At 43.3% G+C, this 285,867-nt stretch overlaps 17 protein-coding genes, 1 long non-coding RNA gene and 1 other non-coding gene across 32 annotated transcripts; 11 read left to right on the top strand and 8 right to left on the bottom strand.

Moving 5' to 3' along the window:
* Nucleotides 1–8,023: 8,023 nt before the first annotated feature.
* On the top strand, nt 8,024–31,962 carry LOC135520065 (sodium/potassium-transporting ATPase subunit alpha-3-like). Of its 3 annotated transcripts, none has more exons than XM_064945388.1 (22): nt 8,024–8,275; nt 8,411–8,504; nt 20,833–20,913; nt 21,522–21,581; nt 22,077–22,280; nt 22,634–22,747; nt 22,898–23,032; nt 23,138–23,255; nt 23,644–23,912; nt 24,400–24,598; nt 25,319–25,563; nt 25,725–25,917; nt 26,442–26,754; nt 26,944–27,094; nt 27,428–27,596; nt 27,958–28,112; nt 28,323–28,446; nt 28,778–28,923; nt 29,178–29,308; nt 29,586–29,687; nt 30,299–30,390; nt 30,520–31,962. In XM_064945388.1, the coding sequence occupies exons 2-22, from the start codon at nt 8,499–8,501 to the stop codon at nt 30,546–30,548; spliced, it is 3,036 nt and encodes a 1,011-aa protein (XP_064801460.1). In that variant the 5' UTR covers nt 8,024–8,275; nt 8,411–8,498; the 3' UTR covers nt 30,549–31,962. The 3 variants fall into 3 exon arrangements, with proteins under 3 accessions (XP_064801460.1, XP_064801459.1, XP_064801461.1); XM_064945387.1 differs by having other exon boundaries at nt 20,794–20,913; XM_064945389.1 differs by lacking the exons at nt 8,024–8,275; nt 8,411–8,504; nt 20,833–20,913; ... (7 more) ...; nt 25,319–25,563; nt 25,725–25,917 and adding an exon at nt 26,085–26,102.
* Nucleotides 31,963–33,624: 1,662 nt separating this feature from the next.
* On the bottom strand, nt 33,625–41,873 carry LOC135520064 (prenylated Rab acceptor protein 1-like). 5 transcript variants are annotated; one of them, XM_064945383.1, is made up of 7 exons: nt 41,767–41,873; nt 41,130–41,269; nt 40,690–40,713; nt 40,323–40,535; nt 39,995–40,092; nt 36,228–36,329; nt 33,625–34,791 (listed from the first exon to the last, which is right to left on the bottom strand). In XM_064945383.1, the coding sequence occupies exons 2-7, from the start codon at nt 41,243–41,245 to the stop codon at nt 34,700–34,702; spliced, it is 645 nt and encodes a 214-aa protein (XP_064801455.1). In that variant the 5' UTR covers nt 41,246–41,269; nt 41,767–41,873; the 3' UTR covers nt 33,625–34,699. The 5 variants fall into 5 exon arrangements, with proteins under 5 accessions (XP_064801455.1, XP_064801454.1, XP_064801456.1 ...); XM_064945382.1 differs by lacking the exon at nt 40,690–40,713 and having other exon boundaries at nt 40,323–40,568; XM_064945384.1 differs by lacking the exon at nt 40,690–40,713.
* A 105-nt stretch (nt 41,874–41,978) lies between these two features.
* LOC135520063 (zinc finger and SCAN domain-containing protein 2-like) lies at nt 41,979–45,491 on the bottom strand. 2 transcript variants are annotated; one of them, XM_064945380.1, is made up of 2 exons: nt 45,179–45,491; nt 41,979–44,789 (listed from the first exon to the last, which is right to left on the bottom strand). In XM_064945380.1, exons 1-2 carry the CDS (start codon nt 45,369–45,371, stop codon nt 43,615–43,617), a joined length of 1,368 nt encoding a protein of 455 aa, XP_064801452.1. In that variant the 5' UTR covers nt 45,372–45,491; the 3' UTR covers nt 41,979–43,614. The 2 variants fall into 2 exon arrangements, with proteins under 2 accessions (XP_064801452.1, XP_064801453.1); XM_064945381.1 differs by having other exon boundaries at nt 41,979–44,774.
* Nucleotides 45,492–47,783: 2,292 nt separating this feature from the next.
* Nucleotides 47,784–49,703, bottom strand: LOC135521230 (uncharacterized). Its single transcript, XR_010452512.1, has 2 exons — nt 49,478–49,703; nt 47,784–49,023 (listed from the first exon to the last, which is right to left on the bottom strand). It is a non-coding gene; the product is annotated as an uncharacterized LOC135521230 (long non-coding RNA).
* An 11,941-nt stretch (nt 49,704–61,644) lies between these two features.
* LOC135520061 (triosephosphate isomerase B-like) lies at nt 61,645–66,322 on the bottom strand. The gene is made up of 7 exons (XM_064945379.1): nt 66,137–66,322; nt 64,148–64,271; nt 63,896–63,980; nt 63,475–63,607; nt 62,819–62,904; nt 62,524–62,611; nt 61,645–62,316 (listed from the first exon to the last, which is right to left on the bottom strand). Exons 1-7 carry the CDS (start codon nt 66,243–66,245, stop codon nt 62,198–62,200), a joined length of 744 nt encoding a protein of 247 aa, XP_064801451.1. The 5' UTR covers nt 66,246–66,322; the 3' UTR covers nt 61,645–62,197.
* A 641-nt stretch (nt 66,323–66,963) lies between these two features.
* Nucleotides 66,964–67,019, top strand: LOC135521429 (U7 small nuclear RNA). The gene has a single exon (XR_010452565.1). It is a non-coding gene; the product is annotated as a U7 small nuclear RNA (small nuclear RNA).
* A 2,089-nt stretch (nt 67,020–69,108) lies between these two features.
* LOC135520060 (lysophospholipid acyltransferase 5-like) lies at nt 69,109–80,960 on the top strand. The gene is made up of 13 exons (XM_064945378.1): nt 69,109–69,259; nt 71,868–71,975; nt 73,427–73,533; nt 73,909–74,002; nt 74,339–74,376; nt 75,162–75,340; nt 75,446–75,554; nt 75,689–75,775; nt 76,053–76,219; nt 76,525–76,672; nt 77,331–77,486; nt 77,736–77,867; nt 79,159–80,960. The coding sequence occupies exons 1-12, from the start codon at nt 69,175–69,177 to the stop codon at nt 77,853–77,855; spliced, it is 1,398 nt and encodes a 465-aa protein (XP_064801450.1). The 5' UTR covers nt 69,109–69,174; the 3' UTR covers nt 77,856–77,867; nt 79,159–80,960.
* A 791-nt stretch (nt 80,961–81,751) lies between these two features.
* On the top strand, nt 81,752–122,440 carry LOC135520058 (calsyntenin-3-like). 2 transcript variants are annotated; one of them, XM_064945374.1, is made up of 19 exons: nt 81,752–82,008; nt 83,095–83,161; nt 87,441–87,563; nt 89,949–90,159; nt 90,416–90,624; nt 91,970–92,119; nt 95,716–95,901; nt 96,368–96,655; nt 103,978–104,090; nt 105,009–105,168; nt 110,557–110,616; nt 110,730–110,878; nt 111,276–111,424; nt 116,678–116,904; nt 118,512–118,673; nt 119,291–119,436; nt 119,685–119,820; nt 120,137–120,321; nt 120,456–122,440. In XM_064945374.1, the coding sequence occupies exons 2-19, from the start codon at nt 83,095–83,097 to the stop codon at nt 120,603–120,605; spliced, it is 2,871 nt and encodes a 956-aa protein (XP_064801446.1). In that variant the 5' UTR covers nt 81,752–82,008; the 3' UTR covers nt 120,606–122,440. The 2 variants fall into 2 exon arrangements, with proteins under 2 accessions (XP_064801446.1, XP_064801445.1); XM_064945373.1 differs by having other exon boundaries at nt 96,368–96,667.
* A 450-nt stretch (nt 122,441–122,890) lies between these two features.
* Nucleotides 122,891–138,175, top strand: LOC135520059 (peroxisomal targeting signal 1 receptor-like). Of its 3 annotated transcripts, XM_064945377.1 has the most exons (17): nt 122,891–123,128; nt 125,350–125,506; nt 126,278–126,316; nt 126,485–126,605; nt 126,872–127,024; nt 127,174–127,258; nt 127,805–127,895; nt 128,296–128,418; nt 129,155–129,268; nt 129,753–129,836; nt 130,884–131,003; nt 131,421–131,564; nt 131,744–131,814; nt 134,472–134,684; nt 134,932–135,097; nt 135,988–136,145; nt 136,434–138,175. In XM_064945377.1, the coding sequence occupies exons 2-17, from the start codon at nt 125,393–125,395 to the stop codon at nt 136,672–136,674; spliced, it is 2,037 nt and encodes a 678-aa protein (XP_064801449.1). In that variant the 5' UTR covers nt 122,891–123,128; nt 125,350–125,392; the 3' UTR covers nt 136,675–138,175. The 3 variants fall into 3 exon arrangements, with proteins under 3 accessions (XP_064801449.1, XP_064801447.1, XP_064801448.1); XM_064945375.1 differs by lacking the exon at nt 129,155–129,268 and having other exon boundaries at nt 122,892–123,128; XM_064945376.1 differs by lacking the exons at nt 128,296–128,418; nt 129,155–129,268 and having other exon boundaries at nt 122,893–123,128.
* A 2,639-nt stretch (nt 138,176–140,814) lies between these two features.
* Nucleotides 140,815–151,302, top strand: LOC135520056 (cell division cycle-associated protein 3-like). Of its 2 annotated transcripts, none has more exons than XM_064945372.1 (6): nt 140,815–140,899; nt 141,290–141,444; nt 148,154–148,274; nt 149,123–150,043; nt 150,134–150,213; nt 150,926–151,302. In XM_064945372.1, exons 2-6 carry the CDS (start codon nt 141,307–141,309, stop codon nt 151,016–151,018), a joined length of 1,353 nt encoding a protein of 450 aa, XP_064801444.1. In that variant the 5' UTR covers nt 140,815–140,899; nt 141,290–141,306; the 3' UTR covers nt 151,019–151,302. The 2 variants fall into 2 exon arrangements, with proteins under 2 accessions (XP_064801444.1, XP_064801443.1); XM_064945371.1 differs by having other exon boundaries at nt 150,923–151,302.
* Nucleotides 151,303–151,803: 501 nt separating this feature from the next.
* On the bottom strand, nt 151,804–161,423 carry LOC135521229 (guanine nucleotide-binding protein G(I)/G(S)/G(T) subunit beta-3-like). The gene is made up of 9 exons (XM_064947156.1): nt 161,355–161,423; nt 160,265–160,387; nt 159,121–159,262; nt 156,002–156,084; nt 153,982–154,144; nt 153,725–153,791; nt 153,247–153,448; nt 152,733–152,949; nt 151,804–152,497 (listed from the first exon to the last, which is right to left on the bottom strand). The coding sequence occupies exons 2-9, from the start codon at nt 160,319–160,321 to the stop codon at nt 152,391–152,393; spliced, it is 1,038 nt and encodes a 345-aa protein (XP_064803228.1). The 5' UTR covers nt 160,322–160,387; nt 161,355–161,423; the 3' UTR covers nt 151,804–152,390.
* A 7,869-nt stretch (nt 161,424–169,292) lies between these two features.
* Nucleotides 169,293–184,587, bottom strand: p3h3 (prolyl 3-hydroxylase 3). The gene is made up of 16 exons (XM_064945370.1): nt 184,203–184,587; nt 183,713–183,897; nt 183,108–183,266; nt 182,384–182,576; nt 181,729–181,860; nt 181,352–181,494; nt 178,956–179,045; nt 178,771–178,823; nt 178,578–178,657; nt 178,249–178,376; nt 176,066–176,161; nt 175,806–175,956; nt 175,224–175,341; nt 171,175–171,250; nt 170,713–170,853; nt 169,293–169,917 (listed from the first exon to the last, which is right to left on the bottom strand). Exons 1-16 carry the CDS (start codon nt 184,513–184,515, stop codon nt 169,738–169,740), a joined length of 2,238 nt encoding a protein of 745 aa, XP_064801442.1. The 5' UTR covers nt 184,516–184,587; the 3' UTR covers nt 169,293–169,737.
* Nucleotides 184,588–185,423: 836 nt separating this feature from the next.
* LOC135520053 (ubiquitin carboxyl-terminal hydrolase 5-like) lies at nt 185,424–197,082 on the top strand. The gene is given in 21 exon segments (XM_064945368.1): nt 185,424–185,702; nt 186,348–186,476; nt 186,838–186,904; nt 187,238–187,365; nt 187,849–187,994; nt 188,326–188,510; nt 188,757–188,851; nt 189,191–189,384; nt 189,572–189,643; nt 190,242–190,332; nt 190,491–190,616; nt 190,704–190,857; nt 191,027–191,201; nt 191,521–191,609; nt 191,889–191,953; nt 191,955–192,075; nt 192,447–192,590; nt 195,033–195,175; nt 195,480–195,630; nt 195,972–196,056; nt 196,279–197,082. Coding segments are annotated over 21 exon segments (2,562 nt in total). The 5' UTR covers nt 185,424–185,594; the 3' UTR covers nt 196,373–197,082.
* A 608-nt stretch (nt 197,083–197,690) lies between these two features.
* LOC135520054 (uncharacterized) lies at nt 197,691–206,409 on the top strand. The gene is made up of 9 exons (XM_064945369.1): nt 197,691–197,933; nt 200,183–200,231; nt 200,938–201,117; nt 201,454–201,591; nt 202,117–202,368; nt 202,447–202,533; nt 204,923–205,071; nt 205,452–205,519; nt 205,811–206,409. The coding sequence occupies exons 2-9, from the start codon at nt 200,204–200,206 to the stop codon at nt 205,878–205,880; spliced, it is 972 nt and encodes a 323-aa protein (XP_064801441.1). The 5' UTR covers nt 197,691–197,933; nt 200,183–200,203; the 3' UTR covers nt 205,881–206,409.
* A 1,701-nt stretch (nt 206,410–208,110) lies between these two features.
* Nucleotides 208,111–232,194, top strand: LOC135520052 (uncharacterized). Of its 2 annotated transcripts, XM_064945366.1 has the most exons (11): nt 208,111–208,184; nt 217,025–217,143; nt 226,533–226,603; nt 227,182–227,340; nt 227,723–227,875; nt 228,200–228,460; nt 228,631–229,029; nt 230,213–230,470; nt 230,853–230,959; nt 231,086–231,135; nt 231,471–232,194. In XM_064945366.1, the coding sequence occupies exons 3-11, from the start codon at nt 226,546–226,548 to the stop codon at nt 231,499–231,501; spliced, it is 1,476 nt and encodes a 491-aa protein (XP_064801438.1). In that variant the 5' UTR covers nt 208,111–208,184; nt 217,025–217,143; nt 226,533–226,545; the 3' UTR covers nt 231,502–232,194. The 2 variants fall into 2 exon arrangements, with proteins under 2 accessions (XP_064801438.1, XP_064801439.1); XM_064945367.1 differs by lacking the exons at nt 208,111–208,184; nt 217,025–217,143 and adding an exon at nt 226,081–226,370.
* Nucleotides 232,195–232,402: 208 nt separating this feature from the next.
* On the bottom strand, nt 232,403–236,088 carry LOC135519652 (CD209 antigen-like protein E). Its single transcript, XM_064944892.1, has 4 exons — nt 236,072–236,088; nt 234,164–234,414; nt 233,397–233,602; nt 232,403–233,189 (listed from the first exon to the last, which is right to left on the bottom strand). Exons 1-4 carry the CDS (start codon nt 236,086–236,088, stop codon nt 233,010–233,012), a joined length of 654 nt encoding a protein of 217 aa, XP_064800964.1. The 3' UTR covers nt 232,403–233,009.
* A 177-nt stretch (nt 236,089–236,265) lies between these two features.
* On the top strand, nt 236,266–240,274 carry LOC135520051 (C-type lectin domain family 4 member E-like). Its single transcript, XM_064945365.1, has 6 exons — nt 236,266–236,570; nt 237,312–237,422; nt 237,861–237,992; nt 238,617–238,768; nt 238,857–238,978; nt 239,437–240,274. The coding sequence occupies exons 1-6, from the start codon at nt 236,483–236,485 to the stop codon at nt 239,597–239,599; spliced, it is 768 nt and encodes a 255-aa protein (XP_064801437.1). The 5' UTR covers nt 236,266–236,482; the 3' UTR covers nt 239,600–240,274.
* A 3,445-nt stretch (nt 240,275–243,719) lies between these two features.
* On the top strand, nt 243,720–254,814 carry LOC135520049 (COP9 signalosome complex subunit 7a-like). Of its 2 annotated transcripts, none has more exons than XM_064945363.1 (8): nt 243,720–243,826; nt 245,050–245,236; nt 245,410–245,485; nt 246,500–246,588; nt 248,590–248,792; nt 249,121–249,226; nt 250,000–250,169; nt 254,243–254,814. In XM_064945363.1, exons 2-8 carry the CDS (start codon nt 245,114–245,116, stop codon nt 254,280–254,282), a joined length of 807 nt encoding a protein of 268 aa, XP_064801435.1. In that variant the 5' UTR covers nt 243,720–243,826; nt 245,050–245,113; the 3' UTR covers nt 254,283–254,814. The 2 variants fall into 2 exon arrangements, with proteins under 2 accessions (XP_064801435.1, XP_064801436.1); XM_064945364.1 differs by having other exon boundaries at nt 243,725–243,826; nt 245,114–245,236.
* A 4,254-nt stretch (nt 254,815–259,068) lies between these two features.
* Nucleotides 259,069–263,048, bottom strand: LOC135521228 (PILR alpha-associated neural protein-like). Its single transcript, XM_064947155.1, has 4 exons — nt 262,989–263,048; nt 262,242–262,657; nt 261,566–261,644; nt 259,069–259,216 (listed from the first exon to the last, which is right to left on the bottom strand). The coding sequence occupies exons 1-4, from the start codon at nt 262,997–262,999 to the stop codon at nt 259,069–259,071; spliced, it is 654 nt and encodes a 217-aa protein (XP_064803227.1). The 5' UTR covers nt 263,000–263,048.
* Between the last annotated feature and the right edge of the window lie 22,819 nt (nt 263,049–285,867).

Raw genomic sequence — 285,867 nt, 5'->3', positions numbered from 1 at the left:
CTCTCCCTGTGCCACACTCTCCCTGTGCCCCCCCCAAGAAATTTTTGGGGCTGCCTCTCGGGCTTCCAGCCGCTCTGCCGTGCTAGCTCCTCATGCTGCTGCTTTTGCTGCTGCTGCTGTTGCTCCTGCTGCACCTGTAGCTTCTCCTGCTGCTGCTGTTGCTGCTGCCTCTGTTTACCACGCCGCTTGGTCCTTGGTTGGTGGGTGATTCTGTAATGGTTTTCTTGTGGGGAAAGAGAGGCGGACCAAAATGCAGCGTGGTTAGTTTTGTGCATCTTTAATAAAGATGAAAGTACTACAATCTACAAAACAAGAAACGTGCAAAAACCAAAACAGTCCTATCTGGTGCCACAAACACAAAGACAGGAACAATCACCCACAAAACCCAACACAAAACAGGCTACCTAAATATGGTTCCCAATCAGAGACAATGACTAACACCTGCTTCTGATTGAGAACCATATCAGGCCTAACATAGAAATGGACAAACCAGACACACAACATAGAATGCCCACCCAGCTCACGTCCTGACCAACACTAAAACAAGGAAAACACACACGAACGATGGTCAGAACGTGACACTAGGAGACAGACCTCGTCTCCATCCTGAGAGGTATGACAGCTGTGTGGTCCCATGGTGTTTATACTTGCATACTATTGTTGGTACAGATGAACGTGGTACCTTCAGGCGTTTGGAAATTGCTCCCAAGGATGAACCAGACTAAGCTGTTTAAAGGCACAGTCATTAGTGTATGTAAACTTCTGACCCACTGGAATTGTGATATAGTCAATATCGTCTGTCTGTAAACAATTGTTGGAAAAATTACTTGTGCCGTGCACAAAGTAGATGTCCTAACCGACTTGCCAAAACTATAGTGTGTTAACAATAAATTTGTGGAGTGGTTAAAAACGAGTTTTAATGACTCCAACCTAAGTGTATGTATACTTCCGACTTCAACTGTATTAATATAAGTTTATGGTATGTAACATGTAAGACTTTTTTATATGACATACTGACAATGCAGTAGAAGTATACTTTTTTAATATAAAGAGACACTATAGAATCTTCAAAAAACATTCAAATTGATGAATTGTATGAAATTGATGAATTTGTCTTCAGTATCTCAGTAGTGTCTCGAAGCTCATGTTTGAAACACGAATGACACTGCACCAAAAGCAAACTAACATTATTAAACATTGTTTAACAGTGATGATACTGTACAGTGAAATGAGAAAATATTCAAACCCCTTCCCTTTTTCCACATTTTGTTACTTTAGTCTTATTCTAAAATAGATTTTTAATCAAAATGTATCCTCATCAATCTACACACAATACCCCATAATGACAAAGTGAAAACACATTTTTCCAAATATCTACATAACTTATTTACATAAGTATTCAGACCCTTTGCTATAAGACTCGAAATTGAGCTCAGGTGCATCCTGTTTCCATTGATCATCCTTGAGATGTTTCTACAACTTGTTTGGAGTCCACCTGTGGTAAATTCAATTGATTGGACATGATTTGGAAAGGCACACACCTGTCTATATAAGGTCCCTGTCACGATCGTTGGAAGCACACTCGGACCAACGTGCAGCGTGATCTGGGTTCCACATCATTTTTATTTAAAGTAAGTGAACCACACAACAAGACAATAAAGAAGAAACGAAACGTGACGACAATGGAGTGCTAACATGCAACTACACATAAACAATATCCCACAAACACAGGTGGGAAAAATGCTACTTAAATATGATCCCCAATTAGAGACAACGATTACCAGATGCCTCAAATAGGGAATCATACAAATCACCAACATAGAAATACTAAACTAGAACCCCACATAGAAAATATTAACTAGAATACCCCCCAGTCCCTGACCTACTATACCATAGAGAAACAAAGGCTCTCTATGGTCAGGGCATAACAGTCCCACAATTAACAGTGTGTCAGAGCAAAAACCAAGCCATGAGGTGGAAGGAATTGTCCATAGAGCTCTGAGACAGGATTGTGTCGGGGCACAGATCTGGGGAAGCGTGCCAAAAACTTTCTGAAGCAATGAAGGTCCCCAAGAACACAGTGGCCTTCATCGTTATTAAATGGAAGAAGTTTGGAACCACCAAGTCTCTTCCTAGAGCTGAGCAATCGGGGGAGAAGGGCCTTGGTCAGGGAGGTGACCAAGAACCTGATGATCACTCTGACAGAGCTCCAGAGTTCCTCGGTGGAGAAGGGAGAACCTTGCAGAAGGACAACCATCCCTGCAGCACCCCACCAATCAGGCCTTTATGATAGAGTGGCCAGACGGAAGCCACTCTTCAGTAAAAGGCACATTACAGCCCGCTTGGAGTTTGCCAAAATGCACCTAAAGGACTCTTAGACCATGAGAAACAAGATTCTCTGGTCTGATGAAACCAAGATTGAACTATTTAGCCTGAATGCCAAGCTTTACTGGAAGAAACCTGGCACCATCCCTAAGGTGAAGCATGGTGGTGGCAGCATCAGCAGGGGTAGCCTAGTGGTTAGAGCGTTGGACTAGTAACCGGAAGGTTGCAAGTTCAAACCCCCGAGCTGACAAGGTACAAATATGTCGTTCTGCCCCTGAACAGGCAGTTAACCCACTGTTCCTAGGCTGTCATTGAAAGTAAGAATTTGTTCTTAACTGACTTGCCTAGTTAGTTTTCAGTGGCAGGGACTGGGAGACTATTCAGGATCAAGGGAAAGATGAACGGAGCAAAGTACAGAGAGATCCTTGATGAAAACCTGCTCTAGAGCGCTCAGGACCTCAGACTGGGTCGAAGGTTCACCTTCCAACAGGACAATGAAACTAAGCACACAGCCAAGACAACGCAGGATTGGCTTCGGGACAAGTCTCTGAATGTCCTTGAGCGGCTCAGCCAGAGCACGGACTTGAACCCGACTGACATCTCTGGAGAGACCTGAAAATAGCTGCGCAGTGACACCCCCCCCCCTTTAATGTGATATTTCAGGTTAGTATTTTTTATATATATTTTCTAAATAAATAAAACAGTTTTGGTTTGTCATTATGGGGTATTGTGTGTAGCTTGATGAGGGGAAATAACAATTTAATCCATTTTAGAATAAGGCTGTAACATAACAAAATGTGGGAAAAGTCAAGGGGTCTGAATACTTTCCAAATGCACTGTGCTAGTCGAGTCACACTAAAGTCAGTTAAGTGTAAGAATTGCAGAGATTGGAGTAGAGAGGAGGCAGGGATTGGAGGCTAGACAGGATGAGAGAGTACAGCTGAGTTGTGCTCCTTTTGCTGCAGTGGTGGTTCTGAAAGGACAGCTACAGGAGAGAGGAGGAGGGAGAGAGGGAGGGGATGAGACGGGAGAGAAGAGAGAGAGGTGGGGAAAATGTCTGGGACCAGATGTAGAGTTTAGCAGCAGGGGGGAGAGGGGGGGGGTTAATATTTGGAGCTGAATTTGTCTAAATCTGTCTTCTGAAGACTTCAGCTAGTAGGCTACTGTTGCATGTGTTTGGCGCCATGCTCTCCCTGTGAGTCTTTTAGCTCATTATTAATCCGATCGACACTTTAGATCTCTACCCTAAACTCCTCCTCCTCCTCCTTTTCCCACACACGTTCGACACTCATCCTCCGCCACTCCTCCTCTTTCCTCGTTCCCTTTTTTTGGTGCCTTTGCCCTCTCTTGTGATACTTTCGTTCCACGGCAACATTAGCCCTAATTCAACTGTCCCATGTCACACTTTTCCGTGAAGACTTCATCCCGTGTATGATTCTTTGTGGGGTCTTTTGTGCTCCTCCTCTCCATCTCTTAATACTAATAATAAAAATGGTTAAAGGTATATGTACATCATTTCCTATAAACAGTTCATACAAGCTCTTTACATCCTAAAAAGAAAAGCAGAAGAACATTTATTCTATTGGCCCACCCCTTTTTCTCTGTCATCCCCTTCTCTCATTCATTTCATCATTTGACACAGTCCTTTGTACCCCATGATCTCACTCCCTCTTTTTGTCCATCTCTCTCTGTCTCTCTCTTCCTCTGTTCCTCCCCTCCCCCTGTTCTGGACGCTGTGAGTGGAACATAGATTATGTCAGACATTTATAAAACCGGATTAACAAGGATCACCTTCACACACAGAGACAAACACACACACACACACACTCTCTCTCTTTCTCTCATCCTCACACTCTACCTCCCACATGCTCCATGACACTCACACATCCTCCTTGCCGCCTTCACACATAGAACATAAACATACACCATGTCCCTGACCCTCACACACACTCCAAATCCTATACTGACCCTCACACACATGCTCCATGACACTCACAAATGCTCCATGACAGCATCTGCATCACACATTTCCACCCATCCTGACTGTCGCATACCGACACTCTCTCTCTACCTCCCTCGCTCTCTCTCTTTCTCTCAAGAAGCCTGACTTAAACCATTGAACAAATGAACACATTTCTATAACCATTCTTTAAAACCTACGATTCATGCATATATTCCCACACACACTTCAGCCTCTCTCACACATGCAATCACACAGCTACTACATTAAGCAATGCAAGACTAACATTAGGGGGTATGTAGAGATACAGTAGGATGACATTTGCATAACCTTTCCTTAAGACACAAACACATGCACATCACGACCACACATCACAACCACTCCTAAGACTAAGCTACTTTTAGTAACAGTTTAACAATCAGACACTGACATTCAGGGCCGGCTCTAGCCTTTTGGGGGCCCTAAGTGGGATTTGGTTGTGGAGCCCTCCCCCGCCAAGTGGGGAAGATAAAGAATTATGGCCCCCGTCTTGCCAGCGGAGAAAAATGTATGTTTTAACGTTCATTTTCGTGCAATTCTATACATTTTGTCATGGGGCAGAGAAAAACTGGCAATTTTATAACAGATTCCATACAATTCTACATATTTTGCCATGGAGCAGGGAGGCATTTTAGCAGTTTTAAGTCTAATTTCTATTTATTTTGCCATGGGTTGGAGTGACATTTTTTGTGGTTTTAAATTTTGTCATGGGGCAATTTCCCATACAATTCTACATATTTTGCCATGGAGCAGGGAGGCATTTTAGCAGTTTTAAGTCTAATTTCTATTTATTTTGCCATGGGTTGGAGTGACATTTTTTGTGGTTTTAAAGCTAATTTCCTGCAATTATACACATTTTGCCATGACTTATGCCATGTTTATGATATATGTGTGAGAGTGACTAACAAAATCAATCACACATGGAGGTCAGGGGCCCTGGGCACGTGCCCTGCCAGCCCAGTTGGTATTCGGACATGATTACTATAAGTTTAGATAACTGCTAAACCAATGTACGAATCTAAAAATTGTGAGCTAACATGATTAATTCAGTGACAGTCAGTGACTGAGAAAACAAGAAAAAATTGCTGATGCAGAAACAAATGTCTAATTTACACCTTGTGTATTCTACCAGTTTAACTCTTAACAGTAAGTTGAGATCCTGACTGAGTTCCTAAAAATAAAAGAGGGGACAAATCTGCTTATGTCACTTATGCCTGACATAAGAGTAGAGGAGAAATAGGATGACACGACATTATTTACACATCAAAGGTTTGCACATTATCCAGCATCAGTGAATGAAATGATGGTGGGTTCCATTTAATCTCTCTCTCTCTCTCTCTCTCTCTCTCTCTGTCTCGCTATATTCTGTTCTCCATCTTGTTCAATCCTTCAATTTCTCTGACTCAGCAGTATGATTCGGAGACAAGGTCACCTGACTACTGTTGCTATGGAGACTGAGAATTTGGGGATTTTCCCCCTCCTCCTTCTCCCTCTACTGCAGGGCAGCGAGAGAGGGAGGGGGAGGGAGGGAGTGGTGGGGAATGAGAGACACGGAAGCAGGATGGCAGAGGTTAAAGAAGGATACTGCTGTCAGCCATTTTGTTTGAAAGGAGCTTGAATAACTTTATTAGTAGCCATACATGCGATTACACAGTGCTATATTGCTGTATGGAATTGTAATGCACTGTACATCTCTTACCATCACTACATTACACTGCCTGGGGAGCAAAAGTGCTTTCATAGAGAAAGATATACCATTACTTTGATAATAATAATAATAATGTATTTATTTTAATAATTTGAAACAGAGACAGTAACAGAGGTAATAGGGTAATAATAACCAACGTGAGACTACATTGCTCTACACTGATATAAGACCAATTTCATGTCATCTATGTGTACCACCACTCCCCCTGATTCAGAGGGCTTGGGTTAAAACCGGGAAGACACATTTTGGATGAACGCATTCAGTTGTGCAACTGACTAGGTATCCCCTTTCCCTCCCTCGTTTCAGCCTGATCTGTGGAAATCACGGGGATATTTTTATTGCCTCAATAGCAGAGTTAGTCAATAAGACACTGAAGGCAGTATCACCACAAGGACATACAGTACATCGCATTCTGAAATGGCATAGCTACAAAGGTTATTCCACCTGGTAGTTCATCTGACACTGGGCCTGTGTCATGTCAAGTGCGTCCCTCATCTAAAGATCAGTGGGAATGAATTGGGACCCCACCTTGTTAATAGGACATATAACCTTCATTTAACCCTTGTCAAAGCTTTATTTCTGGTGGTTATTTTTCCCTCTGGTCATCCTTTCAGACATCTCGTGAGGGGCAGTGGAGAAAGCAGTGCTATGCATCTCAGTCGGAAGGTGAACCGTGACTGTGTGCTTTCCTTTGCAAATCAGCCACGAGGCTGCATGCAGCCTGTGTACTGCAGCATTCAATCTCCACTTACTATAATACATATAGGGGTAAAACAACACACGGAAAATCCGTGACCCTGCAATGGCAACTCACTCACTTCTACACGTAGGCCAGCTGTCTCTTTCTCTCTGTCAGTTCCACTCTGTCTCTCTCTCCACTTCTAGCAACTTCATACTGCGTACTTCATGGTGCCACACCTCTGTCTATTTGTCTCACTCTTTCTCTGAGAGAGAGAGAGAGAGAGAGAGAGAGAGAGAGAGAGAGAGAGTGCTTTTTTACTTCAACAAGAAGACGTAGATGCATGGGTGTAGTCTGCCTGATAAGCAGACATACAACATCTGTAACAGACATGCAGATAGTGGTTTGCTTAACCCAGTTGCAGTTGGACACCACTGATAATCTCTCACTCTAATTTTGACGTTTGTTAGTCTAGTTGTTTGTTTTGAACTCTTCTCGTCCACATCTGTCGTCTCACACACACACACCATACAGTAAATAGGCATAGACTATCATATGGAGAGAATCTGCTTGTCTGAGCGATGGGTGTGAAACCAGTCACAGCCTATCCATACTTACTGTCTGATATCGGAAATATTATTCTGAAATCTATTCGATTCTATACTACCCGGCACAGCCAGAAGAGGACTGGCCTGGTTCCTCTCTAGGTTTCTTCCTAGGCTCCTGCCTTTCTCTGGAGTTTTTTCTAGCCACTGTGCATCTACATTGGCATCGCTTGCTCTTTGGGGTTTTAGGCTTGATTTCTGTATAAGCCCTTTGTGACTTCTTAATTATAGGACCTAGGTCTATTATCTTCTATCAGTGTAGCCTATTCTCTCCATCGTCTGCTATGTAATTGCAGGCCGAGGGGAGGCATTGAAGTGCAGTGACCTACACGACCAGAAAGACAGCGGTGATTATCACATGCAATACAGCACACAATGCCATCAGTGTATAAAACACAGATAAGCTACATGAATACAAGACAAGCACGACAATAGTATCTAACCTTGTATGTCCATTTACACAACATTTCGGCCTAGGGGCTCAGGATGCTGATGGCCAACGGCCTTGGAATTCTGCAGTAAAGAAGGAGGGGCAGATTAGGCCTTCTGTTGGCCAGTGTTACATACTTGTGACGATTGGCTAGATTGCCTGTCATCAGATAGTTGCTCAGAATTCCTATTGGCCAATTCAGTGGTCATTGGGCGGGTTTACGAGGTCCATGGTTTATCAGCTTTGCTAGAATAGGGCGCTGCGATCACTCACACCCACCGGCGCTTCTTCATAGGCGGAGTGGTAGTGTGTAGAGAAGGAAGTACTGCGGCAGCCAACAGAGCCGCGGAGGGAGATCAAATCCTAAAAAACCAGAGCAGTGCGGCTTCTTAGTTTCACCGGTCTTTTACTGCAACTATCAGAGCGCAAGAGAAGGACCTGCATCCTCGCGTGATGCTCTGCTTGAGACCGCAACATTTCATTTGAAAGACGTTTAGGTGGAGGGGAAAAATACTGTAACCTTTTGGAGGTTAGAGACACAATCTGTTTATTTAATCAATTAACCCATTTATTTTATAGAAATTTGCTTGACTGACGTCTTTGTCGCTTTCTTTCGTTTTTTACCTGAATAACTGAATACAAATCTTTCTTACGTTTTTAAAAGGCAATACCATTTTGATACAATTCCACCTGAGGGGCTGACACCTCTCAAGCTTTGCATCACCTGAGGAGAGAAGCCTGACTGCGCCAACATGGGGGTAAGCCCGGCGTCTACCAACTTTACAACTGCCTTATGATGCATGAAAGTTATCAAATGCTTTGAAAACTGTTTAAAACCCCAGATGCTGACGGGGAAGGGCACCATACTGCAGTGTCATGTTTTTTCTCCTCTGGAAATATTTGAGTGACATTGACTCCAATGCGGATTTTTTTTTTAGGCTATATAGTCTACGGTCTCATAGACTGCGACAAATTGATGTGACAAGTAGGCTAGAGCAGGCACAAAACAGCTCTCTGTAATGTCTACTGCAGTTGTAAGGTTTCAACTTGACAATGAATTGGTCAGAATCTACTGATGGAATAATTGAATGTCATTTACTGTAATTTGCTGCTGTTTCCTTTGTTTCTCATACACTATGGAAGGAACAAGTTAGTGATAAAAAAACATGATTGAATGGTCTCATTCAGGGGTTTGCCATATGCATTAATATAGGCGATGGGCTATATTAGGCATATCGTGACACTTTGTCTATAACCTTGCCATGGTAATCGGTTTATTCTGACAGCCGGCTCTCGTGAGAGAGAGGGAGAGAGAGAGCGAGAGAAAGAGAGAGAGAGAGAGAGAGAGAGAGAGAGAGAGAGAGAGAGAGAGAGAGAGAGAGAGAGAGCGAGAGAGAGAGAGAGCGAGAGAGAGAGAGAGAGAGACCACTGCGTATAGGCTTCACTTGGCATGTCACTGAGGGATTTCAATTAGACACAATGTTCTGTTATTCACCTGCCGTTATTATTAGCCTGTATTTGATGATTTTAGAATGTGTGGCTGTGTATTCGAATGGGCGCATGATTACAGTATCCCCTCCCCCCATTGCCCATGTAAATTATCCTCGCATCATCGCGACCCAATTGTCTACTTCTTTAAATCTGCGATAGTGCAGGTAACTACTTTTACGCAACATTTGACGATAGACAGCTAGTGTAACATAGGAAACCCTATCCTAGTCTACCCGGCTACTGAGGACATTGCGTATGTCGGTACGGTATGCGACGCCTGAGCGCACTGAAGCCTCGGTGGCCCATGCGTCATAATGCGGTTACCGGGAATAAGCGCTTCACCAACTTTTTTCCCCTTTAATTTGTGACAACAGGGACGCGATAATCGTTGACAGTGAAAACACACGATATATTAAAAAGATGCCCTGTGAATGCTGGGTGATGATACATTTGGGACTGGATTTGTAAGTGAATAGAATGCACACGAAGTTCTGACTCCCTCACTGCGTCAAATGGGGGATGCGGCCCGGCGCTGGGTGATATTTTGGAAAATATCACGTCTCAATAAAATTATCGATTGAAATAACACCATAATAACACCAATATTTTCACTGTTTTGTAAAGCCAATAATAATTTGACTATGAATAGTTCTGTAGGAACATTTCGAGGTGATGCTGCGACTGTCGTTGTGGACTGTTGCGCAATTTCTGTCTCATCATTTATCTTGCGTATATGAGAGTTTAATGTTTAATCCCCGACTCGGTTCTGGGTGTTGACTTAATTTGATGACATGATGCCACAACATCCCAGTGGCTGATGAAGCTGGATCGCTCACGGTTACCGAACATGATTGAAGAGACACCGACAGAGCAGGCACGGAATGATATCATCTATCTCCATCTATGACCTGGGTGGGCCTTGGAAGCATTTCTCCCGGTCGAAGTCTGCTGTGGAGCGGCGAGAAATGAAGCAGTCGTTGGTGATAGGCTATTCATGAGGATGCGAGAATCATCCGTAGCAACAGGCAATGCGTCAAATGGGATGGAGTGCAAAAAGTGCTTACGCACGAATCACTTCCGTGGTAAAGTTCGATCAGCCCGTGTAGCCTATGTGTAAATGAGACAGGGGGTGGGGGTCCTCATCCGGCGAGCAAATAAAACATGTGTGTGACCTCTGATAATAATTGGAAGGCATATGTTCTTTACCTTAATCCATCGCACCCCTATGATTATTTGACAACATACATTCTGCGAAGTCGATCTGGCGCTTGACGCGCTGTGCGGTGGCACTGCCAACTGCCTGCCCCCAAGGCCGCAGGCTGCCGCGTCAAAATGGGGGCGGTGCCTTTTGAGTGGAAATTCCCTTTAAAAAGCTGTGATTGGCGGACTCGGGGAGTCACGCAGAAAGGGATGTTTTAGCAAGGGATGTAACGGAAGCAAGCAAACACTGAGGCGAAGTGTTAGCGGTACTGAAGACAGGCAGACAGACAGACAGCCTTTTTCATTTGTCACACCAATTGTGAGCAATTGAGGTTGCTGATGTGGCCAATGTGTTGCTCCGGTACAGTCAGTGATGGGGTAACATAATGATGCTGAGAGAGAGAGAGAGAGAGAGAGAGAGAGAGGGGGGGGGGGGAGGGAGAGAGAGTGAGTGAGTGAGAAAGAGAAATGGGAGAGGAGAGCAAGTGAAGATGGCTGCACACATTTCACCTTCAGACACATGAGCCATAGCAAAAAGGAGGGGAAGGACAGATGGAGGGTGGGTGCAGGGCGAAGGAGGGAGGGGGATGAGATGAGTTGTGACTGATCTGCAAGTGTAGAGAGAGAGAGGGAGGGCTGTATCCTGTTGTGGGATAATGACCTGAGCTCACATTGCCATGGCTCCTGTTTCCCCTGCTTGCCTCTGCTCTTGGGGATTGGTTACCACAGAGACAGGAGGCAGATGAGATGACAGGACAGGGGGGAGGTATAGGTATTCATCCCTATGGGATACAGAGAGGTGGTGGGGGATATCAGGGAGAGCTCACTGGACAGGGACTGAGGAGCATGAGGGAGCACTACTTGATATCCCCCATCATCTCTCTCATTGAAGGGGAGAAAGGGAAGTGATATACAGTATAAAGGAAGGGCATATTGGTGTAGGTGGTGTGGAGATAAATCATTGCAGTGGCAGAGAGCGATCTCCTTACCTGGCCAAGTGTACAGGACGGGTATAGGAAAGGGTAAGGGTGTAGGTATTTAGGTAAGACTTGCTTGGTCATGATGGGACAAGGTACACTCTTAGACAAACTGGTCCCAATAGGGTTATTCGACTGTCCCCATAGGAGAACCCTTTTTGTTTCCAAATAGAACCATTTTTGGTTTCAGGTAGAACTGTTTTGAGTTCCATGTTGAACCCTTTGTGGAAAGGGTACTACATGGAACCCAAAACGATTCTACCTGGAATCAAAAGGGTTCTTCAAAGGATTCTCCTATGGGGACAGCCAATGAACCTCTTTAGTTTCTAGATTGCACCTTTTTTTCTAAGAGTGTAGATGTAGCTGTGGCCCAACCCAGTGTTTGGTGCAGAGTAGCTAGCTCACTCCCCTCCTCACTGCATCTGCAGTCATTCGTGTCCTGCTGCTGAGTCTGGAGGGTTTGCGCAGTGCACTGTATGTCAACCGAGCCGTCCTGGGCATCCTACTAATAGTCAATGATCAATATACTAGTGGGATATTCATGATGGTTCTGTTCTTAAAGAGTCACTTGGAAGGACATGGTTTGAATGTTAGTCTTCTAGCATAGCTAGAAGGACCTACTTTAAGGGTAGGGTAATACGGTAGGGTAATAGGGTATTGTGTAAGTATTTGGGGACTTTTGGGGAAATTTGGCATTATGGTTTATTTGAGTTTTGATGAGTCCCTTACCCTACCCTTCAAAGCAGACTGAGTTCCTTACTCAGGTCATGAGTTAATCAAATAACATAAACATTTGATTGATTGTAATGCAAGATAGGGCAGCCTGATTAGTTAGCGTTGCTGCAATGTTCGGGAAATGTTAAGTGGGGGTTTGCAGAGTGAGAGACAGAGGAGAGTTGGGTTCCCTGCCAACACAGTCATTACTAATTCAGTGTCCTCCCAAGCTTGTTTGTGTGTGTGTTTGTGTGTGTGTGTGTGTGTGTGTGTGTGTGTGTGTGTGTGTGTGTGTGTGTGTGTGTGTGTGTGTGTGTGTGTGTGTGTGTGTGTGTGTGTGTGTGTGTGTGTGTGTGTGTGTGTGTGTGTGTGTGTGTGTGTGAGTGTGTGTGTGCGTGTGTGTGTATGTTTTCTTCCCCCTTTCATTATCAACTACGTCAATTGAATTTGTCTCATTTGAAAATATACAGAAATGCTTAAATGTATTTATTTATCTCAATTCTGCCCAAATGACATTTCCTTTCACAGACCGTGTCACAGGCAACACAGTACTTCAGAGGCCAGAAGACAAGACAGTACACAGAGCAGGAGTTGCTATGTGTTCTCTGTCACCTAAATCATCTGCATTAAACACAGAATCTCCTCAGGAAACTCCTCATAGGAGAAAGAGAGAATCTACAGTTGTCCCTACAAGGGCCACTAAACACTCAAGATTTACGATACCAATCTAGACAATGCTATTCTCACTGAGGAGCACACACACACACACACACACACACACACACACACACACACACACACACACACACACACACACACACACACACACACACACACACACACACACACACATGCACACACACACACACACACTCACACTCACATCCACGCACATGTACACCAGGGTTTCCGTTGGCCGATAATGCTTTTTAGTCTTTTCATCGATGGAAATACCAGTCGATGTAAATGCATTTGACCAGTCATGCTTACTGGTCTACAGGTTCATTTGCATAATTTCATGGAATTAAATTGCCGCACGTATTTTCGTTAGTCGTTTATCTCAAGAGCACAACACACAGATACAGAGCCTATGAGCGAAAACATCTGTCCGACAGTGCGAGAGCTGCTGTTACAGATTCTCAAACAGCTCATTTGTTGTTTCTGGAGTGAAACGTGTGCTTTTATAACAATTCTAAATGCAATTGCATGTTAAAAACAGTTTTGATGGCCACGATTAAGAATAACTACTATTTTTATTTCTCAACTGGTCATTGAATCGCGCTTCCCATACGCCATTCAAGTGCGCCACTTTTTCCTAAAGAAAACTCTGACAATGCACTCACAATGGGTGAATGGTATACACACTGAGAGACAAGGACACATGCAGACTCTAAACTGGAGCACAGCTGCCTGCCAGGATGAACAGATCAGGGGATGGACAGATGGGGGAAGGATGAAGGGATGAGGGTAGGGGAGGACAGGTGGGGTAATGCCATAAGATGGGATTTTGTTTTGGTTTTGCTGGGTTTTTTTAGAAGGGAACACAAATTATTTGTCAGTGAGAGCTAAATTAGGATACAGGACATTTGGCGTGTGTGTGTGTGTGTGTTCACATGCACATAGATACTCACTGTATAATTTCTGTCATAAGCAGAGGTCATGACCTCAGGGTCTGGCTGGAATTCCATACCTCTGAACATCAAAACAATTTAATTGAATTTAATATAACTTTATTTATATACAGTGGTGTAAAGTACAAATGTGTGAAACCAAAATACTTTGAAGTTCTACTTAAGTTGTTTTTTGAGGTATCTGTACTTTACTCTACTGAACAAAAATATAAACGTAACATGCAATAATTTCAACAATTTTACTGAGTTACAGTTCATATAAGGAAATCAGTCAAGTGAAATAAATAATTTAGGCCATAATCTATGGATTTCACATGACTGGCAGAGCGCAGCCATGGGTGTGACTAGGAGGGTATACGCCCACCCACTTGGGAGCCAGCCCTCCCCCTAGTGAGCCAGGCCCAGCCAATCAGAATACGTTTTTCCTTACAAAAGGGCTTTTGTATAGACAGATACACTTCAGTATCATCAGCTGTCCGGCTGGTCTGGTCTCGGACGATCCCGCAGGTGAAGAAGCCTGATGTGGAGGTCCTGGGCTGGCGGGGTTACACATTGTCTGCGGTTGTGAAGCCGGTTGGAGGTAATGCCACATTTTTAATGCCAGATTTTCTAAAATGACGTTGGTAGAGAAATAAACATACATTCTCTGGCAACAGCTCTGGTGGACATTCCTGCAGTCAGCATGCCAATTGCACGCTCCCTCAAAACTTGAGACATCTGTGGCATTGTGTTTTGTGGCAAAACTGCACATTTTAGAGTGGTCACAAGGTGCACCTGTGTAATGATCATGCCGTTTAATCAGCTTTTTGAAATGCCACTGCTGTCAGGGGAAGGGATCTTGGCAAATGAGAAATGCTCACTAACAGGGATGTAAACAAATTTGTGCACAACATTTTTGAGAAATACTTTTTTTTGTGCGTATGGAACATTTCTGGGATCTTTCATTTCACCTCATGAAACATGGGACCAACACTTTACATGTTGCGTTTATATTTTTGACAACTTTTGCTTTTACTTCACTAGATTCCAACTGGGTACATTTTCCACCACTGTTTATATATTTATTCAATTAAGAAAATCACCATTTGAGAAGAAGTTGGGCATCCAGAAATTAAATTAACTGTCATTGTGACAAAATGCAACACCAAATATTTTACAACCAAGATGTGTCTTGATATGAAACCATTTTTAGATATGCACCTTAGAGGCTGCTGCCCTATATACATAGACTTGGAATCACTGGCCACTAATAACGGAACATTAGACACTTTAAAAATGTTGAAATAATGTTCACATACTGCTTTACTCATCTCATATGTATATACTGTATTGTATTCTACTGTATTCTAGTCAATGCCACTCCGACATTGCTCAATCGAATTCCATTCTTTTACTTTTAGATTTGTGTATTGTTGTGTATTGTTAGATACTACTGCACTGTCGGAGCTTGGAACGCAAGCAATTCGCTACACCCGCAATAACATCTGCTAAATATGTGCATGTGACCAATAACATTTGATTTGATTTTCCTATAGTTCTTAATGCACAGATTTCCCCCGTTTCATTATCACTCTTTAATATGGAGAAGAACGTCTTCACTGGAAGTTAGCTAGGGAGAGTTGGTGTACAATACAGTAGGCTAATCAAGACAAGAGCAATCAGTCTAGCTAATCCTACAAGCATGAGCCTCCAGGCCCAACCACCGACCCAGCCCAGCCCTCCTACCCCTAGGCCATGCCCCCTGTGGCTACCTAGCCCTATACTCCAGGGCTGTTGGAACCAGATGTCCCTCTCAAATCAAATTGTATTTGTCACATGCACCGAATACAACAGATGTAGACCTTACAGTGAAATGCTTACTTTACAAGCCCTTAACCAACAATGCAGTTTATCCCCAACAATGTTGTACACACTCCCATATAGTATATAGTTCACATAAAGGCATAAAGCAGTGTTATTCCAGCTTTTTCAGCGGGGGGGATCACATTTTTTCCCACCAGAATTTCTGGGGATGCCATTTTCTTCTCCCCAAGAATTTGTTGTGACCTCATCCCATCCCAACTCTAATAACACAACCTGTACGTGCAGATTTTTACATCAACAAATCACATTTAATTCATTGCATTTTCATCTCCTATCAAAATGAAAAGAAACCAAGAAATACATTTACTCAGTTTATTCACAGCAGGACTGAATGGACATATAACTGTCACCATCATTACCCTCCGCCCCCACACCTTCCCCATTGGCTAGGATCCCTTCACATCAGCCTATCAACTAGTAGTGTCATGCGGGTCATGGCTGGCCTGATAGGCTTACAAGAGATAATCAAACTATATTGGGAGAAGGATGTTGCACAGCCATGATACAGCCAGATACTGTCACTTATAAAGTGTTGTTATTCACCACAGTTCGTGAGGAATTGTCTCCAATGGCACCTTATTCCATACATTAGTGCACAATCAAAAGTAGTGCACTACATTAGGAAAAGTATGGGTCTAAAGTATTGCAATACATAGGGAATAGGGTGTCATTTGGCAACACCTGAAGGTAATGAGGTTTATATAACTTCTTTCAGGAAGTGTGTAGTGTGGAGAAATCTATCTACCGTCTTAGTCAATTCAAGCTTCACACACAATCAAACTGTTTTCCTGCAATAGTTACTATTTCCCCTTTTGTAGGTTCCCTAAAACTGAAACCCAAACAATGCAGCTTCTTCCCGCCTCTTGTGAAACCCCTCACCTCTCATGCATACCAGGAGAGGCTGGGATGCCACGCCTCATGCCCAAGCAGGTCCATCACCGTTAGGGGGCATGCCCAAGCCTGTGTGCCCTAGACAGACAGACTGACAGACTGGCATGCTCCTGATGGAGGGCATTGGCTACTGTGGTTCACTGCAGTGTGGAAGTGTTCAACATATGAAACATGCCCCGTGTTCACTTCACTTCAGAACGAATGAGTCTGATTAATAACTGAGAAAACATATAGGACATTGTCTGTTTTAATATCTCCTCCTAGTCTCCTATTTTTCCCTTCTCTGTTCCTATTACTATCTGCCCCCCCCTCGCTCTCTCTGTCTGCCGCAGTGCGTGTTCTCGCTGCGCAGACAGACTGTAGCCACCTCGACAATGACTCACCTCTGCCTAGCTGTTGGCAGGCTTATAGCTTGCGCATATAAGAAGGTATCACGTTCTTTTTTATAAAGATACACACACACACACACACACACACACACACACACACACACACACACACACACACACACACACACACACACACACACACACACACACACACACACACACACACACACACACACACACACAGACGTGTTGGCTGTCTCCCCGAATGTCCAGTTACCGAGGCATCAATTATAACTGAGCGATCAGATCAGGGGGATCCTACAGTATTAGGCCACCGCCCACCACTAAGCCTCGGTCACCATGCCAACCTCCATGGTAATGTGACCTCCTAACCAGGCGCTTAGCTCCGGGAAAAACGGGACAAAACCAGAACAGAACATTAGAACCAGACAAACCACAGCGATAGAATGTGACGAACTCTTGCTCGTTTCTTTTCAAACATAGTGTACACACACCCAATGATGTTTTACTATCCTCTGGTAGATTAGCACGCTAGTAGCTTTAGTAATCTGCTCCAAAGTGAATGTGCCTGTCTTCCTTGTTCCGGGCAGTCTGTCTTCTACTTGAAAAGATTAGAATGTGTGGAGGAGATGCAGGTAATATATACTGTAGCATCTGTCTGGTTGTAAGTCACCGACACCAGTTCCTCCAGTCTGTGTCTGTCAGTAGGTCCGTCTGTCTTTCTCTGTCCGTCTGTGTGAGAGCTAGTGGTTGTAATTTCAGCCTGCAGTCTCTGTTTCTTCTCTGAAACAACATCATTGAATTACATTTCGCCCAACAACAAATGGTAGAAACAGACCGGCAGACAGACCTACAGATAGACAGATAGATGACATGTTGTATTGAACAATAAGGAACAAAACGACGCTCTCTAAATGTTTTTGCTTGTAACCTAGGCGACAGTCGTGACCTCGTAACCACAATGAAGAAATCTTGCCACACAGCTTGAGGGTTGTGGGTGAAAGGAGAAGCTTGGGTTGTTCCTTGCGTGTCATGAAAGATTGAGTGGCATTAGCCCACACACACATGCCTGCACGCATGTTAACACCCCCACCACACACACGGTAAAGGGCCAACATCCACTTTCTGGGTCGCAGGTTGTAAGGTCGCGACCCTGCAGGTGGGGTTGTTTGTTTTACAGTGTTATAGAACAATCTGTTAGAGTGGGATCCCAGTCACGCTGTCACTCACTGATATACACAGCCTGAGTCAACAGACAAAGAATAGTGGTCAATATCTAATTAGTGGTGTGAGAGAGAAGAGCTCTTCTCTCCCTCTCTCTCACCTCCCACTGCTGTCTCTCTTTCCATCTGCCCCATCACTGTCTTTCTCTTTTTTTCATTCATCTCTCTCTGTCCATCCCTCTCTTGTAATGCCTGTTTCACCTGTCTCCGCTCTTCCAGTGTTTGTATTAGCATTAAATTGTGTGTGTGTGTGTGTGTGTGTGTGTGTGCGTGTGTGTGTGTGTGCGCGCGTGTGTGCGTGATGAACAGGTGTGCTGTCAGACCTAACAATGTACTCTAAGTGCATTTCAATGGCCCACTCAGTGTTAGCCATTGAAAAACTTGCCTAGCGAGAAACTCCACACCTTGTGTGCCTAACCCAGACCTGTTAGCTTATCTATAATACCTACCCTACACTGTTTGGCTAAAGATGCTTATCTCGAAGCCAACAAGAGTATTTAATGTGCATGTTATATTGAAGTACACACACACACACGCACACACACACACACACACACACACACACACACACACACACACACACACACACACACACACACACACACACACACACACACACACACACACACACACACACACACACACACACACACACACACACACACACACACACACACACACACACACACAGAGGCAGGCCAATCTCAAAGGGCATGAGTAGCAGTAGTCTTCTATCAGTCTCTCCTTTGTTCTGCATTCGGCTCTCTATGCCTGTCTGGTCTTGTTGCAGCGAGAGCTCACTCACATTCTCGGTTGACGACATCCACGTGCGTGTGTGTGTGTGTGTGTGTGTGTGTGGGAAGGTTGATTTTGTGCACTTTGTGGTCAACTTGTGTGTTGTTTGTGGGGAGTTGTGTTCGGGTCGACTGTTTGAACCAATCTCTTCAGGGTTAGTTTGTGTTCAAGGGAGACTCACTCTAGTGTGTTCCAGTATTACTACTGTAAATCAGGGACAGAGTGGAGACCTGCAGTGTTCACTATAAATCCTCCTTAAACCTTTCTGACCACAATGAACCACTAAGACTGGTCTCTTTTACACGTGGAAGATTCTAGGCATCTGAAATTTCTCAACTGAACTCGCGTTAAGCACTGGGACTTTCAGTGGCAGGTTTACTCACCCATTCATGGCATTGTACTTCGTCAGTCAAGTGTGTTTATCAGGGCGTGGGAGATTAGGTCATGTGTGTTTAGCTCGGTATAGGCTATTTATTTGGTTTGCGATGGACTAAGGCAAAAATAAAAACTTGACTTGAATGTGTATTTGCCCTTTATTATTCAGAATAAATTAACATGTAGGTGTCAACCATACCCAAAGAAGGCCAGTGTAGGTGCAGGCTTTTGTTCCAACCAAGCAGTAACAGTTGAAACCCAGTCAAACCTAGGCAGTAGGCCAAGCTTGTTAGAGCATGTCATCTTGACAATAGCCACCAGGGGGCTCCCCTGTGTTTCTTTGAACGCGACACCGTACAGTCACTTGATGATGATGCTAGAACAAATAAAAGTGACCATATAGTCAGAATGGATGAGAAAGATTGAGCTACATGTTCTTAATTAAGGGTGATGGGTGTGGTAAGAGACAGACAGATTGCCTTTTGGATGTATTTTGGACTCTGTGGTCCTTTAACACTTCTGGTCCTTCATTACATCACTGATTGTATTGATCCTGCAGCAAGGTCAGTTTCCTTGATGAGTTGTCTGTGTCAATGAGCGGCTTTTCCACTAGAACCCTCCTGGGAGCCATTTTGTCTCTCTCTCTCATTCTGTCAACTGAGGGACTCTGGTCAGGGGCTTCTGTATTGATTTGAGCATCCGTTAGTGTAAATCGGAACTTGAGCTAATGCAACACTTTGTGCTCCCTAGAAGAGAGACATCTGTCTGTGCGTGTGTGTGTGTACGTGCGTGTGTGTGTGTCTGCCAAACGGTTTCATATTCAACACATCACAGTCACATTGATGTATCCAATCTAATTGAATAGATATTCATCTAATCTAGGGGTTCCCGAGTGGCGCATCGGTCTAAGGCACCGCATCTCAGTGCTAGAGGCGTCACTCGATTCCAGACTGTATCACAACCGGCCGTGATTGGGAGTCCCGTAGGGCGGCTCACAATTGACCCAGCGTCGTCCCGGATTTGGCCGGTGTAGGCCGTCATTGTAAATAAGAATTTGTTCTTAACTGACTTGCCTAGTTAAATAAAGGTTCAATTAAAAAAAAAAATATCTAATCATTAGAGAGGTTTTGAAGACTGAGAGAATGCACTGTATCTGCACTGTGTTTCTCTTTCAGGGCTTCTGTGCCCCACCACCAGCTAGTGTGTGTGTGTGTGTGTGTGTGTGCGTGTGCGTTTGCGGAGAACATACAATAGTCGCTGTTGACATAAATGACAAATGAAGCAGGTGGCCAGTGGATACAAACTGTGATAGCGGGTCCCGAGATGAGACAGACACTGCAGTAAAGCCAGACGGTCGTTTGATCCTTCTGTCTGTGATCTCTGTGAAGATCAAATGGGTATCAGAGAAAATAATGAAGTCCCTCTCCCCATCTGTTGTGTCTGGTACTTTAACCATGTTTCTATTGAAATAATAGTGAAAGTATTCCCCCCCCCCTAATCCCTTCCCCCCTCTCTTACTGTCCCCCCCACCGCCCAGTATGGGCGGTCGGACAGTTACCGCGTTGCTACCTCACAGGATAAAGATGGCAAATCTTCTCCCAGCAAGAAGAACAAGAAGGGGAAGGACATGGATGAACTCAAGAAAGAAGTACCGATTGTAAGTGACTGGCACACAGTGGCACACACACCCACTGCCCTGCTCAAGGGGCACGCTGGGCACCCCCATAACTATTATTGAAATACTAACATATGCCTCTCCGTAAGTTAGAGTATGAATATTGATTGAATACTTTCAGGGATATCCCCCAAGAGTCAATGTGTAACTGGAACACACACTCTCTAAATAGTTTGGAGAAAGACCTTAAAGTGAATGATCGTAATTAAGTCAAAATCCTCCTAGTTTGTTTTAAATTCATTGTTATGATATTTATGGCATATTCTCAATGTTTCTCTGTTTCTCTCTCCCACACAAATACACATACATACATACTCTCTCTATCTCTCTCTCTCTTCCTCCTCTCTCTATCTGTCTCTCTCTCTCCCTCTCTATCTATCTGTCTCTCTCTCCTTCTCTTCTCTCTCTCTCTCTTCCTTCTCTCTATCTCTCTCTCTCTGTCTCTGTCTCTGTCTCTGTCTCTGTCTCTCCCTCTCTATCTGTCTCTGTCTCTCTCTCTCTTTCCCTCCCTCTCTATCTGTCTCTGTCTCTCTCTCTCCCTCCCTATATGTCTCTGTCTCTCTCTCTTTCCCTCCCTCCCTCCCTTTCAGACGGAACACAAGATGTCCATAGAGGAGTGCTGCAGGAAGTTCAACACCGACATTGTCCAGGTGACTCCTCCTACTGTACTGTCCCATAGAGGTCTGTCTATGTTGTACCATGGAGATACGAGATGTCCTGCCGAGTCCTGCTGTGTCACCGACAGAGCCGCTACTAGGCCACTAGGTGGTGGTGTTTTACTATTTTACATTCACTCATGCCACACGGTCGGTGTGTTTGAGGGGATCAGTTTGAGCAACGTTTTAATGCCTTCTAAGACTTCGCAAGACCTCTTATAAAGTCTCAATTATAATGTTTGAATTATCCTTACTACGTTACAGCCTTTTTGAGTCGGTTGAAAATGTTCTACATAAAGACAACACATTTTATGCCTCATTATAATATTGTAAAGACTCATATATGCATATAAGTAGTCATAAAGCATTATACCTGCAGGCTTAAAGTTTTACCCATATAATTAGATTTAATAGGATTTTTATGGTGCTACCCCTAATTTCAACACACTCGGTTCTAGGTTTAACCCACCCCACTCTCTCCCCACCCAGGGTCTGACCAACGCCAAGGCGGCTGAGTTTCTGATCAGGGACGGTCCCAATTGCCTCACCCCTCCCCCGACCACCCCCGAGTGGATCAAGTTCTGTCGCCAGCTATTCGGTGGCTTCTCCATCCTACTGTGGACCGGCGCCATCCTTTGTTTCCTGGCCTACGCCATCCAGGCCGCCACGGAGGACGAGCCGGCAGGAGACAACGTGAGTCACCCACAAGCACACCCTCACGCACACACATGCACCCAAACACTAAATGTTAACACATCCACAGAATAAGGGACCGTTAGAGCCACACACATATGTTTACCAAACCTCACACACACTGCCAGCAGCGCCAGTCCCTAACCTTAATTCTAACATACACCCACATGGCTAATGAACTTGGTCATTGACACCTTTTTTCTGTTTTTGCATGATCATCTAGTCTAGTGACTATTACTGTGGTGGTCTGTGTTCAGTTTGAAGCTAAATACTCCTGCTATGCATTGACCTGCAATGTACACAGTGTAACAGTGGGATTTCCTGTCTCTCTCTCTCTCTCTCTCTCTCCTCAGTTGTACCTCGGTATCGTGCTCTCTGTAGTCGTCGTGGTCACCGGTTGTTTCTCCTACTTCCAGGAGGCCAAGAGCTCCAAAATCATGGAGTCCTTCAAGAACATGGTGCCCCAGGTAAACACGTATGTGTATGTGTGTGTGTGTGTGTGTGTGTGTGTGTGTGTGTGTGTGTGTGTGTGTGTGTGTGTGTGTGTGTGTGTGTGTGTGTGTGTGTGTGTGTGTGTGTATGGGCTATCTAACCCTCCCTCTGTTTTCTCCCTGTAGCAAGCCTTGGTGATCCGTGAAGGCGAGAAGATGACGATCAACGCTGAGGAGGTGGTGGCAGGAGACCTGGTGGAGGTGAAGGGAGGAGACAGGATCCCCGCCGACCTCAGAGTCGTCTCTGCTCATGGCTGCAAGGTACCAATCACACACACACACACAGTTCAGATAACACACACTCACACAGCTACACATTTTTACTTAACATTTTTTGTCCTTCTGGGTTGTGTCCTTCTCCTATAGGTGGATAACTCCTCCCTGACTGGCGAATCAGAACCCCAGAGCAGGTCACCTGACTGTACCCATGACAACCCCCTGGAGACCCGCAATGTCGCTTTCTTCTCTACCAACTGCGTTGAAGGTAACCATAGAAACTGCTAACTCACAGACAAGCAGACAGACACATCAGCTGTTCTGTCCCTGACAATTCTCCTATCCTCTTTTCTCTATTCCTGCGTGTCAGACTCGACCTACCAAATTCAGTCAGCAGGGTCCTACTGCAGTATTGGATGCTGCACCCCAGCAGCACTAAGGCTTGCTAGGCTTTTGACTGGTTCAACTAAGCTGATTCAAACGTAATATTATACCATAGAGCTGCTGTTGACGCAGAAGTTACCCACATAAGCATACAAGAGTTCCCACTTTTACTTCTCTTCTCTCATTTCAACCGCTCTTTTTTTCCTGAATGAATATATGCCCTCTATTTCCCCCTCTCCCTCTCTCTCTCTCTCTCTCTCTCTCCCTCTCAGGTACGGCGCGTGGCATCGTGGTGTGTACCGGCGACCGTACCGTTATGGGGCGTATCGCCACTCTCACCTCCGGTCTGGAGTCGGGCAAGACCCCCATCGCCAAGGAGATCGAGCACTTCATCCACCTGATCACAGGCGTGGCCGTGTTCCTGGGCATCACCTTCTTCATCCTGGCCGTCTGCCTGGGCTACACCTGGCTGGAGGCCGTCATCTTCCTCATCGGCATCATTGTGGCCAATGTCCCCGAGGGCTTGCTGGCTACTGTCACTGTGAGTGGCCCTGGCCGTTTCTCCGTGAATCCTATCTCTATTGAACCTCATACCTGTGGGTTCAATTCCCGGGACCACCCATACATACAATCTATGCACTCATGGCTGTGAGTCATCTGCTAAATATCATGTATTATATCAGTGCATTCGGAAAGTATTCAGACCCCTGGACTTTTTCCACATTTTGTTACATTACAGCCTTATTCTAAAATGGATGAAATGTTTTTTTCCCCCTCATCAATCTACACACACAAAGCAAAAACTGTTTTTTAGAATTTTTAGAAATGTCACAATTTGCATACTGTAAATGAGATTCATTCTAGATCAACTAGACTGTAGATATAGACCAACTAGACCAACTAGACAGCTGAAGCAAGCACACACATTTTCTCCAGAATAGGTAACCTTTCTAGTTTGTTGGTACTAGTACCCTCCTTTGTTCTGGCTCCTGGATAACCCCCGTCTTTCCCATGTCTCTGTGCTGTAGGTGTGTCTGACTCTGACTGCCAAGCGTATGGCGAAGAAGAACTGCCTGGTCAAGAATCTGGAAGCTGTGGAGACCCTAGGCTCCACCTCCACCATCTGCTCCGACAAGACAGGCACCCTGACCCAGAACAGGATGACCGTGGCCCACATGTGGTTCGACAACCAGATCCACGAGGCTGACACCACAGAGGACCAGTCTGGTAAGAGGAGATCAGGAGGGTTAGGGTTGAAGTTGATGTTAGATATAATGGTAGAGTTTGGGCTCAGACACACCAATAGCGTTTTCTGGCCGAGAGCACTTCTGGCCGAGAGCACAAATTACACCTCTGAATGTAATTTGCGAACCAAGTGCCCAGCGATTTTACATGTAGAACTGCATGACAAAATGTTGGCGCACTGAAATATTGGCTGGCGAATGCTAGATCCACATTCAGTGTGATGTGCGCTAGCCTTTAGAGTTTGGGTTGGAGTTAATGTAAGAGTTAGTGTTAGTGTTAGAGTTAGTGTTAATTTTAGAGTTAATGTTAGAGTTTGTGTTAGAGTTAATGTTAGAGTTAGTGTTAGAGTTAGAGTTGGAGTTAGAGTTAGAGTTAGTGTTGGAGTTAGAGTTAATGTTAGAGTCAGTGTTAAGAGTTAGTGTTAGAGTTAATGTTAGAGTTAATGTTAGAGTTAATGTTAGAGTTAGTGTTAGAGTTAGTGTTACAGTTAGTGTTACAGTTAGTGTTAGAGCTGGAGTTTGGGTTGGATGTTGGTGTTAGAGTTCAAGTTTGGGTACAGTCACGTTTAGAGACAGGTTTAAGTTTAGGAATCCCTCTTGAGTTTAAGTAGTTCTATAACCTACAGACAAGTACAGTTTAATTACAGGTTAGGAATAGATATTGTTTTATCATCTCTCATCGGCCACCTCTCTCTCTCTCTAGGTGCCTCCTTTGACAAGACCTCAGCCTCATGGGCTGCCCTGGCTCGCGTCGCAGCTCTCTGCAACCGTGCCGTGTTCAAAGCCGGCCAGGACCAACTGCCCATCCTGAAGAGGGACACCGCTGGCGATGCATCCGAGTCTGCCCTGCTCAAGTGTATCGAGCTGTCCTGTGGCTCTGTCAAACAAATAAGAGAGAAGAACAAGAAGGTGGCCGAGATTCCGTTCAACTCCACCAACAAGTACCAGGTACGTAACACACATATGTGTACATACACACACACACGCACAAACACAACACTCAAATGGATTGGTTTCTAACACTGTGACCATGTCCGATCTCACTTCTCCCCTTTCTTCCCCCCCTATTTCTCTCGCTCTTTCCCGTCCATCCTCATCCAACCCCACAGCTGTCAGTTCACGAGACAGAGGATCCCAATGACAACCGCTACCTGCTAGTGATGAAGGGAGCCCCAGAGAGGATCCTGGACCGCTGCACCACCATCATCATCCAGGGCAAGGAGCAGCCCATGGACGAGGAGATGAAGGAATCCTTCCAGAACGCCTACATGGAGCTGGGAGGACTGGGAGAGAGAGTACTCGGTGAGAGAGAGGGTGGGAGAGAGAGTACTCGTGAGAGAGAGGGTGGGAGAGAGAGTACTCGGTGAGAGAGAGGGTGGGAGAGAGAGTACTCGGTGAGAGAGAGGGTGGGAGAGAGAGTACTCGGTGAGAGAGAGGGTGGGAGAGAGAGTACTCGGTGAGAGAGAGGGTGGGAGAGAGAGTACTCGGTGAGAGAGAGGGTGGGAGAGAGAGTACTCTGTGAGACAGGGAGAGTGAAAGGAGGGGGGGGTGAGAGAGAAATGTGGAGGGAAGGTTGAGAAGAAGGAAGAGAGAGAAATGGACCTTGCAGGACGCATAAGAGGAGTGGGGCGGGTTGTTAGAGGGAGGGGAGGGGGGCAGAGAGAAAGAGTCTGGAGGGGATGGAAGGTCAGGATGTTGGTTCTAGGAGAATGGGTCAAATGTACCTTATTCAATAGTGAATAAAAATGAGAGCTGAAGGATTGACTGATTTAGTAGAGGATGAGTAGAACAAGTAAGTCAAGCTAACCCCTCCTGTTACTCCCCAGGTTTCTGCCACCTGCTAATGCCAGAGGACCAGTACCCCAAGGGCTTTGCCTTCGACTGTGATGACGTTAATTTCACCACAGAGAGCCTGTGCTTCGTGGGCCTCATGTCCATGATTGACCCTCCCCGTGCCGCTGTGCCCGACGCTGTGGGCAAATGTCGTTCAGCTGGCATCAAAGTCATCATGGTGACAGGTGATCATCCAATCACTGCCAAGGCCATTGCTAAGGGCGTGGGCATCATCTCCGAGGGCAACGAGACAGTGGAGGACATCGCCTCTCGCCTCAATATCCCCGTCAGCCAGGTCAACCCAAGGTGAGAAGCATAAGACACACACACACACACACACACCAGCACAATACATAATTTCACAATGACAGTGAGACCACACGGGATCCCGTTCTGCTAATTCATTGTGCTCATTAATGTTCCCTCTCTTGTCACTTTCGCCCTGTCTCCGTGGATCCAAGCTAACTATTCTGATGTGTGTGTGTGTGTCTCCAGGGATGCCAAGGCTTGTGTGATCCATGGTACAGACCTGAAGGAATTGTCTCAGGATCAAATGGATGACATCCTCAGAAACCACACTGAGATTGTCTTTGCCAGGACCTCCCCACAGCAGAAACTCATCATCGTAGAGGGCTGCCAGCGACTGGTGAGACACACACACACACACAGAAAGACACACCACCTGAATACATCAACCGATCAACGAAAGTGAACTTGCTTTCCACGACTACACTAATATAAGTCTGGGAACAAGGTTGGGGTTCATTCTGTTTATCAGTTCGGGGAGATTGTTGAGATTTTATTCATGCATTTGAAAATGAATTGATTGAATTGAACAGGGAATTGACCCCATCACTTCCTCCTAGTTTTGGTACAATAGTGACTTTCTATAGGCCATGCTCAAAAGCACTACTAAAGTGCGCTATGAAGGGAATAGGGTGCCATTTAGAACACAGGCTAACTCTTCTGTCCCTCTCAGGGTGCCATCGTGGCTGTGACAGGTGACGGTGTGAACGACTCTCCTGCCCTGAAGAAGGCTGACATTGGCGTTGCCATGGGAATCTCCGGCTCTGACGTATCCAAGCAGGCCGCTGACATGATCCTGCTGGACGACAACTTTGCCTCCATCGTCACCGGAGTAGAAGAGGGTGAGAAATAGGGAGAGAGAGGAGAATAGATGGAAAGAGTAGAAGGGCATGTGAGAGGGAGAAGTGGAAGAAAGGTGAAAGAGGGCAGAAAAGGAGAAGATGGGAGGGACTGGTAATATGAGCCTGTATGTTTTAAGCATCGCAGAGTAGGTGCTGATCTCCAATCAGTTTGGACTTTTTAGTGAATAAGTTCACATGGACAAGAGGGGCCTGATCCAAGATCAGCCCTCCTACTCTGAGACACTTTATGAATAAGGGCAGACCCTGATCCAACCTTGAGTGACCTTTGCTCAATTCTACAGATGTTAGAGGTCAGAGTTCAGTGTGTGACCTCTGTGTGTGTCCTCCTGTCTCCCTGCAGGTCGTCTGATCTTTGATAACCTGAAGAAGTCCATTGCATATACCCTGACCAGTAACATCCCTGAGATCACACCCTTCCTCCTCTTCATCATCGTCAACATCCCCCTACCCCTGGGGACCATCACCATCCTCTGTATCGACCTGGGAACTGACATGGTAAGGCACACACACACACACATAACACACACACGCGGGACAAACACACACACACACACAAAATACGAAATTGTGCATTGTTGAAAATGTCACATTTAAATTCGATATGCCCTATCTCACAATGGAGCAATCAATCAAATATACATCAATGTGAAATATTTGTTTCTCATACAAACTCACATCTGTGACCTGTGACCCCCCCCCCCCCAGGTGCCCGCCATCTCCCTGGCCTATGAGGCAGCCGAGAGTGACATCATGAAGCGTCAGCCCAGGAACCCCACCAGGGACAAGCTGGTGAACGAGAGGCTCATCAGCATCGCCTACGGACAAATCGGTGGGTCCCCATTAGCTCCTCTACCTGCTTGGGGCCATAAAGACAGTGCATATGTAACTGGACATGTAATCATAGCCCACAGCCAGATCAATGATCAATACTTCCCCATGAAGTCCTTGAGCATTAGTCGTGAGATTAGTCTTCTATCACCCTGTTGTAGAATCTGACAGACTGATGAGTGCATCGATGCTTATAGATCATACATCTATTGCTAGTGGATTATAGTTCACAAGTCTGTATGACAAGTCAATGGCTTCTCCTGTGGGATCCGGTAACATCATTTCCAGAGTGATCATGTGTTAACGCTTTGTGTCTATGTCTGTGTGTGAAGGTATGATCCAGGCTCTGGGAGGCTTCTTCTCCTACTTTGTGATCTTGGCTGAGAATGGATTCCTACCCTCAATTCTTGTGGGTATCAGGCTCAACTGGGACGACCGCGCTTGCAACGACCTGGAAGACAGCTATGGCCAGCAATGGGTAGGTACACGCTACAATTCCCAGCCAAAATAAGTATTCAAAATATAGCCATACAGTATATTACAAGTGCATATGCAAATTCATTGTTTACACTATTTCACCATAGTTGATCAGATTCTATGGATAAATATTCCCTGACCAAGATTGCTGTCCTTTTAGTCACATCGCCGGGATGCCAATGTCCATTCTATTGTTCTATTTCATTCTATGATTCAAATACGGTCTCACTCCCTTTCTCCTCACTCTGTGTGTAGACATATGAACAGAGGAAGATCGTGGAGTTCACGTGTCACACAGCCTTCTTCGTCAGTATCGTGGTGGTACAGTGGGCTGATGTCATTGTCTGCAAGACCAGGCGGAACTCTGTCTTCCAGCAGGGCATGAAGTGAGTCTGTCTGCCTGTATGTTTCTGTCTCTCTTTTCCTGTCTGTCTCTGTCTGTCTGTCTGTCTGCCTGTCTGTTTCTGTATCTGTTTGCCTGTCAGCCTGTCTTGTTTCTGTGTCTCTTTTCCTGTCTGTCTGTCTGTCTGTCTGTCTGTCTGTCTGTCTGTCTCTACATTTGTTAATATACAGTACACTTGGTCTCTATGTATATTAGTCTCTCTCACCCTCTTATATTTATTCTCATTCTCATGTCTCTCCTCTGCACTACTCTCCTCTTAGGAACAAGATCCTGATCTTTGGCCTGTTTGAGGAGACAGCTCTGGCTGCCTTCCTATCCTACACCCCAGGCATGGACGTGGCACTCAGGATGTTCCCCCTAAAGTGAGTGGCGTAAACCCAGAAATACACCTACACAAGCAGATAGACATAGACATACATCTACACAAACAGGCATAGACATACATCTACACAAACAGACATAGACATACATCTACACAAACAGACATAGACATACATCTACACAAACAGACATACATACATCTACATAAACAGATAGACATAGACATACATCTACACAAACAGACATAGACATACATCTACACAAACAGACATACATACATCTACACAAACAGATAGACAGACATACATACACCTACACAAACAGATAGACATAGACATACACCTACACAAACAGACATACACCGACATACATCTACACAAACAGACATACACCTACACAAACAGACATACACCGACATACATCTACACAAACAGACATACACCTACACAAACAGATAGACATAGACATACATCTACACAAACAGACATACATACATCTACACAAACAGATATACATAGACATACACCTACACAAACCAAACAGATAGACATAGACATACAAACATACTGTACATACACCTACACTGACAACTATTGACCTATCTGCCATGCTGTGTGTTTATTAACCTCTGCCCCCCCCCTCTCTCTCTAAGGCCCAGCTGGTGGTTCTGTGCGGTCCCCTACAGTGTCCTCATCTTTGTGTATGATGAGATCCGAAAACTGCTCATCCGTAGGAACCCAGGAGGTAAATGGCTGTCTCTTTCTCTATGTATGACATTTAGGCCCAACTTCACACACAAATCTTTAATTGACACTAAAACAAGAAAACTCTCTAACGCCTCTCTTTTCTCTTCCCCTACCCTCTCCCCTACAGGTTGGGTGGAAAGGGAGACATACTATTGAGTGATGGATACCGTCTTTACTCATACCCCTACATTTTCCATTTGTTTCTCCCCCTTTCATTCCATCCCTGGCAAAACACGTCTTCAGATGCCCCACCCTGTAAAAGACAACAACCGCTTCGAAGCAATTTTCATCACAACTGCCCCAAATATTAAAAACAGCAAAGCACCTTTACAACTTCCTACATCAACCCCCCCCCCCCCCATCTCCATCTCCTATGATACTCTTTGCATGTGTTCTCTCACTGCTGTGTACATAAACCAATATATCTACCAAACGGCAGCTGCATATTGTGTATGTAGATTTGAACGAGCTATGACCTAAAGGGAGTTTCTTCGCTCGGCAAAAAAAAGGGCCATACCACTCCTTCCTCCCTTCTTTCCCCCATCCATCTCTACACCTCTGTTCCTCCCTCTCTTCCTTCTCCTGCGACCCTTTGCTCGTCCTCCGGTCACACACAGATCTACGGATCACAAGCGAGATCCCACAGCTGACACCAATCGAGCCGTCCCCTCTCGCCCTCTCCTGTCTGCAGGAGGAAGAGCGGATGTCTTTCTCACTCCGACCGTTTCCTTTTTCTTCAACAGTGTTGTTGTTTTTTTTTATAATATGGGGTGGGGGTTCATTGGTTTTACTTGTTTTTTTATTTATATAATGGGAGGGGGGGTGTGTGAGAGCTGCTTTCCCTCATTTAGGCATAACAAAGCACACTCCGCCATGGCATCCCCAGTCCCCCTTCCCCTTCTGTCTCTCACACCCTCCTCTCCCCTCTACTCCCTGTTTGTCTGTATGTGTGCACTGTGTGAACCATTGTCCTTGTTAAATACTACAGTACACCCCCAGTTGGAAAATACAACTCAATCTTTCTGTGTGTTCTAGGAAAACTATATAATTCTATACCGATTTAAAGAAATAAAAATATGTTGAAAATAAAACATCTCAAGATACACATTCAGTGAAAAAGAACATCGGCGGCATTGTTGAGCGTGCTATGGAGAAAGAGGAAAGATCACTCTGTTTCCTTTTTTTTGTATGGTTTCCAATCTTTTTTTCGCCAGGTTTTCAGAAAGCCGATGCAAAAATGTAACAACAAAAAAAAAAAGCGACAAGGTTGTGTTTTATTATTAAAACATGTGAGACAGAAACTATGGCGTCCATATTCCTACTACCACTTCCATGTTCCTGGAATCCGGTCCAATCTAGGAGACCCAGTCCAGGTATTAAGTTCTGTGTGAATGTCTGTATTGGAGACCCACAGAGGAACAACCATTTCAGGCTGGGTCTTACTCAGAGGGCTGTAGGGGGTTGAGACTACAGAAGACAAAAAAAAAAAAAAAAAACAGTCGTAGAACATGTGTGTGAAAGAAAATGAAACCAACACCAATAAAACATCTAGACCATTTAATACAACCTAGCAATGTCTGTGTGTCTTTATCTCTCCCTGCCTTCGACTCGCTACACTGACTTTCAGCTTTCTTTCCCCCTCTTCTCTCATGTCAGTCTGATACAAGGCTTAAATGCTAAATGTAGGCTTGAATTTATGAAATCTTGTAGGACTGATCAGTAATTCATCTTTTTGTCTTCACCTGGACAACATTTGGGTTTGTATATATGCAATGAAATATCTGTAAGAGAATAAGAGATTTTACAAGTGATTCTTAATTTTAAGACCGGCGAGATATACTGTATCTACTATTTTACTGTGTTCATTGTTGTATCTATAATGTTGAGGGACATATTTGCAGAGCGCTAGGACGCCATCTAATGATGAGAATCATATCAGGCTACACTGCAAAAATGTACAATTGATAGAAGACTGTGAGTTGGCAGAAGCCCAGGGTAATGTACCAAACGGCCAAATCAAGTAAACATTTTGGCTTTGATGTTGACACGTCAACAAAAGCACATGTGAAACCTACAAGCAGCTGCAAACAGAAGGAATGCAGGATACCTGTCCACATGTGAAGCAGAACAACAAAACAACAATTCTACAAAGGTCCCTGATCATATGGTTCCCGAGACAACTGATATTCTGCATTAATAAAACAAATGTATAAAATGTTCTGCGAGCAAAGAATATCATGTCATCAGCATTTTACATTTCTGAAGCTTTGTTAGTCTTGCCTTGTGTTCTGTACCTACTGGTAACAAGAGTACAGATACAGTACGGGCCAGTTTCCCAGACTGAGATGAAGCCTAATCCTGTACTAAAAAACAACACTTTCACTCTCCCCAAAACATAGTTCTCAATCCTGGAGTACGATTAATCTGGGCTAAATAGCTGTGTTCAGTGGCTAAAATCTGCTATAGATATTACTGTAGGTAAAACAAACAAAAAAACTGTCATGGGGGTATGACAGAGCCTGTGCCTGTACCTACAGTTTTAAACACACCACCTTATCCCCTCACACATTTAGGGTTTGTCCGTAATGGCACCCTATTCCCTATATAGTGCACTACAGGGAATACAGCAGATGCCATTTATGATGCAGCTTTTTTGAATAAACGCTTAGCATTGATCGAGATGACGAGGTAAACATAATGGGTACTCTACATCACTGACACTCGTTCTCTCTCACACACACACACACACCCCCTCCCCTTAAATTCCCACATGTCCATGCAGCGAGCTCTTACAGACTCCTCTCTCCCCCCCTCCGCATAATAGAATATCGATCGCCCGGCTTTGCCGCAGTGTGCAGCATGCCAGTGAGTGAAGTGTGTGTGGATGGATGGGTGAACCTCCAAGGTCATCTCCATAGCAACCTGTGCATGGGGTTGTCTTGATGAGCAGTGTACAGGGGTCATGTATAAAGGGGGGGGGGTTAGCACTGAAGTGTCAGAGAGGGAGGGAAGGACAGGAAGGAGGACACGGAGAGAAAGAGAAAAGTAGGGGGAAACTACATCCTCTTGGGGGGGGGGGGGGGTACATCCAAGGACACAAAAGGGCCTACAAAGTATTGCAATTTTGGCACATATAATGTAATGTTTTAAATCACCACAAATAAATATTACGTGCAAAAGGGACGCAAACATTTCAGAATTCATGCATGGACTTCCTCACACACTCACAATATCTTAGGTAGGATAGTTTATTGCACTTCCCAATTGTCATTAAAAATACAAAAAATAGCAAAAAGATAGCATGACAAGTATGAAATCTATATGTAAAAAAAATATTGATCTTTAAATGTCAAAGCCATAAAGTAGAGCTAATAAATTATGAAAAGTTACCCATCAACACTGCACCACATGCCTGCACACGACTAAAAGTAGATGCAGTAGGTACAATACAAAATATGATTTAAACATAATGCTTGATCACCATTAGGTATCTGGAATATCCACTAAGCATTGCTTTAAAGAAAATGCAATTTGTCTCAAAGAACCATTCCTTCTAGTTGGATTAATACATTGTAGAGCTGCAAATGGCACTTCTTCCATAGTCAGAGAAGCATTGGCGATTTGATGTTACTTCCCTCATTCAGTTTAATGGTGCTCACTGAGGACTTACTCAACATCAGCTATATAAGATGTTTAAAAACAAATCTGAATTATTACTGTGGCGATGTTAAAGCTCTTTGTAACATGTCAGGTCTTGAGTTGACGGAGGGACATTTTGTATTATTAGATATCCACAAGGGAACATTAAAACAGAAGGTAGAGGCAATAAACAAAAGGCAGACTGATATTAAACACAAAATGAGAGGTATCAGCCACATTTGGAAAAGACAGTATGAAGTAGGCATACAGTATGAAATGTGCTGAGGTACACGAACCACGTCTCAGTCACTCTTCGTGCGTACGACAGTCAATCAACATATTCTTCTAAATTGAGTACTATTAGGGTCTTTACAGAGTTGTAGAGGGTCAGTAACAGCAAATCACTTCAGAGGCATGACAAGGTGCATTCTGTGTTGTATTAAAAAAAAGGTCAAAGGTGAGTGTTGAGGGTTCACACAGAGAAAGATAAGAGGCCTCTAGTGGCGAAAAGGCTGTTTTAGCATGGGCAGCACCATTGAGGGCTTCCGCCATTTTAAAGTAGTCACCCGCGTGGGGATTCTTATGGGTTGTAGCCTCAATGGCGCTGCCAATGCTGTCACAGACGCTATAAATGGCACAGATATACAGATTCTTCTATCACTTTGCCTTCACACAGGCTCCATAAAGAGCTCCTCCATTTCCGAACCTCCCTCCAGCTCTCGGAAGGCAGCGTGAGAGCCAATCACAAACATCGTCGCGCCTGAGTGAGAAGTGAGAGAGTCAATCAAATGAAAGGGATAGAAGGGGCTGAGAAAAAGGAGAGTAGAAGCCTAGGTTACATTTAGGGCTCCATTTTGAGAAATCAAACAATGGTTCATTTTAGCACTACAAAATTTACAATTTTCATGCCGGGAATTAATGGACTCAAATCCCAGCGGTGTCGTAAAAAGTAATATCTATGTCTCAATGGTCTCAAGGCTTAAAAATCCTTATTTATTAACATATCTACACTAATTGAAGTGGATTTAACAAATGACATCAATAAGGTATCATAGCTTTCACCTGGATTCCCCTGGTCAGTCTGTGTCATGGAAAGAGCAGGTGTTCTTAATGTTTTGTATACTCAGTGTATATACACACACAACTCTGGATATCAGCAGTTCCCCCCCCATCTCAAAATCGAATGGTTTTGACCATTTGGAAGTTATTAAGTTAGCTTCTATTCTCCTCCAGCAGTGTGCCTCGCAAAAGTGATTCCTCGTTATCAACTTTACCCTATGTATGTACAAATGACCATGTACACTGATTGCTTAAAGCAAAACTACCAAAAATATTGCTGATGGTGAACATGAACAATCAAAATAAAATCTATTGTAAGCTCCGTTCAGCAGGTATAGGCAGATGAGAGTTGTCTCCCCGGTAGCTTACCTTTATTCTGGTAAAACACCATTTTCAACAGCGCAAAGATAACAATCTAGCAAATTACAGAGGTTGTAACTCAACTAATATAAAGCCTAATATCTCGCAAGCCATTTTAGCATTTGAATACAGAAGATGACCACAGATGTGCAAGATCAGAAACAGGCCGCCTACCTCACGTTGGTCGGCAAACAAAGATGGGCCCAGTGCATAGTTTGACTAGGCTACTGATAATCCTTGATGACATGCAAAATTGCTCGTAGATCAATGACTATCAACCACAGGAGGCAAGTGGCACCATCATTGGGGAGGACGGGTTCATGGTAACGGCTGGAGCGGAATGGGATCAAATACACCAAACGCATGGTTTCCATGCGTGCGATGCCATTCCATTTGCGCCCTTCCAGTCATTATTATGAGCCGTCCTCCCCTCAGCAGCCTCCACTGCTGTCAACACAGTTACATGCTTAGTTCGACAATGAAGGAGAGGATGCATCATTTGTCACAAAATATGGAGGTACCTTCAGCAGGTCGAAAGTATGTCATGTGAGCAAAACATGTCAGTGACTCTGCAATTCGTAAAGTGAATTGATGTTTTGACTGATGTAAGCTACACTTGGATCGGTTTGGGCTCCCATGCAAATCGGGGAATGTTACATCCATAATCATTTGTCTCCTTCAAAGAGAAATACATTCCATAATGCATATCTAGGCTAGTCGACAGTTATCCCAGGTCTGATGTGTACAGTAAAGAGTGAGATGGGGGTTGTAACTTACCCAGGACCCAAAACACTGCAGCTCCTGCACCAGCCAACCAGAACACAGGGAAAGAGACCGCCCCAGCCAGACCCAATTGGTGAGGTCCTGTCACCTCTTTTCCTGTGGGCAAAATAAAAAAATAACTCAGATTTCAAACACTAGTCTCTCTACACCCAAATTATGGATTGATTTCAGTGCCAACAGAAATTATATTTAAAATTCCATGGTCGTCATGGATATTGTTTCAAAGACTTGACAAAACAAAAATGGACAGGTTTTCTAAAGTGATGATTTCATCCAGAACATCCATATGCATAGGCTTATGAGACCAAACCCTTGAAAAAAAATCGGAATTAAAATGATGATTACCTACGGCATATTACACATGGCAGAAAAACATCAAACGAAACTGATTTAGATGTATTTAGATGCTTTTGAGTGTGGACTGTAATTGTTATGCATACTGTATGGACTGGTTTCCTTATGCTAAGCTCCAAAATGTATCCATGAGTCTGGTAGAGAACGTAAAGCCCTAAGCTGTGCTGTTGGTTCGTTGAATGTGCAGGGCAGCATACAGATGGACCGCGAGTATAGTGAATTTGCATTGGATTTTGAATAGCCTAGTAATAGGGATTTATTTTAGATTTTCATAATTCATTGGGTCGCACATTACCTTTATAGCTACAAAATCTCACCACCATACGTTTCCGTCTCCTCCCTCCTTTTGTCCCTTTCTCGAGCGTGCAAAGGGGCTGTCAGCAGTTTAGTGAAATATATGTTTCGTTGCGAAAACATGTTATTATCGCTGTTCCCAAACAGATCCCACTTGGCTTCCCAAATGATGCACTGGGTAGCTGCAGTAACACGGTTGGAGAGCCCATGGGGAGAACATCATCTGTCGCGCTACGAGAGCATACTCCTCAAATGCGTAAAAAAAAGTGTTCTTATATTTATTTCTCAGCTGTTCATATTAAGCACATGCTCCGCTATAAAACCGAAGTGGTCTACCAGTAGTCATCATTGAAAAGCGCAGCCTCCATTCGCTATTCGAGTGCATACAGGTGACATGCTCCCCCCCCGCCCCTGTTCCAGCCCAACGAGAGGCTGCCTGGATCTTTAACTTAAAGACCCTTGCTCCCTTTGGTCTCAACGTAGACTTTGATCTGAAGCCATTCTTGTGATTATTGTGACTTTGCCATTTGTAATTGTTTGTAAGCTTGTGTAGCCTAAAATGAATCTATGATTGTATGCTCTCCATTTGTTGTTTGCATACTGTTCTTTGTATGCCATTTTAATATTTGAGAATTAACCAATGATATTAGGCCACTCTTGGCCATGATTAGACACCTGTGTGTCTTTTGACACTATATAAACGAGTCATCCCATAGTGTTTGTGATTATACCCTGATGAAGACAGCTTGGCTGTCGAAAAGTTGGATATTACATTTTTTGCATCTGAGCTCCTAGAATGTGCGGCTCTCCTTTATTTTCCAGACCATTTGATAACGGGACATTCTAAACGCTACATATTAGTAAAGACCAGATTAAATTGAGAGTAGTCTGATGGGTGAAATAGGATCACTTGATGAGAGAACAGCTGTGTAGCCTGAGGCAAAGAACAGAGTGTAAGCTTTTTAGCGACTTTCTCAAAACATCAATAGCCTGTAGTCACATCATGCAGCCATTTATGTTTTGATTTCTAAGACATTCTAAAGTTGCCAAATAACTAAATCTAGCATATAGGACCTCACTTTTACACTCAACATAGCCACTTCCTACGTGCACTCACTCCGGAATGGGACAAATACCCTTTCTATTTTATTCAGCCAAGTTAAATTATATTCTTAATAATAAAAAGTAATTTACTGTAAAATAATGGCATGGGACTTATAAGGATATCTTGTCAGCTAAATTAACAAGCCTACAACCGTTGGCATGGAGAATAGCCAGATGACATACAATAGGTCAACTCATATAATGTTTCTTAAGACCTGACTAAAAAAATAATGGATTTATTGTGATGGTGTATACTCAATTGATTTATTAGACTTAAAAAATATATATGTTCCTCAATCTACACACAATACCCCATAATGACAAAGCAAAACCAGTTTTTCATAAATGTTTGCACATTTATAAAAAATGAAAAATGAACAAATAATTGTTCAGACCCTTTTCTCAGTACTTTGTTTAAGCACCTTTGGCAGCAATTAGTCTTGAGTCTTCTTGCTACAAGCTTGGAGTTTCTCCCATTCTTCTCTGCAGATCCATTCTCTCCAGAGATGTTTGATTGGGTTCAAGTCCGGGCTATGGCTGGGTCACTCAAGGACATTCAGAGACCTGTCACGAAGCCATTCCTGCGTTGTCTTGGCTGTGTGCTTAGGGTCATTGTCCCGTTGGAAGGTGAACCTTCACCCTAGTCTGAGGCCCTGAAGCAGGTTTTCAACAAAGATCTCTCTGTACTTTGCTCCCCTCATCTTTACCTTGATCTTGACGAGTGTCCCAGTCCCTGCCACTGAAAAACATCCCCCACAGCATGATGCTGCCACCACCATACTTCACAGTAGGGATGGTGCAAGGTTTCCTCCAGAAGTGACACTTGGCATTCAGGCTAAAGAGTTCAATCTTGGTTTCATCAGACCAGAGAATCTTGTTTCCCATGGTCTGAGTCATTTAGGTGCTTTTTGGCAAACTCCAAGAGGACTGTCATGTACCTTCATTATGGGGTATTGTGTGTAGATTGAGGGGGAAAAAATATTTAAACCATTTTAGTACAAGTCTGTAACGTAACAAAATGTGGAAAAAGTCAAGGGGTCTGAATACTTTCCAAATGCACTGTATATTGGTGCTATGATCTCTCAGTATGAGGTCAAAGTGGGGTTAAATGTAACCAAGGTGCTTTGATGAACCACGCTCTTTTGATGAGTAACCTTGCTGGAGACTTGAAGACATGATAGCTTCCTAAACTCACCCCTATGGGCTTTAGCTAAGCGGGCTAACAGTCTTGTTACATGCAGGAGGCCTGGTTCGAACTCAGTCAGTCACAAGAGCAAGATTAAATAGGGAGTGGAAAGACTATCCTTGGAAGGGCTTTAACCGGGCTATTCAACTATATTCTTATGGGGGGGCCAAACGTTTGTGACACTCCCTTCTAACGTGTCCTGCACGGCTTCACAGAGGGGAACAGAAGGCACGTCCGTGTTTCAGAGAGTCTAACCTTCCAGGAATGGGGTCATAATAGCTTATTGCTAAAACGGTTCAGATGCTAGAGCCAAATTCATAGGAAGAAAATCAATTCTACATGCCACATTGGCTTCAGAAACTGCCAGAAGCTTCCGTTTACCACAGAGAATGTTTGATTCTTTCCTCTACCTTTCCAGGCTGGCAAAGTACCAGGATGTTGTCTCTGGTTTTGAATCTGAATTTAGAGAACTGAATCTGAATGCATCTGAGAAGTTGAATATATGAAACTTTGATCAACTTGATAGTTTGTAAACTAGATACATAGACAATGAATGCAATATCTACCTTATTGAAACTGAATATATAAAATATTGAATTTGAATGTTCGATTAAATAAAGCAATGCTATATTCATTCAATTCAGTGTCAAATCATGAAATACAATAATTAAATTACTACATTTGTGCATTAAATATTCAAAAATATTACATTCAAATTCAATATCCTATTACAAAATTCAAAATGATGGAATTCAAATACAATCTGTTGGCACTGAAATGGCTCCATATAAATAATCTCACAGAACCTGACTGCTTTACTCACCAAAGACGACCAGTTTAGACTCCAGGGACTTGAGGTGGATGATGTAGAAGGCACCAACAAACACTGCCAAAGCAATCAGCAGCATGGGAGAGCTGATACTGAGGAAAAGAGGGGGATATTGGAAGAGGGAAAGAGTGATCCTTTGATAATCACAGATTCTAAATGAATTCAATCCAGCATAGCTCTAGGCCTATTCAAACTGAGATTTGGAATTTGAAAATAAAACAGGCTGCCGGCAGCAGTCTGTCTATATGCAATATGTAATTACTGTTTTTATATATTCACTGAATACCACAGTGTCTTTAAACTCCTGTCCCACAGCTCTTACATGCAGTAGAGGATGAGGCCGAGGAAGATGAAGGTGTAGTTGCTGTTGTAGGTGTCAAAGTTGCGCACCACCCTCTGGCACAGTTCACCAAAGTTGCGGGGCTTGGTGAACTTCCTGTGATCCACGAAGCCAGCCCAGGGACGGATGGACGCACGGCGACGATCAAACCACTCCTTGGCCACACTGGGCGAGAGGCCTTTGGGCAGCCACAGCCTGTGAGGCAAGGCAGAAAGCCAGGGTGGTAAACTAAACAAGAGGTATGAGGAGATGGAATAATTGTATAGCATTAAACCAAGAGACTGATCGTGGACAGAATGAACAACAATACATCATAGCCAGGTATAATACAAGGAAAGGACAAACTGACCCATCTAGTTCCTTTAGTGGTAGGCTAGATTAAGAAGAATATGAGACAAATTCAGATCACAGCTTTCCTACAGACACAATAATAGCCACAGAAGAATGACTACACATGAGGACTGTATATAAAATGTATCTGGACCAGAACCCGTCACCAACCATGATCCAAGAGAGATACATGGTGCTACAATGCATCAAGTTGATTCAGGTGTGTTAGTGCTGGGCTGGAACAAAAGCCTGCACAACCTGTAGCTCTCCAGAACCAGGTTTACAGACTGCTGGCACTAGAACAGGGCTCTCCAAACCTGTTCAGGTTAGTTACAACTGGGGTTGGAGCAAAAAACATGCAGGAGGGGGTAGCTCTCCAGGAACAGGATTGGCGAGCCATGTACTAGATAGATGAACTAACACAGATAGAGACAGAGCTAGAAAAACAACAGCACACACCTTCCCATGACACCTCCGGATCCAGCAGCGTCGGCTGGCTCAGCGCTGAAGAGATCCCCTGCCTTGGAGTCCATGTCTACAAGGCAGTTCTCACCCTTTGGGACACCAGATTTCATTAGAGTAACGGGTGCCGATGTAGGCTAAAATACAACACGGCAGTGATTAAAAAGGTCAATGGCACTGTTTCACAAGCAATAACAAATCCTCTCACACAATGCAAAACTAGGCTTTCTATTGTTGTAACAAATTAATCATGCACAGTGAAAAACCTAGAGACCGCAGGGAGAGTCTGGGGTTATGGAATGGAACATTGTTGTCATCATTGATGGGCTTGCCCACAGACAGTTCGATTGCAACATCGTTAAGTTAGGTAGTTAGAATAGAAATAACTGCTGAATCACAGAAACTAGCTAACACACAAGTTGTTCACTGTCATTACTCAAAACCTTGAATATCTCCCTTTTTTAACATTTTTTTTTACACTAAATAACGATTCCGGTCGAAGACGCCACATCACCATTCCTTCATGTCAATTATTGCTACGCTTAGCCAATATTCTATCACTGCATATGAAAACGAATAGCTTTTGCTACATACAAAATAGTTACATAAATCCTATTTTTGAAGGCATACTCACAGTTGTTGAAGGTGTTTACTGCACTGCTGTGCTCAGAAATACAAAAACACAAAAATTGACTTTTGCTGTGCTGTTGCTCAGCGGATGTGATGTGGTACGAAACTGAACGCTGGGTCTAACTTCCGGTATCATTTATTTTATGAATTTCAAATTAAAAGTCAAAAATATGATCCATTTTATTGGAGCAGAAAATTAGAGAAATAACTGATAGCTATTTATGACTTATGAGTTATCAATTAACATTATGTAACAGGAATGTCCAGGTGAACAAAAAGGAGTGCAGTTTTTGATGAAGTCAAATCTAAATCAATCCGGTTTAATACAACAATTCAGGGAAACACCTACAGAAGAGAAGCATAGAAAATGTCTAACGGTCCTTATATATTAATCACAAAGCACCGAATGTTCTGTAAACATCAGCCAGAGGCTTGAAGGAAGTTACATCAACTGCTACAGAATCACAGTGGCACAGATACATTATCAATGTGTCCTTAAATCCAGTCTTGGGTCAAACTTTAACCATAACATTAAACACCTGCAGACATTTCATACTGGCAGTTAAACAGGTCAAAAATAATATCATAAATAGTTAGTTACAATAGATAATTTTATACTAACAGGCACAAAGCGACTTAAACATAGATAGATACGTTACCCAAGGGAATGCATCTGTCTGTGTCTTCCCACACAATTATGTTTATTACATATCAACAGTAAATCAAATACAGGGAAAGAAATAGCCAAATAATTTCCCATTACAGCATATCTGTTATTTATTCTGGATGTCTGGAAAATGTATGATCTAAAAATGATCATACATTTTCATATTTTATCATATTTAAGTTTCTGGTTGAAATAAGAAGCACACATTTCAGATGGTAGCCCATGCACATTTAATAGTTCATCTGGAACATAGCATACTAATTATTTATACCTGTCAATACATATACAATGAAATAGACAAGTATTTATTTTCTTTGCAGGCAAATTGACATCAAACTCAGAGGTATGACTATAGTTTTGGTATGAAAGCCATGAAGTAACAAACACTTTGAAAAGTAAGACAACAACATCACAACAGTGTTAAAAACAGATATGATGTATTACTGGAGAAGGCATTTTACTTTCAAGACAAAAAATGCAAAGTTTTGTTTTCAAGACACAGGACAGCAGCACAAACGTGTGTCCTGTGTAATACTAATAAGCAGGGACTCCTGCTGCTCAGCAATCTGTTGCGCAATGTTCATGTGGACTTCTAGCAATGTTCTGTAAGTTCAAGCTAGTACAGTCATATCTTGTTGATCCAAGAGCTGGGTTCTTATGGGATCTAGTACATACCCACCTCTTCTTACTGGTGGAAGTGAGAATATGCTTCTCAATCCTCTGTCTGATGCCATTTCCCTGAAGGCCCTGCCATGTTTTCTCCCTGTTGTGAATGTGCCTTCCTAGTGAGTCCATTTGAAGAACTTGAAGCAGGGATTGCATGTAGGCCTACAATTTTTCCTAAACTAGGCTCCTTTGACGCCTAGTTAATACACTTGTGATAAAGCATTTTCTATAGGACACTTGTATAGTCTCTCACCACTGTGTGAAACCTCAATCACTGTCAGATGAGCCAGATCACAGTTCTCTCCAGTGTTATCAAACTGTTGAAATGTTGTTGTTCATGCTGAGTTCTGACATGTTATACATTTTGTACATTCTCATTATGCCTTGCCAAATTTCCATTGTGCAAAGGCTTTGCCGCAGTCACGAAAGAGATGTATTTCTCTCTTGTGTGGATTATCAAGTTGGGTGGATATCAGTGCTGAGATATTTCTCACAAATACAGCAATTAGCCTATAAGATTTATTTCCTGTGTGTCTTCATGTGCATTTTAAGATTTCCATTCTGAGCAAATCCTTTGCCACAATAATCACAACAATATGGTTTCTCCCCTGTATGAATCCTCCTGTGCGCACTCAGATTAGCAGTATTGCTGAAACATTTGCTACAATCATGGCAGCTGTAAGGTTTCTCCCCTGTGTGAACTCTCATGTGTCCTGTATAATTTGATCTGGTGCTGAAACTTTTGCCACAAACAGAACAGAGATATGGCTTCTCCCCAGTATGTCTCCTCCTGTGCAAAACCAGATGTCCACTTTGAGTGAATCCTTGGCCACATTCCTGGCAGCAATATGGTTTCTCGCCGGTGTGAGTCCTTTTGTGTCCGATCAAATTGGCGGCATCACTGAAACACCTGCCACAATCATCGCAGCGATATGGTTTCTCTCCTGTGTGAACCCTCATGTGCTTTTTCAGCCTAAGCTTCGTGGTGAACGTTTTACCACAAACATGACAAAACTCAGGCTCAGCTACGATGTGAGTTTGGAGGTGATCTTTCATATTCTCTTTAGAATCTAGGTGCTTTCCACACACACCACAGACACGTTCTTTATCCTCTATATGTGCATGACTTTGCACATGATTAAAAAAGGGACGCTTGTACCGAAAAGACCTGCCACAAACCTTACAAGAACAGGGAGTACATTTCATGCCATTTGCACTGCTATAAGTTTGTTTTCTTTTTTGTTTTTTTGTGGTCTTTGGTTTGTGTGACTTCAAAAGAGACTGCGCTCCTTTGCTTTCCATTCCATTGACATGTTCACTATTTGTACTCCGAGCTGAAGAACAGGTTGGTTCTGATATTCTGTAGTCCTCTCCGTCAGGTTCTGTTTTGATCTGTCCAGTTACAACATTTGGTTGAGAATCTCTCTCCCTATTTTCCTCACTTTGGATTTGCAAGGACTGAGTTGGGTCCTGATCATAATCACTTACACAGAAAGGATCAAATATGAACTCTCTGGTGTCAGACTCCAGCCACTGAAGTTGCTTTTTGAGTTCCTCCTGCTCCTTTTTGATCCATATGGGCTCGCTGTCCTCCTGTCCAAGACTAGGGCTCCAATCCTGCACTAAGGGCTGCTGCTCAGGGTGAACCTCCTCTTCCAATACAGTGAGCTGCTGGAGGTCTGGGGGAGAGAAGTCTACAAACTTTACAATGTTACATTATTTATCAAAATTGATAAAAAAGGTCAAAAATACAGTTCTGGTAAATTTAACAGCTGCATAATGGAATAACATACTCAACGCTTTTGGATATACAAATCCATCAAATATTGACTGAATTATAGTGCATCAACAAAAAATCTAAAACGGGCCAAAAACAATTAGGCTACGTGGCAAGTGAATTTACACCCAACAATAACAGGGAAATAATGGCTGGAACGGGAGGAATCCTGGGGGCGAGCATGCGCGTTGAATCTTCAAGAATGTCTAGACATAACGTTACTTTTGTCGACACTGGCTCTCAAAATGAAATAACTAACATTATCAAGGTGTATGAAATGTAGGTTGAATAATAAATGTCACAAACCTGCTCTTTGTAACTTTATCTCAGGTTTAATAACGATGTCAAGAATATTCTGTAGACGGTCGTTCTCCTTTTTCGAACGGGAAACCTCTTCCTGGTACTCAGCTATCGTTTTTTCAACTGCCCCGAATATCTCATCAGCAGCCACAGTTAGCCGCTGGTTGAGAAACGCTCTCAACAACTGTATTTTAGACATGTTTACAGAATGCTAGTGCTAGCTAACTAGCAATCAGTGACAACGCTATTATTTGACAACAACTTCGTTCATCAATGATAGATGTTCATGGATCTGCTGTGCCAAAAAAAAGCATGCGTAGAGTGCGCACCACGGCTTAACGCATTCTGCAATGTCGCTACCTACAGGAGTGGAGTGGACATCGTCTGTTCGGATTTCTATGAACATTCTCCATTTCATAAACGATAAGGAATATTCATTGCGCTCCTTATCTGTACCACTCAGGGGTAGGACCAAGTCACTATTGTTCGAGTCACAAACAAGTCTGAAGTCACATGATCCGAATCTCAATATTTGTTAATACCACACAAACTACCGACATTACAGGCTAAGAATGGACAGAGAGATAGGCTCTTGTGTTCATTTTATCACATTTCTCCAATGCCAAATCAGTGTGTATTGTTTGCAACGAAACTGTCCCTATTTGAAAATAATTAAATATCGTTAGGAAACTGAGCGTGGTAAAAGTCAGGCCTCCCTTTCATTACATTACATTTACATTTAAGTCATTTAGCAGACGCTCTTATCCAGAGCGACTTACAAATTGGTGAATTCACCTTCTGACATCCAGTGGAACAGCCACTTTACAATAGTGCATCTAAATCATTTAAGGGGGGTGAGAAGGATTACTTTATCCTATCCTAGGTATTCCTTGAAGAGGTGGGGTTTCAGGTGTCTCCGGAAGGTGGTGATTGACTCCGCTGTCCTGGCGTCGTGAGGGAGTTTGTTCCACCATTGGGGGGCCAGAGCAGCGAACAGTTTTGACTGGGCTGAGCGGGAACTGTACTTCCTCAGTGGTAGGGAGGCGAGCAGGCCAGAGGTGGATGAACGCAGTGCCCATGTTTGGGTGTAGGGCCTGATCAGAGCCTGGAGGTACTGCGGTGCCGTTCCCCTCACAGCTCCGTAGGCAAGCACCATGGTCTTGTAGCGGATGCGAGCTTCAACTGGAAGCCAGTGGAGAGAGCGGAGGAGCGGGGTGACGTGAGAGAACTTGGGAAGGTTGAACACCAGACGGGCTGCGGCGTTCTGGATGAGTTGTAGGGGTTTAATGGCACAGGCAGGGAGCCCAGCCAACAGCGAGTTGCAGTAATCCAGACGGGAGATGACAAGTGCCTGGATTAGGACCTGCGCCGCTTCCTGTGTGAGGCAGGGTCGTACTTTGCGGATGTTGTAGAGCATGAACCTACAGGAACGGGCCACCGCCATGATGTTAGTTGAGAACGACAGGGTGTTGTCCAGGATCACGCCAAGGTTCTTAGCGCTCTGGGAGGAGGACACAATGGAGTTGTCAACCGTGATGGCGAGATCATGGAACGGGCAGACCTTCCCCGGGAGGAAGAGCACCCTTTCCACCCTTAGAACGAGCAGGCCAACCGACGCGGACAAATGTCAGCTTTAACTGCTGGCTCCTCTTCTTCCATGGCTTACCCAATGTTATATTATACAGAAAGTGAATAGCTTAATCAATTCATAGTGACAGAATTCGATTACTTCCTGATCAGTCTCCTAGGCTATAGAAAGTTTTATCTCAGCCTCAATGGCAAAGAAACGAAACAATGATATCGCATAAGCGTCGGAATCACGTCTTTCCAGAGTATTTTACAGCTAGTTTCTAGCGTCACATTAAATAATCGGATCTGTTTTATTTTCTTCAAAATCTTAAACTAACAATGCGCCCTGCGCGTTTTGGCATTTTCTAACAAATAAAATAAAAGTAGACCTATGGCATACCCTCTCATTACCCTCCAATTCGAGTCCTGGTTTTAATTTAACAGTCCGTCACTGACACGGAGGTAGGCTATTTAAAGGGTGCATGATGGAGGATTTGGCCTACAAAACTATGGATATAGCAGCCCAGTCCAATTTCTGTCAAACAGGTTGGCCTACCTCTTATTTCTTAAATGTGAAGAAATAGGTTTCAACACAAAGCCCTCTGGTTGTTAGTAAAGTCTAACTAAAATGAAGACGGTTGAAATTAATTACTGGAATGCGCCTCCTTTCAGCACCATGAGCTGTCCATTTTCGATTGATTGTGCCACGGCTGCTGATTCAAGCTTCAGCACCACAAAGGTTACTCGAATCTGGCTTATTGTGAAGTAACGGATAAATACATAATGGGGATGAAACATGTTGTTTTTATTCAAATCTATTATAGTATTGTAACTACCCTGGATTTATAAGCGCGGAAATCGACTCTGCCGCATGAGCATGCTTTTGCGGCACAGTCGATAGCGCGCCGGACCTCCGGCTAGAAGGTCGAGGGTTCGAGACCTGCTCCCTGCAGTTTCATTACATTGGTGTCAGAAGGGATCGGACCTCGCACGTAGAGTCGCAAGCTAGCGCGAGGAATAGGGATAAGACTATGGCAACAGATTTCGTGTGTTACATTTTTTTATTTTTTGCCTCCAATTGTGCACAGAAAGATCACTGAGGTAAAGAAAAAAAATGACAGTAATGTAGGCATATGGAAAATGTTTTGGCTCTTGTGATCACTGAAGGAAAAGGACAAAACACAAATCAAAACAGATGTGACATTACACCATATGAACAAGACAAAAACAATATTTATGCACAGATAGGTGTAAGATACACCTTATTTGATTTATTTGACAAAGATAATGCACATTGATCAAGACTTATGTATATTTCCATCTGTAGTCCCTGGGAAAGTGGTTACAAACATGTAAAAACACACACACATACACACACACACACACACACACAATAGCCATAGATATCATATAATTAACTATAACATAGTGTTCACTTTTGTTATAGTGTAATTATATGGCAATAGCATATGGCATATTATAATATTATATGGCAATAGTATATAAAAAGCATCCGGATGTAACTTTTTCAGAACAACTATTGCCCTTTCCCCACACCAGGAAATGTCATATATTCTCCCTCTCGTGGGTAATCCTTATGTGCCTTCCAAGGGAGTTCATCCATTTGAAGGATTTGCCGCAATAATTACACCTAAACGGCTTTCCATCAGTGTGAATTGTCTGATGTCTATTCAATGCGCTTGTTGTCATAAAGCATTTTCTACATATAGGACACTTATACGGTCTCTCCCCTGTGTGACTCCTCACATGCGCTTTCAGATGATGAATATTGTTGAAACATTTGTCACAAACACGGCATTGCCACGGTTTCTCTCGGTTTTCCTGACTTTGTATTTGGTAAAGATATGAGGACTGAGCTGCCGGGTTCTCTCCATCTTCCTCACTTTCTATTTGGTGAAGGTATAAGGACTGACTTGGGTTCTCACTGTTTGTCTCACTTTGTATTTGGTCAAGAGGTGATGAATGAGTTGGGTTCTCTCTGCTTTCTTCACTTTGTACTTGGTGAAGATGTGATGAATGAGTTGGGTTCTGAATCGGATCATAGTTACTTTTCAAACAGGCAGGACTGAATGTGAAGTCTTTGGTACCAGACTCTAGCCATTGAAGTTGCTCTTCCCTCCGACTGGTCCGGAGTTCCTCCTGCTCCTTTTTAATCTGTGTGGCCTCTGGACCATCTTGTTCCAGACTTGGGCTCCACTCCTGCTCACAGTGCTGCTGCTCAGGGGGAAGATCCTCGTCAGAGACAGTCAGCGGCTGGGAGTCTGAGGGAGAATGGATAAAAAAATATAGAAAAATATCAAATAACATGATGAAAGCAATAAATGTATGTAGTAATAAGTAGAAAACAAAGACACGCTGAATCTGGATTCAAACCACAGCCGGGATTCGAACACCTGCCACTCATAGCTTATGCTTCCTCCCACCCGATGCACAAGATTGTCTTTTGATTCTTACTTTGTAAAACCTACAGCATAGTGAGCAGGCCAGACAAACCTGCATCTTTTTGGGGTCTGACAAAACGTGTAGAATGCAGGTAGGTAGCTATAGAATTAGCTCTCGAGAATCCAAGGGGCTATGCTGGCAATGCAATTTGAGTCAGAAGGGCAAATATTGATGAGCTTCACATGAATCAGTACTGGCTAGATGCAGTAATATCAAAGCAGTAGAAGCTAGTTAGCTAGCTAGTGCCCATATGCGTTTTAAAATGTCCCAAACCTGTTTTTTGTAACCTTAGCATCCTCCGTAGACGGTTGTTCTCATCTTTCGTGCGGGACACTTCTTCCTGGTACTCTACAATCGTCTTTTCAATTGTCCCAAATATCTCATCAGCAGCAGCTGTCAATCGTTCGTTGAGAAACAATCTCAGCAACTCTATTTTTGACATTTTGAGGAATGCTCGTTGAGTAGGTACCCCCCAGTAACGTAAACAAAGCCGTGTGAGGTTCTTACATCCGGTCACGTGTTTTTCTCTCACGATTTTCTAAATAAAAGTCCAGTCGAGCGCTCTGAAATGGGATAAACTGAAATAAGATATGAAAATTGTATTATTAAATTGAAATTAGATTGAGTAATAATTTATGCATCCATAATAAAATGAGAATGCACTATTGTAAAGTGGCTGTTCCACTGATGTCAGAAGGTGAATTCACCAATTTGTAAGTCGCTCTGGATAAGAGCGTCTGCTAAATGACTTAAATGTAAATGTAAATGTGAGAAAGACAAAACTATTTAATAACTATAACTGTTTATAACTATATATGTTAAATATTTTTAGAAAACCTATAATCTATTGATAGATTGGCGCAATGATCTAATGGTCTGCATCTCAGTGCTAGAGGCGTCACGACAGATCCTGGTTGGGGTCCAGGCTGTATACCAACTGTCTGTGGTTGGGAGTCCCATAGGCAGCGCACAATTGACCCAGCATCGTCCGGGTTAGAGTTTGGCCGGGGTAGGCAGCTATTGTAAATAAGAATTTGTTCTTAACTGATTTGCCGAGTTAAATAAAGGTTACAAAAAAATATATGTAATAATACCCAACAGGAGAATAATATAAGAGTGTAGATTGGTTAAATTGCCAAATCAAACACACACCCGCTCTAAATCATTTGATACCTGCTTCCCAGTCACTACCACCAGGCTGGTCTGTGTCATAAGATTTCATTGTGTTTTCAGTTCAGTGTCTAGGTAAGTATAGCAAGCAAAGCCCCCTTCCAATGTGCGCTGCATTAATATCATGGGTTGCATGTTTCGTCAAAATACTGTTTTGGACCGATGCCCGACTGAGCATTCTACACAATGCAACGTCAATGAGCGTCGAAGATTTAATCAAAAGTGCATTACAGTGGCTTGGATATACAATGACATTCAATTAGTAGGAAAACCTTTTGTCATCGTTTTGATGTATCCAGATTGACTTTAGATGCAGTAAAACGTTTGCTAAAATTGAGGGGAGGCCACCGGATTTTAGCTAGCTAACGTTAGCATTGCTAGCTATTTTTTTTACTAAATATTTGACTACTCTAGCAATGTCATAGTATTTCCAGGCACCAAAGTGTAATTAGCCTCCGTCCAGAATGACTGGGTTTATCACCACTTTAGGGCATCACTATCGCGCCGCCGGTAGAGGGCGGCTTGAGAACGTTCATAACAATGGCATGATGCGACCGAGTGACCGAGGTGCAATCTATGAATAGACATTGTATTTTACCATGCAAATATACAGTGCATTATAAGGAATTATAAACTGGGTGGGTCGAGACCTGAATGCTGATTGGCTGACAGCCGTATATCAGACCGTATACCACGGGTATGACAAAACACTTATTTTACTGCTCTAATTACGTTGGTAACCAGTTTATAGTAGCAATAAGGCACCTCGGGGGTTTGTGATATATGGCCAATATACCACGGCTAAGGGCTGTGTCCAGGCACTCCGCGTTGCGTCGCCTACCAACATGCAGACATGCTCGCATTTTGCGTACCGACTACGCAATTATCTGTCCATGTACGCTTGTACGAGAACTGAGTTAAAACTACGCAGAAATGAATAGGGTCAGATTTTTTTGTTGCAAATTTTTATGAAAAATAAATCCACGGAGTAAATGTAACATCACAATTATCGAGCTACAACACACAGACATGTACGGAGTTTGTGTCAACGGACATGGAGATTAATACATCATTATTCCACGTAGCTACCCAGTTGTGATGCTGAGTTTGCCGACTGGAAAGGTAAACACTAATTGTTTCAAGCTAACGTTAGCGAACATAAGATTGTCATTTAGTGGTCTCTAAAATGCCAGCAGTTCACTCGCATTTGCTAGTGAAACAAATTAAATGCAAATACGAAAAATAGCTGGTCGCATTTGTGCGAGTGTGATATACATTTAATTCTGCGTGCCATTAGTTGTATTTTCCACGTAACATTACGAGGATCACGCAACCTGAAAAACTGTTAACTGTAATTATGATCCAGTAACAAAAAGTATAATCAAAAATAAATATAAACATATTGGCATTAAATGGAGTCTGGAGTTTAGAAGACTGCGCGATGAATAATGAATGAGTGTCCGGTATTAGCTATAGAGGCAATGCTTCTAAAATGCCTTTGTACTAGATTTGCGAGTTGAATCTCCAATTTGCCGCGCCCATCTGGTACTCTGAAAAATTGGACAGGATTGGCAGGTCTGCCTTGTGTATGAGAACAGCCCTTAGCCGTGGTATATTGGCCATATACTATATCTCCTCCTTGCATTATCTCGTAATTAAACAACGGGTGGGTCTAATCCTGAATGTTGATTGGTTAAAAGCTATTCCAGCCTGTGTCTATTCCACAAGTTACCACTGGGGCAATCTATGACGTTAAAATGCCTATTTACTCTGTTCCATCTGATTGAGCAATCCACTGTCTCATCAGCCCAGCCAGGCAATTTATAAACTTGATCTCCACAATAAAAAGCATCTAGCCATTATCTCTCTGTTAGTCTAACATTTAGTTTTCAACAGTGGAGATTTGTCTAAACCTTGCTGTCTGTCTCTCCAACATTTGCAACATTGTCTCAATGTTCAAATTCGATCTCCAGCTGTCCCATAGTATTGAACATGTCGTGAGTCGGGATGAGACAGACAGGCAGGAAACGAAGTGCAGCTAGTTTCCTCTAAGGAGACTGAAAAGATTTGGAATGGGTCCCCAGATTCTCAAAAAGTTCTACAGCTGCGCTATCCGAGAGCATCCTGAACAGTTGCATCACCGCCTGGTATGACAACTGCTCGGCATCCGACCATAAGGCGCTACAGTGGGTAGTGCGTACGGCCCAGTACATCACTGGGGCCAAGCTTCCTGCCATCCAGGACCTCTATACTAAGACAGTGTTAGAGGAAGGCCCAAAATATTGTCAAAGACTCCAGTCACCCAAGTGATATTTCTGCTACGGAAAGCAGTACCGGAGCGCCAAGTCTAGGTCCAAAAGGCTCATTAACAGCTTCTACCCCCAAGTCTTAAGACTGCTGTACATTTAATCAAATGGCCACACAAACTATTTTCATTGTCCCCCCAATGTACAAATTACCTTAATTACCTCAACTAACCGATACCCCCTGTATATAGCCCCATTATTGTTATTTTATTGTGTTACTTTTTTTAACTTTACTTTATTTAGTAAATATGTTCTTAACTCTATTTTCCCAAAACTGCATTGTTGGTTAAGGGCTTGTAAGTAAGCATTTCACAGCACCTGTTGTAAGTAAGTAAGTAAGTAATACACCTGTTGTATTCAGCTGTTGTATGTGACACATACAATTTTATTTGATTTAGTTTGCTGTCTTTCCAGATTCAGTTTGAAGTGATTGTGTGAGTTGTGTTGTTGGCTAGCTCCTCTGAACAACGGTGTTCTGAGTAGAGAACACATTTTCTATGCCAGGCGAGATCGTTATGGATGTACCCAAATAAATGTCACTAGAAAACAACTTAAACAAACACAAATGCAGCTACTATGCTGCTATGCTGGCTGCACTTTTTGATGTGACTGTACATTAGCCATAGTTGGCTGGCTAGCAAGCAAGGGATTTGAATGTTGCCAGCCAGTATGGCAATGGAACATTTAGAACGAACAACTGTATCAGGTATAAAGGTAAGACCCAGATGCAGACACGTCAAATTAACAATGGTTTAATGATCCAACGGGCAGGCAATGGACAGGTCAAGGAAGGCAGGGGACAGTAAACCAGAGGTTTGGCAATGGTACATGGACAGCAGGCAGGCTCAGGGTAGACAGAGGTCAATAATCTAGAGGAGGGGCAAAGGTACATGTCAGCAGGCTCAGGGGCAGGTAGGCAGGCTCAGAGTCAGGACAGGCAAGGGTCAAAACCAGAATGGTGAGAAAAAGAGCGACTGGGAAAGCAGAAGCTGAGAACAAAAACGCTGGTTGACAAACAAGACAAACTGGCAACAGACAAACAGAGAATACACATATAAATACACAGGGGATAATGGGGAAGATGGGCAACACCTGGAGGGGGGTGGAGACAATCACAGGTAAAACAGATCAGGGTGTGACAGACTGGGTCGCGTCCATAGATTCAGAAGAAAAAGACTGAACGACTGGGTCACGTCTCTGGCAACCAAACCGATAGAACGAACGACCAGCCGGTTTGGGTAGCAACCCTAGATTTGTGTCGGGACTATATCTTGTGGAAGGAGGAAATAGTATGAATAAATTGATTTAAAAAAATGAAAATATGTAAATCATTATTTGAATATGTTGGTAAGCCATTGTATAAAAGTGATAATGCTCTCGAAGCCGGTGTTTGGACTTCGTCTCATTACATTTACATTTAAGTCATTTAGCAGACGCTCTTATCCAGAGCGACTTACAAATCGGGCCTAACAACACCCGTGCCAACATATCCTCCAAACATGGGCTTTTTGGGTATTATCACTTAAATAATGCACACTCCAGAATGACCTTCAAGCCAATCAGAAACTATTGTCACACGGGACTAGGTGGGTGCAGGAATCAGACGCAGAGAGAGTTCCACTGAGGTTAAGTGCTTTACTCAGGCACAACAAAATAATAAGCCCAACAAATACAGGGCGCAGGACACACAACGAGACAACCCAAAAACCACAGGGTGCAAAGTTAAAGAAAAGAAAATCCACCACGACCTAAAATGCACACACGTAACATAAAGACAGAAAATAAACACCCACAAAACCCAGGTGGAAAAAGGCTACCAAAGTATGATTCTCAATCAAAGACAACTAACGACACCTGCCTCTGATTGAGAACCATACTAGGCCGAACACAAAAACCAACATAGAAAAACAAACACAGACTGCCCACCCCAACTCACGCCCTGATCATACTAAAACAAAGAATAAAATAACAGAACTATGGTCAGAACGTGACAATTATTCAACAATGCCATGGTTTAATTAACCAATAAGGTCTGACGGGATGTGGTATATGGCCGATAGTCCAGCACTGTGGACACATCATAATACCCATAAGACCTAGCAATTAATCCGGTAATGGTTATAATTGTTTTTTCACCAATCATTTTTGCATCTGGGACTTTAGCACTACTTCATATAAGGTCTGTGTTTCGTGTAGGCTTGTAATTCTCTCTCGGACAAGGTGAGTTTTATCAATATATTTGCCTCAATTTACAAAATATTGAAACGGTAATTAGCAATAGAGAAGACCTCAGCAAGACCACAAATTCCTGCTGGTAGCTCCTAAATATCATCTCTAGCTGACACTATCAGCTACCTTTCACCAGCGCGATCTGATCAGAGACCTTATGTTTCCAATCCATGAACTTCTTACGCCCCCTGTCTCTGTTTTATCTCGCCACTGACTACACTTTAGCTAGCTCGTTAGCAGAGCGGTAGATCCAAAAATAGCCTAGATTACTGTTTGTACAGTATGTCGACTTCAATGTCTATTTCAGACCTTGTGTTATTTTTCAAGGATGAGCGTGAGCATTCAAAGGGGAGAAGACTACTATAAGTCTGCCCATGTGGAGAAGTGCAGCTATATTGAGGGAAAACTTAGTACAAATAATACGATCCCATCAGTTTTCTATAGGCTAGGCTTACTATATTTATTCCTCAACTTTTCTAATATTAAGCACATTGCTTATCTTTACAACAGGATAATAGCCTACCTGGCATGGATGAAAATGAACCACGAGAAAAGCGTCCTACATTCGCTATTTAAGTGCATAGATGTATTTTTTTCGAGACAGGTGCATGATAATGGTTTATTCTGAATCAAAACAAATTTCACACATATATTATTTAGTATATGTAAAGACATGATTAAGTCTGATGGGTGACAATATTAGCCTATCATTTGTGAATGATGCCCAGCATAAGGCAATAAAATATGCTTTTCTTTGCGACTTTTTCTAATCATAGTCGCACACCTCATGTAGCCTAGCCCAAAGGCCTATATGTTTTAATAAGGTTAGTATCACACCTCATGTAGTCTAGCCCAAAGGCCTATATGTTTTAATAAGGTTAGTATCACACCTCATGTAGTCTAGCCCAAAGGCCTATATGTTTTAATAAGGTTAGTATCACACCTCATGTAGCCTAGCCCAAAGGCCTATATGTTTTAATAAGGTTAGTATCACACCTCATGTAGTCTAGCCCAAAGGCCTATATGTTCTAATAAGGTTAGTATCACACCTCATGTAGCCTAGCCCAAAGGCCTATATGTTTTAATAAGGTTAGTATCACACCTCATGTAGCCTAGCCCAAAGGCCTATATGTTTTAATAAGGTTAGTATCACACCTCATGTAGCCTAGCCCAAAGGCCTATATGTTTTAATAAGGTTAGTATCACACCTCATGTAGTCTAGCCCAAAGGCCTATATGTTTTAATAAGGTTAGTATCACACCTCATGTAGTCTAGCCCAAAGGCCTATATGTTTTAATAAGGTTAGTATCACACCTCATGTAGCCTAGCCCAAAGGCCTATATGTTTTAATAAAGTTTGTATCACAACTAAAGTGGCCAAATAACTTCTTAAAATGAAGCACATTAATCCGCTTTAAAGGGGTTTAGAGTCTAACTGGCATACATACACAACGTGTGAGTTTCAAGTTTGGGGAAGATCATTTTCACCATAAAAAAAATGCACCTTTTATAATAAAAGCATTACATGCATAATCGCATTTGTGGTCACTTTTGAAAATGGTGTTTTCCCGCTAATGGAACATTCGTGCTTATAGCCTACTGCCATGTGTGTATTGCTGCGTTGATAATGTGAAGAAATGGCCTAACGGGTTGACTACACCGCTCGCGTCTCGTGTGCGAGCATTACAAAATACATTTAGAAATCTATATTATTCAATTATTGCACCCACACTGCTCATGCGCACCAACGAACGTCTGCATTGCCAAGGGCTAAAATAGAAGTCAGTTCAATTTCTGACAGCAGATCGCGCTGCAAGTCCGACCTCTCTCATCTCCTCATTGGTTTATAGAAGCAGGTACCCACGTGCCATCTCCTCATTGGTTGTACCCACGTGGGTGACTGAAAGACGAAATAGGTCAGTGACTGTAATGCACGTAATTTATGAAAGTTGCCAATCGCAATATAAAGTCAAGAGAAGAAAAGGCCTGGGAGGAGGAGAGATGACTATAAACGATTCGGTTGACCGTTTTATGTGTGGATTAATTGGTGGAGTAGAGGACCTTGTGCATTTCAGGTAAAATAACAACTCAATGTTTATATTCCAGGACAAATTAGCTAGCAACTGCAAGCTAGCTAACTAAATTGCCTTAAATGTTTCATGCGTTTCGACCTGTCCCCATAATAATATAATTGTTTTTGATATTTTAGATATTTTAACCTGCGTGTCGTGATCGCGTTTGGTGTGGGGGGACAAAATACATTTATGCATGATGGCGCACGCGTGCAGCCGGTTTGGGTTCCGTGTAATAGTTTATCAACATTTAAAGTTAAACGTTTAAAAGTTTTTTTGATGCTAGCGTTTTTATTAATTTGGGATCTATCGCATCCCAGATTGTGTTTGGAATATTTATTTATTGCACAGAATAGAATAGGTCAACTTTTGTACTATGGTGGATAGTAGATTGACATAGGCTGGTGCTTCTACTCTTCGTTAGGCCTACTCATGTTGTTGGCTGACGAATATGTGTGAAATTTGTTTTGAGTTAGAATGGACCATTATCATGCACCTGTCTCGAAACAGGGTCAGCGGGAAAAAATACCTATCTATGCACTTAAATAGCCAATGGAGGACACTTTTCTCATGGTTAATTTCCATGCCAGCCAGGTAGGCTATATTCCTGTTGTAAAATAAGCAATGTTCTTAATATTAGGAAAGTTGAGAAATTAATATAGTAGGCCTAGCCTATATAACGCTGATTGTATCCTCCTCTTTTTAATAGAGGTCATCACTCTGTTTTCTCACACAATTGCATAGTCTACAGAAATGTTTCACAACATGAGCTCATGGGCTCTCATGAAGTGTTTACAGGGACAATAGAGTGCAGAGTACCAGGCAGTTAGCAAGTTTGGTAGGCTACTAATGACCATCAGCAATATCAGAGCTTGGAGAATCCTAATTACCATGACTAAACGGTCAATTGGAATTTGACTGCTTCGTGACTTATGACTGCCGGTGTGGCGGTAATATGGTCACCGCAATAGCCCTAGTCATGCAGCCTATTTTGGTGGTTCACAATATCGGGCGTACGGATGTGGAATGCGAGTTGAGGAAGCCAGCCGTGCCCAACCAGGTGCAGTCAGTGGAGGACCTGTACCCGGTTGTCCCGAGAGCCCACAGACGAGGATCTTCAGTGGCCAAGGAACCGTCTCCGGGGCAGTATCAGAGGGACGACATGTCTCCTTGAACCTGAGCCAGAACATCAGCTACCCTCCCTGTCACACTGTCTGAACGGGACTTCTTAAGGATCCACTTTTTTTTTTAAATTTTCGTCAAAAACGACATACCCAAATCTAACTGCCTGTAGTTCAGGCCATGAAGCAAGGATATACATATCCTTGGTACCATTTGAAAGGAAACACTTTTTCACAGTTTGTGGAAATGTGAAATGAATTTAGGAGAATATAACCTATTAGATTTGGTAAAAGATAATGCAATGAAAAAACAACCATTCTTTTTTTTTACCACCATCTTTGAAATGCAAGAGAAAGGCCACAATGTATTATTCCAGCCCAGCTGCAATTTAGATTTTAGCCACTAGGTGACAGCAGTGTATGTGCAAAGTTTTAGACTGATCCAATGAATCATTGCATTTCCGTTTAAAATGTTGTATCAAGACTGCCCAAATGTGCCTCATTTGTTTATTAATAACTTTTCATGTTCAAAATTGTGCACTCTCCTCAAACAATAGAATGGTATTCATTCACTGTAATGGCTACTCTAAATTGGACAGTGCAGTTATATTACCAAGAAATTAAGCTTTCTGCCAATATCAGATATGTCTATGTCCTGGGAAGTTTTCTTGTTAATGCTAATCGCATTAGCCTGCATCAGCTGGAAGTTTAAAAAATAAGCGCACCAGGGGCATGCAGAGAATGTAACAGGATTGGTTATGTTTCCACTTGAGATCGCGAACGTCAGGTCTTCCCAGTATGAAAATGTGATGCAAGGGGTAGGTCACGTTCTGAATACTGTTTTATATTTTACAATGTGTACAAGTTTGCTGTAGGTTACTGATTTTATACATGTGTGGGTATATGGTACCTGTTAGGGATTGAGGGGCTTTCTGGGATGTGCTTTGGCATATGATTGCTGTAAATACGTGTGTTAGCTAGCATACACCGACGTAATGGTCACATAAGCCCACTGCAAACACAGGTGTCTTCATGCTACAGATTTTGCCATCGACAGCCATCAATATTGTTAAGCCCTGCACAACTAACGTGCTGTTTCCCATTTAACAACAGCAACAGAAATAAATGATGCTCAACTGGGACCACTGGCTGATGTGATTTATTTGGACAAAACACAATGCAAGGAGAGTACGATTTAGATCTGTTACATATACGGCAGGCAACAGTTGGACAGTGCACCAACCCCAACTGGCACACCATAAGGAGAGGGAGGTTAACTGACAGAAATTATGGAGCAGTGGTTAGAGCCAAGCGCATTACTCTGTCGCTGCAAAAAAAAAAAAGGGTCCTCAGATCAGTCATTGGATGGGATGTTGTCTGTAAAGTGGGCTACAGATAACGAAGAGGAGGGCATCAAGGCATTCACATGGCTACAGGGATAGATATGCAGGAGTCCGGGTTTTAGATCACGGGGTCTGGGATCCTGGGTGCCTCACCGGAGGGTCTGGTGGGCACCACAGTAGTGGTGGAGGTCAAGTGTCCCTATGGTGCATGGGACCTTACAATTGAAGAGGGAGTGAGGGAGGGTCTTACTGGCACAAGGTCCAAGGTCAGCTCCACATCACTGGAAAGGACATCTGCTTCTTCATTGTGTGGACCATCAAAGCCTCCATAACAATCCCCATCTAGTGTGACAACCTCTGACAGACTCATATTGCTCCTCCTGTCAGTACCAGTTTTCTGTTGAATTTAAACGTTCACTGACAGGTGCACAACCATTTGCCATTATTTTCTCTTTCAGAAACTGACATTCCTTTGCCGGATACAACATTACTACAAACGATTAAACCATTCTCCCAACACAGTAAATAGACCTGTAGTTTATGTAAAATATTTGACCGTATGGGTAGGCTACAGTAGCCTATTACTGTGCGATATAGCAGGGGTTCACAAACTTTTTCACTCAGGTCACCCAGCATTGGGGAACATCAAACTGTTCACACCACTCTTGTTGGTGGAGAGAACATTTAGTAGGTTTAAAGCTTATTTCTTGCAATTCCATACATCACGCTGGTTCTTAAACCCCCCACCCCCACGGCTACCTCCACGACCCAGTGTTGTTGGCTATTCAGTCCCTCCTTTGCACCTTGGTGGCTCGTTATAAGAGGTGATCCATAGTGTCTACCTGCCTGAAGACCAAGATCAGCATCTTGATGTCCTCCCACGAGTGTGACTGGAGGGTCGTGGCTTGTGAAGATGTATCAGCCGTCTTTAAAACCTCTGTGCCCAGGCTACACTATATCTTTTCCATCGCAAAGTTTGTGCTAGCGTTTACAATTTACCACATTGTTTTTGTGCCATGTTTCCCCTCAGAAGAGAGCTTCATAATTACATCTCTTAGATTGGCGGCTGTGGTCATCCGCCATCCCACTGATTATAATCAGTAGCGATTCTAGCATGTAAATCTTGGTGGGGCAAACTCAAAAAATTGTTTCGATGCATTCCAGCCACTACACAACATTAATTGGATTATAACGGTGACAAACGGTGTCCACAAAGCTGTCCCAACACCTTCCACTGCAGAACAGTTCATTGAGTCTTATTTACTACCTTTTGAAAATAACATGTGGCTGACTTGCTTAAACAAATGTGGTTTGAGATGTAACTTTGGCATAAGGGGACGAGCAGATAAGAGGCAATCCGCAATTTAGATTAAGACATGAGCGAGCTAGGACTATATAGCTAGTCAATAGAACTATTTCAGCACTTTTGAAATGTACAGCGACAGAATTCTTAACATGGGCCTTTCTTACAGTATTGTCCCTGTACGCCAAGTCAAAACCATAGGATAAATAAAGGGGTCATTAAACAATGAAAGCTCTTACAATATTCAATGAGATTTCACTAAAACAAGCTATAAGCAAAAAATAATTGTAAGTATTCAGACCCTTTACACAGTACTTTATTGAAGCACCTTTGGAAGCGATTACAGCCACGAGTCTTCATGGCAGTGTCGATTTTAGCATGTAAGCTTGGTGGGGCAAACTCCCCCAAAATTGTTTAAAGGAAGGGGGCATTGAAAGTGCTTAGAATATTTATTGGCATTCTCCAAAACAAGCTGTAGGCTAATTGAGGGGGAAAGGGACCAAATTAGTCAGGTGAGGCACATGGGCTACTAACAGCTTACAACACTACATACATTACTTTGCGACAGATCTCCCTGGCATATTACATAATTTGACAGCTTCAGAGTTCAAGTTAAGGTGAGAAGAAGCCGCTAGAGAAAATAGGATAGTGTTTGACCTTTAAACAGCTCCACTTTAAGAATGCTGCTGAAGAGAAACACATTTAGTTGATGATATTGGTGTCACTTAGTGGACATGTGAATTGCACCATTATCTACATGAACGCTCAGGAGTTTGGCATCATGTTACCAAAGTACCACCAGATACTGTAGTCTGACAGGCTTTACACGTGAGTAGGAATGCAGCCTCATAGCAGTCAAGATCATGCAGTGTCCACAGACAAAATAAAAGACACAACTAGTCTTAAACATTTTATTACAACATTTCCTAGGCCCCCCCCCTCAGTCGGCCATGACCAAACATGGACATGTAAATAGACACCTCTCTCCTGACCGGAGGGGATCATGTGGTCTATGGGAAGGGACAAGCCATAGAACATAATTACAAAGACTCAGCTTTAGTACAAAGGCAAGTGAATCTGATTGACGTTGCTAGTTGACACTGTATACATAAAAGCTTGTAAACTTTCAAGTAAAAAGCATGGGTTGTTCCATCCAGAATGGTGTTGTCAAGCGCAGTCCCTTAACAGTGGTGGAGGCCAGTACAAAAAAAAAAAAATAAACACCATCTCAGTGGAACGAACACCTTTCGCTGTATAGTATGCTAGTCAATCTGTCCCTTTTCTTTGAGACATTCAACCAAAAACAGAAACAGGTAAAGACAGTCACAAATACTTGAATAAAAAAGGGTAAGGGAAGGGGGTTCTAAGTGCCGAGTTGAGGATGATGGTGCACGTTTCATCTGAATGGAGTTGGCCTCAAATATGGACATGGGTCTGACCATGTCAGAGTTTATTGCTTGGCGTTGATGATGTCAACGAACTCTGGCTTAAGTGCAGCGCCGCCAACCAGGAAACCGTCCACATCCTTCATGCCTCCCAGCTCCTTGCAGGTGCCACCTGTCACGGAACCTGAGAAGAGAGAGAACAGACAGATATGAGTGAGGAATGGATTTATGAGAGAGAGGGACAGAGTGGTGTGGAGAAAAGAGTCCACTGTACGCACCTACCACTGCATGTCCCAGCTATGCAATGATAAAACTTATTAATCCCCACTTTGGTGGTCGTGGCATTAACAGCTTAAGTGTGTTTAAACGTGAAGCAGATGAGCGGTCTTACCTCCATAGATAATCCTGACAGAGTTGGCTACTGCCTCAGACACATTAGCCTTTACCCACTGCCTCAGTTTGTCATGAACGTCCTGGGCCTGAGACAAAGAAAATAAATAAAAGATTCAAATAAAAACGTGAATATGGGTTCCAAAGTCCAGTATGTTCCGACGTCAGTCTTCAATCTAGTGATGAATCTCAAATGGACAACACATTCTGCTCTAGTCTAGACTGAATATATACACAGTGTAAAGAGATTCAGGCTTTTAGTCACGTCCCCATCGGTCCCAGGTTCTGAAACGTACCTGGGCGGGGGATGCGGTCTTGCCGGTGCCGATGGCCCACACGGGCTCATAGGCCAGAACAACCTTGGACCAGTCCTTAATGTTGTCTGCAAACAGAATTGACATGAACAGTACTGCATTCACATTTATAAAAAGGGAGAACTCAAAATGGATAAAGTGCCATCATGGACACACTAGATATAACCAAGTAACACACTGTACATACAGTAAATGCAAATTCATTGCTTGCTTTCCAGATACAAAAGGCCTATGCAGTTTATACGATTGTTATACATTACTGACATGGTTCTTGACATGTTTAAATGTAACAGTATAGACTTCACGTCCGTCCCCTGGCCCCGACCTGGGCGCGAACCAGGGACGCTCCTGCACACGTTAACAGTCACCCTCGAAGCATCGTTACCCATCGCTCCACAAAAGCCACGGCCCTTGCAGAGCAAGGGGAACCACTACTTCAAGGTCTCAGAGAAAGTGACGTCACCGATTGAAAAGCCACTAGCCAGCCGTTTCACAGCAGCTACATAAAGGTCAGGGGCCATTTTCAAAGATATAAAATGCAAACTGATCCTAGAACAGCACTGATAATGTGTACGCCTGAGCAGAATCTGTGGTCCTGTGTAACACTCATGATGAATCAGTGATTTCAGTAACGATACCTGCGAAGTGCTTGGTCTGTGCGTTGATGACCTTCTCTGTGATGCCAGCCTCCCTCTCGTCCAGCTTCTCACCAATGCAGGCAATGACACCCAGGCCATTCTCCAGGGCGTGGGCGCACTTCTGACCAATAAGCTGTCAGGACAGTTAACAATATTACAACAACCTGTCTGATTGGCTAACATTTCTTCTACTTGATCAACACCTTGAGTGTTGATCAAAAAATAAATAAAAAGGAGATTCAAATGATTTGTCACTGCTCCTCAAATTCTGTCATTTTAAAAAGGTGAATTCACTGTTGAAAGACACAATCCAATACTGTGTCATGGCCCTGTTCTTGTTATAGTCTTTGGAGGTGGCAGACGACTTCTCCCAAGACGACACATTCATAAACAAGAGCACTCCATCAAATAAGCCATTTACCGCATCTGTCTCTCCAAAGACCCAGCGCCTCTCAGAGTGGCCAAGGATCACCCAGTGCACGCCAACGTCCTTGATCATCGCAGGGCTGAGGAGAGAAAGAGAGGGGGCATAAAAGAAGAGCGAGAGAAGGGGAAAAGTAGTGTGTGAAAGGAGATTTACTTTGTTAAGTCGGTCAGCCTACAATGTTTGGTTCAGTAAAGCACGAGAGTCCTGAAGACACTGGCATGTGCAGTTACAGGTCATGTCCATTACCTGATCTCCCCGGTGAAGGCACCACCCTTGACCTTGTAGCAGTTCTGAGCGGCCACTCCGATCTTAGGGTCCAGCTTGGACCTGGCGAACTCAAGGTAGATTGATGGGGCGCCGCAGACCACCTCTGCAAGCACAGAGAGAGAACCAACACGGTCATGCACTGACCACTATTCTCAGGGTTTAAATAGCAGACAGACTTACACTTGACCAGTTTGTATTCTTAGAGGGGAATTCTAAATTCCACTTCAGTTAAAATTCTCACCTCAGTCGTCATGCATTGATGTCAACGTGTGAGACGAAGTGAAATGTCTAAGTGGAAGGATTTGCCCCTTGATGTTTACATGGATGCCCATGTTACAATAATCTTTTCAGAAAAACTTAAGTAGGATGGGTACACAGTGACTGGTGATATCGAGTGTCAGTGGTGACAACTCCATGTAGTGCCCCACACCTATTCACTTCAGTATATAAAGCAACAAGGCCTACCGATCAAAATTATTAGGCCTATTTGAGCCACAGTGTTGGGTTGGTTATACAGTCCAATATTTGAGTCTGCAGCAGTAGTACACACTGTACAACTGGGATATCCCTAGTGTTGTGGTGTACAGTAGGCATACACTGACATTAGCAACGTAACTGTATCTTGGGGTTAAGTGAGTCTATATTAAACCTCCACAGTCACTATTCCCTCTGCAAAGGTCATTTATCCCTGCAAACAGTCAGTCCCCCGCTGCAAAAAGGTCCTAGTTCAACTGCCAAAAGGTCACTAGAACTCAACTCACAAAAGTCACATTCTGCTGGGGTCGAACAGGACCTTATAAGTTCAAAGGTCAACCACAGGATAAAAAAATTAAAATACTCAGGTTCATAAAACGGCCCAGGGAAGTAGTGACTGAATATTGACTTTACATTTCTAGAAAGAGACACATGGGAAAAGCCTACGCGAGTTTGTCATCTGCTGGCACATGCAGCGTCCTGTTGCATGCGTCAGTCAGTGTACTGTGCAGACGAGTTGTAAGGGGTGGCCCTTTCTGTGGGGTGAAGTCCGTGGCTGTACGCTACTATACGGACATAATGTGTCCTTATATTTGATGCTCCAATAAACACCCATGTGCGTATCCTGCAAAAAAAGGACACAAAATGTGACTAGGTACCTTTAGCCTGTTCTTGAACCGGTGTTCAAATGCAAACAGGGCATATTGCATTTACGCGTCTGTGGCAATTTGAAAATCGACGATAGATGTTGCTTCCGCCATTCTCTTCATGGCGGAAAACTCAATCATTTTATTGGTTAATAAAACGAGTAGGTTGGGCATAAATTTAGTGTCTGACGGTAGGATGTATTTCTACATTAAGGTATCGTGATGGTGCAGTGAACCACAGTTGGTCCTCCTGGTAGTTATATGAACAGGGATCGCGATCGGATGGATCATTATAATACATCAAAGAACAGACATTTCGCCCCTCGCTTGCGCCAGACAGTAGTGGTTACGTGCTGTTCGGAACGTACGCCTACTGACAAAAACCCACTTCACAAGTCATGTTCTTCTATCCTAGTTCGATTTAAAATACTGGTTGAAATCCCCTGACAATGGCTTTCACTGGTTGAAAAGGAGTTTAGTGGGCTTCAGTACCAAAATAGGCATATGGATTCTGCATTGGTGATTTCTGTTCCACAAATTGTCGCTATCGCACCACAATTAGACCACAATTGGGGTCAGGGTATCCTATAATTTAAAACTCTTGTGAAAGTGGCAATAAAAAAGGGACCTACCGGAGTATAGCTGGGTTTGCCACCCATTGATTCGTGCACTGATAACAGAAAAATTACCTTCCTTATTCTTTGTTGTTTCACAATACAAGTGTGCCGTGCGATTGTCATCGCAACTGAATAGGCTACACCAGGCAACCCAATACGACAAGTTACACAATTTCAAAGATCAACTGTCTACTACACGAGTCAGACATTAAAGCACAGAAAGCACGCACCGGTGTTGGGGTCGAGCTTCGCAGAGTTCAGGGTTTTGATGAGTTCGCCCAGGCTTGCCTTGTCGCCATTCATCTTCCAGTTACCACCGACGAAGAATTTTCTGGACATATTTGCAGTTTGGGGTCGTTCCTCGGCCTTAAAACAGATGTATCTACTTCGGGGAGAAGCGCAACTACTCGTGAGCAACTCACTCTATTTATTATCACGAGCCACGTAACCCCACCTCTCAGTTCGTTCTATTGGTTTACAGAGACACGCCCAGAAAAGCGTTTCTTTATGTACAATGGTAACCTTTTATTTCAGTAGAATAAAGAGTCGAGGCTCCAATTTCACACAAAAAAATAATGTTCTACAAATTAGGCTATCTTTGTTTTAAGCGTGAAAATGATATTTATGTTTCAGTATATGGGGATGAAATACATTGAAAACATGTCGAACATCCTCACAGAGAATCTCACAGTTCTCACAGAGAACCTCAATCTCAAATAAATGGCCATTCCCACAAACGGCGAGCGGGGCCTGCTAAATCGAATGAACCCATTCTCACGCAGGAAAGCTGAGAGAATTCAGCGGGTTGATTGGCTAGCATTCAATCTTGTAATTTGCATACCCAGCATGCTTTTCGCATTTTCTTCGGCCATCTGTCTTTAAAATTGCTTTTTTTAACAACAAAACAAACCATCTTATGTAACATTACAACATGTTTGTCTTTTAATAATTTAATAATTATTAAAAATATTTTTTTGGACGCATGATTAGAGCTAACTCTGGCACAAACACTGACGGTTAAACCTACAAGAACGCTTGTGACCTTCAAATGGTTATGGAAAATTTGCTCTTTTAGTATTTGTCAAGTAGGCATCTTCAATTGAAGAAGCCCCCGATCTCTGTTGAAAATAGACGATACATTTGACCCTTCTGTTACAGATTGAAGGAGAGTGTATATTTACGCAGTAAGGCATAAGGGGGTGACCATGTACAACAAACCCCCGAAGTGCCTTATTGTTATTCGAAACGGGTTACCAGCGTAATTAGAGTAGTGCATATACATGTTTTGTCATACTCCTGGTATACGTCTGTCAGCCAATCAACATTCAGGGCTCGAACCACCAGGTTTATAATTGGGAATCACTCACTCACTGTATGTTTTAAAATCCTGAATGGTGCAGGGGTCTAAGGGACTGCATTGCAGTGCTCGAGGCGTCACTAAAGAACCGGTTTCGATCCCGGGCTGTATCACAACCGGCCGTGATCAGGAGTCCCATAGGGCAGCACAGAATTGGCCCTGCTACGGGAAGGGTTTGGCTGGGTAGGCCGTCAATTGAAATAATAATTTGTTCTTAACTGACTTGCTTAGTTCAATAAAGATTAAATAAATAAAACATTAAATCATGTGGTAGTAATCCTGATGTAGATTTGAACACTCAGTGATGTCAACCCAGCCCATGAGCTATTAGTTACCCAAAAGATCAGAACACCTTGAGGAGGTTTCTATTATTGTGTTAAGTTTGCCCTCTTTCTTCGGAGTTCGCATCCTTACGCTTTACTCTAGTAAATTCCTCACACCGGCACATTTGGGATGTGCTCTCGATGGCCACAACTGGAGGCCATCCCACTTCTGACACCACTGATTTGTAGTCCAGACTGGTGCTTGAACCAACTGTCAACCCAACACCTGCCCTCTTGATACAATAGGCCTATTTTCATTTTTGTACAAAAACTGGAACTGAAAACTGATGCTGACTAAACAAGTAGATCGTCTCTATCCTCCTCTTCATTTGTTTGTACATGTGAATAAATCCCACTGTAGGCAATATGCACCCCACCATGTTGCTTTCATCTGTCCTGTCATTTCAGATCATCAGTGCAGAAGAGTGCAGAAGATGAGCGGTGAAGTCAGGTAGAGAAGCCGATACAGGCTATTAAACTGTGTCACCTTGTACATGATCTGATCAATCTTGAACAGTTTACCTTCCCCAAATTCTAGGCCCATTTTGTGATATTTACAGCCATTTCTGATCCTTAAATTAATAATATTGTAGTGTTTCTAGGGGCAGAGCGAGATTTCGAGGCACAAACAGGTTTCCAAAGGCTCCGGTTTGGGGAGCGGTAATCGTTTTTTTAGAAAGGTCACGTTTGTTACCTACCTCAACTGAACAGGAAGCAAGTCCTTGTGCTTCGCCATCTTTCAGGGCCCAAGCACACCCGTCCGTGCTTTCGGCGGCCGTTACAGGTCATCCCTATCCCACTTCTGACACAACTGTGGTGTTAATCTATAATTATAATGCCCACAAATTCTTGAAGAATAGCACTTATAAATGCCTCACTGTAAAGCTTCAAAATCAGGTTAAAACTGTCATGTTGTTGACCTCATGTCATGTCATGTCATGCCATACCATACATTGCAACATCTATGAATTTAAGTGACCAGCCCCATCCTTCAGTTTAGGCCTATATAGAAAATCGAGTGGCTGAATAACGTTTTTGTTGTTTTTCGAATTAAAGAGTGGGCCTTTAACCATTGGGGGAACACGAAACTGGTGGTGCATGCACTTGCCTGGGCAAACATGTAATTCCTCACTCACGCCACACGAGGGGGATTTTACACCACTGTAGAGCAGCACTGACAACAGAATACAATATGATATTAGGCAGTGGATGGAGGCAAATATTGTCTACTGTATTGATGGTGTGTATATACAGCCTAATGTATTTTTGCCCACAAAAAAAGTTTGATGATTTTCTTAACAATTCAAGATCAAAATGCACTATATCACAACAGCAGTAGGCTGCATATTATTGTACTTGAGTGAGAGAGGTTGGAGTAGATTGAACAGATGTTGCGAAATTTGGGGGCAAAAGAGATTGAAGGTCGATGTGGTGACAAAGGGGAAGAATGAACATTAAAGAAAGAAAGAGGAGGGGAAAGGGGTGGGGGGGAGCGCTGAATCGACAAGGGCAGATAAAGGAGAGAGTGGAACGCTCACGAAGGTACACATCTACGGAATCACCAGAGCCACTTCCGCCCACACGAAAGATGGCGGCTCCCTTGATGGAGAAATTGTCGGAATCTTTAGGTTCCCCAGAACCTGCGGTTCGACTGATTCTGTCCGTTTTAGTCGGTGAGTTAAATTTCGTCATCTCTGACAGCTTTCAGTAGACGCTCTGACATAACCATGTGGTAATGTAATATTGAGTTACATCTTTAAAGCAGTGTAACTACACACACACTCCGCTAAACCTGGTAACGTTAATGATGTCTCTTGCTCAGCTGCAGTGACTAGCCAGTCTAACGTTGGGCTAGCTAGCGAGTAGACCCGCTGGCAAGCCGAAAGATTACAGTAGCCAAATGCACGTAGCTAGCCTTGTGTTTGACAAGCTGACATGACAGACGGGCTGCAAGGTTGAGCGGGCACAAGACTTCGCACAATGCATTCTTCTCTGCTTACTGTCAGAAAAAACATTATTTTAATGTTTTTAGCTAACGTTAGCTTGCTAGCGATTATAGCAGACGAGGTTACTACAAGCGGTTGTGGCATACAGTACGGACGGGTTTACTTTACAGTGGTTGGTTTATCCCAGGTAGCCGGGTGTCTTGTCATCTCTGAACTTTGCTCTGACACATGAGCATGTTTTTCTACTGAAGTCACATATGCGGGGATTGACTAACAAACAGTGCAGTATAACAGTTACGTTCATTGCCTTAATTCAATTGCAGTTGCTTTTCAGCTTCTGGGACCCTGATATGATTTATTCTTGCTGTAGCCTATAATTGTAGATATCTTACTATTGGCTCATATTGACAATCTTGTAAATGTTTAGAATTTATATGAACTACAATGCTGCCTTTACCAGTCATCATTATGATTGTGACACATTGACGGTATCATATTGCAAGTCCTCCCCACCTCTATGCTTTATGGAAGTAAATTTAAATGTGATTACAAGCTTTTAATTCTGGTGCCAATGTCTACCCTTGTCAGTTACACACACACACACACACACACCAGAAAACTAAGTGGGGGTGGGTGTAGAGTGGTTAAATTGGGGGGGGGTCCATAATGCACTAACCTTAACGATATGCACCAAAAGCTCATGACAGCAGAACTACAGGCTCTTAATTAATAACCCCATTTCTTCACAACCAAATAGCATGTGATTTCTGTGTCATGGTCAGATAATGACATTCCAGTGGAGTGACTTTTGATATTTAAACATAAGTCACTCTGCTTTAGGCATAACCATTTTGAGCTGAATCTCTCACTTAATTTGAAGTGTCCAGGAAACTAAAACATCAACGATTGGTCAGTGTTTCCAGAATCTTTTTGGAATTTTTATTTTTAGCAGTAAAATGTCAAATGACTGTGGGAAGGTCAGTTCTGGTGCCTTTTTAAAAGGACATTCCACTACCATGTAAATGGAATAAAACGATGCTAACACCATCTAAAATATAATTTGCCCCTCCAGCCCAAAACATAATGGTCCATATTATCATGATCTGGCAGGTGCGCTATTAAGCTAAAAGCGTTAGGCTATAGCCCAACTGATGCAGTATGTTGGCTAATAAATGGGCTGAAGAATGGGATTGCCCATCTGCATTTACCCCATTTGGTTAAGAATTAGCTACATCGCAAACTCTAAACATGATCTTGTTGCTAGTTAGCATCATATTGATGACTTGAATGTCCCAAAAATACAATGTATACACTGTACAAGTATGTTACTGTAAATTCCAAACATAACTTTTGTTTAGTGGTATTACAGTAAACTTTACAGTAAAGTATTGTTAAACCAGATTATTTAGAATTGACAGTAACTTACAGGTAAGTTACAGGACATTTATTTTTAAAGTGTAGGCCTACCTGTTACACCTGACCCATGTTACATTTGGCCCTTATCTCCTCTCGTGAACAGTGAGGGCTAAACGCGCCTAAGCCATTCTGCCCACTCCACTTTGAAAATGGTACAGTTAACAAATGTGTAGGAGTTGAGAAATAATAAATACAGTAGTAATGGAAAGCTGGGATCCCCTTTTTTTAACAGTTGCCATTAACCCCTTTCAAATGTGTAGTTGTGATGGTGCAATGCATCGTATGCCCGGCAATGTTTGGTTTTTTTCTCCCTGTGGTACATACAATTTGAAAGTGTCTCGAGAAAAATATTTTTTTCTCGCGTGGAATGTGAGAATCCAATTGAAAAGGTCAACTATTCTACTATGGGGGATTTCTGATTTTGGTGTTCGTTAGGCTGCTCATGTTGTTGGTTGAGGAAAAGTAAGTGTGGTCTGCAGCATCTTCAAAGTGTGTCACGGCAGAAGTATTATTTTTGACATGTTCCAAAAAAAATTGGGGTCTGTGGGCAACAATTTCATAGTAGTTGCGCAGGCTGTGCAAGCAGTCAGAAAAGTGGGTGCACAGAGTCTCGTATGTGTTGACTACATTGGGCGGGAGACACGGGGTACAAAACCATTTTTCCGATTTGATTTTCATTAGATCTTGTTGTAGGTGTTATGATTTTTGCCTAAGGTACAGAACCTCAGCCCCGGCGGGCCCCAGACCAATTGCATCGCTGGGTGTGCACTGATAAACGTCTCTGTTTTTTATCTTGAGGTTACAGCACTGAACTACAAGGTCTTCATTTTGCTGTCGGCACTAAGGGCTCTTGTCTAGAATGATTCACTCGTGTTGATTGCACATGTTAACGGTCTCCTCCTTTTTGTCGTTCCTTCAGGGTACCCCTGTGCCCTGCTGTATCGCCGCTTCTTCTTCCACCAGCCACCCACTGTCATTCACCTATACCACGCCATCTCCGGACTGTCTCTGGCGGCATTCAACTTTGGTGAGATGCGAGGGGACGGAGGGAGGCAAATAAAGAAGGAGGGAGGTGGGGAAGTGGTGTGGGGGAGGGAGAGAGGAAATGAAGGAGGAACTTGGTAGGTATTTTGGCTCATGCCTATACATTTGTAATACGTTAAAAGGATTGAGAAGTTTGCTATGACCAGGAGCCTATTTCTGAGCAGTGCTACATTAAGTAAATAGTGTCAATGGCTTATAACAATATTGGAACATCCCAACTTCAGGTGAAGGAGAGGTGAGCGAGCAGGTGGGTTGTTGACCCTGTAGAAAAGTGGCTGGGGAATGAGTGTTGGGGGAATGGGTAATGATTTCCTTATGGCGGTCATGTTAGAGTTGGGATGGGGACCTATTAACTCCAGAGGGTGGGGGGTGGATTGGGGAGTGGAGGAGATTGGAAGTGTTTGGGTAAAGTGGCTCATTTCTGAAAACCGTGTTTGCCTCGCCATTACTTTGTTGCGGTGGGAGTCGGGTTGCAAAATTCTGGAAACTTTCAATAAATTCCCTGGTTTTCCAGAAATCCAGAAATGCTCTCTTTGTTTGAAATTAAATATTTTGGTGTTTGCAGCTTTTGATTATTGCTTCAGGGGCTTCCGTGCCGTACTAAGAAACCACCCTAGTGTTTAACGCTGCAAGGGATCGGCCTAGAACAGGACAGCATCTTATGGGCGGGATCTGACTAGCTCAGGGATGTCAAACTCGTTTCGACCCGCGGGCCTGAGTCGGTCTTCACCGAGGTCCGGAGGGCTGCACACAAAATTGTTTCCTCACTGTCTAAATTACCAAAATACAGTCCTCAAGCCATCGTTTTAGGATTTTGCGACGCTCCCCGACTTTCTAGCTTTCGTGTCACTGATTGATAGAAAGCTGGACAAAGTGAAGACTATAAACCTAGTTCCTTTATCATTTCTACCCAGTTTTGATTTGGTTGAGCTCATTCCCCACCCCAAAATTATTACTTTTTTAAAGTATTTTTCTCAAAACACCCGTGGGTGTATGTTAGACCTTGAGCTAGTCCAGGATTGTCAATCATTCAATTTGTATGCTATAGCTAGCCTAAGCGGTAACCACCAAGTCATGAGTAATTGTGAAGATGTAAAGAGAGTTTGACAGACTGAGGGAGTCTTAGAGAGGGATGGATGGTTTGAGGTTTACATGATAGTACGGGATTAATAACGCAACCTTTTTCCCCCTTGTTTTCTGCTGCATTTGGATTTTACAGCAGGTCTGTTGCACTTTCTCTGTCTTTGTGGAATCTATCTTTAAAAAAAAAAATCTTCTTCACTTGATAAACTGTGTTGACCTGCCCATCTTCAATTTGCAAGATTTGCACTCTTTCTTCCTCTGTTTCTTCTCTCTGCGCTAACATCCATCTCTCTGGCCCCTTTCCCTTCCTCCCTCTGTCCCTCTATCATTCCATCTTTCTGTCTCCTTCAGGAACCCAGCTCTATCACTCTGCATTATGCGTCCTTGTCCAGTTCCTGATGATGAGGCTTATGGGAAGGACGATAACAACCGTCCTGGCCAGCTTTATGTTTCAAATGGTGAGATTTCTCCCTCAATCTTTCTCACACTTTTTTTTTCTCCTTTTCTCTCAATCTCCCCTTGTGTTCTGTTGTGATGCGGGAGTCAGGTGATAGAGGAAGCATCTCTCGCTCGTTGCCGCTCCCTTGCTACGGTGGTTGAAGAGCTGCACTGTCCATGTGTGTGTCATTTCTGCTGTTCATGTTACGATGTCCTCTTCCACTGTCCTTTTTTTCTCTTTCACTGGAGTACTGAAGCGCCGTAGAATACTGCCACTGTATGACGTAATGCTCTCGCTTGCCCTCCCTCCTTTAAAAAAAAAAGTGTGACTGTAATCATTGTTTTGTGTGTCGATCAAGCATGTCTTCTTTCTTTATCCCCTCCTCTCTCTGTAGGCATATCTGCTGTCAGGCTACTACTACACCGCTACAGAAGAATATGATATCAAGTGGACCATGCCCCAATGTGTCCTTGCACTCAAACTTATCGGTATGTTCACCTCATCACAAACACCCTCTCTCCGCTGCTCTGTACAACCCCTCTTTGTTTCCCACTTATTTTGTGTGACACCCGTTGCTGCGTGATTATTTGTCCGATTTTCCTTTTATTTTCTTAGCGACGACTTGCGTTGTCGTAGTTGTTCATTGGCCTCGGCGATTTTGCATAGTGCAGTATACTAAAAAACCTACTAAGATCCATCATGGTTTTACATGGGTGCAGCTGAGGAACATCTACAGTCAATGTATTCATTCCGATGTTCATGGCAATCCTAGGAGCTTTCATAACATGGTGACTGATGCCAATTTGCGTTCTCTTTGATTTCAGGTTTGTCGTTTGATTACTATGACGGTGGCCAGGAACCAGTGAGTTGATTGATCTCTCTCTATCGGCGTTTGATTATTGGTCAATTCTGTGTGGAATTGTTTTTATTTATTTTGCCCTCAGTGTACTTGTCTGTTTGTGCTTCAACCTCTTCCAAGTGTGTGTGTGTGTGTGTGTTTGCATTGAGGAAGTTATCCATTTACAAACAGGCAAGTGTCTAGTGGTCATCATTACAAATGTTACTCTGCACAGTTGCTTCTCACCTTTTCTGTGTGTAGGGGTGCTCCTAAATGGCACAACTTATAGGGCTCTGGACGAAAGTAGAGCGCCGTGTAGGGAATAGGGTGCGATTTAGGACGCACCCTTAGTCTAGTTACTGTGCTGTGTATCTTGTTTTGTCTAGTCAAAAAGGCCCCAAAAGGCAGGCACACGGGTTTGCACTTGGAAAACCAGCAGTTTTATGCCCCCTAGTTAAATGCCTGTTAAGTAGACCTATTTGGTTCAATTGAATTTGCGGTCAAACCATGGGCCGCTTTCAACAAGAACCCCGGGTAACTGGATATGCAGCGAGCTCAGCCAGTGACTGTGCACTGTTAAATGTCTCTCCTCTATTTCCTTTCTTTCCCCTTTTCTCTTTCACTTTTCATTCTACCTTTTTCCCCTCTTTGCTTTCCTTTTCTCTGCTCTCCCTTTTCTCATTTACCCAACTTTTCCCCTTTTACTCTAAATCCTCTATCTCCTCTTAACCCTCCCCCTTCTTTCTCCCTGGCTCCAACCACTATTCTCCACCTCACTCTCCTTCCTCTCTCCCACTCCACCCCACCAGTCCAAGTTGAATGAGGAGCAGAAGAGGTCAGCCCTAGCCAAAGTTCCCTCTCTGCTGGAGGTAATCGGCTTCTCCTACTTCTACGGAGGCTTTCTGGTGGGGCCCCAGTTCACACTGCGCAGCTACCAGAGGCTCGTCCAAGGGGAGCTCACCGACTGCCCCGGACAGCCACCTAACAGGTAGAGGTGGGATGGGGCGGACTGGGAGGTGGGATGGGGGGGTGCAGGGATGGAGGAAGGAGATGGATACATTGGTTTACTTAACAATCTTTTTCTTTCTCTCAGTGTTATACCTGCTATGAAGCGATTCTCCCTTGGCCTCCTCTGCCTGGTGATCTACGCAATATTCAGTCCCCACTACCCAGATAGCTATTACCTAACAGACGAGTATGACGTAAGAAAGCCTTGCTTTTGCACCAGTATTCCTGACACTTAACATCACTGATTGAAGCCAAAGCCACATTTCCTTACGTTGTTCTGTTTGACAAATGTAACCGTCCAAAGTCAAATGCGAACGTGTCTCTTCAGGCCCAGCCGTTCTGGTACCGCTGTGTCTTCATCCTCCTTTGGGCCAAAGTCATCCTGTACAAATATGTCAGCTGCTGGGTCATAGCGGTGAGTAGTAGCGCAATGTAGCAGCACTTGGTATGCAAAAACATCTCCTTTCCAGGCTGCTCCCGCTTCACAATAACAACACCTTTTACAGACACACCTGTCTCCACATACCTGTCATTCACACACAGATTAGTTTCGCTGGGACACACCTACGTCAGATCAAGGGAGAAGAAACTGGTCTGGGAGCCCAGTATATCACCGATACCATGTATTTAGATTTATCAGGAAGAAGTTATTCAAGTGTTTGTAAAAGGAATGTCTGTGATTTGTGACTCAGGAGGGTGTCTGTATACTCTCTGGGCTTGGCTATAATGGCCTGGGTCAGAATGGCGAGTACCAATGGGACGCCTGCGCAAATATGAAGGTGTGGACATTTGAGACCACACCCCTTTTCACGGGCACCATCGCCTCCTTCAACATTAACACCAACGCCTGGGTGGCCAGGTTAGTGCCTGACTAAAACTCGTAACTATTTATGGCCAGGTTAGTGCTTTTTGGGATCCTTGGGGCATCCCTACCCTTACCTTAACCATTTTAAATGCCACCTTAATTGGGTAAGGACGTCCCAGGGATCTTGGATAGCAGGGACCTTAGAGTCTGATTTTAAAACTGTATGGCTAGGTTAGTGTCTGACAAAGTGCTAAATGTCTCTTGCAAAATAGATTTAAGCTGTATAAATACAGGTTTAATTGATAAAAATATATACTGGTATATCTAACAATATTTTGTGGTTTGTAACACTCCTCCAGGCATGTGTTTAAGCGGTTGAAGTTCCTGGGCAATAAGCTCCTGTCTCAGGTGACCGCGCTTGCGTTCCTGGCCATCTGGCATGGCACGCACTCCGGATACCTCCTCTGCTTCTCCATGGAGTTTATCATCGTAAATGTGGAGAGACAGGTATGAGTAAATAATGGAATTTAATAGAATTTTTATAAAGCACTACTTGAATACTGAACTTCCTGCTTTTAATTCCTGCTTTACTCCTATGGGTACACTCAATATGGCTGCTTGTCTCCCAATCAAGCCACTGTGCTGTGATTGGTGATGGCTGTTCTAGTAATTTTATTTCTATGGAAACAAGCACCAGAGAGCGAATCCTGAGGAGACAGGAAAAAGCCGCCTCGCTTATTTTTGGATGCTTTCAAAGTTGTACACGGCAATGTCTTGACCATGGTGGGAATGTACCATATGTATTTTTTATTTTTTTTTAAGCTGGTAAGGTTCATAAACCTATTTTGTGAGGGTAACCTGGCCCTCAGTAGTCAAAACATAGTTGCGTCAAATATTGGGAGCATATAAACAGTGTGCAATGGCTTCATCTCTCTTTGTGATGTTTTCCATTCTCTGGAGCTGTGCATTTTAAACCTCGTCAAGAGGAGACAACCTGTCAGTGCTAATTTATCCTCAAGCGGGTCAACAACTAAGGGTTCAAGATCTCCATTTAAGCTATTGGAGGATTCTCAAACTCTGCCCTTTAAGCGTTACTACATTACTGTGTGCGCCCGTGTCCATAACTATACCTTTTATACTGTACGCGTATCCCTGTTTGTTTCAGGCCCAAGCGCTGGTGAGGGACAGTCCCCTGCTGACCCGCCTGGCCAACAGTTCACTCTACCCCCTCATCTACCTGGTCCAGCAGTTCATCCACTGGCTCTTCATGGGCTATCCTTTGGTGCCCTTCTGTCTCTTCACCTACGACAAGTGGCTCAGGGTAATAAACGGCTTAGAAAGCCTTCGGAATGTTGTCATAAGCATATTGCAACACATTTTTACTTGAAGTAGCTAAAGGTAGCTGGCAGTTTGTAATACCACAAACATGTTAGAACTCAGATCATGGATTATTGTGTGATGAGTAAAGTGCAGTTTTCTGGCATGCGTTTAAGCTTTTGACTTGGGTTGGGGAAACGAATGTCTGGATGAGGATTTAATGTGCTCTGATTGTCATCTTTCTGTTTTGCAGGTGTATTCGTCCATTTATTTCTGCGGCCACATATTCTTCTTCACGTTGTATCTAGGCATCCCGTATCTCCGCAAGGTGCTGGTACCTAGAAAAGAACGGAGCGAGAAAAAGGAGGACTAGGAACTACGTTAGGTAAATGCAAGCTTCTGTATAGTTCTCCCAGACTCTTCTGTGTTTACAGTAAGGCTGTGGGGATTATGGAATTTTGGATAATAATTTAAAGGGATAGTTCACCCATCTTAAAAAATTGTATATTGGCTTCCTTACCCTGTAAACTGTCTATGGACAAGGTATAACAGAAATCCATGCTTTGGATTTGTTTACCTGGCTGCTGTTTCAAATGCTAACGTTTTAGCATTTGTGGCACAAATGCAAGTCAATGGTAGCTGTGTTATCATTTTCTTGGCACTAAATGTCCACTTCTACGTATCAAAAACTGTAAGTTACTTGTAGATTAAAAGCGTTTGAAACGGTGGCTAGGTAAACAAAACGTAAGCATTGATTGCTGTCATACCTTGTCCATAGACGACTTACAGGGTAAGGAAACCAATGTGTTTGTCATTTGGGTGAACTAACCCTAAAAAAAAACATTGGCCCGTTTTACTGAGAGACAAAAACCGAGCTTGTAATGTATCATAATGTTTCTTTGAAAATGATCTACGACATACCTAATGTTTACAACACAGCTTTGGTGACACCTACGTCTCAGAAATGTATGATTTTTGACCACTTGGAACTTTAGGAAATGAAGCTTCCCCTCCCAACAGTGCTGTACTGCCCGTAAAATGATTGCTGCCCTCGTTGAGACATTACCAACTTTACCCTCGTCATGTAAAAATGAAAAAATGCTATTGGGTAAACTATATCTACTTGAAAATGAAGTTGAAAGACCTAAAAGCAATGTATTAAAACAATTATTATTCATAATTGGCTGTTATACCATTACTGTCCTAGTTTAGACTTAATGCCCTGTAAACACATTCTCTGTTTCAGTTATTCATTAGTCCATATTGGCAAAAGATAGTTTCCAGATAATTAATTCAACTTAAAGGCACAGTTTACCCCCAAAATGACTTTTGACAGATGTTTTCATACCTCCATAAATGGTATGAATTAAAAATTATGCAGATCTAAAATGAATGGGAAAGATTTTGATCCAAAACAAATGCTGCCAATTTTTCCCCGTTTTTGTTTGAGATTTCGGCTTCTACATTTCTCCTCATGCATGTAGAGGGATCTTCACAACATCTTTATGAATAGACAAACAGAAATGTCACTGTCACTTATGTTACTTGTGGATATATGATAATAATTTTTATGATGATGGATTGGATTTATATAGTGCTTATCCATCACATGCTCTAAGCACTTTTTGTAAGGGGGAAAAAAATCACCTCAACTAATCACGCTCTCTTTCTCTCAGGTCTCTGGCTGAATCTCCACCCAGGATGTGACTGAAGGGAACTGTGACTTTTAACTAGGAGCGGATCAGAAAATATTTTAAAGCCTTTAATATTATTTGTGTACACATTTTTCTTTCTATTTATTTTAGTGTTGTGGATGGGACGCACGTTTTTTGGGGGACCAGGGAGATAAAGGTACAGGAAATAACCATTGAGCCAATCGGGTGTTTTCTTGGTTTTTAGAACTTGAGAGACTGAAGTCTTATACACAGTATATTGCACTCGCCACTCACAGGCTCTGGATCCGTAGGCAGCTCTGTTTTTATGATCTCTCTTCCTGTTTCAACCCTTCCCTCAAGTCCATATACACGGTGTATACAAAACATCCTAATATTGAGTTGCACCCCCCCCCCAGCCTCAATTCGTCGGGCATGGACTCTACAAGGTGTCGAAAGCGTTCCACAGGGATGCTGGCCCATGTTGACTCCAATGCTTCCCACAGTTGTGTCAAGTTGACTGGATGTCCTTTTGGGTGGTGGACCATTCTTTATACACATAGAAACTGTTGAGCGTGAAAAACCCAGCAGTGTTTCAGTTCTTGACAAAAACCGGTGCACCTGGCACCTTCTACCATACCCCGTTCAAAGGCACTTAAATATTGTCTATATTCACCGTCTGAATTGGCACACACACACAATCCATGGCTTAAAAATCCTTATTTGTCCTATTCCCTCCCCTTAATCTACACTGATTGAAGTGAATTTAACAAGTGACATAAATAAGGGATCTTCGCTTTTGCATGATTCACCTTGTGAGTCTGTCATGGAAAGAGCAGGTGTTCTTAATGTTTTCTCTACTCCGTGTGTGTATATAGCCATGTCTGTGCAGGCTCTATGGTTCAGGTACAACAGAAATGTTTTTGGCACTTTCAGATTTAATGTAAACATTCATTTTGTTGAGAGAACAAAAAACCAAGGATTGCTGCTCTGATGGGAATTATATATTTTGGGGGAGGAGTGTTTTCATTGGCCAACACTCACTCACAAGAAGCACTGTACACACTAACACGTGACTCAAAAATGGCCTTGTATTATCAACTGTTTTTACATTTATTCTGGTTTCAATTCAGATTTTATTTCCTTTATTTTGTGACGAGACTGGATTTTATAGCTATTTTACGAGGGTTTTACGATCAACCATTTTGTAGCTTTGGATAAGATTCCATGAAGGGATTTCAATGCTCTACTCTTCCCCCATCTCCCTCTCCTCATGACCCTTTTCATCCTCCTCTTTGTCTGCCGTTGTCCTCTCACTCCATTGCCACCCCACACCCTTCCGGCTGTCTCTGAACAAACTGGAAAACAAACTCCCAACTTAAACAACAGGTAACCAAAACCACCACTTTTACATTGAGTGACATCACCATACCAATGTCGGCAGCATCACAAGTGGTCTCCAGTGAGATCTAGCACCTTCCTCGATCTTTTTTAGGACTTGGTAAAACTTTGCCCTAACCACTGACGTAAGGTCAGATCTAGAATGTTTGACCTGTCAGATACTCTGTTCCTACATCTACCACTATCCTTTTCCAATGCAGAGACACATTGGGAGAGCAGTGACTCACTGTAGCAACAACCCACATTTTAATAATATTTATACTTGTGGTAATAATTAATTGATGTGAATTAATTGTTATTTCAGAGACTACTTTTTTGCCTTATTGCTACCAAATGTACAAAGGAAAAGAGAAATGGGGGGGAAAAAATAATTTTAAATACATTTTTTGTAATGTTCATTAAAATGCTGGATTTTAAAAACCAAAGAGGTGTGTGTGTGTCAGTGGTGTAAAAATATACTTAAAATGTACTTCGCTTTACTATTTATGTTTGACAACTTTTACTTCATTACACTCCTAAAGAAAATAATGTATTTTTTTTACTCCATATGTTTTCTCTGACACCCAAAAGTACTCGTTACATGTTGAGTGCTTAGGACTGGAAAACGGTCCAATTTACACACTTATCAAGAGAACACACATGGTCATCTCTGATCTGGCAGACTCACTAAACACATGCATTGTTTGTGAATTATGTCTTAGTGTGTATCCTTGGCTATCAGTACATTTTAAAAACAAGAAAATAGTGGCGTCTGGTTTGCTTTATATTAGGGAATTTTAAGTTATTTATACTTTTGATACTTAAGTATATTTTGAACCAAATACTTCCATTCAAGTATTTTACTGGGTGACTGGAGTAATTTTCTATTAAGGTGTCTATACTTTTACTCAAGTATGACAATTGAGTACTTTTCCTCCACTGGTGTGTCTGGCAGAAGGGGTGATATGACGTAATTTTGCAGTCAGGGCGGGGAAAGGTAGTGGCTGTTAAGAGAGCGTACCCCCCCCCACCCCCCCCACCCCCCCACCTGTCAGTCACTACATGGAGACACAAAAATAATATGTTGCGCTGAAATGAGTTATCATGCGTTGTCCCCAACACCCTCATAGTGGATTCAAGTAAACAGAGAGAACAGTGCAATTTGACAGGGAGCTAGAATTAGAGGAGAGAGGACGCAGTGTGGGCGGGTTAAGAAACACGGAGAGGGAGGGGACGTCAGCGTTATATTCCCTTCGTTTTTACCCCTTCATACGACGTCTGCCGAAAACAAGGACATCGGTATTGAGATTCTATCCGTTCGTATCACTGTCTTGCGTCAAACTGAGGCGTACACATTTGAACATCTTCAAGAGATCTGTGTATGAAATCCCGATACCTGCGCTTTAGTTTTTTTTGCGTCGGAGGATAGCTGAGCTGCAAAAGCGCGGATGCTACGAGGGTAGCGTTGGGTACCAAAACACCTCACTCACCACGGTAATGTGAAATTGACAGCGGCTTTCTTATGTTTTTGATTGTAACCCGTATCTATGTCGTCGACAATATTTTTTTTAAGGGTCCAAAATATAGATCTGCTGGCGTATGGTGCCAATTGATGCACCTATCAATCAATATGGGGTATAAAATCGATTAGTTATTGTCGCATAAACGCATGTCTGCATCACCTCTGTGTAGCCTTAAACAACCCGTGCTAACTAATTTTGAGAAGAATATATATTTTACGCTCCTCTACACAGTCTCGTTCAAGTTTTTAGTTTTGATTTAATATATAGGCCTAGGCCTTGATAGGCTTCGATTTTACGCATGGCAGTGAATGGTAGAATGTGGGTATCGTGATGCCAATAACGGCTCAATACCCCATGGAATCATTTTGGATACCGTGTCAACCAACTGGCACGGACACCAAAGCCTAAACACACCCACACAGGCAATGAGTAGGTGTGTGCATAGGCAGCATATTGGCCTGTATATAGGCTATAACATCATTTACCATCTCAAAATGAGCAACAACATAACTGGGCTATACGTTGCAGCTTTTTATTATGCATACCAGTTTGTTTTGATTCCGTCTAATGCTCCATTTTATTGTACCAAGTTTAATGTGCCAATTCACTACCATGACCTGGGCCCATGTGCTGTCTTTTTACTGGCCTTTTGTTATTCTGCGTTATTCGTCTGTATTCTGTATGAGGTGAAAGTATAGCGCCGGAAGATTCCGTTGGATGTAGGCTTAATGTATTAGGATTTTTACTTAGGTGTATTTGTCTGCCTTGCCATGTCTAGTCTATGTTCTCTACACCTCAGCCTATCTTCCAGTGCTGATCGGTTTAATGTGTCTAACTCATTCTGCGGCGGGCCGAGTGTCTCCTCCCTACTACTTCATTGATGAATTAAGGCCGCTGATTAGTTAGGACCTCACCACACCTGGTTGTATAGGTCTTAATTGGACCCAAATTGAAAGGACAAATCAAAAACCAGCCCACTCGGAATGAGTTTGACACCCCTGGTTTAATGCATGTACTGTATTCCTCCTCCCTGTCCTCCTCTCCCTTCCTCCCTCAGATGGACAGAATGAGTTGTCTCTCCTTCCTCCTCCTTTGCTTGACTTCGGTTGCCAATGGCAACAAAGGTCAGTTTCCTTTCCTTTTGACTGTTAATTGTGAGAACTGCTGAAATAATGTGTTTTTCTATTGCCATGGGAGCACAGATACCTGTAGTCATGTTCTTGTCCAGGGCCCTTTTGTTGCTGTCCCCTAAACTAGAGGGAATTCAATCATATATCCACTCACTGTGCTCAACGTCATAATATATCACATTATATGTCTGTAATGTGTGATTAAATACACATCACCATTATAGAGTGTTGTCCTGTATGTATGTATGTATGTATGTATGTATGTATGTATGTATGTATGTATGTATGTATGTATGTATGCATGCATGCATGCATGCATGCATGTATGTATGTATGTACGTATGTATGTATTTTGCTCAATGTTGTGATGTTGCTGTATGTGATTCTGTGTGTAATTGATAGCATGACATTCCAAGGAGGATCTTCTATTGAGATAGATCACCGTGGATAGCCATGACTCTTGATTTACCAACATTGTTCCAATGATTATCACGCTGGAGACTTGAAATTAGACTGGGGGCGAAGGACGTCAGAGAGGGCGAGGGAGGAGAGGAGAAAGGGAGTGACGCTGAAAGACAGGGAGAGCGAAGTGGAAAGGAGAGAAGGGGAGCAGCAGTGACGGGGGGGGGCGGCAAAGGGAGTCGGTCCAAGGAAAGAGATACGGAGACGCAGCGTGTGTGACAAACAGTCAGATAGTTAGGAAGGGCGGGTGGGTGGGGAGAGGAAGAGAGAGAGAGAGATGGTGCGTAAAATCAAGTGACTGAGAGACTGAGAGAGAAAAAAGTGAGCGAGAAAAGAGCGTGTGAGAGAAGGGCAGAGAACGAGGGGTTGTGTCAAAGAGAGAGAGAAAGTGAGAGAGATGGAGCGAGAGGGATGGAAAGAGAGCTCTCAATCTGTAATCCCGGGTGTAATCCACAGCCCTGATGTTCAGATTAATGCTGTATTGCAGAGAGATGGAGAGAGAGAGGGAATGGGAAAGAGAGACAGGCGGGGGGAGAGGGTTAGAGATAAATGACAAAAAGAGGGACAGAGCAGAAGCTTGAGGACAGGCAGTGTTCGTATCAGATTAACCATTGAGGATGGTGAATACTAGCCTGGGCATGACTCACCGGCCTGGTCACACAACCAAAGGGATGTACTACAAAGCAAGATCAAGGCAGCTAACTTGCCTGAATACTCTTAAAAAAACATTTTTAGTATTTAGAAAGATAAGCTTGTTATGGCATGGTCTAATTGACTCAACAACCAAACATTCATCCCACTTGGGAAAAAACTAGATAAATCAGTTTTGTTTCCACGTCATTTCAACAACAAAAATCAATGTGATGACGTTAAATCAACGTGGAGAACTGGATTAGGAAAAACGTCATCAACGTTAGGGAATTAGGTATGTTTGGTTTATTTCACGTTGGTTGACAACTCAACCAAATGTACATCAAAACTAGACGTTGAGCTGATGTCTGTGCCCAGTGGGATATCTACAGTGCATTAGGAGAGTAATCAGACCCCTTGAATTTTTCCACATTTTGTTACAGCCTTGTTTAAAAATTGATTAAAAAAAGGTTTCACATCAATCTACTCACGATACCCCATAATGACAAAGCAAAAACAATTGTTTTTTTACATTTTGTGCAAATTTGTTTTAAAAAAAAACATACCTTATTTACATTTTTTTTATTTATCCATTATTTTACCAGGTAAGTTGACTGAGAACACATTCTCATTTGCAGCAACAACCTGGGGAATAGTTACAGGGGAGAGGAGGGGGATGAATGAGCCAATTGTAAACTGGGGTATTATTAGGTGCCCGTGATGGTTTGAGGGCCAGATTGGGAATTTAGCCAGGACACCAGGGTTAACACCCGTACTCTTACAATAAGAGCTCTGGGATCTTTAATGACCTCAGAGAGTCAGGACACCCGTTTTTATGCCCCATCCGAAAGACGGCACCCCACACAGGGCAGTTTCCCCAATCACTGCCCTCGGGTATTGGGATATTATTTTAGACCAGAGAAAAGAGTGCCTCCTACTGGCCCTCCAACACCACTTCCAGCAGCATCTGTTCTCCCATCCAGGAACTGACCAGGACCAAACCTGCTTAGCTTCAGAAGCAAGCCAGCAGTGGTATATGCAGGGTGGTATGCTGCTGGCATAAATATTCAGACTCTTTGCTATGAGACTCGAGACTTGAAATTGAGCTCCCTTGAGATGTTTCTACAACTTGATTGGAGTCCACCAGTGGTAAATTAAATTGATTGGAAATTTATTTGGAAAGACACACACCTGTCTATATAAGGTCACACAGTTGACAGTGCATGTCAGAGCAAAAACCAAGCCATGATGTCAAAGGAATTGTCCGTAGAGCTCCGGGACAGGATTTTGTCGAGGCACAGATCTGCGGAAGGGTACCAAAACAGTTCTGCAGCATTGAAGGTCCCCAAGAACACAGTGGCCTCCATCATGCTTAAATGGAAGAAGTTTGTAACCACCAAGACTCTTCCTAAAGCTTTCCGCCCGGCCAAATTGAGCAATCGGGGGAGAAGGGCGTTGGTCACGGAGGTGACCAAGAACCCGATGGTCTGCTCTGACAGAGCTCCAGAGTTCCTCTGTGGAGACGGGAGAACATTCCAGAAGTTCAACCATCTATGCAGCACTCCACCAATCAGGCCTTTCTGGTAGAGCGCCAGACGGAAGCCACTCCGTCTGCCATTCAGGCACACAACAGCCCGCTTGGCACCTAGAGGACTCTAAGACCATAAGAAATAAGATTCTCTGGTCTGATGAAACCAAGATTGAACTCTTTGGCCTGAAAGCCAAGCGTCACGTCTGGAGGAAACCTGGCACTACTCCTACGGTGAAGCATGGTGGTGGCAGCGTCATGCTGTGGGGACTGGGAGCGAAGGTTCACCTTCCAACAGGACAACGACCCTAAGCACACAGCCAAGTCAATGCAGGAGTGGCTTCGGGACAAGTCTCTGAATATCCTTGAGTGGCCCAGCCAGAGCCCAGACTTGAGACCTGAAAATAGCTGTACAGCGACGCTACCCTTCCAACCTGACAGAGCTTGAGAGGATCTGCAGAGAAGAATTGGAGAAACTCCCCAAATACATGTGTGCCAAGCTTGTAGCGTCATAACCAAGAAGCCTCAAGGCTGTAATCCCTGACAACAAAGTTGCTTCAACAATGTAAAGGGTCTGATTACTATAAAACGTTCATACATTTGCAGATAAAAATCCAAACCTGTTTTTGCTTTGTGATAACGAGGTATTGTGTGTAGATCGATCGAGGGGGGGGGGGGGGGGGGGGGAATCCATTTTAGAATAAGTCTAACATAACAACATGTGGAAAAGGTCAAGGGGTCTGAATACTTTCCCGAATTCACTGTATGTTTAGCTTTCTTAATGAACCAGAAAATCAACTGTTATTTCTGGTTGTTTGTCAAAGTTAGCTGGCTAACTCATTGCTCCTGCTTTGCAGTACGCCCATCTGGCTAGGAGAGAACGCCACTCGTCTTTGAGATGACTAGTACTGGAGGACAATTACTTTCCACTCTGTAGTACTCTCATCTCACATTGATTCAGGACAGATTGGCATTTTTAATTGTTATAATTAGCCAGAGTGTTTTGGTTGTTGAAACGGCGGAGCGGTTGCTACACAACATGTCCTGTGGCTCTGTCATCGCTGTCTGAGTCGAACGTCATCATCTCAGGGTCTAGTGAGGGAGGCATGTCTAAAATAAAAGCCCTCAGGCTTTTGTTTTGGTCTTTGATTGTTTGAGTGTAAAATCGTCACCGTTCCAGCTCGTTAGCTCTGCCTTTGATTGATATGGGTGAACATTCTGGAGAGAAATGAATAATTAATTGGCAATTAGAGGGTGTATTCACAGCAAACTTTCCCTGTTTAATTTGGACGTCCACGTTTGCCAGTGAGTGAAGTGGTCAGGCAGCCTGTGGGCCCGACTGCTTGGGTTGTTCTGATTGATATGTACAATTTACCTCTCCCTGTGTGATAAGGTGAAATCAGCATAGATGGAATTATGTTGTCAACTGACGCAAGGTGTGGAGTGACACTTGTGTGTTAGGGGGTGGGGGTTGAGTGTGTGTGTATTTCTGTGTGTCTGTGTGTGTCTTCATTTGTCTGTATGTATATCTGCAGTCACACACACACACACGTCCTGTCATGTAATGGGGTGTTACAAGTAGCCATGTTTTTTTCCCCTTCTAATTGCTCCATTTAACCCAAGCCTCCTTTTGTCTCCTGTGTTACCGTTCAGCCAATAAGCACAAGCCATGGATCGAGACGGAGTACCAGGGTATTGTCATGGAGAACGACAACACCGTTCTTCTCAACCCACCACTGTTCGCCCTGGATAAAGACGCTCCACTGCACTACGCAGGTGCAGTACAGTGTCGTGACATTGTATTAGTCATCGAATGGTTACAAGTTTCTAATTACGTGATTAACTGAATCAAGCAATTATTAACTCATTAACCTGGGGCACCATGGGAAAACTAGTTTTATTGAGTTTCTATTTCCCAAATTAACTCAAAGAATATCAGATTATCGATTTTACAAAAGCCGCTAATCAACCAGTTGCCTCTATCAGTCTCACAATCTGAACGTCGTATAGCCCTGGAATCTGCACGGACCCGGGTCCCACTAATGAATTCGTACCACACCAATCTCAGTTGAATATTTATTTACCAAAAAGCTAAAATGATGATAAAAGATACACATAGACAAAACACATTATAGGCTATTGATTAGAACTTAGTATAACGGGCCAACACACTATGGCGCGTGTTACCCACAATGGGAATTTCAAAAGAGAGAGAAAAAGAAGTACACGAGAAATATACATTTGGGTGAATTTGTCAGCTATGCTATTCTCACCCTCGCCTTGCCTCAAACTGCCGCTTGTTTGGGTCAGAATATAATGATGTAATTACGTGGGGGGTGATCTCTGGGGATTCTCTGCGTGGACCGTTCCGTTGTTCGATGACGCACTTCTCCTGCGCACCTCGTTGCTCGTCCTCCCAGTGTCCGTGTCCCTTTTGGCTTAGGAGTCTGTTCCCCCCCCTTTTCTCTGGAAGGGGTCTTCTGAGGACAGACAGCTCTGTAGCTCAGAGCTCACAGCATAGGAATGAAACCCTTTAGATACCACGATTCGATGGGAGATGGAGGCTAGGTGATTCGACTTGAATTCACCCACTTAGACACAGCTACTCATCCGTAGCTTGGGTAGAAAAGGATTTCTTTGTCCTCAAACTTACGTTGCGTTCTGGGTTGGTTGACTTTTTCAGACCCTGCTGCAGCTGGGGTCACGTAGTCCTGTTGTAAATTCTATACTCACAGGTTTTATACCCTTGGGTCAGAAGTGGGCGTAGCCGCCTTTAGAGCAATTCTCTGGGCGTACCACGTTAATGAGGCAAGGGCTAGATTTTTCTCAAATCCCATTTTAGACAACTAACTTAACATTTCATCTTTCCCAAAACATTCTTCTTGATTTTAATATTTTCCATACAACGTACAATGTATAAACATCAAAGATATACTAGGAAAACCCTTCACATTACAATGTTTTCGTAATAACGTAATCTATTAACCTTTAATAACAGAACAAAAATGACATACATTTTCATAGTCCATCTATCGTCATGACCACCATTGTGGCTGACGCAAACCATTGTTCCAAAGTCCCTTTATTTCATGTTTAATGTTCTGAGGCTGGTTCTTGTCTGTGGCCTTAGATTTACCAGGGGCGTGGGGGCCATAACCCCCCCCCCACACACACACACACGTCTTCAAACCCCTTGATCTCTCCTCCTCTGTTGGGGTTGAGAGATAATCTGTAGGGTTGTGGTCTCCTGTAACCTGACCTGATCAAGACAGTCATGACAACAGGCATGGTTAGAATGATGGGGGGCCACTTGGCAGTCCTCCTATAGCAAATCAGGACTCTCCCACATAATAAGCATGATAAAATATTAGCATTGAAAGTATGGTAGCAATTTATTTTACGGTAGAAATATTACCGGGTGTTAACTAATTAAACCGAGTATAAACATAAAACATATTGCCATTTGGAGCATATTTACTATTGTTACAATGGCCACGGTTAGCATATTGAAAACCGAGTCTCACAATACCCCTACAGTGAGTAAGCATTTTGTAGAGGGTAAATTGTTAGGAATTGAAAATGTTATGCCGTCCTAAAATCAGAGTGGACGTTGTAAAATGGTAATCACACAATAATAACCTATGAAGCGCCATGATTTGTTGCCAGAAAGTTCACATTGTTACCACACAATTTGGTAAATACCAGTGGAACAAGTACCGTAAAATAAAGCACTACCGAAAGGATTTTGCTGTGCACTCCCAGAAGCATTACACATATTAACATGGAAAATAATCATATCTGTCCTGTCCTCTATTTTTAGGGCTGCCCCAATAGTTGGTGTATAATTCTATTCCTGGGTACGGCGCTGGTCCTCCACAGCCAAGTGAAATTCAATTATTTGTATTCATTGGGAACATTATATGCCCTGTGCTAACAGAAATCATTATGGTACACATTTCCCAACTGGGACAATAAAATGATTGATTGGATCATGTAATATCACATGGGGTTAATTGAAATATATCACTGAATTTCATGTTGTTCATTTTAGCCATTGAAGACTCTATTTGAGTAAATCCGTCAATGTAAATCATCAAAATGTCACAAAGTTAAATTAGTACTAAAATTAGTTGCCCCCCCCCCCCTCTCTCTCTCCTCCAGGTGAGATCTGTGGCTTCCGGGTGCACAATGGGCCCTCGGGATCCAGTTCGGTCCAGTTTGAGGCGGTGGTTCTGGACCGCTCGACAGGGGAGGGCCTGGTCCGCTCTAAAGAGCCATTGGACTGTGAGAGCCAGCGGGAGCACAGCTTCACCATCCAGGCCTATGACTGTGGAGAGGGCCCCGATGGAGCCAACAGCAAGAAGTCCCACAAGTGAGATACACTACATTACATTACCCTAAAGGTCAAATAGGTTTCATGGTTTGAATTGTTGTCAGAGGTTATACTGGTTATTGTAGTTTGGAGAATGATTAACCCTTGGGTATTTGCCACTGCTATGCTTGATCCATACCTTACATAACTGCATGGTAATATAGTATGTATTGACCTCTCTTCATTCATCTTTATCACACTCTTTACTTTTCTCCTATTTCTCTTTCTTTTCTTTCTTTCTCTCTCTTTCTTTCAGGGCCACAGTGCATGTACGTGTGAACGACGTAAACGAGTTCTCCCCAGTGTTCGTGGAGCGTCGCTACGAGGCCTCCGTCCCAGAAGGCCGTCTGTTCGACCACATCGTGCGCGTTGAGGCCCTCGACGCAGACTGCTCCCCGCAGTACAGCCAGATCTGCTTCTACGACATCATCACCCCCAATGTTCCCTTTGTCATCGATAACGATGGTGAGAACTACAGCTACCACAATAGAGCTGGGCTTTACAGCAGATTTCCACAAATAAACGAGGATCTGGCTAGTCTTTACCAGAGCCGTTTAGAATATGTTTATCTAAATATATGGCTCTGGTCTTGACATTTTGTTTTTGATTCATATACTATAAAATTGAATGTAGTGTGTGAGTTGACATCTTGTCACCAATGAAAACAACAGTTAGCATGCTGATGACTACCAATCTGTAAAAATATGTTCATTTCCCTGTTCTATTTTGATTGTCTCCAGTTGGTCTTGTTGCTATGTACGTTGCTAGAGAATGACCGGTCCCTTAAGTAGTCACTCACTCACTCACTCCTCCACCATTTCCAAGTATCTTGCTCACCCATTTTGCAGTTTTTATGCTATAGCATTCCTTTTGTACCACAATGAGCAGATTTGCAGCCTGTTTTTGCTGTAAAAACACAGTTTGACTCCCGCCTTCACGAGTAGATAGTCCTAGCATTCAGAAAAACATACGTGTGCGTAGGTAGTAGTTGTGTAAGCAAAGCTTATGCATCAACATTGCTAGGGCAGGTTTCTTTGAACAGAGCCCAGAGGACAATAGGTTCAGAGGGGTTAGGCCTTAGTCTAGTGTTTCCGTTGATCTTGTAGACATGTTTCCTCTGAGGAGAAGGCTTTGATTTCAGTCTGCAAGACTGCCATTGACGGGCTAATGGTGGGAGATCGATAGCGTGCATTTTGTAATATGACAACAGAAAAGGGGAAGGCAGATGTTCTCAGGAGTCAGGTTTTTACCATGACTTTGCACAATTGGCAGTGACTGGTGAGGAGGTTGCAGGGGATCAGAAGTTCCTTTAATATATGGGTCAGGCTGCTGGGCCCAGATGAAGCACAGAGACTTTTTTTAAATTTCTGCCCGGGCGGTTTAAATGCCCTGGTATTGTCATTGTCTCTCTCTCTCTCTCTCCCACTCTACCTCTATATTTCTCTTGTATCCCTCCCTTTCGCAGTCTTTCTTTCTCCCCCGTCTCGCATTGTCTTCGGGCCGGTCGTGCAGGTTCCGTCAACCATATCTTTGTTACATTCTCTCTTTGTCTCTAGATATAAGAAGAAACTTTATTCATTATTTTAGTTCTCTCTTCTCTCTCCCTCCCTTGTCGTTGCCTTTTCCATTTGAATATACTGCACTGAACAACTTTGGAGTGTCTACTGTGTGTGCGCGTAGGTGTGGGGAGAGTGTTTTTATAGGAGTGCATACTTTTCATGCTGTGCTTTTGAGTGAGTGAATGACTGTTTTTGTATTGTACTGTACATAACTCTCTCTCCCTCTCCGTCCCTCTTTTCCCATCTCCTAGGTAACATTAAGAACACAGAGGCATTGGATTCGAAGCGCCAGCGTGTCCACACCTTCTGGGTGACCGCGTTCGACTGTGGCAAGAACCGAGCTCAGGCCGACGCCCAGGTCGTCGTCACGGTCAAACCGTCCTGCAAACCCGGCTGGATCGGTAATCAATAACACTTAACGCATCATCACCCTCATTATTCATGACTAATTCATCTGTCTCCTCAGTGGTGGTGTGGAATGGACCTATTCCCTATATAGTGCATTACTTTTGAACAAAGCCCTAGGGTCCGTCGTCAAAAGTAGTGCACTACAGTATCTAGAGAATAGGGTGTAATTTGGGACACAGGCTGTATCTTTGTTGGAACTACATTAGTGTCTGAAATGATACTGTAGCATATAGAATGGACGTTGTTGGGTTCAATTTTGCAGACTTCAATTGAGAAAATGGTGATAACCAAAGATGACAATAATACTTGATAACTTAATTGGTGTGAGTGGTCGAGGGACACAACTTACCTTTGCCTTTAGATCATAATTATCCTAACATGAATGAGTCATCAACACAGGTTTTTTGTACAGTGCTTCCCGAAAATATTCAGACCTCATAACTTTTTCCACAGTTTGTTACTTTACACCCTTATTCTAAAATATTTTTTTTATCCCTGAATCTACACATAATACCCCATAATGACATAGCAAAAAAACAGGTTTTTAGACATTTTTGGAAATGCATTCAAAATTAAAAATCTAGCACATTTTCGTAAGTATTAACAATTTTTACTCTGTACTTTGAAGCAATTTTTGAAGCGATTACAGCCTTGAGTCTTCTTGGCAGTGGCGATTGCAGCATGTAAAGCTTGGTGGGGCAAACTCTCCCAAAATTGTTTAAAGGAAGGGGGCACTGAAAGTGCTTAGAATATTCATGAACATTTCTCCAAAACAGGCTGTAGGTTACATGTGCACCAACAAGTCAGAACAGTAGGCAAAATTATGAGGGGGAAAGGGACCAAATGATTAGGGTGAGGCACATGGCTACTAACAGCTTACTACACAACATACACTTATTGTTACTTTCTTAGCTACAGTATACATATCTCCCTGGCATATTACATCATTTAAGAAGCAGCATACAATACATTTTTGGACTCACCTTGTTGTGCTGTGCTCACTAGAACAGGACATTTTGTTATCAAACTTTGTCATCAAAGTCTGACATTCTCTGGATTTATGGTGCTTTCACGACAACTGAGAAAAACAAAGTTGAATCATGACGTCAGTGATTTTCAGGCCCAAGCTCCAGAAAGTGGCCCAAGTTCCCGATTTGTAAATTCTAAGTTGGTTGACCGTTAAAAACGTATTTTCCCAGTCGGAGCTTGTTTTTTTTCCCAGAGTTCCCAGTTGTCTTAAACTCACTGAAGTTTTCCAAGATCAGAGTTTCCCGTTGTTTTGAATGCAACAGAAGTCATGCTGGATTAACAGCATGGCCAATGTGTTCAACCTTTTCTGGCCCATGACGTTGCATGGGCAACCCTTGGGGCGGCAGGGTAGCCTAGTGGTTAGAGTGTTGGACTAGTTACCGGAAGGTTGCAAGTTCAACCCCCTGAGCTGACAAGGTACACATCTGTCGTTCTGCCCCTGAACAGGCAGTTAACCACTGTTCCTAGGCAGTCATTGAAAATAAGAATTTGTTCTTAGCTGACTTGCCAAGTTAAATAAAGGTTAAAAAAAATGTAAATGTTTATCCTTTTAAGCTTGGAAAAGAGACCCTTAAACCCAGGACTTGGACCACACACCCTCTCCTCTGAATAGCAGACTATTGATTGCTTTGCAATGCTTGTAGTTAGCCACTGATTCCTTCCAAACCACTCAATGTTGAATTTGTGATTTCTAACTTGTTGTGTAATGTTTAGATCCAATGGCAGATGAGCATCAATACATTTTATTTCTCTTCATATGACAAGGATTGAAAAGGATTTGCCAGTAGATTGTCGACTTGATTCAGGACGATGACTGCTTGTCTAGCTTGCTAGCTAAGATTTTTAAAGTATGATGTTCACATGATAAGTCCAATCAAAGCTACGGTAGATATAACATGATTTGACGCCATTTTGACGTCATTTTATCTGTAGTCAATGACCTTGTGCCTTCTTGGATAGGCATCTCTAAAGTAAATCTATAAGCACCACCCAAAGGGCATGAATTTTCAAGCTCTCCCCGTAGATTTTGCAGTGATATAGTGTCCCCGTGAGTGAAAGAACACTGAGCCAATCACGGCGCAACTAGAGAACATTAACAACACCTACGCTCTGTATTTTCCTCTGGCTGACCCACCACCAGAGAAAGTACTGAGCTAGTCTGTAAGCTGCATTCTGGAGCTGCCTTACTCAAGAAAGCAAAAATGTTTGTATGCGGCTTTATTAAAAAAATTATAAATCTTTTTCAAACTGATATGTGACATCGTATTAATGCCAAAATAACATGCAAAACAGGCAACAAAGCTGCCCTGAATGACAGGTCACTGCTTCTTGGGTATGATGCTACAAGCTTGGCACACCTTTATTTGGGGAGTTTCTCCCATTCTTCTCTGCAGATCCTCTCAAGCACTGTCAGGTTGGATGGGGAGCATTGCTGCACAGTTGTTCGATCGGGTTCAAGTCCGAGCTCTGGCTGGGCCACTCAAGGACATTCAGAGACCCGAAGCCACTCCTGCGTTGCTTTGCTGTGTGCTTAGACAAGTTTTTGTCAAGGATCTCTGTACTTTGCTACATTCATCTCTCCCTCAATCCTGACTAGTCTCCCAATCTCTGCTGCTGAAAAACATCCCCACAGCATGATGCTGCTACCACCATGCTTCACCGTAGGGATGTGCCAGGTTTCCTCTAGAAGTGACGTTTGGCATTCAGGCCAAAGAGATCAATCTTGGTTTCATCAGACCAGAGAATCTTGTTTCTTTGCCTTTTGGCAAACTCCAAGAGGGCTGTCATGTGCCTTTTACTGAGGAGTGGCTTCCGTCTGGATACTCTACCAGAAAGGCCTGATTGTTGGAGTGCTGCAAAAATGGGTGTCCTTCTGGAAGGTTCTCCCATCTCCACAGGGGAGCCCTGTCAGATTGACCATCGGGTTCTTGGTCACCTCCCTGACCAAGGCCCTTCTCCCCCGATTGATCTGTATGGCCGGGCATCCAGCTCTAGGAAGAGTCTTGGTGGCTCCAAACTTCTTCCATTTAAGAATGATGCAGGCCACTGTGTACTTGGGGACCTTCAATGCTGCAGAAATGTTTTGGTACCCTTCCACAGATCTGTGCCTCGACACAATCCTTTCTCGGAGCTCTACGGACAATTCCTTCGACCTCATGGCTTGGTTTTTGCTCTGACATGCACTGTCAACTGTGGGACCTATATAGACAGGTGTGTGCCTTTCCAAATCATGTCAAATCAATTGAATTTACCACAGTTAGACTCCAAGGTCTATAAACGTTTCAAGGATGATAAATAGAAACAGGATGCACCTGAGCTCAATTTCGAGTCTCATAGCAAAGGGTCAGAATACTTGTGTAAAAAAGGTAGTTATTTTTTATTTATTTTTTTGCAACAAAAAAAGAGAAAGTTATTTTCGCTTTGTCATTATGAGGTATTGTGTGTCGATTGATGAGGAAAATTGTAATGAAATGTAACAAAATGTGGAAAAAGTCAATGGTTCTGAATACTTTCCTAATGCACTGTATTTTGATGGTTTATTTTCTCTGTTGGTTTTCAGGCTGGTTGAAGCGGGTGGAGTATACCCCCGGGTCAGGCAGCATTCCCCTGTTCCCCAGTTTGCACCTGGAGACCTGCGAAGAGACTGTGTGGAACATCCAGGCCACCGTAGAGCTGCAGACTGGCCATATTGGGAAGGGCTGTGACAGGGACAGCTACTCAGACCGATCAGTGCGCAGACTCTGTGGTGAGTGCTGCTTGAGTCTGGGCTATTCTTGATGGACTCAATCTTCGGGATAATAATGTGTGACTATTTGAAGATTGGAATGGAGCATGCTCAAGTCACATAGGTTTTAGCCCTATTATCCACATAAGCATAAAAATACCTTGCATTTGTGGTGTGTGCGTAAATGAAATGAAGTAATCCAGTCATGCATTTCCGGAGAGTACAGGCCCTGATATTCTTTGATCTTACAATATCAGCTTACATTTATTGAATCCAAAAGTCAGCTCGTTAAGCCATTAACGTGTTTAGAGTTAGTAAGTAGAGTTATGCAGCAACATTGGAGTGAGTCAAATGGGGGATTTGAACTCCCAACCTGAAACAAGCACATTAACCACAGACAGTCCCAAAAGACTTAATGCTTCTAAGGCCTTTACCAAGGCTTGGGTTGTACAGTATGTCATTCATAATTTCACTCCTGTCTCACCAGGTGCTGTGAGAGGTGAAGTGGACTTACTCCCGCCCCCGTCCCCAGCAGCCAATTGGACCTCAGCCTTGCCCACCCTCCCTTCTTCTGATTCATCCCTGGTGTTCTCCTTCAATGGCTCCACCCATGTTGCCATGGTACCCGACTCTATTGCCGCGGCCGTATCTGGAGACCATTTCACCCTCCAGCTGTGGATGAGAAGGGGTGGGATCAACACCCAGCCTCCGACTAATCAGGCCAGAGGAAACCGCAGGGAGGAGGAGACTATCGTCTGCAGTACCGTCAAGAATGGTCAGTCAAATGGTCAGTCACAACTGTCAGTCAAAGTAAAAATACTTTAAAGTACTACTTAAGTCGTTTTTTGGGGTATCTGTACTTTACTATTTATATTTTTGACAACTTTTTATTTTATTTTGCTACATTCCTAAAGAAAATATTGTAATGTTTACTCCCATACATTTTTTTCTGACACCAAAAGTACTCATTACATTTTTAATGCTTAGCAGGACAGGAAAATTGACAAATTCACTCACTTATCAAGATAACATCCTTGGTCATCCCTACTGCCACTGATCTGGCGAACTCACGAAACACAAATGCTTAATTAGCTAATTATGTGTTGGAGTGAAACCCCTGGCTATCCGTAAATTAACAAAAACAAGAAAAGTATGCCGTTTGGTTAATATAAGCAATTTTCTATTTTTTATTTTTACTTTTGATACTTAAGTATATTTAAAAGCAAATACTTTTAGACTTTTACTCAAGTGGTATTTTACTGGGTGACTCATTTTTACTTGAGTCATTTTCTATTAATATTAAGGTATCTTAACTTTTTTGTATATATATATTTTTTAATTCAGGGGGTGGATCAGCTTTAATATTGCGGATAGATTGTTGCTTCCATTAATGTAATTTTCTACATAATCCAATCCCCCATATATCTTTTTGGTAATGTATCTTTTACTTTTACTCAAGTATGACAATTGGGTACTTTTCCCACCGCTATATACAGTGGGGCAAAATAGTATTTAGTCAGCCACCAATTGTGCAATTTCTCCCACTTAAAAAGATGAGAGGCCTGTAATTTTCATCATAGGTACACTTCAACTAGGACAGACAAAATGAGAAAGAAAAATCCAGAAAATCACATTGTAGGATTTTTAATGAATATATTTGCAAATTATAGTGGAAAATCAGTGTTTGGTCAATAACAAAAGTTTATCTCAATACTTTGTTATATACCCTTTGTTGGCAATGACAGAGGTCAAACGTTTTCTGTAAGTCTTCACAAGGTTTTCACACACTGTTGCTGGTATTTTGTCCCATTCCTCCATGCAGATCTCCTCTAGAGCAGTGATGTTTTGGGGCTGTTGCTGGGCAACACGGACTTTCAACTCCCTCCAAAATTTTCTATGGGGTTGAGATCTGGAGACTGGCTAGGCCACTCCAGGACCTGGAAATGCTTCTTACGAAGCCACTCCTTTATTGCCCGGGCGGTATGTTTGGGATCATTGTCATGCTGAAAGACCCAGCCACGTTTCATCTTCAATGCCCTTGCTGATGGAAGGAGGTTTTCACTCAAAATCTCACGATACATGGCTCCATTCATTCTTTCCTTTACACGGATCAGTCGTCCTGGTCCCTTTGCAGAAAACAGCCCCAAAGCATGATGTTTCCACCCCCATGATTCACAGTAGGTATGGTGTTCTTTGGATGCAACTCAGCATTCTTTGTCCTCCAAACACAGTTGAGTTTTTACCAAAAAGTTATATTTTGGTTTCATCTCACCATATGACATTCTCCCAATCTTCTTCTGGATCATCCAAATGCTCTCTAGCAAACTTCAGACAGGCCTGGACATGTACTGGCTTAAGCAGAGGGACACGTCTGGCACTGCAGGATTTGAGTCCCTGGCGGCGTAGTGTGTTACTGATGGTAGGCATGTTACTTTGGTCCCAGCTCTCTGCAGGTCATTCACTAGGTCCCCCCATGTGGTTCTGGTATTTTTGCTCACCGTTCTTATGATAATTTTGACCCCACGGGGTGAGATCTTGCGTGGAGCCCCAGATCGAGGGAGATTATCAGTGGTCTTTTATGTCTTCCATTTCCTAATAATTGCTCCCACAGTTGATTTCTTCAAACCAAGCTGCTTACCTATTGCAGATTCAGTCTTCCCAGCCTGGTGCAGGTCTACAATTTGTTTTCTGGTGTCCTTTGACAGCTCTTTGGTCTTGGCCATAGTGGAGTTTGGAGTGTGACTGTTTGAGGTTGTGGACAGGTGTCTTTTATACTGATAACAAGTTCCAACAGGTGCCATTAATACAGGTAACGAGTGGAGGACAGAGGAGCCTCTTAAAGAAGAAGTTACAGGTCTGTGAGAGCCAGAAATCTTGCTTGTTTGTAGGTGACCAAATACTTATTTTCCACCATAATTTGCAAATAAATTCATTAAAAATCCTACAATGTGATTTTCTGGAGAAAAAAATCTCATTTTGTCTGTCATAGTTGAGGTGTACCTATGATGGAAATTACAGGCCTCTCATCTTTTAAAGTGGGAGAACTTGCACAATTGGTGGCTGACTAAATATTTTTTTTGCCCCACTGTGTATGTATATATATATATAAATATAACCAGTCAAAAGTTTGGACACACCTACTCATTCAAGGGGTTTTCTTTATTTTTACTATTTTCTACATTGTAGAATAATAGTGAAGACATCAAAACTAGGAAATGCACATATGGAATCATGTAGTAACCAAACAGGAGACAAATGGCTGTGAGACATGGTTTTAATCCTAGACACATGAAAAGTGGGATGTATACAGAGGGTACAGGGCAGCAGATGGGTAATGATCTTGGAGATGGGGAAAGGGACCATTTTAAAATGGGAGAAAGTTTGCGGGACTCCACCCGGAGGGGCAGATCTCGGGTGCACAGCCATACCCTCTGCCCAAGACGATGCCGGGGTCCGATGCCGGGGTCCGGTGGCGGTCCTCTTGTCTCCGATACTACGAGGTAGTCTTGAGAGGGGCCGACCGGGCTCTCTTCCAGGTACAGCGGCGGACAAACATCTGGGCTGAGGGAATGCCGACCTCTTCCTCTTGCTCCAGGAAGAGAGGGGGCTGATAACCCAGGGAACACTCAAAAGGCGAGAGCCCGGTGACAGAGCAGGGGAGGGTGTTGCGGGCAAAGAGTCGTCTCCAGGTCTTGATTGACTTGCTCCAACTGGCTGTTGGACTGAGGGTAGAACCCGGCGAACACGCTGAATGACGACCCAATGAATGTACAGGGCACCTTCCAGAACCTGGACAAGAACTGAGGACCCCTGTCGGAGACCATGTCCGCCGGGAGTCCATGGATCCATAAGACGTGCTGCACCATGAGCTAGGCCGTCTCTTTGGCATAGGGAGCTTGGGGAAAGGAATGAAATGGGCGGCTTTGGAAAACCGGTCCACTACAGTCAGGATGGCGGTGTTGCCATCAGATGGGGGGAGAGCCGTGACGAAGTCCAGGGATATGTGAGACCAGGGACGGTGAGGCAGTGGCTCAATGAGACCAGCCAGAGCTTGCCGAGGAGTCTTGTTCTGCTCACAGATCATGCAGGCGGCGACGAATGCGGAATGCCCAGGACCATGATAGGCCACCAAAAGCATTTCCATACAAAGGTGAGTGTCTGACGGAAGCCCGGGTGGCAGGTAACTCTGGAGGAGTGGTGCCACTCCAGGACCAAGGGGCGGACAGCGTCAGGAACAAAGATCCGACTATCTGGCCCCCATATCGGCTGGGAATTCTGGGTGTCATGGACCTTCTTCCCTATTCCCCAGCTGAATGCCGTCACCAGACACGAGGTGGAAAGGATGGTCTCAGGGTCCGAGGGTGGAGCCGCCGGGCTATAGTGGCGTGACAGCGCTTTCGGCTTGTTATTCTTGGATCCCGGTCGGTAGGAGAGGGAGAAGTTAAACTGGGTGAAATGCAGGGCCCATCTAGCTTCCCTGGTATTGAGACGCTTGGTGTTGCTTAGATATTCCTGGTTCTTGTGATCCGTCCACACAATGAATGGCTGTTCTGTCCGCTCCAACCAGTAACTCCACTCCTCCAACACCATCTTCACCACGAGAAGCTCACAATTCCCCACATCGTAATTCCTCTCCTTGGTGTTGAGGCGATGGGAGAAGGCGCAGGGATGTAACTTGAGGTCCAGGTCAGAATACTGGGACAGGACAGAGATCCCTCTGACATCCAAAGCATCAGTCTCCACCACGCACTGACGGGGATGCGTCAGGAAGAACCAATATGGGAGCTGTGGTGAAGCGGTCCCGGAATGCCCGGTCAGCAGCTGGGGACCATGTGAATGAAATCTTGGGAGAGGTGAGTGTAGACGGGGAAGCCAGGGCATTGATAAAGCGGCGATAAAAGTAGGAAAATCCCAGGAAACGTTGCAGCTGCACTCTGGACATAGGCTGGGGCCAATTCACAACAGCTCTCACCTTTATCGGATCCATCTGTACATTCCCGGCAGCGATGATGTAACCAAGGAAGGGGATGGTGGAGCAATGACATTCTAATTTCTCAGTTTTCACAAAAAGCTGGTTCTCCAGCAGGAGCCGGAGGACCTGTCGGACATGGAGCACATGTTCGTGGGCTGAGTGGAAGAAAATGAGGATGTTGTCGAGGTAGACAAAGACGAACCGGTTCAACATGTCGCGGAGAACGTCATTAACTAGGGCCTGGAACACAGCTGGGGTGTTGGTAAGGCGAAATGGCATGACCAGATATTTGTAGTGACTGCTGGTTGTGTTGAAGGCAGTCTTCCAATCGTCCCCTTTCCGTATACACACCAGGTGGTAGGCGTTCCACAGGTCCAACTAGGAGAAAATGGTGGCCCCCTGGAACAGCTCGAACAGTCATAGGGTAGGTGCAGAGGAAGTGAAGTGGATTGGACATTACTGAAAACCTCCCAGAGGTCCTGGTACTCCGCGGGAATGAAAGCGGTCCGGGGAAACGTTGTAGCCCACAGGAAGATGTCCCGGGGCAGGCTGCGCTGACATCAGGCAATGGGCATGGTAGAATGGGCTCCAGCTCATGATGGCACCAGCAGTGCAGTTTATTAAGGGATTGTGTCGCTGGTGCCAAGAGAATCCTAATATCACGGGAACCTGAGGAGACTTAATTGGCATGAATTGAATTGCCTCGCTGTGATTCCATGACACTCGTAGATTGATGGGAGTGATATTGCAGGTGACCTGGCCCCGTCCAACGCTCTAACATCCATGGGAATGGAGCGGGGCTGAATGGGGATGCCTAGCTCAGACGTCAGGGTAGGGTCTATGAAACTCTTATCGGCCCCAGAGTTGAGGAGTACCCGGAGAGATTTCGACTGGTTCCCCCACAGCAGGATGGCATGGAAAGGGGTGCGAGTAATGACTTAAATGAGTAAGGGGAGAGGAAAAATTCTCCATATGGCCCACCAGAGTACTCGCCCCTACCTGGTGAGCCTGGTCTTTTAGTGGACAGAAGGACACTAAATGACCAGTAATCCCGCAATACAACTCTTCGTGTGAAGCCGGTAGAAAGATGTTAGGCTGGGGACAGCCTCTCTCTGCCTAGTTGCATCAGCTCGGGAAGAGGTAAATCGGCAGACTTTGGAGACTCTCGGGGGAACTCGGCTAGCCTTTCCTTCGTCCCCGTAGCCGCTCAGCGATTACAGGTTCCATGCACTCTCAGCTGCCAACGTGCAGAAATCCACTGCATAGCCTACCACATTGCAGGAGTCTTGCCAAAGCTGGAGTAACTTCCAGGCAGCCTCTCTCCCGGAGAATCGAAAACCTTCACCTCTGCCACAAACCCCTCCAGACTGAAGCATAGGCCGACTGTTGTTCCCACATGGCCGTAGCCCAGGTGATAACCCTCGACAACGCCCAACAAGTTCCAGACTCTCCAGAGAAGCGCTACAGGGTAGGTAAGCGGGGTTCTCGGGAAACCAGGGTGGCCGTGCTGCTAACAGCCAAGTTACTGAGGGGCTGGGAGGTTACCGTCGTGGTAGGCTGCCTGACAGACAACCTGCGGAATTGCAGGTTGGCATTCTCTCAACCAGCTTCATGAGGAATGATTTTCCAATAGTCTTGAAGGAGTTCCCACATATGCTGAGCACTTGTTGGCTGCTTTTGCTTCTCTGCAGTCCAACTCATCCCAAACCATCTCAATTGGGTTGAGGTCAGGTGCTTGTGGATGCCAGGTCATCTGATGCAGCACTCCATCACTTTCCTTCTTGGTCAAATAGCCCTTACACAGCCTGGAGGTGTGTTTTGGGTCATTGTCCTGTTAAAAAACAAATTATAGTCCCACTAAGCGCAAACCCGATGGAATGGTGTATTGCTACAGAATGCTGTGGTAGCCGTGCTGGTTAATTGTGCCTTGAATTCTAAATACATTTCTGACAGTGTCACCACCATCACACCTCCTCCGTGCTTCACGGTGGGAACCACACGTGGAGATCATCCGTTCACCTACTCTGCGTCTCACAAAGACACAGCGGTTGGAACCAAAAATCTCAGATTTGGACTCATCAGACCAAAGGACAGAGTTAAACTGGTCTAATGTCCATTACTCGTGTTTCTTGGCCCAAGTAAGTCTCTTCTTATTATTGGTGTCCTTTAGTAGTGGTTTCTTTGCAGCAAATCCGCCATGAAGGCCTGATTCACGCATTCTCCTCTGATCAGTTGATGTAGTGATCTGTATGTTACTTGAACTCTGTGAAGCATTTATTTGGGCTGCAATATTTGAGGCTGGTAATTTTAATGAACTTATCCTCTGCAGCAGAGGGATTTCTGGGTCTTCTTTCCTGTGGCGGTCCTCATGAGAGCCAGTTTTATTATAGCGCTTGATGGTTTTTGCGGCTGCACTTGAAGAAACTGACTGACCTTCGTGTCTTAACGAAATGATGGACTGTCATTTCTGTTTGCTTATTTAAGCTGTTCGTGACATAATATGCACTAGGTCTTTTACCAAATTGGGCTATCTTCTGTATACCACCCCTAACTTGTCACAACACAACTGATTGGCTCAAACGCATTAAGAATGAAATTAACTTTTAACAAGGCACACCTGTTAATTGAAAGGCATTGCAGGTGACTACCTCATGAAGCTGATTGAGAGTGCCAAGAGTGTGCAATGCTGTCATCAAGGCAAAGGGAGGCTACTTTGAAGAATCTCAAATATAAAATATATTGTGATTTGTTTAACACTTTTTTTGGTTACTACACGATTCGTATGTGTTATTCCATAGTTTTGATGTCTTCATTATTATTCTACAATGTAGAAAACTGTCAAAATCAAGAAAAACTCTGGAATGAGTAGATGTCCAAACTTTTGACTGGTACTGTATATATATATATTTTGATACAGTACCCTCAGCACCCCTACTTCCCACCGCTATGTACACTGTTTCTTTTTGGCTCTGCTTCAGTCTAATTCTATGAAGACTATGGCGAGGAAATATGAAAAGCCTTTTGTTGTGAGATACACTGCCTGTATCTCATATTCCGTCTGCAAGTTTTGTCTCAAATGCTGTTTTCTGTCTACTGACTGCCAGTCTCCTCTCCCTGTTCCTCAGACGACTCCTTCTCCCACTACTCTCTCTCCGTTCACGGCTGCCGTCTATCTCTTTTCTACTGGCCCGACGTCTCCGCTGCGCGGCCCGTAAAATTCCTCTGGAAACTGGAGCAGGTACTATGGGAATGCTGCTGGATGAGGCTGGGACAGATTTTCTTCAATAAACTGTTGCTAGAAGGAGAGCTATGAGTGAAAGAGCCATACAAAAAGGTCAACACTCACTTAATGCCAGTTTCAATTGTATTTATTTATTTAGAAGACAACTGCATTAAGTAGGGTTACAACCCAGGGCTCCTGATCTCAAGGCAGACTCGCTAGCTACAAGGGAAAAAGAAGACCTAGTCAGTTACACAACTGAATGCATTCAACTGAAATGTGTCTTCTGCGTTTAACCCTACCCTTCTGAATCAGAGCGGTGCGGGTAACTACCTTAATCGACATCATCGGCACCCGTGGAGCAGTTGTTGTGGGGGTTAACTGCTTAGCTCAAGGGCAGAACACCTTGCCGGCTTGGGGATTCAAACATGCAACCTTTTGGTTACTGTCGCAATGCTCTACCTGCTCGGCTAGGATATTTCCCTTGGTGGAATTTGTAAATATTGGAATGGACAAAGAGCAAGGGGATTGGAAAGAATAGGATTTGGATGAGAGGCAGGGGCAGAGGGGATAAGGGGATGGTGGGTTTGTGTGGTTTTGGTTGGAGGGGGGACTAAGTGGTTTTGGCTGGGGTTACTGGTCGTAGACAGCTTAAACTGGGTAGGATTATAGGGGCCAAGCTGATACAGATAAGATTTGGCATATCCCTCTGTCTCTCTTCTGCAACAATATCTGTTACAGTTCTCAGTCTGGTGTCATGGGTGGTGTTCAGTAGAAACAAAAGGGATAAAACATTTAGATATTATATGGGATAAGTTCATGTAGCACATCTAGTAGATTATTTTTAGTTCTCCTCTTTTGTGTACACAACCCAAGTGTTCAGCTGTTTCTTGACCTCTGACCTATTGTGTCTTCATGTCCTTCTTTCCTCACTAGGTGTGTGACAGCGAATGGCATCACCTGTCCCTCAGTGTCCAGTTCCCCTCTGTGACACTGTACGTGGACGGAGTCACCTTCGACCCCGCCCTCATCCACGACAACGGAGCCATACCCAACCCTGCACCACGACAGCGACTGGTCATTGGCGCCTGCTGGGGTAACGATTGGTTAAACCAAAGACAGTACAGTATGAAGATTGGTGATTTTAGTCTATCACACTTATAGGCGATGTCATGGTGTCGTCAGCAAGCTAAGCTCACGTTATCGTGTCTAACAGTCGTCTGGTGGTGAACTGCGCAAATTAAAGCCACTCCTTCGATATAAAGTTGTTTTTCACAGAAATTCAAACGTTTCAGTTTGTCACTTTCATGAAGTTGGAGTAATGATGTTCAACTACTTAAGATATTGGCTCGAGTCTAGGTTGTGCCTTTTAGATTTAGAGAAAATAAACAACTAATGAAGATTTTTTTTACTTCTCTCATTGACTTCCCAAACCCTGGTGTCGTGTCTTTGGCAATGCCGGATTAATTGCTATGACATGCTATTCTATAAAATACTTTCTCCGTAATTAATATCACCTGATTGAGCTAATCAGGTAAATGTAATTAACTAGAGAGTCGGGCACCACAAAATAATATTTATAGAGCTGTTATCTTCCGAATAAACTCTTAAAGATTGAGCAATATTTTACATCAATAGCAGTCCACATTAATCGTCATCTTACTTCAGTCTCATATTCTGAAAGTTGTAAATTCTTGGTTATCGGCAAGAATCCTGGCTAACAAGTTGAATCAGCAATACAAAATTGGGTTTAATTATTACGAAATACCTAACTAATCACACAGAATAACATCTACAAAGAATTAATTATACCTGGATAATTCTTTACGTCATAGGAAACGTCCCAAGCGGGCGGAACAGATATGACAGCTTGTTACACAAAGGAAAAGGGGCGGGGTTTGAGTGAAAGAGCGGGAGACTGGGGGAACAAAGGGAAGAAGCTGGGCTATCGTATGTATTATAAATTACTGCCCATTTGGAAAAGGAAAATGCAATAAATATTTACTCTGAGCTGCGCTTCAGTAGGTTGGTGGTAGGTGGAAGGCCGTGTTGCCAAACCGAGTCCTCTGTCCATTGAAGAATGTCTCTGGTGGTCCCTTGGATAAGTTGTAGTGACGTCGTTGTGTGGTGGATGGGATACTCTCTGTTCCTTCCTAACCTGCATTTGCATCTGCGGTTGCTAACTCAACGGCTAGGAGGTATCACTTCTGTTGTGAATAAGAGTTCAAAATTCATACCATTCGCAACCAAAGCTCATGCTGATGTTGGCTTCGTTCTGTAGTTTTTTTCTGAACCATTCTGACATGGGATCGTCATCCTCACACCCGCGGAACAAATAGTTATGTTGTAGTCAAGCGCTTATATAGGAAGGAAGTGTGTGAAATGGTTACAACCTCTGTCTCTTCACGTGGGCGGGCCACTGAGTGAGCAGCCCTAACTTATGAAAACCCACATCTCCCATTTTAGAAGCTAAAATCACATTTCATACCATCACAAATAATTTCATATTCAAACATTTAAATTGAACAACAATTCCATGTGAATCTGATAACTCTGATGTATAGACTTTCCATTGTGGAGTTTATGTCATCTTCTCATTGATAAGAATGTCTCAGATGACAACCGAACTGACATCATATTCATTAAGTACCACTGCATATGTTCAATTGTTCGGATTAACAGAATATAGTTTATTTCCCCCCACATACTGTTCCACTGGATGTCATAAGGTGAATTCACCAATTTGTAAGTCGCTCTGGATAAGAGCGTCTGCCAAATGACTTAAATGTAAATGTAAATGTTCCCGGAATCTGTATGTTAACCAAGTTCTTTTTTAAATGTAACCTCAGTAGGTTAGAGAAGAGAAAAGGGGGAAGAGGTATTTATGACGGTAATAAACCTATCCCCCAGGCCAACATCATGACACTGGCCTGGTCTGTTTGACCTGTTTCTCAAGAATTACTGGAAAATGTTGCGATGTTGCGCCTCTGGGTTTAGAAACTCTGTGGTTAAACCTTACTCTACCTAGAACGGTTAAACCTCACACTGCATAGAACACCCGTCAGCAAATGAAGGGTGCCTAAGTGGGCCACACTTTACATTACAGAGGTCCTATACTAGAGTAACTGCCAGTTGGATAACTAATAACATATTATTCTATAACAAGCTAGTTAACAAGAATGAATTAGAAATGTCACTTTTAATTACATACACATATAGATACCCTGGAATGATGGCTATGTAAAGTGTTGCTAATGAGTGGTAGTTGATGAGAACATGGCAAGGAAAAGATCACAATAATGTACCACAATAGGCAATGGAATATATTGCTTTGGTAATACATTTCTTGAATAGGTTACAGGATTACAAAAGAGCAACGCCTTCCCTCAAAATACATTTTTGGCAGTTGTCCCAAGTTCACGTTCTTCTGCAAATGAAACCGTTCATAGAACCAAATGTTCCAACACACCAATGAAAGCAACGCGCACACACATACAGTGGGGCAAAAAAGTATTTAGTCAGCCACCAATTGTGCAAGTTCTCCCACTTAAATAGATGAGAGAGGCCTCTACTTTTCATCATAGGTACACTTCAACCAGTGTGTGAAAAACTTGTGAAGATGGAAAACGTTTGACCTCTGTCATTGCCAACAAAGGGTATATAAAAAGTATTGAGATAAGCTTTTGTTATTGACCAAATACTTATTTTCCACCATAAATCCTACAATGTGATTTCCTGGATTCTTTTCCCCCTTTTTGTCGGTCATAGTTGAAGTGTACCTATGATGAAAATTACAGGCCTCTCATCTTTTTAAGTGGGAGAACTTGCACAATTGGTGGCTGACTAAATACTTTTTTGCCCCACTGTATATACAGTGCCTTGCAAAACTATTCAGACCCCTTGGATTTCTTAATTTTATTGGGTTAAAAAGTGGAATTCAAATGTATTTAATTACCATGTCAACAGTCTACACAAAATATTGTAATGTTAAAGTGGAAGAAAAATGATAAAATATAGTTGTTGTGTAAGTATTCAGCACCCTGAGTTCCTAATGTCTGGTATACTCAGTGTATAAACCACAGCATAATTACTTAACTTGACCATGCTTAAAGAGATACTCAATGTCTGATTTGTTATTGTTACCCATCTACCAATCACTTCCCTTCTTTATGAGGCTTTCAAATGCTCCCTGGTCTTTGTAGTTGAATCTGTGCTTGAAATTCAATACAGTACCGTAATTGGCTGAGGGATCATATGTATGTTCGGGGGATAGAGGAAGGGTTAGTCATTCTAAAATCATGTCAAATCCTATTATTTCACAGTCCATGTAACTTATTACATGATTTGTTAAGCCAAATGTTCTCCTTAACTAATTAGGTTAAGGTGCTGAATACTTATGCAACAACTATATTTTAGTTATACATTTTTTATTTATCTAAAAAAACAACATTTTTTTCTTCCACTTTCGCATTTGATTATTTTGTGTAGATTGTTGACAAAAAAATGGCAATTTATAGGGTTTTGAATGCTTTTGCAAGGCACTGTACACACACATACGTACACACACGCCATCTGACACTGAAAAGCATGAAATTTCCCTCCTCATTCACCTAATTATATTTGTGTGAGATGCTCTGACTGCCTCTCCATACTCTATAAATATCACTGACTTATCAATTATTTAGACTAACAGAACAACAGGCAGGCCAGACGGTTAGCCTGCCAGTTACACCAGCGCTAATCGCTAAAATGGGACACACCAATTAGCACTGGAAATACACTCACACACACATCATGGCTACTGCCTGTGTGGTAACCAGCTGCTGGGAGATTATGAGGGTATGACACACCATTGTCAAATTTACATGTTTATTTTCCTTCTTATTCAGTTTTTTTTCACTCCTTTCTCTTTTTCCACTACGCCTCTTGCTTTTACTAAACATTTATTTATCCTCTCACACCTGTCTTTCTCCCTTCTCTCTGTTATCCTCTACCCCTTCTCTGTTTTTAAAGACCCAGTGCAGTCAAAATTCTGTTTTTCTGTGTTTTATTTAAGTGATAATGCCCGAGAAGCCAGTGTTTGGAGGATATATTGGTGCGGGTGTTATATATCTTACAAACACCGGCTTCGAGGGCATTATCACTTTTATACAACAGGTTACCAACATATTCAAAAAATGATTGACATATTTTTATTTAAAACTTTATTTTGGTGAATTTATTCATACTTTTTCATCCTTCCACCACATAGTCCCAACACAAATCTAGGGTTGCTACCTAAGCCAATTGGTCGTTCGTTCTATCGGTCCGGTTGCTGGTGACGCGACCCAGTCGTTCACTCTTTTTGTTCTGTATCCATGGACGTTTGTTCCAAATGTTCCAATAGCTAGCAAACATTCTTATCCCTTGTTTGCTAGCTAGCCAACTACAGCTAACTTGCAGCCAGAATAACACCAAAGTTGCCGCATTTACAATTGTTTAAGCTGTTTTCTAGTTATATTTATTTGGATACATTTCATAACAATGAGCTAATGAGGCACGATTTCGTCTGGCATAGAAAATGTGCTCACTCGTCAGGACACTTGTTCATAGGAGCTAGCCAATAATACAGCTAACACAATCAATTTAAACTGGAACTGGAAAGACCGCAAACTAGCTGCACTTCGTTTGACTTTTTTACAATTTACACTTCTTTGTATATATCCATAAAAATGATGCCAGCTGATTCATGATTTCGACTGGCTGAGAAAAGCTGCCTCTGTCTCATCTCGACTCCCGACAAGTTCATTACTCTGGGAAAGTTTGGGATCTAATTTGAATATTGAAACAATGTTACAAATGTCGGAGAGACAGACAGCAAGGTTTATACAAATCTCCTCTGTTGAAAACTAAATGTTATCCTAAAAGAAATGTTAGATCATGTCTAGATGCTTTTTATAATGGACATCACGTTTATAAATTGCTTGGCTGGGCTGATGAGACAGTGGATTGCGCAGTCAGAAGGAACAGAGTAAATAGGCATTTTAACATCTTAGATTTAACCAATCAGGATTAGACCCACCTGTTGTATAAATAATATTTTACAACAGCTGATGAAACTTTTTATCAGTGTTATTTCCTGCTAGTTGCTGGTTGAAAATACAATCTACACAGTACCTTCTAATCAGAAAGTTTGCATGGGCGGGAGTTTTCGGCTTTCCATGGTGATATCACCATGCTGTAAATTGGTTAATAGACCAATAACAAAGAGAGTTTCAAACCTCTCTGCCAACAGCTGGTTTTCAGTTTCCCCCTCCCCATTCAGACCACTCCCAGAGAGTCCTTGCAAAATTCTTGAGAACTGTTTTTTTGGTAAACAAAACAACTTTTTTTCCCAATTTGAATGGAAATCTATTACTGTAAGGTACTTAATTGTTACACAGAAATTATTTTATATAAAAATGACTGCATGGAGCCTTAAACCTTTCCTCTTTTCTCCCCACAGAGACAGAAGATAAACAGAAGGACATCCTTAACAACACCATCCCTGAGGGGAAAGACACAGGTGACTTAATTGTGTGTCTGTGTGTCTGTCCGTCCATCCGCATATATGTCTGTGTGTGCGTGTCCATATATTTGTGTGTGTTGACTGTGTTTATTTTGTTTCTGGTTCTTTAGGGAAGTATGTGGGTGGTTACCGTGGCCTGTTGTCAGGGGTGACGGTGCGGCCAGGGAGTGTGGAGCCTCACAGTGTGGTGGAGTGTCTGTACGCCTGCAGGGAGGGGCTGGACTTTGGGGACCTGGAGACCTTGGGCTCAGGCATGAAGGTAACCTCACTCTGCTGAAGAGGAGTCCTATAGATCACCGTCTCACTTCGCTAAGGCTTAAGAGTGGGCTTTGACACCCAGAATTTGTATTTCTTCATCTAGGTCATGGCACCCAAATGTTTTTTTTAACCACTGCTACAGTATATGTCTTACTCAGATTGTTGTGTACAAAAAGGGTTTGTTTCCTCCTGATGTATATGGAGTCTACTGCGTAATATTTTTCTGTGCACATGTAAAATATATTTTTTAATTTTTTTACAGTCAATCAAAACTGAAGTCCCAAAACGGTGGTACTGATGAAATATATAAAGAGAATACATAGCTGGAATGAACTGTGTGTGTGACTATGAGCGGTGTGCAACCTCGAAGCATGAACTCTTGACCTTTGACCTTTTAGGTGCATGTGAACCCCAGTCAGTCTGTGCTGGTTCTAGAGGGTGATGACATTGAGAGCTTCAACAGGGCCGTGCAACAGGTCACCTACAGGAACTCTCTCCGCTTCGCCACCCCTGGAGTCAGGCCACTCAAACTGACCACCTCACTCAGGTACACACACACACACACACAGAGGACTAAGTGATCTCGCTCTCTGAGGTCGACGTGAGTAGGGTCTTTAATCAGGTCAACACTCGTAAGGCCGCGGGGCCGGCCAGTTCCATGACGTGTTCTCAAAGCATGTGAAGAACGAATGTCAGGCATATTCACGGTCATTTTCAACCTCTCCTTGTCCCAGTCTGTAATCCTCACATTTTAAGCTGTTCACCATCATTCCTGTTCCCAAGAACTCTAAGGTTCCATGCCACAATGTCTACCACCCTGTAGCACTCACATCTGAAATTGTGAAGGGCTGTGAAAGGCTGGTTATGGCACACATTTACTCCATCATCCCAGACACTCCAATTTGCATTCCACCCCAACAGATCCATAGACGATGCAATCTCAATTGCACTCCATACTGCCCTCACCCACCTAAGAGGAATAGTTATGTGAGAATGCTGCTCATTGACTACAGCTCAGCGTTCAACACCATTTTCCCCTCCAAGCTCGAAACCAAGCTTTGGACCCTGGGACTGAACACCTCTCTCTGCAACTGGATCCTGGACTTCCTGACGGGCAAACCCCAGGTGGTGAGGGTAGGCAACATCAAATCCACCGCATAGACCCTCAACACAGGGGCCCCTCATGGGTGCGTGCTTAGTCCCCTCCTGTAATCCCTTTTCAACCATGACTGCGTGGCCACGCACAACTCAAACACCATTATCAATTTTGCTAACAACAATGGTGGTAGGCCTGATCACCGGAGACGATGAGAAATCCTACAGGTAGGAGGTCAAAGACCTGGCAGTGTGGTGCCGGTACAACAACCTCTCCCTCAACGTCAGTAAGACCAAGAAGCTGATTGTGGACCCATCCACATCGACAGGACTGCAGTGGAGCGGGTCGAGAGCTTCAAATTCCTCTGTGTCCAAATCAATAAGGACTTAAAATGGTCCTCTATATCAGGCAGTGTGAAAGGAAGGCCGAGAAATCTGTTAGACTCATGCCACCCAAGCCATAGACTGTTCTCTCTGCTTCCACACAGCAACGGTACCGGTGCATCAAGTCTGACACTAACAGGCTCCTGAACAGCTTCTCTCGCCAAGTCAATAGCTAACAAAATGGCGACACGGACTATCTGAGTTGAGCCTTTTTTTGCTCGGTCTCTCTGCACACTTACAAGACTCTACACACTCACGCACACTGACGCACACACACACAGACACTAACTTCATTTGCTCACACACATGACATGCACACACATGTATACTGACTACATGCACACACACTCACATACAATCAACATATACTCTGCAACTGCTCTGTTTATCATATATCCTGATGCCTAGTCACCTAACCCCTATACAAACAGTGCCTTGCGAAAGTATTCGGCCCCCTTGAACTTTGCTAACTTTTGCCACATTTCAGGCTTCAAACATAAAGATATAAAACTGTATTTTTTTGTGAAGAATCAACAACAAGTGGGACACAATCATGAAGTGGAACGACATTGATTGGATATTTCAAACTTTTTTAACAAATCAAAAACTGAAAAATTGGGCGTGCAAAATTATTCAGCCCCTTTACTTTCAGTGCAGCAAACTCTCTCCAGAAGTTCAGTGAGGATCTCTGAATGATCCAATGTTGACCTAAATGACTAATGATGATAAATACAATCCACCTGTGTGTAATCAAGTCTCCGTATAAATGCACCTGCACTGTGATCGTCTCAGAGGTCCGTTAAAAGCGCAGAGAGCATCATGAAGAACAAGGAACACACCAGGCAGGTCCGAGATACTGTTGTGAAGAAGTTTAAAGCCGGATTTGGATACAAAAAGATTTCCCAAGCTTTAAACATCCCAAGGAGCACTGTGCAAGCGATAATATTGAAATGGAAGGAGTATCAGACCACTGCAAATCTACCAAGACCTGGCCGTCCCTCTAAACTTTCAGCTCATACAAGGAGAAGACTGATCAGAGATGCAGCCAAGAGGCCCATGATCACTCTGAATGAACTGCAGATATCTAAAGCTGAGGTGGGAGACTCTTTCCATAGGACAACAATCAGTCGTATATTGCACAAATCTGGCCTTTATGGAAGAGTGGCAAGAAGAAAGCAATTTCTTAAAGATATCCATAAAAAGTGTTGTTTAAAGTTTGCCACAAGCCACCTGGGAGACACACCAAACATGTGGAAGAAGGTGCTCTGGTCAGATGAAACCAAAATTGAACTTTTTGGCAACAATGCAAAACGTTATGTTTGGCGTAAAAGCAACACATCTCATCACCCTGAACACCCTATACCCACTGTCAAACATGGTGGTGGCAGCATCATGGGTTGGGCCTGCTTTTCTTCAGCAGGGACAGGGAAGATGGTTAAAATTGATGGGAAGATGGATAGAGCCAAATACAGGACCATTCTGGAAGAAAACCTGATGGAGTCTGCAAAAGACCTGAGACTGGGACGGAGATTTGTCTTCCAACAAGACAATGATCCAAAACATAAAGCAAAATCTACAATGGAATGGTTAAAAAATAAACATATCCAGGTGTTAGAATGGCCAAGTCAAAGTCCAGACCTGAATCCAATCGAGAATCTGTGGAAAGAACTGAAAACTGCTGTTCACAAATGCTCTCCATCCAACCTCACTGAGCTCGAGCTGTTTTGCAAGGAGGAATGGGAAACAATTTCAGTCTCTCGATGTGCAAAACTGATAGAGACCCCAAGCAACTTACAGCTGTAATCGCAGCAAAAGGTGGCGCTACAAAGTATTAACTTAAGGGGGCTGAATAATTTTGCACGCCCAATTTTTCAGTTTTTGATTTGTTAAAAAAGTTTGAAATATCCAATAAATGTCGTTCTACTTCATGATTGTGTCCCACTTGTTGTTGATTCTTCACAAAAAAATACAGTTTGATATCTTTATGTTTGAAGCCTGAAATGTGGCAAAAGGTCGCAAAGTTCAAGGGGGCCGAATACTTTCGCAAGGCACTGTATCTACCTCTATCACTAAAGTATCCCTGCACATTGTAAATATGGTACTGGAGCAGACCATGTGATATAGTTTACTTACTTTCTCGTGTTTCTCTTATTTTTATTTCTCATGTGGGTTTTTTTGTGCTCTACCTTGTGTAATGTTCAGTACTACATTGATATTGATTAGTGCATTGTTGGGTTGAGAGCTTGCAGGAAAGGCTGTACTTTGGACATTGACATTGATCTCAATAAACATGGACACGGCTAGAGTAGTCGATAAGCAATTCTATGGAATGAAAGAGCGTGATGTTAAAGGAACGACGTCGTCCCAAACCCCAGGTTCTAATGGCAGTTATCTTATCTTTGACTTGTGTTCTGGTTCGCAATTACTTGTATCATATCTCTAAAGCCATTCTTTCACCACAACCTGTCCTCTCTGTGACAGAATATTTCAGCCATGTTGATGTAGTGTGAGTGCCAGTTTGTTTCTGTCTCGTTTTGGACATTTTTCATTGTTTATCCATTGTTTAACGACATAACATCATTGAAGGTTGCCAGGTACCCAAGCTAATGATGAATTAAATAATTTTTTAAAGGTTCTTATACAACTTGGGGGTAGAACACGTAGACACCTTTTTGATTGACCCTTTACCCCTCATAGTCTCCATGCACACTCACAGGGCCCTACACACACACACACACACACACACACACACACACACACACACACACACACACACACACACACTGTCGCTCCCAACACTCACAAACAATCACTTCATCCTTTGCTCACTGACACATAATATGCACGTACATTTATGCTGACTCTACACACCCACTCACATACAAGCTGCTGCTACTCTGTTTATCTTATATCCTGTTGCCTAGTCTCCTTACCCCTATACATATCTACCTCCATCACTCCAGTGTCCCTGCACGTGTAAATATGGCATTGGATATGACTTTTTAAATATTTCCTGTATATAGTATACTTACTTATAGTGCTTACTTTATTGTGTATTTCTTATTCTTATTTCTTGTGTGTGTTTTTGTTCTAGTAATACATAGTTATTGATTATTGCATTGTTGGGTTTTGAGTTAGCAAGAAAGGCATTTCACTGTACTTGTGCATGTGAAACTTGAAACTTTTACTCTGCAAGTGTATCAGAGCACAAGGATACGCTGTTATGTTGAAGGATATCATCCCTGTGCAAGGAGTGGAGCTTTATTTGCAGATGACATGAGTCACGGTCTTTTTGCTCAACTAGGTAATCTAGCCTTGGGTAAGAGGAAGCACGATTGAAGCATATAATCTTGAAACGGCACATTTTTTTAATGCCACGGTGTATCGCACGTTGTATTAAGTTCATGGATAACCAGACATTTTTTTCCTTCTATTTTTGGATTAATGCGCCACATTGGCCTACACAGGTCCTTTTTTAAATCCACTTTGTTGATTTTAAATATTTATGCACTTTGTGAAGTGCATATAGGTCCTATCTATCAATGTTATTTTGTATCTGACCCATCACAGGAAGTGATGCAACAACAGGATGTCCTCATATGTTAGAGCTATATAAAGAGCTGCGCTTAATGTTGTGTTTTTTAAAGATTAGTCAGATTTAACATACAACAGTGATGTGGTGTTTTTACGCTTGTTTTGAGATCTGTTTTCATGAGTTTGTGGATTTTCGTTTTGCTTGTGGTTTTTAAAATTAGTCTGATTCCAGGTCAGGAGGTTATTGGCTTTTTCTAGTGTGTTCTTCAGTCTGATTATCAGTTAGTAGTAGGAGGGGATGTTTTTTTAATAGTGGTTAAAGATAAGACTGATTTGAGGTCAGCAGTTCCTCCAGATGGCTGACAGCAGGCCCTTGTGGAGAGTCCGATATAGCAGCTGCTCACTGAAAGAGAGCGAGAGAGAGATAGTATTACTGCAGTTCCAACACTCACACACTAAACAACTCAAAGCACCACTTGAATCATAAATCAAGTACTGAATTGCCAAATAATAATACCTTTTCAAAGTGCTTCTGAAAAGTGGCACAATTAGTATCCGCTACTAATTAGTATCAGACAATGCATGCAATATCATATAGTCCAGGGTTTGTCGATCCTGGTTCTGGAAATCCACAGGGTGTGCAGGCTTTTGTCCTAGACTAACATTAACACACCTGATTTGGCTAATCGTCAAGTCCTAAAACTGTTTACTTATAGAGAAATAACTGGTACCCTATCCACCCTCCCCCCTGTTCCTTCTCTCTCGCTCTTTCCTCTCCTCCCCCTAGGTGTTTCAATGAGGAGAGTTGTCTTACGCTCAGGCAGTTGGAGGGCTACCTGGTGGTCCTTCAGCCCGATGCCCCTCAGATCTCCCTGTCTGGGGTCGGCCCCCACCTGGCCCGCCCCGCTCCTGAATTTGAGGGCCCCCGTGGTGTACCCCTCTTCCCGGAGCTGAGGATCGTGTGCTCCCTGTCTCATGCTGTTAACACAGCCGCTCAGGGCATGGAGGGAGGAGGTGAGCTAACAAACAGCCCTTCCATGAATACTACAATGCGGGGGTAGAGACTAGTGCATTCCAATCACATCAATCTAATAAATTTGAGAGCATTTAGCCATCGTTTCTACTGTACATGGATTGATGCTTCTAAAAATAATTATGGGAACACGACTAATTTACATATGGACCATTGTCTATTCGGAACACATTAAATCATCAATCAAACTGCGCATATTTTACTTAGATTCTACACCTGATCTCAGCCTGTTTTCAAAAGTCATACAGGGCTGAAGCCTGGATCTCAAACTTACAAATCACTTATTTTTCTTACACTTGCCTCTATTTCCACTTACTAGCAGTGCCACTTAATTATATATCTGCTGACAAATAATGTGAGGTAATATCTGTCTTTCTTCCAAATCAGATTTGAATTGGGGTGCATGTTTCCTACCCCCGTGAAAGTATGTTCCCAATCATATAGTTGACTTAGAGCGGGGCGTCGGGTAGCCTAGTGATTAGTGTTGGGCCAGTAACTGAAAGGTTGCTAGATCGAATCCCTGAGCTGCCAAGGTAAAAATCTGTTGTTCTGCCCCTGAACAAGGCTGTTAACCCACTGTTCCTAGGCTGTCATTGTATGTAAGAATTTGCTCTTAACTGACTTGCCTCGTAAAATAACAAAACAAAACAAAAAATTGTTGACAACATGTGAACTATATTCCGTCTCCAATGTTTATTGCCCAATGAGCACTTGTTGTCTCTCAAATACATCGTTACAGTTGTTGGTTAGCTCGCGAGCTAATTTTAGCCATTGACATGAAATCAGTCAAAACACCTCAGAATTAGCTGAAACGGGTCACTTACAATTCCCCACAAGGCAGTTTCTTGTCATTATTATCTGGCCAGCTATCTGGCCATCCAGAATCACAACAACTCGCGGACTTCAGCTCCATTTGAAGTGCGCACATCCTCAGCTAATCCATATATCCATATATTCATCACTGACCCAGCCCCCCTCCACCCATCAACTTCCCCCAATGATTGTGTGCTTAAATACTAACTAGGACCACACAGACCCTGTACTATTATTAGAAGTGCTTTGTGCATGTGAGAATCATATGTATGTGTGCAATGGCTGTATATTGGAGAGGAAGCACACATCTGTGTGTGTCATCCGTTATGAGGATGGTGATGGTTATGTATAAAAGCCTCTTCCTGCATGGGGTCTGTTCAGGTCAGGACATGGTTGATAAAGCTGTGTAGCAACAGAGAACATAGTCTCTGCCAATGCTTTATCTGTAGCTCACTACCTAATCTATTATGTACTTTATTCTGTCTCTCCAAAATGGGATAGTCCTGTTTTATCCACTTAATCCACCCGGCCTTAACCCCTCCCCCGTTCCCCGTGTTCTCTCGTCTTTATCTGTCGTTTTATAAGATTGGGTAATCAGTCATTAATGTGCCGTTTTTTGTGTGTTTTTTTTTCTCCTTTTAACTATCTGCTTTCTCTCTCTCTCCCCTCCTTTTTTTCTGCTTTGCATTCTGCCTTTCCCCTATTTCCAAATTTTGCCCTCCCTCTCTTGCCTCATTCTCTCCTCCATTCATCTCGCTCCCCCCATGACCCCCAGCTCTGATGTCAGACGCCGTGGCCCACACTCTGGACGGCTGTGAGGTCCAGCCACTGGGGGAGGAGCTAAACCCAGAGAGGGAGGAACTCCTGGTGGACATGGATGCCCTGAGAGAGAGGGGTCTGGAGATAATCAACACCACTGCTTACATTGCCATTACAGGTACCGCTCATTTCCCCTATTCAGTTTTATTTTAAAGACCCACTTCAGCTATGTTTAAACTGTTTTCATTGAAAAACGATATTCCAAGTAGAAATACTTAAGGGTAAAAAAAAAATAGTTTTAAGCACCAACAACAAAACTGTAGGCACAGTTGCAAAATTCAAGGAGTTGGTCTATTGGGTGCACTCTGATGTCATCAGCCTCCCCACTTGCTTTTGTGAACTACATAGGAGAAAATGAGGGGCTCATCCCCCCCTTGTGCCATGTAATGAGGAACCCTGCACCAGCTACTGAAATGCACCTTTTGATAAATTCCATGCAAGTGAGGCTGGAGTCGGTCTTTATTTCCAAAGTAAAACGAAGAAAAGTTTAGGAAAACTGCACCAGGGTGATAGTCTGTGTGCTGAAGCACTTAATTTACTGCCCACAGTGATATTCAGCATGGCGCAATTAGTTGGGATTTTGAAATTACACATAAGGCTATGTTGCATATTGCGTCTCACCTCTGTATCACGTTCACAAACTGTAGCATTATCTTTTCATCCGACTGTTTCCTCAGTGTTGAACTGCCCCTAAACTTCATACTCTCTACCTCTCATCATCTCTCTCTCTGTTAGGAGCTGAGTCCATCTCCGTGTATGAGGATGTCCTTCGGTCCGTCCGTTACCGGCTGGCTAAAGGCTCGGCCCGCTTTGAGAGGCGGTTCCGTCTGTCCTGCTCCGAGATGAATGGCAGATACACCAGCAACGAGCTCACACTGGAGGTAACTAGTCTAACTGACCATAGAGGCTGTAATTAACCCCAAATGGGTTAGCAAATACGCTTCAAAGGGGGTGTACAATACTAGGGCACTAGCTAAGTGGTTTTAACCTAGCATTTGGGTAGAGCGATAGCACAGCATTAGTTCAGTTAGTAAGAGGTTCTGTGACAAGGCTTCTTTTTCTTCATTTTTTCTCTCTTTCTCTCACTCTCTCTCTGTCCTTCCATATATTCATCCATCCTTGCTCTCAGGTGAACTTCCTGCACTCCCTGGACAGTCTGTACCACCCGTCTCATCTCCTGGCCTCCCAGCAGCAGTTTCTTCACCCATCTCACCACTCTGGGGAGCTGAGTGGACACACTCTGCCTAACCCCCACCGCAACTCGGGTTTATACACACTTCATTTACCTCAGTATTAATGTTGACCTTTTTTGCATGATTTACCTTTTACAGGAGAACTGTGCTCTTACATTCCTGAGTACATCAGTTTTGATCCATGTTAAATCCAGACACATAAAAAAAGATGGATGAAGGTATACCATCCCCTTTTATTTCTATTGGGAAATCCCCTATCCATTCTCAAAATAGTTTCAAAATACCAAAATTCACAGGTTAATTTTCACCACAAGATGTCAGTGTCACTGACATTAATGACAGATGGTGGCTGAAAGATTCATATAAAACTCTTAATTTCCTCTGACAGTGGTGCCAGGAGCGGCCACAGTCATCATCATGGTGTGCGTGGGCTTCCTGGTTGTCATGGTGATCCTGGGAGTGTTTCGAATCCGCTCCATCCACCGCCGTGGCGAGGGCACCGGGGGAGGGTCTAAGGAGGATAGCGGCCAATGGGATGACTCTGCCCTCACCATCATCGTCAACCCCATGGAGGTAAAGACCTAACTGTGTTTTTGTGGAATAGAATAGATTTGTATTTATTTATTTCAGTGTGGAAGTTTTGAGTTTGTTTTAAGAGGAGAGACGATTTATTTGAATGATTGTTTTATAATTTATTTATCTCTCAGTCCTATGAGTCTCGTATGGGCATCTCAGCTGACACCGAAGGTGAGGGGGAGGAGGACGAGGAAGTGGTGGAGTCACCCGATGACGCCAACGACGACCAGCGAATCATCATCAAGAAAGAGGGCAGAGACGGCAACCCCCGTCGCTACTAAGCCAATAGTCTCTCTCTCTCTCTGGAATTACTCATTTCCATGGAAACCACAAAACGGCTCGCCACTCACCTCAAAGCGTTTAAATATCGAAAACTGCTGACACCTCTAGTCTATGGAATGTAAAAGTACAATAACGCACACTGTTTTTCCGCAACACCACAGCACCATTAGTGGTCTATAGCCAATAACAGGGCATTGAATCTTTCACCACGTAAATGTTCTACGGCACAATATATACAGTATACTCTAACCGCCTGACCAAAACAACCAACAAACATTGTATGTGGTGCACTAATTCCTAACTCACAGGGAATTGACATTGTCCTGGAAGTCTGTGTGAGACAGGCTGGACCGAGGCTACATAACTTAGTTGTGAAGTTAAGATTGTATATGTTTTACTATCTCTATATCACACTTCAGACACCTTTTCCCACCACACAAAATGAATATTGAAGCAATCGATTCACACAAAGCCTTGTGTAGGCTCTTCACATATAGACACAAACCCTGATTCTGACGCTATCCCACACACCTCTAGATTTAATCTAGTTGTCTTTTTGCTGCACAATCTCTCTCTCTTTCTCTCTCTATACATTCCTCAACTTCCAAAAACATGCCCCCCCCCCCCAGATCTGACTCCAGCTCAGTTCCACATTCATAGTAACCTTAATATAGAAATACATACAATTATAGGATTCTAGCTGATTTTTACACACTATGTACGATGTGCCTCACAGTACTGTATGTGATGTGCTAAATTAGATCAAATATATTGTCCACGCAAAAGCATACATTTTCAGAACTTTCCTTTTGTCAGGGTAGACTTTTAAATGTTAAATCGTATTGCTTGGTAGAACCCTTTCATTGTATGGTTTTGCAAGACAACCAAACAGGCTGATGATAAGGGCATAGAGTAACCTCTGACCCTCACCACAACCCCAGTGACTCGACTGAGCGACCCCCCCACCCCCCCACGCACACACACACCATTGCACACTCACCACCCACCGCTCTCGTTACAATCTCACGACAAAGACACACCCGCGCCACAACACCTGCTGTATCCAGAATGTCAGCTCAGCTTGGGCAGTTTTGATTGTATTACATTTTCTGTACATACAATTATTGTTATTATTATTATTATTGCAGTCAACGCTTGCTCTCTGTCTGTACTCTTAAAGAGGGAGCTGCATATACATATTATTTATTACCAATTACACTGTTTTATCATTTGACCAGCTGTTGTATATTTTTAAGGTTACACCATCAGAATACGGAGTACTAATAATAATAATAATAATAGTAGTAGTAGTAATAAGGATGATGATTCCTGACTTGATGAGTGTATTCATTCGTGTGTTGAATTGTTGTAATTTAAAATCGTGTTCATATTTGAATCACAGTAAATGGAGGGAACATTGGTAAATAGCTACTCTGTCACCTCTCTCTCTCTCATTCCTTCCTTCTTTCACACCTTAGAATATTCTCAAATCGTTCTCTCTTCCCCAGCTCCACTTTCCCTCTTGTCTTTTTGTTTTCGTGCCAGTCCCCACCATCTCTTTGGTCCACCTCCCTCCCTCACTTCCCCCCTCTGTGTTTATTGCTGTCTGTCTGTGTGTCAATGTGCAGTGATAAACCTGTCAGTAAATAAAGCCTGTTGTTTTTCAGTGTAATATTATGGAAAACAAATTGCATTAATTACTTATATTATTACTATTGGGACATTAACTTTAATTATTGATACAATGACAACATGGATTATGAAGATTATTGTTATTGATAACTGTCTGAAAACATTTAAAAGTTCATAATAAAACACTCTGATGAGGTCTAAATGCTGCCTGTTTTTTAAGTAAATAATCCATTTGAAAATATTTCACAATCACTACCATCTTCTGAGTACTTATTGGATGGTTTGAGAGAATACATAAATTCTTTGGTAAAAGTCTACATATATCTGGAATAACCAGTTTGAGACAGAAAATGACGTTGCCACAAAGCTTTACAAATTTGTTGGACTTTGCAATTCATTCATATCTTGCACAATAATATACGCAAACCTTGCTTTCCCTTGCGTACTTCGCCCACTGTCAATCAAGGTCAATTTTACGCCGCTTTCGTTAAATTGTTTCACCAATGTAGCCAGAGATTGCACCTTAATCGAACAGTATGAGAATGTTACAATATTCCTTGGCAAAAATGGCAACGTCGATCTGCAGCGTTTACACACGCACAAACTCGTTCTGCGCACATTCCGTATTGTCTGTCAGTCAACGGCTACGTCGACGCTGTTCGAGAATACGATTTGTAGGTTTAGCGGTGCGTCTGTGGAGATTTTTGTGGGTCATGGGGGAAAGAGCAGGAGGTAAATAAAGAGACACGCGCTAATAAACACGGGTACAGATTTACTTTCACACTCAGTAGCTTTGCTGGTGTCTTAATGTGCCAGCTATTTATTATTTTCAAAGTAGACAATTAGGAGAAGAGGATAGTAGGAAGGTCTACAGTCAGCAGTAGGTTGTGGTGAGTAGAACATTATGCTCTCAGTCGAATAATGGTCTGTCACATTTTTGTAGCTAACTGTTAACTTGCTAGCATTTGGTCATCAACATGCATTGTAGCAAACAGGTAGCTAGCCACGCAACTAGATAGCGTTCAATGTTTTACTGAATGTATTTTGCAAGCTCAACGCTCTCTAACTAACCATAATTAGCTAGCTACACCCACTAAACACTAAATACGTTAGCTAGCTAACTAGCTAGCTAGCTGGCATACAGTACATAAATTGTGTAAAGTCACTGTTTATCGTTACAGTGCTAGTTGGGAGGACATTCATTTATGTAATGCGACCTTATACATCGAAAATTGGCTAAGACATGCCTCCTTCTTAACTTTTGTGCATGGACTATTGCCATGGTGTAGTAGGATGTGTGCGGTATAGTAGATAGTATCTATAGTACCTACTGCTATCTGATGGCAATAGTTCGCTTTATGGTGCTCTTTGAATTCTCAGCTGGTGGTTTTCGGGTAAAAGCATAGCAATGCTAACCTTATGTTTCAACATGACAAAGCATCATACCTTCATAACATTTTCATGCACACAGTCTCAACTTGAGAAGCCAACTTATATTTTGCTGTAGAGCCAATATAGCTACATCATGCTGTCATACAGTGCCAAGTTTGACACATAACAATGAATACCTACTAACTGAATTAAACCCATGGGGACCATACATATTCATTAAGACAGTCTCTTCTATCCACAGTATTTTGTGTGTGTGTGTGACAGTGTTTATTAATATGGGTCTATAATCCTCTTACCAAGGCCCTAATCGTACAGCATCTGTTTGGGTCAATGGAAAGAAATCCTTAAATCTAAACCCTAGTGTAGCTACTGGACCACCTGTGGACAGGGTACAGCCTTGTCTCCCCTTGTTTTTTGGGGCAAGGTTACCTGCAGTTGTGTGTGTCTGGTTCTGTTCATTCTTGAATTGTAGTAAAATGGTGGAATGGGAAAGGGCTTAACTTCTCAGCTCCAGGACTGACTGCATTATAGAAATGGTCATAATTGTGTTTGTCTGAGAGGTTTAGTGAAGTTGAGTAGGCCACTATCTATGTACATCTGTTGTTGGCCTAGATAGTAGGTCTGCTATGTGAACAGCAGTTCGTCTCTCTCTCCGACCATTTGATTTCAGTGACACACTGTTGTGGGGGAGAGGACTGTGGTCTGGGGAATGTTACTACAGCTTTGCAGTAGAGGGAGTTGCATTGACTGTTGGTTGTCACCCTTGAATGTTTTCTGTCACTTAAAGGGCCAGGTGTGTATTTAAAGAGTGAGTTAAAGACTGAAAAGCAAGTTGGAAGAGTGAAAGTGAAGCTCAAGGCTATTTTCACTCAGTCCTGTAGTGGAGCCATTCTTTGACTTCTTGCTACATTTTTGGTATCCTTGGAGGGCATCAGTGTGTGTGTGTGTGTGTGTGTGTGTGTGTGTGTTTAAAATCCAACAGATAGAGCATGTTAGATTAGGAGAGGACTATGAGTCATTGGGCACCCAGGATGAGATTTCAATTTGGCCTGGCTAGCCCTTTCATCCTCAAATAAACCTCCATATATCTCAAACAGCTCTCTCCTGTTGCTTTGATTGATGTGAAAGGTTGTAAAGAGTGATGACGCATGTCCAAACACTGCACAGGAGTTGGAGAAAAGGATAGCCAAGCTGTAGTAGGAAGGTAAAGGACTGCCCAAAAGTGAGCGGACATTCACATTTTTCTTATGTTTTTCTTGATACCGGTACGCCCTCTTTGTATTCAAATGGTTTATCCTGAGCTGTCTTGCATGGGACCATGAATAGTGTTGGTGCCGGTCTATCTCTGCTTAATAGCTCACATGTTTTGTCTTGTTAGGCACCTCAACAAATGCAGAAAGAGTCTGGCACCCAGGCAGGATCCTGAATGTGATATTATATGGGGCGGCAGGGTAGCCTAGTGGTTAGAGCATTCGACTAGTAACCGGAAGGTTTCAAGTTCAAACCCCTGAGCTGACAAGGTACAAATCTGTCGTTCTGCCCCTGAACAGGCAGTTAAACCACTGTTCCTAGGCTGTCATTGAAAATAAGAATTTGTTCTTAACTGACTTGCCAAGTTAAATAAAGATAAAATAAATTATCAAACTGAGTAAATTAGATGTAAAATGTTTGGAATGTTCAAATAATTCCATCAATGTTTTAACTTTTTCCTCTCTTCAGTTCTAAGGTGATCTGATTGGATACGCCGCTGCCCGCTGTTGCCATGGCGATGCGGGAGCTGGTGGAGGGGGAGTGTGGGGGAGCCAATCCTCTCATGAAGCTGACGGGTCATATGACCCAGGAGGGAGGAGCTTGGAGACACAGGTCAACCCCCACTGTGAGTAGTCACCTGTAGAAATTTGAATAAAGAATGTATGGAATATGTTACGTAATCCATGTTTTATGTTTTGTATATTATTTGTTTGTTATTGACCATGTTGCATTGAGTTATTTTTCCTGGTCAATGGTGGGGCCCATTCAGGGCTCTAAATGTAACATTTTCATTGGTAACACTGGTGCTCCCAATTTTTTTTTTTTTTTTTTTTTAATAAAGTTAGGAGCTCGACATAAAATTTGTGAGTACCAGAACTAAGATTTTTTTTTAATGATTGAGATACAGCCTATATGAATTCTATCTAAAAGCACTATTTTCCTATTGAGATGCATTACATTTAAAATTGTACACTGTCTCTCTAAAAACATCAGGTTTGTGATTTCTATGATCTTTGATCTCCTGAAGAACCTATGCATTTTCCTTTCTTTCTGTGCCCCAAAATGTTTGGCTATACTGGTAAAGTTAAGTTTATTAGCTAGCTAGCCAACGAGGTAACAAAGTGTAAACAAATGGTTAACGACATGCGAGTAGTTTTAGAATGGCCCCCGACATGGTTTCTGAATGTAAAATGTGGTCCCGGCGATTCGCTATAGGAAGATAAAAATGTTGCACCTGTAATATGGGTCAGATCTTTTGACTTGGTCAAGCCGTTTCAGCTGTAGTAGTGGAGCAACCATGACCTTGACAACTTAGACAAGATACTGCAACTTAGTTGTACTATAGCTTTCACAAATATATCTCACAGTATCACTTTCATCCCTCTTTTTCTCCTAGATTCCCCCTACACCCATTGAAATAGCAACAGAAGAAGAGGTCAGTCTCATATTACCTTTCCCAGTCCTCTTGATTCGAACTGTTGTGCTCTGTCTTCATATTCCGAAAAAAGGAATATGAAAGCACGTTTCATTCATGAGGTTTGTTAATCGTTATTGAATAGGCTAGCGTTTGATGACCTCTTCTGCGTGTGTGTGTGTGTCCCAGTTGGTGAATGAGTTCATGCAGCAGGCGCCTCCACGGCCCCCTCACAGCTTCGACATGGGCCAGTTACTGGAGGAAATGCAGCAGATTGATCAGCAGAGCTACAGACAGGCTCCACAGAGAGGTACACACACAGCAGTAATAGTATACCCTATTATATTCTCCAACGCAGCAGATGCAACACTTAAAGATTTGCGGTGTGCCTGTCCAGCTGCCGGGAGCACTTCCATATTGTTACCCCACAGGTTTTGGAACATATGTTGACACTTCAAGACACCTTTTTATTATGTTTTCCTGTCCCTTCCATCCAAGTACTTACACTGAAAAACACACTTTATTTTACCAACGTGTGAAGAAAACAACACCCGTTCCCTCCTGTCCTGTCTGTAGCTCCTGGTGTGGCTGCGTTGGCCCTGTCTGGTGATTGGACGTCTGAGTTTCTGTCGGGAGCAGATGCCGCTGCCGCCGCCTCATCGGGGCAGGCGGGACTTGGAGACCCGGCTGACGCTGATTGGACCAGAGAGTTTATCACCGATGGCACAGGTACATTTTTTGGAATGTCAATGGTAGGCACAATTGCCAACCATTTGTTTGAATGTACTTTGTGGCCACAACTTCTAACATGTAGAGAAATAATCTGTATCTTACTCTCTTTCCCTTTCTCCCCTCTTTCTCTCTTCTCGCTTTCTCAGATCCCGGGCGTTGGGCAGAGGAGTATCTGGAGCAGTCAGAGGAGAAGCTATGGCTCGGAGACCTGGGAGATAGGGAGCAAGACTGGTAATAATGGAGAGACAGAGAAAAAGAGGAGAGCAAGGGACACGTAGATAGATACAGCGACATTCGGAGAAACCTTAAGAATGTTCCAGAGAAGATGGTGCGATGTTGAGTCGCTAAGTGTGTCTTAAAATCCTTGACGTCGTCCTCTCAGAACTCTGTGTTGCATTCACTTTATAAGGGCTTTGGCCGTAACATAGCTTTGTGCTAGTGAATTGAAGTCATTGCATAACTCTTAAGTCAAGAAAGACAATTAAAGCCAGTAAATCCCGCACACAGGCTTTTAGTGTGTGTATGTAATGCGTTGGCTCCGTAAGTAGCAGTCATTTAATTAGGTATTCAAAGTGTCTTTTGATTCCATCCTTATTGGATATGTATTGTGAAAAGAGACAATGCATTTCAATTCCAATATATTTCCAAGGATACAGTGTGATTATGTAAAATGTACATGGTCTCTTTAACCCACTTGTTCTTTAAAATAATCACTGTTTGATACTCAGTTAGCTGTTTAAATTAACCCTTTGATGTTAATGTTTGTAAATCCAATAGGACGAAAGAGTACCTACCAGGAGACGAACTGAAGCAAACAGCCAATGAGCTGGTCGCAAAGGTCAATGACCCCAAGTTACAGAACACTGAGGTGTGTGTGTGTTATTTCCGTGTCGCGTGTGTTTCATACTTTTTTCTACATATCTATCCCCATACCCTTTCCCCATTCTTTGCCCATAGAAGTAATGTAGCTTTGCAATAACAGGATAATTGTAGTTGTAGCCGTTTCTTTTGAATTGTACAGTGAGAGACGCTTCTTTGTAGTCAATTAGACATCAAAATGTTTCATGGGAAAGCATTTTGCTGTGATGGACCGTAGTAGCATAGTGACTCTTTACAACCTGGTCTTCAGAACTGTTTGTGTGGTATCCAAGTCCTCTGTCATTATTTGGGATTTGGTTAAAGCACAAACTGATTTCATGACCAATCTAGGTCCATAAGCCATAATGGATATTGTGTCATTGTTATGTTGTTGTTGTGTTGCACTGTAGTTCCTGCGGTTCATTAGGCAGATTGGCGAGGGCAGTGTCACAGTGGAGGACAGAGCAGGCAAACAGCACACAGATAGAGCTCAGGCCAAGGAGGCTCAGAACTGGGCCTCCAACCTCAACCAGGTAGGACCCAACTTCCATTGAAGACACAAGGGGAAGGGTGCAACTGTCAACCTACAGGGAGTCATCTTGGCTCAAGCGTCCTCATTTTGTGCCTCATGACCCCCCACATCCCAGTATTTGGTGCAGACCCCTGCAATTGTTACTAACTACATAACCAAGTGATGGCCATGAACTTTTCTGTATGTGAGCCTTGCACTAGGCTGTACAATGTATAATTTGGAAATGGTATGTGTAGAAATCATTTATTGTGGAAAAGAGAGCATTGTCCTTTCAATATACATGCGATTTCTATCAGCCAACTTCTGCCAATGAAAATCATCAAAGCTGTTCCCGTCTTGAATCAGACTTCCAGTTCCCCTTATCAGGTGAAGTCGTATGTTTTTAAAACAGGGTTGTGGGAAATTATTTTTCAATTCCGGTAGGGGATTGAAAAATAATAATAGGCATTTTTGTGAGTTGAATTCCAAGTCATTTCCTGAATTAGATCCCAGCCCTGGTGTATGTAGTCATCGGAGTTCTCAAGGGTTGCCCTTTTTAACTGTGACATCTATTTTTTTTCCCCTTCGACACTGCCGTGAACTCTTGGCTTTCCCCTCCTTCGATTAACAACCCCCATTAATTTGTACCAAATTAAAACTCCTCCATCCTCACCTCTCCCAAAACAAAAACCCAATGCCTCTCACCTGCGACAAAACAATCACGCCTCCCCCCGTTCTCCGCTCCCTGGTTGCCATAGTTCCTGGAGGAGACTGGGGGAGGGACTTTACCCTCGACAACCCAAGAGTGGGATCAGAAGATTGCCAAAGCTAAGGCTAAACAGGCACATCAATGGGCTTCTGTCGTCAAGCAGGTAGGACCCCTGACGCAATGGCAACCCTGCCCAGTGGCTCCGCAACCAGCTTTCTGTCAAGAAAGTTGAGCTGATTATATTTTTCATCTGCCTTTTTTTGCGGCAGTTGGATGGCTGTTTTTAGTGGCAGAAGGTTGTGCCCACTGTAGTTTGTCCCGTAGTTTCTTAGCACTTTGTAAACCCAAGGAAGATGCATTGTTTTTGCTGATTAAACTTGCATTTAGATTATAGCGACTATTTTTAGAGAAGTAGTAAAAATGACCTGCACTGAAGGTATGTAAATTGTAGGGGAGAAAGGGAATGGGTGTGGTTCTCTGATGTTTTACTTCTTCCCACTCCTTTATCTTGTCTTCCACTCATCCTTCTTCTCATCCTTCTTCCCCATCTTTTTCTGCTTCTCCTTTACTGTCACAACCTCAAAGTCCCACCAAGTTGTCCATAACTTGATAACATCTGCCATTGCTACCTCTTCCTTCCTGTTCAGGTCTCAGTGGAGTCAGCAGAATCATGGGTAGATGAGTTTGCCACTGCAGGTCCAGATTTCCAGCAAGCTAAAGCTGCTGTGGAGGTAAGAGAGATGCAGGACAATACAATAGGAAAGATAACAGAATAATTATCATAAATGTCTTTTTAAACATCTTCCAAATTGTATCTATCAAGAATAATTCCAGCCCTTGCCCAAATCAATTCATTATGCCCTAATCTTCACATGACTGTGCAAGGGTGCAGCCATGGGTAGGCCTGGGAGGGCATAGGCCCACCCACTTGGGAGCCAGACCCACCCGCTGGGGAGCCAGGGCTTCTATTACAAACAGAAATAGTCCTCATCACTCCCTCAGATGATCCCGCTGGCGAAGAAGCCAAATGTGGAGGTCCTAGGCTGGCGTGGTTACGCGTGGTCTGCGGTTGTGAGGCCGGTTGGGCGCACTGCCAAATTCTCTAATATGGTGTTGAAGGCTTATGGAAGAGAAATGAACATTAAATTATCTGGCAACAGCTCTAGTGGACATTCTTGCAGTCAGCATGCCAATTGCACGCTCCCTCAACTTGAGACATCTGTCGTGTTGTGTGACAAAACTGCACATTTTAGAGTGGCCTTTTATTGTCTCCAGTACAAGGTGCACCTGTGTAATGATCATGCTGTTTAATCAGCTTCTTAATAAGCCACACCTGTCAGGGGGATGGATTATCTTGGCAAAGGAGGGAGACGTACTCACTAACAGAGATGTAAACACATTTTTGCACAACATTTGAAAGAAATAAGCTTTGTGCGTATGGAAAGGTTCTGGGATCTTTTATTTCAGCTCGTGAAACATGGGACCAATACTACATGTTTCGTTTATATTTGTGTTCAGTATGTATTAAGCTCTTTACATATACAATATTGCACTAATAATGCCATTGCACATTTTCACTTCACACATCAGTTAATTACATTGGCTTAAAGTACACTGTATATATATAACCTTGATCAAAGTTCACATTGACCCTTGGGCATCCCAATAGTGGTTTGAACCAATGTTAAGGGGTTTCCCACAGCAACTGATATGATGGAGATGCCCAGCACCTCCATTTGTCCTCTGACTTTGACATTGTAACTTTTCCTCTGTATCAGAGCGACTTGGACTTCTGGGAGAAGCTGCAGCAGGAGTGGGAGGAGATGGCCAAGAGAGATGCAGAAAGTCACCCCTGGCTCTCCGATTTTGACCAGATGCTCAGTAGCTCCTACGACAAGGTACTTGACATAACTTCCTATCCGCCTGTGGAAGGGGAGTTGGAGGTCCAGTAGGAGGCACTCTTTACTCTGATCTAAAAAGAAATATCCCATGGCACTTATCGTAAGAGATGGGGTGTTAACCCAACTGGCTCATGCATCCCACCTCCTCTCCCTTCTAACTCTTCCCCAGGTTGTTGCTGTAACCGAGAACGTGTTCTCAGTCAACTTACCTGGTTAAAATAAGGGTTTGTTTTTAGTTAAGGATAAGTTTTGCCTTTCAGATCACAATGAATAAGTTCAGCATTTCTACCTGTCCAGGCTAAAAAATAATCTGCCTTGTCTTGTCTGCTAAGTTGCTGTTCATGATTCAACTCTCTCTCTCTTTCTTCCTCCCTTTCTTTCTCTTTCCCTCCCTCGCTCTCTCACCCCCTCCAGGGGTACCAGTTTGAGGAGGACAACCCGTACATGTCCCACCAGGACCCCCTTGCTGAGGGGGTAAGGAGGATGGAGGCAGGGGACATCCCTGGGGCCGTGCGCCTGTTTGAGAGCGCCGTACAGAGAGAACCAGACAACCAGCTGGTGAGACACTCATTAATTACTAATTAATAACTCCGATATATTATCTCAAGGTGAAATTATTTCTGGCTAACAAGCGCTGGCAACTAAGGGGGTTCTTTCCTACCCTGCTGGCATTAGGTGGGTGAAGAGGTAAAGAGAACTAAGCACTCTCTCTTTTTTTCCCCGCTTCTTTTTTTTAGGCATGGCAATATCTGGGAACCTGTCAGGCAGAGAACGAACAAGAGTTTGCAGCCATCAGTGCCCTCCGCAGGTAAAGAGATGGAATATAGCAGCCTCACTGACTGGAGAGAAGTCCCTAGTGTGTCCCAAGTGGCACCCTATTCCCTATATAAGGCACCCATAGGGCTCTGGACAAAAGTAGTGCACCATATAGAGCAGGGTTGTCAAACTTATTTTCATCTGGGGGCTGCATTCTGTCTTCAACAAGGTCCAGAGGGCCACACTGAAAATGTGTTATTTCCTTTGCTGTCAAAATGTGCAAAAACATTTCCTCTGTTCGTCGGTTTTTTAAAAACCTTTTTTTTTTTTGCTACCTGATTTTAGCTTTTGTTTCGGTGATTGTTAGCAAGCTGGACAGAGGTGAGGAAATTGTATTCATGTAGGTCCATTATATACTGAGCAACAATTTCAACATTTTTTTTTTTTACTGAGTTACAGTTCATATAAGGAAATCAGTCAATTGAAATAAATTCATTAGGCCCTAATCTATGGATTTCACATGACTGGGCAGGGGTGCAGCCATTGGTGGGCCTGGGAGGGCGTAGGCCCACCCACTTGGGAGCCAGGCCCTGCCAATAAAGAGTTTTTTTTTCCTACAAAAGGACTTTATTACAGACAGAAATACTCCTTGGCTTCATCAGCTGTCCGGGTGTCTGATATCAGAGATCCCGCAGGTGAAGAAGCATGATGTGGAGGTCCTGGGCTGGGATTGGTTACACGTGGTCTGCGGTTGTCAGGCAGGCTGGACATACTGCCAAATTCTCTAAAACAACGTTGGAGGCGGCTTATGGTAGAGAAATTATCATTAAATTCTCTGGCAAAAGCTCTGGTGGACATTCCTGCAGTCTGCATGCCAATTGCACGTTCCCTCAACTTGACATCTGTGGTATTGTGTTGTGTGACAAAACTGCACATTTTAGAGTGGCCTTTTATTGGCCCCAGCACAACATGCACTTGTGTAATGATCAGTGATGGAAAAAGTACCCAATTGTCATACTTGAGTAAAGATACCTTAATAGAAAATGACTCAAGTAAAAGTGAGTCACCCAGTAAAATCTACTTGGGTAAAAGTCTAAATATACTTAAGTATCAAAAGGTAAAATCTAAATAATTTCAATGTCCTTATATTAACCAAACCACACGGCACCTTTTTCTTTTTTAATTACAGATAGCCAGGGGCACACTCCAACACTCAGACATCATTTACAAACAAAGCATGTGTTTAGTGAGTCCTCTAAATCAGAGGCAGTAGAGATGACCAGGGATGTTCTCTTGATAAGTGTTTGAATTAGACAATTTTCCTGTCCTGCAGAGCAGTTCCTCTGCCCGGTGTCTGTTCTTTTTCCCATCTTAATATTTTCCTTTTATTGGCCGGTCTGAGATATGGCTTTTTCTTTGCAAGTCTGCCTAGAAGGCCAGCATCCTGGAGTCGCCTCTTCGATGTTGACGTTGAGGCTTGTTTTGCGGGTATTATTTAATAAAGCTGCCAGTTGAGGAATTGTGAGGCGTCTTTCTCAAGCTCGACACTCTAATATACTTGCCCTCTTGCTCAGTTGTGCACCGGGGCCTCCCACTCCTCTTTCTTTTCTGGTTAGAACAAGTTTGTGCTGTTCTGTGAAGGGAGTAGTACACAGCTTTGTACGATATCTTCAGTTTCTTGGCAATTTCTTTGCATGGAATAGCCTTCATTTCTCAGAACAACAATAGACTGACAAGTTTCAGAAGAAAGGTCTTGTTTCTGGCCATTTTGAGCCTGTAATCAAACCTACAAATGCTGATCCTCCAGATACTCAACTAGTCTAAAGAAGGACAGTTTTATTGCTTCTTTATCAGCAACGCAGTTTTCAGCTGTGCTAACATAATTGCTAACATAATTGCAAAAGTGTTTTCTAATGATCAATTAGTCTTTTAAAATTATAAACTTGGATTAGCTAACAACGTGCCATTGGACACAGGAGTGATGGTTGCTGATAATGGGCCTCTGTACACTTATGTAGATCAGCTGTTTTCAGCTACAATAATGTTTACAACATTAACAATATCTACACTGTATTTGTGATCAATTTGAAAAAATGTGCTTTTCTTTCAAAAACAAGGACATTTAAGTGACCCCAAACTTTTGAACAGTAGTGTGTGCACGCGTGTGTGTGCGTGCTAAGCTGTCATCAAGGCAATGGGTGGCGACTTTGAAGAATCTCAAATATAATATATGTTTTGATTTGTTTAACTTTTTTGGTTAATACATTTGTTTACTCTGTGTTATTTCATAGTTTTGATGTCTTCACTTTTTTATTCTACAATATAGAAAATAGTTTTAAAAAATAAAGAATAACCCTTGAATGAGTAGGTGTTAAACCACCCATGAGCCGCATTGAATTGGCTTGTATGTTTGACACCCCTGACATAGAGAATAAGGGTGCCGTTTGGGACGTAGTTTCCTGTGTGACATTAAGAGTATGTCATGAGGTGTGTACTTATTTGATTTATGAATACATGTTTTATGTGTGGCTTGAATACGAAGATGCTATGATGAGCATGAACTTGGGTGCAAAATAGGAAGTCCTTGAAGTTACATGATACCTGTGACGACTTGTTGCCTTGGTGTTGGCTGACATTTTCTCGGGTTCTCACCTTTCTCTCTTCTTTTTTTTCTCTGTCTCTTGCTCGCTCTTCTTCTCTCGCCGTTAGATGCATAGAGTTGAAGAAGGACAACCTGACCGCTCTGATGGCACTGGCCGTCAGTTTCACCAACGAATCGCTGCACAGGCAGGCCTGTGAGACCCTTCGTGACTGGCTGAGGCACAACCCCGCGTACCGGCCAGTCCTGGAGCAGAGTGAACGGGAGCGAGAGAAGGACGGCGGGACCAGAGAGCGGGAGAGATTTGGCTCACTGCTGCCAGAGTGAGTGGACCTTTTTCATTGTGTACAAATTTGGTGTGCATGTATATTCAAAATGGTACTTAGAACTCCTAATGAATATAACACAAAATGAAATGCTAAATATGCAATACAGGACGTTCTCCTGTATTTTCTCATGTTACGAAAACATGGATTCTAGCTGTTGGTTTAAAATATTACAATTGTTAAATCTTCTCCCTTCTCCGTTTTCCCCATCTCTGTGCCTCCCTCCTTCCTCCCCCACTCTCAGTTCTTTGTTTACAGAGGTGCAGTCCCTGTTCCTCAGTGCGGCCAACTCTGACCCCGCCCGCGTCGACCCCCAGCTACAGTGTGGCCTGGGAGTCCTCTTCAATCTGAGCGGGGAGTATGACAAGGCCGTGGACTGTTTCACAGCAGCCCTCTCTGTCACACCACAGGTACACTAGTAGGTTATCCACTTCACAGCAGTAACTCTTACCAATCTGTGGTTCATGTGTGTTTGGAGAATAGACACACTAGATTATGATTTGCCAAATGTTATTTAAACAGCATAAAGTTGATGAATTCAAACGTGTTCGAGTACTTGCATCCTTCCTTGCTTGCTTCCTTGAAGTAATTTCTGATCTGTATGCTAATCGTTACCTGAAAGCAATTGGCTCCATCCCATTGTAAAAAAATCTTGTGATCCACCTTTGATTTTCTTTTCAGACGGTGGGTTACAGGTGCAAAAACAAAGAAATGCATACAAAGATAACCCCTTCCCATCCAGCAACCGAAGTTGCCTATCAGTCCCCCTCCCACTTAACCATCCCTTGAGTCACCCCTTACATTCCCGCCAATCCCCCCCAGCCCTCTCCCAAGACGACCAGAGACCCCCTCCTGCTTATCACTCTTTCCCTGTGGGCCTGAAAGCAAAGAAAGTAACAAAAGTTCAAATAGAAGTCCTGCTGCAAATGGTTTGAGGCTGCCCTGCACCGATACTGTTCCAGATCTGTACAGGTTGACATGACCTTTGTCAGTGTCAGGGTCTTCGTTGTCCATTATTCTTAGTTTCCACCCTTTGCGCACACTCTTTGTTAACAGAATGGTAGTGTGCTCATATAGCACTGTGCCATACAAGGGGATGGTCTGTAAGGAAAATTAAGTGCATGATCCCCGGTTTGTAAGAGTCAGCAACTAAGTAGGTTTGTCCAAAATCAAGTTTTTTTAAATTTTTTTAAATTTTTTTATGTAATTGCAGAGGGTAGTTTTCTGTATAGCGAAACTCAAAATGTATCCAACACTAATTCAGGAGCTCATGACCTCTGTCTGTTTCCCTCTCTCTCAGGACTACCTGCTGTGGAATAAACTGGGCGCTACCCTGGCCAATGGAAGCCGCTCAGAGGAGGCTGTTGCCGCCTACAGGAGGGCGCTGGAACTGCAGCCAGGCTTCATCCGCAGTCGGTACAACCTGGGAATCAGCTGTGTCAACCTCGGAGCCCACAGGTGAGAGGGAGAGCCTTTTGTGGCCAGAGATACAAAATGGTGCAAGAACAAAATTCACACAATACATTTTTTTAAATAATATTTGATCAAAACCACCTAAAACACTGCACTTTCTTATGTTCATCAAAGGTAAGTTGTAGATTCAGGTCATACCAGGAGTAGAAATTTGGACTTTATAAAATGTATTGACTTTGTTCACAATATAATTATTTTTGCCTTAATACAAATCTATTGAATGCACCACAATTACAATTTCAAGTTGACCCCTATTCTCTTCCTGGTTTACAGAGAGGCTGTGGAGCACTTCCTGGAAGCCCTGTCCCTGCAGCGGCAGGCATCGGGGGAGGGCGAGACGGTCAGTGCCAGCCGGGCCCCAGGGGGTGCCGCGGCCACCATGATGTCCGACAACATCTGGTCCACCCTGCGCATGGCCTTAAGCATGATGGGAGAGAGCTCGCTATACGCGGCGGCTGACCGGCGAGACCTCGACACGCTGCTCTCCTACTTCTGTCAGAGGGAGGGGGAATGAAGGTGTGGGAGGGCCGAGGGGGGGAGAGGGGCAGGAGGAGAGTTGATAGTGTGTGAGTGCGCACTTAGGGGAGGAAGGTGTCTGGGAGAGTTGGAGAGCGAGAGGTCCTGTCCACAAACAACCCCCTAGCCCTAACCCTATAGGCACTTCATATAAACCTGAAATTATTGGATAAGTATAAACAACATGGAAGTAGCTCCATTTGTAGAATTTCTGCCATCTTGCTTATAACTACCAGGGTTTGGGTCTGTTTACTTCCTGAATTGAAATTGAACTGACACCAACCCTGATACCTATCCAATCCTTTCAGAAAGAGAGGTAGGATGATGTGTGACAAGGGGAGAGTTGGCCGAAAGGGAGGAGAGGTGAGAAGGACATTTTGATGTGTCTCAGCAACCAAGGGAAGTGCACCGTATATACCAGGTGTATTGAATACATACTATGTCCTCCCCTGATCACTCTGACATAGCCTGGTTTCCAGTTGGTTCCTACTTTTTTCATTATCATGTTTGACACAAAGCAAAAACAGACTGGCACCCAGGCTAGTTCCCAGATGTCTGGTTAGTTACCCTCTGTCCTCAGCAACTGGTGCAGGGATGTTCTTGTGTTCCTCATAATCAGAGGCATCATCATGCCTATTGAAACTGAGGAGTCACGCGACTCCCTTAGTTTCATTCAGCCCTATGAACCATGGAATGTATACATTGGATACTCGTGAAAAGTTTGCACCTTATGTTTTCCAGAGGGAATAAAACAGACTTGGTAGAGCAAAATATCAAGTTGAGATGAATGTTCCTGTAATGTAAAGAAAAGTATGATCTTGTTTGTTTGGAGGATCTTTGTTTTTCCTTTTTTATTCCCCCTTGAAAATATGTTCAAATTTTGTAAAGCTGGCTTGCTGATTCCGAATCAATTGCTGAAGGTTAAGAGACCATTACAGTAATATAGATATCTGGCTTTGGAACAGGGGTGCTGAACTCCTGTCCTTGAGGAGCCGGTGTCTTTTTTTTTTCTTTTTTTCTCTCGTTATTTTAGAGAATTAATTATACGTGTACTCAGTCCAATCAATGACATATCAATCAATGAAGTACTCAAGAGAAATGAGACTGCTGACATGAGTTGTACACACCAGAGTCGTATTCGCTAGTAGTAACCCAATGGAAGCAAACGGGGAGGGATCTACCTGAATTTGTCCAATAAGAAACGCTTGTTTTCATTTTCTGTTGCTACTGTGTGCAAGAATGAATATGACTCTGCTTTGGACAGAGGATGACATCAGTGTAAAGGGGACGGTATACCAAAAGAGGTGCCTCTGCACTTCTTCCCACCCTCAACCCTTCTTTCTTCAGACAAATGCCCTTGTTGTAAAATAATTAGCTTAATTGTAAAATAATGCTTTTTTTGCCATATTGTCTGTAATATAATTATTGTACTGTTTTCAAAATAGTTAACCATACTGTAATGATTATTAATATGATATTCAGCAATAAAGCTCTGACTCCAAAAATGCTCTCTCATTGATTTAAGCCTACTTTTCATGTTTAAAAGGGTAGTATTTCCCATATTTGTATTTCCCTTGGCCAGTTGCAGGATAGCAGACCCAAATAGACCAAACAGACCCAGAATTAGGCTGCTTTTTACAGCACGAAAAAGCAAATGTCCAATGCAGTTTATTCAGCCAAGAGTATCTGCTACAGGGACTACTTTAAAATGCACATATCCAGCTCTTTTCTATGAATAGTAAGTAGCATACTACAAGTGGACAAGTACTTGTAAGTACAAAGGGGTTTAGGCGGGGCATGTACATTCACATGGAAATTATACGGCTTTCAAATACACTGTACAAAGTATGTGGACACCCTTTCAAATTAGTTGATTTGACAGCCACACCTGTTACCGACCGGTGTATAAAGTTGAGCACACAGTCATGCAATCGTCATAGACAAACATTGGCAGTGGAATGGCCTTACTGAAGAGCTCAGTGACATTCAACATGGCACTGTCATAGGATGCCACCTTTCCAACAAGTCAGTTTGTCAAATTTGTGCCCTGCTCGACCTGCCGTGGTCAACTGTAAGTACTGTTATTGTGAAGTTGAAATGTCTATGAGCAACAACGGCTGAGCCAGGAAGTGGTAGGCCACACAAGCTCATAGAACGGGACCGCCGAGGGCTGAAGCACGTAATGTGTAAAAATGGTCTGTCCTCGGTTGCAACACTCACTACTGAGTTCCAAACTGCCTCTGGAAGCAACGTCAGCATGAACCGTTCGTCGGGAGCTTCATGAAATGGGTCTCCATGGCCGAGCAACTGCACACAAGCCTAAGAACACTGTGTGTAATGCCAAGCGTCGGCTGGAGTGACGTAAACCTCTCCACCATTGGACTCTGGAGCAGAAGAAACATTTTCTGGCTTGATGAATCACGCTTCCCCATCTGGCAGTCCGTCGGACGAATCTGGGTTTGATGTATCCCAAGAGAACGCTACCTGCCCCAATGCATAGTGCCAATTGTAAAGTTTGGTGGAGGAGGAACAATGGTCTGGGAATGATTTTCAGGGTTTCGGGCTAGGCCCCTTAGTGAAAGAAAATCTTAACGATACAGCAATCAATGACATTCTAGACAATTCTGTGCTTCCAACTTTGTGGCAACAGTTTGGGGAAGGCCCTTTCCTGTTTCAGCATGACAATGCCCCCCATGGAAAAAGCGAGGTCCATAGAGAAATAGTTGTTGAGATTGGTGTGTAAGAACTTGACTGGCCTGCACAGAGCCCTGACCTCAACCCCATCGAACACCTTTGGGATGAATTGGAATGCCAATTGCGAGCCAGGCTTAATCGACTAACATCAGTGCCTGACCTCACTAATGCTCTTTTGGCTGAATGGAAGCAAGTCCCTGCAGCAATGTTCCAACATCTAGTGGAAAGCCTTCTCAGAAGAGTGGAGGCTGTTATAGCAGCAAAGGGGGACCAACTCCATATTAATGCCCATGATTTTGGAATGAGATGTTCAAAGAGCAGGTGTCCACATACTTTTGGTCATGTAGTGTACGTTGCATTGCCCAACATGGACAATTATCAAACAAAGGATCAAGTTCAAATGTATGCCTGCGATTTCTATCTACCAATGAAAATCATCATAGCTGTCATCATAGCTGTCATACTGTAAGTTTTTTACAGAGTTAGTGCAAATTATTTTAAATTTAGGCTACATGATGATATTATGATGGATGACAGCGAGAATATTTGTATTTGTCAAACGCAGTCAATCATCGCTCATGTCACCAGAATAAGATCCCGACATTTATTGGAAAGGCGTATCAAGATCTCAGGTGCACTTTCACCACCCTGTGAAATTCATCGTAACTTTTCAGCTGTAGCCTAATAAACTGCATGCTGTCCTTCGTCATAGTGGGAGGACCACACACGATATGATTGTTATTATATCAATATTTGCGCATAAAGGCGTTTCCGCCACCATTCCAAGATCCCACCATGTCAAACTAAGAAATTATCTGTCAGCAGCAAATGCATTTATAAAATTGTATCGAAAATCCTGTTTCCGTTACAGCTGTCTTGATTTTTTTTTATTCGGTATAACTTCACAATACTCACATAAAAACTGTGAATGGAAACGTGGTTATTGACAGTATTTACCAAATTTTCTTGGCCAGTTGCTGTAGAGACCCAAATAGGACAAAAAATACCCAGGATTAGGCTTGTTTGTACAGCACAAAACAGCAAATGGTAAATGCAGTTACTAGTATCTGCTGCAAGGACTACTTTGTATATAACTTTATGGGTTTATATACACATCATTGAACTTGACTTATCTATAAGTTTTGCACAGATACAGTAATTTGCTATGGACTGTTTCTATGGGTAGAGCACAACCAAACATGTTCCTTCACATTCGTATTCCCATTCACCAGATAAGAATGCGGCTTTCAAATGATGTTGCATTGTACAACATTCAAGAGGGTCAAATTCAAATCCACAAAGCATGGTCAGATCTTGTGTAGGTTTTAAAACTTGTTTTCAGTAGCAAACCACGCCCATTTTAGATATCGTAGGCACAATCAGCCAATCTCTGTAGGGAAGGCTGTGGCACCAACTTCACTGATTGGCTGGTTTGAAAATAACTGGCCACATATGCTTTTCGCAATTTAAATCCTTATGTTTTGCTTCGAAAAAGTGAAAGGATATTCACTTCTAGCGAAACGTTTAAGGTAAGTCATTGTTTGCTAAATGCTACTTTACTACCGAGCAGATTCATGTGAATCACATACAAATAATCAAAGAGCAAGAACCTTATTTTGTAGCTCTCTTCAAGATAACTTTGTTAAACTAGGTTTAGCCATCCGCAGACTTTAGTTTAGCTAACGTGACTTGTTAGTTTTTCTCAAGTTTACCGACCCAATCTAATTTTTTTAAGCTATCCACAATAATTGTAAATTGCCTAATGAATGTTTTTTATTAATTTGATCTGGCTTCAAAAACAAGAACACGTTTTTAACTAAGTTATTTAGCTCGATAGAAAACAACGAATGGCACAGCAGACTCGCTTGAACTTTTTTAACGTAAACTTTTGGTCTTAACTTCTGTCACCGGACATTTAGGTATCTACTGTGTCGTCATGGGATCCAGCGAGAGCAAGGTTGCTGTGGCCTCAACGCCCAAACATGACCCCAGCCATCGCATCAAACACGACCGTCTCTCTCAACTTGTCGACCCACGGTCTCCATCTGTAGCCATTGACCGCACACCTATTCAGGTAACGTTAGATGACAAGGGCCATCATTTTGATTTGAAAATAGTTTATTATTTGAATACTCTCATATCATGTGTAATTGTTCTGTTTACTCTATCCGTATTGTATGTATATTGTGTATAATTACTGTATAGTGTTTAACTTGCAGCACCATTTCACCAAGTCTAATTCTGGGTTCATGTACTTGGCGAATAGAGCCCCACGTTTGATGTGTCAAAGCCTACCGGTCAAACAGGGAAATAGTTCCAATCGTTTTACATTAATTTTAGGAACCCTTAAATTTTAAGGACTGTGTTTCATGTAGGCTTACCCTGGCGTGACGTTTTGATAACCTTGCAAATCTCTCAACATTGCCCTGTATTTACCCCCTCCCCCAAATGAAATGCTAATGTTGCTATCATAAAGAACTACAAATTCCATGATGATCTGGAATAGACTGCTGAATCCAGGCAAATGTAAGAATTTCTGGATTAACTGTCTAATATAACTAAATGTAGTAGTTAATGAATAAATTGGCAAACATTTCTTTAAATGGACAATTCTGAACTGTCTTGTGCAATTTTTAAATTGACAATGCCTGTTAGCAAAGGTGTCAGCTAGAGATGCCTTGCAGGGATTTGTAGTTTTGAATGATGTCTACTGTGACTCTAATTAGCATTTTAGGATCTGAGTAAATGGTGCCGAATATATTGATAAAAGTCCTTGTCCGAGAGATTTACATGGTTATCAAAATGTCACACCATGGTAAGCTTACATGAAACAGTCCTTATTTTAAGTGTTTCTAAAATCCCCTATGGGGAAATATGATTGGAACCATTTTCCTGTTTGACCCCTAGGTTTTATGGGTATTATGACACCACCACTGTGGGGCTCTGTAAAGGTGATTCTGATTCACTTCCTGAATTGGTTGTACACCAACATCAAATGTACTTTTTTAAATTATTTTGTCATATGTGCTGCCAACATTACTAGATTGAACACAAAGATTACTAGAAACGATAGGGCAGAGACACTACCAAAAGTATATGTGGATACTTTCTCATCGAACATCTCATTCCAAAATCATGGGCATTACAAAGGTGTTGGTCCTGCTTTGCTGCTTAACCTTTTGTGTAGGGGGCAGTATTTTAGTTTTTGGCTAAAAAACGTACCCATTTGAAACTGCCTATTTCTCAGCCCGATAAACCAGAATATGCATATAATTGTCAGATTAGGATATAAAACACTCTAAAGTTTCCAAAACTGTAAAAATATTGTTTGTGAGTATAACAGAACTGATATTGCAGGCGAAACCCTGAGGAAAATCCAATCAGGAAGTGCCTCTAATTGTGAAACACTTCTGTTCCTATGCATGTCTATCCTCCATTTAAAGGGATATCAACCAGATTCATTTTTCTCTGGCTTCCCTAAGGTGTCAACAGTCTTCAGATATAGTTTCAGGCTTTTATTTTGAAAAATGAGTGTGAAGGATCACATTGCATAAGTGGATAGGTGGGGGCTCTCAGAGTGAGTTTTTGCGCAACTGAGTAAAGCCGCCATTGTGCGGCTTTACATATATAATTTAAAAACAACATGAGGATTGATTATTTAAAAAAAAACAAACATTTGACATGTTTTTGTGGATATTATGGATATTATTTGGAATATACGTCTGCGTTGTCGTGATCTCTCTTTCCTGTGAATTTCTGAACATAACGCGACAAACAAACTGAGGTATTTTGCTTATAAAAATAATCTTTATGGAACAAAAGGAACATTTGTTGTATAACTGGGAGTCTCATGAGTGAAAACATCTGAAGAACATCAAAGGTAAACAATTAATTTGATTGCTTTTCTGATGTTCGTGACCAAGCTTCCTGATGCTAAGTGTACATGATGTTATGCTATGCTATCGATAAACTTACACAAACACTTGGATTGCTTTCGCTGTAAAGCATAATTTCAAAATCTGAGACAACAGGTGGATTAACAAAAGGCTAAGCAGTGTTTTGCAATATTGCATTTGTGATTTCATGAATGAATATTATTTTTTTTGTAATATTATTTGACTGTTTCGCTATGCTATTCAGCGGTTGCTGAAGAAAATGATCCCACTAACGGGATGGGTAGCGCCAAGAACAGTCTCTACTGTTGGAACATTGCTGCGGGACTTGCTTCCATTCAGCCACGAGCATTAGTGAGGTCCGGGCACTGATGTTAGTCGATTTAAGCCTGGCTCGCAGTCGGCATTCCAATTCATACCAATGGTTTGAGCTCAGGGCTCTGTGAAGGCCAGTCAGTGGGTTAACTGCCTTGTTCAGGGGCAGAACGAATTGTATGACATCCACACTATTAGGCCCAGTCTTTGGAACTTTGGTTTTCCTAGATATGGCTACTATATTGTGATCACTACATCCTATGGATTTGGATACTGCTTTAAAGCAAATTTCTGCAGCATTAGTAAAGATGTGATCAATTGATTTGATTTCATTCCTGTGCTGTTTGTAACTACCCTGATAACCTGAACCAGGTTGCAGGCACTGGTTACAGTTTGGTGCATTTTTCTTGAGTGGGCAGCTTGATGAAAGCCAGCTAATATTTAAATCACCCAGACAATATACCTCTCTATCACATGCATTTCACACATGTTATCCAGATACTGACTTTTAGCACTTGGCTATAGCAGCTTCCCACAAGAATGGCCTTTTTGGTGAGGCAGAGGAACCTGAAGCCATAGTATTTAACATAAGATCCTGTTGAAGTAATATCTAAGCTTTATATGAATGTGGTTCTGAATATAGACTGCATCGCCCCCTATTGGCATTTGTCTTTTCAGTAGATGTTATAACCATGTATCATCAAAGATATTATTTTCTGACTTGTTGAAACTCATTTAGATGACTGCCATCTGTTAGCAAGTTATTAACTTCATGAACCTTGTTTCTTATGCTTCATATGTTAATATGGCCTATTTTTAGCACTTATGGGATGCTTGATTGTTGTTATTGCTTTACTGGGAAGCTTATCAGAAGTAGACTTGCTCATGTTCTTTATTGGAGCTGGACACAGTGGACTTCCTACTATGGGACTCCACCTCAGTGCTAACAGTAACTCTGGTGCATAGACCCATGATTACTGCATACAATAGCTGTAGGATCGACAGAGGTATTCAGGGCAGTTATGGGGACATTTAAGTTACTTACTTTGTCTGTCAACGCCCCTGGGATAATGTACATTTGATGCAGAATTGACAACTGTAACACAATGGTAGGGATTAGCTGAGCTGGTCTTGGGTCATTGTCTCAACGCAGACTTGAAATTATGATTTGGATGGGCTCTTCTGCTTCCACGAGCACATCCAATACTAGCATCAGTAATTATACTTTTGTTGCTATGGACACTGACAGTTGTGAATCTGATGCAGCCAAAGAGCTACTGCCCCCTAACCTGGGAAAGCACCGAACAACAGATGAAGACTTTGGACCATCGAAGAGGTGCAAGTATGATGAGACCTACATTGTTTTGGGGTTCACTTCATTTCGATGAAACCTTCACACCTGCGCAGACATTTAGAAACTAACCATGCCAATTAGAAAAATAAGCCACTGGGTTTTTTTGAGTGAGAATTAAGACAACTTAATGAGCTACCGAGTGGCTAGGACAGACAAGCCACATACTATTGTGGCGGACTTAATTCTTCCTGCTGCTGTGGATATGACTGGGACAATGCTGGGGGGAAAGACCAAGAACTATACAGACAATGTCGTCATCAAACACCGTTTCACGTCGCATCAGCGACATGGCATGAGCTGTTCTGAAACAGTTACTGCTTTGCAAACAAGCCAGTGAATTCCATGTGTTACAGCTAGATGAGTGAACAGAGGTGGCGGGCCTGGCACAGCCCCTGGTATGTCCGTTACGTTTATGGGGGGTCAAGACAACCTCTTTTCGAAAACCAGGACAACAGAGAATATTTTTAAAGTACTGGACAGCTTTCAAATCAAATGAAAATGTATTAGTCACATGTGCCCAATACAACAGGTTTAGCCCTTACAGTGAAATGCTTACTGACGAGCCCCTAACCAACAATGCGGTTTCAAAAAAATACGGATAAGAATAATAAAATAAAAAAAGTAAGTAATTAAAGAGCAGCAGTAAAATAACAATAGCAAGACTATATACAGGGGGGGTACCAATACAGAGTCAATGTGTGGGGAGCACCGGTTAGTTGAGGTAGTATGTACATGTAGGTAGAGTTATTAAAGTGACTATGCATAGATGACAACAGAGTAGCAGTGGTGTAAAGAGGGGGTGGGGGGAACTGCATATAGTCTTGGGTGGCCATTTGACTAGATGTTCAGGAGTCTTGTGACTTGGGGGTGGAAGCTGTTTACACTGAGGAGTGCACCACATCAGTCATTGGCTTCATCAATAAATGCATCGATGACCTCGCCCCCACAGTGACCTTACATGCATACATACACAAACCAGAAGCCATGGATTACAGACAGCATCCGCACTAGGCTGGACAAGGAGCGGGGCTCCAACCCAGAAGCTTATAAGAAATCCCGCTATGCCCTCTGACAAACAGGAAAAGTGTCAATACGGGACTAAGATCGAATCGAACTACACCGGCTCTGACGCTCGTCGGATGTGGCAGGGCTTGCAAATCATTAGACATACAAAGGGAAGGACAGCTGAGAGCTGCCCAGTGACACAAGCCTACCAGACGAGCTAAACTACTTGTATGCTCGCATCGAGGCAAGTAACACTAAAACATGCATGAGAGCACCAGCTGTTTTCGGAAGACGGATCACGCTCTCCGACAGGCGACGTGAGTAAGACAGGTCAACATGAACTCAAGCTTATGGACAATGTCAAATGTTATATAGCGAACCACCTGAGTGAGCTGGGTGTGCAATTACGCAGGTACTTTCCCAAAACTGGATTCTTTATCCCTTTCATGCCCTGCCTCAGTCCATTTACCGATATCTGAACAAGGGAGCCTCATCGAAATAGTAAGAAGCGGTTCTGTGAAAATTGAATTTAATCAGAAGCCACTGCCAGATTTTTGGAATGGGCTGCGCTCAGAGTATCCTGCCTTGGCAAGTTGCACTGTTAAGACACTGATGCCCTTTGCAACCACGTACCTATGTGAGAGTGGATTCTCGGCCCTCACTAGCATAAACTAAATACAGGCACAGACTGTTTGTGGACAATGATTTAAGACTGAGGCTCTCCAATACAACCCAACATTGCAGAATTCTGTGCATCCTTTCAAGCACACCCTTCTCATTAACCTGCAGTGAGTTATTCACAATTTTTGTTAACCAAATAAGGTTTTCTATGTAAAATGGCTAAAGAGCAAAATTATGTGTTAGTTGTGCCCAGGTCCTATAAGAGCTCTTTTGTCATCACAATGGCTTGTGGGAAGTGACAAACTCACATTTATCAAACATAAGAATGAGTGTATTGTGTGTAGCAGGCTTACAATGATGGCAACAACAACAAAAAAAAACATTTGAGAGTGCGCTGACCCTGGTGCTAGAGGGGGTAGGCAGCTGGAGGTAGAATGTTTGAAGGGGTACGGGACTATAAAACGTTTGGGAACCACTGCTGTAGAGCATCTTCTTCTATCTATAAAAGTGATTCCAACAGAGCTACAGTAAACCTTTAGCCAGGCGTGTAATGCCAGTAGCCTGCTGAGTCTTTCACGCCTGCTTTTTTTAAAAATCTTTCAGTGCTAGAATCAGTTCATCAATTTTCAGAAGTTCTGAGTTAGCACTCCAGATGTTGTTTCACCCCACATGGACTATGACAGCGTCAGCTCCCGGCATCGGTCGGAAGCAGCCTTGTAATGTCCTGTATTCGTGCTCCAGGATGGGTTTTTGCTCCGGGAACCAAAATGTTTCTTACAATAGAGCTGCCGATGACGACAGCTGGTGCAATGGCTAAGGAGGTCCAGCTGTTCTTTCGCCTCGAGTGGTTTCACAAACCACTCAAGGGCGGTGGGGCCCGATGGACCCAAGCCAGCTGTAGTATCCATCATGGATAATGAATGGGCTGGAGTCTCAGGCTGTCTGAGGATCTGAGCCCGAGGTAGAGGTAGGTACCTCCGGATTCGATCTCTAATCGGAAGCCCCTATAGCGACGAGGGCGCCGGAACCTCTGGATCCAGGCCAGCGAAGACGTTTCTGCTCTTTGACCGGGCTTAACAGGAAATGGCCTTCCACAAAGTTGGAAGCACAGAATGTCATTGTATACTGTAGTGTTAAGATTTCTCTTCGCTGGAACTAAGGGGCCAAGCCTGAACTGTGAAAAACAGCCCCAGACCATTATTCGTCCTTCCTCAAACTTTACAGTTGACACTATGCATTGGGGCCGGTAACGTTCTCCTGGCATCTGCCAAACCCAGATTTGTAAGTCGGACTGCCAGATAGTATTAGTTGAATCATATTTTACCGTGTGTGTAATGTGTGTCTTTTGGCCCAGTCAAACGTTTGGACACACCTACTCATTCCAGGGTTTCTCTATTTTTACTATTTTGTACATTGTAGAATCGTGAAGCCATAACTTTGAAATAACACATGGAATCATGTAATAACCAAAAAAGTGTTAAACAAATCAAAAAATTTTTTTTTAATATTTGAGATTCTTCAAAGTAGCCACCCTTTGCCTTGACAGCTTTGCCCATGCATACATCGTGTAACAAGAATGTATTAATCTATTTCAGGTGGGTGGAACTGTCTCCTGTGTCCCAGTTGTGGTGGAGAGCGACTGCTCCATTCTAGCCAGCGACCCTCGGTCACCCTCAGTCGGTGTCACCCGCACCCCAATGAAGGACTCAATGAGAGGTAACTATCTTAACCAAGTGGCAAAGATATCCAGTCAAGCACTGGAAGAAGGCCTAGGGTTGATTTGGGTTTGGTTAGAATTATTTAATTTATTTTAACAGGGAGTCCTGCTGAGACAAACTCTCCTTCACAGATAATCCCTAAATACATCTGAATATCACCAACCGGGGTCGACAGAACGACGGGGATGGTATTCAGTTTCTTTGACTGTAGAAACGGCATTAAGGGGTTTGCATACTAGTTTCGATTTGTTCCTAGCAGACCTCGGCTAGGTGACGTGAACATCTGTGCCTCGCATACGCCCTTTAAAAAAAAATCTTCGCTTGAAAAACTAGACTGTTATAATACTGTTTGTCCCTTTTGAGATACCATAACTAGTATAAACTTCCTCAATAGTCAGAATTAATCTTAAGAACTTTAAACGTTGACATTTTTGCTGAGGATCTTAAGTCGTGCAATTTTACGTCTAACTAATGTTTGGAGTAGTATTTCTCAAGTAAAATGAAGGGCTGGATTGAATGGGCTCGCTGGTCGGATATGTAGTTTGGCCACCCCCTAACGTAGCAGGCCTAAAACTACCCCCCCCCCCCCATGTTGATGCTCTCTTCTCTTCTGCACTGTTCAACCAATCCAGTAAATGTGGAGGAGTTAAGATGGAGTGTTGCCTTTTTAATGTCCAAAGTGGAAGTCTCCTTCCATTTCCCCAACGACAATGTTCCAATTCAGGGGACTCAGCAGGGGCCACCCCTGCCCTTAACTGTAGATGCAGCATTGCCCTTTTAGTACATTTTCAAAAAGCTTTTTGTCAAAGTTATTTTATTTTTAACTTTGTTTTTTTGTTCCTCCAGTGACAGTTGGCTCCTTTGCCCGTCGCCTTGGCATGCTCCTCCACGGTGACTCTGTAGAAATAGTTGCCCCTGTGCCCTTTAACAAGTTTCCCAACCTCAACATGGAGGAGGAGGCTGCAGTGGTGGAAGGAGACAGAGGTTCCAGTGAGCCCGTTCTCTCTCCTCGGCCATCACAGGTCTCAGGTGACATGATCCAGCCCTCTCCCAAGAGCGTGATTAGTCATGTGCTTCTCACCCAGAGCCCCTTCGTTCTCGTGGAGGAGGCCCAGATAGTCAAAGCTGATTTCACTTTGGAGGAGGCCGACGAGGCCAAAGAGTCTTCACTACACAAGCGCCTGAGTATGAGTTTGATCACCTGCCACGATGGTGTCGCCCCATCGCCGGCCTTCGCCGAGGTGCACTACGACAGCCCTGCGTCTCCTCTCCCTGAAAACGCTGCTGCTGAACTCCACAAGGACGAACCTGACCACGCGTATGCCCTTCCCTCAGTCAGCTCTGACCCCGCACAACCTCTGACCCCCATGGCTGAACCATCCATCCCCACCGTTACAGACTTCACTGAAGTCACTGTTGCTACGGAGATGCCTGAAGTGGAGGCGAAAGTGGAGGTCCCAACACCAGTGGAGGAGCCAGTGACACAAGAGTCGCCTGTTGTACCATCCACCACAACCACTGGCTCCAGCGTGAGCCAGCAGCAGCCCCAAGCCACTGGGATTCGCTGCCCCACCTTCGACACCAAGAGCCCCAGTCAAGTGGTGTTCAAGCCCCAGTGGCTAGGCAAGGGCTTTGGGACCACAGGGGTGAGGGCCAGAGGGAGAGGGGGCAAGTGGGGTTCGTCCTCTTCACCACTCTCCGTCCAGGTTGGAAACAAGAATGCAGCCAATGAGAACAAGGGGCAGTCGGTCAAACCGAAGCAGAGAGGTACGTTGTTGTTTAATTTTTTGCAAAATTCCCTGTGATTAAAAAAATCTATGTTATTTTATACACTTTCTCTCCTCTCCCATGTGGCAGACAAGGCACTCATGGCTGAAGGCCGCTCCCCTCTGCAGATGCTCAAGGAGACCAACTCCCCCCGGGAGCAAGCTACACGGGTATATAGATGGTGTACACTAGGGCTGTAACAGTCATATTTCAGAAGATGGTTATTGGTCACCCATTCAAGTCAATAATGGCATAATGGTTGGACTGGCGGCCATTGTGAGTTCGTCACTATCTGGGCAAGCGGTAAAGCCTTCAAAAATATCTTATTTTAAACCCAACTTTAAGACATAAAGCTACATTTTGTTCTCATACATTTTGACTTTGCCACTGGCCCAACTAGTGGGAACCTCATTGCGAGTTTACCCAACAATATGTGCTGTGATTTGTTGATTCAACTCAACTGACATAACAAAAAAATACATTCAATTAAATGATGTCTGTTAACATTAATTTGAATGATCATTCTACATTACCATGGAAATTATTGCATCCCACTACCAGGCAGCCATTGTGCATGTACTAATGGGTTTACCAGTCAAATTGCCAGGGTCAGAGGTTGCAAGCCCATTCCATGTGTGTTTCAAGACCTTGCTGAAAATAGCAGTTTCATCACGATGTAAAGAGTCCATGTTACTGCGGAAACTGACTCAACTGTACGACTGCCCGGCAGTCATCTCATTCGTTCATGTCTGCACACACTAACGCCTAAGGAACAGGATTGATCTATTTGGTGGGTCAGAGGAAAAGGAACAATCACAACAGCTTTTAAACCTGTGGTCTAACTGAAAGGTTCGGTCTCTCTCTTCCCTCCCTGCCCAGCAGATGAAGCTGAAGGTGGCCACCCCAGACAGACAGAGGCTGGGTCAGATGGACCGGAGAGTCCTGACTGTGTCCGTGGACAAGGAGAACAGATAGATGGACGTTGCAGAAGAACATGCACAAACACTAATTGGCCAGTGTACAGAATCTTGCCATTTGTTTTCTATATCCTTCTAAAAACAAGCCTTTTAAAGTGTTCAGCTATTCTTTTCTTTTTAACTGGCTTTTTCAAACTGCTAACAAATTATAGTTTGTGTACGTTGCTTTTGGAAGTGTCATCTATGATTTTTCTGACTGTTTCTTTTCATTTATTTCAAATGTCCATATCAGTGTTTTTGCTGTCCAGTCCTTTATGTAAATAAATGTACTTTAAATCTTAATCTGCTTTTTTATGCTCCTAACTGAAATACACCTTTTAGGGGGGTTGTACACGGTGTTCTGGTGGTAAAGATAGGCTGTCCAAATTGTCAAGTGTGTGTGATGCGATTTGAAAAGAAAAATAGTCACCTCACATTGAGTTATTGTGCTGTACAGAGTTGCTACAATGTTTTGCTCGCACGACAGTGGTAAACCAAACCACGTGTGTAGCCATTACTGTCACTTCGATATACACAGCCAGGTAAGGTTTAAACTCTTCCAGTCCTCTATGACAAATGTGAAACATTGTGGTCTTGTGCATTTGCCTCTTTGTCAGTGAACCATACAATCTATATCCCATCTGTCCAGCCAACAGTTTCTCAGATAGCTTATGCCTTTTTGTGACTAGCCATCGGGAAGTAGGCCAAAAGATTAGACCCCAACTCATGGTAAACTTATCCTTTTAAACACGTACGTACGTAAACTTTCAGACACACACACTCATGTAGAAATCTGCAGGCTAAAACATTTTATTCTGTGACCATAAAAATAGAAAACTTAACAAGGGAATTCTAACCAACACACGAACATCCGCTTTCAAACGAATCAATGCTTACATATTCATCCCCTGATGAGCAGTTTAACTCGCCTCAAATATAAAAGCATGTCACGTCCTAGTTATTGTAAACCTACAGTCTTATCAGTGGTCAATTATTTTGTGGTCATATCCTGTTATTTCATCCAAATCTCTACCGTTTCCATTTGGCAACTGCTCTTATGACATAGGAAATATATTCATGTCACGCTAGAATTCAGTTTGAACCTTGACATAAAATCAATCATTCATTGATGCAACGATCATGTTTTTCTACAAAAGTCCCCCCCTGCCTAACTCAAGTTGAGTCGTAAGTAGGAAGAGACGACAGACTCTCGTCACAATTCTTCTCTCAAATTGAATAAGACTTGGCACAATAAAAATAAATAAATTCACCCATGGCTTCCTAGTCTCCCCCATCCCTCTCCTCAATCTACCAGGTTTTCATGATATTCTTCCTCTATTCCCCTCTCCTTAGTCTTTCGTTCTGTCTGTCCTCTAGACTAGAGGACTGGCTCAGTTCCATATCTTCAGGAAGCTGTCCCAGGATCCTGTGCAGCATGCCATTCCGTCCGAGGATACTCCGATGCAGCTCACCCTGTTGTCATGACCAGCCAGCACTCCTGAGCCATGAAGAGAATTATGTCAGTGTAATGCAAATATTATGTTTGCCTACATTGCATCCGCATTTTCTCTCCCACTACTTCCCCCTTTGTCCCACTCGCATCCGTCTTTCTCCTCTCACCATCCCCTCTACTTACCCACACTGTCTCCCTCTTTCTGCCTCCAGCCCCTCTAGTCAGCCTCCCCCGCATACTCACCCACACTATATCCCTTTCTCTCTCTCCCCGTACTCACCCACTCTCTCGGCTTTAAGCATGTCCCAGATGTTGACGTTGAAGTCATCGTATCCGGCCAGTAAAAGGCGGCCGGAGAGGGACGGGGCGAGGGAGGTCACCCCACACATGATGCCCGAGTCCTGGTAGGTGATGAGCTCCTGGTCTGCTCTCAGGTCATACAGCTTACAGGTGGCATCGTCTGAGCCCGTTATAACCGCATTACCATTGGGGAAGAACTGGACAGAGTGGAGAGGTCAGAGCAGTGGTCTCTCTAACTGTGGTTCTAGAGAGCTACAGAGCGGGTGTAAGCTTTTGTTCACCTCATTAAATTAATCAACTGTTTGAGCAACCAGTTGTATCAAATACATTTTTTGAATACTGTATGTTTTGATGTGTTTTTTTTTTAAGCTTAAATTTGTAAAAACTTAAGTCTTTGTCTGTCCATGTGAACTGCCAGGTGCAGTGCATCTGACTATCAGAATACTAAACTATTAATAAGCAATGAATAAATGCTGGGGGTCCTCTGTCCTCACCCCGATGGCGTTGATGTCACTCTCGTGGCCACTGAACGTCTGTCTGCAGGTGGCTTCCCTGATGTCCCACAGTTTGGCCGTGAAGTCACATGCCCCTGAGATGAACATCTTGAAGTCGGGGGACACGGCCAGGGACATGCAGTCACCCAAGTGGCCCGCAAAGATTGTCTTCTCTGTCCCTGTCTCAATGTCCCATAGAACACTATAAAGTTTGCACAGAGGGAGGGAATAGGATGAGAGGATGGATATAGAGGTGGGCAAAGAAGAGAGGGTTGCAATGGAAGGGCGAAAGAAGGCAGAATGTTTAGGGCACCATTGCAGAAAAGTAATAGATAAGACTATGCGTATCAAATGAAGGGTACAGTATAAACCATAGAATTAGAATGATACGGTAGCATTAAACAGATTGGACTGATCTCTGGTCAGTCGTTGTAACCCCTTATTAAACACCAGACTCATAGAGAGTACATGACCTTACCAGGTGCAGTCGCCAGAGCTGGTGATGATCTCACTGTCGCTAAGGAAACGACAGCAGGACAGGTAACCTGGGCAATAAGAGAGAACATCAGAGCCATACAACACAAGCATGTGAGATTGCTGTATTGGATAGACTATATAAATACTACCTCGTATGTTCTTACGTTGACTTTGATCGAAATGGCTCATCGTTAAACACGTTGCCAGTAATGCTGTCTTAATGAATGCAAATAGTGGGCTAAGTGTCAAGTGTGGTACCTGTGTGTGCGGCCAGCTCCCGCATGACCTTGACGTTGCCGTCCTTGCCCTTGAGGTTGTAGATGGAGCACATGTTGTCGAGACCACCACACGCCACCATGTTCCCTGAGGGCGCGTAGGCACACGTCATCACCCACGATGACTTCAGAGGGATGGCGCTCACCTGAGTAGAGAAGGACAGTGATTCCTCACGTGGACCAGTGTGTGTATGTGTACGTGCCTGTGTGTCACACCGTATTTGCCAATGTGAGCACTTACAGTGCCTTGCGAAAGTATTCGGCCCCCTTGAACTTTGCGAACTTTTGCCACATTTCAGGCTTCAAACATAAAGATATAAAACTGTTTTTTTTTGTGAAGAATCAACAACAAGTGGGACACAATCATGAAGTGGAACAACATTTATTGGATATTTCAAACTTTTTTAACAAATCAAAAACTGAAAAATTGGGCGTGCAAAATTATTCAGCCCCCTTAAGTTAATACTTTGTAGCGCCAACTTTTGCTGCGATTACAGCTGTAAGTCGCTTGGGGTATGTCTCTATCAGTTTTGCACATCGAGAGACTGAAATTTTTTCCCATTCCTCCTTGCAAAACAGCTCGAGCTCAGTGAGGTTGGATGGAGAGCATTTGTGAACAGCAGTTTTCAGTTCTTTCCACAGATTCTCGATTGGATTCAGGTCTGGACTTTGACTTGGCCATTCTAACACCTGGATATGTTTATTTTTGAACCATTCCATTGTAGATTTTGCTTTATGTTTTGGATCATTGTCTTGTTGGAAGACAAATCTCCGTCCCAGTCTCAGGTCCTTTGCAGACTCCATCAGGTTTTCTTCCAGAATGGCCCTGTAATTGGCTCCATCCATCTTCCCATCAATTTTAACCATCTTCCCTGTCCCTGCTGAAGAAAAGCAAGCCCAAACCATGATGCTGCCACCACCATGTTTGACAGTGGGGATGGTGTGGTCAGGGTGATGAACTGTGTTGCTTTTACGCCAAACATAACGTTTTGCATTGTTGCCAAAAAGTTCAATTTTGGTTTCATCTGACCAGAGCACCTTCTTCCACATGTTTGGTGTGTCTCCCAGGTGGCTTGTGGCAAACTTTAAACAACACTTTTTATGGATATCTTTAAGAAATGTCTTTCTTCTTGCCACTCTTCCATAAAGGCCAGATTTGTGCAATATACGACTGATTGTTGTCCTATGGACAGAGTCTCCCACCTCAGCTGTAGATCTCTGCAGTTCATCCAGAGTGATCATGGGCCTCTTGGCTGCATCTCTGATCAGTCTTCTCCTTGTATGAGCTGAAAGTTTAGAGGGACGGCCAGGTCTTGGTAGATTTGCAGTGGTCTGGTACTCCTTCCATTTCAATATTATCGCTTGCACAGTGCTCCTTGGGATGTTTAAAGCTTGGGAAATCTTTTTGTATCCAAATCCGGCTTTAAACTTCTTCACAACAGTATCTCGGACCTGCCTGGTGTGTTCCTTGTTCTTCATGATGCTCTCTGCGCTTTTAACGGACCTCTGAGACTATCACAGTGCAGGTGCATTTATACGGAGACTTGATTACACACAGGTGGATTGTATTTATCATCATTAGTCATTTAGGTCAACATTGGATCATTCAGAGATCCTCACTGAACTTCTGGAGAGAGTTTGCTGCACTGAAAGTAAAGGGGATGAATAATTTTGCACGCCCAATTTTTCAGTTTTTGATTTGTTAAAAAAGTTTGAAATATCCAATAAATGTCGTTCCACTTCATGATTGTGTCCCACTTGTTGTTGATTCTTCACAAAAAATACAGTTTTATATCTTTATGTTTGAAGCCTGAAATGTGGCAAAAGGTCGCAAAGTTCAAGGGGGCCGAATACTTTCGCAAGGCACTGTATATGAGCACTTGATATTACAGTACATTGTTGATATTACAGTATATTGTCATTCCATGTCGTATTCATGCAAAAAAACACTGTCCCATGACCAAAACTCCCCAGACTGTAAACCCAGACACAGTCTGCCATACCTTGTTGGTGGTCAAGGTGTCCCATACTATCAGCTTTCCATCTTGAGAGGCACTGACACACAACCTGGGAGAGAGAACAAGACCGGTGTAGAGAGACAGAGAGACAGAAAACAGAGAAACAGAGAGACAGAAACAGAGAAACAGAGAGACAGACAGAAACAGAGAGAGAGAGACAGACAGAAACAGAGAGACAGAAACAGAGAAACAGAGAGACAGACAGAAACAGAGAAACAGAGAGACAGACAGAAACAGAGAAAGAGAGAGACAGACAGAAACAGAGAGACAGACAGAAACAGAGAAACAGACAGAAACAGAGAGACAGACAGAAACAGAGACAGAAACAGAGAAACAGAGAGACAGAAACAGAGAAACAGAGAGACAGAAACAGAGAAACAGAGAGACAGACAGAAACAGGTCAACATTGGACAGAAACAGACAGAGACAGACAGAAAGAGAGAAAGAGAGAGACCAAGTACAGTAAAAGATCCAAGGACCTGCAGCAGCTCCAGATAAATAGACAGACAGACCGATAACAGATACAGACTCTTTAGTCCCAATGGCAGTCTGTCTTTAACATGACTGATCTAAAAAGCCATGACATGGTAATTGACTAATGCTACTGCACTAATTGCCTATTGCCAGGTGTTTCCAGCACAAATGATGATGGGGAGGTCGATGCTGGTGATGATAATGATGACGCTGGTGATGATAATGATGATATTGTGTGCTATGTAGTTATGTCTAGCCACTATGGAGGAGTATGTGTGACTATGTTGTCTGTTAAGTGTTCACAGTTGCCAAATGAGTTCCCCATGGAGTGACAATAAAGTTGTATTGGATTGTATTGTGTTAGACCTAGAGGCATTGTTACAGAACCTTTTCAGCCCAACACTGGTTCAGTTAGTAAAAGCTATCTTTAGACCCGCCAAATGTAGGATACCCCAAGTGTTGTAAATCCAGGAAAAGCTAATAAGCGTACTAACTTGCTACAACTGAGAAAGAGAAGAGATGAGATGAAATGAGAATATAGGGAGAGGTAAGGAGATGGAGAGAGGACAAAATGAAAGACGGTGGGTTAGTGCACATTCAAGTTACAGTATCAGCAATAATTGATTGATTCAGGGATAGTGTCGGTTTAAAGTGTTACCAGACTGTCAGTCAAGTGTTTCCTGGTTCCACTAATTCGTCCAGTTAAATCAAGCTATGGGATTGCAACGCCAATCCAATTAACCAATAAACACAGAGCACTATGTGACACCAGTTTTAAACCATAGCAGTATTTGTCACAGCAAGCTGTGTGAATGAATGGATGAACAGATAAATATATACACTGCTCAAAAAAATAAAGGGAATACTTAAACAACACAATGTAACTCCAAGTCAATCACACTTCTGTGAAATCAAACTGTCCACTTAGGAAGCAACACTGATTGACAATACATTTCACATGCTGTTGTAAAAATGGAATAGACAACAGGTGGAAATTATAGGCAATTAGCAAGACACCCCCAATAAAGGAGTGGTTCTGCAGGTGGTGACCACAGACCACTTCTCAGTTCCTATGCTTCCTGGATGATGTTTTGGTCACTTTTGAATGCTGGCGGTGCTTTCACTCTAGTGGTAGCATGAGACGGAGTCTACAACCCACACAAGTGGCTCAGGCAGTGCAGCTCATCCAGGATGGCACATCAATGCGAGCTGTGGCAAGAAGGTTTGCTGTGTCTGTCAGCGTAGTGTCCAGAGCATGGAGGCGCTACCAGGAGACAGGCCAGTACATCAGGAGACGTGGAGGAGGCTGTAGGAGGGCAACAACCCAGCAGCAGGACCGCTACCTCTGCCTTTGTGCAAGGAGGAGCAGGAGGAGCACTGCCAGAGACCTGCAAAATGACCTCCAGCAGGCCACAAATGTGAATGTGTCTGCTCAAACGGTCAGAAACACACTCCATGAGGGTGGTATGAGGGCCCGACGTCCACAGGTGGGGGTTGTGCTTACAGCCCAACACCGTGCAGGACGTTTGGCATTTGCCAGAGACACCAAGATTGGCAAATTCGCCACTGGCGCCCTGTGTTCTTCACAGATGAAAGCAGGTTCACACTGAGCACATGTGACAGACGTGACAGTCTGGAGACGCCATGGAGGACGTTCTGCTGCCTGCAACATCCTCCAGCATGACCGGTTTGGCGGTGGGTCAGTCATGGTGTGGGGTGGCATTTCTTTGGGGGGGCGCACAGCCCTCCATGTGTTCGCCAGAGGTAGCCTGACTGCCATTAGGTACCGAGATGAGATCCTCAGACCCCTTGTGAGACCATATGCTGGTGCGGTTGGCCCTAGGTTCCTCCTAATGCAAGACAATGCTAGACCTCATGTGGCTGGAGTGTGTCAGCAGTTCCTGCAAGAGGAAGGCATTGATGCTATGGACTGGCCCGCCCGTTCCCCAGACCTGAATCCAATTGAGCACATCTGGGACATCATGTCTCGCTCCATCCACCAACGCCACGTTGCACCACAGACTGTCCAGGAGTTGGCGGATGCTTTAGTCCAGGTCTGGGAGGAGATCCCTCAGGAGACCATCCGCCACCTCATCAGGAGCATGCCAGGCGTTGTAGGGAGGTCATACAGGCACGTGGAGGCCACACACACTACTGAGCCTCATTTTGACTTGTTTTAAGGACATTACATCAAAGTTGGATCAGCCTGTAGTGTCCACTTTAGTGTCCACTTTATTTTTGAGTGTGACTCCAAATCCAGACCTCCATGGATTGATAAATTTGATTTCCATTGATAATTTGTGTGTGACTTTGTTGTCAGCACATTCAACTAAGTAAAGAAAAAAGTATTTCATAAGAATATTTCATTCATTCAGATCTAGGATGTGTTATTTTAGTGTTCCCTTTATTTTTTTGAGCATAATGACTTAATGATAGAACTAACATAAATGATTGAATGAATACTTGAACGACTCAACAAGCAATTCTCAGGAAAAGAGTGCAGGCTAGAAGTCTGTGAAGGGTCATTGTCTATTTTGAGCTTGCGTGCGTGTGTGCGTTGTGTGTGCGCGCGCCTGTGTGTATGTATGTGTGTGTGTGCTCTTGTGTATGGTGTATGTGTGTTTACTTGGTGTCAGTGCCCCAGTGCATGGCATAGATCTTGGCCAGGTGACCCCTCAGCGTCTTCCTGGTCTTCAGCTGGACACGTCCCACAAGCGTCGTCCCGGCAACCGCCTCCTGCAGGGTGGTGTCCTGCACTACCTTTCGGGCCTCCTGTAGAGGGATGGTTGTGTATGGTCAAGTTATGGTTATAATAACTATGGTCCACTTAACTATGGCTAAAACCACTAATGATTGTAATTTTCAAGGTGTGCTTATTGCTGCTGCAACCTGGTCTCAGAAGAAAACGTATCACATATGACTAAACTGCTGTTTACACCTACTCCTGCCTTTGGACGAACAGAGCGGTCAGGGGTGGGGATGCATGGTCATAACTGTTGTCATAGATATGACTATGACTGTGGTGTTATGAACACCTATACACCTTACGGTCCAGAGGATCAGAACAGTTAGGATTTTATATTATTGTATTAGGATCTCTTTTAGCCCAAGGGTTAGTTTTCCAAGAGTTCTTAAAGAAATGTAAAACAAAACCATATAGAAATGAGAAGAACAACAAAAGCTAAAATAAAAGGACAAAAACACAAAGTTTCACATTCCTATTACCTAGACATATTATGAGTAACACCCCTCCCCCCCTCCTTCCCCCCACCTGCATACTTCATGTCCACATATGGATTTAAATACAACATAACATATTACAAGAACTTCTTAGACCCACTCTCATTTGTAAAATGTATTGAACGACTCATCTCTTGAAACAATTCGGTTTTTGTCAAGAAGTTCAAGGACTTCACTGCCCTGAGGTAAAATGTCTTTTTCCCTGTTGTAATGTGGGTTTTGGGGGTCTAAAGGATGAGGAGTCTTGTTCAGTTTATGGTTGATGATCATGGTAAAATGTTCAGCAAATAGTTTAGTAAAGTACTAACATATGAGAGGAACACAGGCAGGCGTTATATTCACACTAGTGATCGATTATTGCCTAGCAATTAGAAAGGAGACCTAGCATCCGGAGGGCTGCCAGTTTGAATCCTGGGTCTGACCGGGGGGGGAAAATGGGCGGGAAGTGAGCTGGCAAATAGAGTGTTGCTGCTATCAAATCCTTGAGTTGACCAATAATGTGATCTTCATCTGAATTATTGGTTGATAACTGACAGTGATCTGATCTTTGAGGTTGTCCGCCTCCTTTCGCAGCTCCTCCATTTCGCCCATGGCAACGGTTGGTAGGCGTCGTCACCGATGGAGACAGGAAGTGAAATCAGGTGAGCAGATGTAATCCTGGGGGAGAGAGGGGAAAAAACATGAACATTGTATTTTATCACTTCATTATCCATTCTTCTCACTGTAATGTCAATGTCTGTTACCTGTGTACAACACAACACATGATATATTTATGCGTGTTACCAGCTTATTAGATCCAGGTCTACCCACTCTTTTCTTTGTTGTTTAGCTACTGTTTTGCAATTCAAAACCTCCCTCAACTACTTTGCAAACCCGCACAAACACAGGCACACACACACACACACACACAAATACCCATACACTCATAAACCCACACCCATAGTCAAACAAGCTCACTTGCACAGATATGCATGCGCACGCACACGCACGTACATACAAGCGTGCAACTATATGAGCTAGTTAATATAACACATACTGCATATACACGGACACACTTTCCCATCCTGATTGTAAACTCAAACCTGTGTGGTGTGTCATCTTAATGCCAACACTTTTCTTGCTTGATATCTCTCCTCGTGCCTATACAAGCTAAACAAACACCGTATTTACTCTGCACTTTTCTATCTCAATTTACTTTAGTCCCATAGACTTTGAAAGCTTTCCAATCTTACGTCAGCCCAGAAAGCATTTATATTTTTGTGATTCCAGTGATGTCACATCACAGCGCTCTAATGACGCAATTCATCCTCTCGACTGAATCAATGACTGAATCGTTTTTTCAATGACCAAAACATTCTCAGGTTAGGCCTACTTTACAGTAAAGACAAAAAAGTAGGCATCGACTATCTCAAGTATCTCTGTCACATTATCAAATTAGGAACTTTATAACTGGCAATGGCATCAGACTATTTTCTATGAAATCAGATGATAACCTTTACTTTAAAACACTCTAAAAACATGATTATCACATAACATAACATTCCATGTGACATCCACACATCTAATAACATATTTGGATAATATTTGTGACAGATTCAATTATTTGGATCTCACTCCATCTTACCTCAACAACTACCAGGAGAAGAAAACCCTATATCCCTGGCTTTGATCGTGTTCCTTTGCTGCAATCTCTCTCTCTCTCTCTCTCTCTATTTGTCTAAAGTGTCTCTGTCAAATCTCATTACCAAATTAATTTGCCTCTCATTTGTGTGAGGAGAAAGGGAGAGGGAGAGAGAAGAGGCCGTGGCTCAAAGAAAGATATTCACTTTCTGTTGTTCCTTGTTGTTCCTATCTGTCTAGCACTGTAGGATACATGCATGTGTGAAAACACTGTAAATCATACGTCTAAATATAGAAATGCCTGAAACAATTAACCCTAAGGCGATTACATCCATCTCAAGTTAGCTGCGCACATAGGTGTCCTGCTCCTTCACCTAAAGGGAGTAGTATCCACAACGGTCACCTTATCTAGCCTTCATCTGATTTAGGCCATATTTTTTGGTTCTCTGAGAAAATTACGTTTATAAATAGTCCTAACCCAATAAAACGGGACCGTTTTTTAAAAGTGTTTCAACTGTGCTATTGCCCTTTTGCCATCCTGTCCCTGAGACCCCGGCCTGCCATTGTTGCATGTGATTAAATGGCTCCTAGAGGTTGTCGCAGAGTGGAGTGCATTAACATAGAGGGAGGGAGAGAGAGAGAGGTAGGGAGGGGGGGAGAGGTAGGGAGGGGGAGAGAGAGAGAGAGAGAGAGGTAGGGAGGGGTGAGAGAGAGAGAGAAAGAGAGAAGGGGGTGGGGCTGTGTGTAGAGGCGATGCAGGAGAGAGTGAGTTTAAATCCCAGTGGCTGAGATTTTAAAGGAAGCCTTTTGATTCAAATCTGCTCTCATCCGATTACTGACTGCTCTTTGCATCTGGATAAGAGGTGGATAGAGAGAGGGGCGTGATGGAGAGACGAGAGAGGGAGGGGGAAACTAGTGGTGGTGGATGAGAGGGAGGGAGAAGGGAGAGAATGGGGTGGTTAAAATCTAAGATAGGGTGAGATGGCTGATTTCTGTATGAAATGGGGCAATGAACTTGAACTTGAGCTAGTGATTGTAGGAATGTGTAAGTCAGATCTTGTTTTCTCGCTGTAAATGTTTCACCTTTTCACTATTGACACACCATTAGTATTGTGTCACATACTATTAGGCAGATTGAAAAAAACGTTAACGGTGACCGGTGGCCAAACCTTTAGCACTAAAAACAGACCTTTCTCAGAACGGGACTGAAGAACTATTTCCAATTTGTAGCAAGACACTTTAGTTTTGATTTGAACGACGACGCCTTGAACTGTGTTTCAGTGCTATGAAAGGGTCTAACACAAAGTACCACGTTTCAGCATCTATGCCAACTAGACACCCACAACGCTAGTGATACCGCCCGCAGAGAATCAAATGTATTCCAAAATGGATGTATCAGAGGAAACAATGTACAATGCTCTTAAAAAAAACACTTAAACAAATGATGTGATCAATCAAATGGACTGCGTTTAGACAGGCAGCCTAATTCGGATTTTGTTTTCCCACTAATTGACCAATCACATCAGCTCTGGAAAAAAAAAAGATCTGAAGTGAAAAGATCTGATGTGATTGGTCAAGACCAATTAGTGGAAAAAAAGATGAGAATTGGGCTGCATGTGTAAACTGTCTGTCAATGGGGGGAAAATCCACTTAGAAGATACAATGAATGTTATCCTTTAAGATGATCTGTAAACGGAGTAGCGCATTAGTAGTGCAATAGCAATATTACATGCATTATAATATAGAAATCATATGTAAATCCTTGTTTTGATAAAAAAAATGTTAAACATTCAATTAAACATATCCAAGTTAGCGTCGTTTGTCCATGTGATCTCCAAGGAATCGACCATGCTGCCATACTTCTTCAATTAAATTCCCTACCATGTTGTCGAGAAAAAAAATGGATTCATAGATTTTACAGTATAGATAAACTGTTATTTGTTGCCATTAAATGGCACCCTTGTCATAGTGCTATCAAATAAAATTGATACTTATCCCACAGACCCCACTCATTTTGATTATATGAGAAAATCAAGACACACTCAAACCAGAACTAAAAGTACTTCTACACTCCCCCATCTCATCTCAACTCATCTAGCAGCAGGTAGCCTAGCGGGTAGTCCTTTCCTGCAGTCAATTACCAAAAGTGCCCTCTTTGGCCTCATGGCTGGAATATTACTCATATTTTTCATGATTTCATCGTTAATAAAGATGTCAAAAAACCTGGTGACGATCCAGTGTTTCTATGTCAAACAATGCTGTTATGTTTCGGTCTTCTGAGATGTATTTAAAGTGCAATATTGGGACGCAAACTCGAAATGTAATACTATTCAACTCTATATCTGACATGGTACAGATTTATTTCTTTTTTTTTAAACCATGTGTATGAGGTGTATACTTTTGTTTCAAAGTAGATTTGTTTAAGACGACCAAGAATCACTCTGGGTGACCCCGATTTAGCCCACTGCAGTAAAAGGTTAAGAGCATTGGTCCAGTAACCGAAAGGTCACTGGTTTTAATCCCCAAGCCGAATGGGTATAAAAATATGTTGATGTGCCCTTGAGCAAGGCACTTACCCAAATTCCTCCTGTAAGTCGCTCTGGATAAGTGTCTGCTAAATGACAAAAATTTTACAAATCTATTACAACCAAGAGCTCCATATACAGCGCTACTGTGACCAGAGGGTTACACATCTATTCACATATCCAATCAAAAACTACAAACAAAGAAAACAACAATTGAGGTGTAAAATACAAATGTATGGCTGCCTACTCACCAAATCAGGAAGTTCTCCAGTGGGTTTCTTAACCTGTTCTCACTTTTCAGGGTCCCTCCGTTTGGTTGTCATATGTTTACCCCTCTTCTGTTACTAGATGTTTTTTATTCAGTTTTCCTGTCCCACACAGAATGGATATTCCACTCTCTCGCCCTCTCTCTCTCTCTCTCTCTCTCACTCTCTCTCCTGTGAGGAACAGATGAGGATTGGAGCGGATGAAGAGAGATCAGGGATGAGGGGATAAATCCAGCGATGGAGAGAGAGAGGGTGGGCTTGGGGGGGGTTGGGGCGTGAGAGAGGGAGACAGAGAAAGAAAAGAGAGTGAGAAAGAGAGAGAGAAACAGAGGGAGAGAGAGAGAAACACAGAGAGAGAGAGAAACAGAGAGAGACAGAGAGAGACAGAAACAGAGAGAGAGAGAGAAACAGAGAGAGACAGAGAGAGAGAGAGAAACAGAGAGAGAGAAACAGAGGAAGAAACAGAGAGAGAGTGGGAGATATAGCGGGAGAGATAGGGAATGTGTGAGAGAGAGAGAGAGGGGGAGGCAAGCATAGCACACCAAACAAGGTGGGCAATCGTGTCATGGGGTGAAAAGACAGGAACCGGTCCTGCATTAATAAAAAAATTCATAAAAAAATGCACTCCTGGACATGGCTTTTTATGGTGTGGTGTGAAGCCTGTGACTGGCAGGGGACTTCAGTGTTTTGTAAACTTGAGAAAAGTCTAATTTTAGAAAAGCCAGCAGCACAGACAGAGACAGAGAGATGGGGACCAGATGAGGGGACATTGGTGACACATCGCAGGCCAGGGGAGAGAAGTTACTCTAGTACACCTGCATGTATGAACCTCTAAGGCCAGCACCTCGACCTGCCTAACTATGACCTGATGAAGATACACATTTGCTACAAAGCCACATGGGTAAGAATAGAGTAGATTTGATTGTCCTCTGAGAAGGTCATTCTCTTTCACAGGCTCGTACCATGGTTCATAGGTGTGGTCCATAATACTGTATTTACGGCACTTTTATATGTGGCACTTTTCATGGTCTCAATGAGCTACATTATACTGTTCAAAAATATGCAGCAAAAAAGGCAACTTGCTTTGTAATGTCTTTATTGTTTTGAAACTTCTGTATGTGTGATGTCTACTGTTAATTTTTATTGTTTAAATGAGACACAGTAAGAATACTTGCTTTGGCAAGGAGAATTGAATTGAGAGAGAGAGAGAGAGAGAGAGAGAGAGAGAGAGAGAGAGAGAGAGAGAGAGAGAAACACAGCGAGTAAGGAGACAGGCAGAGCGAAAAAGAGACAGAGAGGTTTCACTACATTGCCCTTTGACTTTCTGAACTTATCTTCACATGGATAGTTAGTATTAACCCAATGCTTCCACTCTCTCTCACATGGCCAAATAGCAACAGGACTCATTTGAGCGAACAGACACTCAACCTTTTTCTGACAGCGCTGACGCTGGATTCAGGGGAGAGACAGAGCAAATGTGAGAGAGAGAGAGAGAGAGAGTTGGAGAGCAAGAGGTGCGGCGGGGCATTTGAGAGAACCAGCGTGGGGCCGAGAATTATAATCTATTAAGCTTTGTGTGGTCGTCTCTATTGGTCTCGCACATTCAGCTAAACTACACGCGCCAGCAGTGAGCCTGCAGAGCAGCTTTTGGCTGCAGTAGGGATGTGACAGCCAGGACAGAGCACTGAGCCTTCTGTTGCTCTGTGATGCTATACAGCGCAATTATAACACTATGGCCATTAGCAGCCCACTGTCCCTCTCTCCAAGTCTTAAACAAAGGGAAAGGGGAGGAGGGGATTAAATGTAAAATCACACAGCCAGAGGAATCAGCCATCGACAAACAGCCTGGGAAGACACTGAAGTGATAGCCGATCTAATACTAGACTACCCTGTCTGGGTCAGTCGTTGAGCTGCTTGTCTGCCGGTCTTTATTTGTCACCTTTGACCAATGTGCTTCTATAGTGTGATGGCAGTAACCAACATTGGTGTGACAGGATCACTTGACTTGACAGTATATAGTATCGAAAAGGGTTCAATCAAACCGGCCTTACAGTAGCTAATGTCTGCTTAAATCTGAATAGGACATACTGAAAAGGATATACGGATATGGACATGCCTCAATTCGTCTGGGCATGGACGCTACAAGGTGTCGAAAGCGTTCCACAAGGATGCTGGCCCATGTTGACTCCAACTCTTCCCGCAGTTTTGTCAAGTTGTCTGGATGTCCTCCTGGTGGGCTATTCTTGATACACACTGGAAAACTGTTGAGCGTGAAAACACCCAGCACCGTTGCAGTTCTTGACACAAACCGGTGCGCCTTGCACCTACTACCTTCCCCACGTTCAAAGGCACTTCAATGTTTCGTCTTGCCCATTCACCCTCTGAATGGCACACACACACACCCAATCCAAAGTCTTAGGTGTCGAGACTTTAAAAAAAAAATCCTTCTTTAACCCGTCTCCTCCCCTTCGTCTACACTGACTGAAGTGGATTTAGCAAGCAACATTTCACCTGGATTCACCTGGTCAGTCTACGTCATGGAAAGAGGAGGTGTTCCTAATGTTTTGTACACCTAGGTGTATATACTGCATGCTACATGGATGTGTTGTCCTTTCCTCAATTAGAGGAACCACCGTAGAAATAGAATGAGAACAGTCCTATATCTGTGGGAAACACCATCACATCAAACCATAAAGAAAATGATTCAACACATTCAAGTGACGTGTTCCTTTGCGCATTTAAATAATACGGTGGTGATGCTTTTACTATCTGGCCCATGACTCCTTTTACGTTATATTTTATATCAATTTGTTTTGGGGGATTGATTACTAATCGTGTGATATTCAACAGATGAAGTACAGCCGATATACAGCACATCACTTGTATACACATGTAGACACATCATTTGACGCTAGAAAGTGGGGTGACAGTGTGACGATACTTTGAGATGGATGATGTAGATGTACGCCTGCTTAAACACAGATTAACGGGGCCTTTTTTTGGGAATGCACCGGCTGGAGAGGGTAGGCTACGGGATGGAAGCGGTTAAAACCAGGAGTCCATTAACGGGCCAGTCGACCCAATTCTGCAGCACCCGCGGATTATCACACGGAGGGGGGTTAGAGAGTTAATATGGGTTGTAAACAGTGCTTGACTGGCCGTGACTCAGTAATGCGAGGAGGGGGAGATATAAATGGGGGTGTTTAAATGGGAAAGATAATGGGAGTGAGTGAGTGTGTCAGACTGGATGTAAATTATGAAATGAATTCAAGTTGGATTATGATTCCATATTCTAAATGGGAGAGATTTCCTAAACTTCATAAACAAATGCACTCATTTATGAGGGATTAACGGTAATCTCTCTTTCTATCCTTCCCCCCTTCTGCATACCGCTCTCTCTGTCTCTCCCCACGAAGCATCAGTTTTTGTGCATTGCAGAGCTTTGTCTATCTCCCTCTTTGTCTTTCCCTTTCTATGTCAGTGTTTCTGTACTGCATGGTCTAGTCCCTAAGCAGGTGTGACATCTCTTTCTCCTTATGTGTCTATCTCTCTCCTCCCTTGCCCTCCTCTGCCTCTCTCTACCCCCCTCCATCTCTGACACACACATTAACCCTCTCTTGGTTTCATGGTCTTCATCTCCACAGAGTTGAAGGGCAGCCTGGCCCTGAGGAAATCGGTTAATGGAATCTACGAATCCACACCTATTATCTCAACCCCCCCCCCCACTTCTCCCTCTCTTTCTCCCTCAGTCTCTCTCTCTCTCTCTAGTCAAATGCAGTTGATGTTTTAACCCTTTAACCCGTGGGAATTGGCTTATATGGATAGGGCTAAATTGAAATATTTATTCCAGAACAAATATGAAAACCATATGCATAACAATGGTAGAAATTGAAAGGGAACAGTTTGTAGATAATGGGGAATTTTTTAGATCGAAGGTGAGTACGCAACAGTTCAACGGACACAAGACTGAATTGAAACATTACACTGTTGAGTTTATGCGCATTTGACATTTACTGTACTTTTCGCCTGCCGCATTTGTTGATAACGAAATCAGAAAATACTCTAGATACGTTCGGCGTTATAAAATATTCCTGGAAAATTCTCTCCTAGCTGTGCCTTCGAGGAACTAGAGTAAGCACTTGTGGTTGTTTTGTTTGGAACACAGCCCTGCGTCACAGCCATCACACAATTACTGGTGTTGTTTTTACGCAATCCAAAAACGGTCCATTTTTAAATCGTAATCTGGGTCAGGTGAGCATGATTTGACAGCTTGTTCTATTGCCAACGTGACTTGCTGAGTTTTGTACGATCTTAGTGTTATGCTTTCACAAGGCAATTCAGAGAAACAGATCGTAATTTTGGTGCGCATAGAAAGGACTCCTGGGTGCATTCAGGTGCGTGTGCCGCAGCAAATGTTCTTAACAATAAACAAACGTAAACTCATTCGGTTCAGAACAACCCAGGGTATGATGCCATGTCATCTTGTAACTGTACATCAAACAGTGATCAGAAACGTTGACATGAGTTTCATGGTTTGGAAATGTGAAGTGCACATTTGGACTATGACTTCAAAGCTGTATTTATTATAATCCTCAACGTCGCATCTTTCAAAATACATCGAGTCACCGTAAAATGTACAGCATTTCGCTCACTCGGACAACAAAACAACGGCCCAATTAGCGGGAGGGCAACTTCTTTTGTCGAGCGCTGGTGCTCAAGTTCAAAACGGCAGTCCGTCAAAACCCATACAGCGCTGTGACGCGCAGGGCCAGAGCTCTAACGTAATGGAGAGCATGTTACTGTACAGCCACTACGTTCTAAATCTGCCCTTTTCAACCCGCGAATGGGTATGGGTGTAAAGGGTTAAACAGTTGATCATGCAGGAGGTTTGGAGTTGACCTTTTAACCTTCTACAGGGTTGTGTATGAGACCTCTTGTGGATGTCGATGTTTAATATGTCATGTTCTTAATGTACATGTGTGTAATGTACTGCATTGACCCAATAAAGGGGATTTCTAAATTCTCTCTCTCCCACATATACCTCTTTCCGACAGAGGGGAGATGCCACTTCAGAGGCACCTCAGCTATGGCTTTTTTCTTCTTCTTCTATATCTGCAACAAGGGCTTGTTTCCATTCTCACTCCCTCTCCACCATTTTGAATAACTTTTATTCAATTCCTTTTACTTTTCTCCAGCAGGTATGTAACGGTCATTACATAGCAAACACTAAGGCATACACTAACACAAATGGACTGATTGTCAATGGAGGGGGTGGAAAGACACACAATCACACAACACCGTCTCAAAGAGAAAGACTGAGGGAGCGAAAGAGAGCGAGAGAGATGGATAAAAATATCTTCTTTCACAAATGGTCTCAGAGAGAGAGAGAAAGAGAGAGAGAGGGGAAGAGTAAGTGAAAGAGCATGGGTAGGGATTGAAAAGCCTGGTGTAAAAATAGAGAATAGTTTATGGTCTTTTGGGAGAGGGGACTGGTGGCTGGACCGGGACGGTCCACCAAGTAGGACGGGGAGGTTAACAGGACTACCCCGCTGTTCAGCGTGGGTGGTTCAGTCTTTACATCCATCACAGCAGCTCATCACAGCTCGTCCTTTCCCCCTGTCACCCTGCCCCTCCCTCTACTCCTCGACGACTGGCTTCCGCTTCTACCACTCCGAGCAGGGGCAGCGGTGCCCTCTCTTCCCTCCTCTTTTACTTCTCCTCCTTTCATCACACTCTGTCCATCCGCAGCCCACAGGGCCTCAGCCTCCTCCCTCTCCTGCATGAGGCACAGAAGGTACAATAGTGTGAGGTAAAGTGAGGTTGAATGGACCGTATTCACACCACGGCCGTGATCAGACAAAATCCAGGCTAGAGGGGTAGGAAGCAGAAGTGCTCCTTCAGAATCTAGGGAAAATTGTGCCGGAACTTTCCTCAAGTTCAACCTTAAAATTATAGATCATTAATAAACCGACCAACGGTAAAATAAAAAAAGTGCCTATTGTCTCGTTATTTGACTACCAACCCGAGCTGACGTTGACTTATTCTTCAAAAGCGCCATCTAAAACAAAAAGTGAATTACCATAGGGAAAATAGCTTTAAATTGTCAGCGCTAGATGTGAAAAATGAGAAAGCAACAACCATTACATTTGCATGCATGTTCTTTTTGTTTGTCTGCAGTTGATCTTGTTGCTCTGTACAGTACGTTGCTATGAACAATAACCTTGCAGTCACTTTTGTAACTTCACCGCTTGTGGTAGAAGTTCACCTTAACCACTGATCTAGGATCAGCTTTGCCTACCTAACCATTAATACAAAACATTAATTTAAAAAAAATGGTTAGGGGCAACACTAACCAATTTCAACTTCACTTCCCTACCAAGATGGCTCCCACATTACCATCTAGCGAGCAGTCGGTCCTCCCTTTAAAATTAAAAAAAACAAACTCTATAGCATTAGCCTGGTCCCAGATCTGTTTGTGCTGTCTTACCAACTCCTATGGTTATTGTCATGCCAAACATATCTGATCTGGGACAGGTTTATATAGAGCAACCAATCCAATAACAGTTCTCACCATATCCCTGTGGTGCTTCTCCTTGGTGAACCAAAGGGCCAGTGCACACCTTCGGCCAGCGGTCACCGCGGTCACACCATGGGGGTTGACAGGACCGGAGGAGAACCCCACCAGCCGACCACAGGTGGGTTTCACCCGGGCCTAAAGAGAGTAAGAGCGTCAGAAAGGGTAGCCTCTATAAGGGCCATGCTAGAATGGATAGAAGAGGCAACATCATCAGAACTTACCAAGTACACACAACACCAACTATTTGTTCTTAAATTTAGCGTTAGGGCTAATATTAGGTGTACAGTTACTGAACGGGTTAAGGTTCGAATTGCATACATTAGAAAGCTGTGCTTCCATCCTTTCTAGCATGGCCAGATAGTGATGACCGGGGCCGGTGGGGCATAGGTCAAAGTTCACGTGAAGATCAGCCAGTGTAAAGTGTTCTACTTGAGTTTGAAATGTCAAGTGACTTACTGTGACAGTCTTGGCATCCCTGTCTGTGAAGAAGAGCTCCCCACCATCAAAGTCATCGTTCAGATAGAGCACAGCGCTGGAATCGAATCAGACATGGTCTTAGTCGGCATTTAACAACAAGTCTAGTCAAAGTTGTCAGTTGCCATTTTTATTGCTTAGTCAACAAATCTAATGTTACTATATAAAACACACTGTCAGAGGCATGTCACATTGTTTCCTCACACCCTCCTGCCTGAAATCAAGAATCTACACTAGGCTGTGGAATGGCACCTGTGTTTGTTTACCTTAGAATGAGACCATCAAACGCTGGTAGTATTAAGATGTCACGCCGTACTGGTTTGAGTTTATTCAGGATGGGAGTGTCTGTTCATGTCATTTATATACACTCCCCTCTGTATGGATTTGGACAGTGAAGCAGTGTTTTTAAATTTGGCTTTGCCCTCCAGCATTTTGGATTGGCGATCAAATGTGTCATATGAGGGCGACTGTACACAATGTCACCTTTCATTTGAGTGTATTTTCATGCATATCTGTTTTACCGTTTAGAAATAAAAGGCATTGTATGTATCTAGCCCCCCGATTTGAAGAAGTCATAAGTATTTGGACATACAGTGCATTTGGAAAGTATTCAGACCCCTAAACGTTTTCCACATTTTATTACGTTACAGCCTTATTTAAAACTGATTAAATTGTTTTTTCCCCTTCATCTATATACACACAATACCCCATAATAACAAAGCAAAAACAGGTTCAGACATTTTTGCAAATGTATTAAACATAAAACTGAAATATCACATTTACATAAGCATTTCGACTCTTTCCTCAGTACTTTGTTGAAGCACCTTGGGCAGCGATTACAGCCTTGAGTCTTCTTGGGTATGACGCTACAAGCTTGGCACACCTGTATTTGGGGAGTTTCTCCCATTCTTCTCTGCAGATCCTCTCAAGCTCTGTCAGGTTGGATGGAGAGTGTCGCTGCACAGCTATTTTCAGGTCTATCCAAAGATGTTCGATTGGGTTCAAGTCCAGGCTCTGGCTGGGAAACTTTTTGTTGTTGAATTTTTACCCCTTTTTCTCCCCAATTTTGTGGTATCCAATTGTTTTAGTAGCTACTATCTTGTCTCATCGCTACAACTCCCGTACGGGCTCGGGAGAGACAAAGGTTGAAAGTCATGCGGCCTCCGATACACAACCCAACCAAGCCGCACTGCTTCTTAACACAGCGCGCATCCAACCCGGAAGCCAGCCACACCAATGTGTCGGAGGAAACACCGTGCACCTGGCAACCTTGGTTAGCGCGCACTGTGCCCGGCCCGCCACAGGAGTCGCTGATGCGCAATGAGACAAGGACATCCCTACCGGCCAGGCCCTCCCTAACCCGGGCAACGCTAGGCCGATTGTGCGTCGCCCCCACGGACCTCCCGGTCGCGGCCGGTTACGACAGAGCCTGGGCGCGAACACAGAGTCTCTGATGGCACAGCTGACGCTGCAGTACAGTGCCCTTTACCACTGCGCCACCCGGGAGGCCTGGCTGGGAAACTCAAGGACATTCAGAGACTTGTCCTGAAGCCACTCCTGCGTTGTCTTAGTTGTGTGTTAAGGGTCGTTGTCCTGTTGGAAGATGAACTTTCACCCCAGTCTGAGATCCTGAGCGCTCTGGAGCATGTTTTCATCAAGGATCTCTCTGTACTTTGCTCCGTTCCTCTTTCTTTTGATCCTAACTAGTCTCCCAGTCCCTGCCGCTGAAAAACATCCCCACAGCATGATTCTGCCACCACCATGCTTCACCGTAGGGATGGTGCCAGGTTTCCTCCAGATGTGACACATTCAGGCCAAAGAGTTCAATCTTGGTTTCCTCAGACCAGACTAGAGAATCTTGTTTCTTTGCCTTTTGGCAAACTCCAAGAGGGTTGTCATGTGCCTTTTACTGAGGGGTTGCTTCCGTCTGGCCACTCTACCATAAAAGGCCTGATTGGTGGAGGGCTGCAGAGATGGTTGTCCCATATCCACAGAGGAACTATGGAGCTCTGTCAGAGTGACCATCAAGTTCTTGGTCACCTCCTGACCAAGGCCCTTCTCCCCTGATTGCTCAATTTGGACGGACGGCCAGCTCTAGGAAGAGTGATGGTGGTTCCAAACTTCTCCCATTTAAGAATGATGGAGGCCACTGTGTTCTTGGGGACCTTCAATGCTGCAAAAATGTTTTGGTACCCTTTCCCAGTTCTGTGCCTCGACCCAATCCAACTCCTTCGACCTCATGGCTTGGTTTTTGCTCTGACATGCACTGTCAACTGTGGGACCTTATATAGACAGGTGTGTACCTTTCCTAATCATGTCCAATCAATTGAGTTTATCACAGGTGGACTCCAATCAAGTTGTAGAAACATCTCAAGGATGATCAATAGAAACAGGCTGCACCTGAGCTCAATTTCAAGTCTCTTTGTGTCTGAATACTTATGTAAATAAGGTATTTAAAATGTATATATGAATAAGAAATTTTTTTTTTTTTTAAATCAATTTAAGAATAAGGCTTTAACGTAACAAAATGTGGAAAAAGTGAAGGGGTCTGAATACTTTCCGAATGCACTGTATTTACTTATAGCATATTCAAGCAGTCAAAAGTGTAGTATTTGGTCCCATATTCCGAGCACGCAATGACCACGTCAATCTTGTGACTCTACAAACTTGTTGCATGCAATTTGTTTTGGTTGGATTTCGGATTATATTTCACCCAATAGGAACTGAATGGTGAATAATGTATTGTGTCATTTTGGAGTCAATTGCATTGTAAATAAATATAGAAGATGTTTCTGAACAGTTCTACTTTAATGTGGATCACACCATGATTACGGACAATCATGAATAATGATGATCAAAACTCCACAATCATGAATATAGATCATACCCCCACAAAAATGCTAACCACGGCCTCCCGGGTGGCGCAGTGGTTAAGGGTGCTGTACTGCAGCGCCAGCTGTGCCACCAGAGACTCTGGGTTCGTGCCCAGGCTCTGTCGTAACTGGCCACGATTGGGAGGTCTGTGGGGCGACGCAAAATTGGCCTAGCGTTGTCCGGGTTAGGGAGTGTTTGGCCGGTAGGGATGTCTCATCGTGCACCAGCGACTCCTGTGGCGGGCCGGGCGCAGTGCATGCTAACCAAGGTTGCCAGGTGCACCCTGTTTCCTCCGACACATTGGTGCAGCTGTCTTCCGGATTGGATGCGCACTGTGTTAAGAAGCAGTGCGGCTTGGTTGGGTTGTGTATCAGAGGACGCATGACTTTCAACCTTTTTTTAAATATAGAAAAAAATGCTAACCTCCCCTATTATTGGCTAACCTCCCCTATTATTGGCTAACCTCCCCTATTATTGGCTAACCTCCCCTATTATTGGCTAACCTCCCCTATTATTGGTCATCTCACTCATAATTATTCATTAATGATTTTTCTTATAATCTTGCCATTATCAGGATTAATTAAAGTTTTCAGAAACATCTCATCTACTCACTTAGAAGAAAATAAAACTCCAGTCACCAATTCAGTTACTATTGTGCAAAACAGAACGAGTTTGTAAGTGTCACATGTTTGTTGTCATTGTGTGAAAGAAATATGGGACCAAATACTAAACTTTTAACTACTCTGATATGCTGTAAGTGAATTTCTCCAAATATTTAGGACTTCTTCACACTGGGGGGACAAAATACATAAAGTGCTTTCATGTGTAAATTGTAAAACAGATATGTATGAAAATACCCTCAAATAAAAAGTTACATTCTGTACTGTCGCATCATGAAACATTTGATCTCAAATCCAAACTGATGGAGTATAGAGCCAAATGTACCATTTTAGCTTCACTGTCCAAATACATACACATGGGAGTGTATGTGGTGTTATATACTGTAGCTCAACTACCAAGTCTTGTGTGTGTTTTTTCTATGTGTATTTACATGTCTGTGCATGCACAGTGCAGACATCTGCATGCTTCTGTGTGTGCATGTGTTTTGCCAGTCTGCGTGTGTGTGTGCGCGCGCATGTATGAGTGTGTGTGTGTACCTCAGGTCTCTGTGTGTAAAGGCAGGTGGTTCTCTCCAGCACTGTCTGGTCTCAGGTTCCAGTAGACAGTTGTCCACATGAACAGGGTGAGACAGGTCCAGTCTCCCCTCTTGGTCCCCTGGACAGGACACACAACACAAGAGGGCCATGTTCATTAGGCACCAAATGGAAGAGAAATGGACTGAAATAGGGAGGGACTACCTGGAGTTGTCCAATAAGAAACACTCATTTTAGTTTTCCGTTGCAAAACATTTTAGACAGTTTTCCCATTGTGTGCCCTAATGAACACGACCCAGGTAACACAAAGGGGGGCCTAACAAAGAGCAGATAAGACACCTGATACAAGTCAGGGGTTAGCTATTGGGTTACACTAGAAATTGGAAAAGCGTGATGAAATCTAGAGGCCTTAACCCTATTTGAATAGGAAAGCTTTGCGCCATTTTGCATTGAGACCCACAAATGTAATACATAATGGAATCAACAGAACAGATGGAAATTAACATGAAATATGAAGACGTGAAACCAAACATTTTTGGAACCATCATACCAAGAAATAGAGGGCATTGCTTGAGTGGACCATACCTGTGATGGCACTACGGCACACTAGATGTGTGTAGGAGAAATGGAGTGCCGAGGGGCTCCTGAAGTAGGAGTGCAAGAGGGTTCTCACCCTCTCCCCCATCTCATGCAGCAGCTTAGCGTCTGATTGGTTCACCATGCCGTCCTGAGCCAACTGCAGACCAGAAAAGTGTTCAACTATTCATTAGCAATGTGGCCATGTGAGACAGAGAGCGATCGACAGATAGACGGATAGATTTAATCTCCAGATGCATCGTTCTCACCTTGACAGCTCTGAGGACAGTCAGGCCCTCAAACTTCTCATGGGGGGTGTGTGGGGACCGTCGCCCCCGGTAACCGTCCCCAGCGGACGCAGCTGCCTGTCAGAGACAACACAGGAAGTCATCATGGAGGATATGAGCCTATAGCCCTGTTGGAATACTTATGCTATTGCTGAATTCCAAATCCACCCCCTGGCTCATATCCCCAAGAACCATAAAGATCAGGGCCAGAATTCATAAAGTAAAGATACACTACCGTTCAAATTTTGGGGTCACTTAGAAATGTCCTTGTTCTTGAAAGAAAAGCTATTTTTTTGTCCATTAAAATAACATAAAATTGATCAGAAATACAGTGTAGACATTGCTAATGTTGTAAATTAGCATTTTAGCTGGAAACAGCTGTCACGTTCTGACCATCATTCGAGTGTGTTTTCCTTGTTTTAGTGTTGGTCAGGACGTGAGCTGGGTGGGCATTCTGTTGTGTGTCTGGTTTGTCTATTTCTATGTTTGGCCTGATATGGTTCTCAATCAGAGGCAGGTGTTAGTCATTGTCTCTGATTGGGAACCATATTTAGGTAGCCTGTTTTGCGTTGGGTTTTGTGGGTGATTGTTTCTGTCTCGGTGTTTGTTGCACCACATAGGGCTGTTTCAGTTTTTTCACATTTCTTGTTTTGTAGATTGTTCATCTTTATTAAAGATGTTTACAAGTAACCACGCTGCGTTTTGGTCCGCCTCTCTTTCCCCAGAAGAAAACCGTTACAACAGCTGATTCTTAATGGAATATCTACATAGGTGTACAGAGGCCCATTACCAGCAACCATCACCCCTGTGTTCCAATGGCACATTGTGTTAGCTAATCCAAGTTTCTAATTTTAAAAGGATAAGTCATCATTAGAAAACCCTTTTGCAATTATGTTAGCACAGCTGAAAACTGTTGCTCTGATTAAAGAATCAATACAATTGGCTTTCTTTAGACTAGTTGAGTATTTGGAGCATCAGCATTTGTAGGTTCGATTACAGGCTCAAAATGGCCAGAAACAAAGACCTTTCTTCTGAAACTCGTCAGTCTATTCTTGTTCTGAGAAATGAAGGCTATTCGATGCGAGAAATTGTCAAGAAACTGAAGAACTCATACAATGCTGTGTACTACTCCCTTCACAGAACAATGCAAACTGGCTCTAACCAGAATAGAACGAGGAGTGGGAGACCCCGGTGCACAACTGAGTAAGAGGGCAAGTACATCAGAGTGTCTAGCTTGAGAAACAGACAAGTCCTCAACTGGCAGCTTCTCAACGTCAACAATGAAGAAGCAACTCCGTGATGCTGGCCTTCTAGGCAGAGTTTCTCTGTCCAGTATCCGCGTTCTTTTGCCCATCTTAATATTTTATTTTTATTGGCCAGTCTGAGATATGGCTTTTTCTTTGCAACTCTGCCTAGAAGGCCAGCATCCCGGAGTCACCTCTTCACTGTTGAAGTTGAAACTGGTGTTTTGCGGGTACTATTTAATGATGCTGCTCTGCTCCAAAACCGCCATAAAAAAGCCAGACTAGTTTGCAACTACACATGGGGACAAAGATGGAACTTTTTGGAGAAATGTCCTCTGGTCTGATGAAACAAATATAAAACTGTTTGCCATAATGACCATCGTTATGTTTGGAGGAAAAGGGGGACTCTTGCAAGCCGAAGAACACCATCCCAACCGTGAAGCACGGGGGTGGCAGCATCATGTTGTGGGGGTGCTATGCTGCAGGTGGAACTGGTGCCCTTCACAAAATAGATGGCACCATGAGGTAGGAAAAGTATGTGGATATATTGAAGCAACATCTCAAGACATCATTCAGGAAGTTAAAGCTTGGTCGCAAATGGGACTTCCAAATGTACAATGACCCCAAGCAAACTACCAAATACTAATTGAGTGTATGTAAACTTCTGACCCACTGGGAATGTGATGAAAAAAATAAAAGCTGAAATAAATCTTTATCTCTACTATTATTCTGACATTTCACATTCTTAAAATAAAGTGGTGATCCTACAGTATATGGCCATTGATAGGCTCAGTGTGATTGTCACTATACTGCAGTTTCAGCTATTATTTCCCATCTAATGGGAAACAGCAAAGGGACAGGGCTCATTAAAAGGGAGTCTGAGGGAGTCTGGTTTTCTGAGCAAATAATATGCAAGCTTACGGTCGCTAGGCGCAGTACTGTGTTGCATTCCTTCTGATCTAGAACTCCGTCCAGCACGACGCGATTAGTTCCATTTAAAGAATTGTCGTCCATGCCGATGGTGACACCAACCTGAGGAACGGGACCCCCTGGGGATGGAACAGAACAGAGGTGTGAGTGAGACAGGAAAAGGGTCCACACACACACACACAAACACACATAAAATGAGGGGTATTTATCAGATTAGTGTTTTCCAATCCCGTGACCCGAGCCAATGATGTTTTTTGTCATTACCAATCCGTCAGTCAATGTGTGCTTCTAACATGCCAAACACTAATGTTTATCCTTACCTGCGTAGAACCCACTATCGTCCATCTCCACCTCTTTCTCTCCCACCTTCAATTTATCATTCAGCACTTCCTTTTCTGCTCTGCAAATCAAAAAGGAAATGGCTTTCAATCGCCCAATAGCTCTTCAAAGCCTCTTTCTCTCCACAATCCCGTCCTCTTTTGCATGAACTTTCTCCTTCACTTTTCCTCCTACCTCCATGTGTCTCTCAGCAACTCAGGAACAACCTCCTCTGGAGTCCAGAGATCCTATATTGGAGGACAAAAACACAAAAGGAACAAACTGCTGTATTTTTTTTTATAGCCTTGATATACAGTAGCTACTTTATGGCTCTGAGCCAAACCAGAACCAGCGATAATCAATAAACAACGTCATCATACCGGGTCGGTGAAATTAAAGTTGAGGTTTTCCATTCCGAAGTAGAGTAGCTTTTTCTCCTGCAGTGAGCGGCTCACATACCTGGCTATCTCCTGAGTATATAAAGACAGAGACCGAGGCTTAGACACACCTCAGAGGCTGCTGCCCTATGTACATAGACATGGAATCAATGGTCACTTTAATAATGGAACACTGGTCACTTTAATAAAAATTCTAATATATTTTATAAAATATTTATATGTCCCTACACCCGCAATAACATGTTTACATACGGTTTTACTCATGTCATATGTATATACTGTATTCTAGTCAATTCTTCATTCCATTCTCTTACTTTTAGATTTGTGTGTGTTGTTGTGAATTGTTAAATACTACTGCACTGTTGGGAGCTAGGAACTAAAGCATGTCCCTACACCCGCAATAACAGCTGCTAAATATGTGTATGCGACCAATATCTATCTATCTATCTATCTATCTATCTATCTATCTATCTATCTATCTATCTATCTATCTATCTATCTATATATACAGTAGGGAGAACAAGTATTTGATACACTGCCGATTTTGCAAGTTTTCCTACTTACAAAGCATGTGGAGGTCTGTAACTTTTTATCATAGGTACACTTCAACTGTGAGAGACGGAATCTAAAACAAAAATCCAGAAAATCACATTGTATGATTTTTAAATAATTAATTTGCATTTTATTGCATGACATAAGTATTTGATCACCTACCAACCAGTAAGAATTCCAGCTCTCACAGACCTGTTAGTTTTTCTTTAAGAAGCCCTCCTGTTCTCCACTCATTCCCTGTATTAACTGCACCTGTTTGACCTTGTTACCTGTATAAAAGACACCTGTCCACACACTCAATCAAACGGACTGCAACCTCTCCACAATGGCCAAGACCAGGGGGCTGTGTAAGGACATCAGGGTTAAAATTGTAGACCTGCACAAGGCTGGGATGGGCTACAGGACAATAGGCAAGCAGCTTAGTGAGAAGGCAACAACTATTGGCGCAATTATTACAAAATGGAAGAAGTTCAAGATGACAGTCAATCACCCTCTGTCTGGGGCTCCATGCAAGATCTCACCTCGTGGGGCATCAATGATCATGAGGAAGGTGAGGGATTAGCCCAGAACTACACGGCAGGATCTGGTCAATGACCTGAAGAGAGCTGGGACCACAATCTCAAAGAAAACCATTAGTAACACACTACGCCGTCATGGATTAAAATCCTGCAGCGCACGCAAGGTCCCCCTGCTCAAGCCAGCGCATGTCCAGGCCCATCTGAAGTTTGCCAATGACCATCTGGATGATCCAGAGGAGGAATGGGAGAAGGTCATGTGGTCTGATGAGACAAAAATTGAGCTTTTTGGTCTAAACTCCACTCGCCGTGTTTGGAGGAAGAAGAAGGATGAGTAAAATCCCAAGAACACCATCCCAACCGTGAAGCATGGAGGTGGAAACATCATTCTTTGGGGATGCTTTTGTGCAAAGGGGACAGGACGACTGCACCGTATTGAGGGGAGGATGGATGGGGCCATGTATCGCGAGATCTTGGCCAACAACTTCCTGCCCTCAGTAAGAGCATTGAAGATGGGTTGTGGCTGGGTCTTCCAGCATGACAATGACCCAAAACACACAGCCAGGGAAACTAAGGAGTGGCTCTGTAAGAAGCATCTCAAGGTCCTGGAGTGGCCTAGCCAGTCTCCAGACCTGAACCCAATAGAAAATCTTTGGAGGGAGCTGAAAGTTCGTATTGCCCAGCGACAGCCCCAAAACCTGAAGGATCTGGAGAAGGTCTGTATGGAGGAGTGGGCCAAAATCCCTGCTGCAGTGTGTGCAAACCTGGTCAAGAACTACAGGAAACGTATGATCTCTATAATTGCAAAAGAAGGTTTCTGTACCAAATACAATGTGATTTTCTGGATTTTTGTTTTAGATTCAGTCTCTCATAGTTGAAGTGTACCTATGATATAAAAAATAGACCTCTACATGCTTTGTAAGTAGGAAAACCTGCAAAACCGGCAGTGTATCAAATACTTGTTCTCACCACTGTATGTATGTATGCATGTATGTATGTATGTATGTATGTATGTATGTATGTATGTATGTATGTATGTATGTATGTATGTATGTATGTATGTATGTATGTATGTATGTATGTATGTATGTATGTATGTATGTATGTATATATGTATATATGCACACACACACCCACACATATTTTAATTTAATTAAAAGAGTGATGCCTATGGAGAACACCAATATACTGGTCTTCACAGAGTAAGATACAATAAATGTATCTATAAAATTTGAGTGTCGTTTATAAAATGAAACCTCCCTATTGGGCCAGGCTAGGGGTTGTTCATTTTATGCTGAGCACCAGTATTACCTGGGAGGGCTTTGTCCCATGTGCCTCAGTGTCACCCCCCAGTGTCTCTGTGTAGAGCTCCAGGTTACTGAGGGAGTCTTTGTCTGAGGGGTAGAACAGGAGGAGAGACCGCAGAGAACGCACCGCTCCTCCTAGATCGCCCGCTGCCGAAAATAGGTGAGAGAGAGAGGGAGGGAAATGAGCTTTGGTTGTTCACTAGATATGTCAACTCCTGTATGAAACACCAGAGCCTTTTTGAAATAATACATTTATTTCAGGTGCCATAGTCAGGCCAGTATCATCAGCTGCAGTAGAAGCAGAGTTACCATCATAATTGTCGTTAGCGTCATCATGTGGTCATTACTGTAACTTCAGATATGACCGTTCCCCTGTCTAACCTTTGAACTGCGCGATGTGTAGATGCTCCAGCTGTGTGGGTAGGAAGTCCTCCTGGGCTGAAATCCTTCCGGGTCGCGTCGCCACCTGAGTCACACAGGCCTGCTGGCAGGACAGGAGGGAGAGGGAGAGTGCTGGAGGACAGGAGATACAAATCACACGATACGGAGAAGGAAAAATTAGAAAAGTAGAGAATAGCATAAGAATAATAATAGTAGTATCCTATACATGTCAAACTAATTACAATCTTTGCTTTGTTTTGGACCAAACAAATGATGCACTGTGTGACATTATACTGTTTACAGTCAGCTGTCTTGGTAACACTTCCCCTGTAATAAGGCCTTTATAATGCTATATAACACTATCACTGTACAGACATTTTCAGCCTACTAGCAATGAGTGAGCTATAGCACTGCATAGACAACCAGCTTCATGAACACAAACATGTTTTTCCCGTAACCTGTGTGGTCCAGTGGTTAGTGACACATGTACAACCCAGCTTCCAATGTCAGCATGGGTTCAAATCCGAACCATGCCCTTCTGACTCACAATCGCTCATACTTTTTCTGTCCTCTTCACTGTTTGATCTCAACAAGGATATATATATAAACCCTTAAAATATATACATTTTTAAACAAACAAACATGTTTTTCTCACCTGCAGCCTTCTCAAACACCCCGTCCATACCGTCCTCTCCTCTGTTCTCAGGGAGCCGCTGTGAGGAGACCTCACACTGCGCCCTGCACTCATCAGTCTGTCTCAGTGTCTCGTTCACACACTCCATCCATTTCTCCACGGCGTGCGTCCAATCAGAGGAGGCCTCAGAGGTGAGGGCAGAGTCGTACAGGGCCTGTGGTTAAGGAATGGAGGTTAGGGGTAAGAGGAGGGACGAATGTTAGCTGGAAAGGTTGGCTATAATTGGTAAACATCAAGAACAGAGTGCGATGGAGAGGAGTAGTCGATGGCCTATACTCCCAATGGGCATAGTAAGTACGGAAAGCATGGAGACTTGCTGGAGACAAGCAAAACAAAGCAGTGGAATGAACTGCATTTTTATTTTTTACTGTTAGGCTTTAGTGATATCAAAAGTCCAGTGATGTATTCTCATTTATAGTACACTCCATTAGTAACATGTTATCAGGAATGCTGTGGGTGCATGCAGAGGTTACTGTGTGTGCCCAAAGGGCTTTTACGACTGGTTAGGTACTTAAGGTGAAGCCCAGAGAGAGGAATTTGAACCCTCAGGCCACATGTGGGAATCAAAGAATATTCACAATTTTTTTGTAAGAAATACTTATTTATGCATCCAATCTACCATTTATTTGACCATTTCTCAGACACAAACACACAACCCTCCTCCTCTCCCACTCTTTTTTATTACCCAGTGTTTCTCTGTCTCCATCTCTCTATCCTGGAATGCGTCCTCTGTTACTCCCTCCATCCGTCTATACTTCTCAATGTTGTTCCTCATCTCCAGGTGACTGGGGTTGGCCACGAAGAACGTGTGGGCTGCTGACGCTGCCTTCTGCACTTTCCCTAGCTGAGGAAGAAGAGAAGGGGTGAGAGGAAAAGTTGATAGAGAACGAGGTAAAAGATGAAGAGAAGGGAGGAAAAGCAGAAGGCAGGAGAGGAGGGGAAAGAGAGCGAGAACGAGGTAGAAGACGTAGAGGAGGAGGAGAAAGAGGAGGAGGAGGAAAAAAATAACAGGAGGAGGTAGACGATGACGAAGAAACGTCCAAAGTCCAGATGAGCTAGAGTGCACAAAGACCACAGCTGTAGTTGTAGGATATTGTCGCTACAGTATGTAGGAAAGTGAGCTGGCACATTACATCATATATGACTTATACCAGTGTAACTAATGACCGGTGGAATAACCTATGTAGTTGCTTTAACATGCAATTAGCTCTTCAGAGCTATAATTCAACCGTCAGCCACACATATGCACAGGAACATAATGAAACAGCAGGTGAGTATGGTAACAGTTACCTTCCAGTAGACCACCTGCAGGAAGTTATATGGGTTCCGGGTGCTAAACTCGTACTCGATGTCGGCAGACACAGGAAGCTGTCCTGCAGGAGTGACAGCCCGTCCCAAACAGAACCGCACACACTCAGCCCGCCGCTGGACCCAGTCCACTGCCCATAGGTCCCACACATTCCCTTTCTCTGTGTCTGAGGACACACACACACACACACACACACACACACACACACACACACACACACACACACATTACTGGAATGTACCATACCAGGCCTGTCTTGCATTCATGACCATAGATAGGGTCATCACTGACTCCTGGGAGATATCTAGACCCTAATGCAAGCTGTGAATGTAAAAGTGGCAAACAGAAACGTGTGATTTAATATATTTCATGCATGCACAGAGCACACACAGGTGGAGACAGAGAGACATACTCTCTATCATACATGCCCTATGAACCCGAACACATACAACACAGTAAACACACACATACCCAGTTTTGGGAGCCTGTCATATCCCGCTGGCACACATTCTTTATGGCACTGCCGTCGGGTACGAAATAGAGCCTCCCGGGTCGACATCGACTTTTCGAGCAGCTCCGCAGCTTTCTCCCACTCCTCGCTAAAGTATGCACGGACCCCGGTATAATACAAGACATCGTAAGAGGTTATGAGTCCGGACGCAGATCCTGCAGAAGATCCGATGCCTGCAACAGGAGAGGTTAAGTAGAAGAATGAGAAAAGAGAATGAATAAGAGAGATGTGCAGCGCCACGTAGACAGAGTTGTGATTTGCGCAAAGCGCCATGGTACGCCGTAGTTATTTTTGAGAAGGAGAGGGGGAGGGACAGCGCCAGAGGAAAGTAGGGGAAGGCAGGAAAGACGTGCATGGTCGTGATGAGGGGAGGAGAAGTAGTGGGATGGGTGGAGAAAAGGAAAGAGGCAGTACACTTGAAAGTAGATTTGTTGACACAGTAAATAACATTGTTTGGAAGCACTAAAATAATGCTACAATAATATTATAGTCTAGCTTAATGTACTTGCCTACAGTCTGTACACACTCATTCATAACACTGTATAGGCTACACAAAAAAACATTGTTTCCATTCTTCATAGTGGCCTATTATTTTCATAGCATAATTTCTTAAATCGAACTATTTAGGCTATATAGACCTACTTTACCACAGTCTCACTAACCAAACATAAATCATGGCAGGTCTGAACATACAACATGTAAAATATTTACCCTGTTTGACTACAAAGTCATTTGTTAATCAGCATTAAATGTGGCTGCTGATATGACACATCCAATCCTGTATCTTTTTTCCATAGTCTATTAATTACAATGAATAGACAATTTCATTGCCATATTTGGGGTTTGTGTGAAGTTCTCTTTCCACCCAGGCGGTGGTAGTAGTTCATTTGGTGCTTTAAAAAACCCAGACATCGCCAGTCCTTAAACATGACCGTAATTACTGAAAAGGTTATGCGTGAAATAAGCAGATGGTGTCTATTTTTGCCTGTGCGTTTTATTGCATGTCTTTGTTAGAAGTTAAATAACGTTTTAATATAAATTTGATTCATTGGCGATCTGAATTCATACTTAATTAATGTTTCTCTTTCAAACACAACATCGCATAATTGTGCGGTAGTTTGTACTCTATATATTACGATTATCACGCTACTGGGAGCGTGCTATGCGCGTTCGGCCTGGCGTCCACACGAACAGGGAGGCGTCAAGCCATTCATTGGGAGGAAGACGGACAAACAGAGAGAGGGGGGAAGAGCAGTACAAACAGACAGTAGTCAAAGCTGGATAATCAAAAGCTGGGGTCCAAACTCAGAGGAATAAGTGTCCGACTGGAAGGCAGAATTAGTTAGGGTGAGATGGCGGAGGTAAGCGATGTTTTGATGTCGGTTTTGTCTACAATCCGGGTTCCGAGGCCCGGGGACCGTGTCCACAAAGACGAATGCGCCTTGTCATTTTCTTCTCCGGTGAGTAAACATCTTCTCGTCTAACGTTATTGGCTTCGAATTACACCTCTTTTATATATGCTTTTTCTTTGGGGATCTTTTTAAAATATTTTTATTTGTGTATTACCAGTTATACAGCTGGCTAGGTTGGTAGTTAGCTAGTCATAACAATAGCTAGCTAACGCGTTAACTTGTTAGCTACTGTAGCTACATTGAGAAACGTTAACCAGCAAGCTAACATCTTTAGCATTCAGCTAACATTAGCTAGCTACTGTAACCAGTGGTTGTCTAATCATTTCCGAATATCATCATGACCAGTTGTCAATGAACTCACAGTAACGATACGTAGTTAGCCAACGTTACATTTCAAGTTTAACGCTAGTTAGCCAGTTGGCTAACTATAGCTGCCACTTGACGTGTCATTCCAACTGTTTAGCTAACTAAAGTTCACTTGCTAGTTAGCATGCTAGATAATCACACTGTCAGTTGTCATGATGATCTTCAATGCTATGAGTTGGTCGCGTGGAAAACTTCAACTACTGTACGGTTACATTCAATAGGTTGTTGGGTAAATTAGTTACCAAGACAGCCAATGTAATGACTAACCTTAATGTTGTTCTCGCATTATTATTTTTTTTATTATTAAACCATATATATACATTTTAGGAGAGTGAAGGGGGCCTGTATGTGTGCATGAACAGTTTCCTTGGGTTCGGCAGCCAGTATGTGGATAGACACCACACCAGGAGTGGACAGCGGGCTTACCTGCACATCTCCCGGACCCGCAAAGCTCCGGTGAGTTACACGCTGTTCCTTCAAACCTTTTACTGAAGTCTGGCAGAGTCTAGCCAGCAATAGAGGCACTTGAGGCTGAATAGTGGCCAAACAACAAACACACTGAGTGTCACATTTCAGTTATCAAAATTATTGCTCTCTAGACAGTACAAAAGTAATACACCTTTACACAATATGACAGGGAAGTGGCAGCATCTAATGACAATGTGCCATCAGGCCAGTTCAGCTGATTTTAATGGCAGCTACTTCTGTTTGGTTTGCTCAACGTCTCTATAAGAAATGATACACTATGAATGAACCACCTTTCTTGTGGATGGAGACATTCCACAATTCACAAAATCTGAATTGTCATTTTCCCCAGAAGGAAGATGATGAGAACTCTGGATCCGGTGACCCACCCAAGAAGAAGCCCACCCGATTAGCCATAGGTAACAGCAGAGTTAACAGTAACACATTTTCAGACGGGCCTATGGCGGGTGCAAAGAACCCCGAAGCAGCCTTCAGGTAGCCTGTGTACCAGTCTGTTTCTGCTAACATTCCACTCCTTGTATTCCATGTCATGACGAGCATGTGTTTAACATATGACACCGAGTGGAATGATAGCTAAACATACTGGTACACAGGCTAGCCTTCAGGGACGCTGACACCAACATTTTCCGTTCTATCCGTTTGTAGCCTAACCTTTCAGAAATTACTCTGCCATGATAGATCAATGAAACTGATATAATGTCTATTTACACTCCTCCTCCTCTCTGTCTCAGGGATCGAGGGAGGGTTCAATGTGGAGCAGGAGCAGTATGAGGAGGAAGTAAAGGTCGTCCTCTTCCCTGATAGACAGGAAGTTACATCCGATGACCTCGCCACCATGCCAGATGTTGTGAGAGAGCGGGTGAGACACTTTGTGGGTGAACACTTCAAGTGCTGCATCAACTTTGCTAATTATGTCTTAAGTGTTGTGTGTTTGTCTGTGTTTAGAAAGAGGCCCTATCATTGCCATGGGCATGTAGTTTTGAATCCATTCATAGTTAGTGTATGCATCGGAAACTTTTTTTAAATTGTCAGGGAGATGGAAATTAATTATAATTTTGACACTGCAAATTGGCCACAGCTAAGCCCAAAAAGAGATTAAAAATAATTGAGACACTATCACTTTTTTGTGGGGAGGATTTAGGAACAGATTTCCTAAAGTAAACTAATTTTATCTGAATTTAGTATTTTTTTGGACCAACTAACTTTGGGGGGGGGGCACTAGCGGGATGGTCTTGTCCCGTGGGCAACCTGTTGTCGACCCCTGCTCTAGGTATTACACTTCATATAGATTGATCATGCATTCTTGTTGTAACCGCTTATAACCTTCTCTATATCCATTTAGGTATCTCTAGCCATGGCGGGGCTGATGTCTGCAGACTCAGTGTCTCACGCCCTGCAGGTGCAGCAGTGGGACGGCGAGGTGCGGGCGGAGTCCCGGCACGCCGTCGAACTCAAGCAGCTCAACAACGGCACCAAGATCCCTCCCAGGTGAGAGGCTTGTTAGGCTCGATTGTTGTTCTGAGCTGGCATTGGCTAGAATATCACGAGCATTCCAGCGTTAAAGGAACTCAACAATTTTGCTTCTTTTGCATCATAAATGTCCATTAATTTCATCCTCGACTTGGATCATATACAAGGTCTGATGGTGAAATTAATATATTAAATAATGTATGTCTATGTAGCCTAAATAAATGTTTCTCTGTCAATCAATCTCTCATTCTCCCTCTGTCTTCCTCTCCATCATTTGATGATTCTTCCTTTCTCTCACTGCCTCTCCCCCTCTCCAACTTTCTCCCTTCGCTCCATCCCTGTCTTCCAGTGGTTGGCGGTGTGAGGTGTGTGACCTGCAGGAGAACCTGTGGATGAACCTGTCGGACGGAAGGGTGTTCTGCGGTCGCAGGTATTTCGATGGCTCCGGGGGGAACAACCATGCCCTCCTGCACTTCCAGCAGACGGGACACCCTCTCGCCGTCAAACTGGGTACCATCACCCCCGACGGCGCAGGTGATGGCAACACAATACGAATACTTGGACACTTGAAACAACACAATTCTGTTTTATTTACCAAGTACTTCTTACTAGTCCCAATATTCCAGCAGTCACAGAATCCATATAGACACCCTTAAATTATTGAAAGGGAACGATTAACAAAACACTGGCAAGGAAAAGGACTCAAAGGAAGTTGTAGCTTGGTTAGAGGCTGTATTCTTTGAGCTTTTGATGTCTGACTTGCTTCTGTGGACTTTCCAGATGTGTACTCCTATGACGAGGATGATATGGTACTGGATCCAAAGCTCCCCGAACACCTGTCCCACTTTGGCATCGACATGATGACCATGGAAAAGGTACTACTGCCGAAATCAATAAAGATACAGGGTCTCTATGGGCAGGTTCTCTCCTGACTCGTCGTCTTTAGTGACCGATATTTTCTTTCATGAATATGGACTATACTTTTCCGTCCGTACTTGCCTTACTGGGGCTTTTAGAGACAAAATGGTGTTCAAAGCTGGCCTGGCCCCATTTTCAATAGCTCATATTTGTGTTATAACAACAAAATTAGAGATGGGACTCTGTGTGATTAGTCCTCTCCATCTGGTTCATCTGTCAGTGTCTTCCCCACTCCCATTCCTTCCCCGTTTCTCCTCTCTCTCCTCGACACCTGTCTTTCCCTCCCTCCCATGCAGACGGAGCATACGATGACAGAGCTGGAGATAGCGGTGAACCAGCGTGTGGGGGAGTGGGAGGTAATCCAGGAGTCAGGGGCCACCCTGCGGCCTCTGTCGGGCCCCGGCCTCACCGGCATGAAGAACCTGGGCAACAGCTGCTACCTCAACTCGGTCATGCAAGTCCTCTTCACCGTGCCTGACTTCCAGAGCAAGTCAGTAACCGTCTATCACTTCTACCTCTGAGTCTGTGTCCCAGATGCAACCCTATTCCATTTCTAGTGTGCTACTTTTGACCAGGGCCCATTGGCCCTGAGATAAAGAGCAATTGAGACGGATTGTAAAAAGAGTGCTGGAAAATACTCACCTTTGTTGTGTGTGTGTGTGTGTACCCCGCCTCAGGTACGTCTCCAACATTGACAAGATCTTCAATGAAGCTCCAAGTGACCCCACCCAGGACTTCAAAACCCAAGTGTGAGTTTCCATCAAATGCGTTTTTATTTTTCAGTGTAGCATGCACACACTCACACAAGCTTAACGTTGTTATCCATTTTGCGTCAAACGGCTTATTAAACCTGCCCTTTCCCAACAACCTTGAGACTACACACACCTGTGTCTGGAAGTATCACAGTGTCAGGGTTATAACACACATGTGTATTCAAAGCTAGTCACACTGCCATACAAATGTTAATGGCACACACATTGGCACTGTGAGATGCATGTGTTATGTTTGGATGGACAGTAGGTCATTGTCTGAAGGTCAGCCTTTCTCCACCAGATGTCACTAACTGTTCACTTATCTGAGAAAAAAAACTATCCATTTCTATGGCCAAGACTAGCATTAGATAAGATACGGGGATGGTAATCGTTAGAACTTATTTTTAAGCCGACCCTATCTGCAGACCATATCTCCTTCAACACTTTCCCCTAATTTATAAGACTGTTTAGTTTAAGAAATAGGATTTGTCCGGATAGATCAGTCATTCCTGTTTTTATTCTCCTCTATTTATACATCTTAAATTGACTTTATTCCCATGTTGTTTTGGTGTTCAACATCTCTTCCTTATTTCAGAGCAAAGCTGGGCTATGGTCTGTTGTCGGGCGAGTATTCCAAACCAGCCCCTGACCCAGGAGAGGGTTCTGAACCCAGCTCTGAACCCAGAGTAAGTGAATGGAAAGCGCAAGAAGATTGTTCAGAAGTTTTTCTTAAGTCGGAATGCTAGCAACCGTAGCACTGGCGCCTCACACACCTGTCTCCAAACATGACATGGTTTTTCCAGTTGTGTTTACATTGTCTAAATAACCATTTTTTGATTTCCAGGGTGACCAGGTTGGCATAGCAGCACGTATGTTCAAAGCACTTGTTGGGCGGGGCCACCCGGAGTTCTCCACCAATCGGCAACAAGACGCCCAGGAGTTCTTATTACATTTCATTAATATGGTGGAGGTAAAGTCTTTCCATCTTCTGTCATCAGTTCCCCCTCCCCCTCTGTTGTCCCCCCTTTTCTTAGTTTTGTTTTATTAACTACCTCAGAGAAACTGTCGTTCGGGGGTGAACCCATCTGAAGCCTTCCGTTTCCTGGTAGAGGAGAGGATCGTCTGTCAGCAGTCACAGAAAGCAAAGTACACGCAGAGGGTGGACTACATCCTCCAGCTACCTGTGCCCATGGACCAGGCCACCAACACAGGTGAGGGGCTCATGGGGAATGTAGTTTGTTATTGTGTCAATTCCCTTGGTTTTTATTGAAGCCTTGTTAAATAAGTCAACCAACAAGTTTTTATAAGTCAAATATATTCTTCACAAAATAACATTTATTTAAATTGAATACATCAATTATCCCTCCCTCTCTCCATCAGAGGAGCTGCAGGAGGCTGAGCGTCGGCGTGAGGAGGCAGACTCGTCGGGAGCCCCTCCCCCCGCGCCAGTGCGAGCCTGTATCCCGTTCACAGCGTGCATGGCGGCTCTCAGCGAACCGGAGACGCTCACAGACTTCTGGAGCTCCGCCGCGCAGGCCAAGACCACCGCCACCAAGTACGCACACGATTTACTCAGTTTGTCAATCTATCAATCAGTTTCCCAGTCAATTAAATGTCTTTCCCAACTCCAGTCCACGAGTACCCACAATGGCACACATTTTTGTAATAGCCCCGGACAGGCACGCCTGATTCAACTTGTCATCAAGCCCTCAATGAGTTGAATGAGGTGAGCTTGTCTGGGGGTCCAACAAAAACGTGTGCTGTACTGGGGTACTGTAGTTGGAAAACTCTGAATTAAATCATCCCATCAATGCATTTTCCAAGGGAAAATGTAGTTTGTAATTAGTCTCGCTCCCGCTTCATCCCTCTTTCAGGACCACACGCTTTGCCTCTTTCCCTGACCACATGGTTATCCAGGTTAAGAAGTTCACTTTTGGACAGGACTGGGTCCCCAAGAAACTAGGTGAGTAGTCTGCTCTGCACACAGTGTAAACAAGGTCGACATGATCTTCTGTATTGAATACCATTTTATTTTAATTTACATACACATGCAACATCTACATCTATGGGTTATCACAGACGACATTGGTTCAATTCAAGTGGGAAATTCCATTGTAGTTGCTTGACAAGTCCAAGGAACCACACATTTTTAAATTACTTTTCCATTAATGTGAGAACTGAAATGTGGGATGAATGTGGCACAGTTCCTGTCAACTAAATAGATGTTTGTTTGTCCCTGCAGACGTGAGCATCGACGTTCCCGACACGCTGGACCTGACTGCGCTCCGTGGGACCGGCCAGCAGCCAGGGAGAGGAGCTTCTGCCAGAGGTGGCCCCACCCCCTCTCATGACCCCTGACGTGGAGGTCAAAGGTATCCTGGGTTCCCACGGCAACGAGGAGGACGACTCGCTCTACTCCCCACTACTGTGTCAGTCTCTCTCCTTTCTGATCTTTCCTTCCTTCATCCCTTCGTTCCGTCGTCATATTTTCCTTTTCTTCTTTCCCTCTTATGTTTTCTCCATGTTTTTGTGTTTACACCTTTTTGAATTTTGGTTTTGTATTTTCAGTGAGGTGATGTGAGTTATCATTTCAATCCTATGGTGGGAAAGAGACTTGGTTTTACTCTTATTGTCCAGAATGAGTTTAATGTGGTGTGCCAAAGTGCTTTTATTACGTTGGCTGTCTCCAAATGTCCAGTTTCTCAGCAGTTGTTAGGACCATTCATGACATCCGTATTGTTGCTGCCGTCTGTGGAGTGCATCCATATAATTAGACCCTCTCCCCTCCTCGCTCTCTCAGCCCCAGTCCTGGATGACTCTACCGTATCCCAGTTGTGTGAGATGGGATTCCCACTGGAGGCCTGCAGGAAGGCTGTGTACTATACTGGGAATACTGGAATCGACGCAGCCATGAACTGGGTCATGGGCCACATGGACGACCCAGGTAGGTTCCGGAGGATCAGTTTTGCCAAATATACCAGAAAACACGTGTGTCTGTCATGGAGGGCTGTAATTGGGTGGTGTTTGTTGAGAAATGTACACTACCGGTCAAAAAACATTGTAAAATAATAGTGAAGACATCAAAACTATGAAATAACACATATGGAATCATGTCGTAAACAAATCAAAATATATTTTATTTGAGATTCTTCATATAGCCACCCTTTGCCTTGACAGCTTTGCACGCTCTTGGCATTCTCTCAACCAGCTTCACCTGGAATGCTTTTCCAACAGTCTTGAAGGAGTTCCCACATGCTGAGCACTTGTTGGCTAATTTTCCTTCAATCTGCGGTCTGACTCATCCGAAACTATTTCAATTTGGTTGAGGTCAGGTGATTGTCGATGCCAGGTCATCTGGTGCAGCACTCCATCACTCTACTTCTTGGTCAAATAGCCCTTTCACAGCCTGGAGGTGTGTTGGGTCGTTGTCCTGTTGAAAAACAAATTATAGTCCTACTAAGCGCAAACCAGGTGGGACGACGTATCGCTGCAGGATGCTGTGGTAGCCATGCTGGTTAAGTGTGCCTTGAATTCTAAATAAATCACTGACAGTGTCACCAGCAAAGCACCATAACACCTCCATGCTTTACGGTGGGAACCACACATGCGGAGATCATCAGTTCACCCAAACCGCGTGTAACGGTTTTGACTTGAGGTTATTGTTTATAGGGGTACCAGGTAGGTTGTGCCTACCAGGGAAAATATTGATGTCTCCTTTTGGTTTGGGAGGAAATGAGTCCCATCTGGTCCGTCAAGTCTACACCAATACAAAGGACTCATGTAAAAGTCAGGATGGACATACACTTTTCATAAACCCATAAAACATTAGAAATAGCTTCAAAACAGCTTTATTCTTTTGCGTGGGTTGTATTACCAACATAAATGATCACACACATAATAAAACAAACAACGAGCTCTGGTTCCTCAAGAAAAGTCCAGTACCTCGGGCCTACAAGAGTCCAGCCCGGTAAAGGAGTTCAGGGAACTCAAGTGACCTTAGTCACGCAATGTTTGTCCATTCATAAAAGTGTAGAGTAAACCCAGTCTCAATCATACAATCAATAACTCTTTTACCACACAACCATAAAGAGTATCAATTCTCAATAAGTCTTCAACTACAACTGACCACATAAATCATCACGGTATACATCACACTAAAACAAATGAAATACCGTATAAAATATAGTTGTAGTCAATCGGTCAGTCAGACAATCCAATCCGCCAACAGATCTCCAGCGGAGAAAGGCCACGACGAAACAGCTGAGACCAACTGAGATGTGTCGTCCAAAGGAAAAAAATGAGTGGATCCGGGTTAAAGTTGAGACAAGGCTACAAAGCACACTTTTTAAATACAACAAAACAAACAGCGTAAAGAAGCTTCAGAACTGAGGGTTGAACACATTCGCACCACCATCACAACCCCACTTTTGCGCAGCTGATGCTGGCTATTTAATTGTGAATTAAAGGGGAAGCACCCTATTGGAAGTAAAAACACTGAGATGGTTCAGACAAATTCAGGGCCATCTCACAAAGACACGGCGGTTTGATCCAAAAATCTCAAACTTGGACTCCAGACCAAAAGACACATTTCCACCGGTCTAATGTCCATTGCTTGTGTTTCTTGGCCCAAGGAAGTCTCTTCTTCTTATTGATGTCCTTTAGTAGTGGGTTCTTTGCAGCAATTTGACCATGAAGGCCAGATTCACACAGTCTCCTCTGATCAGTTGATGTTGAGATGTGTCTCTTACTTGAACTCTGTGAAGCATTTATTTGGACTGCAATTTCTGATGCTGGTAATTCGAATGAACTTACCCTCTGAAGCAGAGTTAACTCTGGGTCTTCCTTTCCTGTGGCGGTCCTCATGAGAGCCAGATTCATCATAGCCATTGATGGTTTTTGCGACTGCACTTGATGAAACTTTCAAAGTTCTTGAAATGTTCCTTATTGACTGACCTTCATGTCTGAATGTAATGGTGGACTGTCGTTTCTCTTTGTTTATTTGAGCTGTTCTTGCCATAATATGGACTTGATATTTTACCAAATAGGGCTATCCGCTTGCTATTTGAAGAATCTCAAATATAAAATATATTTTTGATTTGTTGAACACTTTTTTTTTTGGTTACTACATGATTCCGTATGTGTTATTTCATAGTTTGATGTCTTTACTATTCTACAATGTAGAAAATAGCAAAAAATAAAGAAAAAACCCTTGGAATGAGTAGGTGTTATAAAGCGTAAGTTAAATGGTATGGACTGCCATGTGTTTGAACATGAAGTAGAACCAGTTCATAATTTCTTACTCATGTTTTACAATGGTAATTTCACGACAGCATGTAATTGATTTCATTATGTACATTATATTCACGTTCCCTGTGATTGGCTGCAGATTTCTCCGCTCCCTTGGTGTTGCCGGGCACCAGCTCCGCTCCCGGGACCACGCCCACAGAGAGCATTTCTGAGGAGCACCTAGCAACCATTGTCTCCATGGGCTTCAGCCGAGACCAGGCCACGCGAGCACTGAGGGCCACGGTGAGACGGTGTTTCCCTTACCATTACTATGAATTTAATAAACTCCCCTTCATGTCTAGCACTGCTGTAGTGACCGAACTCCTTGATGTTGGTTTAAAAAATAATACAAAAACTGCAGAGAGATTTCGCACATGCTCAGTAGCTGTATTCACCTCGTGTAATTTACAGGTATGATTAGACCTTTGGCACAATATACTCTATTCTAGCACACAGTTGACGTTCACACATGCATTCTTCATTTGTGCTGCTGGTCAGGTCTCCAACCTTAAACCAAGTGGTCTCTCCTATCCTTCTCCTCTTCCAGAGTAATGTCCTAGAGCGCGCCGTGGACTGGATCTTCTCCCACCTGGATGATCTAGAGTCCATGGAGGTTTCGGAGGGGGGCCGCTCGGCTGCCGAGAGTGAGGGGTTCAGGGAGCCCCCTCCGGGGCCTAAAGTCCGAGACGGACCAGGCAGTAAGTCAACAGCGAGAGGAAGGGGGTGGGTCCAGTTTGAGTTGGACGTTTGAACATATTTTAATATTCTCTTCAAAGCATCTATGTACGCACTCCCGGGAAAACAAAGAATATACTTAATTTTTTCCACCTCAACATTTATTGGTTTTCTTTGTGGAAAGCATATTAAATGTATTTTGACAATGCACACAGACTCCAAATTCTTGTCTGTCCATGTCTTTCAATTTGAAAAACCCTGTATTCAGGTTTATGTCAAATTGCAGTATAGATTCACTGTCACTGATGTCTCTACTATGTACATCTTCCCTTTTCTCCTCTATCCTCCCCTCCCTCTCTTCCAGAGTATGAACTGTTTGCCTTCATCAGTCACATGGGCACGAGCACTATGTGTGGCCACTACGTCTGCCACATCAAGAAGGACCAACAGTAAGCGCCATTCTCTCTCCATTTCATATAGAAGAAACCACTCCTTTTATAAATGAATGTCATTCTACTTAATGCCCACTTCTGTGGTGCACGGTGTTGCTGATGAGATTCTGTGGTTATAACAATCTAGACAAAGCTTTAAAGTGCTTTTTTCTTGTGTTCTCATGTCTGTCTTTTTCTCTTCTCTCGCTCTCTCTCTCTTGCTCTGTCTCTCTCTCTCAGGTGGGTTATCTTTAACGATCAGAAAGTGTGTGCCTCAGAGAAGCCGCCCAAGGACCTGGGTTACCTCTACTTCTACCGGAGAGTCACCGAGTGAACGGAGGGGGGCAGACTTTCACTTAGGGAGGGGAAGAGGGTCGCCAACATGCACATATACACACTGTCACACACTGAGCTAGAATGCTCTGACACACGCTTCTGAACTGACAAATGTAGGGTTTAAATAAATACACTTTTCCCACAGCTATGTACGCAGACACAGGCAGGTGGAATGGATGGGGTGTTTTAAAGGAGAAGTTCCCCCCCCCCCCACCCTTCCACTTTTTACAAACACAGTAGTGTTGGTGGAAGGCTGCTGATGTATTCACCCCTTCTAAGTCTATACTCATCTTGCAACTGACACCAATCAACTCGTGATAGATACTGGTAATCATTATACAGTGTCTATGGCAACAATGTTCCCGCCCCCCCTCTTCCCTGAACAACATGCCACTTATTGACTAGCATCCGTTGTATTGTTATTGCTTCTTAAGCCAAGCACTGCCTCCCTTCTCTCCCCCTTCTGTGTTCCAACATGGCATTTTCATAAGTTTGGCATCCACAGTAATAGAGGAAAAGGTTAATAAAATACAAAAAAATTACATTTGTATTTAAAAAACAACAACTAAATAAAGTAAAATAAAAACTAAACGGGTTGTTCTTTCAAGTGTGGTGAGGGTGATATCTGGCTGATTTTAGTTTGGTTTATTTTGCTCAAATGAATTCCTTTGTTACTTCTGCTCTGACAAATAAAGATGTCTTTGTGTCTCTGCTTGTTGTGTGATTGTGTTGAGATGGATGCGACTAGTGGCCATGCTGCGCTGGGTCCTTATATTCAGGCTCTTGCTGAGGAGCCGGGGATACCTGGTTAGTCATGGTGCTCTGCACTGGCATCAGGCCACAGACTCAACATCTTCCAGAGGGCTGTTACATGCCAGTGACAAGTAGTGAGAGTGCAACCATAGGTCTTGTCTTCATCACAGGGTGGGAGTGGGATCGTTGTGGGGGTTAATTGGTTGATATCAGTTACACCTGCCACCATACTACATTTTGGCCCATTTTATGTTTGCTGCTACTATGCTCTTCTAAGAACTAATTTAGTAGTCTTGTGGGTGTGTATATCTTCATGGCCACATGCCTGGAAGACCCAAGGCCATCTCATTGAATATCAGTTTTGCCATTCAATTTATTTTGATGATCGGCCAGAAAAAATGTAATATCCTACTTTTATTTGGTTTAATAGCGTGGTTTTACAAGGTAGACTTTTATTAAAGTAGGCTACTATTGATTCTGCGCAAATGCAATGTTTCCCATAAACAGCAGATTTTGCAGATTGGACTCTTAGTAAGGAGCCCATTTCCTATGAAGTTGGGTCACTGGTGGAAGGTGAATACAGAATCAAATAAGGAGTTTGCAAAGAAGGCGCAGGCAAGTAGCATGCGTAAACCCACAATCTTTCCAAAGTGCAGACGCATTTCTCGATCTCTTCCGCTCTACTCCGTCACTATCCTCAAAGCATACTCATTAGTGTATTTTCGCGAAAGGACAAAGTGTTTTTTTCTCAGATTTTTGTAACCGAAGACGTTTATAGAATCAATTTCAGGTGAATTACAGATCAGGTAATATTAATGTTCCCATATGCTTGTCGGAGCTAGTTCACTTGCTTGGGCTATATGTTTTTTTTTTTTACCCAGAGAGAAGAGGAGCTTTATTTTTATTTCGTGGGAAATGTTGAAGGGAGAGGGGAAGGATAATCAACTTTTACCGGTTGAATTTAGACACAAATATAATACAAAAAAATATATTACATTTCTCCAGAAATATGTTTTACAAATATGCAAATTACGCAGTATATCATATTTGCATATTGCGCAGATCCATTTTTCTGGACGAAACCAGCCTAAATATGTTGGAGTCATTTTGTATAGACACTCCCGGACCGGACTAAAATTTGATTAACGCAGATGCTTCTTAGTTGGGGTGTGGGAAGAGTCTGACTTAGACTACCAAACGCCTATTTAGACCGAATCACCATCTCTTCAAAGTAAGTTACTAAACATAGTCAGTCCAGTTTGTGACATTCTCTATGAAATGGACATTTAAATTATCTGTCATTTAATGTAGTGAGCTTTTGAAAATATTGATGTATGTCGATTTTAAAGTCTTTAAAATGCATTAAAATGTTTATGATGGTAGTATGATTAACTAAAGAAAATCTCAATTATCATCAAGTTTTGAAAATACAAATATTATCTGACCAAAACACCAACAAATCTCAAAACTGATAGGTAGATGCAAAAATGTCATTTCAGCCTGGCCTTAAAACTGTTGAATCACCACAATCATCAGTAGGTTATTAGAATGTTCCATAACACACAAAGAAATGTAAAAAAAAGAAGAAAAAAAAAGAAAAGCTACAGCAAATGAATAGCTCTTGATCAATAGTACATCGATGAGATATTATAGGATAGGCTCTTATCGAGCAACATCTATGTTTTTAGCCATGTTTTTATTTGTTAGGCTACTTCTTTGCCAATAAAGCAACCATAGATTAACAGCCTACTCAATAGCCTACACAATACCAACAATAATGGCCTGTCGCCTATCACTGTTTGTGAGTTAATCCGAGTGAGATGATACACCATGATACGAATATAAGAATTATTAGGCTAATGCAATTTTGTCAAATGTTTCATTTGATTACAGGTGGTTCATAATAAAGATGATTAGTACATTTTAAAGTAGCCTATAATTCACCTCTGTGAATAGCATGGCATTCAGATATAGGCTTTGTGGAATAATTGAATATTTTAAAGTTATCAAAGATAGTGTTAAGAATTACATCGATATCAAACACCTGATAAAGTATGAAATGCCGATTTCAAGTAGGCATACGGTATCATTATAAATAAATGGGTCTTCATTTAATTAAGTTGCTCAAGCAAAAGGTGAATATTGTTAAATGGTAAAGCATTGCCCCACTACTAATACAGCTCTAATAAGTTATTACGATCAATCTGAATGAAACAAATAGTGAAAATGAGTTAATTATATATAATTACTATTTACTAAAACAATTGTGGAGTGATAGATCACTTGTTGTTATTCAAAAAACCATCTTCAGAGGGATATCATTCTTGAAGATATGTAACTAATATTATACTGTAAATTAGAATATTTACCACCTTTGTTGTCTATTTTCTGTTAATTTATTTACTGGGACTTCTATCTCTGATCTATGAGGTAAGGCACAAAGTTATTTGTATTTTGCTCTGATATAGACTAATGATTTTCATATTTGCGTGTTTCGATAATAATGGTGATGATGATTATACATATTTATATACTCAATCACAGTTCATTACATATGTTTTGTTGTTATCGTTAAGAGAGGCCTATATGCGTATTCATGTTATTATATATAGATCTACCTGTTCCTTTGAAATGTGTCAAATGTTTGGAGTAAATTCTGAAGATAATGAAAAGATAGAAAATAATCTAGCCCTGCTCAGAAAACTATCATCACATCTCTAGTCATGCAAAGAAACATTTGACTCTTTTTACTTTTTTTTCACAGATGTTTTCATCTTTTATACATATATAAATGTTAGAGAGAGAGAGAGAGAGGAAGTAGCCATGTGGTTAGAAACCACAAGTTCGCTCAAACAGAAGCACATGTAAGAACATAAAGTCTAAGTCTAGTTTTAAAGTCTTGATTAAACTCTACTTAGAAATATACTTAAGCCAAACAAAGATAATTTTTATAGAATATATTTGACATTTTATATTTGTTTCAAAACAGTCAATCTCTCCTTAAAATGTTCTATGCATTTTGACTGCATGAACGTAATTTAAATTTGCATTCCAGATTTCAGATAAAAGGTCCAATATGAAGACTTTCTCCTGGTTTGTGTTCGGTGGGTAAAGATCTACACTACATGATTGAAATTTTAAAATGTTGTTGTATTCATTTTACTCTTACTTTTACCCCTCACACACACACACACACGCACGCACGCACGCGCACGCACGCACGCACGCACACACACACACACACACACACACACACACACACACACACACACACACACACACACACACACACACACACACACACACACACACACACACACACACACACACACACACACACACACACACACACCTGTCTCTTCTCTCTCTTTCTATTAAACTCAAAGGGCTTTATTGGCATGGGAAACATTGCCAAAGCAAGTGGAATAGACAATAAACAGAAGGGAAATAAACAAGGGAAATAAAACAATCAGAAATTAACAGTAAACATTACACTCACAAAAGTTTTAAAATAATATATACATTTCAAATGTTATATTATTGGCTATGTACAGTGTTGAAACAATGTGCAAATAGTTCAAGTATGAAAGGGAAAAGAAATAAACAGATTAATCTCTCTCTATCAATTACATTTCAATTCAGTATGCTTTATTGAAATGGAAAGTTAATAATATATTATAATTCTAGTAACAGAAGCACTTTAATAATAATAAAGTGATTGCAGTACTCTCTCTCTCTCTCTCTCTCTCTCTCTCTCTCTCTCTCTCTCTCTCTCTCTCTCTCTCTCTCTCTCTCTCTCTCTCTGCTCAGCCCTGTGTATTCTCCATGTGGTGGGTGAGGTGATCTACAAGAGAATTGGTCTGCCTGTCAATATTGATTGTGGAGTCAAGACGTCTAACAAGGATATGGAGTGGAGTCATAAAGCTGTGGGTGGAAGTGAATCTGTGCTCATCGTGGATTATTTTGGGAAGAGTGGCAAAGAGCGGAAAGGTGGATAGAAAATAGGTCATTACAAATAAATAAATTGGTTATTTCATGAAAAAAGGGGTGGCAGGGTAGCCTAGTGGTTAGAGCGTTGGACTACTAACCGAAAGGTTGTAAGTTCAAAACCCTGAGCTGACAAGGTACGAATCTGTTGTTCTTCCCATGAATATGCAATTAACCCACTGTTCTGAGGCCATCATTGAAAATAAGAGTTTGTTCTTAACTGACCTGCCTAGTAAAATTTAAAGAAGTGTTTCCTAAAATACTGCATAGATCTTATGCTGTAAAACAAATGCTGTTTTGTACGTGTTCATTATAGCCCTTGTCTTTTCCTCATGTCAGGAAATGCTCCCATGGTTGAAAGGGCGAAAGTGAGACGGAACCGGCTGGAAATCTCTGCTCTAAATGATGGTGATGCCGGACTTTACATCTGTAAGGTGGACGGGAAAGACATGGATCACAGACTCAACATTGTCACAGGTGTCACTCATCATAGGGTTATGGGGGTGTCCAGCAAGTGAATGTGGACACCAGTCCTGCAAACTAGCAGTTTTTATAGCAGTGATAGTGAAGTGATATTATTATTGCTAGTACATTTGAATGAACCCACCCAAGCAAATCTGGGTTCAAATACTACTTGAAATCATTTCAAATGCTGTATCTGTGCTTGATTGAGCTTCCATGTTGCAATGGAACCAATAGAAACGTCTCAAAAATGCAATCCTCACCCAATTAGCACTCAAGGCAGGCTAAAGCAAATACTCAAAGTATTTAAAAGATTTAAAATTGTATTTGAACCCAGATCTGCACCAGAGGTAAATTCTAATGGCAGAATTCATCTGGCAAAAGCTTCTGTGTTCCCATTAGACATTTCTCCCTCTGTCTTTTCCCTCCCTATCTTTTCCTCCTCGCTTTCTTTTCATACTCTACCCCTCCCTCTTTATTTTCCCTCTCCCTTCATCCCTCTCCCTTCCTCCCTCTCTCCCCCCCCCCTGTCTGAACCAGTCAAGGTCCACCCCTCCAATGAACTCAACGAAGGCAACAATGCTATCCTCGAGTGCCAGGTGACAGGAGTGGATCCCTTGCCCAGTGTGGAGTGGGTTAGTCCAGGTGGAAAGGTGGAAGGGGCCCCTGGACGACCTGGCTCTAGGAATGTCTCTTTCAGCTCTGTGGCCCTGTCAGACACAGGAGAATGGACATGTCAGATTACTCAGGATGAGAAGACACACAAAGAGACTCAGACCATCAACGTGAGAAGTAGGTAATAGGTGGTAGCATCCCCAATACAACATGGCAGTAATGAATATAACAATGCTTTTGTCTTTTCTCTCCTAGGTTTGAGGCCGAACAAGGGCCAAGATGATGGGCAGGGGCACAGTGGACCTAACTCTGATGTAAACACAGTGACTACTTGCCATCACTGTGAGTATCACTACTTTGTGAACGAATCAAATCCAATCAAATCAAATTTTATTTGTCACATACATATGGTTAGCAGATGTTAATGCGAGTGTAGCGAAATGCTTGTGCTTCTAGTTCCGACAATGCAGTAATAACCAACAAGTAATCTAACTAACAATTCCTAAACTACTGTCTTATACACAGTGTAAGGGGATAAAGAATATGTACATAAGGATATATGAATGAGTGATGGTACAGAGCAGCATAGGCAAGATACAGTAGATGGTATCGAGTACAGTATATACATATGAGATGAGTATGTAAACAAAGTGGCATAGTTAAAGTGGCTAGTGATACATGTCTTACATAAGGATGCAGTCGATGATATAGAGTACAGTATATACGTATGCATATGAGATGAACAATGTAGGGTAAGTAACATTATATAAGGTAGCATTGTTTAAAGTGGCTAGTGATATATTTACATCATTTCCCATCAATTCCCATTATTAAAGTGGCTGGAGTTGAGTCAGTGTCAGTGTGTTGGCAGCAGCCACTCAATGTTAGTGGTGGCTGTTTAACAGTCTGATGGCCTTGAGATAGAAGCTGTTTTTCAGTCTCTCGGTCCCAGCTTTGATGCACCTGTACTGACCTCGCCTTCTGGATGATAGCGGGGTGAACAGTCAGTGGCTCGGGTGGTTGATGTCCTTGATGATCTTTATGGCCTTCCTGTAACATCGGGTGGTGTAGGTGTCCTGGAGGGCAGGTAGTTTGCCCCCGGTGATGCGTTGTGCAGACCTCACTACCCTCTGGAGAGCCTTACGGTTGAGGGCGGAGCAGTTGCCGTACCAGGCGGTGATACAGCCCGCCAGGATGCTCTCGATTGTGCATCTGTAGAAGTTTGTGAGTGCTTTTGGTGACAAGCCGAATTTCTTCAGCCTCCTGAGGTTGAAAAGGCGCTGCTGTGCCTTCTTCACGATGCTGTCTGTGTGAGTGGACCAATTCAGTTTGTCTGTGATGTGTATGCCGAGGAACTTAAAACTTGCTACTCTCTCCACTACTGTTCCATCGATGTGGATAGGGAGGTGTTCCCTCTGCTGTTTCCTGAAGTCCACAATCATCTCCTTAGTTTTGTTGACGTTGAGTGTGAGGTTATTTTCCTGACACCACACTCCGAGGGCCCTCACCTCCTCCCTGTAGGCCGTCTCGTCGTTGTTGGTAATCAAGCCTACCACTGTTGTGTCGTCCGCAAACTTGATGATTGAGTTGGAGGCGTGCGTGGCCACGCAGTCGTGGGTGAACAGGGAGTACAGGAGAGGGCTCAGAACGCACCCTTGTGGGGCCCCAGTGTTGAGGATCAGTGGGGAGGAGATGTTGTTACCTACCCTCACCACCTGGGGCGGCCCGTCAGGAAGTCCAGTACCCAGTTGCATAGGGCGGGGTCGAGACCCAGGGTCTCGAGCTTGATGACGAGCTTGGAGGGTACTATGGTGTTGAATGCTGAGCTGTAGTCGATGAACAGCATTCTCACATAGGTATTCCTCTTGTCCAGATGGGTTAGGGCAGTGTGCAGTGTGGTTGAGATTGCATCGTCTGTGGACCTACTTGGGCGGTAAGCAAATTGGAGTGGGTCTAGGGTGTCAGGTAGGGTGGAGGTGATATGGTCCTTGACTAGCCTCTCAAAGCACTTCATGATGACGGTGAGTGCTACGGGGCGGTAGTCGTTTAGCTCAGTTACCTTAGCTTTCTTGGGAACAGGAACAATGGTGGCCCTCTTGAAGCATGTGGGAACAGCAGACTGGTATAGGGATTGATTGAATATGTCCGTAAACACACCAGCCAGCTGGTCTGCGCATGCTCTGAGGGCGCGGCTGGGGATGCCGTCTGGGCCTGCAGCCTTGCGAGGGTTAACACGTTTAAATGTTTTACTCACCTCAGCTGCAGTGAAGGAGAGACCGCATGTTTCCGTTGCAGGCAGTGTCAGTGGCACTGTATTGTCCTCAAAGCGGGCAAAAAAGTTATTTAGTCTGCCTGGGAGCAAGACATCCTGGTCCGTGACTGGGCTGGATTTCTTCCTGTAGTCCGTGATTGACTGACTACTGATTCATTGTTTCATTTTCCTCATGGTAAAGGTATTGGAAGCTCCTACTTTATTCAATCTCTCCTTAACATTGGTCAATTCAGGACGGGAGGAGGGGTTGTTACAAAAAAATAAAACGGTATTGTTTCTAATTAATCTAAAGTGATTCAATAAAATCAAAGCAAAGCAACTATGGTAAATTCTATCTCCACAAGTGTGAAATGCCAAATTTCGAGTCAACCGTGCATTGACGTCAATACGACGATTTCAAGGGTGAGTTGCCACTTCCGAGGTCTTCACTGAGGTGCTCCCTGGTTGTGTGTCTCTCAGGTACCAAAAACAGCCAGCAGCCCGTTGAGTTGGTGCCCATGCTGGGCTTAAACCTGTGGGTGTGGGTGGCAGTGGGAGCAGGATGCCTGGTGGGGATCTTACTCCTGGTGACCATTGTTCTCCTGCACCGCAGGAACAAAAGAATGAAGGTGAGGAGACAGTCTAGAGGGGAGGGATCAATGAAAATGTCACTGCCAAACTTATAAACCATAGTGATCTATAAGTATATATAGATCAATATATACTTTAAAAAATATATATTGTCAGCGCAATAGAAAGCTGTATCGGTCTGCTAATACAGGACTAGTAAATGCCTTAGTGCACTGCAGTTGTGAGAAAAGACAGTATAATATTATTAATATATTTTTAAAATTCAGATTTTTACAGTGGGTACTGCAGCCCACTCAGCACCCATACTTCCCACGGCTATGTCTATATCCCAATTAATTATTGATTTAGTTACGTTCAGGTGGAGTGAGTGCTTAACAGCAAATGAAGGAGAAAGACAATACATGTTTTTCTCCCTCAGAGAAGAGCCCGGAAGATGAAGAACATCAGAGTGCCCCTGAAGTCCAACGACTACTGCCAGTGTAACCGGTAGCTACTCTATTGCTCTATCTAGTAGAATCATAGACGAGAATTTCTGCACACGGTGTATTCCTGAACAGTCACGTAGACCAGTGGTTTTCAAACCCTCCCCCTTTACAATTTGTTGTAGCTCTGAACTAGCTCACCTGATTTGCCTATTCAAGTGCTTGATGATTAGTTTACAAGTTGAATCAGGTTTGCTAGCTATGGAAATAATATTTGAAATACATGGAACTATGTAATATAAAGTAGTTAGTGATACATCGTCAAGTTTAATGTTGTAACACATGTATTTCACAGCACACTTGAGGGTCCACCCCGGAGGACGCAGAGAGAGAAGCCTTCGGCTGGACCACGGCAACAGCGCTGATGGAGCGGAGTATTATGGGCTGGAACATGATTGCTTGACGACACAGGGTGGATGGAAGAATGATCGAGAGAGAGAAAAGTAGTCTTATACAGTTTGTGAGATTCAAGGGAGAGAGAGAGAAAGAGAGAGGGGGGGGGGATAATGTAAATGGGCTTATGTCCGTTTCAGAAATATGAATGATGAAATGATATAAACTGAAAATCACATGTTGAAGGAAGAAACAAACACTGTTATTCTTACCTATATGTTATTGAATGTCATCTGACATCTTTTCCACATTGTCAGAGCATCCTCTGCTGCATTGCATCTTTGTGCTTAGATCATTTTCAATGACCATTTATTTTCACACAAAGCCTGAGACTTACACTGCACGGTTTTAGAATGATTCTTGCTGTGATATTGTTCAGCGTGGCATATTTACAGACGTTACAATTTTGTCAACTTTCATGGCTACTTTTTTTAAATACCCGCTTGTTATGTTATGATTTGATATACCTGTTAAATTAAAGTGTTTTCTTGTTGAAAGGAATACAGATCATATAAAGCATTTTTTTTTTTTTTTTTTTGCGGTTTGATTTCAAACATAATATGCACCGCTGAGTCTCGTCTCACTTTGAATGAGTATACGTTTTACTTGAGTCTTTTTGAACACTTACTTTAGCCTCCTACTACATACATTCTGGTGGCGTTGTCAGTGGTTGCGTTTCACTAACTGGCGCAGTGGAGTGCAGACAGCTGTCAGTGACAACGTAGACTCCAACCATGTCGAGTGACGTCTTGGAGTTGTGAGTCCAGTAAAAAAACAACTGTGTGTGTGTGTAAAAACAAGCAGTGTGTGTGTGTGTAAAAACTAAAGGTGCCCAAATGGTCATACTTGAATAAGAGTAAAGATACCTTTAATAGAAAAGGACTCAAGTAAAAGTGAAAGTCACCCAGTAAAATACAACTTGAGCAAAAGTCTAGAAGTATTAGAAAAAGTCTATTAAATTCAAGTCTAAGCTAACATATGCACTTGTTTTTAAGATGGTCATACCATTGATCGTTTCGAATTTAAGGACCCCTTTAGGTATCAAAAATTATTTTAATTATATTCTAATTCTGATTCTATTCTGTTTGTATTATTTCATAAAATGACCTTTACTACAATAGCTCATAGAAACAGCTTGAGTAACACATTCATAAATGGCAAAAAATAAATATATTCGTTTTTTTTAACAAATATTTAACCCCTTATTTTTGTTGGCACAAAAATCTCCAAACCTCCATACTTCCATTCATTTGTATGGATTACCTTCAGACGAGTCCCGTAACACTTGTGGGGGCCCTAGAGCAAAACGGAGAACACCATCGTGTTCGTTAGAGTCTCCCCTTTCCATATAGTGTTTGTAGACCAAACCGCTCGGACGCTACACACGTTTCTGTGATGTCTCGTGGTCTGACAAACACTGCTGTATCCCGGCTACATTCCACCGCAGATGTGGATGGCCGACATAGGTGGGTGGATTCAGACGCAGCCCATGTATCTCTAGCTTAATGTTTTTGATGTTTGTTTTTAAATGTTACTTAGATTGATACTTAGATTGATGCACAGGTGCTCTTAAGGGTTGAGTGTCAAAAGTAGAATAATATATATATAATTTTAAAAAGGAAATGTAATTGCTAAAATATACTGCCTAAATATACTTTAAGTAACAAAAGTAAAAGTATAAATCATTTCAAATTCCTTATATTAATTGAACCAGACGGCACCAAGTTCTTGAGTTTTGACATGTACAGATAGCCAGGAGCACACTCCAACACTCAGACAATCATTTACAAATGAAGCATTTGTGTTTATTGAGTCCGCCAGATCAGAGGCAATAGAGATGACCAGGGTTGTTGTTGCAATAAGTGGACCATTGTCCTGTTAAGCATTCAAAATGTAAATAGTACTGTTGGGTGTCAGTGAAAATGTAGTGAAGTAAAAGTAAAAGTTGTCAAAAATATAAATAGTAAAGTAAAGTACTTAAGTACTTTACACCACTGTGTGTGTATGTATGTGTGTGTGTGTGTGTGTACGCGCACCTGTGTGTTTGTGCCTGTGTGTGTGTGTGTGTGTGTGTGTGTGTGTGTGTGTGTGTGTGTGTGTGTGTGTGTGTGTGTGTGTGTGTGTGTGTGTGTGTGTGTGTGTCCGTATGTGTGTGTGTGTCTGTGACACAGAATGCACCAGTGCAGTCTAGCTTCCTGTCTCCCTGTGTGTAACAGTGTGTACAGTCTGAGTGATGTCAGACCTGATCTCATCTCTGCACCGGGAGCATCAGACTGGTGAGTACAGTGTTACTACATGTATTTTTCACACTTATGATAAAGATGGATTTGTCAGACTGAGGATAATGTAGAAGCAAATTATCTAGGAAAACACAAAAGTTCATTCACTGTGCCAGTACTAAGAATAGTATTGACATTGGACTAAAGGGATCTATAGCTATGGATGAGTAGTACCCAGAGCCATATGAACGTTTATCAATCATATATTCTCTCGTGGTACCCAATGTGGTTTGGAGAATTGACACAATGACAAAAGGACACAGGTTCTAATAATACAATGTTAGTGGAATCATGCGTGTTGCAGGGAGGTTTTAGAACGACAACAAAAAACAGACTTGTGAAATACCTGCTGATATTTCGCAATATGATCCTGACGTACCTGTAAACGAGTGTATGGTCTTTCCACTCACATGACCAGCTGTAGGCTGGGCAACTGCCTGAGATACAGTACATGTATATCTTGTTTTCAAGTGCAGGGGCTTAGATAGTAGTATGCTTTGTGTCCCTACCGTAAATGCTGGAACCACATATTGGAAGATATAATGGATTATTGACAATAACGGTTTGAGTGTATGTAGGCTATTTCCAACAGCAGGCTATGTAGAATATACCGTAGCAAACCTTGCCTAGATAGGCCTGCTTACAATCCCCCCCAAAAGGGCTTAACTCTTATTGAAGGTAGTGGTTTGCAGGTCTTGCCTACAGACTGGAAGACCTGGGTTTGAGGCATGCGAGGGGCATTACATTGTTGCCGTCTGCAAAAATTCCAACAATGGTGGGATGTTGCCTTGGGAGCCATCGGAGAGGGTTTTGTTATAGTGAAGCGTGGGGATACGTTCTCCGAATGAAGGGGACTGTGTAACAGACCTTGCCTGGGTAGGCCTTTTACGACCCCCCCCCAAAAGGGAGCAGTGGTATGCTGGTCTGCCTACGGGCTGGGAGACCCGCAAGGTGCGTTACACTGTCGCCATTTGCTACAATAGTGATTAAAACAATTCTCTTTCGATGCACCCAGAGTTGTAATGAAATAACATGTTGAATAGTGTCTCTTTCAGGCATTTTGAGAGTATTGGGTGATGGCTGGCCAGATTTGATGGCTGGCTATTTGGTGTAAATTGTATGATTGCTATGAAGTCAGTGCTTGGTGTGAGTAAGTACACTAATGAGTGTGACTATTGTTTAGCCGACATTGTATGCAGTGAAGTCAACTTGGTGTATATCTATCTCTGATTAGGTCGTACTCTAGCCTAGGCCCGCTGGAACAACAACAAGTGTGTTTGCAATAGCAGTATGGGATCGCAGTAACGTTTGCATTGCGTATGCCATGCGTATTTGGTAAAACATGTACTTGTAGCAATAGTGTAGTAGCCTAGGTTGTTGTAGAGTACTTTGATTCTGATTCGATATTGAGTCATTATTACCGCCGGTACCCGTCTACTTTTATTGTGAAGCACTTAATTATTCCCAGAAGTTACCTGTGTGTGTCCTAAGGGAAAGAGCAGAGCTTTGATGTTGACGTAATTCCTACACGGCTGCGTTCTTGTGATTGGAGAACGAATACAAGATAAAGTACTCTACCTGTTGTAACCGCGAGTTATTTCATTTTAAGACCCACAAATCTTCCGGAGGAGATTTAATATAATATCCACGGTCAGGAAATTAAGTTTACAATTGCACTGGAGGTTGTAAAGTTCTAAGTATTTGTATAAGGTGTAATGTAGGGCTTTGTATATATGTACAGCTCAGTATTGCCGAGGAGCATTACAAGTTCTGTCTATTGATGGGGGCCGAGGCCAAGGAAACAACAGCAACTGTGGCAAGAGAGACATGATACATGAACGTCTTTGGGTCATGTCCCACCTAAAGCTGTTTGAATTTTCTTTCTGGTAGTAGCACAGACTTTAGCTGCCGTCAGGTAGGAATTGGATACGGTTCACCAGTAGGTCCCTCTTTATCATTCGGGAAACAAGTAGCAGTGATGCAAGTAGCACGGATAGCAGGGTTGAGGTCAATTCAATTTGAATTCAGTCACATAGAGAAGCGTTGAGTAAAATTGGAATTGGATTGGAATATCAGTTTACTTCCTGAATTGACAGAATTTAAATGGAATTTAGCCCAACCCTGAAGGGTAGTATTTTTACTATCCTTTGGGAAAGAATGGTTAGGCCTACTATGGACTGTCCGCAAACTCGATCACTAAAAAGGTTTATTTCAAATGTTAAGGAACATGCGGACGGTCATGTGAACGAACACAACATGATAGTCATGTGCCTGTCCAAGGTAATCACAATCCGTCACGGTCACAATCTTACATTTGTGTTTCAATCCAAATGGAAGCCGGGAAAGGACAGTCTTTGAGATCATTATGATATTTTCAAGAAATACATTTATACGATTGTTTACTAAACCTCAAATGAAAACAGATCATTCATTAGGTGGGTATATCATTCATTTGTCCATTGAACAACAGGAAACAATGTCCATTGAACAACAGGAAACATCCCAGCGTGTGCTGATAATATTAAAAAACAGCCAAAACGATAGGTATTCAGTTGCAATGCATACACAGTATCTACTACAATTGAATATCTATAATCCGGTCAGCCGATATTTAGTCAAGCTCAAAACACGTTGGTGGATTGTATCTGTAACACTTTATTTAAAAGATTCGCTAAATAGCTAATAAACTATTACTTGGTTGTAAATCATGATATGTCACCAATTCATGTATTTGTTGACATATATTTACAAATACCTATAGGCATATACAGTATAGATCAATAACAGAAAGTTCTGCACATCTATTTACTTCATAGTCTACTTCCTGTGTAACAATGAAGATAATTAATTCAGGCAGACCTTAAAATTAATTATTATAAAATATTACAATAGATGTAGAATACTCAAATTGGTGCAGTCTTCAATCCAGTCGCGTTTATCCCCAAGGCTGCAAATCCCAGCAAATGTAATTCACAATAGTATACTCAAACAGAGATGTACTTTTCACAAAGCACTATTTTTCAAATGGTGTACATTGTATATGGATTTGCACATCAACCCTGTGTAGTGAGTAAATGTACATTATTCTATGGATTTAAAGTATGACTTGATTGTGAATACATTCAACACTATAGTATCCTAAACTGTAGTGTTGTAAAGTCTATTACAGTAACATTAACCTGTACTGGTTTCAGTCAGGTTTCAGTCATTGGAAACGTACGCAGCTTAAGCTACTGGTGTAGTTTACTGTTACGACAAGTATTGTATACTTGAGTACTGAAGAACACTACTGACAACTCTGGCCTATTAAAGGAATTGATGGATGCCTATGAACACAAAATAAAAAAACCTGTTCAAGTATAGTAAGACAGTCTTAACATACATATTTTGTTGTCAACTACATCTGTATTTGGTCCTCTCTTGCAGGTGCATTAAAAAAATAGAGAACACCCATTCAGGCTGAGGCAGGTGCTTCCTTTGGTTAGAGTCACCCTAGAAATATTCTCATGTTTCCAATACTGTGCAGGCGAGGGATAATGTTTCATAATGAGATTCAAGGATTCCCTCATTCAGACTTTCATAAACATGACTAATAGCTCTCTCTCTCTCTCTCTCTCTCTCTCTCTCTCTCTCTCTCTCTCTCTCTCTCTCTCTCTCTCTCTCTCTCTCCGTTGATAAGTTTTCTCCATTCAAAGTAAGACTGAGATATTGTTTATGACATTTGGTCCTCCCTCTTGTATTTCCACTTGGGTTGTCGTTTTTAATTCTAGCAGATATACGTCAGCTTATGTCAAGGTTTTCATGGTGATTACCAAAATACAATTGCACCTGACTCACAACAAGTGCTCAATGTGGTTTGCTTTAAATTGCCCATGCTAAATTATTTTGGCCAATTGTTTCATTATTATGATATTTCAGTCACGTGACCTTCCTTTCCTTATTCACCTGCAGAGAGCTAAGAACTCTCTCGGATATGTTCAAATACAAACAATTAGATATGAATTGCCTTTATTTAAACACTTAACTGTAAAAATACATTGAGTTGGAGTAAGTGTATTGAAGTTCATACATTGGAGTACGTCGTTTTCATGCAAATAAAAAGAATCGTAAACATTTTGCCGCATGAAAACATCAAAGCATGCAGACTATTGGGATAGTAGAGAAAGACAGAAAGAGAAAGGGGGAAACAGATAAATAGTATAGGTACAGAAAGAGAAGATGGAGACTTTCTGGGCTAAGGGAGGCAGTTACGCAACATATGGGTTTCAAAAGGCCTTGAACAAAGTTTACCAACATGAACTGTGTATTGTAAAAAAACGTGTTTTCACAATCCTTTCACAAAATGTCACATCTTTGTTATTCTTAGCCTCTCTTTCCACTGACATTTAACGGTTATTTCTTTAAACACGAGAAAAGAACAGAGTTAATGTATGATTCAAAGTGACAGAAAGCAAAGGGAACAGTACCAGGTACCTCCCCATCTGTCTTGGTCACAGCTCTCTTCATGTCTCAGCTCGACTGCCTTCCATATCAAACACGCAACCAGGAACTCCAGCGGCCGAATGGACCATCAAACACCTGATGAGTTAGAGAGAGAGAGAGAGAGAGAGAGAGAGAGAGAGAGAGAGCGAGAGTGAGAGAGACCCAATGTATAGGAAAGAGGGGGACATCATAAGAGGAATTAGGGATGTCTCGAAAAACCAATCACCCCCTCTTTTCTCCCTACCCCCCACACTATCTCTCAGTCTCTTTTTCGGTAATGACTTTGTGTGGTGTGTGGCACAACACCTTCAAATCGTTAGGTCTCTGACTAACGAGGGAGTCCTCACTTTCAGGTGTTTTCCACGGGAGATTTTTGGTACATTTTTAATAACGCTTTTCTTGTTCCCATGCTGCATCAGTAAACATAAATACAACAAACTACATGATTTGGAATCTGAGACAACGTGTGTATTTCTATGAGTCTATGCGTAACATATCTTAGTGTATTTGAGCTTTGAACTGGTTTTGCAGTCTTTCCAATCTTTTGAGTGAGGATGATAGTGTCCTTGAACCAGTATATTTCTGTCAGAGGTCCCACGCCTAACTTCTTTAATGATGCGCAGAGCGTTAGTAAATCCGTTATCAAGGCCTTTATACATGCAGCGTTCTAAAGTCCTACCAAAAGGCCCAAGTAGGTGATAATTTAGAGACAGGGTGTGTTCAACCCTTTTTTTCAGTTCATCTCAGAACAGAGCGCGGCAGACAAAGAGAGCATGAAAGAATGCAAACCTCAGAAAGAGATGAGACGTGAGTGACATGTTTGTTTGGTGCTTGTTGTGGTTCTTGTCTCCAAACCACCTGAGCAGTGTTTCTCTAGTACAGGTAACTCTTCAGTTGAACAATGGCTTTAATGGCCACAGAACATGAAGGCATTTGTAGTCAAACACACATATTTCATAGTGCTAGATAAAAAAGCTTTTTGTCCTTGCCTATGTATTTCACTTAGAAGACAGTCTTGGATGGTAAGACAGTTTTATTTTGTCATTTAGCAGATGCACTTATCCAGAGCGACTTACAGGAGCAATTAGGGTTAAGTGCTTTTGCTCAAGGGCATATCGACAGTTTTCACCTAGTCGGCTCAGCGATTTGAACCAGTGACCTTTCAGTTACTTGCCCAAAACTCTTAATCACCTAGTCTACCTGCCGCCAATGTTCTCTTTCCCATAAAGACACAGTAAAGCCGTCATTCTATTGAAAATCAAAAACACCTGGATTAAACGTTGAATACTTTTTGTTGTTGACTTTTAGGCTTTACCAAGACGAGTCTTGAAATGCCTTGACGTGGACAAGTTACGCGAGCACATCTCAAGTTTATCTCTAGACTTCAGCTCTAAAACTTTCATATACAGTAACTTGTAATGCAGGTAATTAGGGACATATAAATTAACAGGTGGTATATGGGGTTCTGGGGTTCTACTGTAGTTTTGAGTGCAGACATGATCCCACTCTCTGCAGAGCTACGTATATACAGCATGGAGAGGCACATGTGAAGTGAACACAGGTGTTTCTTCACCCAAGACAACGGTTAGAACCTGCTAGGCTTTAAAGAAAAGTTATCAAATAGGGTATGCACTAGATTCAAGGGACTAGCAATTGCTATGGGTTTTATATTGAACTTAGTAAAACATGCAATCATAGTTGTTGAGTGAAACAGAAAAGTGCCATCAAGCTTCCATCCACTCTATTACATTTAGTACATGTTTTCATCTTCATTGAGATAGCGTTGATGAATGATTATGCATGACTCTTTGCAATTTTTCGTATTTGAAATAACATTTTTGATATTGGTTTGTCATACTTGATCAGAGTTATTTCAGTTATCTCAACTCTTTCTTGTCGGAATTGTGCACCACGAAATTTGCCTAGCAGTGAATTTTACATGAATCAAACTTGACACTGATTTACTAGAATAGATCGTTGTTATTCTCAATGTGGAATGAGGTTCATACTGTAGGAGATTGTCCTCACACGGGGCACCAATTGTTTAAGGGATGCTCTTCACACGGGGAACCAATGGTGTAAAGGATGCTCCTCACACGGGGCACCAATTGTGTAAGGGATGCTCCTCACACGGGGCACCAATTGTGTAAGGGATGCTCTTCACACGGGGAACCAATGGTGTAAAGGATGCTCCTCACACGGGGCACCAATTGTGTAAAGGATGCTCCTCACACGGGGCACCAATTGTGTAAGGGATGCTCCTCACACGGGGCACCAATTGTGTAAGGGATGCTCTTCACACGGGGAACCAATGGTGTAAAGGATGCTCCTCACACAGGGCACCAATTGTGTAAGGGATGCTCTTCACACGGGGAACCAATGGTGTAAAGGATGCTCCTCACACGGGCACCAATTGTGTAAGGGATGCTCCTCAACCACACGGGAACCAATTGTTTAAGGGATGCTCCTCATTGTTTAAGGGATGCTCCTCACACGGGCACCAATTGTTTAAGGGATGCTCCTCACACGGGGAACCAATTGTGTAAGGGATGCTCCTCACACGGGGAACCAATTGTTTAAGGGATGCACTTCACACGGGGAACCAATTGTTTAAGGGATGCTCTTCACACGGGGAACCAATTGTTTAAGGGATGCTCTTCACACGGGGCACCAATTGTTTAAGGGATGCTTTTCACACGGGGCACCAATTGTTTAAGGGATGCTCTTCACACTGGGAACCAATGGTGTAAAGGATGCTCCTCACATGGGGCACCAATTGGATAAGGCCTGTTATGAATTATGAATTTTGAGTTATATACCTGAGTTTAGAGTCATTGTGAAGAGGATTGAAGTCATTTTGTTATCTTGTAAAAGTTGTGACTCTGGGTAGGAAATGTAATATCATTGAATACATTGCTCAAGGTGTATGTCTGATTGTGAGTAACAATTGCACAACTATATGGTCAATGTTAAATACGTAGCATACTGGTACAGTCGCATCAAATCTGTGGAAATATTTCAAGATGCAATATACAATAGTTCCTGCTGTTCAATAGTAATTTAAATTAATTATATAGTCTACATTCAACTGCTCTTATTCATGTACCCAATTTTGTGAAGTTACTGTGTTGCTTTTACCAACAAAAAAAACAATCAACCAAGTCACATGAAATGTGAATTCTTCTATAAATTATTAACTTGTTCACGTGTGGAAATGTAGGCTATAAATCTGTGCATGTGTTTGTAGGATAAAGATTACAATTTCATAACCAAAAATGGTCTGATGGTAGTCATTAGAATAGATTATGCGCTTTCAAAATGGATCCTGCTAAATATGGTGTAATGTTTTTCAAGGGTTCAGTGTCACAGATTCATTGGCCAGGTCCATTTCCCTTTCAGTAGTAAGCTTTATTGATTTAGGGCATTATTGTAATCTCTTAAATGTGATGCTTTGTTAAACTTTGTATATTTCAAAGGCCTACGAATCTGATTCAGGCCTATAATCGGTACACCTTAACCTTTTACTGCAGTGGGCTAAATCAGGGTCACACAAAGTGTTTCTGGGTTGTCTTGAACAAATATATTTTGAAACAAATGTATACACCTCACACATATGGTGATCGGCTTAAATGAAGACACCTGAAATGTTTTCAAGTTTGAGTTTGCATCCCGATATTATGTTTTATATGCATCACAGAAGATTGAAATAAAACAAAACCGTTTGTCATAGAAACAGCGGATTTTCGGCATAAAAAAAGTATGTTTATTAATTATGAAATTATAAAAAATATGAATAACAGAATTTGACATAATTTGACTACAGGAAAGGGCTATATATATATATATATATATTGATGTCAGTTTTGATAGTTTTACTGACTCAATAAATATGTGCTGCAGGCACCCAGTTTGATGTTTAAACTGTTGTTTGACTATATATAATGAAACAAGAGATATACTTATTTGTATTTGTGTGTGTTTCTAGTTTGCTTGTTTCTCTCTTCCGATTTATGTTCTGTCTAACCTGCGGCTGAGTAAAACATTTGTAATTCTATGGCCCCAGCAAAGCAATGAAAGGTGAATAACGACTGACATAAGTACATCAAATTGACTGACTATTGTTATGTGGGTTAGAATAATATTGATGATGATGATAACAACAATTAATATAATAATAATGGTTCAAATATTAACTATTATGTAGCCTATTTTGTTATTACCGGCTGTTTCTGCGCTAACATGCTAGCGAAACATTTTGCCAAGATAATCCACCCTTTCTTCAGCCAATTAAAAATGTTACTGCTTTGGCCTTAATGCATTTGACCAATAACTATACATTTCCCGATTCCTTATAGACCAATCAGCAGTGAGGGAGGTGCAACGGGGTTTAAAAGCAAAGTTGTTTCTCTGAAAATCAACATTTCCGCCTGGCTCTTGATCATTGGCGAGGGACTCTCAATGCTATCCACCAAACGTAAGTATAGAAAGGATGTTAACTAAGATGCTAGATGTAATATAGTATAATAGCACTCCGTGATCATTGATTTGTGGTAAACAATGTGAAAGTATGGATGTAATAACTATTGATCATTGTTATGACTGCTCGTAGTAGACCATTGAGTAGTCTAAATCAGACAATTATCTTTACAGAGAAAACATATGTGTTTTTTTTTTTTTGCATTAATGAATGCAGAATATTTGTAATCATTTTTTTCACCTTCATAAAATGTTACATGCTGTCCTGGAGCGTATGGAACGTATGCCCGCTTTGCTTTCACAGTAAAGTAAAACCTGTTAACTTAACCTTAAACTAGAATAAGAGAGGTAACAAGTGCGTTTCAGATAAATGTCTAAATGGCTGTCAACCCAATGTATTTACCCTGTCGTACTACCATGGTAAATAGACATGGTTTCATTGCCATTGTACTTAACAACACTTTGCAGACATCTCATGATTTCTTTTTAATGTATTGTAAAGGCCCTCTCTGAACTGATGCCCTCAAACCAGAGACACTCCTCTTTGCGCTAGACCTATCTGGTCCCATTGAAATTCAATCCCCTGGCTTACAATTGTGACATGGCTAATACACACCTTACATACAAGTCATAAAGGTTCAACAATTATACTCATATTACTTATGTTGATAAGCTCTATGGGGAACAATGATTTAGTCCGATTTTACATTCCATCATATGTTTTGTACTGCGTACAATTCAATTGCATGCATCAGAGTTCCACTACCTTAAAATGGGAGACAATTCTGTAAGATTATTCCTTCACCTTTTTACAGGCAGATCCTGTCTTCCCTCCCTCCCTCCCTTCCCCCTCTCTCTGTTTGCTGTTTAACCTCCGCCAAAGACCACAGATATGATCATCTGCTTTTCTGGGTTAACTGTTCAGGTGCGATCTCTCTCTCTGTCTCTCTCTTCCTCTCTCTCTCTATCACTTGTCCTCCCTCCCTCTCTCTCTCTTTCTCTCTCTATATATATATATATATATATATCACTTGTCCTCTCTCTGTCTCTCTCTTCCTCTCTCTCTCTATCACTTGTCCTCCCTCTCTCTCTCTCTCTCTCTATATATATATATATATATATATATATCACTTGTCCTCTCTCTCTCTCTCCCTCGCTTCTATATAGCGTTATGCTTCCTCTACCTCCGGCACCTCACATCTTTTCTCTTTTTGGTTCTCTCATATCCCACTGCCGTTACCAACCCCAACAGACAGATAAGTCTTACAGAGTTCAGAGGTGAGGAATGGCCTATAACAAATACTTCAAAACATTTGTCAAAACATATTTTATCTCATCATATAATGTATCGTACTACAACAATTAACAGGTCTAACATCTGGCCTGAATGAAATAACATTTTACTTACACAAACTACGGCCTGATATCTCGACCTAACTTTGATCTTAAAAACATGTAAAGTCATTTTTATAATCAGGCAGGCAGGTAGGCAGGTAACCTAGTGGTTAGAGCGTTGGGCCAGTAACTGAAAAATTGCTGGATCGAATCCCTGAGCTGACAAGATAAAAAGCTGTTCCTCTCCTGAACAAGGCAGTAAACCCACTGTTAGGCTGTCATTGTAAATAAGAATTTCTTCTTAACTGACGTGCCTAGTTAAATAAAACAGGTAGAATGGTGAGGTTGTCATGAAAAGAGATAGGAATGACAAATGCCAAGATGAGTTCTGGTGTCTTGCTGAAGCGGCTCCAAGCTTTTAAGAATCTGTTTATGGCACTTAAATAAAGGCATTTTCTTATTATGAAGAGTCAGGCTAATTAATAAAAAAGGAAAAATCCAGCACACTGCTAATAAAAAAAAAATCTAAACGGTCTCAATAAACCTTAATCTGGGTCCATAACGACTGGATATATTTCCCCCCCCATGCACCTTCTAATAATTATTTTGGTGCTTATCAGTGCATTCGGAAAGTATTCAGACCCCTTCACTTTTTCCAAATGTTGTTACATTACAGCCTTATTCTAAAATTGATTAAATACATTTTCCCTCATCAATCTACACACAATACTCCATAACGACAAAGCGAAAACAGGTTTTTAGAACATTTTGCAAATGTATAAAAATACTTATTTACATAAATATTCAGTCCCTTTCCTATGAGAATCGAAATTGAGCCTAGGTGCATCCCTTTTTCCATTGATCATCCTTGAGACGTTTCTTCAACTTCATGGAGTCCACCTGTAGTAAATTCAATTGATTGGACATGATTTGGAAAGGCAGACACCTGTCTATATAAGGTCCCACATTTGACAGTGAGGTCAAGGGAATTGTCCGAGACAGGATTGTGTCGAGGCACAGATCTGGGGAAGGGTACCAAAAATGTTCTGCAGCGTTCAAAGTTCCCAAGAACACAGTGGCCTCCATCATTCATTAAATGGAAGAAGTTTGGAACCACCAAGACTCTTCCTAGAGCTTTTCCGCAGCAGGGCCTGGGAGACTAGTCAGGATCGAGGGAAAGATGAACAGAGCAAAGTACAGAGAGATCCTTGATGAAAACCTGCTCCAGAGCACTCAGGACCTCAGACTGGGGTGAAGTTTCACCTCTCAACAGGACAACAACCCTAAGCACACAGCCAAGACAATGCAGGAGTGGCTTCAGTCTCTGAATGTCCTTGAGTGGCCAAGCCAGAGCCCAGGCTTGAACCCGATTCAACATCTCTGGAGAGACCTGAAAAGAGCGTGCAGCGACACTCCCCATCCAACCTGACAGAGCTTGAGAGGATCTGCAGAGAGGAATAGGAGAAACTCGCCAGTTGCAGATGTGTCAAGCTTGTAGCGTCATACCCTAGAAGACTCAAGGCTGCAATTGCTGTCAAAGGGGCTTCAACAAAGTACTGAGTAAAGGGTCTGAATACTTATGTAAATGTGATATTTCAGTTTATTTATTTATTTTTTGCAAAATTGTCTAAAAACCTGTGTTCGCTTTCTCATTATGGGGTGTTGTGTGTAGATCGACGAGGGGGGGGGAAACATTGGAATCCATTTTAAAATAAGGCTGTAACGTAACAAAATGTGGAAAAAATTAAGGGCCCTGAATACTTTCCGAATGCACATTAATTCTATTTCAAAGTTGTTATTTTTGCATATCCCAACTTCCCCTGAGACACCTTTTGATAGTGGGGTCATTGCCAGGGTCTGCAATTATTAACAGCCACCCTGGAGCAAATAGAGTTAAGTGCCTTGCTCAAAGACAGGTTTTTCACATTGTAGGCTCAGGGATTTGACTTAGCAATCTTTCTGGCCCAACGCTCTTACCGCTAGGCTACCTGCTGCCCATATAATAACCCTTACCCTGGTAGCAAGTTAATTTTCTAACACACTATAAAGAGTACCTTAATCCTTGATTATTTTTTTTTTTTTTACTAAGATAGCAATCTACTACTAGTATATTGTTGTATAGTCCTCCCCGGTAGACACCCTGTCTTCTACACAATAACGTTGAATAACATGATGCCAGCTCACGGCAGCTCACACTCACTCGTCTCCCGAGCGGTGCAGTGGCCTAGGACACTGCACTGCAAGAGGCATCACTGCGTACTTGGTTCAAATCATGGCTGCATCACATCTGGCTGTGATTGGGCATCCCATAGGGCAGTGCGCAATTGGCCTAGCATCGATGGGGGTAGGCAGTCATTGTAAAAAACAATTGTTAAATAATGATACATGTATATTTTAAAGTTAAATAAAAAAGGACTATGTTTTATTAATGCACTTATTCATAGATTGGTGGAGTAATTCTACAATGTTAAATTCAGTAGACCATAAACATCTCCTAAGGGGATATTGTTTGCGGCCTAGTTGACAGAACACACTAAAGTTTTACAACCCTGATTATATTACATTCTTTGAATTGCTCCCGATAATTCCATGCTACCTTTAAGTGCACATCCCTGTCATGGCAGCCCGAAGCTGTTAACATTGATCAGGAGCTGACTGTACTCCTTTCACACACAGGTTAAATGATTGAGAATTGTTTTAAGATGAAAAGAGATTAAAAGGTGCAGAACGCTTCAGACAAAAATTCTGAAAGTACCCACAACACACCTAACAACTATCACACACATACACACATGTACACACACACACGCGCATGCATGCACACAACACAGAAAACAGCATTAAAAAAAACTACCATAGACCACACTCCCGGTGTTCGACTGCCATTGTGGTCTTTTTTTTTCTTCCATCAAGCGTGGAGAAATCCGCCTTTCGTGGAATAGAGGAGGAAGGGAGGGGGGTGTGTGAGTGAGAGGGGAGGAGAGGAGGTGAGGATAGGGATACAAATCTACACCTCGTGAAATCAGGGCCCACCACAGCCTCAGGCATTCGCCCCCTCTCTCCTCCCCCATCCCTCTCTCAACCAAGGCCCACCACAAAGCTACTGCTTCTCTCCCTCCACCTTTCTTCGTTCTTCCTCTTCTTTTTGTCTGTCTTTCGACTTCTCTAAATCAGAGACCACCACAAACCCCTTCCTTTCTCTCTCTTTTTTTTTTTTACTCTGATGATGATGTATTAAGCAACAAGAATCACTGTCATGGGAACGGGAAGAAAATGAAATCAATTTCATGTGAATCAGTAAATGTATCTAAATACATGTGTTTTAAATGGGTAAAATATGGCATTTACAGCACATGGCAAAAGGGAGGAACAGAAGTTGGGTCTCTTCAGTTACAGTTTTTGCTGTCTTTATTGAACATAACATCAAAATACAGTGATACTGTAGGACAGTGGTTCCCAAACGTTTTATAGTCCCGTACCCCTTCAAACACTCAAACCTCCATCTGCGTACCCCCTCTAGCACCAGGGTCAGCGCACTCTCAAATATATATTTTTGTTCCATCATTGTAAGCCTGCCACACACACACACACACACACTATACAATACATTTCTTAAACATAAGAACGAGTGAGGGAAGTGGGAAGTGAGGGAAGTGACAAAGAGCTCTTATAGGGCCAGGGCACAAATAATAATATAGTAATAATCAATCATTTTGCTCTTTATTTAGCCATCTTACATATAAAACCTTATTGTTAATCGAAAACTGTGAATAACTCACCACAGGTTAATGAGAAGGGTGTGCTTGAAAGGATGCACATAACTCTGCAATGTTGGGTTGTATTGGAGAGAGTCTCTGTCTTAAATCATTTTCCACACACAGTCTGTGCCTGTATTTAGTTTATGCTAGTGAAGGCCAAGAATCCAATCTCACATAGGTACGTGGTTGCAAAGGGCAGCAGTGTCTTAACAGCTCGATTTTCCAAGGCAGGATACTCTGAGTGCAGCCCAGTCCAGAATTTCTGATTGAATTCAATTTTCACAGACTGCAACTTTGATGAGGCTCTCTTGCTGAGATATTGGTAAGTGGACTGGAGGCAGGGCATGAAAGGGATAACGAATCCAGTTATTTGTGTCATCCATCCAGTACCTGAGTAATTGCGCACCCAACTCACTCAGGTGCTTCGCTATATCACATTTGACATTGTCCGTAAGCTTGAGTTCATTTGCACACAAAAAAATCATACAATGATGGAACGACCTGAGTGTTGTCCTTGTTAATGCAGACAGAGAAGAGCTCCAACTTCTTAATCATAGCCTCAATTTTGTCCCGCACATTGAATATAGTTGCGGAGAGTCCCTGTAATCCTAGATTCAGATCATTCAGGTGAGAAAAAACATCACCCAGATAGGCCAGTCGTGTGAGAAACTCGTCATCATTCTAGCGGTCAGACAAGTGAAAATGATGGTCAGTAATGAAAACTTTAAGCTCGTCTCTCAATTTAAAAAACGTGTCAATACTTTGCCCCTTGATAACCAGCGCACTTTGTATATTGTAAAAGCGTTACATGGTCGCTGCCCATATCATTGCATAGTGCAGAAAATACCCAAGAGTTCAGGGGCCTTGCTTTAACAAAGTTAACCATTTTCACTGTAGTGTCCAAAACGTCTTTCAAGCTGTCAGCCATTCCCTTGGCAGCAAGAGCCTCTCGGTGGATGCTGCAATGTACCCAAGTAGCGTCAGGAGCAACTGCTTGCACGCGCGTTACCACTCCACTATGTCTCCCTGTCATGACTTTTGCGCCATCAGTACAGATACCAACACATCTTGATCACCAAAGTCCATTTGATGTCACAAAGCTGTCCAGTACTTTCCAAATATCCTCTCCTGTTGTCCTTGTTTCCAGTGGTTTGCAGAAGAGAATGTCTTCCTTAATTGACCCTCCATAAACGTAACAGACATACCAGGAGCTGTGCCAGGCCCGCCACGTCTGTTGACTCATCCAGCTGTAATGCATAGAATTAACTGGCTTGTATCCAAAGCAGTAATTGTTTCAAATCATCTCCAGGCCATCTCTCTGATGTGTCGTGAAATGGTGTTTTTTTAATGAAGGCATTGTCTGTATAGTTTTTTGGCCTTCTCCCGCAGCATTGTTCCAGCCATATCTGCTGCAGCAGGAAGAATTAAGTCCTCCACAATAGTATGGGGCTTGCCTGTCCTAGCCACTTGGTAGCTCACCATACAAGATGCTTCTAGACCCTTCTTATTAATGGTATCTGTTGATTTTTTCAAGTCTTACTACTTGAAAGTCATCTTAATTCTCGCTCAAGAAACACCTGTGGCATATTTTTCTAATTGGCATGTGTAATGATGAGAGTGAGGAAACAATTTCAGGTAGTGAGTGTTTTAATAAATAAACACAACATAAAACAAATCAAGAAACACGAACAACGGGTGAAGGTTTCATCGAGTTGTGAGTTAGTACATTTGCACATATAACACACTGTGGCTGAGGAAAGGCACTACTCCCAATATAAGTGAACCCCAAACCAATGTAGTTCTCATCATATTTGCGCCTCTTCGATGGTCCAACATCCCTGTCTGTTGTTCGGTGCTTTCCCGGGTAAGGGAGCAGTAGCTCCTCGGCTGCATCAGATTCACAACTGTCAGTGTCCATGCTAGCTGGACTAACAACAAATGTAGAATTACTGCTGCTAACATTGGATGTGCTCGTTGAAGTAGAACAACTTGTGTCATCGACAGGTGCAGGTGTTAAGCTGCTGGTAGTAGCAGCACTACCAGTAGAGCTTGTATGTATCTCAATGGACGTGGTCCTTACTTTTTCTTAACCATTTTTCAATTTTCGAGCAAACAGTATGAGCAGCAGCTATGTTTGGCTACATAGGGACCGTTAGTGGAATTTCTGCAAGAGAGTAACGGTTAATGTGATTGGATGTTCATTATTTGACTAGGCTACCTGTATTTGACATTGTGTTGTTATTTCGCTGAACACTAGATGGTTTCATTTTATTTTTGGCAGTGAAACAAGGCTACTCATGGGAGAAAGAAACCTCACCCAAATGCAAAGCCCCTTTGGAAAATCTAAATGGACTGTTTGAAAATGTTATTTAAAATATTGTATATATATATATAAAAAAAAATGTGAATCACATTTTTATTTGGCGTACCCTCGACGGCATTGAACGTACCCCTGGGTTTACCCCAGTTTGGGAATACCTGGTCTATAATAACTAACGTAACATCTATGCTGAACTCAAATATAAACGCGACAATATCAAAGATTTTACTAAGTTACAGTTCATATGAGGAAATCAGTCAATTGAAATAAATTCATTAGGCCCTAATCTATGGATTTCACATGACTGGGAATACAGATATACATCTGTTGGTCACAGATACCTTAAAATAAAGTGTGCCTCACAATGGGTCTCAGGATCTCGTCAGGATATTTCTGTGCATTCAAATTGCCATCGATAAAATACAATAGTGTTCGTTGTCAGTAGCTTATGCCTGCCCATAACATAACCACCACCATGGGGCACTCTGTTCACAATGTTAACATCAGCAAAACGCTGGCCCACACATCACCATACACGTGTTCTACCGTTGTGAGGCCAGTTAAACGTACTGCCAAATTCTCTAAAACAACGTGGGAGGCGGTTTATGGTAGAGAAATAAACGTTTATTCTCTGGACATTCGTGCAGTCAGCATGCCACGCACCCTCAAAACTTGAGACATTTGTGGCATTGTGTTGCGTGACAAAACATTTTTAGAGTGGCTTTTTATTGTCGCCAGGACAAGGTGCACCTGTGTAAAGAGCATGCTACAAAGTGTCCGCGTGGCCGGAGTCAGGTCTGCTCACGATCAGCAGTCACTGTGACATCAACAAGTAAACACAGACAAACAACAACATATTTTAGCCTGATTTACAGTGCATTCGGGAAAGTATTCAGACCCCATTCCCTTTTTCCACATTTTTGTTACGTTACATTGGATATTATATGCCCTAATATCCAATGTCTCCCACAACAACAAGTGAAGCAAAAAACATTCCAAGGATTAGGGCTACCATTTCGAAACTCACTGTCCATTTAAGATTCGGATGAAATGATAGAGGCACACTCTTAAAATAAAAGAATCAGACCTTGTCAGGAGCCTACAACCAAAGACAAGACAGCCTAAAACCAAGTGTATCGTTGTTTTTAAAGAGACATGTTTCATCCATTTAGGAGGATTTCACATGCCTCTACATCAAGCAGCCAGCCAGAAAGTTGAATCAGCTGCAATGAGGAACACAAAGTGCTGGAGGGACAAGTTGTGTGAGGGTGCGGTCCAGTGACTTCTATGTTTGTGGAAGAACATTTCCACTTTAGTAGCTAAAGCTCCGACAGTAACCGTTCTGTCATGTGCTGCTGAGGCTTGATTCAGGGGTGTTGACGCAACATAGAAAGTCTGTGGTTGCCTGGCTCGTGCTCTCTCTCTCTCTGCCGGGGTTCGAGACCGACTGCTGAGCCAGCAGAAGTGTTTAGAAATAAATACCATTAATGGGAAGCAAAGGTTTTCCGATTGTACTGCTGTAAATTAGAATTCTACCAGGTGTATAATCTTTACTGTACTATGTTGAAGAGTAAAAGCTAGGGGTACGACAGTATTTTAACAAACTTGTCAAACACACAAACTTGGCTGCTTCTACTGTATCATGAATTGGCCTATTTGACAGAATGAAACAGGCTATTTAGAATGCGCTTTGATTATACAGTGCGTCAAAATCCCCCGGGACAATTTGGAGGCTGGTGTCGATTGCAATTACACAATAAAGCAATTGTACAGGAGAGGGCGCGGGTCACTGTCTACAGGAGGATATAAAAAGTATGGCTATAGGTTATTGATCTTTTTATATTCCAACGAGAAGCCGTGCTACTTGATGTGAACTGTTGATTTGTTTCCACAGTATTTGCTCTTGGGTGACAGGAAATACATGACTAAAGCAATTTGTCTTACTCAGATTTTTTTGCTGCTCTTTGTTTTCAGGAGAAAGTACAAAATGAAGTGTGTTTCTGGATTCCTTTCAATCATTATTGCATTGTTCATCTCTTCAACAGGTAAGAGAGTATGTTCTGAATCATACTCTATGTTCTATAGCAACAGATACATTTCTTTAAAGGTAAAGGTAACTTACTATTGGACGTACAGTATATATATATATATATATATATATATATATATACAGTGCCTTGCGAAAGTATTCGGCCCCCTTGAACTTTGCGACCTTTTGCCACATTTCAGGCTTCAAACATTTAGGTCAACATTTAGGTCAACATTGGATCATTCAGAGATCCTCACTGAACTTCTGGAGAGAGTTTGCTGCACTGAAAGTAAAGGGGCTGAATAATTTTGCACGCCCAATTTTTCAGTTTTTGATTTGTTAAAAAAGTTTGAAATATCCAATAAATGTTGTTCCACTTCATGATTGTGCCCCACTTGTTGTTGATTCTTCACAAAAAAATACAGTTTTATATCTTTATGTTTGAAGCCTGAAATGTGGCAAAAGGTCGCAAAGTTCAAGGGGGCCGAATACTTTCGCAAGGCACTATATATATATATATATATATATATATATATATATATATATATATATATATATATATATATATATATCGTCTTCTGTGTTCTCCCACAGGGGCTGAAGATGTGGTGGTGGTTGTGTATGGTCAAGTGGGAGAGACGGTCACACTCCCCAGATCAAAGTGGGGTTCAGAAAGGGTGTTGGTACAATGGTTCTTTGAAACGAACACACAACCTTTGATAACCCGCAACTCCCATGGTCGAGAGACGATAGGTGAGTGAGATTAGTGCTCGAGGGTATCCATCTTTCATTGAGCGTGACCTTTTTGAGCCGTAAACATATTGAGCAAAACAGTATTTGGTGGTTGGCTTTTTTTCTTCTTTTTAAAAAAAAACCTGATTTTGACTAGCTAACAATTTGAGGGTTGCTGGCGTCAGAATCTCAGGTGCCTACTACTGTTGTTCTCTTGAGCACTTAACCCTTGACCTGCTCAGGGTTACTGCTCTGCCTCTGCAGGTGGCCCTGTGCTGCTTCCACATTCACATGCGTTTGTGTGGTGTCCAGGTGGGTTGGGAATAACATAACACAGAAAGAAGACACATTTCTTATTCACACTACTACTACTAATACTAATCACTTGATTATTGACATGCAGATCCAGAGTGGAAAGACAGGCTGTCTCTGTCCAAGACGGACTTCTCCCTGATCATCAACAATATCAGACTGGAGGACTTCAAATCCTTCAAATGTGAATTGAAAGATTTCATGCCACAAACAACTACCTCAGTCACATTCAGACTGTTCCGTGGTAAGTGCAGAGTGAAAGAGAGGGGATTTCTATGTCTCATGTCAGTGTTATGAGAAAGATGAGGAAGGAAATGGGAAATGGGACATTGTGTTCAGTCACCATCATGTGGGGGGAACAAGTACTGCACACACATGTATACAAATGTACCTTTGTATAACCCCCACCTCTCTCTCTGTATCACTCTCTCGCTCTCTTTCTCTCTATGTCTCTCTCTATGTCTCTCTCTCTCTCTCTCTCTCTCTCTGTCTCTCTCTATGTCTCTATGTCTCTCTATCTCTCTATTTCTCTCTCTCCCTCTCTCTCTCTCAATCTCTCCTCTCTCAGTGAGTGTACAGCCAGTCTCTCCCCTGTTGGCTGGGAAGAATCTTAATCTGAAGTGTGACATAGAGGAAGTATTTAAGGGGACACAGAGAAGATGGCTTAGTCCCCAGAAACAGGACCTGAATGAGGACAAGCGTGCCCAGATCAGAAATGACGGCAGCCTGACAGTAATGAGTGTCACTGGCCAAGACCATGGATTGTGGACCTGTGTGGTGACATACCAGGGCAGGGAAGCCTATGCCAACACCCCTGTTACTGTAATAGGTAAGTGTTAAGTTAGATAAAATGGTTTATGGTCTTCTAGATTAAATAATTTCCCCTCAAGAGGTAAAATGTCTTCAGACTGAGGTTAAACTGTCCCTTTCCTGTCTCTCTCTCTCTCTCTCTCTCTCTCTCTCTCTCTCTCTCTCTCTCTCTCTCTCTTCCCTTCTCAGACCTCTCCCCTGCTCATCCACAGCCTATCTACACCTCTGTCTCCTCCCTCTCTCTTCTCCATCTGCCATGTTTCTTTTCCATTCCTCCTCCACTATCCTGGTCAGACAGCCAGGAGAAGAGCATCCAGGGAGGCCACTGGACCTTTACCCCAAGCCCAGCGGCAGGCTCCCTCACTGGGGTCGTCCAGACCCTCACCAACCTCTCCCTGGGGCCTCCATTAGCCTGGGTGGTCAATCAGAAGAGAGGGCTGGGTGTCTCCGCCCTGCAGAGTAAAAATCTAAACCTCTCCCTGTCAAAGAAAGGGGTGACGGAGGGGGACAGGGGCGAGTACACCTGCGCTGTGGAATTCCAGAGGGGGGACACCCTGAAGAGAAGTATGCGTGTGGAGGTGCTACAGGGTAAGTCAAGCTTTGTGGCAGTCCTGAGAAAAATGTCCTTCTCCTTCCTTCCGTGTTTACTTCCTGACTTGGTTGCCACCTTCCTTCCTCCCTCCTTTAATTCTCCCATTGCTTAGTTCCAACCTCCTTTCTGCCCACAAAAGTGAGGAGTGACAGATCACTTTGATTTGTCAGCTCTCAATTGTTCAATCAGTACCTCCCGCCATCTCTCTGACCTTCCCTTCTTCCCTCTCTATCCCTCTATCCCTCTTTCTCCTTTCATTGACATTCAAACCCGTCAGACCATAGTCATGGCAATGCTATTCCCCCTTTCTATGCTTCTGTTTATTACACCCAGACAGTTCTCATCTCCTTCTGTCATTCGTTGGGAACAGTCTGTCCCCGGAATATTATGTCCTGTGTCTAATTCAGTGGATAGTACACTTGTCTGGCTCCACTTGTATTAATAGGGTATTGTCACACTGGTAACAATGATTCAGAAGACAGGCGCAGGAATGTGTAATAGTTTTTTAAAATTACGCCCCAAATGACAGCGTGCCGTGTAAAGGCATGCGGACGAAGACCAAACAAACATGCATCGGAAACACAGGGTTGAAACCCAAACAAAAGAGCGAGGAGTACCTCGAATATATACACACGCGCACAATGATTAACACGTGGGACGAGACCCGTAACCATCTGGCAATCCACAAGGGCACGAAAGCCAACACACACAGCACAGGTACTCACACGCACCAACGGACATTGGAACAATAATGGTCAGCCCAATGTAAACCAAAGGGCACATATATACAAATACTAATCGGTGGGAATAGGGGACAGGTGTGCGTGATGAAAGTTCCGGAGGGATCCGTGACCAGTATAATGAAGTTTCTCTCTGCCAGGATAATATGCCAGCTGAATTAATACTAATTTTAAAAAAAACATGTTTCTCCACGTTTTTGAAAAATAATATAAAATAATTTATTTGTGAACTTTCTTTCTTTCTCTGTCTGTCTGTCTGTCTGTCTGTCTGTCTGTCTGTCTGTCTGTCTGTCTGTCTGTCTGTCTGTCTGTCTGTCTGTCTCTCTTTCTCTCGTTCTCTCTTTCTCTCTCTCTCGTTCTCTCTTTCTCTCTTTCTCTCTTTCTCTCTCTCTTTCTCTCTTTCTCTCTTTCTCTCTCTCCTCACTCTCCTCCTGTCCAGTTTTTTCCTCTCCAGCTCCAGTGGCCTTCGTAGGTCAGGAGGTCAACCTCACCTGCACCCTGGGCCACCCTCTGACCTCTGACCTGAAAGTGAAATGGATCCCACCACGACAATCCTCCCTCCTCGCTTTAGGCTCCGACCCCGACTCCGCCCATCTCACCATACCGGAAGCGAGGGATATAAATGGTGGGAGGTGGAGGTGTGAATTGTGGAGGAACAAAACCAAGCTGACATCAGTGGAGATCACACTGAAGATCGGTAAGAAAGGAGAAACAGGAAGTGACATAGTCAGGATGTGGTTAGAGTGGGTGGTCTGTGTATGTGTGAAGGTTAGGTTGTGACTATTGAGGTTATGGTGTAATTAGCCTTATTGGACAGTGACCATGCTTACTGCAGCACTTTAAACAGTCTAGTACCACAGTACTGCTTCAGTAATTAAGTACAATGTAATAGCAGACAGTACTATTAGCCTGTAAAGAAGGAAGCTCTGATGTGTGCATTTGAACACCTACCATATAATAGTATTATTGAAAACCACATACTGTTATGCAATATTACATCTTTATTGATTTGATATGCTGGAAGCAATGTAGAACTTCCATGCTGATTCTGTTTTTCTTCATGTTGTTCTGATGGACAGAGCGAGTCCCCATGGACGTGTGGCTGTTGGTCACCATCTGTGGCGCAGCCGTCATCTTCGTCCTCCTCCTCATCCTCACTGTCATTCTCAACCGACGCCACAGACAGGTACAGTTTGGTGATTTAATCAGATGATGATTTTTGCTTAAAAATGTACTCACTATCTCTTACATTTTGTGTCTTGTTGGTAGTGTTACTGAGTTTTCCTGTGTGTGTGTTTCTGTTGGTTTTCAGCGGGTGACGATGCCCAGACGTGGCAAACGCAGAATCTGCCGCTGCAAAGAGTGAGTGTCATTTCCTGAGCACGCTGGCACGCACGCACACAGACACACACACACACGCACGCACACAGACACACACACGCACGCACGCACACACACACACACACACACACACAGACCCTCAAATTTGGTTAGGTTGAGGGACAAAACGTCTTGGCCTTGACTGTGCAGAGTTGTTCAAGGTGATGCGGGTTCAAGGTAGAAGCCTAAACATTTTTGCAACTCTTGCCAACTAAATTCATAGGGAAAACAGGATTTTTGTTGCCTCCCGTAGTTGAGAAATACTGTGTGAGAATGGTTGTTTACAGTGCTAACCATTCTGTTTTCCTCGATTACAGCCCCCAACCTAAAGGATTCTACAGAAACTAGAGACATCATACAGACCGGAATCCCTGTCAATGGACAATGTCTCTACTATTTTGTCTTAGCTATTCTATTCTGACACAAAGAAACACCAAAAGAACAAAAGAAGCAAGAAAGAAGATGTTTTCATGTGATGTTTGATCATAGATTTCACAAGTGTATATTATCATACTTTATGACCTATGATTTGAGCTACAATTGAACAAATACTGTATATAAATATGTATAGTTACTTTTTTTTTACTGTACACTGAGTTTCCAAAACATTAAGACCACCTGCTCTTTCCATGACATAGACTGACCAGGTGAATCCAGGTGAAAGCTATGATCCCCCTTTTTGACGTCACTATTCAAATCCACTTCCATCAGTGTAGACGAAGGGGAGGAGACGGGTTAAAGAAGCCTTAAGACAATTGAGACGTGGCCGAAAGGTGCGTTTGAACCGGGTCGTAGGTGCCAGGCTCACCGGTTTCTGTCAAGAACTGCAACACTGCTGGGTTTTCCACGCTCAACAATTTCCTGTGTGTATCGCAGTGGAGGCTCCTCAGAGGACCAAAATAAAAAATGGTGAAACGTGGAGAATCATGTAGTAGCCTACACCTATCAATGTTACATTGAGCTGGGTGAATGGAATATGAATGACAGTCATCCAATGTGGTGTAATAGAAATAAGGCCATGCTCATAAAATAATAATCATCCTGCCCATCTTAAACCCCCGCCACTGGTATCAAGAATGGTCCACCACCCAAAGGACATCCAGCCAAAGTTGACACGACTGTGGGAATCATTGGAGTCAACATGGCCCAGCATCCATGCGGAGCGCTTTTCGACACCTTGTAGAGTCCATGTCACGGCAAGTTGAGGCTGTTCTGAGTGGTTGCAACTCAATATTCGGAAGGTGTTCCTAATGTCTGGTATACTCAGTGGACATTGCATAGCGCTTTGTTTTGGAGTCCGTTTTTGTATAGTATAGTTTCTCCCGGTTTCAGGTGGTGCGAGCAGACCGCTGAGTGATCAGGCTCCTTGCAAGCAGGCTACAACGTTTTGCTGAATTGTTTGAAATAGTAACAGAGAAAATACAGGGGTTAATGTTGCTGTGTTATAGGACTGTGAAATAAAGTGTTAGGTTGTATTTCAAGTCTTGAATTTAACAAGAATGAAAAATAAGCAATGACTGAGGTGTGACTGATTGGCAGCTTTGTTGAAATACCTTCAGTGGTGGGTGGACAGACACCAACACAAATAGATACCCACTGTCACGTCTTCATTTGTTTTGGCTCGTTACACATACTGTGACTGGGATTCAATCCACTGCACGCTGTAGAAATGCACATTGCGTTTGACTTTAGAAGGGAATTTACACTTTATGACCTCTGCGTTTACACTGAATTTGATTTCCTAAAACATGGGAAAATTGCATTTGAAATGCACATTGTCAACAGTGCATCCATGCAATGTGCCTTCTTATTGAATTCCTGCCACTCTAAGCTTATTTCATGGTCAGTGGTGTCTTTCACCCGCTGATTCCAGGGCAAGTAATGGGGATGACATTCATTTGACAGATGCGGAGGTAGGTGAAGTCACAGGGCACGTGGGACCAGGTCTGAGTGTTGCTCTCCAGGACCACAGGGCCCTCACCTTCAATCCCACCGGAGAGGTTGTTATCAGGCGCGAGCTCGACTGGTTTCAGAACCTATAGGGAAAAGGAGGTAGGGTGAGAGAAAATATGATGGGCAGAATGGAATTGAAGTCACAGAGAGGGAGAGAGATAGGACAGAAACACTGTAAATGAGGAGAGGACAAACAGTGGAGAAAAAAGACAGGACGGAGCAACTGAGATATTTTGAATCAATGTTGTACGTGTCATGTTGAGATTGTTGAACGGGTTGCAAGACAGTACATACTCATTTGTGAGCTTTGTGTGGTCCACCCATTTCCAGTCCCCCTCTATCTCTCTGTCTGATAGGTCGATCCATAAGTAGTTATTAAACCCACCAACTCTACTGGCCTCCTTTTCCAGGGCTTCCTGTAAAACAAACACATGGTTATGATGATCATTTACGGGTACATGAAGCCACCACTCAGGACACTCTGTGAAATTCACCATTGTAAATAGAGAGGGAGAGAGAGAGGGAGAGAGAGGGAGGGAGAGAGAGGGAGAGAGAGGGAGGGAGAGAGAGGGAGAGAGAGAAAGAGAGAAAGAGAGAGAGAGAGAGAGAGAGAGAGAGAGAGAGAGGGGAGAGAGATTTGGATATAATCCTACCTTTGTACTGTATGATAGATATAGTATTTACTATACCCAGCTGTGGGTTCATGTCCTGTGTCAAATGTGGAATGTCCCTAGATTTATGAAAATGTTGCTGCAATACGTTATGGAAATTTTCAGAGAACTTGATAAAAGGGGAATGTAGACTGTGGGGAATGTTATTAGGGCCACAAATCACATGAACCGGACCATGTGACATCCTGGCCCTGTCCTAACCATCTGGGAACATACAGTGTGCAGCATATGTGATGGGATACGTTTGAACAAGAAGCACGACTCATGATCACATAATGAGCAGTTATTTAGGAGATCAGTGATTTGTCCATCAGTGTTTCTGTGCCGTCTGGTGGCAATGGAGTCATTTTCTAACATGTACATAGTGGTTGCTGGCTAGTGCTAACCTGTGGCAGAGCAGTTTTGTGCCGGGCTGACATAGTCATCACATAGCCGGCTGTAGCGTCGCAGCTCAGAACTCAGCTTCAACCTCAGGGAGGCCAACTCTTCCTCAGGGGTCTCCCAAGGTTGAGTGGCATTTGACATGGGCTCTGTAGCTGCCTGATTGGTGCTGATGGATACCAAGAGGCCAATCAGCACAAGGAGGATGGTCTGACACGTCAGAAGCCCTGCCCACTCCCCCCTCCACCCCGGGAACCTGATTGGATTGATCAAAGAGAGCTCAGCAGAGTTGTGTTATACTGTATACATGTCAATCAGATGAGAGTTTAACCTGACTAGAATAGAGATGACAATTCATTCTCCAGTAACAGTTCTACTTACAGGATGTACTTTTAGAAGCCATAAAAATGTGTGTGTGTGTGTGTGTGTGTGTGTGTGTGTGTGTGTGTGTGTGTGTGTGTGTGTGTGTGTGTGTGTGTGTGTGTGTGTGTGTGTGTGTGTGTGTGTGTGTGTGTGTGTGTGTGTTCTCAGTACAGGATGTATTTTTTAGACGCCATTTAAATGAACCTAAACATTGTAACAAAGTGACTTGCCCAAACTCGATACAAAAAATACACACAGACACACACACACACACACACACACACACGTACACGCACACACACACACAGGGATGTAGATCCAAAAGTTTTTTTTCCCTTGTTTAGATTGGTAGATCTCCATGTTCTCTGTGTAATATCACTGTTACATGATTAGTTTAACCGTTCATAAATTGAACCAGTCTCTCTTTCCACTCAGAGGTGGTGTTACATACCAACGTGGTGTGTGTGTGTGTGAGAGTGAGTGAGTTTAGGCAAATGGTTGGAAAGTACAACTTGTGGCAATAACGTTATGCTGGACATGAGACAGATTTTAATGGGAAAAGTGGCGCAATAGCAGAAAATCTGTCATGGAATTATTATTAACTTTATTTTACTGGCAAGTCAGTTAAGAACAAATTGTTATTTTCAATGACAGCCTAGGAACAGTGGGTTAACTGCCTTGTTCAGGGGTAGAACAACAGATTTTTACCTTGTCAGCTCAGGGATTTGATCTTGCAACCTTTGGGTTACTAGTCCAATGCTCTAACCACTAGGCTACACTGCTGAATTAAGGCCAGCTGGTCATGCAGAGTTGGATCAGTCTCAGTGAACAAACAAATGCTACCGAACAAAGTGGATTTGTCACAGAGTTTGAACATTATTTGCCAATGGTCTGAGCGATCAAAGTTCTCTCTCTCTGTCACTATACATGACAGTGCAGTTTCATGAGGTTGACAGAGAGGTTTACTACAAAAGCATGACATTGCACTTTAAGCCAAACGCTTGTAACAGCATGGGTTTGCTTGTTTTGTTTTCACAAATGAGCAGCTGCATCAATTCCACGTGTATACTCACACACATACACGCACACGCACACGCACGCGCACACACACACACACACACACACACACACACACACACACACACACACACACACACACACACACACACACACACACACACACACACACACACACACACACACACAAATCCACTTAGTTCGGTAGCATTTGTTTGTTCACTGAGACAACTGAGCGGACAAGGCACAAATCTGTCATTCTGCCCCTGAACAAGGCAGTTAACCCACTAGTCCTAGGCTGTCATTGAAAATAAGAATTTCTTCTTAACTGACTTGCCAGTAAAATAAAGGTAATAATAATTCCATGACAGATTTTCTGCTATTGCGCCAGCATGATTTTGATATTTCCTAATCGAGTACTTTTCATAGAAACACACACAGTATGAAAGACCCTCCTTCCAGTTCCTGCCAAACTCCTGCCTCAGTAACAATTTCTCGAGAGTTTTTGTTCAAAAACACACACAGACACTCACACGCTCTCCTGACTCATCCCCCTGTCACACAGTCCTTCTTGCCAAATCCAGCACTTAATTCAGAGAGAGAGAGAGAGAGAGAGAGAGAGAGAGAGAGAGAGAGAGAGAGAGAGAGAGAGAGAGAGAGAGAGAGAGAGAGAGAGAGAGAGAGAGAGAGAGAGAGAGAGAGAGAGAGAGAGAGAGAGAGAAAGCAGGTTTGCTGCAACACTATAAGAACTACCGGTGAATTTCTGGAGGAGCAAAAATAAACACTGCTAATAGGATACTGGGCAAACAATTTGTGGAAGAGAATTGCAACTTTAACTGTATTTACAGTTAGTTACAAGGTTGGGAGATTGTGCAATAGTTGGTATTAGTAAGTTAACTCGTGATTGTAGTGAGAAGAGCTGGTGAAGAAACGAAACTTCAACCATGGAGGAGGTAGAGCACTATTCCAGTCTACACGAGTTTACTGAGGATATATCCTGCAGAGGAAACAAACCTATCCTCAACAACCACAGTAAGTGTTTGTGTGTGTGTGTGTGCGTACTAGCGTACGTGCATAAGTGTGAGATTGACCATAACTCTAAGGACATGGTATCTCTTTAGGGAATAGTCAGTTCCTTTGGAATCCTTTAGAGCTAATCCTTTTAAATATTTTTGAAGTGATTGTCACCTTTTTACAATGTTATGGTTCCATGTTAGCCCACTGTAAAATTGTAGAGTTACAGATAGATTAGAGGGGCGTTGTTCATAGTCAAAGGACTTCTGAAGCATGAAAAGTGAATGACAATGAACTCTCACTCTCTGATTTTCTTACTGGCACTGATTTGACAGATTAATGTTATTTTGAGGAAGGTTAGACTTTTTTATATTAAATTGAACCTTTATTTAACTAGGCAAGTCAGTTACGAACAAATTCTTATTTACAATGACAGCCTACCGATGAACAGTGGGTTAGCTGCGTTGTTTAGGGGCCAAACAACAGATTTTCACCTTGTCAGCTCAGAGATTCAATACAGCAACCTTTCGGTTACTGGCCCAACGCTCTAACCACTTGGCTACCTGCTGGTTACTAGTCCAAAACTCTAAACACTAGGCTACCTGCCGCCCCTACACTCTAACCACTAGGCTACCTGCTGACTTGCAATGACTGTTATATGTGGTTATTTTTTACCTATAGTTAAATGCTAAATGACTCCAATGTAAATTAAATGTAAATGTGTCACTCTTTGCATTGAGCTGTAATCTGTCTAATCAGATGCCCAGGAGCTGAAGAGGGGGTCAGAGTGTCTCAGAGGTCAGACTGCCCTCTTTGTGCTGATTGGTCTATTGGCATCCATCTGTGCCAACATCGCTCTGAGCGTACTCTGTGAGTAAACATCAATCTCTCTCTCTCTCTCTGTCTCTTTTTCTCTCTTTCCAACCCAGCACCCCTCTCTCCCTTACTTTCACTCGTCATGCCTTCTTTGGCATGCAGAATGGTAAAGATAGTTGTGGGAGTTGTGCAATCCAAGAGGAACAAAAGTCCAGAATTGTGAAATTTGTTCTCTCCCAGGACTCTCTCTCTCTCTGGCAGCCCAGGCTGTTTAGTAGTTGTAACACGCTGAGAGCATTCACTATTTTTAAAGAAACACCAACTTGTCCCAATCTGACCTCTCAATTCTGTACATATTCCTCTTTTTCATTCTCTCTCTCTCTCTCTCTCTCTCTCTCTCTCTCTCTCTCTCTCTCTCTCTCTCTCTCTCTCTCTCTCTCTCTCTCTCTCTCTCTATCTATCTCTCTCTATCTCTCTATCTCTCTCTCTCAGTGTTTAGCAGGCCGTTACCCAGTGTTCCCCTGGAGGCAGCATCTCTGACCCTGAAGCTGAACTCAGTTCGAGGACGATATGTCCGTCTCTGTGATGACTACTCCAAACTGGGCCAGAGCTGCTCAAAGACAGGTGAAGAAGGACTAAGTGTAATTCAGAGTGGATAGATACTTTAGACAAATGTCGTTCACTGTTACACTATTCCACGTAGGAAATGGTGCACTGTAAAGGGGTTGCCGTGAAGTTAACAGTTACTTACAGGCATTTGTCAACTATATATTTTAAATTGATGCGGCACTACTACATACCAGTTAAGTTGGTCCAGCACTCTCACTAAAAGGTGCAACAGAAATAGAGCTACAAACAACAATACCATGCACCCACTAGTGGTCAAAAGGTTTTTTTGGTGCTCCAAGAATACGGTACAGTACTGTATTCTATGGGATGGAATTACAGTACCATTCCAAATACAGCAATCCTTTCCCTGCCCAGAAAATGTTCCCACAATGCAGCATAATTTACAGTATGCTGCAGTAAAATGTCTCACAGTATTTTACTGTTGATAATACCCCAAATGACAATATCAATTACAGTGTTACTTTACAGTGTGCACTATACAGTATACATAAGACATTAATTCCCCATGCATATTCACCATCTGTCTCCCTTTGTCCTTTTCATCTTCACCTCTTCATCTCTTTTAACTCTCTATTTCTGTTCTCCTCCTCTTCTCTTTCTCCTCTCCTCTTCTCACAGTAAGGAAGTGTAGGGAGTGTCCTGAGGGCTGGATTCATGTAGATGAGAAATGTTACTCCTTCAGTAATGACAAGATGGACTGGCCGAGCAGCAGAGACAGTTGTACTTCCCTGGGCAGCCACCTTACCATCCTGCACAGCAAGGAACAGCATGTAAGATAGTGTCTGTGTGTGTGTGTGTGTGTGTGTATTTGTGCATGTGAATTCCACGCTTTGTAACCATAACTGTCCTTGCTTGTAGGACGCTCTGGAAAAAGAGGCCCGGAGGATTGGCGGGTTTGACTACCACTTCTGGATTGGCCTATCAGATAGAGAGAAGGAAGGAGATTGGAGATGGGTGGACAACACAACACTGACAAACAAGTATGTGAAGCTAATTTGTAAGTCGCTCTGGATAAGAGCGTCTGCTAAATGACTTAAATGTAAATGTAAATGAAGCCCATTCGAAATAATCCACTATCACGTGTTATAATAAGAGGGAGGCAAATAGTTACTTTTCTACACTGTCTCATTCCCTTGCTCCCTTTCTCAATTGTTATTTTCCTTCTTCTTCTTTCATTCTATTCTCTTGTTCCCTCTTTTTCTACCTCTTTCCCTAACTGCCTCCCTCCTTTTGTTTCTGGCCTTTCTATTTCTCTCTCTCTCCCTTACTCCCTCTCCCCCTTACCCCCTCTCCCCCTTACCCCCTCTCTCTCTCTCCCTTACTCCCTCTACCCCTAACCCCCTCTCCCCCATACCCCCTCTCTTTCTCTCCCTCAACCCTTCTGTCTCTCTCTCTCTCTCTCTCCATCTCTCTCTCTCTCCTCTCCTCTCTCTTTCAGGTACTGGAATGAGTATAGCTCTGAGCCTGACAATCACCAGTCAGGAGGATCACATGGGGAAGACTGTGCCACCTTGGACAGCCATTCACAGACCTGGTTTGACGTGCCATGTGACAACATCTACAAACGCATTTGTCAGATGGATGCCATCCGGCTAGACTGAACCACAGGACTAAAATGAAGCCATGAACTTCCCACTCGTCTCGATCTGCCATCCACGTATTCATGAACGATGGCAATGTTGTCTTAAATAGTTTATCCTTTTTCTGTCTTTCAAGCGATTTGAGATGTTTTAGTGCAAATGAAAAGCGCTATAAAAGTGAAATCACAGTTTTTACTGGAAACATCCGAACTGGGAACTGAACTCGGTTATGGATCAGATGTACTCACCTACACTGCCAAGTGTGTGTATTACTTAGTATTTTCTCGGAAACCATAAAGCAAAATGGGACAGGAGAGGTTAAGAGAAGGACTTATATATTGAACGTCAAGACGAGATGAATGATAGTTTTATGGTATAGGTAGTTTCATGAAATGTTCATTCCGTACTGAAAATAACAGATGCAAACATCTAGCAAATCTGGCACCTTCTGCAAGGGGAATATAAATTCATGCACTCAATTTAGTAAATCAGTTACTGCAATCAAGGAGGTAGATGCTCTAATGAACTCTGCTGCTTGCCAAACGGATTGCTGTGATACTTTTGAGCAATCTGCATGCTTTTTGTTTTGTGTGTGACCTGTACAGAAATCTCCAAAATATACTGTATTGCTGCACTAACCATGAAAATGTATTCCTGAGAGTTAATGTGTCAATAAAAACTGTATTTTAAAATGAATTACTCTTCCTATGATGTTTCTTTCTGGTTTGTGTCTGGGTTTTTTCCAGTGTATGTTATATTTGATTGGAAATGTAAAAAAATGTTTGAAAAGATTTTGGCGAACATCTATTGCTTTCTCCTGTCTTTGCTCATCCATTTATTGTTTTATTGTTCAATGATGTAGCCTGAAAAATGAATGCGTTTTCATGTTTTTTTTTTACGTTTTGTTTTTTACACATTTAAACACATTTATTTGCTGAAATTATGTTTTTTAATTAGTATTTCTAATCTAGAAATCGTATTTTAATTTCTTTAAGACAACACTGTTTCTTACATAATATTTTGCCTTGGTGTTGTACAACAGAGGGTGGGAGGAGGGGAAACTACCAAGTAGTTGGAAGGAGGCAGTAGTGTTACCAATCCAAAAGCCAGGGAGATACCCAACGAGGCCAAACCAGCTATCGGCCAATAGCTTTAACATCACATGTATGTAAGATTATGGAACGTATAAATATGGAGAGGCTAAATTACTTTCTGGAGATCAGGTGGCTATTATCGCCACATCAGAGTGGATTCAGGAAGGGTAGGGGATATGGACCCAGTGTTCTGCTTAGAAGCAGAGGTCAGGAAGGCTCAGGGAACACGGAGACTGTTGTTGTTGTTTTATGTGGAGACGGCATATAATATGATGTGGAAGGAGGGGTTGTTCATCAAAATGGATATTATTGGGGGAGGAGGAAGAAATTACAACTGGATAAAGGATCTCCTGTTTGGTTGAGGGTGGGGAAATATCTATCAGGCAGCTACCTGGTGGATAACGGTACACTGCAGGGGAGCGTGATTAGTCCTCTGTTGTTCTCAATCATGATCAATGATGTTTACTCTCAGGTACGGCCGGATGTTGGGAGGACGTTATTTACAGATGATGGGACCTTATGGAAGAGGGGAAGAAATGTGCCATACATAGTCAGGAAGGTACAGGAAGCAATCGATGAGGTTGAGCGGTGGGCATTAATGTGGGGATTCAGGTTCTCTGTAGAGAAAACTCAAGACTGTGGGGTTTTTTTTGTCAGGAGGAAGGTGGGAGATGAGGAACGTTTGAGGTTATAGGTTATATGGGAGAAACATGGAGAGGGTTGGGGCCTTCATGTTCCTTGGGGTATACTTTTCTTCTTCTTCTTCTTTCATTCTATTCTCTTGTTCTCTCTTTTTTGACTGATCTGGGCAGAACACATTGAGAAAGAGGTGGGAAAGTGTAAGAAGGTGCTAAATGTGATGCGCTGTCTGACGGGGAAGGAGTGGGGGGGCTGGGCGTTCCTCATTGAGGACCATGTATGTTGCATTGATCCGATCTGTAGTAGACTATGACAGTATAAGGTATGGTTCGGCAGCCCGGACCTCATTGGAAAGGCTAGATGTCATACAGGGACAAGGACTCAGAAAATGTAGTGGTGTGTTTCGGACGTCCCCAGTGCCTGCACTACAGGTGGAGATGGGGGATATGTCCCCAGTGCCTGCACTACAGGTGGAGATGGGGGATATGTCCCCAGTGCCTGCACTACAGGTGGAGATGGGGGATATGCCCCCAGTGCCTGCACTACAGGTGGAGATGGGGGATACGTCCCCAGTGCCTGCACTACAGGTGGAGATGGGGGATATGTCCCCAGTGCCTGCACTACAGGTGGAGATGGGGGATATGTCCCCAGTGCCTGCACTACAGGTGGAGATGGGGGATATGTCCCCAGTGCCTGCACTACAGGTGGAGATGGGGGATATGTCCCCAGTGCCTGCACTACAGGTGGAGATGGGGGATATGTCCCCAGTGCCTGCACTACAGGTGGAGATGGGGGATATGTCCCCAGTGCCTGCACTACAGGTGGAGATGGGGGATATGTCGTCCCCAGTGCCTGCACTACAGGTGGAGATGGGGGATACGTCCCCAGTGCCTGCACTACAGGTGGAGATGGGGGATATGTCCCCAGTGCCTGCACTACAGGTGGAGATGGGGGATATGTCCCCAGTGCCTGCACTACAGGTGGAGATGGGGGATATGCCCCAGTGCCTGCACTACAGGTGGAGATGGGGGATATGTCCCCAGTGCCTGCACTACAGGTGGAGATGGGGGATATGCCATTGCAGATTTGCAGACAGAAGCTGGCAATTAATTATTGGGTCAACCTACACGGACATGGGATGTCTCATCCTGCAAAAGGGGTTTTACAGGCATGCTGGGAACATGAGAGAAGACAGAATACGAGCTTTGGGTGGGTGGGTAATATCCAGGCAAAGGACATGGAACTGTATGGAAGGGAGTTTAGTCCAACTGTAGCTATTCCTGTAAATCCACCATGGCTACTCCCACCTCCAGTAGTGGATCTAGAAGTGTTGGAGAGACTACAGAAATATAGGGAGGGTGCTGATCCATCTGATTTGTTGAAGAGACGTCTTAATACTGTGTTTCAGGATTCTGTGGCCATTTACACAGATGGTTCAAAAGATCCAAGGACAGGAAGTACTGGGTCAGCATTTGTAGTGCAGGAATGTGGGGTGGCAGTCAGGAAACTAATTAGAGATTATCTGGCTGTATATACAGCGGAGCTGATGGCCATACTGTTGGCCTGGCAGTGGGTGGAGGAAGTCAAGCCAGACAGAGTAGTTGCTCTGATTCCTGGGCAGTGTTGATGAGTCTCCAGTCATTTAGCTCATGTAGTAGACAATACCTGCTTTATGAGGTGCAGATAAACAGATAAGACTTACTTGGGTCCCAGTCGATGTGGGGGTGGAGAGGAACGAGGCAGTTGATGTACTGGCTAAACAAGCACTTATTAGTGGGGATGTTGATGTTGTAGTTTCAACGAGCCTGATATGGACAGTGATGGTGCAGAGATGGCAGGGACAGTGGAATAGAGATACCAAGGGCAGGCATTTATTTCAAGTACAGAGGAAAGTTGGGGAGTGGAGGACGGTTTTTTTGTACAATATTAAGGGTGGGTCACAGCCAGTTGAATAAGACCTTAAAAGTGATAGGAAAGCATTCAACAGGAAAGTGTGATTGTTGCCAGGAAACAGAGACCGTGGAGCATGTATTGCTACAGTGTGGGCAGTATCAGAGGCAAAGAGAGAGGCTGATATCTAGTGTGAGGGAGAAGGGAATACAGAAAATGAGTTTAGGTAGTATATTGAGTAGAACGTCATTAGACATAGTCTCAAATATTTGATTATCTATTTTTAGAGAAACGGGGCTGCCAGATAGGATTTAGTTTCTCCCTGTCTCGGGCCCACACCCCAGTACTCCAGTACAGGAGGTGGCGGCAATGCACCATAACGTTGGATGCAAATCGCCGATAAACCACATCAAAGAAGATACTATTTTGCCACAAGATGGCACTATTTTATAAGCAACAATCTGGTCCGTTCAGTCCCTTGTCAGTCAAGACAAACACTCCCCTCCTCCTTTTCACGTTTCGCCCAATGAGCAGTGATGTTCTCCTTTGTTGTTAAACGTGCACTGACGGCGGAACTGAGGGATTCGGGGGACAGGCTATCAACTTGAGTTAGCTTACCAATAAGGTAATTTGCTGCTTTTATTTTCAATGGACAAATGTGTAAACTAGTTTTAAATAAAGGTAATCGCATGGTTGCCCTTGCATCATTTAGCTACGTTAGAGTTGAGTCGGTAGACAACCGAAAAACAGGAAGAGGCCTAACGTTACCGCTTTACGGTCATGCCTCGAGCTGTAGTGGTAACGTTAGCAGCAGCTAGCATGACTCCTCATAGTCATACTGTAGTAAGCTAACTCGTACTTGCTAGTTTTGCTACAACAGTTGGTCAAACTTGAGCAATATTTTTAGTTTGTGATTCTTTGGGCCATTTAAGTATCGTTTCGATTGTAAATCTACCACAAAGAGCTAGTGAACTAGCTCCCTTCTAGGCTAGCATGCAATCGGTTGTTCATGACTGTGTGACATAAAACAAAATACACAAGACCGTGTGACGTTAGCTAGACAACTTTTACTACTCGTCAGAAAATCGGTCCCTGCCCTGGGACTCAGCATTGAATGAACTTGACTCAAAACACTCCACACTAGGGCCAAGTTTAGTAGGTCGAACGATTCCTTATTTTACATGTCAGTCAATATTTTCCACAACATTGTTCCATAAACTAGCCTATAGTAGCCGACTAGTTGAGTTTAATAGGCTACCTAAATAGCTACATTGTGAAGTAGTAGCTAAGTGTGCAAATGGTTATCTGACAATGGCATGGAGTGTCCTAGTGCCCAGCCTAGGAAGGTTACTACTACGTAGCTAGCTAGGCTATTTATAAGTAATGTGGTGTCTGGCTATTATTCTCACCAAATAGCACAGTATATCAAATAGGATAGGTCTCAAATTCTCAGTGCTTTTAGTAGGGCCAATTTCATATTCAAATTAAGCTAGGCCTATTTAATTAGTTAAAATGATAATCTGTGTCTGTGACTGGCTTTGGCCAGAAGGGTGTTTTTCAAAGCACTTGCCTACACATCAGTTTGAGAGGGAAAATTGAATTACTGACTTGGAGTCTTGCCACAAGGGCTATTTGTGTAATTGTTTTGGTTAGACAGAGCTACATGCATACATTAACAGAGCATTGAAGTTGTCTTGCTCTTTAAAAGAACCTGATCAGCCACTTAAATGTAAGATATGCAGTATTAACGGTTCATTGAAGGTCAACAATTGTATTCAAGACAATTTTAAGTCTCTTCACTTTTTTCCTTTCCTCCCTCCCCTCATTATCTCACTGTCTTGCATTTAGTCTTTTTTGCTAGTTCTCTCTCTCTTGCACACTCTCTCTCACTCTCTGTCTCTCTATCTCTCAGATGGAGGTAGAGCAGCTCCTCTCTCTCTCAGGCCCGGCGTTGGCCCAGGCAATAAGTTCTCTGCTGGAGACACCAGGCCTCTATGTGTTCTCAGACATCCTTGAGCTGCCCAACGTCAGAGAGGTAACACACACACTCGCATGTAAACGCACACACACACACACACACACACAAACAAGCACACAGTCACAGCTGTTCTCAAGGCGCAGCTCTCACTGGAGGTGGTATAGCTAGAGACCCTAACAATCCCCCTCTATCTGTCCCCCCCCCACCTTCTTCTCCTACTCTACCCCAAGCTGGAGACAGGCCCGCACGCTCCAGTGTATCAGCTACTCAACCTCTTCGCCTATGGAACCTACTGTGACTATAAAGGTACGAGCGTGGCAGGCAGCGGTGCTGTGTGAATAAGTCATGTAGTGGCCCTGGAGCTGTTTTATTATTAGCAGTATTTCTCTCCCTGTTCATCGGCCCTGCAGGCCAGGCAACTCATCAATGTTGTAGGTTGTCACAGCCCCCGATCATTTACAGAGTCAACCACAAGACTTTATTTGACCCTATACGAGGAGCCAAGTGACAATGTTTGGCACGGCAGAGGTTGCGTCCCCAATAACCTCTCCTTTCTCCAGAAGTATGAACTTGTTCACTTTCCTTTGGGGATTTGGAATTAAAGAATTGGTATATGGAAACTCCCGCTTGCATTCCTGGTGGAAAAAAAATGGGGTCCCCAGAACTTCTGGTGGAAGAAATGGGGTAACTGCCGAAACAGTTGACTATCACTGCTTTAGCCTGCCTACACCAATCCAATGCTTTTACATTTGTGGGGAATAGTGAACAAGTGCACACTTTAGGAGGAAGGTGAGCTCATTGGGACTCAACCAGGGACAGACATCTCTGATGTTTTGTTAGACATTCGTAGTGGTTGTAATTTGTTGCAATTTCACAAACTGCCAAATGAAATCCTGAATACCCTTTGAAATACCGGAATATGTAAAGGACTTGTCATTCTTTAGCAACACATTTATGTAACAAGACTTCAATAAGAGACGAGCAAAACGGAAGAGAGAAATACAAATCTTGTTATGTCAACATATACCGTATTCACTTTCATAGTGCTTTTTAGAATTGCAAAATGGAGCACAGAGGAATACTCAAGTTTATTTTCTTCATTTTTTTAAAGCATCCACATGCGCAGGCTCACACACACACTCAAAAGATTTTTCATTGTATTCTCTTGTGTAATTCAGCAGACAGCGGCATTTTCTGCCTGGACAGAGGCTGTACGCTTGTTTGTAGGGATGTTTCCCTGTCATAATGTGTCCCTTTTCTGTTGCTCTTTCGCTGTCTGTTTCTTTTCCTTGTCTGTTTGTGGTATGTTAATTCTTTCAGAGAGAGCAGCCTCTCTCCCAGAGTTGACCCCAGCCCAGAGGAACAAACTCCGTCACCTCTCCATCATCAGTCTGGCATCTAATCTCAAGGTAGAGTTCCACCCATTCATCTGGTTTTAAATTCCTTACCCTGCTAGATTTAGTACGCTCAATGGGGGTCACTCACATCATAATTATAGAAATTGTTTAGAATGATATGTAATATAATGATAGCCATCATCCGTTTTCCATTTAATCTGAAGGTAACGCTCTCTGGATTTACCTTGTCTAGTTTTTCTGTTTAATTTGTTATTAAATGATTGCCGGTCTAATAATAATTTTGGCAGTGTTTCCATGGACTCTAATAGCCTACCTACAACGGTAGTTCCAACAATACTCAGCAAGCTTCAGTACCAAAAATAGCAAGCAATTTGCTCAACTTTGATTTTGATGAGTGTGGTTATGAGACAACTTGCTTTGTAACTCTGACACATGGACAAGATAAATGACTCTGTGTTGTGAAGGACTTTGTTAAGAGCCTGTCTGTGATGTGGTTTAATTTTATTTATATCACATAGATGAGAATGATAGCGGCTGAGATTGAAATCATTATGAGATACTGGCTAGATACTGTGTTAAGTATTCTGTCCTTTCTTCTCTGTCTCTCTATGTATTTGTTGCTCCCTGTTGTCTATTCATCTCACTCTCATTTCGAGCCCATCCACATTTCTTTTCTTTTTTTTACTCCCTCTGCCGTCTCTCTTCCTACCTTGCTTTCACCCATATCTCATTTTCTCCACTCTCCCCAATAAATAATTGATTGATTCATTTCTCTGTTTCTCTATTACCCTCCCTCCCTCCCTCCCTCCCTCCCTCCCTCCCTCCCTCCCCCTCCCTCCCTCCCTCCCTCCCTCCCCCCTTTCTCTCTGGTATTTCTCTTCCCCTCTTATTTTTTATACTGTCATAAGTATAAGTATGCCACATTGAACCTCTGTATGGGCACACCTTAACGCACAGATTCACCCGTTCAAATGTTATATAGTTATACCTCTGTGCGGTGTTCTGTTGATTCCCGGGGTCATTTCAGGTTTTCATGTGTATCTGAGTTATTTGCCGGCTGTATTTCTGTCTGCTTTAACGGCGAATAGCTCAGATGCACATGAAAACATGACATGACCCCGGGAATCGACAGAACATTGCTCAGAGAGGCGCAACAAAAAAAACATTCAAAATGGGTGAATCTATCCTTTAATTGCCCAATAAAGACTTGTTAAAGCCCCATCACTCTGTCTAATAAATCACTGTTTATTTAATGAAAATAACTACAAAATATATGTTTTATAATTTATTTCCCCAAGCCTCCTTTGGCCCTTGAAATGCTCAGTTTGATCGTGTGGGTGTTAGGAAACAAATTTGAAGATATTTACATACACCGCCCAGATTGGCTGATAAAATGGTCTAGAGCCCACTCCCTTACCCAGATGAACAGTCATTGGTCTATATAATCATATCACAATGTGACATCATGATGTGGCCCAAAGACAATCCATCCCACCTGAACAGGCTGAAATTCCAAGCATTTTTTTCAAACAGCTTTTACACAAAAAGGTCATCATAATTTTCACAATTTCTGAATTTCTGACCTCATAGTACGGAAATATATAAATAAATAAAAGTTACATCAATTTTTTTTTTACTGCACTGCCCCTTTAAAACTTTAAACTCCCCTCTATCTCTGGTAGCTATTTTGATGTAATGGTTTTGTACATTTATGTTGACTCGCCCTCCCTTCCTATACCCCTCTCTCTTACCTTTCCATTCCTCACTCTTACATCATCTCTTCTCTCTCCTCACTGAAGTAATAAAGAGCATCTCAAATTCACCATATTTCTCTCCCCCTCTTCTGTACCAGATAACTTCTGTTGACCCAACATAGAAGAATATGACATTCTCTCTTGCCCTCTCTCTGTCCCCACAACCCTCGCTCGACTCCCTCCTCACTAACGTCATAAAGAGCATCTAAAGTTCAACATCTTTCTCTCCCTGTGCCTGTTCACTTCTATTGACCCAACGTAATAGAATTTGACATTCTCTGTCTCCCTCTTCCCCCAGTGCCTGCCCTACTCCCTGCTCCTGCAGCAGCTGGAGCTGAAGAACGTGCGGGAGCTGGAGGACCTGCTGATTGAGGCGGTCTACTGTGACATCATTCAGGGCAAGCTGGACCAGAGGAACCAGCAGGTGGAGGTGGACTGCAGCGTGGGCCGAGACCTGGGCCCCAATGAGCTGCCCAACATAGCCAACACACTGCAGGAGTGGTTAGTTAGTGATATGTGTGTGCAAAGAGCGGTGCTAGAAGTGCCATTTCAGTTTACTTCGTGAATTGAAGTGGTATTGACTCCAGCCCAGCTGTGTGTGTGTGGGTGGGCGGGTGGGTGGGTGGGATGAGGTTAAACTTTATTTATAGAACACATTTCTTACAGTGGATGCATAATAATGACCAATACGCTTTTTAAACGAGACAAATTCAAATAGTAAACAATAAAATAACAGTGGACATGATAGATGCAATAAATAAGATGTATGGGATATAAAATAGATAGTATGATCATTCATATCAGTGTCTAAATAATCTGTCTCTCTCAGGTGTTCAGGGTGTGAGGCGGTCCTGTGTGGGATCGAGGAGCAGGTAACCAGAGCCAACCAATACAGAGAGAGCCAGCTGAAGGTCAAAGTTCAGGTGGAGACAGAGGTTAGTACCAGTAGCCACTTTTCTCTTGGTAGAGTCAAAGATGATCTATTATGTTGACAAGATCTAACAATGGAAATACATGTTCTCAAAGATGGAAGGCAGGCAGGAGGAGGTGAGATCAGGTGGGTCCATTCTAGCTAATGAGAGGGCAGATGCGCGTATCAACAACAGGCACAACTCTGTTATAAAGTCGTTTTGCCACATACCGAAATGGCATGTGTATCCACTTACATCAGTGCATTCGTAACAACTTAACCATTACGATAGCAAATTAGCAATTAAATGTTTTGTTGGCCAAAATTAAGAATTCCTCACTTTGTGGTCATATTTCCGTGGACAGGTTTTGGCTGGAGTAAACACTCACGCTAGAGGTGAAGCCATAAGCCAAACATATACTCATTACTCAATGACCTATTTCAGTGTCCAATTTAGAGCTCTGTCCAGTGTCTTTATTGAGGCTGTGGGCCACAGGTGGCTTTTCTGTCCTCCTGAGTCGGTCTTCTCCAGCTTGAGGTAGAAGTTACTCTCTAACCTGTTCATATTAGAAAAAATAACAACACCTTAAGCTTTTCACATTACTGAGACAAACTAGTGCCAGGCTGTATTGGGGCTGGCCTGATTATGCATCCACAATAGCTGCTGGAAAGGGCCTTGTAAGAAGAAAGTATCCAAGCCGGCCCAGTACATTCCGAGTCGGCCTTAGTTTGAATCAGGCACATCTGTTCTAACTTCATTAGTTTACCTTTCCTTATCTCTCTCTCTCTCTCTCTCAGGTGTCAAACCTCCAGAAAACGCTAAAGGCCACCTCCGCCTCACCGTCGTCCGGCCCCGCCGCCGCTGGAGCCGCATCCAATCAGGATGCAGACCAGCCGGCCGAGCCACGAGACCCCGCCTCCTCTCAGGAACCACGGCAACCGGGCAAGAAGAGTTCAAAGGTCAAAGGGTATGTAGGTCAATCCCATTTTTCCATTGTTGTATTTATTTTATAGGCATTACCATTTGATGTTGGTGGGCTATCCTCAGGGTCTTGTTCATTAGGGCAAGAAACAGAAACCAATATTTAAACATTTCGCATCAAACCCAAAAAATAAGTCCAGGTAATACCTGTTTCAGTCCAAGGTGCCTTTTGAGCATGACCTCGTCCTTCCAGGGTCACGACAGAGGTGTGGTTCAAGCCGAGGCAAGAAGAAACATTTGTGTGTTGCAAAAAACATTCCAATCGCTTCAGATGAATTCAAATGGCACGAAATCGATTACGCAACCACTGCGTTTCATGTCATTTCGCATGCGTCTTCAACACAGTAATATTTTGGTAGTTATTTTACAACAAACATCCATTTAAATGCCAGCTGCCAGTGGAAGTGGGAATAGTGACTGTGTGTGTGTGTGTCTGTATAGCGTATCTTCATTAGCCAGAGAGGCTGTGCTTTGTAGAGGTACTCACAGCGCTACCTGGGACCCTCTCTCTCCTCTGGGCCAATTACAACACTAATTCGTCATCTGTCCTGGATTTTAAAAAATGTCACTGAAGTGAATAAAACATTTAAAAAAGAAGCTTCAGGTGCTAAAAGGAAATGTTTGTTTATTTTTTTATTACATGACAGGATGAGTTTTTCTGTTCCAGTTAAAGGAGTGATTATGATTCACTTACAGGGTGACAGGAAGTGGTAGGAGAGTAGTACAGTAATATAGTCATTTGTTTGCCAACATTGTAATCGAAACATCCCTGCAATAATATGTGGCAAAATGAGTTAAACCAAAGGTGAAAAAGGACATCATAAACAGACCTTGTTCATAACTGTGTTGTATTACAACTATCGTAAAACATGAACTAAAACAGCCAGGAACTTATTTGCTTGATTTGTGAAATTGCCCAGGGATGTACAGTTGTAGCCGGAAGTTTACATGCACTTAGGTTGGAGTCATTAAAACTTGTTTTTCAACCACTCCACAAATTTCTTGTTAATTAACAAACTATAGTTTTGGCAAGTCGGTTAGGACATCTTCTTTGTGCATGACACAAGTAATTTTTCCAACAATTGTTTACAGACAGATCATTTCACTTATAATTCACTGTATCACAATTCCAGTGGGTCAGAAGTTTACATACACTAAGTTGACTGTGCCTTTAAAAAGCTCGAAAAATTCCAGAAAATTATGTCATTGCTTTAGAAGCTTCTGATAGGCTAATTTACTTAATTTGAGTCAATTGGAGGTGTACCTGTGGATGTATTTCAAGGACTACCTTCAAACTCAGTGCCTCTTTGCTTGACATCATGGGAAAATCAAAAGAAATCAGCCAAGACCTCAGAAAAACAATTGTAGACCTCTACAAGTCTGGTTCATCCTTGGGAGCGATTTCCAAACGCCTGAAAGTACCACAATCATCTGTACAAACAATAGTACGCAAGTATGAACACCATGGGACCACGCAGCCGTCATACTGCTCAGGAAGGAGATGCGTGCTGTCTCCTAGAGATGAACGTACTTCGGTGCGAAAAGTGCAAATCAATCCCAGAACAACAGCAAAGGACCTTGTAAAGATGCTGGTCCGATATTGACATAACCTGAAAGGCCGCTCAACAAGGAAGAAGCCACTGCTCCAAAACCACCATAAAAAAGCCAGACTACGGTTTGCAACTGCACATGGGGACAAAGATCGTACTTTTTGGAGAAATGTCCTCCGGTCTGATGAAAAAAATATATAATAGTTTGGCCATAGTGACCATTGTTATGTTTGGAGGAAAAGGGGGAGGCTTGCAAGCCGAAGAACACCATCCCAACCGTGAAGCACAGGGGTGGCAGCATCATGTTGTGTGGATACTTTGCTGCAGGAGGGACTGGTGCATTTCACAAAATAGATGGCATCATGAGGGTGGAAAATTGTGTGGAAATATTGAAGCAACATCATTCAGGAAGTTAAAGCTTGGTCGTAAAGTGGACAATGACCCCAAGCATACTTCCAAAGTTGTGGAAAAATGGCTTAAGGACAACAAAGTCAAGGTATTGGAGTGGCCATCATCATAGAAAATTTGTGGGCAGAATTGAAAAAGCGTGTGTGAGCAAGGAGGCCTACAAACCTGACTCAGTTACACCAGCTCTATCAGGGGGAATGGGCCAAAATTCACCCAACTTATTGTGGGAAGCTTGTGGAAGGCTACCTGAAACGTTTGACCCAAGTTAAACAATTTAAAGCCAATGCTACCAAATGCTAATTGAGTGTATGTAAACTTCTGACCCACTGTGATCATTTCTCTCTACTATTATTCAGACATTTCACATTCTTAAAATTAAAGTGGTGATCCTAACTGGCCTCAGACAGGGAATTTTTACTAGTATTAAATGTCAGGAATTGTGAAAAACTGAGTTTAAATGTATTTGGCTAAGGTGTCTGTAAACTTCCAGACTTCAACTGTATACTCCAAAGCAGGATCAATGAGTTAGCCAGCTAAAGCCAGCTTTTTCCCTCCAGAATATTTAACTAATTTATCCAGCGCCCTACACTACGAATCTGGTTTGAGGAATTGGCGAGGTAACTTAGGTCAACTCTAACTCCAACTCAGGATAACCGGTGACACGAATGTGGCTATATTTCTATAGCCAAGAATCCTTCAGAACTAACCTGCTCTGGGGCAGACTAACTTGGGGCTAACTCCTGTTATTTGAATATATTGTCTGAGCCGTGAGTTAAGGTCCAATGAAATCACATTGCGTCGTCATCCCCTTCGTTTGCTGAAGACGACTGATTTAAATATTTTATTAATCAACTTTTTTTGTGTGTACATTTTTTTAAAAGGTTAAAATACCTATCACAGGACACGTTTAGTAATGACAGAATGCATTTGAAACTTCACGCACAGTAAAACATTTGTACGACTTAATCCAAATATGTTACCGAGTAAAAGGCGCTAGTTGGTTGATAAGCACACCAAAGACGGCATTACGATACGTAATAAAAGGAAGAATGCACTTCTAACAGCCTATTCCCCCACCATAGCCGGCTAAATTTGCAAGATAACTTTCTTTCATTCTGATTTCGACACAACTGAAAATGTGACACCGACTAACCCATGGAAAGATGTTTCAGCGTTGTCTTAGTAAAGAGTTCGCCGTTTGACATGAACAAGCTCAGCTCGGGTAAGTGGCGGGTGCGCGATCAATATCCACCCTGCAACTTCGTAACATGGAAGAAGCCTGAGCTGGAATGGGAAGCTAACTGAAGCTGACTAGCTTTATAAAACCCGGAGTAGATCTAGCTTGTACCGTAGTATACCCCCTCTTGTATAGGATGCGAACAGGTGACTGGCGTTTCGACATCAAGCTGACGTCATCCTCATACCCCTCTTCTGTTTATTAAAGACAGGCGTGTATTGAAGATAAGCCTTTAAATGCCGTTTGAAGTGGGGACTGTGGACATGCTCTACCTGTTATATAATACCCTGATTTGCTCCGACCTGTAGATATTATTCAGACAGCGTGAAATGAGTGGGGAGACGGAGACGGGGAGATGAAGATTAACGGTGGGGTCGGGATTAATACACCGGTTGGGTTGGTGTATGTGTTCTGCAGGAAGTAGTCTTACACACAAGACCAGCCACAGGCATGCATGTATTTGTAAAAAAAATATATATATGTGATTTAGGGGACTTTTTTCCCCCACTGACATCAACCATAGGGATCAACCATGTGAACTATTGTTTCTCACACTCGGTCCTGGGGACCCCCAAGAGGTACATGTTTTAGTTTTTTTGCCCTAGCACTGCATTCAAATCATCAAAGCTTACTGATGCGTTTGGGGAAACACTGATCTAGCGCGAGGTGCAGTGTGCGAAATTACGGCAATCTGCCGTCGTGAGAAATGACACTGTGACACCTGCCCGAGTCTGTTAGAGACCGGCGTTTATTTGCTAAAATGTGAAGCGATACCCAGGCCTTTATAAGAAACGGGCGCTTGTCGGGGACATCATCTTCGGGTAATGCAATAACTGTTGTCTGTTTTTTGTTTTTTTGTCTCAGGCTCCGTGGAAGTGGGAAGATCTGGTCCAAGTCCAACTGAAGACAGAGAGACCCCGCTGATCCACTGTCAGATGCACGGACTGAGACACAGGTTGACAGACACATAGACCCACACAGACTCATAGACCGATAATGTGACCCATGCACAGACAGACACTGAGATTAACACACACGTTCACACATCCATGCACGCACGGAAACACACACACATATATACAGACACCAAGTCCGACAGACACATGTCAGTGAGTGATAGACTTGACACCCATTCTGATAGGTGTGTACACACAACCAGACAGACGGACTATCTGCACTGTGTATATACACAGACCCAAACCCATTCTAACATGTACACAGAGAGAGAGACAGAGAATAATCTGCTCTGGGCAGAGCTTTGCTGCTGTCGGGAGAAGCAGCGCCACGGGCACTGAAACCGAATGTGTGTATTTGATGTATTCTATTGTGTTACACTTTTTGTTTGTTTGTATTTTTTTTTCTGCTGAGCATTGAGTTGAGACGTGTATAAAATCAGGATATGAATTGTTGGTAATAAATTGAACCCCCTCTATTCATTTAGTATCAGTCTGTGTTACTGTTTTTTTGTGCATACTTCAAAGTGCAACTGGAGGTTGCATCACTAGCTAAATGTTAACTCACAGAAGGGGGATATCTGTGTTAGGTCAGACCTTTAATTAGGTTATCCCAAAGAGACTAATATATTAGAGTGCTGGAACTACCCCTGTGATCAGTTGGCTTGGTTACACACACACACCTCTTTTTCCCTGTCACATACACGCATCAGACACACACACAGGGCGTTCATATTTGATATCGCTATATTTTGCCCAAAGCTTCTATTTCACTGTCAAAATTGCCTGTCTGAATTGTCTGCCCCCCCATCACACGCTCCACATTTAATTTTTCACATTTATCCTGTCCGTGTCTCTTTTTCGCTCGCTGTCTTTCGTTCTCTCTCCTCAGTCTCCCTCTATTTTCTCTAAAAACCCTATCCTGCATGACGTTAATGGTAGCTATTAACTCCCATGGCACCCACAGAGAGAGAAAAGGGGGATGGAGAGACAGGGAAATGATCCTATTCCGTTAACCCCATTTCCTCCCTCTTCCCAACTTTCTTTCTCCCCCTTTCTGTCTCTCTCTCGTTCTCCCCCCGCTATAAATAGCTGTGTTAATTTCAGTCAATGTGATTGAGCTTTACTGTTTCACAGTTTGCTCGGATCCTACCAGATGGGAGCTGTGAATTCTAGCAGCTGTCACCTAGGTGTCGCAGTGGTCTAAGACACTGCATCTCAGTGCAAGAGGCGTCACTGCAGTCCCTGGTTCGAATCCAGGCTGCATCACAACCGGCTGTGATTGGGAGTCCCGTAGGGCGGCGCACAATTGGCCCAGTGTTGTCTGGGTTTGCACGGGGTTAGCCCGTCATTGTAAATAAGAATTTATTCTTAACTGACTTGCCTAGTTAAATAAAGACGATAATTTTTTTTATGAAAGAAAGTGTGTGTTTATGTACGCGTGGCTGTTAGAGGGATATTGTGTGCGTAAAACCTCAGATGTGACTTTGCGTGTGTATATCTAACTCTGTGTGTCCTTCCTTAAACACCGAGACTATGGAATACTACAGGGTCAGCTGGTTGGACGTATAATCAACCAGTAGTTAACTTTGGAGTGGTCTTCAGCCAATCAATTACTTTGATTGATCATTAAAATGCCCGGAGGAAATGAAAAAGCAACAGCAGACACTGTCCATCTCTTTCTGGTCTCTCTCACGTTGCCGCAGCTGCTAATACTTCCAGTAAAATTTAGGATTTTCTATGGGTACTTCTCAAAAGTGTAAAGTGGCTTGCTCTCCTGTGTCTTATTAGAGATGTGAAAACACATTCAAGTTTAGGATGATGTAGTGTTGCCTTGACAAGCATCACCTGACCTAGGATAACATTTAGAAGAAGAGAGATGACATCATAATCAGGAAGTATAACTGCACCAGTGCCATACATTTATATTTCAATACATGGCTCTGATATCTAAATATATGGCTCTGATCTGCAGTAGAAGCCAAATAGAACTCAAGTTAATGGTTTTGAATAACACAATTAGAACACATGGCTCTCGTGCATTTCCTGGTCTCTTTCTCCTTCTCATCCTAAAGTTTAGTACAGATGCTAGGTTGGAGATAAAGGTTAAGACAAAATATTTATAATATTCCATATGTCTTTGCATAGATGAGGAAGAATTGTAAACGAAGGGATCAGGGATGCTAGTTAGCAACAGCACTGGTCCCATGAATCTGTTGATTTTTCAAAAGCTTCCTCTTGGAATTATTAGGTTGTCGTAACCTGGGTGTCTTCAACCTAGGACAAATGAAGGAAAGGAGGCAACTCAGGACAGTTGAGATACATCCACTGTTCTCCTGTAAGGCTGGCCCTCACACATGGTCAATTCTAGTCCCAAAGCCACTGGCTAGTAAAGTCCAGTCCAGATACAGTGCTAAAACACCAGTGTTGAGTTTTTATTGTTGTTCCATCGTACAGTGGAGCCACACGTCTACAAGAATGCTATTAAGAACCGAGGAAACACTAGAATGCAGAACGACACAAGTCACCTATGACGTCACAACACTATGTGTACTAGTGTAGTGGAAGTCCAGAGGGTCATTTCTCAAAGCTGGTGGTCGAGTTGGACAGGTACATTACCCTAAGATCCTACAGTAAACACTCGTTTAAGCTTTGAAGTCGGAGCAGAAACAACAGATGATGGTAAAATGGCTCATTACTTCTGGACTGTATCATTTATACCCATTATGTTTACCTGACACCACCATTGATTGTACCACATGTATCGTTTGATTGTACTGATTGCGATATATGCAAACATGTATTGTACATTGTTTGCACCACTATTTTCATAAACAACAAGGATAACGTTCCCCCCAAATTCCCTGGTTTTCCAGAAATCCCAGTTGGAAAATTCCTGTATTTCCTTCCCTCCTAATTCCAGGAATCTTCCAACCAGGATGTCTGGAAAACCTGGGAATTTTGTGAAAATGACAGAATTTCCCAACCCTATATAGAGCAGTAATATATAAACCCTGCCCATCCCCATGCTCCAGAGACAAGATAACACACTCACAAATGCACAACAGAGGCGACAAAGAAGCAAGAAAATAAAAGGAACAAACGAAGAATATAGTTTAGGGAATAAAAAACACCCAGAAAACACATTGGGAATGTGGAAGCTGCAGTGGGCCTATTTGCATTCCAAGCGGGAGTAAACAGCGATTTTTGGACCGTGTCGCGTTAAGTACATTGGCGGCTGGCGACAACATTGCCATACCAGCTTTGTGAAATACCCCCTTCAGTCCTAGGAAACAGGGATTGTTTTAACCCTTCACTAGCTAGCTGAACACCTATGTTTCAGATAACACACTTATTTCACTTTCAACTAAGTTTCAATAACCAAGTCCACTATTTCATCATAGTTCAATGTTCAGCTACACAAGATAGCTGTATGAAATATTCCAAACAGCCCCATATAGCTATGCGGTTTTGGCACCGGCGGGACTAAAATGTTCTATTGATATCTAACACTGTTTGCTTGTGAATTAGTCAAAGCGGATCAAGCGGAGGGACCTGTACGTGTGTTGCTGCTACAGCCTGGGGCAGTATAGACAACTGGAATATAAAACAGAGCAGAAGGTTCGGTCAGTCTACAGTGACACAGAGCCATAGAAAAGTGGAGAAAAGAGGCGTAGGAGGATGGCAGCAGGAAGGAAGGAAGGGATGAGATTGGGCTTCTCTCCCTCGGGAGGAAGGGATGGAGGGAAAAAAGAGGTTTTGCCATGGCTGGATACCTGGGTCCCTGATTTTCATTTTCACAGTCAGAGATAAGTCGAAGACCACGGCGGGCCACACCCTCTGGCGGTGTTCTCCGTTGCATCCCGTCGCATCCCGTAGGAATGTGTATCAAATCAGAAACGTTCGCCTTAGAGGTTCACCACGGGGATCCTGACGGAGAGAGAGAGAGAGAGAGATGATATGGTATGTGCCGAACTCGAAGAAGGGGAATAGAGAGAGAGAGAGAGGGCAGAGGGCAGAGGAAAAGGGTTAAGGGACAGAAGGGTAGAACTGGAAAAGGGGAGGAGGAGAGGGAAAAGAGAACAGGATACGTTATTAGTATTATATGACACTAGAGTAGGTGAAAGAAAAGTACGAAAATGAGAGTAGGGGAAAGAAAGAGAGAGAAGTAGAACTGGAGCGGGGGGGGGGGGTAGAAAGGACGAGAAGGAGGAGAAACGAGGAGGAGGAGAAACGAGGAGTCCAATTACCCTGATTGAAATGAACTTTAAATCCCCGGCTATAAAAGCATCATTTCATGGATTGTGCTCTCACTGCTTCCAGAGCTGTGTGACTCAGAGGAGAGGAAGTTCTAAAACACACATACATCTCACATCCATAACACTTCAGGCCTGTGTACTCCACAGAGACTAACACTATCGCCTAATTATGCACATATACCATTATTATGCTCGTACACCATACAGGGAGAGGCACCAAGCACTCCTTGACACACCATCCACTCACTGACAAACAAGCGCGCACACACACACACACACACACACACACACACACACACACACACACACACACACACACACACACACACACACACACACACACACACACACACACACACACACACACACACACACACACACACACACACACACACACAAATCAATGTACTAACAACTCCACACAAATACACACACAAACACGCTCCCTCTCTCTCCATCGAGCTGGTGAGGCGACTCATTACCTCTCCCTGTCGGTAAAGGAGGGAGTGCCGTGCAGCGTCTGCCGGCTGTCCTCCAGAGCCAGGGAACGAGGGAGGGCGAGAGAGAGAGGGGGGGCCACGCCACGGGAAAGCGGGGGTGGGTGCTGGGAACAGCTGCGGTCATAACTGGCAGAGAGAGAGAGAGAGAGAGAGAGAGAGAGAGAGAGAGAGAGAGAGAGACGGAGAGCGAGGGTGAGTGAGAGGAAAAGAAGGAATGACAGAGCCATTTAGCTGCAGCGAACACATTACACCGCCTCTGAGAGAGAGTTAATGCACTCATTTGACTCGTTAAAGCACTATCAGATGAGAGGGAGAAGAGGAGAGGATGCGAGAAAGGGAGGGCGGGAAAGAAAGAGTGTGGTGGTAGAGGTGGAAATAGCAGGTAGAGAGAGAGAGAGAGAGAGAGAGAGAGAGAGAGGGAGAGAGAGAAAGAAAGAGAGAGAGGGTAAAGAGGTGAAGGAAACAGGGAGTGAGAGAGGGTAAAGAGGTGAAGGAAACAGGGAGTGAGAGAGGGTAAAGAGGTGAAGGAAACAGGGAGGAGTGAGAGAGGGTAAAGAGTGAGAGAGGGTAAAGAGGTGAAGGAAACAGGGAGTGAGAGAGAGGGTAAAGAGGTGAAGGAAACAGGGAGTGAGAGAGGGTAAAGAGGTGAAGGAAACAGGGAGTGAGAGAGGGTAAAGAGGTGAAGGAAACAGGGAGTGAGAGAGGGTAAAGAGGTGAAGGAAACAGGGAGTGAGAGAGAGGGTAAAGAGGTGAAGGAAAGAAAGAGAGAAAGAGGGAGAGATAAAACGAGAGAGCAAGAGGAAGGGGATACAGGGCTGATGTGGGGAAACATTATTCCAATTACGTGTCTGAGTTATGATGTTGTTGGCACAGTGAGAGTCAAAGGTAGAGTATACACACAGCTCTTCAGAGCACTCACATACAACAAAGCCTTTTTCACAGTCAGACTGTAGATCACATACACGCAGTTCCAGTCAGGCAAACTATACACACACACACACACACACACACACACACACACACACACACACACACACACACACACACACACACACACACACACACACACACACACACACACACACACACACACACACACACACACACACACACACACACACACACACACACACACACACACGATAATCACCAGGAATCCCACCAGATGGTGAAACATCGATTGCTTTTCCATTATCAATCAACAGTATTCTATTCAATTCTATACTGTCTCTCCACTATTCAATCCCCCACTTTTACCCGTCAAACACCTATTGAATTCCCACTGTAACCCGCCCTCCAGTCCTCACCACAATTTACCCCATAGGTATATTTACAGTCATACTGAAACTGCAACATAAGCCCACACATACACAACACAGAGAGAGATGCTGCTGCTCCAATTAAGCACTCCAACAACACTTGTTTCCAGCACACACACTGTAAAGCCAGCACACACACTTTCAACCAGCCTACATTGGAGGTTAATTAAGTTAGCTAAAGACAGAAACACTTAGAGCAGGTTTCAGAGAGAGAGAGGGCGAGAGAGAGAGGGCGAGGGAGAGAGCGGGAGAGAGAAAGAAATAAAAGAGAGAGTGAGAGGGAGGGAGGGAGCAACAGAGGGAGATGGGGCTTATCGTGTATCGGCATACAGTGAGCAGAGGGATTATTTGAGGATCTGGAGCTGGGAGTGATAGGAGACTGGGGAAGAAGATAAGAATGCTATGTGACGATCAAGGATCAACCAGAACCCAGCATTACTGAAAGGCGATGAAGCTAAATTAAAGTAAAGGATGAGGAATGGGGTTGAGAAAGAGAGAGAGAGAGAGAGAGAGAACGAGAACGAGAGAGAAAGAGAGAGAGGGGGGTTGAAAAGAGAGAGGGGAGGCAGGAACGAGGGAGAGAAATGAAGAGTGACAGAAGGTAAGAAAGGGGAAGCAGAGGAAAAAACAGCAGAGGGCAAGACAGAGAAAGAGATTGAGAGACCAATGGGAGAACAGGAGGAGTGAATTAGTGAGAGAGCAGGTGGAAAGAAGAGACCTCCCACTGTCCAATAACTGAAGCGATGAGCACGAGCCCTGCTCTACATTCCAGAGATCGGCGTTTCCATTTCATGTTAGAATATACACGACACACACACCCAGCGGATTTTATAGGTGAACGGTACATCAAACGTCACATGACAACAATAGAGAAAACACTCAAACTGTTTAGATGCTACCGGCATGTAGCAACAGAGCGTCGTGGATATCAACACCTCAAGTGGTTGAAATTGAGTCACCTTAAACCTCTGAAAGCCTTTAAACATAGGGAAGGTATTTTTCACCCGCTACCTAGATATGACTTGAACCATTCCCACGTTCAAACAAATAACACCGTTGAAGTTCCCTGATGTACATAAAAAAATATGTGTCAGATAAGGGGTAGAAAGAGAAAGAAAGGAGGTGGACGGATGGGGGAAAGAGAGAGGTTTCTTACCAGAGTTTGACCGTTATGATGACAGCAGTCAGGATGAGCAGAGAGGAGATGGTCACTGTGACGTAGAACTGAGGGTCCACTGGAGGACACACACACAGAGGAGTTACCTTTCACATGGTTGGAAATCAGAACAATAGAAGGAACAATCAAATCAGCACAACAGAAGAAAGCCAGGGTCATGTGCATTAGAACATGCAACGGAGAACGCTTTGAAATGTTTTACAACCGAAAACAAAAATGAGTGTTTCTTATTGGACAAGTCCAGGTAGACCGTCCCTGTTTCAGTCATTTTTCTTCCGTTTGGTGCCTTATGAATATAACCCAGGTCAACTGCAATGATGTAAGAAAAAAACACAACTCTGCTTTTAGAGAGTTACCATACTGTCAGTAAAGCAACTCAAAAGAGAATGAGCCGATGAAGTCATCCATTCCATCGCTTGGTGTGTGATGTCACCCATTTCCTTTGTGTGTGTTTTTGTGAGTTCAGAAAACTCTATTAAGCATTCTCCATCATCAAGACGCAGCCATCCATCCACACAAAGCCAGCCCAGCGGGAATTGAAGTTACTCCCTGATGCCCTCAGAGTTCTTCTGATGTCTTTGTTCCAAAACACTCTGTTCTCATGCCCACCAACACAAATCCTTCTTTAATCTTTACTGATTTCTACGGTGCCCACCTTCCTCAGGCTCTCTCTCCTCCGGCTCACTTCCTCCATCCTCCACTCCCTCTGCGTCTGGGGCCTCCAGAAGATCCAGGGGCTCCTGGGGCAAAGCACTGCCCAGTGCACTCTGATGATGCGGCCAGGCCTCGGCGGTTGTCGTGGGGACTTCATGGCCGTGTTGGTGCAGGTCCGCTTCCTGGCTGGACAGGATGTGATGCGTCTCGTCCTCCAGGGATAGTGTGGGGCCCCAGTCCACGGACCAAATAGGGGTGGGTGTGACCTGTTCTGGGACGGACAGCTGGGCCGAGAGGGCCTCCACCTGCCCCTCGCCCTCGTCGTCACGGTTACAGCTTGAGGGTCGTGTCACCACGGCAACCAGGAGGAAGAAAAGGCAGCGGAGGGTGGTCAGTCGTTTGACAGGAGAGACGGAGCTGAGAAAGAGAGAGAGAGAAGGAAGGAAGGAAGGAAGGAAGGAAGGAAGGAAGGAAGGAAGGAAGGAAGGAAGGAAGGAAGGAAGGAAGGAAGGAAGGAAGGAAGGAAGGAAGGAAGGAAGGAAGGAAGGAGAGAGAGAAAAGAAGAGTGAGACAGTGGCAGAAATAAAGTGAAGCAGAAAGAGGTGGGAGAGAAAAGGAGACAGAAAGAGAATTAGAGCATGAGAAACATTACAAATGCATTGTCCAACTGGACTCCTCATGCAACATGCATACAACCAGAGGGTCTGACTGTGTCTGTCTTAACATCTGCTCACTCTCTCCATCTTACCATCTCTCCATCGCTTTGTTCTGTTCACTGAGCCCCCAATCCTCCGATCATCTCTCTCTCTGGGAGGAAAGAAAAACAGAAAAGAAAGGAAGAAAGAGAGAGAGAGAGAGAGAGAGAGAGAGAGAGGGAGAGAGAGAGAGAGTTCACTTCACTTTTGACACTGACTGTTATTGAAAACGTTAACAGACACTCATAGGCGGCAGTACAGGAATACACACACATCTTCCTCTCTCTCTCTCTCAGTCCTGGCTGTCCAAAATAAGTGCTTAATTATGCCACATGCTAATACAGTTGGCTCATCAGACTTGCACGCACACACCTGTGCACAAAACATTCCTCATATGCACACACGTAGCCAACATCCCATATGCCTCTACTATTAGCTCGAGAAAGATTTACTTCATATCTACTACCACTGTCACTCAGTCAAACACAGACAGGAACACACGCTCTATCGCTCGCTCTCTCTCTCACACACACACACCCACCAGCAGACAACTCACTGTCACACCAGCACTCACACCACATTCACTCAGACAGATACCAGTTAACATGCCTACCTCTGGCTGAAGAGAGAGGGAATGAGCGAGACAGTGAGAAAGGGGGAGATATAGAGAGCGAGTAGGAAAAGGCATTGGTTGCCTTAGCGACAGAGACATGTAGAGTCAGAGAGAGAGAGAGAGAGAGAGAGAGAGAGAGAGAGAGGAGGACGGAGGGGAGACTGTAGGAAAGGGATTGAAATGCTTATTACGCTTTCAACTCGTTCAATTAAATGGACAGCAAAAAAAAACGTAAATAATGAAGATACAGAAACTGACATGAAAACTCTCATTTTGGGAGCAGAGGGAAAAGGGTATTCTGTTCTGTTTCGAAAAAACTGAGACAAGCCATGGGAGTGGTGCGGCAGAGAGGTGGAGGAAAATGATGATACATTCATTTACACAAGGACAGGTTGAGTGGGTTGATGAACAGAATAACTAGTGTTCATAATAAACGAGGTGACACCACAATATGAAAGAGAAATATTTGGAGGCAGGAAGGTCACAGCATGACAGCTTTATTGCACACATGAAACAACAACATTTACATAGACAATGATCTGTCTCTCACTCGCACCCACTCCCTCTCCGTATGCTCTCTTTCCACCACTCTCTCAATCTGTCACACTTCACCCCCCCCCTCCCTCTCTCTCCTTCTCCTCTGTCCCCTTCACTCCCTTCCTCTCGCCTTCATTGCTCTTCATGCTGTGAGGCGCAGCGTCTTGGGCTTAGTGGTGGCGGGTGGCGTGAAACTGGCTCTCACTGGAGAACACAGCGAAGCCCCGATGTTGAGCCTGACTCTGATGCATCTTGGGATGTGTAGTCCTCTTCGTTGTCATCATCGTAATCTACAGTAACGTGGGGAGTCATAGTTAAACGTGTGTCTAACGGTGGATGAATAATGGATTTGTGATTGATATAGATATACAATGATATAGATAATTAGGAATACAGCAGGAACCTGTTAATAGTGATTATTTCCTTAGAGAAAATAAAACAGCAACAGCGAACAATGGACCAAAACTTTCCTTTTTCATTTCATGTTCTTTTAATAAGTTGACATGTTCAATCTTTAGGGCTCGATTCAATGCGTAGCGCTGAAGAACTTCGCTGTAGGTCATTTCCGATTGAGCCAACATATGCGTTTGCGTTTGCCGTGAATGCATTGCTTTTACACTTCTACCCCTCTGTAGTGCAGGTCTTCAGTGCTACGGATTGAATCAGGTCCATATCTTTATCAAAGCGATCAGTCTTGAAGTTACGTAGATATATTCTTACAACTACTTTTTGGGATGTGATTTATATAGATTGGTCTACTGCTGGAGCTAAAGAAGACACTTTGAACCAATGGCTTTTTGTAGTAGAAACCCTTGGAGATGTGTTGCTTTGAGTTTTTCTGATCTATGTACAGTTGAAGTCGGAGGTTTACATAAACCTTAAACTCAGTTTTTCACAATTCCTGAACTTTAATCCTTGTAAAAATTCCCTGTCTTAGGTCAGTTAGGATCACCACTTTATTTTATTAAGAATGTGAAATGTCAGAACAAAAGTCGAGAGAATGATTTATTTCAGCTTTTATTTATTTCATCACATTCCCAGTGTGTTAGAAGTTTACATACACTCAATCAGTATTTAGTAGCATTGCATCTATAGGATTGAGGTCAGGGCTTTATGATGGCCACTCCAATTCCTTGACTTTGTTGTCCTTAAGCCATTTTGCCACAACTTTGGAAGTATGCTTGGGGTCATTGTCCACTAGGAAGACCCATTTGCGACCAAGCTTTAACTTCCTGACTGATGTCTTGAGATGTTGCTTCAATATATCCACAAAATTTTCCATCCTCATGATGCCATCTATTTTGTGAAGTGCACCAGTCCCTCCTGCAGCAAAGCACCCCACAACATGATGCTGACACCCCCGTGCTTCACGGTTGGGATGGTGTTCTAGGGCTTGCAAGCATCCCCCTTTTCCCTCCAAACATAACAATGGTCATTATGGCCAAACAGCTCTAATTTTGTTTCTCCAAAAAAGTACAATCTTTGTCCCCATGTGCAGTTGCAATCTGTAGTTTGGCTTTTTTATGGTGGTTTTGGAGCAGCGGCTTCTTCCTTGCTGAGCGGCCTTTCAGGTTATGTTGATATAGGACTCGTTTTACTGTGGATATAGATACTTTTGTACCTGTTTCCTCCAGCGTCTTCACAAGGTCTTTTGCTGGTGTTCTGGGATTGATTTGCAGTTTTCGCACCAAAGTACGTTCATTTGATTTCTTCTGATTTTCCCATGATGTCAAGCAAAGAGCCACTGAGTTTGAAGGTAGGCCTTGAAATACATCCACAGGTACACCCCCAAAACATCACTGCTCTAGAGGAGATCTGCATGGAGGAATGGGCCAAAATATCAGCAACAGTGTGTGAAAACCTTGTGAAGACTTACAGAAAACATTTGACCTCTGTCATTGCCAACAAAGGGTATATATTGTCCACTATAATTTGCAAATCAATTCATTAAAAATCCTACAATGTGATTTTCTGGATTTTTTCTAATTTTGTCTGTCATAGTTGAAGTGTACCTATGATGAAAATTACAGGCCTCTCTCATCTTTTTAAGTGGGAGAACTTGCACAATTGGTGGCTGACTAAATACTTTTTTGCCCCACTGTATGTAAACTTCTGACCCACTGGAATTGTGATACAGTGAATTATAAGTGAAATAATCTGTCTGTGAACAATTGTTGGAAAAATTACTTGTGTCATGCACAAAGTAGATGTCCTAACCAACATGTCAAAACTATAGTTTGTTAACAAGAATTTTATGGAGTGGTTGAAAAGCGAGTTTTAATGACTCCAACCTAAGTGTATGTAAACTTCCGACTTCAACTGTATATTACTTGTGCGTATGTTTCAGCCCGCTGTCACCCCACCTCACCATCACTGTCCTCCTCGGAATCTCCCTCTGATTCCGTCAGGGAAGCGTCCAATGGATTGTCTCGCTTCGTTGTGACATCACCCCTGTGACAACATCACCATTATAAACTGGGTGGGTTGAGCCCTGAATGCTGATTGGCTGACAGACCGTGTACCACGGGTATGGCAAAACAGTTACTTTTACTGCTCTAATTACGTTGGTAACCAGTTTAAGGTTTAGCCATGGTGTATTGGCCATATACCACACCACCTCAGGCCTTATTGCTCAAATAGACACAGACAATCCATATTGTTCTTGTTATACTGTTGCATATATATTACTTTGTATTAATATTCTTTAAACTGTGGCCTGGGGTGGTCTAATGATTAGCACCACCCCCTCAGCATAAATATGTAATTGAATTGATTTGATAATTAAAAGTGTCAGGCTGCTCTAGCCAGAGACAACATTACGTACATTAAAAAAATGACAGAGGATTAAAACACGATAAAGCCTGAAGGCGTACTTCCATTGTGGTATTCATAAGTCAGTAGCCTGCTCGCATGGGATCAAATCCCAGTTCCATCGCTGCTTCGGAAGAAACTCTCGTCTCTTCCCTGTTATTCTACACTGTCCTACGTGTTAAACAAACCAACAACCAAAAACACAACCAGAAAAAGAAGGGAGACCCCTCTCTTTTACAAAAACGACAACAAAAAATATTATTCAACTGACCTTGGTTTAGTGTACAGTACATGAAGAAGTGAGGATAGGGACACACGAGTGATAGTGAACTTTCTGTCAGGTGCACCCATAAAGAAGCTCTATTACTGCAAATCATTAAATCATCAGATCAGTATTCATCCATCTAGATGAGTACTGACAGAAAGGTGCTTCCCGGAGCTGGGGAGCTGCTCCCACACCGCAAGGGCACAACCCCCGGTGACCCAGCGGTGACCCCCACTGCCCATGAGCCATGCCGCAAAGCAGACGATTCCCGGAGCATCTGCACAGGTCAGCGAGGCCAGGTACCTGCACTGAGGTAGAGAGAACACTGGGAGAGATGGAAGGAGAAAAGGAGGGAGAGAGAGAGAGAGAGAGAGGGGAAGGAGAGAAGTAGAGAAAAAAAGTTGATGAAAACCGAAACAGATTTAGAGAACGATGCATTCTACGAACCTCGTGGCTCTATAGGTTGGCAATTGTACCATAATATTCAGGGAACAACCAGTTGTGTTAGTTTTACTCACAGTTCAAGGTCCTTTCCCCATCTGCCTAATCAAAGCATGAGTCAATAATGAGTAGCCCTGTCTGATGTACACAATCTGTTTCTCTAGCGAAGCTGCTGTGATTGGTTAGCCTGGACACGGTGCCTGTGGTGATTAGACAGCGGAACGGTAAACATCAGATAGTACACCGATCTGTAAGGTCTAGCACAGTACCGTATTAAACTGGCTCTTCTGTATAGAGCGCGCGCGCACGCACGCACGCACGCACGCACACACACACACACACACACACACACACACACACACACACACACACACACACACACACACACACACACACACACACACACACACACACACACACACACACACACACACACACACACACTGCTTCTCACCTATCCTCAAGGATCCCGGAATTGGCTCTGCCGTAGGCAACGGAGAGCCTGTCACCACGGGGACTGAGGGTCAGACGAACTCCCTGACTCCAGCAGCCCGTTACCATTGCATCCCAAGGATGTAACAGCTGCAGGGGGTCGCGGTTGGTGCAGAGCCCCTCCCACACAGACACCCCACCCTCTGCTGAGCTGCTGAACATCAGGGGACCCTGGGACTGTGGGGGATAGATAGCGGGCCGTTGTCATGGAGACAGAATGCAGTGGCTGAATACAATGCATGGATATGGTGTGTGTGTGTGTGTGTGTGTGTGCGTGCGTGCGTGCATGCGTGCGTGCATGCGTGTGTGTGTGTGTGTGCGTGCGTGCATGCGTGTGTGTGTACGTGGTTTCACATGGTTTTGCATGATTACTGAACAAACGTGGGGATGGTGCTTTCACTGCTTTGGCCAAACTGTGTTGAGCATGTAACACTACATAAATGTAATAAGTCTTAAAGGCCCAGGGCAGTCAAAAACGTGATTTTCTTGTGTTTTATATATTTCCAGACTATGATGTTTGAATAATACTGTGAAATTGCTCAAATTACGATAATGCCCTTATAATGCTGTTTGAAAAGGCCGCCAAAAATGTCAGCCTGTTTTGGTGGGATGGTGACAAATTAGTTAATAGACCAATAAGAAAGATATAAGAATCTCTTATATCTAAGAATCTCTCTACCAATAACAGTTAGTTTTCAGTTTTCCCCTCCCCACTCAGACCATTTCACAGACAGAATTGTCTCTTTGCTAAGAAGCCATTTTTGTTTCTATTTGACCATTTTAATAGAAAACAATCACAGCAAGGTACTTCATTGTTACCAAGAAATGATTTGATATTGAGATAAATCAGCTGCATCACCTTTAAACTATGTATTTAAACAGCTTACGTCCCCAAAGAACCTGACAAAGTATGTATAGCTTACAAATGTATAGACCATTTCTGATCCTCTATCCTAGCAAATATAATGCATTTATATTTGAAAGTAATGAAGAATGAGGAAAAGAGCATTGAATACTCTTTTGAACTTCTTTGGAATCTATATATCTAACTTAATAATTTATTTTAAATCATTTATTTCCACACTGCCTACAAGTGTGTAGCCTATAAGGAGGACAAGATATTTGTTCCTTCAGGCAGCATTCTTGTTTCTGCCTCAGCCAATGTATTTGGCGTGACAACAACAACTACGTTGGCCAAAGCACACACAGATCTGGCAACGGTGCGGAAATATTTGCTGTAATTTCAGCAAGGCCTTGATGAAAACACAAGTTTATGTTCATTGGGGCGCACAACAGAAAACAAAAATGATTGTTTGTTATTGGACCAGTTTCAGTCCATTTTCTTCCGTTTGAACACAACCATAGTTATAGAAGCACTATAGCTTAAAAGCCTAGAATGTGACACTATTGGCTCTTGATTATGGCAGCCACCTGCAGGAAGGTCACAGCCTCCTCGTTTGGTTTGATTGATTGACAGTTGCCCATGGTTTGCCAGCTCCAGATCTGAACTTTACCCCCATCTGCAGACAGACAGAGAGAGAGAGGGGGGTGAAGGGAGGAGGAGTGAGAGAGAGAGAGAGCGAGATGGAGAGAGAGACGGACTACAGGAAAAGAGAGAAGGGGAGGGATGGTAAAGAGCAAGAGAGAGCGAGAGAGAGTCAGGAAGAGAAAGAGAGGTTAACTAGGCCTGACAGTTGCTGGCAGACATTACTGATGGCTTGCATAAATACCTGTGATCCTGAGTCTCCTCTCTTGTCTGCCTCTATCAGTCTGACTACACTAACTGTCTACTGCAGGGTGAGGCAACCCTGGTTCTGGAGTGCCGCAGGCACTTCATGTTTTCGATTTAACCAACCTGGGAGACCAGGTGTGTTGAATGTAGGCAATCGCTGAACTGATCAATTAGCACGGTTGGTCAGGAGTGGTGCCCAGTTGGAACAGAATCATGCAGTACCTGTGGCACAACAGGAACAGGGTTGTCTACCCCTGGTCTACTGAGTACACACACATACGCCCCCTCCCCCCTCCTACAGAAAGTGCATCCACACAAACCTGATCCAGTGATGATGTAGCCGTCGCCACATTAAAGGTATAGATGGACTTTACACACTGGCCTGGACGGAGAGAGGGGAACACTGATTTAATTGTCCACAAGAAAATTACGTAGGCACATGCAAACACGTAGGCACACTCACCCAGACAAAGCTGTAGGGCTCAGACTGTGTGTGTGTGTGTGTGTGTGTGTGTGTGTGTGTGTGTGTGTGTGTGTGTGTGTGTGTGTGTGTGTGTGTGTGTGTGTTGTTATCATTGTACAGTCCATAGTCAGTATGCATATAATTATCATCCATGTTGTTATTGATTTAATATATGTTCCCGAGTTCTCGTCTTGGCAATGTAAGCCTGAGCAAAAAAACCTGGAGAGAGTGAGATAGAGATACGGAGAGGGGGAGCGTGGGAGGAGAGACAGAAAGGGCAGAGAAGTTCAAGTAGTGGAACGATCCCTCCTTCAGTCAGAATGAGAGTAACCCAGAGTGTCTGCTGCTAGTTCTCTCCGTGGATTTGACTTGATGAACTAAAACTATAATTACACAGCCTGAAATAAGGATGCCGGACTGAGAGTAAGGGTGTGTGTGTGTGTGTGTGTGTGTGTGTGTGTGTGTGTGTGTGTGTGTGTGTGTGTGTGTGTGTGTGTGTGTGTGTGTGTGTGTGTGTGTGTGTGTGTGTGTGTGTGTGTGTGTGTACATTCTACTATACTTGTGAGTACCGGAAGTCCTCACACGAATAGTAAACCGGTCCTCACTTGTATACAGGCTATTTTAGGCTTAATGGTTTAGGGTAAGGCTTAGGGTCAGAATTAGGGATTAGTGGTTAGGTTTAGGGTTAGAATTAGGGGTTAGGATTATGGTTAGAATTTAGGGTTAGTATAGTAAGACATAGCTGTGTGTGTGTGTGTGTGTGTGTGTGTGTGTGTGTGTGTGTGTGTGTGTGTGTGTGTGTGTGTGTGTGTGTGTGTGTGTGTGTGTGTGTGTGTGTGTGTGTGAGTGTGTGTGTGTGTGTGTGTGTGTGTGTGTGTGTGTGTGTGTGTGTGTGTGTGTGTGTGTGTGCGTCCATCCCCTACCTAGTCTCCTACAGTGCTCAGGCAGAGGGGCAAGCTGCTCTGTTGCCGTAGGAACAGGCACACAACTTTACTGTTGTGTCTCGACTGAGAGAGAGAGAAATAGAGAGAGAGAGATGGCGAGAACATCGGAGAGCGATGAAATGAGTGTGAGAGAGAGACCGTGAGAGTGAGAGCAGACAAGGTTCAAGTAGCTCAATAACACTCCGTTCAGGCGAGAATGGCTCTCAGTGGTAGAGGAGAAAGTTAGAATGTCAAAGTTACAGAGAGAGGTGGAGGGAGAGAGAAAGTGATTAATTGAATTGTTCACAGTTATGAAATCTGTTATTAAATCGGAGAATGACTCCCTCACCAGCTTGTCAATGGCAACCACACAGGTGATGATGTCACTGTGACCCTCCATCGTCCTCAAGCGAAACTTGGCTTTCTCCCATGATGCTTTGAGAGATGTAAACACGGCATCTGAAAAAAAAGGGACCCATCATAATCACCCAAGTCTTGCGTGAACTTTTTTACGTGAACTTGCGTGAACTTTTTTTTACAAAGGGACAAATTCAGACTTGCACGCCTTTCATATGCACTTCTCAGTAGTTGGTATTCAGATGTGTGTGCGTAACGTGCTTTGTGCAGGTGCGTAACAGGCTTTTTGGTTTGGTTCCTTTGCATGCGCTGAATCAATTTAAATCAACCGCTGAAAATCCTTCCACTTGATGGCTGACAGATTTCCCCTGGAGTTTTCACTCAATAGGGGTTTCAGTACATTTATATAAAGCCATCCCTTTAAATTTGGTGTACCTTTAAATAGAATTTAGTCGACAAACTCACTAGAATATATTGAGAGAACTGTTCAGAATATTAGGGATCAATGAAAGAAAGTCATGTAAGGACACACATATTCATCTCCTTTTAGCACCACTTGGTCAATTTAAAAACACTTTGAAACTAACAATAGTGACAGTTATAAATGTAAGGAAACGAACACTTGCAACAGTTATAAATGTAAGGAAACTAACACTAGTGACAGTTGTAAATGTAAGGAAATTAACACTAAAGTGACAGTTATAAATGGAAGGAAACTAACACTAAAGTGACAGTTGTAAATGTAAGGAAACTCTAGTGACAGTTATAAATGGAAGGAAACTAACACTAAAGTGACAGTTATAAATGGAATGAAAATAACACTAAAGTGACAGTTATAAATGTAAGGAAACTAACAATAAAGTGACAGTTATAAATGTAAGGAAAATAACACTAAAGTGACAGCTATAAATGTAAGGAAACTAACAATAAAGTGACAGTTATAAATGTAAGGATACTAACACTAATGTGACAGTTATAAATGTAAGGAAACTAACACTAAAGTGACAGCTATAAATGTAAGGAAACTAACACTAATGTGACAGTTGTAAATGTAAGGAAACTAACACTAGTAACAGTTATAAATGTAAGGAAACTAACACTAGTAACAGTTATAAATGTATGTGGGTATAACTAAGTGGCACCAATAGTGGCTAATATTATAAATGATAAGGAAATTGTAAAACATACAGTGAAAATCTATATAATGTAAGGATAAGATTTGGGCACTAGTGGCAGTGGTATAAATGCTACTGCAGCGCCAGCTGTGCCATCAGAGACTAACCAGGAGGTCATAGGGCGACGCTAACACTGGTAACAATTGGCCTAGCAGTTATAAATGTAAGGAAACTAACACTAGTAACAGTCGTCCGGGTTAGGGAGGGCTTGGTCACTAGTAATGTCAGTTATAAGCGATCCTGTGGTGGGCAGGGTGCAACACGGTTGCCAGGTGCACAGTGTTTCCTCCGAAATGGTGCCGCTGGCTTCCGGGTTGGATGCACGCTGTGTTAAGAAGCAGTGACAGCTAGGTAAATGTAAGGAGGCATGACTTTCAACCAGTGATGAGACAAGATAGTAGCTACTACAACAATTGGACACCACGAAATTGGGGAGAAAAAGGGGTAAAAATTCAACAATTTAAAAAAATATATATATACAGATTTAATATAATTAAAACATTCTAGAAATCATAAATCAGCTCTCTAGGTTTGGCGCTGTACACCCATTTGTGCATGGCTACAGAAGCCTATAGTTTGTGTCTCCAAATGTCATTCTTGCAAGTTACAAGGCTTACATTTTATAAACATCACTGTGGGAAAGTTGATATGTTGATATGCTTCCATATGACTGGTTTCACATTTGTCTCCAGCGAATAAGTTAAAATAGATCTGAAACAATTGTCAGTAATATTTACAATTCCCTTATCTTAGCGGCTTACTTTATCTATCTCTTTACCTAGCTCTTATCAATTTGTAAATTACAGTGCATGGAGAATGGTGTTATATCTATCAGAAAGAATAACAAAGATGTTGTTCCACTTGGACCCGACAGGTTGCATCAACCTTCTTCATCGATTCATCGCACAATTCATCGCACGTGGCATTATGAGAGAGTGGTGGCATCATGAGGGAATGAAGTCAAAATAGACACTGATCTAGGATCCATTTTGCCTTTAAGGGGGCTCCTGAGTGGCGCAGCGGCCTAAGGCAAATCAAATCAAATTTATTTATGTAGCCCTTCATACATCAGCTGATAGCTCCTTCCCTGAGGACGGCTCACCTCTCACAGTCCTGGGCGACTTTAACCTCCCCACGTCTGACTCATTCCTCTCTGCCTTTCTTTCCACTCCTCTCCTCTTTTGACCTAACCTTCCCCCTATGGCAGGCAAAACCTCATCTTTACTAGATGCTGTTCTTCCACTAACCTCATTGCAACTCCCCTCCAAGTCTCCGACCACTACCTTGTATCCTTTTCCCTCTCGCTCTCATCCAACACTTCCCACACTGCCCCTACTATAAATGGTATCGCGCCGTCCCAACCTAACACTCTCCCCGCTACTCTCTCCTCCTCCATCCTATCATCTCTTCCCTCTGCTCATACCTTCTCCAACCTATCTCCTGATTCTGCCTCCTCAACCCTCCTATATCCTTTGACTCTCTATGTCCCCTATCCTCCAGGCCGGCTAACGACTCATTGCGAGCTCACAGAACAGTGCTAGCCGAAAATGGAGGAAAACTCCCTGCAGACCTGGCATCCTTTCACTCCCTCCTCTCTACATTTTCCTCCTCTGTCTCTGCTGCTAAAGCCACTTTCTTCCATCTAAATTCCAAGCATCTGCCTCTAACCCTAGGAAGCTCTTTGCCACCTTCTCCTCCCTCCTGAATCCTCCTCCCCCTCCCCCCTCCTCCCTCTCTGCAGATGACTTCGTGACCATTTTGAAAAGTAGGTCGACGACATCCGATCCTCGTTTGCTAAGTCAAACGACACCGCTGGTTCTGCTCACACTGCCCTACCCTGTGCTCTGACCTCTTTCTCCCCTCTCTCCAGATGAAATCTCGCTTCTTGTGACGGCCGGCCGCCCAACAACCTGGCCGCTTGACCCTATCCCCTCCTATAGACCATTTCCGGAGACCTTCTCCTTACCTCACCTCGCTCATCAACTCATCCCTGACCGCTGGCTATCCCTTCCGTCTTCAAGAGAGCGAGAGTTGCACCCCTTCTGAAAAAACCTACACTCGATCCCTCCGATGTCAACAACTACAGACCAGTATCCCTTCTTTCTTTTCTCTCCAAAACTCTTGAACGTGCCGTCTAGCTCTCCCGACTCTCAGAATGACCTATCCAAATCAGTCAGGTTTCAAGACTAGACATTCAACTGAGACTGCTCTTCTCTGTATCACGGAGACGCTCCGCACTGCTAAAGCTAACTCTCTCTACTCTGCTCTCATCCTTCTAGACCTATCGGCTGCCTTCGACACTGTGAACCATCAGATCCTCCTCTCCACCCTCTCCGAGTTGGGCATCTCCGGCGCGGCCCACGCTTGGATTGCGCCCTACCTGACAGGTGGCTCCTACCAGGTGGCGTGGCGAGAATCTGTCTCCTCGCCACGCGCCACCACTGGTGTCCCCCAGGGCTCTGTTCTAGGCCCTCTCCTATTCTCGCTATACACCAAGTCACTTGGCTCTGTCATAACCTCACATGGTCTCTCCTATCATTGCTATGCAGACGACACACAATTAATCTTCTCCTTTCCCCCTTCTGATGACCAGGTGGCGACGCATCTCTGCATGTCTGGCAGACATATCAGTGTGGATGACGGATCACCACCTCAAGCTGAACCTCGGCAAGACGGAGCTGCTCTTCCTCCCGGGGAAGGACTGCCCGCTCCATGATCTCGCCATCACGGTTGACAACTCCATTGTTTCCTCCTCCCAGAGCGCTAAGAACCTTGGCGTGATCCTGGACAACACCCTGTCGTTCTCAACTAACATCAAGACGGTGGCCCGTTCCTGTAGGTTCATGCTCTACAACATCCGCAGAATACGCCCCTGCCTCACACAGGAAGCGGCGCAGGTCCTAATCCAGGCACTTGTCATCTCCCGTCTGGATTACTGCAACTCGCTGTTGGCTGGGCTCCCTGCCTGTGCCATTAAACCCCTACAACTCATCCAGAACGCCGCAGCCCGTCTGGTGTTCAACCTTCCCAAGTTCTCTCACGTCACCCCGCTCCTCCGTCTCCACTGGCTTCCAGTTGAAGCATGATCCGCTACAAGACCATGGTGCTTGCCTACGGAGCTGTGAGGGGAACGGCACCGCAGTACCTCCAGGCTCTGATCAGGCCCTACACCCAAACAAGGGCACTGCGTTCATCCACCTCTGGCCTGCTCGCCTCCCTACCACTGAGGAAGTACAGTTCCCGCTCAGCCCAGTCAAAACTGTTCGCTGCTCTGGCCCCCAATGGTGGAACAAACTCCCTCACGACGCCAGGACAGCGGAGTCAATCACCACCTTCCGGAGACACCTGAAACCCCACCTCTTCAAGGAATACCTAGGATAGGATAAAGCAATCCTTCTCACCCCCCCCCTTAAATGATTTAGATGCACTATTGTAAAACTGTTCCACTGATGTCAGAAGGTGAATTCACCAATTTGTAAGGTTTAAGAGCGTCTGCTAAATGACTTAAATGTAAATGTAAAATATCTCAAAGTGCTGTACAGAAACCCAGCCTAAAACCCCTAACAGCAAGCAATGCAGCGCCTCTTCAACCTCAGGAGGCTGAAGAAATTCGGCTTGTCACCAAAAGCACTCACAAACTTCTACAGATGCACAATCGAGAGCATCCTGGCGGGCTGTATCACCGCCTGGTACAGCAATATCTCCGCCCTCAACCATAAGGCTCTCCAGAGGGTAGTGAGGTCTGCACAACGCATCACCGGGGTCAAACTACCTGCCCTCCAGGACACCTACACCACCCGATGTTACAGGAAGGCCATAAAGATCATCAAGGACATCAACCACCGGCCACTGCCTGTTCACCCCGCTATCATCCAAAAGGCGAGGTCAGTACAGGTGCATCAAAGCTGGGACCGAGAGACTGAAAAACAGCATCTCAAGGCCATCAGACTGTTAAACAGCCACACTAACATTGAGTGGCTGCTGCCAACACACTGACACTGACTCAACACCAGCCACTTTAATAATGGGAATTGATGGGAAATGATGTAAATATATCACTAGCCACTTTAAACAATGCTACCTTATATACCTTATATAATGTTACCCTACATTATTCATCTCATATGCATACGTATATACTGTACTCTATATCATCAACTGCATCCTTATGTAATACATGTATCACTAGTCACTTTAACTATGCCACTTTGTTTACATTCTCATCTCATATGTATATACTTTTGCCTTTAATACCATCTACTGTATCTTGCCTATGCTGCTCTGTACCATCACTCATTCATATATCCTTATGTACATATTCTTTATCCCCTTACACTGTGTATAAGACAGTAGTTTAGGAATTGTTAGTTAGATTACTTGTTGGTTATTACTGCATTGTCGGAACTAGAAGCACAAACATTTCCAGTCTAAAACATCTGCTAACCATGTGTATGTGGCAAATAAAATTTGATTTGATTTGATTTGATGCAGGTGTAGAAGCACGGTGGCTAGGAAAATCTCCCTAGAAAGGCCATAACCTAGGAAGAAACCTAGAGAGGAACCAGGCTATGAGGGGTGGCCAGTCCTCTCCTGGCTGTGCAGGGTGGAGATTATAACAGAACATGGCCAAGATGTTCAAATGTTCATAAATGACCAGCATGGTCAAATAATAATAATCACAGGCAGAACAGTTGAAACTGGAGCAGCAGCACGGCCAGGTGGATTGGGGACAGCAAGGAGTCATCATGCCAGGTAGTCCTGAGGCATGGTCCTAGGGCTCAGGTCCTCCGAGAGAGAGAAAGAAAGAGAGAAAGAGAGAATTAGAGCATACTTAAATTCACACAGGACACCGGATAAGACAGGAGAAGTACTCCAGATATAACAAACTGACCCTAGCATAAACTACTGCATCATAAAAACTGGAGGCTGAGACAGGATTTAGGATGACACTGTAGTCCCATCCGATGATTTCGGGGGACTAGGGTCAGGAAGGATATAACCCCACCCACTTTGCAAACACAGCCCCCACACCACTAGAGGGATATCTTCAACCACCAAATTACCATCCTGAGACAAGGCCGAGTTTATGATCTCGGGCACAACTAGGGTCAGTTTGACAGGAAAATCACATCAGTGACTCGACCCACTGTCTTATCCTAGGGACGTCTTGTGAGCACCAGTAAGCCAGTGACTCAGCCCTGTAATAGGGTTAGAGGCAGAGAATCCCAGTGGAAAGAGGGGAACCGGCCAGGCAGAGACAGCAAGGGCGGTTCGTTGCTCCAGAGCCTTTCTGTTCACCTTCACACTCCTGGGCCAGACTACACTCAATTATATGACCCACTGAAGAGATGAGTCTTCAGTAAAAACTTAAAGGTTGAGACCGAGTTTGGGTCTCTCACATGGGTAGGCAGACCATTCCATAAAAATGGAGCTCTATAGGAGAAAGCCCTGCCTCCAGCTGTTTGCTTAGAAATTCTAGGGACAATTAGGAGGCCTGCGTCTTGTGATCGTAGCGTACGTGTAGGTATGTACGGCAGGACCAAATCAGAGGGATAGGTAGGAGCAAGCCCATGTAATGCTTTGTAGGTTAGCAGTAAAACCTTGAAATCAGCCCTTGCCTTGACAGGAAGCCAGTGTAGGGTGTCTAGCAATGGAGTAATATGATCAAAGTTTTTGGTTCTAGTCAGGGTTCTAGCAGCCGTATTTAGCACTCACTGAAGTTTATTTGGTGCTTTATCCGGGTAGTAGAGCATTGCAGTAGTCTAACCTAGAAGTAACAAAAGCATGGATGAATTTTTCTGCATCATTTTTGGACAGAAGGTTTCAGATTTTTGCAATGTTACGTAGATGGGAAAAAGCTGTCCTTGAGATCAGGGTCCAGAGTAACGCCGAGGTACTTCACAGTTTTATTTGAGACGACTGTACAACCATTAAGATTCATTTTCAGATTCAACAGAAGATCTCTTTGTTTCTTGGGACCTAGAACAAGCATCTCTGTGTTTGTCCGAGTTTAAAAGTAGAAAGTTTGCAGCCATCCACTTCCTTATGTCTGAAACACAGACGACTAGCGAGGGCAATTTTGGGGCTTCACCATGTTTCATTGAAATGTACAGCTGTGTGTCATCCGCATAGCAGTGAAAGTTAACATTATGTTTTCGAATAACATCCCCAAGAGGTAAAATATATAGTGAAAACAATAGTGGTCCTAAAACGGAACCTTGAGGAACACTGAAATTTACAGTTGATTTGTCAGAAGACAAACCATTCACAGAGACAAACTGATATCTTTCAGACAGATAATATCTAAACCAGGCCAGAACTTGTCCTTGTAGACCAATTTGGGTTTCAAATCTCTCCAAAAGAATGTGGTGATCGATGGTATCAAAAGCAGCACTAAGGTCTAGGAGCACGAGGCCATTAAAAGGTAATTTACCACCTTCACAAGTCCAGTTTCAGTGCTATGATGGGGTCTGAAGCCAGACTGAAGCATTTTGTATACATTGTTTGTCTTCAGGAAGGCAGTGAGTTGCTGCGCAACAGCCTTTTCTAACATTTTTGAGAGGAATGGAAGATTCAATATAGGCCGATAGTTTTTTATATTTTCTCGGTCAAAGTTTGGCTTTTTCAAGAGAGGCTTTATTACTGCCACTTTTAGTGAGTTTGGTACACATCCGGTGGACAGAGAGACATTTATTATGTTCAGCATAGGAGGGCCAAGCACAGGAAGCAGCTCTTTCAGTAGTTTAGTTGGAATAGGGTCCAGTATGCAGCTTGAAGGTTTAGAGGCCATGATTATTTTCATCATTGTGTCAAGAGATATAGTACTAAAACACTTGAGTGTCTCTCTTGACTACAGTCCCTGGTTCTAATCCAGGCTGTATCACATCCGGCCATGATTGTGAGTCCCATAGGGCGGCACACCATTGGTCCACCATCATCCGGGTTTGGCCGGTGTAGGCGTCATTGTAAATAAGAATTTGTTCTTTAACTGACTTGCCTAGTTAAATAAAATGTTTTTATAATAATAATATCATAAAGAATAAGACAGGGAGGGACCTGGGCAAGTACCCAGAAAGCCTCTCAGAGTTGGTGCTGATCTAGGATCTGTCTATACAATCTTATTCAGTACTACCTAAAAGGCTAAACTAATCCTAGATCAGCACTCCTATTCTGAGACACTTTGTGAATTCCGGACTGATAATGGACATTGGGAGAGACTAAAACAGCCATGGTTGACTCATCACTTCTCTAACCTTAGTTGATCAATAGTTACTGTACACATATTTGTCAGCTCTAGAGCGTGCAACTAATTCTGTTTTTAAGAAACAGACAGATCAGGCTTGTGTTCAGTAGGCACGAAGCAGAAGAAAACTGAAGCAGGTAGGTACGATCTGAACTTATGAAATGGTTGTTTTGGTTTGTCGTTGTGAAGCGTTTTGCTACAGTGTGCCCGCAATGGGCCCTAATGAACACAACCCAAGTGGGAAGGACAGATTGAAACTATTTGTGATATGATTTCTGGGAGCCGACCAAGTTGTTTCCATATTTCCTTTCCTTCAATCACAGTACATTTGTGAGATACCAATGAGTATGAGAATGTGTCTACATTATCTAACAAACCCTAGTTTAAAGATAACCCCACCTTCCTGGTTTTCCTTGGGGCTTGTGTCGGTCACAGCTAGACAAGAGCTCCCCCTGCTCCTGTCTCTCTCCATCTTCCCGTCTCCTCCCTTCTTCCTGTCTCTCCCCTCGTTACCGTCTCCTTCTGACTGCCAGTCTTCTTCTGTCGGCTCTGCTTCTCCCTTGGGGATCTTGGAGATTTTGGGGATCTTGGTAGGAGAGGGACTGTGCGATGGAAGAGCCTCAGAGGTGGCTCCACTGTGCCCGAGCAACAACAAAAGACACACCAAATACCTAGAGTGAATTGACAGTGCAGTCACATTCAGGAAAACATCACGTGCACAGACATATAGGACAGTACATAGGCTAAGCCATAGACACACAAGCAAGCTTACGAACAATGATAATCCTTTATTACATTTCTATAGCACTTTTCCTTACAAGTATAATCTCAGAGTGCATAAATATACATTTTGAAATTTCCCCTGGTATTCCCTTGATATTCCAAAGCCCTGGGAGAGTGTGCCCAGTCGTGACTGTGTGGAAGAAATCCCTAAGTGATGGCTACATGACTTCTATCCCCTCTACTACTCCAATACATTAGGATGCCTTGAAAGAAAGACTTTGACCTATGTCGGCAAGACTCAAGCCAGATCAAAGCATCAAAGTGAATCTTACAGTTTGTGAACAGGGATGCTAATATCCCCTATCGTCCTCTATCTCTCCCTCCCTCTCTCTCACTTTTTCATCTCCTCATGTTTTCCTTCTCCCACAATCCCCGGAGTTTGCTGGGGGCCAGAAAGCTGCAGCAGAAGTTCAGCCAATCTGGTGCGAAGCTCCGCCTTCCTGAAGACCTGAAGATGGGGGAGGGGAAGGGGCGGGGGTGGGGGGCTTAGATTTGTTTGAACATCATTTAGGTTAATAATGACATGCAATGACATGCAGAAATCTCCCTGGGTACGTCGCAATAGTCTAACGTCGCCCCTCCTTCATCCGGACGGATCTGAGAAGAGATGGACTGATAAAAGACATCTGAAGACATCCATCTGTTATAGTACTGTCACCGATCCTATGTCTTTCCAGATCAGAGTTGATGAAGGAAAGGAGACAAAATGACCACTGTAGACTATTGATATGTGCCCCCCCAATGATTCGTATAAACCCTGAATGACTGACAGGGGGCGCTGTGTTGCAGCCACCGCGCAGCCATCTTGGCACTCCTCAATTGTAAAAGTATATTTTGGAAGCTACAGAAATGTATTTATGAATGTTTACATTAGTTTTTGATACAATTATTATATTACAGACACCTTAATGTATACTTTGAAATTATATCATGTGAGCGAAACATCAAAAATACGAATAACAGATCTACAAAGTATATTTTTTTGCGAGTACTAATGTTACTGTCCCCACTACAACAACAAAAATACTTAAATACATCTCACTTTGTCCTAGAAATATTTCATTGAAATACTGTAGAATTCCATTCATATCCATGAAGGTCTCCTGCTAGGGAGTGCCAAGATGGCCGACCGGTGGCTTCAAAGCCTCTCATAGCATCAGCAATACAGGGTTTGTAAACACCCCCCCACCCCCCTCCCCCTTTAAATGGTGATTCATTGCCCAAGCCCTTATGACAATGACACTCAATCAAAATTAGAAAGGCATGATACATTTCGACGCAAGAGAAGGGTATCGTGTTATGCTTACATCTGGTATATTAAATTAGTGCCCGTATAGATGAGGTTGATCTAAAACCAAATCTAAAACTCAGTCAAAACCTAATGAGAACGCAAGTTGTTTACCACTATATTTCTCAAGATTATGATCAAGCGAGCCGATTCTCTATCTCACTTGGGTGAAATGATTTAATGATCAGCTGTTCAGTCTTGATGTGCTCCAGCTAGGTTGCAGTGTTTTGAGAGTGGCCTCAATTGAACCCACTCACGATCGAGAGTGTAATAATGTCAAATGTAACCTGCAAAGATGGTATTGGGGGATTAAGGTGCTACATCAAGATCTCTTGTGGGAGCGAGTACAGTCATATCCGGGAGTATTAGTACCAAGGGAAATCTATTCAGAACTGTGGAATAAGCACCGGTGCACTCGCGGCACGACTGGTATTAGAACTACGGATGAAGATGAGAAGTGAAGTCGTGTTCTGTGCCTTAACTCTTTCTTCTGGAGTGAGAGATTGTGAAATGTCGATCTCCAGATGCTCAATCCATCTCAGTTTCTTCTGGAGCTTTCTCGCCTCCCCCATCTGAAACTCCTCTTCTACAAGCACCAACAACTGTTCCAGATTATTCTGTGTACAATGTTTCACTAAGCCTGTGGGTCATGCAACATCTGTTTTTTTTAGTGTTTCTACCGTGTTTCACTAGTTTGCTGTCCTTTCTCTGTACAGTCAATTGTTTCCATAGACGTGTCTCATCGCTGATGGCAGCACTGGTAGATAGCAGAGGTGTGGACTCGAGTCACATGACTTGGACTCGAGTCAGACTCGAGTCACAAATATGATGACTTGCAACTTGACTTTGATTTAACACCAATGACTCGTGACTTGACTTGGACTTGAGCCTTTTGACTCGACCTGTCACGCCCTGGCCATAGTTTACTTTGTATGTTTCTATGTTTTGGTTGGTCAGGGTGTGATCTAAGTGGGCATTTTATGTTGGATGTCTTGTTTGTCTATTTCTGTGTTTGGCCTGATATGGTTCTCAATCAGGGGCAGGTGTTAGTCATTGTCTCTGATTGGAAACCATATTTAGGTAGCCTGGGTTTCACTGTGTGTTTGTGGGTGATTGTTCCTGTCTCTGTGTTTTGCACCAGATAGGGCTGTTTTCGGTTTTCGCACGTTTGTTATTTTGTTAGTTTAATCGTGTATTAGTTTCCTTATTAAAATAAAATGAATAACAACCACGCTGCATTTTGGTCCGCTCCTCCTTCATCAGACGAAACAGAATCACCCACCACAACAGGACCAAGCGGCGTGGTAACAGGCAAAAGCAACAGCAGGAGCAACAAAAAAAGGAATGGACATGGGAGGAGAGAATTAGACGGAGAAGGACCCTGGGCTCAGCCTGGAGAATAGCCTGTAGAATAACTGGAGGCGGTGAAAGCGGAGAGGCGCCAGTATGAGGAGGCAGCACGGCGAAGCGGATGGAAGCCCGAGAGTCAGCCCCAAAAATTTATTGGGTGGGGGCTCGGGGAGAGTGTGGCAGAGTCAGGAGTCAGACCTGAGCCCACTCTCCCTGTTTATCGTGAGGAGCCAAGGAGGAGACCAGAACCAGAGCCGGTGTTGGAGGTGAGCGAAACAGAGACTGTGAAGGAGTTAATGGGGAAATTGGAGGAGAGAGTAATGAGGGAGCTGCTATGTTGGTGCTTTAAGTATGGAATTCGCCCGACAGAGTGTGTCGGGGATTTGATGGCACCTGGGTCAGCGCTCCATACTCGTCCCGAGGTGCGTGTTAGTCGGCTGGTGAAGTTGGTGCCAGCCTCACGCACCAGGCCTCCTGTGCACCTCCCTAGCCTTGAATGTCCTGTGCCAGCACTGCTCTCAAGATCTCCAGTACGCCTTCACGGTCTAGCCCATCCTGTGCCACCTCCACACACCAGCCCTCCGATGGCAGCTCCCCGCACCAGGCTTCCTGTGCGTGTCCTCGGCCCAGTACCACCAGTGCCAGCACCACGCATCAGGCCTACAGCGCGCCTCGCCTCTCCAGCGCTGCCGGAGCCTTCCTCCTCTCCTGCGCTGCCGGAGTCTCCCGCCTGTTCAGCGCTGCCCGAGCCTTTCTCCTCTCCTGCGCTGCTGGAGTCTCCCGCCTGTTTAGCGCTGCCAGAGCCTTCCGCCTCCACAGCGTTGCCGGAGTCTCCTGCCTGTTTAGCGCAGCCAGAGCTGCCAGCCTGCATGGAGCAGCCAGAGCTGCCAGCCTGCATGGAGCAGCCAGAGCTGCCAGCCTGCATGGAGCAGCCAGAGCTGCCAGCCTGCATGGAGCAGCCAGAGCTGTCAGTCTGCATGGAACAGCCAGACCTGTCAGTCTGCATGGAGCAGCCGGAGCTGCCAGTCTGCATGGAGCTGCCAGTCTGCATGGAGCTGCCAGTCTGCATGGAGCTGCCAGTCTGCAAGGAGCTGCCAGTCTGCAAGGATCTGTCAGTCTGCAAGGAGCTGCCAGTCTGCATGGAGCTGCCAGTCTGCATGGAGCTGCCAGTCTGCAAGGAGCTGCCAGTCTGCAAGGAGCTGTCAGTCTGCAAGGAGCTGCCAGTCTGCATGGAGCAGCCAGAGCTGCCAGTCTGCAAGAAGCCGCCAGAGCTGCCAATCTGCATGGAGAAGCCAGAGTCGCCAGTCAGCATGGAGCAGCCAGAGCCGCCAGTCAGCATGAAGCAGCCAGATCTGCCAGTCAGCATGGAGCAGCCAGAGCCATCAGTCTGCCAGGATCCTCCAGTCAGCCAGACTCTTCCAGATCTGCCAGTCAGCCAGACTCTTCCAGATCCGCCAGTCAGCCAGACTCTTCCAGATCTGCCAGTCAACCAGACTCTTCCAGATCTGCCAGTCAACCAGACTCTTCCAGATCTGCCAGTCAACCAGACTCTTCCAGATCTGCCAGTCAGCCAGACTCTTCCAGATCTGCCAGTCAACCAGACTCTTCCAGATCTGCCAGTCAGCGCCAGACTCTTCCAGATCCGCCAGTCAACCAGACTCTTCCAGATCCGCCAGTCAACCAGACTCTTCCAGATCCGCCAGTCAACCAGACTCTTCCAGATCCGCCAGTCAGTCAGACTCTTCCAGATCCGCCAGTCAACCAGACTCTTCCAGATCCGCCAGTCAACCAGACCCTTCCAGATCTGCCAGTCATCCAGACTCTTCCAGATCTGCCAGTCAACCAGACTCTTCCAGATCTGCCAGTCAACCAGACTCTTCCAGATCTGCCAGTCAACCAGACTCTCCCAGATCTGCCAGTCAACCAGACTCTTCCAGATCTGCCAGTCAACCAGACTCTTCCAGATCTGCCAGTCAGCCAGACTCTTCCAGATCTGCCAGTCAACCAGACTCTTCCAGATCTGCCAGTCAGCCAGACTCTTCCAGATCCGCCAGTCAACCAGACTCTTCCAGATCCGCTAGTCAGCCAGATTCTTCCAGATCCGCCAGTCAGGCAGGATCTGCCAGAGCCTTCCTCCTCTCCTGTGCTGCTGGAGTCTCCCGCCTGTCCGGCACTGCTGCCGGAGTCTCCCGCCTGTCCGGCGCTGCTGCCGGGGTCTCCCGCCTGTCCGGCGCTGCTGCCGGGGTCTCCTGCCTGTTCGGCGCTGCTGCCGGAGTCTCCCGCCTGTTCGGCGCTGCTGCCGGAGTCTCCCGCCTGTCCGGCGCTGCTGCCGGGGTCTTCCGCCTGTCCGGCGCTGCTGCCGGGGTCTCCCGCCTGTTCGGCGCTGCTGCCGGAGTCTCCCGCCTGTCCGGCGCTGCTGCAGGAGTGTGAAGAGCCCCTCTGTCCCGAGCTGCCCCTCT

The sequence above is a fragment of the Oncorhynchus masou genome, chromosome 29 (genome assembly GCF_036934945.1).
Source record: "Oncorhynchus masou masou isolate Uvic2021 chromosome 29, UVic_Omas_1.1, whole genome shotgun sequence".
Taxonomy (NCBI): Eukaryota; Metazoa; Chordata; class Actinopteri; order Salmoniformes; family Salmonidae; genus Oncorhynchus; species Oncorhynchus masou.
Note: the sequence above shows the minus strand (reverse complement) of the source record. Positions and strands in the feature narration are given on the sequence as shown.

Coding starts and splice junctions, on each gene's coding strand:
- LOC135520061 (XM_064945379.1), bottom strand. CDS start 66,245: ATGTCCAGAAAATTCTTCGTCGGTGGTAACTGGAAGATGAATGGCGAC. Junction 63,608..63,895: donor TCTTTGGAGAGACAGATGCG/GTAAATGGCTTA, acceptor CTGTCCTGACAG/CTTATTGGTCAGAAGTGCGC. Junction 62,905..63,474: donor ACAGACCAAGCACTTCGCAG/GTATCGTTACTG, acceptor TTCTGTTTGCAG/ACAACATTAAGGACTGGTCC.
- LOC135520064 (XM_064945382.1), bottom strand. CDS start 41,245: ATGAAATCTGGTGTCCCAAAGGGTGAGAACTGCCTTGTAGACATGGAC. Junction 36,330..39,994: donor GTCTAAACTGGTCGTCTTTG/GTGAGTAAAGCA, acceptor TTTTGCCCACAG/GAAAAGAGGTGACAGGACCT. Junction 34,792..36,227: donor TGCAGTGTTTTGGGTCCTGG/GTAAGTTACAAC, acceptor CTTCTCACTCAG/GCGCGACGATGTTTGTGATT.
- LOC135520051 (XM_064945365.1), top strand. CDS start 236,483: ATGGAGGAGGTAGAGCACTATTCCAGTCTACACGAGTTTACTGAGGAT. Junction 236,571..237,311: donor ACCTATCCTCAACAACCACA/GTAAGTGTTTGT, acceptor CTGTCTAATCAG/ATGCCCAGGAGCTGAAGAGG. Junction 237,423..237,860: donor CATCGCTCTGAGCGTACTCT/GTGAGTAAACAT, acceptor TCTCTCTCTCAG/TGTTTAGCAGGCCGTTACCC.
- LOC135520065 (XM_064945387.1), top strand. Junction 21,582..22,076: donor TCAACACCGACATTGTCCAG/GTGACTCCTCCT, acceptor CTCCCCACCCAG/GGTCTGACCAACGCCAAGGC. Junction 27,095..27,427: donor TAGAGGGCTGCCAGCGACTG/GTGAGACACACA, acceptor TGTCCCTCTCAG/GGTGCCATCGTGGCTGTGAC.
- LOC135520058 (XM_064945373.1), top strand. CDS start 83,095: ATGGACAGAATGAGTTGTCTCTCCTTCCTCCTCCTTTGCTTGACTTCG. Junction 87,564..89,948: donor CGCTCCACTGCACTACGCAG/GTGCAGTACAGT, acceptor TCTCTCCTCCAG/GTGAGATCTGTGGCTTCCGG. Junction 90,625..91,969: donor CTTTGTCATCGATAACGATG/GTGAGAACTACA, acceptor CCCATCTCCTAG/GTAACATTAAGAACACAGAG.
- LOC135521229 (XM_064947156.1), bottom strand. CDS start 160,321: ATGGGCGAAATGGAGGAGCTGCGAAAGGAGGCGGACAACCTCAAAGAT. Junction 156,085..159,120: donor CATGCACTGGGGCACTGACA/CCAAGTAAACAC, acceptor CTCTCTACACCG/GTCTTGTTCTCTCTCCCAGG. Junction 152,950..153,246: donor GTGACATCAACGCCATCGGG/GTGAGGACAGAG, acceptor CACTCTGTCCAG/TTCTTCCCCAATGGTAATGC.
- LOC135520056 (XM_064945371.1), top strand. CDS start 141,307: ATGGGATCCAGCGAGAGCAAGGTTGCTGTGGCCTCAACGCCCAAACAT. Junction 141,445..148,153: donor TTGACCGCACACCTATTCAG/GTAACGTTAGAT, acceptor AATCTATTTCAG/GTGGGTGGAACTGTCTCCTG. Junction 150,044..150,133: donor GGTCAAACCGAAGCAGAGAG/GTACGTTGTTGT, acceptor CCCATGTGGCAG/ACAAGGCACTCATGGCTGAA.
- LOC135521228 (XM_064947155.1), bottom strand. Junction 261,645..262,241: donor GGAGAGAGAGCCTGAGGAAG/GTGGGCACCGTA, acceptor TGTGTCCTCCAG/TGGACCCTCAGTTCTACGTC. Junction 259,217..261,565: donor ATCATAACGGTCAAACTCTG/GTAAGAAACCTC, acceptor TCTCTCTGCCAG/TTATGACCGCAGCTGTTCCC.
- LOC135520063 (XM_064945380.1), bottom strand. CDS start 45,371: ATGTCTAAAATACAGTTGTTGAGAGCGTTTCTCAACCAGCGGCTAACT. Junction 44,790..45,178: donor GATAAAGTTACAAAGAGCAG/GTTTGTGACATT, acceptor TAAAGTTTGTAG/ACTTCTCTCCCCCAGACCTC.
- LOC135520049 (XM_064945363.1), top strand. CDS start 245,114: ATGGAGGTAGAGCAGCTCCTCTCTCTCTCAGGCCCGGCGTTGGCCCAG. Junction 245,486..246,499: donor AACCTACTGTGACTATAAAG/GTACGAGCGTGG, acceptor TAATTCTTTCAG/AGAGAGCAGCCTCTCTCCCA. Junction 248,793..249,120: donor GCCAACACACTGCAGGAGTG/GTTAGTTAGTGA, acceptor TGTCTCTCTCAG/GTGTTCAGGGTGTGAGGCGG.
- LOC135520059 (XM_064945377.1), top strand. CDS start 125,393: ATGGCGATGCGGGAGCTGGTGGAGGGGGAGTGTGGGGGAGCCAATCCT. Junction 125,507..126,277: donor GACACAGGTCAACCCCCACT/GTGAGTAGTCAC, acceptor TTTTTCTCCTAG/ATTCCCCCTACACCCATTGA. Junction 131,004..131,420: donor TCAGTAGCTCCTACGACAAG/GTACTTGACATA, acceptor CACCCCCTCCAG/GGGTACCAGTTTGAGGAGGA.
- LOC135520054 (XM_064945369.1), top strand. CDS start 200,204: ATGAAGACTTTCTCCTGGTTTGTGTTCG. Junction 201,118..201,453: donor GAGTGGCAAAGAGCGGAAAG/GTGGATAGAAAA, acceptor TCCTCATGTCAG/GAAATGCTCCCATGGTTGAA. Junction 205,072..205,451: donor GCAGGAACAAAAGAATGAAG/GTGAGGAGACAG, acceptor TTTCTCCCTCAG/AGAAGAGCCCGGAAGATGAA.
- LOC135520052 (XM_064945366.1), top strand. CDS start 226,546: ATGAAGTGTGTTTCTGGATTCCTTTCAATCATTATTGCATTGTTCATC. Junction 230,960..231,085: donor TCAACCGACGCCACAGACAG/GTACAGTTTGGT, acceptor GTTGGTTTTCAG/CGGGTGACGATGCCCAGACG. Junction 231,136..231,470: donor AGAATCTGCCGCTGCAAAGA/GTGAGTGTCATT, acceptor CCTCGATTACAG/CCCCCAACCTAAAGGATTCT.
- LOC135519652 (XM_064944892.1), bottom strand. Junction 233,603..234,163: donor ACAAAACTGCTCTGCCACAG/GTTAGCACTAGC, acceptor CTCTATTTACAA/TGGTGAATTTCACAGAGTGT. Junction 233,190..233,396: donor CAAAGCTCACAAATGAGTAT/GTACTGTCTTGC, acceptor TTTTCCCTATAG/GTTCTGAAACCAGTCGAGCT.
- p3h3 (XM_064945370.1), bottom strand. CDS start 184,515: ATGGCGCTTTGCGCAAATCACAACTCTGTCTACGTGGCGCTGCACATC. Junction 183,898..184,202: donor TGACAGGCTCCCAAAACTGG/GTATGTGTGTGT, acceptor GTGTGTCCTCAG/ACACAGAGAAAGGGAATGTG. Junction 175,957..176,065: donor CTGTCCTCAGAGCTGTCAAG/GTGAGAACGATG, acceptor TCTGGTCTGCAG/TTGGCTCAGGACGGCATGGT.
- LOC135520060 (XM_064945378.1), top strand. CDS start 69,175: ATGGCGGCTCCCTTGATGGAGAAATTGTCGGAATCTTTAGGTTCCCCA. Junction 76,220..76,524: donor ACCAACGCCTGGGTGGCCAG/GTTAGTGCCTGA, acceptor ACACTCCTCCAG/GCATGTGTTTAAGCGGTTGA. Junction 76,673..77,330: donor TCGTAAATGTGGAGAGACAG/GTATGAGTAAAT, acceptor TGTTTGTTTCAG/GCCCAAGCGCTGGTGAGGGA.